The sequence below is a fragment of the Schistocerca americana genome, chromosome 2 (genome assembly GCF_021461395.2).
Source record: "Schistocerca americana isolate TAMUIC-IGC-003095 chromosome 2, iqSchAmer2.1, whole genome shotgun sequence".
Lineage (NCBI taxonomy): Eukaryota > Metazoa > Arthropoda > Insecta > Orthoptera > Acrididae > Schistocerca > Schistocerca americana.
Window position 1 is genome coordinate 781,083,228 of NC_060120.1, and position 288,358 is coordinate 781,371,585.

The 288,358-nt window shown below is 42.6% G+C and overlaps 1 protein-coding gene across 1 annotated transcript; it reads left to right on the forward strand.

The window, feature by feature from the left end:
- The first annotated feature begins 49,849 nt into the window (after positions 1–49,849).
- LOC124594430 (pickpocket protein 28-like) lies at positions 49,850–191,561 on the forward strand. The gene is made up of 10 exons (XM_047132806.1): positions 49,850–49,950; positions 83,537–83,770; positions 112,066–112,174; positions 122,640–122,794; positions 135,509–135,722; positions 139,726–139,996; positions 152,904–152,963; positions 164,679–164,868; positions 175,214–175,305; positions 191,309–191,561. The coding sequence occupies exons 1-10, from the start codon at positions 49,850–49,852 to the stop codon at positions 191,428–191,430; spliced, it is 1,548 nt and encodes a 515-aa protein (XP_046988762.1). The 3' UTR covers positions 191,431–191,561.
- Positions 191,562–288,358: the final 96,797 nt, after the last annotated feature.

Consider the following 288,358-nt stretch of genomic DNA (forward strand, 5'->3'; position numbering starts at 1 on the left):
ACCCAACTTACTTCATGGACATTACGGAATGTGCATTTCTCATACACAACTTCACCGAGTTTGTTGTTCAGAAACCTCGGCGAATGAAAGAATGTAATTTGCAAACTGTATGCTTTACAGACGTTCAATCAGTCTTCTAAAAATTAAACTAAACTCCGTCTGAACAGGCTCGGAATATCAAATGGTACTGACCGACCGCCGTGTCATCCTGAGCGTCACCGGATAGGAATAGGGAGGGCGCAAGGTCAGCACACCGCTCTGCCGGCCGTTGTCAGATTACGAGACTGGAGCCGCTACTTCCTCTACCCAGAAAAAATTAGGGAGTGTTGTAAGCCATTGTAAATGACTTATATAAAAATATCTAACACGGAAATAAACACACTCAGAGCAGGAAATTACAGCACTCACACGCTTTTTGTCCTGCATATCAGAATACGTAATTTAAATGCCATAAGAGTGTACGTGCTTGTTTTTGTGAGGAATTTAAGTATGAAGCAATGTATAAGAAGTAAAGTTTCTTGTACTACTTACATCAGTTTAATAAGAAAGCTAAAACGTACAAACTGGCTGTTAAATCTTACGTACGAGGGTCGGAACTTAAATAGTGGCAACTATTTATCCGCAACCGATACAAAAGAGTTATATGTTTGCACCTGTTACTGTCGTTCAAGGTAGTCGCCAGTATTGTGTAGAACCCGTTGCCAGCGATGTGGAAGACGTAGTATACGTTAGCAAAATCTGTTCTGTTGCTGGTGCGAATAGAGTGGTCTAAAGTTATGGTGATTTTCGTGTACGACTGTGATGGTGTTATCCTAACGCATTGCGTTCCTCCACGGCAGACCGTCAGTGCACAGTACTACTGTTCGTTTTTGGAGCATAACCTGCGACCAGCTTTGCGAAAGAAGCGGCGACACTTTCTGCGCTATCCACCCATCATTTTGCACGACAAGGCGCTGGCGCATACAGCGCAAGATGTGGCTGCTCTGTTCGGTCTATGGGACTGGGAAGTACTGTACCATCCACCATGCTCCCCGGACTTAAGTCCTTGTGACTTTGATTTGATTCCGAAGATGAAGGAACCACTTCGTGGCATTCGCTTCAGAACTGTTCCAGAGATTCGACAGGCACTAGACCGCTCCATTCGCACCATCAACAGAACAGGCTCTGCTAACGGTGTACTACGCCTTCCACATCGCTGGCAACGGGTTATACACAACGCTAGTGACTACTTTGAAGGTCAGTAACAATTGCAGACAGGTAATTCTTTTGTATCGTTTGCGAATAAATAGTTGCCACTATTTAAGTTCCAACCCTCGTAATTTATTTTTTAAGTTTTTAAACTACAAACTACACACAGTCTGTGGAAAGAAAGTAGGTGGAGACTTTGTGGCATCACCAACAAATGGCTGAAACATAAAAATGAAGAACATTAGGCACCGCTCAGCCATTCAGAGCATATTAAACTTCGATCAGCTTGTGATCCAAAGCAGTATCTAAGGTATTATATTTGTAGAAAGTCACTAAGTATGATAGTGTGGTGTAATCAGTACAGAATCGAATAACGTGATCATAAGTGCTCTTGCTTGTATTTGTATGAGATGAGACGAGAGTGGATTAAATAAATGAAACATTTTGATAAAAAGCAGTAAAAATAATGAATGAAAGTTAAAGCAATTACAGCTCTCGGTCACAAAATTAAAGTCTTTTGACCAGCAGGTTCCAATAATTTAAAAAGAATACATGAGGCGAGCCACGATGGGCTGTTCATACCTATAAAGCCACAGGTAGCAATAGACTGAGGTGCAAGTGCGGCCAGGTGAACATTACACCGAGAATGTTATCTAGTAGCCGTAAATATAAGCAGGCTACTTATTCTTTTTAAATTTTTGTGACTAAACCCTTTCTCGCTGATATTTATCTTATATTTATACAATTTTTTTCCATAAATAAATTTGTAGTTATGTTATAGGCCAATTTGAATATTTAATTTCTGACGAAGGCACTAATAGAAGTGTTGAAACCTGCTCAAAAAACTTAAATTTTGTGAGCAAGAGCAGTAATTGCTTTAACGTTAATTTGTAACGGTCACTGAACTAAGCAGCCATGTTTAAAACTTTAAGAAATAATGAAGACAAAAATCATCTGCCGTTTAATTGGTCTACAGGTTGATCAAAAACCTGAGTCTTCGTTAAGACGTAAAAGCAGTATGTTCCGTAAAAACCGCAGAACTAGGTCACAGACAAACGTGTCTGATTTACGAGCTGTCTGACACAAATGAAAATGTTAAAACCTGACGTCTGTCCAAGGCACCCGACAGTACACGTTTTGAAACTGTTTCCACACTCTTATCATCTACACCAAAAGGAGGGTAGACGTACTGCTACCTTCTTATCATATTTAAAGTTGCAGTAATAGTTGAATCAGTTACTTTATTTGTAGCAGTTTGTGATATTATGTGAGCACTTTTTTTATTTACCAACGTAAGCCTGTTTCTACTAAACATGATGTGCTCCCACGATTATTTACTGATCTGTTAGAAGATGGTGTTTTGAGTCTGGCATTTCGTGGGGTACCAATATTTTTCTCAATTTATGGCCAGCTTTGAGCTTGACAACATGTTAAGTGTCCTGCAATATATGTTAAAGACATAAAATCAAATATTTAAAAATGTCATAAAACGCCGAAACCTGGCTGTACTTAAGTAAACAGTACAACAGTCAATTGGCCTTTTGTTCCTTAAAAAATCATTACACGCAAATCCAAAGAAAAATATTGATCTGGTGCTGTGAGGAACGTAGCACTCGTAGTGCTGGGAGGGACGACGTCACATCATAGCAGTTGCGTCCCTTCCCTCAGTTGGCCGTAGCGTGGCTAACAATCGTTAAACACTCGTCACTGTTTTCTTGTTATCGCCATGAGAGCGCTTCACAACATATTGTGTCCATTTAATTTTCATACCATCTCGCATTTGAAGATAAATGGCATAATTTTAGTCGATTTCAGGTTCCGATCCGAAGAGAAATGGTGCAGTGTTAGTGCGATGTTTAAGTGTGCTGTAGCACATTAGCACACGACAACCGCCGCGATTGCCACTTTCCTCGCACTGCAGATGGTCTGCACGCTCTTCATGCGATTGTGCAGTAAACGGTGGAAAATTAGCTCTTTGGCTGCTGGGGACGTGTTAACTCGTCATACCTCGCCGTTCCCATGGCGCACCCGACGTGTTTAAGCGCAGCCCTTGTCTTTCCCTACAGCGCTAAGGGCGTGTTGACGCGTACCGTGCGACCGGCCTTTCCACAGATAGGGAAAGAAAAGGAAACCAAGAAGTACCATCATAGCAACATAGCATTTATGAAACTTAATATTTGATTACGACATGTCAAACCATTCAAATTTTTTGTGTTGTTGCTTTAAATAAATTGTAATAAGAAATGAAGATTAGAGCGAAACGCTCCGTATACAACGGGACCATTAGAGGCGCATCACAAGATCTGATTGTGGAAGGAAACCTACTCTGTCTTTTTCATTAGAGACACCTCACAAAAGATCTGGCACAGAACCCGAAAAAATTCTGGTTATATGTAAAATCGCTAAGCGGGTCTAAGTGTTCCATTCAGTACCTTGTTGACCATTCTGGTTCAGTTGAGGACAGCAAAACGAAAGCCGTTGTTTTAAATTCCACGTACAAGAAATAGTTCACACAGGAGAATCGTGCAAACATACCATCATTTGACCATCAGACAGACTCACGTGCGGACGAAATAGTAATTAGCACCCCTGGGTTAGAGTAACAACTAAAAGATTTGAAAGCAAATAAATCGCCAGTTCCGGAGAGAATCCCATTTCGGCTTTACGAAGAGTCTCTGTGGCATTACTCCTCACCTATTTATTGTGAACCTCTCGCCCAGCAGGAAGTCCCATGTGACTGGAAAAATGAGCTGGTGACTCTAGAATATAAGAAGGGTAAAAGAACGAACCCGCAAAATTACAGACCAATATCACCAAATTCGATTTGCTGAAGAATCCTTGATCATATTCTCAGTTCGAAGGAAGTAAAATTTCTTGAAACTGAGAAGCTTATTTCCACGAACCAGCATAGTTTTAGAAAGCATCGCCCGTGCGAAACTCAGCTTGCCGTTTTCGCAAATTATATACTGTGAACTATGGATGAAAGACAACAGACAGATTCCACATTTCTGTATTTCCCGAAAACATTTGTCACGGTGCCCGATTGCAGGCTGTTAACGAAGGTGCTAACATGTGGAATAGGTTCACAGATATGTGAGGGGCTCGATGACATTTTAAGTAGTACAACCTAGTATGTTGTCCTCGACGGCGAGTGTTCATCAGGGACAACGGTATCGTCAGGAGTGCCCCAGAGAAGTGTGATAGAACCACCGTTGTTCTCTGAATACATAAATGATTTGGGGGACAGCGTGGGCAGCAGTCTGCGGTTGTTTGCCAACGGTGCTGTGGTGTACGGTATGGTATCAAAGTCGAGTGACTGTAGGAAGTTACGACTTAGACAAAATTACTGGTAGCTTTGATGAATTGCAGGTAGCTCTAAATGTGGGAAAATGTAAGTTAATGGGCATGAGTAGGAAGAACAAACTTGAAATGTTCGGATACAGTATTAGTAGTGTTCTGCTTGATACAGACAGTCGTTTAAAGATCTGGGCGTTTCGTTGCAAAGTGGTATGAAATGGAACGAGCGTGTGAGAACTCTGGTAGGGGAGGCGATTGGTTGGTTTCGGATTAATGCAAAAATTTTAAGAAACAATGGTTCACCTGTAAAGCAGATAGCATATAAGACGCTAGTGCGACCTATTATTGTGTACTGCTGGAATGTTTGAGATCCGTACGACGTCAGCTTGAAGGAAGATATCGAAGCAATTCAGAGGTGGACTGCTAGGTTTGTTGCCGCTAGGATGGAACGACACGTGTTACGGCCATCCTTCAAAGTCTATGGACGGAAGGCGACGTTCTTTTCTAGAAACAGTATTGAGAAAATTTAGAGAACAAGCATTTTAAGCTGACTGCCACATGGTTCTAATGCCGCCAACATACCAACATACACTGCGCATAAGGACCACTAAGATAAGATACGACAAATTAGGGCTCATACGGAGGCGCAGTCGTTGTCCCCTCGCTCTACTTGTGAGTGGAAGAGAAAAGCAATTGACTAGTAATGGTACAGGATACACTCCACCACGCACCATACAGTGGCTTCCAAAGTATCTTTGTAGATGTAGATCATTCATTCTAAATCGATGAATACTGCATCAAAGATGCAGAGTTATCTTATAGATGAAGAAATGAATGATCAGTTTGGCTACAACCAGTGTCTTATTATATCAATAATAGTCCGGTGTTATTTATTGTATAATGGTAACGTGTTGACGAATGTAATTCCACTGTTCTGTATGTGTAGAATTAGTGTAGAAGTACAGCTTCACTGTTGTGTGAACTCGGTAGATAACATACACTGAGCGTGAAAACACTGACTGTATTGCAACATGGGGGCACTTGCGGTGTTTCTGAGCTCATGAGAAGTATAACGTATTGTTTAAGTCATACTTCGTTATAAATGTTCGTTGACAAAATTGACGAACACAATTTGTAATATAATAGGTGTGGTTGGATGGTTCAGTCCAAGTACCGTCTGACACGCTAGATGTAAGATTTCAGTTCCAGCTCATCAGCGATCAACAGCAGTTTGCAGATTCCCGTCACACATTTTCTCCATACAGACTGCCTACAATGATGAAGCGATAGACGCATCTGACGGAAAATTTTATTTGTTGATGGGGCAGGTAATACTGGCCCCTATAATTTCTGATCTTCAGTATTGAGCACTGCGGAGTACGGTTGTAAAAAAATGAAAATAAAAATAAAAAGCAAAAAAAAAACTGTGAAAGCGAAAGTAAACTATCCTAAGTTCCAAATGGCTACTAGCAGTCCATGTAGCACAATAAATGTGCTTAGGGAGTTAAAAATTGGGTACTATGTTCTAGCAGATTTTTCATAATCCACACATTTCAAGCGAGGCTTGAGGTGGCGTAAAGAGCGGCGATTCTGGAGAAAGTTTGACTGGAGAAGATTGATTTGCAGTGATGAAACACGCTATACTCTATGGATGCATTTGTGTCTGGCGATAGCCTGAACAGCGTTTCATGTCACCACGTGAAGCACCAACAGTGATGTACAGAGGAGGTGATGTTATGATATGGTCCCCTTATTGGGATTGGGCTTAAGAAAACACTAGATGAAACATGGTATGAATACATTTTACAGCGTTGTGTTTTAGAGACTGCATGACGATTCACCATGTCGTAAAGCAGCATCTGCAGTGGCAATGGCAATGTTTTGAGAACCATAACGTTCCTGAAAGAACTTCCCTGCCCAGAGCTGCGATCTGAAACCAGAAGAAAATTTTTCTTATGAGTCAGAACGTCGATATCGCTCTAGGCTTCAGTATCCAACATCACTCCCGTCTCTTGTTTTGGCTCTTGAGAACGAATGGGCTGCTGTTCCTACATTGACATTCAGACACCACATTGAAAACATTGGGTGAGAATTCCCCAGCAGAGTTCACAAGGCAAAGGGGGGACGCACCCCACATTAATGTCCTCTAGTAGATGCCCATATACTTTTGATTAGGTGGTTCGTGAGCGTAGTTGCAGCTTTTAGTTACCCAGTATCATAAAAATCGGCAGCTTTTAATGATCATGTACCGTTACTGACGAAACAGTACATGACACATAGTCTAGATCGTCATATTCATTCCACTGCCTTTTCTACAATGCTAGGGTGTTGTATTCTGCTTCAGGTCTACAGCCATACACATACGCTCCACGTTATGCAAAACACTTGCGAAAACTGGTGTTATCATCATAACCAGACCTGTCAAGACCTTGAACATAGGTGGAACAGTATCTGGCCCAGGCTGAATTATTGTCAATACATTTTCACCACTGGAGAAACTAGTGATAGTGGCTTGCTACACTCCTTTAGTAAAAAAATCACATCCGTCCATGGCCGGACTCTCGCAGGACTTCAGGATTAGGTTATAGCTAAAGGAGTCCGCAGGATACTGAAACTGTTGACCTCATAGGTGGCTATGTTCAGAACACTAGTGCGACCCTCCATACACACAATTGTATCATTTTTGTGTGACATACGCACAGAAATGTACCAGTGATGTATTAGAATATGAAATGAATCGTGAAGTTTAAAATATGTGCTTGAAAATGACTCACGGCTGAAACTGCACAGTTAATAGAAAGAATACTTCCTACGTGAAGGATGTTTCATTCTCCAGATTTCGAAGATAATTTTACATATACTTACCGCATAGTGCACTCAAAGTATGCAGAAATTTGATACTACGTAACTAATACCCAGGTAAGTGCATACGTCAATAGAAGTGAAAGTTCTGCTCCTGCCACAGTCCGCTAACGAAAATATTGTCCTCCAATTTTTTAGAAAACTTTCATTTCCATGTGCAATTTTGAAAGGAACGTGACGATACGTTAACAGGAAGTGTAAAATTTATCTCAGTATTCTCAATTCTGCAACCAGCCGGTGCGTCCTCGTCAGTATCAGAAATCTTGCAAGACGTTCTGGACAAATGTCGATCTCACAAACTGTACCAAAAATTCTTTTATGAACTTTCACGTCCCTAAATCTGAATTCAAATATGCTTGCCCCAAAGATTATATTTTATTGCAGTGTGCAGCCAAAATTGGGAATATTATTGTTTTATGCACTTCACAGATGACACTATCTGTGATGGCCGTCATGAAAGTCTGTGTCAGAGCCGGCAGGTGATAATTTTGCGGAAAGGAAATATGTTTGTGCCCAAAAAATTACTTGTGAAAAAAAATTATGATCTAGACCAAACATTTTAATAAAGTTGCACTACACGAACGCTGTATTTTGCTCAGACCTTGTCCTCCCTTGACGATATTATATGCGATTAAATGTAACGACCATTCTGTAAAAACATAGAACCTGTAACAACATAGTGCAGATATGAAACTAAATGTGATTGGTTTGCGAAAAACCATGAACCGTACATTTACGACAACAAAAATAATATTCTTGGATGTAACATTGATTCTCGCGAACATGAGAGAAGAAGCCCTGAAGAGTGTGGTAATAGAACTCATTTTGGTTTATAAATTTTTAAAACAATTGTTTGAAACAACTTCTAAATTGCATAAAGTGATTTCAGGGCTTTAGTGGGCCAATAGTGTCAAAAGAAAATTGGTGTTTTCTTACATCGCTGCACAAGATGTGCAGCAGTTGAGTGCTGTATGGAAAATATTTTTTATTATCATTCATAGGAGTTCTAACAATATGTGTGATAATTAGTTCTGCTAAGAAAGGTGCTACTTAGTAGCAGGAATCTCCAACTAGAGATTTTTCAATTTTTTTAGAAACACTAAATTACTAGCAGGTAAACTTTCTATGGCTGGTGGCAAGTTTTGAAACTATGCATTCATCAGTAACGAATATTTGTTATGAGCAAAGCAAGAATGAAACATAGATGGTCCCTCGCGTGCATTGCTCTTATTTCTAGTACTGATTCTATGAACTGTAGCGTTACCAAAAGAGAAATATTGGTCATGGCAATTTTCACTAAGAAATAATATCCAGCGAAGCTGAACATAACTGCTACAGCTCTTTCGTATTTAATTGACATTGATCGGGTCCTTAAGTCAACCGCTGGCAATCGTCTACCTACTCTGAAATCGCTAGAAATATTATAATCTGTATTGTATAAGAAATAAATATTTTGATGATGCCTTACACGTGCTGTATGGATTTGGCACAGAAGTTGACTGAGTGCAGTTCCCCTGTATGAGAGACACAAGACACTACGTCCATTATTAATTTCAGCGCAACGCAATATATATTCTAAGAATGCTGTTTGCACATACAAAGAAGACAACATTTCGTGAGCCAGCGATTAAGTGATACTAAAAGGAAAACATTCACAATATCAGGTATAAAACGGAGAACTGAGGCCAATCATGCGGAGGAGCCTCACATAAAAATACTGAGGAGTGATTTAGCTGGGCAGTGAATGATAAATCTGCACATTCATCAATGCACACAATATCTGTAAGCAGTCACTTTATGAAGGCATTAAAAACGAATTTCAGTGTTGCTATACACAAACATTTCTAGATGAAAAAAACTGCCGTGGTGTGCATTATGAGACAAGTCTTAGCGTATGCCATGAGCGAAATTAAAGTAAAAAGACTGTTAAAAATTTGGTACTTCCAGCCAGGTCAAAAATGTTTACTCGACTGAGTCTCGAACCTAGAACCTTGCCTTGCATGAAAATCTCTTACTGACTGAACTGGCTTTTTTTTATTGAACTGAGATAAGAATTACAAAGTTCAAGAAATGTTTATGCATAAACATGTCTTTTCTTCTCTTACACTTAAAATAATGGACTAATAAAATTAGAAATATCCAAGTTACCCAGAACAGTGATTTGTCTCTGTTACATTCTTATGCTCATATGCAGACTCAAAACAGACTGCATTTTTTTCCTTATATCTTACTAACAATGTTTTTTCTAAAAAATTCTTATTCCATGGGTGATTATGTTACTGACTGCTGCATACTCTTCATCATCATTCATCCAGGCAGGAGTCACGATCCGCCCGCATCACTTTTTCCAATACCTCTCTACTATTATCAGTGTGGGTTACGATACATTCATAAATAGCTCAGCTGCGAAAGGTAAGGTCCGAGTCCCCTTCTGGCACACCGTTTTAATCTGCTACCAAGTTTCGTAACACTGCACACTCCACTGAAAAGTGTAAGATTCATTCTGCTGAAAGTTTTTTAAGAAAAAATTGTGTTCAGGAAGCGGAGATTCACCTACTACAGCTACATTCGCCGATACCGCAAACTGATTAAGTATTATGAATACGGATAAAAAGAACTTAAGTGACCAGAATGAAAATTCACTTTTTTTGAAAAGTAAAAAGAGAGCTTATCCACTAACAGAGAGGCGAACAGACTTCTACACATGCATGTGTAACACACTGAACCTCACGCCACACAACGGTTTATCTGCTGTTAACTTCATAAGCGTGAAATGACATTTCTTTTTCTCAAAATCTAAGCGTCTGTTGCGCGAGAACGCAGACGATAAAAATGAAGTCGTGTCCCACTTTGATGGCTGCCTGATATCGACCTTGGCAGCGGAGGCCCACTTTGGTCGAAGGCCAAAAGCGTGGCAGCTGCACGACGTGTTTTTCGTTACCCTAAAGAAGCGTCGAGAGCTTGAAAGCGAGGCGAGAAAGCTTTTAGCAGCACTTGTTGCGGTTACAAATCTTCGCAGACGTTTACTAGTCGGTCAGTGCCTCCGTTAGGCTGTGCGGTCTTCAGAATTGCCTTTGGGTGTAAATCCTTAGTTGACTCTCGCTCTGAAATTCATGAACATGGTCACAACGAGTGGGATAAGAACTGAATGACAATGGAGCACCAATAGCGGTGGATCATAAAGAAAACGTCTCCATCCAAATATAAATTACGTTTACTAATTCTTCTAGAACTCGTATTTTCTTTGTTAGTCATGAACTATACGAAAAACTCAATTTATTTTAAACTGATTACATGTTTCAGAAAAAGGGATTAAAATTTTGTTAAATAAGCTAATATTTCAATGCAAAAACCATGGATTGGAATTTTCACACATATTTCACCATCGAAAAAACTGGAAAAAATTGTTTAATGTAATTTGTTCGAATTATCGTATAAAATGCAGTGTAATTGATTATTTCTCCTTAAAACTTGTTTTAAGTACTCAAATTTATAACTTCGTTTCGATTAATTATTTCAAACTTGAATCTATAATGGTACTAACTGTAAGTTCGTCAATGATATGATTTTTTTTACGCAGAAGGTAAAATTTATTCTAACATCTATCCACGTATGTTGCATAAACCATAATGAGGAACCTTGTACTTGCATATTTTTTCATGACATTGCTAACTCATGCATTTACGTAAAATAATATCAAGAAAAAGCAGTCACATATCTTAACAACCGGGGTACAGGATGGTCAGACACGTTCTGAAAGGCTTATAAGGTCGTTGCGGAGTGGATTGGGCTGAGGAATAATTGTTAAGTAAAAATTCTATAGGCTGAGCCGTTTTCGACTTAATTAACGCCGAAGTTTGCCAATCAGGCCGTTGCTCGAGCATATCCAAGAGGCCCGCCGGAGACGGTGTCGCCAGACGTAATTCGTTTCGTTTCCTAGCACCGAACAAGAGAGCAAAACAGAAGCAGGACACGGGACTGTTGTAAGGACCGAACTGGAGCAAAAAGCTGAGCAGTCTCGTGTGCTATCATCTACGCTATGAGAAAAACTCACACTAACTGTACTTTTGAGGCCTCTTGAATGTGCACTGACTTCAACGCTAATAAATTCAGAACGTATCGAATTTTTTTCTCAACGATTCTTTGTCAGCACAACCTACCCTAAAATACCCTTACAACCTTTTCAGAGTGTTTCTGACCATCCTGTATACACATGACCTAGCGGATAGCGTCGGAACCTCCACTCCATAGGAAGCGATTGTCTATAAGAAGGTAGCAACGCCAGAAGACTATAGCGAACTGAAGAAATACCTGCAGATGATTGATGACTGGAGCGGGGTGTGGCAATTGACCCTAAAAGCAAATACAAGTAGCACACTGCGCGTAAATAGTCGAAGGAATTCTCTAATGTACGATTACACAGTTGGTGGCAAAACTCTGGAGACAACAATACACCAAGGAGTAACTATCCGGAGCGATCTGAACTCGAATGACCACATAAAGCAAATAGCAGGAAGAGCAGATGACAGGCTGAGGATCATTGGAGCAATCTTAAGGAAATGAAATTCATCCACGAAAGGAATGGCTTACAATACAGTTGTTCGACCGATTCATCAGTATTGCTTGTCAGCCTGAGACCCTTACGTCATAGACATGTTTGTTTCTTTTTTGAGTTATCACACTGGTTTGATGAGGCTCGAATTCCTCTTCTCTGCCAACCTCTTCATCTCAAAATAACACTTGCAGTCTACGTTCTCAGTTATTTTCTGGATACATTCCAATCTCTGTTCTCCTCTACGGCTCTTCCATCTACAGCTCCCTCTAGAACAATGAAAGTTATTCGGTGATTAACAGATGTCCTGTCATCCTGTACTTTTCTTGTCAGTGTTTTCCCTATATTCCATTCCCGATCGATTCTCTGGAGAACCTTTACATTCGTTACCTTATCAGTCCACCTAATTTTCAACATTTTTCTGTAGCACCACATTTCAAACGCTTCGCTTCTCTTCTTTTCCGGTTTTGTCACAGTCCTTGTTTCGCTGTAACAGAATGCTGTGCTCCAAACCTACATTCTTCGAAATTTCTTCCTCAAATGAAGGCCTATGTTTGATACTGGTGGACTTCTCTTGCCCAGGAGTGCCCTTTTTGTCAATGCTTTTCTGCTTTTTATGTAATCCTTCCGACGTCCGTCATGGATTATTTTGCTGCCTAGGTAGCAGAATTGCTTAAATTCGTCTACTACATGATCGCCAGTCCTGGTGTCATTTTCTCGTTGTTCTCACTTCTGCTGCTACACAAACTTGCGTTTTTCTTCGTTTTACCCTCATCCATATTCCGTACTCAATAGACTACTCATTCCATTTACCGTACCCTGTAGTTTTTCTTCACTTCTACTGACGATACCGATATCATCGCCGAATCTTATCATTGATATCCTTTCACCCTGAATTTTAGTCTCACTCTTTTGAAGCCATCTCTTGTTTCTATCATTAGCTCTTCGAGTGTCGATTGAACAGTAGGGACAAAATACTACATACCTGTCTTAAAACCTTTTAAATCCCAACACTTCGTTCTTGATCTTCCACTGCTATTGTTTCCTACTGGCTCTTGTACATATATTGTACTGTATTGTATTGTATGTCAACCGGGGGCCTAGAAACGACGGAGAGGCTCCGTCTCCGCCGCAGCCGCAATGGTCCACAACCCCACGACGACTACCGCAGATCACTTCAACTCTCCGCCGCCCCACCCCACTCTGAGCCACTCTTTCAGGGTTATTGTGCGGTTCGGCCCCCGATGGACACCCCCCCCCCCTCCCCCAGGGAACGTGTCACACCAAACGATTGTAGATGACCGGTGTGGCCGAGCGGTTCTAGGCGCCTCAGTCCGGAACCACGTTGCTGCTACGGTCGCAGGTTCGAATCCTGCCTCGGGCATGGATGTGTGTGATGTCCTTAGTTAGGTTAAGATAGTTCTAAGTATAGGGGACTAATGACCTCAGATGTTAAGTCCCATAGTGCTCAGAGCCATTTGAACCATTTGAACCAGACAAGTGTAACCCCTATGTTTATGTGGTAGAGTATTGGTGGTGTTCGCGTACGGGGAGAACTTGTTTGGGCACCAATCGCCAACATAGTGAAGCTGAGGTGGAACAAGGGGAACCAGCCCGCATTTGGCGAGGCAGATGGAAAACCGCCTAAAATCCATCCACAGACTGGCCGGCTCACTACCGGGCGGATTCGTGGCGGGGACCAGGCGCTCCTTCCCAGTCCGGAAAGTCGTGCGTTACACCGCGCGGCTAACTGGGCGGGCTGTACACATATTACTCGTCCTTCCCTTAACATATCGCTACTTTTCTCAGGATTCCGATTATCTTGCACCATTTCACAGCGCTTTTTCCAGGTCAACAATTCCTATGAACGTGCCTTGATATTTCTTTAGTCTTGCTCCCATTGTCAAACGAAACGCCAGAACTGCCTCTCTGATGCCTTTACCTTTCGTAAAGCGAAACCGATCATCATCTAACAGATTCTCAATTTTCTTTTCCATTCTTCTGCGTATTATTCTAATCAGCAAGTTGGATGCATGAGCTGATAAGCTGATTGTACGATAGTTTTAGCACTTGTCAGCTCTTGCAATCTTCGGAATTTTGTAGATAATGTTTTTCCAAAAGTCAGATGGTGTATCGCCAGACTCATCCTTTCTACACACCATCGCGGACAGTCGTTTTCTTGCCATTTCCCCCACTGATTTTAGAAATACTGATAGATTGTTATCTACCCATTCTGGCTTATTCGATCTTAAGTCTTAAAAAGCTCTTTGAAATTCTGATTGTAACACTGTGTTAATGTATTAAGGTTTCAACAAAGAGCGGTGCGTCACGGTATCGCTTGGCATGAGGACGTTACAGAGATGCTCAACAAACTCCAATGGCAGAGAGGCGATCTGCATTAAGGAGCAGTTTCCTGTTGAAGTTCGTGCGAGGAAGAGTCGAACAACATAGTAATTCGTCCAACATACATCTCATGAATTCCAAAAATTAGAGATAATAGAGTTTACGGCAATCAATCTTCGCGTGCGCTATTCGCAAAGAACACGAAAAGGGGGAACAGATGCTGGTACCATAAGTACCCGCGGCCGCAGTCCGTAAGGTGGGTTTCGGTGTATAGATGAAGATGCGGATGTTTACTCAAATGTGTATCAAAATGTCAATAAAATTCTTCTCGGCTGTTGACCCCCACTGTCAATATATAAAATTGTTCGGCGTTTCGTCCACTATTACAAGTGGTCTTCCTCATGGCTTTATGCTGAGCTGATTGCTGAATGGGAGAGAGACTTTAGATCTTATATAGTAGCGGAGGAAATTGTGTACAGGGTCAATTTTACATGTAACAGATGATACCAAAACTCATCACGCCCTGATAAAAAAAAGCAACACCAAAAAATAATTGATGTAGAGTAATGTAATTTCGGAAGTGAATTTGTCCAATTAATATATTTAAGTGATTAACATTGCAAAATGTTTCAAATGGCTCTGAGCATTATGGGACTTACGTTCTGAGGTCATCAGTCCCCTATAACTTAGAACTGCTTAAACCTAACTAACCTAAGGACATCACACACATCCATGCCCGAGCCAGGAGTCGAACCTGCGACCGTAGCGGTCGCACGGTTCCAGACTGTAGCGCCCAGAAACGCTCGGCCACTCCGGCCGGCGATTAACATTGCAACATCACAGTTTAATGAAAGCACAATTAAGTGATTGTAAATGTGAAATGCTGATACATTAATATACGGTGTAAAAGTGCCAGAATGTTGAATGCAGTCCTGAAAACGCGCATGAATTGTGTGGTACTAGCGCCGGGTGTCAGTTTGTGGGATGGAGTTCCATGCCTGTAGCACTTGATCGGTCAATACAGGGATGGTTAAAGCCATTCATGGATGACGTTGGAGTTTTCTCCCATGACGTCCCATATTTGCTCGACAGGAGACATCTGGCGATCGAGCAGGCCAAGGCAACATGTCGACGCTCTGTAGGGCGTGTTGTGATACAAGAGCGGTATATGGGCGAGCGTTGTCCTACTACAAAACACTCCCTGGAATGCTGTTCATGAATGGCACCACAACAGGTCGAATCACCAAATTGGTGTACAAATTTGCGATCATGGTGAGTGGGATAACCACGAGGGTGCTCCTGCTGTCATACGAAATCATACTGTTGGCCATAACTCTAGGTGTAAGTCCAGTGCTGCAGGCATACAGGCAAGCTGGCTGAGGCCCACAACTGGCCTACTTCTAACCAACACACGGCCATCACTGGCACCGAGGCAGCACCAGCTTTCATCAGAAAGCACAACAGACCTGCACCCTGCCCTGCAATGATCTCTCACTTGATACCAATGACGTTGCAAATGGTGGTGGTTCGGGCTCAGTGGATTGCACGCTACAGGTTGTTTGGCTTGGAGCTATCCTTGACGTAACCGATTTGGATCAATTGTCACTGTTGTGCCATCTGCTGCTCAGATTTCTACTACAGATGCAGTACGCTGCGCCAGGGCCACACGCCAAACACAGTGGTCTTCCCTCTCAGTAGAGCCACGTGGCCGTCCGGAATCCGGTCTTCTTGCGACCGTAAATTCTGTGATCACTGCTGCCAGCAACCATGTACAGTACCTACGTTCCTGCGAATTCTCTGCAGTATCACAAAACGAACATTCAACTCCCCGTAGTCCTATTACATGACCCCATTTAAACTCAGTGAGGTGTTTATAATGGGGTCTTTGTTGCCTTACAGGCATTCTTGACTAACTAATCACATACATTCTCAGTGCTAACTAATACTCATTACCGTTACATGGTGTGTTTGAAGAAAACTTGATTTGCGTCCTCATAGTGGTGCTACTAGTGCCTGTCTGTTGTGACTGGCCCAAAATCTGAGGAGACCATCTTTCAAAGGCAGAAATACGCTACCAACTTCCGTTTATGTCGCACGACCTCTTCTTGGTGCTGCAATTTCTTTCCGTCGGAGTAGATCACTCCTACAAAATGATTTCAGCATACACTCATAATCAAATGATTTAGAGGTGACTAATGTCAGGAAGAGAGTACGAAATGGTAAAATATAATCTGAGTGAAGGACGAGCGCAGTAAACACTACACACACGATATCAGTAGATTTGATGTCGGTCGTACCATGGATTCCCAGCCAAGGATCGGCAGTATTTAATGTAATTATAGAAATATGATGTTACTGAGCCGAAACAAAAAATAATAATAAGTTTCAACGTAGACACTTTCAAAATTTTAGTGAAGTAGGATACACCAACCATGTTTTGCTATTCACCTCGGTTTCAGATAGTCACGAGAAATCTCTACAATTTTTGTTGCAGTGCTTTCCTTCTTAACGTTAAAATTGATATTCAACCACTGAGCTCCGTGTCGCTACTGTTACCAATGGGGGTATATAGCTCCATGTAATCATTGTGTTATCCGTTCTTTCGGAGGCACTTACCTCTTACATAGCAACTCTGGCTCGTTTATAGCTTCGCCCGAGTAGAGCGGAAACAGGAGCTTGGCGCTACCAGTTGCAGGGTCGACTGGGCAAGTAGTGCAAATGGCAGCGACACAAAAACGGTTTGCGAAGAGATTACTTTAATAATAAGCCGGGTATGTCTATTCATACTGAGAACTGTTTAGAAGCAGAAACTTCACAACGAGAACTTACTCCAAATTCTCTCTCCATTGACTTTGTTCGTAATTGTTTTGCTTAAGATCCAGTTTTTACGTTATTGAGTCGTAGAAATAAGAAACATCTGATAACAACATGCTGGCGACAGATCTCGTAAACTTTCATCACAACTCAAGCGCAGATATCACAAGAATACTCATTTATAACTATCTATGTGTGTCCATCATCTCCCTTTATGCAAGAAGGAACCATTCCACAAAAAAAAAATAAATAAATAAATAAATAAATAAATAAATCCTGCAACCTATAGATTACTGTCGATATTTGTTAAAGCTGAAGCAGCTAATTAGTGCTAACATTGTAGTAAGTATCTGTCGTACCCAAGTCTCAACTGAATTTTTAATTATGAAGAATATTTTGTATGGTGCTCACATTTTATTTGCACTGGAGTGCCATATGTTTTAAATGAAAGGTAACCTTCAGATAAACTGTCGTCAAACTGGTGATATAGAGGTAAACAAACACAACAGAAAGTAACTTTCACTATGTTTCTAGTCGCTGTAGTGTTACAATATATCTTTAGGGAATAAAGTAATAACAAATTAAATGAGTGTTGCATCTGTGAAAAAAGATTAAGAGGATTGTGAATGTTAAACTACTCTGATGTGTGGCTATTATACAGGAGGGGAGAACCTGGAAGCGAGAAGAATGAAAGAAGGAAATTGGTCATAGTGATATCGAGGGAATCATCCAAGTACTTTTCTAAGATATTTAGTGAAACGGCAGGAAACATAGTGTGATTGGCGCTCTTCGTCGTCAGGAGATCGTTGCCTTAGTCATAGCGCCGTCTTTCTCGTTCTTTGAAACCTGTGACGTAAATGCGAAACGTGTTAAATGTCCGTCTGGGACTGTGACAGAGGTGGAAAAAGCGCCGACACATTACTAATTGGCATTTTTCGTACTGGGTAAAAGTTGGTCATCCATGTCCAGTAAATTGCTGTGAGTTCTGTTCACAGCGGTGCAGAGTGAGTCGCTTGTTTTCTCTTGCTTCATGGAGTCGCTTTCTCGGAAAGGCTGGTTCGAACCGGTACTGTTCGGTAAGTATGTGGATTCGACTGTGTGAGGTGGCGCTCTAGTTAATACAGCGAACTAATACCAGTCAGAATCATGCCATCGTTTCTTACTCCTTCTTCAAAACTTATCTTTGTTAAATAGAACTCTCTGACCGACTTTTTAATTTTCGATGATGTTTTTTGTTTCTGGGGGACAGCCAAACATATGTCTTCTCTTGCTTCGAGAAAATTAACTAAGTTGCAGGAGGAAAAGAGACGACGGAAACCAGTCGACGATTGAGTCCTGTTCTAATTTACTTGATTCAGTTGGTTACACCACACTCTTATATTAAACCTGGTAGAGAGATAATACACTGACCGGTCATCCTAGCTATAAACAGCTGAGCACTCACATTCAAGTTGCGTTGCAACGTAGAATAATGTTCTGATCACTCGTGGTTCACAACGAAGTATACACAGTTCTAGCACATAGCTCAGTGGCTCAAACACGAAGTCCGCTAAACTCACACCCATCTAACACTTCTTTTTTCAAAGGAGTCCCTTGCAACACTCAGTTGTTTATTATCAGTATCCTTGAAATCAACACTGTAAAATTACCGAGTCCCCAAAGTTCCCACTGCTCGAAAACTCTCAAGCTCTTTCAGGAAGCGACTGCTAGTCCACATAGATGTAATACGTCCTTCGTTGTCGAGTGTGCACCTAACTATATACCACTATGGCCACATAGCTTATAATATAATCTTCTATATATGTAGTCGATAAAATTAGAAACGTGTGTTTATTGGCCTTATTGCTACTCAAAATACTTGACCAAAGACCTCAGATATCTCGCGCTAACGGGCTGATTCCCCAGGGTGTAAAACTATACCATTCTTCAGCGTCTGTTGACTTAGACTAGATATTAGCGTTAGTAATCGCCACTCACACTCAAATTATACTTGGTTAATGTAAGAATGTAGTTCAATTACTGAATGCATTGGTCAAGAGATTCCATATGAAACAATGTTTGTTTCAGTTACATTGTGGGATTGGAAAATTTTAATTTTGGAAGTGCGGTGTATCTGCATCTTCAACGTAATATGGTATCCTATCTGTAAAGTGAGTGTCTATATACGCCTACTCACTTTGTTATATTCTTTCTAGTGGTACCACTAACTATTTTGTAACTTGCTTCTTGCTGGTTTTACTATTGCAGTAGCCGCGACGCCATTCCCTGCCTCCAAAAGGCAACTTGCATGGGAAAAATCACACGTAGGTAGCCTTCAGTCACATGTTACATTCCAGATAGCCACGGTTTGTAATAAATTAAAATATCGCGCTATGTCAAAGATAAAATTATACTGTGTATCCTTACTAATGTTTAGCTATTGTTTCTATAATTTAGTTTTTTAGTTATTTAAAAATAGTTGATTCACTATATGTCTCCTCACTATCGCTTTTTACTTCAGTCTGTCTTCATGTAAGGAAGTATTTCTTTGTTATCCAGCTTTAGAAATAACAATGATGATATTTAAGTTCACTTACGCTTTCACTGAGTAGACATTTGGCAAAAACCCCTATACTGATGAGCTATTCAGTATTTGTGTACCGTACACCTATTTAACAACGTTGGGAACTGATTGGTTTGGTGACATGCCGATTTCGCGCCGTCAGAGCGCTATCAAATGCGTATTTGCGTTTTCTGAGAGTGGAACCTAAGAATCTAATTTTCTCGTTACTGGTTTTGTGTTACGCAAATCGTTTTGGTGAATTATACTCCACCTATCACGGTCCACCTTCACCAAGCGTTTCTGCTCCCCGTTGACATCTCTGCATCTGACACTAAAATAAATCCCAAAAAATACAAGTAAAGGATATGTCTTTGCTCAAGTAGGAGTTAAAATACTATTTAACAGTGAAATTCTGATTATTTATCTTCTTTGATTTGCTCTTACTGTGATCATCACGATGTAACTCATTTCTGAACAGTTAGCTTTCGGTAGGATTGCAGTCAGTCATTTTATTACGCATCCAACCCAACCTTTTTTTTGTGGGATACATTACAGGTTACATGGAAGCAGCTCTTTCTTCATGTATGAGCTGCCAGCTCGCGTTGCCATCTCCTCTAGAACTTTGCCTTCACATCTCTCAGCTCACTTTGCGTCGTCTGTCATAGTGGAACCTTTCATCTGTAAGTGCCACATAACAAGAGGGACTCAGATCTCCATCCAGCCAGTTACCTTTTCCGTAGTTTTTCTGTGCCCGAATAATGCTTTTAACAATACCAGAAGCGCTGCAGGCGGAATCCTACACAGTGCTCCATGCTTCTAAACTCAGGCAAAGTGGAATGATGTACCCACACATATTATCCTAGCTCATTTCGACTCTGGGCCAACAGCTTTGCCGCAGTGGTAACATGGATTCCCATCATATCACCGAAGTTAAGCGCTGTCGGGCTTGGCTGGCGCTTGGATGGGTTACCATCTGGGTCTGCCGAGTATTGTTGGAAATCAGCATGCACTCAGGCCTTGTGAGGCCAGTTGAAGAGCTACTTGATTGGGAAGTAGCGGCACCGGTCAGGAAAACTGACAACGGCAGGGAGAGCGGTGTGCTGACCACGTGCCCTTCCGGTGACGCCTGACGGCTGAGGGTGACACGGCGGGGTCGGTACTGTTGGGCCTTGAAGACCTGTTCGGACGGTGTTTCTTTGTATTTCAACACCGCGTCAGAGCCGTTCTCGCGCCTGCGATGATAGGTACATTTGAGTACTAAATTTCGAACGTTTCACAACCCCAACCTTCTTCTACTTTAATCATGTATTTTTCCGCTGACACTGTCGGCACAGTAAGTAAAATTTCCTTACTTCTTACACTTTCTGGTGTTGCTAGTTTAATGGCCTGCAGCAGAATGTGGTGATAATAGAAGTACTGCTACTAGAGCCAGCATTGACGAAAAAATAGGACTTCAGTTGTGATTAGTGTCAGCGTAAAGACTTACCGCTAGACTGAAACACAAGCATCAGTGTGCATTGCGGTAGCAGACAGTTAACATGGGTCTGCACAAGTAGAGCAGGGCTTTGCCCGTGTAGGTGTTTTATCAAAAGAAGTGTGCCGGCCGCAGTGGACACAAATTGCAGCGACGTGAATACAGGCCCCCGCCTCTCCTGACTTCGCTGCAGCGCGGCGTCGCTAGCAGTTCCGCGAGTGTCGGCGCCCAGATGCAGCTGCGGCTTGCTGGACGCATTGCGAGAGCTGCGGTCTGGATGGAGTCTGCAACCTGGAAGGGTCAACTTCGCCTCGCTCTCCCTGTAGCACGCCGTGCCCTCCACCCACGCAGCTTGTCGACTTTTTCGGTGTCACCTCCAGTGGAGGTCACCATCACATTTGTCACTGGTGTACTAGTTGGTAACCACGGTCAAGAAAGATTGCTGTTAAGGATTGAATTTGTTGAGCGCCGCCAAACCACGAGGCTGATGTTCTGTGAGGCTGTTTGGTCATAGCACGTAAATAGAGGCCGATGTTACTATGAAGCAAGTAATGTTGACTGGGTGGTGGATGGTATAAGTTACTATGGAAGAGAACATTTTGATAACAGTAAATATTGTTGAGCTGTAATATATTCTCATTTCCTAAAGTAGATAGTGTGCCTTGCAGAATCGTTGTCCAGACACGATCTTCATAAACTGAGTATAAGGCTATGTAAGGTTCAGTCGAAACTATACTGTTATAAAAGGGGAGCATTTTCAAAAAAAATTATGTTGTGCGTTGTCTTGCAAACCTAAGACATAAATTTGTATCAGGGTTTCCTTTGGTTGGAAGTAAGTATTGGAAATTCGGACTTGTTGTAATTGTATGTGAAATTGTTTGTAATTAAGCGTTCTGAAGCTCTGCCTTATTATTGATATTATTGTGAAAGAAATTATCTGAAGTATTTTCAGATTCATTATTATTATTACCATTATTATTCTTATTCTGTGGGGTATCATTACAATAAACTTGCTGGAAATGTTGCGATTCGAAAAATTCTACCACAGAATCTGCAAGTGGGGATTTTTAAAATTATCTTAACGAAATGTCCGTTGGCTTCCAATACTGTAATGAATAGATATTATCTTAAATACATGTCACGCCGACTTCATCCCCTTCTTCTCAATGAAACTTTAACTTCAGCTGCAACAGTATTGTTACTCCACACAAGTTCGATGCATAAAGGAACACGGAAAGGTCCTCTTTTTTGCGCCATTCTAGAGGAACCTGATTCGGAAGTTCGAATTAAGAGGCGATTTTCGAATTGCTCGTGGGAGTGGTCGACCGCCAATTGCTCGTCAAATTGTTGAAAAGTTACTGCTGCTATGGCTCAGAATGGTGAACGCAATATGCTACCTTCAAGCAGTTCGCAACCTGTGTAACGACAGCTCAACATTGTATGGTCCGTCGTTGTTTCGGGCAGCAGTAGAGAAATCTCCACTGCTGTTCCAGGCTTCCGTGGATGCAGATGGTCGTCACGATGAGCAACGTTTATAATCTGGAACGCAAAAATGGTCCGCAGCTAACAAATGTTAATTTTGTATCCCGCCTGGAAGGCGGCGCGTGGGCCTGCTCCTGAAAACTGAAAGGTTGGCTGAATGAAGGAAGGGAGTAGGAGCAGGTGAGGTAAGATTCTCGGTACAGCTTTTTACGTGAAAGTACATTTAATTATTAGTCAAGAACATACGTACCTTTACACTGAAGAGCCCGTAGGTGCGACTGGTACAGGTATCAACGGTAAGGACTACTAGTAGCGAGACAAACTATCATTGAAGTAACAGAGTCAATAATGGCCCCCTATGAAGTAGAAACAATGTTGCTCGGTTTTCTCCTCGGCATCAAATGGGTTGAATCTACAGCGGTGTTCATAGAGTTGAACAGCGCCTGCTAGAGGACGCTGTCGTCGATGTCTGTCGTAGTGGTTCAAATGGCTCTCAGCACTATGGGACTTAACATCTGAGGTCATCAGTCCCCTAAAACTTAGAACTACTTAAACCTAACTGACCTAAGGACATAACACACATCCATGCCCGAGGCAGGATTCGAACCTGCGAGCGTAGCGGTGGCGCGGATCCAGACTGAAGCGCCTAGAGCCACTCGGCCACACCGGCCGGCCTGTCGTAGTTCCATCTTAAGAACTTGCCCCTACGCCGTGGCATGATAGCTATCGATACCACAGTTAGCGTTTCATCTGGAAATTAAAATATGTTCCTTTCAACGATTTATGCGTTATCTCTTCAGTGTGTCCTTATAAATGTTTCAGCCAAGTGTTGTTGTTCTACCATCACTCGTTTTTCATGGGGACCTCCTCAAATAGCGAAAGTTTGATTAGAACCACCTTGTACATTAGTACTGCATACCAACAGATCCACTCCAGGCGTCCTGTGTCAATCCGGGCCGTCAGTCAACTGATGCTGACAGAAAACTTATGCTTTGCAGAATCCACTAGAATAACGACTTGGAAACTACGAACGCATCTGTTGCATAAGGTCTGCATTCGATTTGAACTGGCGTGGAATCAGTTCTCGGTAGAATGATTGACGTAAAGATGAGCACAGCGTCTGGATCGCCAGTCGGATATGAGTCATCTGTACGGGCCAGGTAAGACTTTGAAGGAGCAGAGTCAGAGCGGCGGCGCCGTGCAATTAACGCCAGCTGGGCCGGTGGTCGTTTAGCGGGCAGCCGCGAACGGTGGCTGGCCACGCCCATTTGTCAGCCGGGTCTCACCGCGCGGCGCGGTTTCTCTCGCCGGACGCTCGCGGGCGGACGACGCACGAGGCGCCGGCCGCGGATCGCGTGGCCGTCCCTTGCCTTGGCACGGAGCTGCGCATGCGCACAACGCGTCTCGCCGCCAGCGTCGCGCTGTCGGAAGATCGGACCCACGGCTCCGGCGTCCAGTCGCTGCGGCAATCATGACGAGGTGAGTACCGTGCCGGCCTCAGAGGCGCTTCTGCTGACGAACAGGCACCAATTAACTCTCTTCATTCTCGCTGCCACTTTACGGCCAGACTACCTCGCAGAAATACATCGCTACCCATCCTCTTCTCCTTTCTCTTTTTTTTTCGTTTGCTTCTCCTCAAATACGAACATTAACTTTAAGCTAAGCCATCTTTGATACTTCTGTTGCCTTTTTGTGCCATGATCGATTTCGAAGCTTCCAGCATCATCAGTTGTAGCTGATTATGACGCGAAGAACCGAGTAAAAAGATTGCCTCATATTGCCTTTTTGTGCCATAATTGATTTCAAAGTTTCTAACATCATCAGTTGTAGCTGATACACATACATCAAATAGTCACCGATTTGCGGTACGCTCGTTAATGGCAATGCCCTCCAGTAACGCCCACTCTCAAAACAGGTACCATAGTACCATACACGAAGAGATTTCTCCCCTCCGTACAGATCCACCACGATTGAGTCCTTTAAGATACATTTACTATATTTTTATAAGTATCTATTTCACACTGCTGTCGAACTACTTACGTCATCATAATCACTTGTGGTGGCTACTGACACAGAGTGCAGTTGCAGAAGGCTTCACAATGTGGAACAAATGAACTCTTATAAATCGACAGCGATTAAATTTAACCCATTAAATATAGCTTGTGAAGTACCTGTTAGAAGAAAAAGTTCATTATTTTCCATAACATGTGTATATCACCATACGTCCACGATTTCTTCCAGCGAGATAAAAAAATCTATGATTAACACTAATAGATTGTCCTTTGACTGCAAAGTAGTAGTTGCTGTAAATAATTAATTACAGAAGAGAATCCCTTCAGCTACTGTCACTTGGTTCCTATTCCACTACTTGAAGAATAAAAGGTAATATTTGTTTCTTGCTGTAAGTAAGCGTAAAAAACAAATTTTTGCAATAGGAAGCCCGTTGTGTCATCTTGTGCATCCCATTGTTCAAATGGTTCAAATGGCTCTGAGCACTATGGGACGTAACAGCTGAGATCATCAGTCCCCTAGAACTTAGAACTACTTAAACCTAACTAACCTAAGGAAATCACACACATCCATGCCCGAGGCAGGATTAGAACCTGCGAGCGTAGCGGTCGCGCGGTTCCAGGCTGCAGCGCCTAGAACCGCTCGGCCACTTCGGCCGGCTATCCCATCGTTAGAAACACAAGTAAACGATATAGGAACGATAATGTACTGAGGTATTTTATTAGTGTCCGTAACATAAAATGTTTCTCGATAATCTTTTTTTTTTTTTTTAATCAGTTTAGAAAACTGGTTTTATGTGGCCCGACACGAATCCCTCTCCAGCGCCAAGTGCCAACGTATTCATCTCAGAGTAGCATTTGCAACCTTTCTCCTAAATAATTCTTTCCTGGGTGTATTACGATCTCAGTTTTCCTCTACAGTTTCTACCCTCTACACTTCTCTCTAAGACGATGAAAGTTATTCCGTGACTTTTAACAGATATCCAACCATGCTGTCCCTTCTTCTTCTCAGTGTTTCTCTGGGCTTTTCAGTCCGGAACCGCGCTGCTGCAACGGTCGCAGGTTCTAATCCTGCCTCGGGCATGGATGTGTGTGATGTCCTTAGGCTAGTTAGGTTTAAATAGTTGTAAGTTCTAGGGGACTGATGACCTCAGATGTTAAGTCCCATAGTGCTTAGAGCCATTTGAACCAATTGTCAGTGTTTTCCTTATATTCCTACTTCGCCGATTCTGGGGCCAACCTTCTCATTCCTTATCAGTACACCTAATTTCCAACATTCTTTTTCAGCACCGCATCACAACTGGGTTCGATCCTCTATCTCAAATGCTTTGATCTTGTTCTGTTCCGGTTTTCCCACAGTCCATGTTTCACTACCATACACAGATGTACGTCAAACATATATTCTCAGACATTTCTTCCTCAAATTAAGGCTTGTGTTTGATAGGAAGAGACCTCTATTGCCCAGGAGTGCCCTTTTCTCTAAGGGTAGTCCGCTTTTCATATCCTCCTTGCTCCGTTCGGCATGGGTTATTTTGCTGCCTAGGAAGCAGAATTTCTTAACTTCATATTGAAAAATGAAGAAAACCTCAGGGAAGTTGCTTATCCACATTCTTTATTGCGCGCACGACCGGTTTCGGAACAATTACACTTCCATCATATAATGTAAAAAATAAAATCAATCATCTGAGGTCGCCCTACCTCAGCGTTGTCGTGGAATCACGACGTTACTTGGGTGACGATGACGTCAGATGATTATTTAATTATGTTTTGTAGACCAGATAGTGGAACTGTTCCGAAAACGGTCGTGTACCCAATAAAAGATTATGATTTAAGCAACTTTCCTGCGGGTTTCTTCGTTCTTCAAAATGGACTTGTACAGTTGCGGTTGTCCCATAAAAAGAACTCTTTGTGATTAATTTCATCTACTTCATGGTCCACACTCGGTTGTTGAGATTCTCGCTATCCTCATTTCTGCTACTTCTCATTACTTTCGTCTTTCTTCGATTTACTGTCGGTCCATATTCTGTAACCGTAAGACTTTTCATCCCATTTAACATATTTTGTAATCCTTCTTCACTTCCGCTGAGGATAATAAAATCATCAGTAAATCTTATCATTTACATCCTTTCACCTTGAATTTTAATTCCATCCTTGATCCTTCCTTTTATTTCCGTCAGTGCTTCTTCGATATAAACAGTAGGGGCGAAAAAATACGTCCCTGTCCTATATCTTTTTCAGTCCGAGCATTTCGTTCTTGTTCTGCCACTCTTATTGTGTCCTCTTGATTTTTATACGTATTGTATATTACCTGTCTTTCCTTACAGCTTCCTCCTATTTTTCTCAGAATTTCGAAAATCTTACACCATTTCACCTTGTCGAACACGTTTTCCAAGTGGACAAATCCTATAAATGTTTCTCGATTTCTCATTAGTCTTACTTCCATTATCCAAAGCTCTGCAAGTGAAAACATTTTGACAATAAGCGAAGACATTGTGAACTACAATAGTTACGCCGCCTGTTAATTTACACACTCTTCTTCCACAAGATGGGCAACTTATGTTTCTCAGTAATGGTCCTCGTATTAATTAGGTCTGTTTCTGACCAATTTTTTTCATTATCACCAGTACGAATAACACGTAACTTATTTATCTTTGACCTTGTAACTGTAAACGTAGGGTCTGCTCCTCATTAACTATATCAATAATATACTTTTCGCTATTCTCCTTCCAAAGGTGTCTGTATGAGCCACTGAAATGCATAGCACAGTAATAAAAAAGTCATTGTCATAAAACTGTGTTTCATTTAGAAAACCATGTGTATGTGAGATACGTGCAGACATGACGAGATTTGGTGGTAATTCCTGACCTTAACGTGTATCTGTACCTAGTTTGGAGGACGAACGAAAGCAAGGAACTATTTTTTGTCCATGTTTCACTTCCATACATGGCTACACTCCATACAAATACTCCCAGAAACGACTTCCTGACATTTAAATCTATACTCGATGTTAATAAATTTCTCTTCTTCCGAAACGCTTTCCTTGCCATTGCCAGTCTACATTTTATATCCTCCCTACTTCGACCATTATCAGTTATTTTGCTCCCCAAATAGCAAAACTCCTTCACTACTTTAAGTGTCTCATTTCCTAATCTGATTCCCTCAGCATCACCCGATTTAATTCGGCTACATTCCATTATCCTTGTTTTACTTTTGTTGATGTTCATCTTATATCCTCCTTTCAAGACACTGTCCATTCCATTCAACTGCTCTTCCAAGTCCTTTGCTGTCTCTGACAGAATTACAATGTCATCGGCGAACCCCAAAGTTTTTATTTCTTCTCCATTGATTTTAATACCTACTCCAAATTTTTCTTTTGTTTCCTTTACTGCTTGCTCAATTGACAAATTGAATAACATTGGGGAGAGGCTACAACCCTGTCTCACTCCCTCCCCAACCACTGCTTCCCTTTCATGCCCCTCGACTCTTATGACTGCCATCTGGTTTCTGTACAAATTGTAAATAGCCTTTCACTCCCTGTATTTTACCCCTGCCACCTTCAGAATTTGAAAGAGAGTATTCCAGTCAACATTGTCAAAAGCTTTCTCTAAGTCTACAAATGCTAGAAACGTAGGTATACCTTTCCTTAATCTTTCTTCTAAGATAAGTCGTAAGGTCAGTATTGCCTCACGTCTTCCAACATTTCTGCGGAATCCAAACTGATCTTCCCCGAGGTCGGCTTCTACCAGTTTTTCCATTCGACTGTAAAGAATTCGCGTTAGTATTTTGCAGCTGTGACTTATTAAACTGATAGTTCGGTAATTTTCACATCTGTCAACACCTGCTTTCTTTGGGATTGAAATTATTATATTGTTCTTGAAGTCTGAGGGTATTTCGCCTGTCCCGTACATCTTGCTCACCAGATGGTAGAGTTTTGTCAGGACTGCCTCTCCCAAGGCTGTCAGTAGTTCTAATGGAATGTTGTCTACTCCCGGGGCCTTGTTTCGACTCAGGGCTTTCAGTGCTCTGTCAAACTCTTCACGCAGTGTCGTATCTCCCATTTCATCTTCATCTACATCCTCTTCCATTTCCATAATATTGTCCTCAAGTACATCGCCCTTGTATAGACCCTCTATATACTCCTTCCACCTTTCTGCTTTCCTCTCTTTGCTTAGAACTGGGTTTCCATCTGACCTCTTGATATTCATACAAGCGGCTCTCTTTTCTCCTAAGGTCTCTTTAATTTTCCTGTAGGCAGTATCTATCTTACCCCTAGTGAGATAAGCCCCCACATCCTTACATTTGTCCTCTAGCCATGCCTGCTTAGCCATTTTGCACTTCCTGTCGATCTCATTTTTGAGACGTTTGTATTCCTTTTTGCCTGCTTCATTTACTGCATTTTTATATTTTCTCCTTTCATCAATTAAATTCAATATTTCTTCTGTTACCCAAGGATTTCTACTAGCCCTATTCTTTTTACCTACTTGATCCTCTGCTGCCTTTACTACTTCATCCCTCAGAGCTACCCATTCGTCTTCTACTGTATTTCTTTCCCCCATTCCAGTCAATTGTTCCCTTATGCTCTCCCTGAAACTCTGTACAACCTCTGGTTTAGTCAGTTTATCCAGGTCCCATCTCCTTAAATTCTCACCTTTTTTTCCATTCTCTACGTGTAACTTATTGGAGAGGTGGAAAGTGCCATTTTCCCTTTGTGATTATGTTTTCGATCACCGCAGATTCCCTGAATATGGGAATGTGGCTGCCAGAAAATTAAGTAACATTATTTGAGAGGGAAATGGGGATGCTTCCATATGGAAAACGACGGACCGTTTCTTTCCCAGCATTCTTCAACCCCATCCGGAACCTGGTCTGTGATAATGTCGACATCCATATCACGTTAAACTGAAGCCGAGTACAATGTTACTTTGATACTCCGTCCTACTGTCGACAACTCTTACAAAACTATCTGACATTGAAAGTCAGCTGCAAAAAGACTGTTTTGTTGATTTAATTAATCAGCGGAGCTAACATTCATTCACGTTTGGTAAGATTTTATGTGCTACGCTTTTTGGGTGCAAAATGTCGATTACATGCAATTCGCCAATGAAATTCTTCTCTACATAGATAGTGACCTGACGTGCTACGGGAAAGTGTAAGTAATGTTTCGATGTCACACTGAATTACTGTCATTATGTTAAGTGTACGGTAACGCACAATGATTACCGCGAAGGATAGCTATCGAAAAACGCTTAGGTTAGCTGTCTCATGCCCCAATGGGGCCGACAGACGATATTTCATTGCCACCTATCGGATTACGTGATGGATCACTATGAAGCTGTTAAGTAAATTAGTTTCTGATCTGTGATCTTTGGCACTGTACATTTTCACAGAGGGTAAGCATAATGCGAATAATGGATTAACGATATCTGGCTAATAGACTCGAGTACAGTATTATAATCATACAGGGCACGTCATTCACAGGGTCATCCGTATACCATGTACAAATGAAGTAGATACTGAATAACGCAGGCATGTACATTTGTAACATTTATAACGTAAGTAATAAGAAATTATGTATTATCAAGCTGCTTTATTCTAGGTTCCGTTACTTGCTCAGGATTGACAACATAAATAAATTCGTACTTTATTACGATTTTAAAGTTAGAAATTGTTCTCTGTTACATAAATTAGTTATAATGTTTTAGCTCTAAGAAATCAATGGACATGGTGATTCTCATGTCGACTGTTAATCCAAGCAAATTAAAATGTGACCATCTGATACCTCCTCTAAAACAAATTTCAGTTCTTCTTGTGAAAGAGAGAGCTCTTCTGTCATTTACCAATTAGCTTCGCAACATGGTAACATATTTAAGCGACCGTCTGTGTATTTTTCGCTTCGGAAGAACAAAGTCTTCTGCAGGCTGTGCTAATTCTGCTGAGAAGGCAGACAAACAACTTGAAGTACTCCCCTCGTGTCGTCGGCTTCCTCTGCTTTATTTAGACACGCGTGCTCCGAGTTCTGTTCTGTGTCGTTGGCAGCAGACGATTAGACTATCTCTTCATTAAAGATCAGAAATTGTAAAAATTGAGCGAACCATTAGTTCACATTTCAGGTAGGTAATGATGCACAGTGTCTTACCGTCGTGAAAGTGTGCTACATTGAGAACTTTGGCTACTGCAGAAATTATATCTCATCTACAGGATTTCCAGTTCCAGTACTGTTAAGGCATAAAATCTGTTGTCTCTATTTCCTATTTACACCGATTCTTGTTTAGTGACAAAACGCAGAGCACAAAAAATAAGTAGTTCCTTATATCAAAGTATACTGCTAATGGCCTCAATACACAGTGAGATCCAGAACTCCTCCGACAAACTTTCTGAGGTTCTGATGATTAAAATACTGCTCGATGTTGTACCGCGTCAGTGCGTAACATACTTTAATTATAAACTTAAAACCAACGTTTTGTCCGTATTACAACGACTTTGTCTTGCCCTAAGAAATGCCTTTGAAATACGGTCGAAACGTTGGTTTTAAGTTTATAATTAAACTATTTTATGCAATGAAGCAGTACAATACACATATTGATTTTAATCATCATGACATCGGCCGCGGAAGACTACGTAGTTATTTCAGAGGTTCCTCGGGGGCACTTTCTCGGTATTTTGGTGCAAGGATTTACGGTCTCCGGCGGCTCATTACAGAGTAATAAAATAATAATGATTTATTCGTTTTGTTACTGCAACCATCGCTGTTTTTGTGAAAGATCTTCACAACAGTGATTATACAATCAACAAAACGTAACATATCCGACACAGCGTGATGCAGCAACCGTTAGACAGATGCAATATTGCTGTGGTGTGTTACCGTCGGTGTGGCAACAGCTCAAGATAGTGTCGTTCTGCAGCTCTACACTCGCATTCAGTGAACCCTTACACGAGCTGCATAGGAGCCATCTTTTCACCAGTAAACCTAACCATAATAGTACTGTGCGATTAATATCGCCTGGGGTACTGCTGTTGTAGTCATAATTGGAGTGGACCCAGCAAATGAATTCCGTGAAAGTCTTTTTGGAAGCTGCCAAAGTTCTATTGCATCCGAAGAATTATGGCTCCATCTTCATGTTTGGAACTGGTGTAATTCGTCTTCGTGGACGGAACCTTAAGGGCGTTAAACTTTTATTTATATAGCGTTCTTCGATTATCCAATCACATTGTTTATTAATTTGTTCGATTGGGTTTGATTGTCAGAAGGACTGAGTATGCAGTTGTGTAATTTCGAAATCAAATGGCTCTGAGCACTATGCGACTTAACTTCTGAGGTCATCAGTCGCCTAGAACTTAGAACTAATTAAACCTAACTAACCTAACGACATCACACACAACCATGCCCGAGGCAGGATTCGAACCTGCGACCGTAGCGGTCGCTCGGTTCCACACTGTAGCGCCTAGAACCGCACGGCCACTCCGGCCGGCAATTTCGAAATCGACGATGTGAATTGAAAAAGAATAACATCACTAAAACATCTGAACAGGTTATCGAATAACAATACATTAAGTCCCTGTATAAAGCAATTACATAAGGCACTGGGCTGTGGGCTCAGTATCTGCACATTACTTTCCCTTCCGTTACACCGTAGCTGGGTAGTCAGCGCGGCTGCTTACCGTGTAAGAGACCCGCATTCGCTTCCTGTTGCTGCCCTGGATTTTTTCTTGGTGGGACACACAGTGTCGTAAGGACGACGGAGGGTTCAAGTGTGGTGCTGGACCACCCCTGAAACCTTCGTTGTGATGACAGATTGATCTTCAGCGCAGTCCGAAGTCTAGGTCTGATTGAGAGGTGACAATTCGGTTGTCAGCTAGCGGATTCAATGCATGTGAAAGCCAAATAAAGATTGTGGTGCAAATTGACCCGTAGCGAAGGCTATTGTTTATGTCCGTAAAATACTGAAAACTTTCGAGGGGGGGGGGAGGGGGAGCGGGTCAATATGTAACTTTTACCCAACTGAGGAGCTGCCTGAAGGCGCAGTAGCAGTTCCAGACTCAAGAAACCCGACAACGACTGGGAGAGAGGTCCCTCCAAACCGCCTCCAGTGACGCCATTGACACAGCACCCGAATGGCCCGTCTGGGGCCAGAATCCGGAACTTTACCTTACTTTTACCTTCTTTTCCAATAAGGTGGGTGGTTCAGCTCTCCCTGCAATACACGAAGCCACCTGTCCAATAACCTGCTCAAATTCTCTAAAAATGAGTAGAATTTTATGCACGACACTCGCACAGGGTCCATAGCAACTACATTACCACCCTCATTAAAATCGATATCTCAGAGTTTCTATATTCAGATGGTATTTTGGACCAGCTTAACATATTTATGGTAGGTGACACTGACTTAAAACTCATTTTCATTTGCCCTCTTTGGTTTATTCATATTTCATACCATGGTTTTGTCGAGTCTTATTACCAATAAGCATTTGTTTGAAAATTTTATTGTTTTACATGGTTCTTGGATCGGGTCTCTGAGCGACACATAAATTTGTCAAGACAATTTTTAAGCGTCAATTTATCAAGAAGATTTTTAAGCGTCGTATAGTCTGCCGAAGAGAGCAAAATACCACACGGAAGCAATTCCTAGGACGTGGATATGCCGTTTCTGCGAATTAACCACTTCCTCGAATCGTATTAATCCCGCAAGCTTATGAAGGACAGAATCTGAGAAGTAGGAAACAGGTACTGACAAAACTGAAGCTGTGATGGAGGACTGTCAGTCGTTAATGGGCAGCTTAGTCGGTAGGATCATTTCCCGGTTAAGGAATTATTCTGGGTTCCATACCCGATTCGACCAGGAAGCAACAACAAAAAAATGCATCACTGGAACAACATATAGTCTCATTCTGGTTTTACATACGTAGTTGTGCGTTAGGCTAACCATAAAAACATGTAGGGTTAGGGTTGGAGGCGTAGAACTCCACAACAGATGCTCGATATTTGTACTGGCTTGGTTAGTCTTGAAACAGAGGTCTGTGAGACTGCAGATTGTCTTTACAAGTTGAACTAACAGTCGATGAGGACCAATGAATGCTGTTGGACTCGTGTATGGATTTAGGAGAACCGAGTGTTGGGTACGGACAAGTAAACTGAGTAGCAGTGTGCAAACCGAGAAATAGTATGGGGTAAGTACTGTCGGATGAAGCACCAGAAGCAGACCTTGTTTTGAAGGCTGTTCCAAGGGAAAACTTGAAACCAATATGTGGTGTCAGGTGTAGAGATACAGATACCGGAATACCTGGTACGTTAACATGTACCCAATTTACTGAGTTAGTTGCTTTTCCTCTGCATCTAACACACTTCCAGCAAACACATCTCGTAATCTACTACCTCAAGTTTTCTGCACGGTCGCAACTGCACCATAAAGTGGATTATGCCTGTCAATACACACTGCCCGTTTTACGTCCACCCGTCCACACGTAAGAACGTGATCCGATGCCAAGGTGTAGTAATGTGCCATACGTACTTTGAGGTACTAACCACCTAAAACCGTATTACTCGTTGCAGCAATAAATATTATTGTGCAAATGAAGTAAATAGTGATCTAATTCTCTTCAGTACACTGTCATCGATATAGATATCAGCACTTACACCCATAACACTATGTATATACTCAATCATCAAAATGTTGCCCTTACGTTCATCAGTGTCTCTGTGATCACTTTTTGTTATGATAAAACTATGTAGTCCGTAAATGTGGTTGGATGGCAGCACAATTAAATGGATGAGCAGGTCATGCTGGAACTCATAAAAATCTTCGCCCAGTTATGCATTTGAAGAGATGTGTGAGTAGTTGTTCATAAAGTAAGACTTTATCAAAGTAGGATTCTATCAAAGTCGTTTTGCGAAATCTTGCAGCGAGACCTGGAGAACGTCTGCCACCGTTAAGTGAACGGTTGCACTATTTCACCTCGGAGAGAAAATGTCCGTTTTAGTAATCGGCTGGCGAAGGTGAATGTGCACAGAACGAAACGAAAACAGTTTTATTGTGTACGAAATGTAACAGCCACTGTGTTTCTTTGGTTCGTCAGTGACTGCCTGTTATTATCTAACCTTCTGCACCGTGCGTTGAAACGGATTTGACAGATGTCAGTGAGCGGCAAGGTAACCACACACTAGAACAATTTATTTGCAGACGCATTGGCCAGTCTGATGGTAGAAGTGCACGACATTACCTCATAAATCGTTCCACACACTCTCGATTTACCAGCGTGTACCGTATGTGAGTGTTGTGTTTCCTAATCTCAGAAGAGTGTCTTTTACAGTAAAAATTTTGGTCGACGAAAGACTGTATTTCCCTGGACTAAATTCAATGTGATTAATAGAGATTATGTGGGGAAGGAACTATCTGCTTTTGCAACACATAATATCTGTGTTTCACCTCGGTCGCAGGTTTGAATCCTGCCTCGGGCATGGATGTGTGTGATGTCCTTAGGTTAGTTACGTTTAAGTAGTTCTAAGTTCTACCCCTAGAACTTAGAACTACTTAAACGTAACTAACCTAAGGACATGACCTCAGAAGTTAAGTCCCGTAGTGCCTAGAGCCATTTGGACCATTTGTTTCACCTAATAAACTAATAAACTCTACTAAATGGCGTCGGGGCCAACCAAAGAGCTTGTCAGTTGTAAGGGTTTGGCCCAGTGGATGGAAAAGAATACTTTAGCATCGATTTCAGCGTTTTAGTGGATCGCACGATTCCGATAATTTGTGAAATGACCATCTTCGCCCTCATGCACCCTCTAGTTACGTAGAAGCTTAACAGACTTAACGTCCATGACGAAACGGCAATAGGTACAGTCAGCGTCCCACTCTCTAGTGATAAGACCCTTATCAAACTCAGGTAACGAAGTGAATGCTTCTCGACTACTGACATTCAGCGAGCTCCAAAGGCTCTTTGTTAAGTGGGAAAAGAGCTTTGGTATATACCAGTCGCGGCTATTCGTTTCCTCTGCCACTAGGAGATACTAGATTGTCGACAACAAACCATAGAAGATCAAAGACCTCTATATACACACCAGGGTCTGGGTTTGGGAAGACAGGTGTTCAAATAACTCTCCGGCTGTCTAGCTTTCGGTTTCCGTGGTTTTTAGAAACTACTGGCACATTCTATGAAGGCCTTTGCTATGATACAATGTACTGTTGTACTTCATTAACTGTGTTGTGAGCAAGTGCGTTGAGACCAGTACGAACGTGTTTGATGGCTGAAGAGCTTTGAGCAAATTCAAAGAAAAAGTTGTAAAACACTGAGGGTTATTCTACAACTAAAACACTTTTTTGAGATTTACTTGGCACCGCCGCTTCGAATGATATTTATTTTCTCTGCACGTTGTATTTCAGATATCTGGAATGTGTTTCACTTTCTTTTCATAGTTTTAGGTAACTTCTGTGAAATGAACACACGTTGTGACCTTCTCATATCAAAAGATATATTTGCATTGGCACGGAATACTGTCAGTCTGAAATAAGACGAAACGAATGATTAGTTAGTGAATGAAATAACCATAACCTCACTTATTTTTGCAGTTGATTAAGTCCATTGGGAAGCAGTCGATATAGAAATTATGAAAGTCAGTCAATCATTACTTCAGGTACTGAAATAATTTTTGATGCTCCTCCAGAAATCACAAGGAATAACATTTACCGAGCTTTTAGCTTTCTTTTCTTTTCGTATTCTCTAGTATTGACGCATCTGCTCTGTTAAAGCTACTATTTTACTTTTTCTCATTGTCCGGAACTTGTCTTTTCTTATTCTTTTCTCTCTTTCTAGCGTTACTCCTTTATGAAGCGCCCACATGAAATCTACCTTATCTGTATTCCGCTGCTGAGATGTTAACCGTAATTGAAGGAGCGAAACATAATGCATAGAGTCTAAGAGAGAAGTATGTGATTTCAGTCTGTTGTGTCTCTGGCTGTTAGCGTATTGTATTTTTCATGCGGATAAAAGTAACTAGACCGGCTTTCACCTAAAATAATGTACAAATCGCTTGACCTCGTCATTTACGTCTTGTTGTCGCTACACACATGCCTACTGTATTAGCAATTTCCGTGATAACATGTTCGTTGCGAGTGTCATTATGACCTACCACACAGTAGTAATTCCACTCGGGTCACTCGTACATGAGGTGTTTACCTACAGGGACATTTGTGTGACAAAATTCTAGCCGTATCATAAGATATGCTCGAAACATTAGCTCATTATAACACTAGACATTAGTTCTCAATAAAGAAAAATTCAAGTTTGTCAACATAACGAAGAGTAAAAATGTAGTATCCTTCGACCGTGCTACTGGTTAAACACAACTGCGTCATCCATGCCAATCGAAGTAGTGAGAGAAGTATTAGGAGACTTAAAGAACCTGAATTATTTTACGTAATTGTAGGTGAAACGAAGGACAGGCTTCGATTTAATGTTAAACATGTACGCATGCACGGCCGCAGCACAGACGCGCCAGCACATGCGCGCTCAAACAAACTTTAGTGGATTAGTATTATCTTATATCTCTCCATAAATGTTAATAGCAACAATAATAAAATGTAATATTATGTGGTTGAGATGCATAAAACAATAATTATAGTCCGTCAAAGGCTGCTAACAGCTTGTCAAGATCTAGTTGTAATAACGAGGAACTGCAAAACATGGGAAGTAAAGAAACGCAATCATAATATAATGGGCCACTCGGTTGATGCATGAGAGTTCCTCGGAAGGACTCCAATTTTATTTCATTGTCTACAACACTAGTAACAAGCTGAATGTGAAATACAGACCTGAATATGTTTTTAGATCTTGATTTCAGTAAACATTTGGAACCGAAAAATATTAAGTGGAATTTTCTAGTGTTCCGCTGAAAATACTTTTAGTAACGATAAACACAATGAAGTGAAACACATATCCCTAACCAATGCTCCATAATCGACCAGAGAGGAGTACTTGTGTAATCGCAAGGACAATACCTTCATTTTACGTTGGTCAGGAGGCAAATACGTTGACAACATACATGGACACAAACAATAAACAGGTCACATCAGAACATAGCAGTAACCTGCATTGCAGTGTTTAGAATAGGCATAAGATAAGAACAAATTTACAGGGCTCTCTTCATAGAGTGGAAGCCGTTATCAAAATTTGGTTCCCATTGTCCATGGGCTGCACAGATAAATTATAATTTTAATCTCATTAGGGGGTCTTCGCTCTGCTCTTCGTCAATATCAGACGTCGTGATTTTTTTGCTCAGCTACTTCTATTTCACATTCCGCATCGTACGACACCAACTTGAGCGGGGTGCTTTCTGAAAAAATTCTTTCTGAAAAAATGCTTTCTGAAATTCTCCATACAACAGGAGGCCCTAGACATGTTACTGTAGTGTGTTCATCTCGTTACGAATTTTCATGAGGCTTTACAGGGTCGATCGCTTCTGTATCCTTAGAATGGAAGGCACTCTTAAAGAATCAACACCGAAGTGGGCAACTGTAGTGAAGGACGCCAATGAGGAAGGACTCCTTTGGGATCTTTCGGGAACCGACTCTAGCTCCTCTTCGTGCTCAGACACCCGGCGACAAGCCGAAACTCAGCTCGTTAAAATATTGTAGATGAGTGCCCTTGGTACGCTGCTTTGCGATTAATCTCACTTACAGTCCTATATTTTCATACATATGGAGAGAGGCGTCTGGAACGAAGTCACTATCGGCCGCTTATTTTAGTTTAAATGTTGTGCACGAGCGCTGAGGATTAAAAACAGTGGACTGAAATATAATCTCAATCCTGTCAGCGGGTGCATCTACTTAAAATTTGTATTTGGTATGTTGCTGCACTCAAGTACATATTATAATTAATGCAAGAATTCAACTTTACGCTCAATGTGTGCGATTATCAACTGATTGATTACAAATAACGCTGTCAACGTCCTCATTCAGTCATATAATATGGTATGAATGATTCATTCCATGTCAAGGCTTAGACACCATCACTGGGTCGAAGGAACTGTCAGAAGCCGTCTGCGATACAAAACGATCAAAGTGACCGAAAGCAGTTCCAGATCCCCTTCAATTAACAACTAAAATCATCGACTTCGTTTATGTTTTGCAGGTGTACCATGACTCTAAGACCAATTATAAATAACCAATAGTAATCCAGGGAAACAGCAACGAGAGAATTCGTTACTTCAGAATATGCTGCAGCTTTCAGCAGTTGTCAGTACAGTTTGTCTAGAAAATCGATTCGTAGGTTATATCTTTGAGAAAAAGTCTTTACTAAAAGCGCGTGTATTAGAGAACAACACCCAGTAGCCAAACGTCTCCCATGTAGTTTCGAACTTAGGGTCAAATATACATTTCACATTCACGTACGCCCGAGACGCTTGAGGCTTTTACTATTGCTTCCGCCACGGTCATAGCGTGAAATAGAATGTGTACGTAGGTAAATGTAAATTCATTCTCCCCAAAGGATTTCACCCTTAAAACCATCTTCCACGCTCTGGCGGAGTTGTATTTTCATTCTACCTCCACTTTCACTCCAAATTTTAGCAAACTCTCAGTTGTAATGACACGAGTAATCACACAAGATATCTAAGTACACAGTGTCTTAGTGTAAATGATTTACCAGTATTTCCTCTAAAAACATAATCTTCCTGTGATACATGTAGAAGCTATGGTGGGAAGAAATCATTTTATATCGTAGCAGCATCTTAAGAGGAAATTTCTTTTTCGTATTAACACATGCAACGTTAATTATTTCTCATTCGCTCCATTCTGAAATAGTCTTTCATAGCGGGAAGCCATTTTTGTTTATTTCTATGCATGTGTGGTGGCGAAAATATATGATCTTGTAGGGGTCATATGAAGAACAAATGGGACGATCCGATTCATTTTTGAGATAACACAATTAAGTTATCGTCTCCCTTGACTATCAGAACAAATTCTTTTATCTCATCATCAATTTCTTCATAATTTATACAGCCCGCTCCCGGTCGCCCAATGGTCAGCGCAACAGAATGACATTCTTAAGGGCTCGGGTTCGATTCCCGGTTGAGTCGGAGATTTTCTCCGCTCAGGAACAGGGTGTTGCATTGTCCTAATCATTATCATTTCATCCCCATTGACGCGCAAATCGCCGAAGTGGCGTCAAATCGAAAGACTTGCACCAGTCGAACGGTCCACCCGCCAGTAGGCCCTAGTCACACGACATTTTTATTTATCACCTGCGGAGTCAGTTGGCATGTAAACCTGTACTATTGTGGCGGCTGTGGGCTTAGTGTCTGTCTTGGCTACTATAATGTGCTTGCAATGCTATTAATAGTAGCTTAAACGCATTCATGTATTTTTATTCATTATTAAACCGATTCCTGCATCACCCCTGTTTGATTTTGTATTTATAGCCATTTATTTACCTGCGCAGAAATCCTGTTCCTCCAGCCACAGAACATCACTAACTCCCTCTGCATCAAACCTTAAAGTATCCATTACCCACTTCAAATTTTCTAGCCTACCTGTACGATTAAGGGATCTAACATTTCACACTCCAGTCCATAGGACGCCAGTTTTGTTTCTTCTGATGACGACATTTTCTTGTGTAGTCCCCGCCCGCAGATCCGAATGAGGGCGGGTTGCAGTTGCTACTCTGATATGGAAAGGTTGGCTCAGGGGAGGAACTCGGGGCCGGCCGCATCAAAGCAGTCAGAAGACTGATGACCTAAGAAAAAAGAAAAAAATTGCTGTCTCCATTAGCTATTTCATGACAAATCTATTGGACAGTATTTTACGTGTAATATTGTTTACGTACTTCACTGTGAGCCACTAAAAGACAAGAATGTCATCCCCTCACATTATCGTTTGCGGGAATATTATATATGGTTTTGTGAAAAGTAAAATCTTCTTAAGTTCCCAAGCAAAATCAATTGGCAGCCCTTCTTTCTCTACACAGATGTCTCATAAATACAGGTACGCACAAATGAGCATATACTTTCCACACTTTGCAAACAATGAAATTTATATAAATAAAAAAATGAATGTTCGTTTGCTCAAAATGTTAAGTCTTCGAAACGAAAAACTTTCTAAAGCGAACAGCACATGAATATTTCTTGGTTTACAAAACGAGTTTCAACATACTTTGCTGACATCTTCAGGTCTCATAAAATTGGTTCATCTTAAGTTGTACCTCACGCCAAGCTGACATGTAGATAAAATGTAGCACATTATACAAAGGTTTGTCATAAATAAAACATTTAAAATCAAAAAGTATCTTGTGGACATCGTCATGGAATATACGTAGCGTTCACACATGATTGAATATGGCTATGTGCACAAGGTGCTTTCCCATTTTAAATATTTTGTTTATAACAAACCTTTGTATCAGGTGCTAAATTTTATCTACATGACAACTTGGAGCAGCTCAAAATGAACACATGTTATAAGATAAAATTTTGAGGACCTGAGGATGACAGCAGTGTCTGTCGAAACGGGCTGTTTGTATATAAAGAATTATTTACACTATCTTGGCATTAGAAAATTTGTACAAAGTAAAACAGATCGCTCCCAGATCGATTCTTCTAATTCCTCAACAAGAGATAATTCAAGTTGTTCGCCGATTTCTTTGAAGTTTACCGATTTACTTACTCATTTTAAACGACTTCAGTTCCCGATCAAGGTTCCGCTGGTGACAACAATTATTAACTATCAAGGTAGGTGAGAGGAAAGGAAGAGGAGATGAGTGGAGAGAGGGGTGGGAGTAAATGGCCATTGAGAGGGGCAAGGAGAAGATTGACAGAGAGATGGGAAGGAGGTGGTCGTGGACAGACAGAGGGAGAAGAAGAAGAAAGGATACATGTATAACACAATTCCTAAATATATTTAGCAATTACAAAGAAATGCCGGGTTTGATAGTCCTAAATTAAAATTAACTTAATTCTGTCACAACTTGCGTAGCTAACTGACTGCACCAAGTAACTTGACTCAGCCAGTAGAGTTGTTTTTCAAGATATTATAAATTTCTGACAGTGTTTTAAGAAAAATACAGGTTTACTTTTAACGTTATGACGCCAAGATAAATTTTAGGATATAGGCCAGGAACCTACTACAGGCAGTAGCACCTGGGCAAAAAGCAGTCCGTATGCACATGTAAATTAAATTACACTGTCCAGTGAGATTAATGTGACCAACTGTAAAACGACTGTAAGACCACATTTTCAGCGTGGACCACGTTTTTACTTGGCCACTGTGACTGGGTTCGGAGCCTGGAGTGGCTGGTGACACCACACCGGCTCCCGTCCCCACTCACACCGTTGCCCGTGTCCAGCCACGTGGAGGCGGGCGCTATTTGTTTTCATTTCTAAACAGTTGTTTTTTTGTGCAGCATTTAAATAACATTACAATTAATACAATGGAAGTAGGAAAATGATACATAAAAAATTTGGTGCGCAAGAAGAGTTGAAAAAAGAAGATAGGAAATGAGTATAGAAAGAGAAGTTCCCGTCACATGATTTTGGGTGGCGGCCAGGGTCTTGGAATGAACTTCAAGTCACTGGACGCCACTCACGATTCGTTTTCTATGTCTACCATTCTTAAGCTAACATCAGTATAAAAATAAAGAAAGAAAATACAAGAGGGCACTCCATGTCTAGCATACTTTGTTCATTCTCGTTAAATGCCCAGCAATTAGCACCTCCCGGGTAGGCAAACTACCCGGCCTGAACGGTGGTTTTCCCCGATCTACATTAATGTATCCGTCTGGTTGGGCTCACCTAAGAGGGACCACAATTAAGGTTCTTCCATCCAGGCCGTGCGTCGTTGCTCACCAGGAGGCGTAGGTCCCTTAAAGAGTTACCTAACTTTAAGCTCCTGCTCACTTACTGTGTGCCTCTCGTTGGACGTGGAGGTGCTGCAAAATATTTACATCTGTACAGTTGCGTTTTTTTTTTAAGTTTTATTCGAGTGTGTTATGTCGTATGCACCTCGCTCCGGCTTTTCTGGCCCATTTTGTTTTCGCTCAGGTTGCCACTATTTATCATCAACGTCAGTCATATCAATATCTGTGTCGTTGGCTAGGTCTGAGTCTGTATCTTCTTCTTGAATAGAGGTGTCAGTGGTGTCATCAAACCCATGGGCACTCTGCTATGTTTGTGAACCGACTGACCTTCTGTAAGGTCTGTTACGTAGGTATTCTATGTATGGAATCTTGGAGGTTTCGTTAGTCAGTGTATATAGTTCTGTCCACTGGTGCGAGTCGTGTAGTATGGCATACAGTTCGTTCTGTGTGTTCTAGTGGTTGACATGTAGTGTGTGTCTTATGTTTATGCGCTACCCGCAGAAGAGGACAATGTATTCTGGGGAACATTCTTCCCCGCATGTGCATCTACTAGTCTGTCGCAGACTCACACGGCTCAGGTGCGTGGGATAAGGGTAATGTCCTGTGAGGAAATGTACCATACCGCGGCTGGGATCGATATATTTTAGTTTTAGTCTTTCCCTGATATCAGAGAAGAAGTTGTAAAATCGGCGGCCCTTATCACTATTGTCCCACTCGCTCTGCCAGGTATCCACTCGCCATGCTCCGAGTTGGCGTGTTGTCTCAAGCGGTGCACCAGTGATCTGCCGAACCTGGTCTGGTCTCCCCATCCTAAGCCAGTACCTTGCTTACGGCACCTGCTGCTTATATCTACTGGGAAGATTCCCATCACAACGCATAGTGCATCGGCTGACGTTGTGCTGAAGGGCCCCGCCAACAGATGTAGGTCACTTCTTTACCCCCGACGTACATCAATTCTGTTAGTAGAACCGCTGCAGCGTGGACCGCTGTGATGCGTGAAAGAACATAGCTGCAGAGTGAAAATCTCATTCTGGAAACATCCCCCAGGCTGTGGCTAAGCCATGTCTCCGCAATATCCTTTCTTTCAGGAGTGCTAGTTCTGCAAGGTTCGCAAGAGAGCTTCTGTAAAGTTTGGAAGGTAGGAGACGAGGTACTGGCAGGAGTAAAGCTGTGCGTACTGGGCGTGAGTCGTGCTTCGGTAGCTCAGATGGTAGAGCACTTGCCCGCGAAAGGCAAAGGTCCCGAGTTCGAGTCTCGGTCGGGCACACAGTTTTAATCTGCCAGGAAGTTTCATTAATGTGATTCATCTGAAAAGGCCAGCTGTCACCATTCATTGGACGTCCAGTTTCGATTCTGGTGAGAAAATTCCACCCTTAGTCGACAGTGAACAAGAGTCAGCATGGTTGCATGAATAAGACGCCTGCTGCGGAGGCCCATACAAAGTAACATTCGCTGAACGGTCGTTGAGGAGAGGCTGTGGTTAGCCTCTCGGTTCATCTGGGTGATCGAGGCTGTTGTTAGCCCCTTGGTTCATCTGGGAGGTCAGATGGCCATCAGTTGCACGTCTGTTTGCCCAAACATATCTCTGGAGATGTCGTCCTCCCCTGTCATCTATGGCTCCTAGTACATCGCTATTGCTTGGGCGCGGTTTTTGGATAGCGCCACACAGGGTGTACTTCAACCATGGTGGGAAGCAAATAGTCTATAAACTTTATTCTGAAATGCTTCCACCCTTGGACCGAAAGGCATTGATCACGCCTCTTTTGGACTTCAGATAAATCGCTGTTTCTGCATTAAGGTAACGGCTACACTGTTATCCGCGTCCCCCCTGATACTCTTCATATACCCTCCACTGCTAGCGTCACTGCCATTTGCTGCCTGTGAGAGGTTCTAACATAGACGGTGGTGACATTTATGTGTCTGGAAAGTGAACATTTATAAAAGGACACAGAATAAATACTAGTCCGCGTGATTTACAATGCTAAACGAAAGAGTAACTTGCCTGAATGAGTCGTCAAATACTGTGGAATTCCAGCCTCAGCGTTTAAAAGGTTCGCTCAGGGCACTTCACGCAATGAACAAATATCCTGGAACACTGTTCACTCATTCCACATCTGCACTGTCACAGCCAGACCGTCCGAGGCAATAGTTCCATGGAGTTGTACAGATCTCTGCGCCGTATGTTATCCGAGAAGTGCACGGTATGGTGTCTGAGTGGTCACTGATGCGTTGTCCTGTAGACGCCCTCTCTAAGTGCCTTCTGCCTTTTCCATAGACGCGATTCTGCCTGTTTAACACTGAGGGACTTCCCTTGAACATTACCTATCTATCATTAAAATTATAACGAAGTTGTAGCTGGACCGGTAATGCCAACAGTGTTTTCACATATCACCTTAGATGTGCAGCAATGTTTCATATTTGGTACAAAATCAGAAATAAGTACAAATAGTGACATAAAGAAGGGGAGAGTTGGTTAAAACAGGGGACGTAATGAACTATGTGTATCAACCTGCTGAGTTTTTAATCACTAATTGTCCAATCTGTCTACTTAGAATTGGGCATGAAAAATATATATTTAAAAACAATGCCTCATCACAGAAAAGAATTTTTCACGCTTCTGTCAACTACCCCATTTTATCAGACTAGTTGGGTAAAACACAGAACTACATTATAACTAAAATTAAAAAAATACTCCATTTACAAACCCTGACAATCACTTCATGAACAAAAATCACATTTATATGGTTCATCATCATCATCATTAATACCGGCGCACTGTTCATGAGCTCATGCAGCAGCCTTCTTCAGACTTACAATTGGAGAAAAGTTCGTTACAATAAATTCAAGCTCTATTATTATTTACTCCTTCTACTTCTGACGATGTTCTATACTCCCGCACTTTTCCACCTTTCTTTTCTTTCTTCTGTGACTTCAGTAAGCCTGTAACTGTTAGAATGTGGCCCCATTTGAAGTTTCATCTTGGGAGTCTTCCCCTTTTTCATAGAAGACTTTAATTCTTCCTTATAAGGTGAACTTGTAAGAACAGCTGTCTTTTCTCTTCTTCCGTCAGATATTTGTTCCTTTCTTTCAGCTATCGGCACTGCTTTAATGTCTTTCGGAGAGACGTGGAAAGCTGAAGTTGAAGGCTTAGGCCTATCTGACTGAGAAGACCCTGGTGTGGTTGGAAAAGATGTTTCTCTGTTTAATGACTCTGAAGTAGGTTCCGAAGGCGGGACATCACCTTTCTCCAACGGTGGATCAGCGTCTGTTGATACGATACATCCAATCAGGGAAAATATCTGCATTCAGTGGGAAGATTCCAGTTTTACGGAATGCATTTACAGCAGTCTCAATAGAAGCATGAATGCTGTCCCATACACCTCTGAAACTTGATTGGTGGTTATCACGTGTCCAGGATGACACTTAATCCACTTTCTAACCTCTTGAGAGTAAGAATTACCCATTGGGGCCATGAATGCGACATCCAGGGGCTGCATTCGGCGGGTGCAGTGTGGGGGGAAGCATAAGAGATGAACATGGTTTTCTCTAGCCATATCAATAACTTCAGTATTCTTTGTGTGTGTTGAGTAACCATCTGAGAGCAGAAGTGGTCGAGCGGCTCTAGGCGCTACAGTCTGGAACCGCGCGACCGCTACGGTCGCAGGTTCGAATCCTGCCTCGGGCATGGATGTGTGTGATGTCTTTAGGTTAGTTAGGTTTAAGTAGTTCTAAGTTCTAGGGGACTGATGACCTCAGCAGTTAAGTCCCATAGTGCTCAGAGCCATTTGAACCATTTGATACTCGGCAGTAGATCCTGGCGGAGCATTATCCAGAAGCTCAGGCTTGGCTATTTGTCTGGGGTACACAAATATTGTGGGCATATAAATTCCAGAAGCGCTCATAGAGGCTACAGCAATCATTAAGGTGCCTCTCCCCGCGGAAACCAAACCGCCAACTTGGCATTTTCCCCTCAAGGCAAGCACCTCTGATTGTTTATTAGGGACTGTTGTTATTCCTGTCTCATGCCCATTATAGAGTCTATCGGCGGTGAAGTTGTACCTATTATAAAGTTCTAACAGCAAACCAAAGAACTGCTTCTCCACTGCGCGGTTAAAGCCCATTGCTCTGCCAAGAGATGTTGGCTCAGCAGAACGTAGGCTTATTTCCGGGTTCCTCTTCAAAAACGAATAGAGCCAGCATTTACCTACCATCTTCTTAGTCTTGCTGAAGTTAAGCAGCAGGTTATTTTTCTCTGCCAGTTCGAAAGCAAGACTCCGCACTTCATCGATAGTCAATCCAAACAATCTGCTTTCCATATATTCAGCCAGTTCAGTTTCCTGCTCCTGATTAAATACAGGTTTGTAGCAGGCTAGACCTAAAACAACTACAATAATAATAATAATAATAGCAACAGTTTAATTAATTTTTTCAAAAATAGTAAATAGGCCGACCTGTCTTTGTAGTATCCTCTAAACACATGCCACTCCAGGCCTTTTTTACACGTGCTTCCAGAGTACTGTGAGGAACCCCAAAAGACTTTGATGCTTTCAAATAGCCCATTGTTTAGGCGAAAACTGAAGCTGCAGCTTCTTTCATAATCTCTTGAATCCATGACTGTCTGTCAGTTTTTCTTTTATAAGCCGCCATAATTATGGTATAATTTAAGTTAGATCCTGTGAATAATAATAATAATAATAAATTTTCTGATTGAACAAATTAAATAAACAATTTTAAAAACGCAAACGGCGAGTTTTAGATCAGCTCGATAAGTTTTGTCAAACTTAGTGGCACCCTGTTTTATCCGACTACGCTATGTCAAGAACAAATTGATTTCAACACCCTTGAGCGGGACCAACATTTTGAAACACGCAACGAACTGTAGTGCAGACAACGTTTAACTTATATCATACTTACTTTACAGTCTTCAAAATAGTGTCTTGCAAATATAAACGCACAATTCACAGCCGAATATTACAACAGAACACTGCAAAAATGTATTTCACCGAGAGAAGTCACGGTTGCATTCAACAGACTGCAGATACTCTAAGAATGAAGGTCATCGAGTGGGAAAGAGGTTACTATGTTTACCGGGAGATGGCGACACATATCAGACGAGAAAAGTACGATACCCTGTTTCATCATACTACCCTGTTTTATCAGACTCTCACCTACGCAAAAAATAGGAAAGAAGGTATTTAAATAAAACACTAAATAAAATGACACAGTATTTGCGTTACGAGATGCTTTAGTTTGGTTACCTGACTAGCTTGTCGGGTCATAAGGTGCTCCAAGATGATAAGATTGTGTGGGATTTGGATGAGTTGCTGTAAGGTGGGAATTGGGAAAGGTATGACGATGCGAAATGCAAGGCGGAATACGAATCTTTCTTGGATTTCAAAGCGCTTGTAGGATTTAGGTGAGGCAGAATTCGAGGCAATTTTGCTGCAACTTAGAATGGGGCAAATGAGAGATTTGTAGGTTAGAATAATGGTATTTGGGCTTTTGGTTTTATGATCATACGGCCAAACATTGTTTAAACACATTCAATAAACACATTATATGGTTTAAACACATCAGTAACAACTGTCAGTTTGGATTATTATCTATGTGCAAATTTCAGTGCAATTAAGAAAAAAGAGGTATAATTTTTATAAAACTGCTGTATATAGATTACGCTTATCTATGTGCAAAATTTAATTTAAAGTGAATCACGACAAAACGTGTGTTATTTTAAATAAATAAATGTGTACAAATACACGTCACTTAATGTGTACGATCTGCCTTCTGGTGCAGTGGATAACTGGGGGTCAGTCCTTCCGGCAATGCAGTTCTTCAAAAATGGTTCAAATGGCTCTGAGCACTATGGGACTTAACATCTGTGGTCATCAGTCCCCTAGAACTTAGAACTACTTAAACCTAACTAACCTAAGGACATCACACACATCCATGCCCGAGGCAGGATTCGAACCTGCGACCGTAGCAGTCCCGCGGTTCCGGACTGCGCGCCTAGTGCAGTTCTTCCTTTGAAAATATTTTGGATAAATGACAGCATCGGTCATAATCCTTTAGCTTACACATCTATTTCTGTCACTGTGTGACTATCTTCAGTGGAAACTATTCGAACCCTGTAAGCCCATATCATAAAAACACAACACTTTCCATAAGGTGTAACATGTACTGTGATGATTACTTCGCACCCTCATAATGGTTGCTCTCGCCTGTTGTCTCGTGTTGCTGGTCTCCCCCTACTATCCGCCGTACTAGTAGGATCTAGATATTGATGTCGCTGATTATATGGGCAGTCGTAATTCCTTTTGAGCTGTGTATATGAGTTTTCACACCCTAACGTCTGTTGTTGCTGAATGAGTGGTAACGTAGTGAGAGGCCTTTGTATCCCATAGCTCTCAGTTGATTTAGTGTCGTAGACTCCAGCTGTGGCGTGTAAGTAGCTTTAATTCGTGTGTGGCTTTGCGTCGGATTTTACGGAGAGTTGAATTTCATATCTCTTTTCTGTGAAGGGTTGGTACTAAATACTGTACCACGTTAATAAGATGAACGGTTCTGTTGAAGGTGTAGAAAGCTGAGGAACGGAATCACGAAGCAATTCAGTTACAGGTGGTGGCTTGACTTCGCCGTGGATACACTTAAAGTTCTCACGTATTTCTGTGGGTGCAGCCTACCTGAAGTTCCCACGTTCTACCCCACTCGACCAGGAGACTCAAGTGAAGTTGGAGAGAGATTTAGGAGATATGGAGGGTGTGGCATGTGTGATTGGTTGTGTCTTATGCATCTTTCTCCATTACCAAATGTAACTCTTAAACCTGTACCTGTACTTTTCTAGCTATGAGCCGATATTCGTGCGGAACGTTCTGAAAAGCAGATGTTTCCCTTACTTACTGTGGTGTGGTCTGCTTCCAGAGGCGAGAAGTCAGAGAAGCAGCTGGAGGCGGGTGCGCCCCACGTGCAGCAGGCGTGCACGTGCGGCGCGCAGCCCCGCGAGCGGAGCGATCCGGCCGTGGTGCGGTGCGTGGCCCACGTGTCCGAGTACTGCCGCAGCACCAGCATACACGGCCTGCGATACGTCGGCGACGTCCAGCGGCCCGCAGCGGAGAGGTAACCTACCGGACAGATCGCCTTTACGTACTGATCTCAGTCGTACGCGACTTGTTCATGAGACCTAGAAAATATTAGATTCAGGCTCCCAGGTAGATGCCATTTTCCTTGACATCCGGTAGGCGTTCGATAGAGTTCCGCACTGTCACCTGATAAACAAAGTGAGAGCCTACGTAATATCAGACCAGCTGTGTGGCTGGATTGAAGAGTTTTTAGCAAACAGAACACAGCACGTTGTTTTTAATGGAGAGACGCCTACAGACGTTAAAGTAACCTCTGGCGTGACACAGGGGAGTGTTATGGGACCATTGCTAGTGGATAGTGCCGGAAGTTCCATGCGGGTGCGGTGCGTGGCCCACGTGTCCGAGTACTGCCGCAGCACCAGCATACACGGCCTGCGATACGTCGGCGACGTCCAGCGGCCCGCAGCGGAGAGGTAACCTACCGGACAGATCGCCTTTACGTACTGATCTCAGTCGTACGCGACTTGTTCATGAGACCTAGAAAATATTAGATTCAGGCTCCCAGGTAGATGCCATTTTCCTTGACATCCGGTAGGCGTTCGATAGAGTTCCGCACTGTCACCTGATAAACAAAGTGAGAGCCTACGTAATATCAGACCAGCTGTGTGGCTGGATTGAAGAGTTTTTAGCAAACAGAACACAGCACGTTGTTTTTAATGGAGAGACGCCTACAGACGTTAAAGTAACCTCTGGCGTGACACAGGGGAGTGTTATGGGACCATTGCTAGTGGATAGTGCCGGAAGTTCCATGCGACTTTTCGCGGATGATGCTGTAGTATACAGAGAAGTTGCAGCATTAGAATATTGCAGCGAAATACAGGAAGATCTACAGCGGATAGGCACTTGGTGCAGGGAGTGGCAACTGACCCTTAACATAGACAAATGTAATGTATTGCGAATACATAGAAAGAAGGATCCTTTATTGTATGATTAATAGCGGAACAAACACTGGTAGCAGTTGCTTCTGTAAAATATCTGGGAGTATGCTTACGGAACGATTTGAAGTGAAATGATCATATAAAATTAATTGTTGGTAAGGCGGGTGCCAGGCTGACATTCATTGGGAGAGACTTTAGAAAATGTAGTCCATCAACAAAGGAGGTGGCTTACTAGAAATTGGCACAAGTCAAGTAATTGATCAGAAAATGTCCGAACAAGTGCACAAAATTGAAAACGAATTTATAAAAAAGTAGACGAGAAGGTGCACGCCGCGATTGAAGCCAAAGACGTGAGCTCCAATGCGGAAGTGCAGGACCTAAAAAAGGTGGTGCACACTGACATTCCGCTGTGGCAGCGGAATGTCAACCGTCGTCTTGCGGAGCTTGCTGCACGGCGATACACACACTCGTTCGACCTATACTTCAGTATTGCTCATCAGTGTGGGATCCGTACACGTCGGGTTGACGGAGGAGATAGAGAAGATCCAAAGAAGAGAGGCGCGTTTCGTCACAGGGTTATTTGGTAAGCGTGATAGCGTTACGGAGATGTTAGGCAAAATCAGGTGGCAGACTCTGCAAGAGAGGCGCTCTGCATGGCGGTGTAGCTTGCTGCCCAGGTTTCGAGAGGGTGCGTCTCTGGATGAGGTATTGCTTGTACCTCCCGAGGAGATCACCAATGTAAAGTTAGCGAGATTCGAGCGCGCACGGAGGGTTTCCGGCAGTCGTTCTTCCCGCGAACCATACGCGACTGGAACAGGAAAGGGAGGTAATGACAGTGGCATGTAAAGTGCCTTCCGCCACACACCGTTGGGTGGCTTGCGGAGTATAAATGTAGATGTAGATGTTACCAATTTATAGGCGAGCCGTGCACTTGACTCAAATTTCATTCATGCATTCGCCGACGAAGCTCACGTAACGTCAGTACAGTCCCCGTTCGAGTAATTTTTCCCGTAGTACCGACACACAGGGGTTCGACAAAAATACGGTAAAACCAGGAGAAATGCATGATTGACCATAAATGAAGATGCGAACCAAACCTTCAAATTGCATTGTCGTATTTAAGCACCAGTTTAAACAGTATAATTTTAATACGTTGCAAGGATCAGTCGTGGTCAGAACAGTGATCTATGTAGTTGTGAGTAACTCATGTTGGAGCAAAGTGAAGCTGGGTGAGACATCTACTTTGGCAAAGCCGAAACAGAAGAGAATCGAAGCATCTGCGGTATGGTGCTACAGAAGATTGTTGAAATTAGTTGGACTGATAAGGTAAGGAATGAGGAGGTTCTTCGCTGAATCGGTGAGGAAAGGAATATGTGGAAAACACTGACAAGAACTGACAGGATGATAGGACATCCGTTAAAACGTAATGGAATAACTTCCTTTGTACTAGAGGGAACTGTTGAGAGTAAAAACAGTAACCGGTCGCTGTGGTCTAGCGGTTCTAGGCGCTCAGTCCGGAACCGCGCGACTACTACGGTCGCAGGTTCGAATCCTGCCTCGGACATGGATGTGTGTGTGATGTCCTTAGGTTAGTTAGGTTTAAGTAGTTCTAAGTTCTAGGGGACTGATGACCACAGATGTTAAGTCCCATAGTGCTCAGAGCCATTTGAACCATTTAAAAACTGTAGAGGAAGTCACAGATTGGGATACATCCAACAAATAACTGAGGACATAGGTTGCAAGCGCTACTCTTTCGCACAGGAGAGGGCATCATGGCGGCCTGCAACAAACCAGTCAACGGATGACTCAAAAGAAAAAAAAGTGAGTTCTAATGGGGAAGAATCGCTGGTGCTCTTATGGTGAGTGTTTCCGTAACCAAAGTGGCCGATGTGTTCGGTGTTTCGAGAGGTACCGTGTCAAACAGTTACACGCATACAGGGAAAGCGGAAAAACATCATCTGCTAACTCACAACGCGGTGTGTGTTGACTGAGCGTGACGGACGGTCATTGAAAAGAACTGTGACAAAAAATAAGAGAGCAACAGTTGCAAAGGTCACTGCACAGCTGAGTGGCCCACTCGCGAACCTTGTGAGCACCAAAATAACACGAAGGGGGCTCCGTAATCTGGGAATAGTAAGGCGATCAGGAATTCCAGAACCACACATTAGTGATACAAATACCCATAAAAGGAGAACGTGGTACCGAAGTCATAAAACCTGGCCTAAGTAATGCAAAAACTCATAATAGGTAAACGGGGTGTCAAGGTCATAAAACCTGGCCTATGCTTTAATGGAAGAAAGTCGTTCGGTCGGTTGACTTGTTTCATATTGCTTCCAACTTCTTGCCTAGTCTACGTCCCAAACGTGTAACACGGCGGAGCGTTCAGTGATGATCTGGATATTCAATGGACCTCATGGGTATTCTGTAAAATCCCATTACTGCCAAGGATTATGCGACAATTTTGGTCGGTTGGTTTGTGGACTAAAGGGACTAAACTAATTCGTTATCAGTCCCTTCTTCAGTGTCACACAGTTCACGGATGAAAAGCATACCCCAGAAGAATAGTATCGTCTGAAATCTGGGAAAGGTAAGTAAATCTAAATGTGTAGCCAAACGGAAGCAGAAAACGAAAAAAGCAAGGCAAAACTGGAAACGTTAACAAAAAGGGAGAAAATGGTAGGTGTTAAAACAGTATAGCAGAGGGCCTGGGCTGGCTGATTACAAGAATAGAAAAGAGATGAGCCAGCCATTCTGCAACACATTAAAATCTCCAGCCAAAGAACTCAAGGCAAGAGAAACTCCTATGGTGAAAAGACGAACACCAAGTCAAAGAGAGAGCCCCGAAGGGAGCGAGGAAGAGTTAAAATGGAGGTAGGGTGAGTGCCTCGGGGAGAAGGCCACACACCCACCATTAGATTAAGTGATAAAAACACCCCTCTCGACCAAAACTTAAAACTAGATCAGCCATTGAGGCATTGTCACCTGACACCGTAAGTAGTACTCCAGGGTGGCTAAATCTGAACATACCAAAGAGATGTGCTCGAGAAAGACTCCCCAGCGCAGGAACAGATATGCTCAAGAGCGCGAGAGATGGCTACACTGCACCCACCTGGCAAGGAAGGCTGTTCAGTATGTCCTGCATGAGCATAAGAGTACTCAATGTGACCATCCATCATAGAGCCATTCCTGTAAACTACCTCCTGGGACCAGAAAGGAACAGGCAGGGTGAACTACGGATTTTGGGATTTGTGAGAGGTCCAGACGAAGCTGTGATCGAGGTATACACCATGGAAGTGATGTTAGTGGGCCTGGAGGAGGGGTTCTAAAGGGAAAGTCTCGAGTTCAGTGAGTGAGAAGGGACCAGACACGGACTGGAATTGTAATCCATGATCTGGGTCGCCATTGTAGGAGATGGATCGCCGTGCTAGGGAAAAGCAGACGACGGTCGTGGTGGCCGAGTGGTTCTAGGCGCTTCAGTCCGGATCCGCGCGACTGCTACGGTCGCAGCTTCGAATCCTGCCTCGGGCATGGATGTGTGTTATGTCCTTAGGTTAGCTGTGTTTAAGTAGTTCTTCTAGGATACTGATGGCCTCATCTACATCTACATCTATACTCCGCAAACCACCTGACCGCGTGTGTTGAAGGGTATCTTGAGTACCTCTATCGGTTCTCCCTTCTTCCAGTCTCGTATTGTTCGTGGAAAGAAGGATTGTCGGTATGTGTCTGTGTGGGCTCTAATCTCCCTGATTTTATCCTCATGGTCTCTTCGCGATATACTGCTTGACTCCTCGGTGAAGGTATGTTCTCTAAACTTCAACAAAAGCCCATACCGAGCTACTGAGCGTCTTTCTTGCAGAGTCTTCCACTGGAGTTTATCATCTACGTAACGCTTTCGCGATTACTAAATGATTCTGTAACGAAGCGCGCTGCTCTCCTTTGGATCTTCTCTATCTCTTCTATCAACCCTATCTGGTACGGATCCCATACCGGTGAGCAGTATTCAATCAGTGGGCGAACTAGTGTACTGTAATCTGCTTCCTTTGTTTTCAGACTGCATTTCCTTAGGATTCTTCCAATGCGTCTCAGTCTGGCATCTGCTTTACCGACGATTAATTTTATATGGTCATTCAATTTTGTATCACTCCCAGATAATTTATGGAATTAAATGCTTCCAGTTGCTGACCTGCTATATTGTAGCTAAATGATAAAGGATCTTTCTTTCTGTGTATTCGCAGCACATTACACTTGTCTACATTGAGATTGAGTTGCCACTCCCCTAAACCATGCGTCAATTCGTTGCAGATCCTCCTGCATTTCAGTGCAATTTTCCATTGTTACAACCTCTCGATATACTACAGCATCATCCGCAAAAAGCCTCATTGAACTTCTGATGTTATCCACAAGGTCGTATTGTGAATAGCAACGGTCCTACGACACTCCCCTGCGGCGCACCTGAAATTACTCTTACTTCGGAAGACTTCTCGCCATTGAGAATGACATGCTGCATTCTGTTATCTAGGAACTCTTCAATCCAATAACACAATTGGTCTGATAGTCCATATGCTCTTACTTTTTTCATTAAACGACTGTGGGGAACTGTATCAAACGCCTTGCGGATGTCAAGAAACACGGCATCTACCTGAGGTCGTTTCTATGGCCCTCTGAGTCTCGTGGACGAATCGCGCTAGCTGGATTTCACACGATTGCCTTTTTCGAAACACATGCTGATTCCTACAGAGTAGATTTCTAGTGTCTAGAAAATTCATTATACTCGAACATAATACGTGTCCCAAAATTCTACAACTGAGAGATATAGGTCTGTAGTTCTGCACATGTTCGACATCCCTTCTTGAAAATGGGGATGACCTGTGCCCTTATCCAATCTCTTGGAACGCTACGCTCTTCTAGAGACCTATCTAACTTCATATGTTAATACCATAGTTCTCAGAGCCATTTGAACCATTTGAAAAGCAGACGGTAATTTAAATATTTAATTGAGATGCAAATCTGCACAGTATAATGGGCAAGCAGTTGCCCTCACCTGATCCTCAATGGAGGAATCCCAGCTTCCAGGAGTAGGCTGTTCACTGGGTCCATTCAAAAGCATTCCTCATACGTTGAACTCCTCAATGGTGCATAGGGTCCAGCATCTGCCATGCTGAGTGCGATGCTCTATCGTATGCCAGGCTCCACAGTCAGGTTGGGACTGTACAAGGACTTTGTACAGTTTTAACAGTGTAGGATGGTCTGCTCGTCAGTGTAACTCTGGCATCAAAAAGGTTAAGGTGCTACCAGCAGTTTTGAAGTTGACGAAGATGGGGAATCCAAGTTAAACGGACGTCGATAACCAGTCCTAAAAAGTGATGAAAGGTCACTATATTAAGCAGTTGGTCATCAAGATAAAGATGTGGGTGTGGATGAACTGCACACTGCATGGTGAAATTCTTAGCAGCTAAAAACTGAAAGCCTCCGGAGAAAGCCAAGGAGTGCGCCTTTCATATGGCTCGCTGCAGTCGATGTTCAACCACGCCAATAGTAGACGAGAGAGACCCTGCTTGGGTAATGTAGTCAGAACGTGATGTCGCCAAGTGTGTCATAGGCTTTCGCCAAGACGAAAAAGACGGCAATTAGCGGGAAAAGGCCAAGCAGATGGCAGACTCCAGCTATTCCAAGTTGTCAGCGGTGCAGTGACCTTGGCGAAAGCCACCCTAGATTGGAGCCAGAAGGCCCAGAGACTCAATGAGCCAACACAACTGCCAATTCACCATACGTTCGAGCAGCCTCCCAGAACGTTGGGGAGGATAATAGGGCGATGGCTATTATTATCTAAAGGGTTTTTGCCAGGTTTTAGCACTTTCTCGCCATTGAGACGGAAATTCGCCTTCTTTCCAGATGCGGCCGAAGTCAGCAAGGAGTTGGCGCTGGCAATCTGCTGATAGATGTTTAAACATTTATGACTGGATGCACTGTGGCCCAGGGGACAAGTCAGGACAGTGTGCAAGGGCACCGAGAAATTCCCACTCACTGAGTGGAGCATTATATGGCTCATGGTGTCTACATCTATATTTATACCCAGCAAGGCACCTAACGGTGTGTGGCGGAGGGCACTTTACGTGCCACTGTCATTACCTCCCTTTCCCGTTCCAGTCGCGTATGGTTCGCGGGAAGAACGACTGTCTGAAAGCCTCCGTGCGCGCTCTAATCTCTCTAATTTTACATTCGTGATCTCCTCGGGAGGTATAAGTAAGGGGAAGCGATATATTCGATACCTCATCCAGAAACGCACCCTCTCGAAACCTGGCGAGCAACCTACACCGCGATGCAGAGCGCCTCTCTTGCAGAGTCTGGCACTTGAGTTTATTAAACATCTCCGTAACGCTATCACGGTTACCAAATAGCCCTGTGACGAAACGCGCCGCTCTTCTTTGAATCTTCTCTGTCTCCTCTGTCAACCTGACCTGGTACGGATCCCACACTGATGAGCAATACCCAAGTATAGGTCGAACGAATGTTTTGTAAGCCACCTCCTTTGTTGATGGACTACATTTTCCAAGGACTCACCCAATGAATGTCAACCTGGCACCCGTCTTACCAACAACTAATTTTATACGGTCATTCCACTTAAAATCGTTCCGTACGCATACTCCCAGATATTTTACAGAAGTAACTGCTACCAGTGTTTGTTGAAAGGTGGCTACACTGAGCCACAGCGCCAGAGATTGCGCCAAAGAGTTTTATTCCGTCGCCTCCACTGGCAGTGCTTGTCGAGAACTCGTAGTAGTCATTGCTTGCTGAGATGTCGTAGTGAAGAGTTCTTGTTGTGAAGTGGTGGTGGAGAGTGCTTGTTGTAGAGTAGTAATAGTGAGTCGGTGTTGAGATGTTGTAGTAGGGAGTGCTTGTTCCATGTTTTATGCAGTTTTGATGGGCTAGACAGCAGATGTTGTTCGAATGGAGATATTGTAATGATCAGAGAGCTTTTCGTCAATTTATATGAAGGTAAAAAAATTCCCTTTTTTTCAATTATTTCAGTGTCTTAAATAATGCGTCATTACAGGTTCAGTCAACATAGCATCTGGCTCGTGTTCTTGTATTAGAGTGTAATTCTGGTTTTCTTGCGCAATTATAGTATTTCTATTTTTTTTTAATTACTTCAGTATAAAAGTATTTAAAATTTCTTGTCTTATTGAAGAAGAACCGTGCCAGATGTGTACGTTGAATCACACTTCCACACACAGAACAGTTACACTTATGCTTTGGTTTCGTACGTTTTATAGTTGCTGGGGACTTAATTAATTAATGGTGTTAACGAAAATTTTCTTTCATTCTTTGTTGTTATTCTATGCAGTCAGATTGCGTACTAAAACTAGTCAGGGCCAACCGTTTACGAGACTGCGTAACCGTACAGACAGCTACTAAAAATTAAAAAGTATTTGCATTTCATATTTATTTAATTAAGCCCCCATGCATTGTTCTGCTATCATATAATCATACAGTAAAGGATCCTTCCTTCTATGTATTCGCAATACAATACATTTGTCTATGTTGAGGGTCAGTTGCCACTCCCTGCACTAAGTGGCTATCCGCTGTAGGTCTTCCTGCATTTCGCTGCAATTTTCTAATGCTGCAACTTCTCTGTATACTACAGCATCATCCGCGAAAAGCCGCATGGAACTTCCGACACTATCTGCTAGGTTATTTATATATATTGTGAAAAGCAATGGTCCCATAACACTCCCCTGTGACACGCCAGAGGTTCTCTATTGAGAACAACATGCTGTGTTCTCTTTGCTAAAAACTCTTCAATCCAGCCACACAGCTGGTCTGATATTCCGTAGGCTCTTACTTCGTTTATCAGGCGACAGTGCGGAACTGTATCGAACGCCTTCCGGAAGTCAAGGAAAATGGCATCTACCTGGGAGCCTGTATCTAATCTTTTCTGGGTCTCATGAACAAATTCCTACAGATTAGATTCTGGGTTTCCAGAAATGACATGATACGCGAGCAAGAAACATGTTCTAAAATTCTACAACAGATCGATGTCAGAGATGTAGGCCTATAGTGTTGTTCACCTGTTCGACGACCCTTCTTGAAAACTGGAACTATCTGTGCTCGTTTCCAATCATTTGGAACCTTCCGTTCCTCTAGAGACTTGCGGTACACGGCTGTTAGAAGAGGGGCAAGTTCTTTCGCGTACTCTGTGTAGAATCGAAATGGTATCCTCTGTTGAGTGATTTCAGTTGCTTTTCTATTCCTTGGACACTTATTTCGATGTCAGCCATTTTTTCGTTCGTACGAGGTTTTAGAGAAGGAACTGCAGTGCGGTCTTCCTCTGTGAAACAGGTTTGGAAAAAGGTGTTTAGTATTTCAGCTTTGCGCGTGTCATCCTCTCTTTCAATGCCGTTATCATCCCAGAGTGTCTGGATATGCCGTTTCGATCCACTTACTGATTTAACGTAAGACCAGAACTTCCTCGGGTTTTCTGTCAATTAGGTAAATAAAATTTTACTTTCGAATTCACTGAACACTTCACGCATAGCCCTCCTTACGCTAACTTTGTCATCGTTTAGATTCTGTTTGTCTGAGAGGTTTTGGCTGCGTTTAAATCTGCAGTGAAGCTCTCTTTGCTTTCACAGTAGTTTCCTAACTTTGTTGTTGAACCACAGTGGGTTTTTCCCGTTCCTCACAGTTTTACACGGCACGTACCTGTCTAAAACGCATTTTACGATTGCCTTGAACTTTTTCCATAAACACTCAACATTGTCAGTGTCGGAACAGAAATTTTCGTTTTGATCTGTTAGGTAGTCTGAAATCTGCCTCCTATTACTCTTGCTAAACAGATAAACCTTCCGCCCTTTTTTTATATTCCATATTCAGGGATGCTGCAACGGCCTTATGATCACTGATTCCCTGTTCTTCGCTTACAGAGTCAAAGTTCGGGTCTGTTTGTTATCAGTAGGTCCAAGATGTTATCTCCACGAGTCGGTTCTCTGTTTAGTTGCTCGAGGTAATTTTCGGATAGTGCACTCAGTATATGTCACTCGATGCTCTGTCCCTACCACCCGTCCAACATCTGAATGTCCCAGTCTACATCTGGTAAATTTAAATCTCCACCTAAGACTATAACATGCTGACGAAATTTATGTGAAATGTATTCCAAATTTTCTCTCAGTTGTTCTGCCACTAATGTTGCTGAGTCGGGAGGTCGGTAAAAGGAGCCAATTATTAACCTAGCTCGGTTGTTGAGTGTAACCTCCACCCATAACTATCCACTTCTACTTCACTACAGGATAAACTACTACTAACAGCGACGAACACTCCACCACCGGTTGCATGCAATCTATCCTTTCTAAACACCGTCTGTGCCTTTATAAAAATTTCGGCAGAATTTATCTTTGGCTTCAGCCAGATTTCCGTACCTATAACGATTTCAGCTTGAGTGCTTTCTATCAGCGCTTGAAGTTCCGGTACTTTACCAACGCAGCTTCAACAGTTTACAATTACAATACCGATTGCGACTTGGTCCCCGCATGTCCTGACTCTGCCCCGCACCCTTTGAGGCTGTTGCCCTTTCTGTACTCGCCCGAGGCCATCTAACCTAAAAAAAACACCCAGTCCACGCCACACAACCCCTGGTCCCCTTGTAGCCGCCTCCTTTGTGTAGTGGACTCCTGACCTATCCAGCGGAACCCGAAACCCCACCACCCTATGGCGCGAGTCGAGGAATCTGCAGCCCACATGGTCGCAGAACCGTCTGAGACTCTGATTCAGACCCTCCACTCGGCCCTGTAGCAAAGGTCCGCAGTCAGTCCTGTCGACGGTGCAGATGGTGAGCTCTGCTTTCATCCGCCTAGCGAGACTGGCAGTCTTCACCAAATCAGATAGCCGCCAGAAGCCAGAGACGATTTCCTCCGAGCCATAACATCATTGGTGCCGACATGAGCGACCACTTGCAGATGGGTGCACCCTGTACATGTGGTAAAAGATAGTTATTGTCATTCCACCCGCTGTTTCAGGGTATAAAAGGTTGGGTGCTAATTCTGAGAGGCAGAGGTTCAATAATAATGCCCAGAAAAACGCTCCAGGATTGCGTCTCGGTTGGTATAGATGGTTCCATTCGTGGAAATTCCAGGTATACCTACAGGGATCCATAAAGGAGCCTTATCTTAGGCTAAACCTGGGAAAGAAAGATTAACAGTTATTTCGGAGATTCCTATTAGTCCCAACAGACCTACTTCTTTCATTTGTTTAGTCGACAGACCTGGGCATGGAGCCATTTGGAGGCAATGAGGTGCTCCTTAGGTATGTGCCGCTTGTGACGTAGGAGAGCCCACCTACGGTCTCTAATGGCCTCTGCAATTTCCAGCGACCACCAATACATTGTCTACCTTCAGGGACAACCTGAGGAACAAAGGATTGTCGATTCAGCTGCCGAAACAACGTTCTGGATCAACTCATCAATGTTGCCATACAATGGAGATCCAATGGTGGTAGCAGTGGTGTTAGCCTCCCAGTCAGCCTTAATAAGAGCCCATCTGGACAAGCATCCAAGTGAGGGTGGAGGGACAGAAAGAATGGAAAGTGATCAATACCACAAAGTCATCGTGGCTCTCCAGGGGATAGAAGGTGGAAGGCCAGAACTGCTAACGGAGATATCAATGGACGAGTATGTGCCACACTGAGATGACTGTGGACACCTGTATTTTGGAGCAAAATGTAGAGTCGACCTCTTTGCTACGGCCAGTAATCTTGGTTCCACCCCACAAGGGTTGTGGGCGTTGAAATCACGCAAAAGCAGGAAAGGTGGGGAGAGATGAAAAATTTAAGGACCAACATGCATTGTGGTATGTCACCGTTTGGAGGAAGGTTGATATTGCAGATGGTAGTGTCCTGCATTGTCCTCACCCTGACAGCCACAGCTTCTAAACGTGTTTGATGGGGCACAGGCTTGCTACATGCAGAAGTAAGGACATATATACATACTCCATCTGACACTATGTTATAGTGATTACGATTTTTGTAATACCCCCAATAGCCACGAAGGACGGGGGTCTGTATTCCTGGATACCAGATTCTTGGAGGTTGCTAAAATCTTCACCTGGTCCTCAGACGTGTAAGTGGTAGGGAGTGGTGGTGTGAGGGCCACCGAAGTCTAACATTTCTTGACAGTCTTCTTCTTGGACTGTTTTCCCTCTTGCTGCTCTTTATGGGCTTGCTGGTTTTTCTTTTTTTTCCTGAAGACAGATGCAGACTGTGAAGCCCTTCAACCAGCAGCTTGTTGCACCTTCAGACACCTCTTAGGTCACTCCTTTTGGCATGGGTGGGAGGGAGGGTAGGATGCCTTACAGTCCAAAGGAGCTGGAGAAGACTTTTGCTTCTCTGACTTGGAGTGATATCCCTGGCGTTTGGGGTAATGCTCCCAAAGCAGGTGCTTTGGAAATAATGGAAGGGCGGGAACGTAGTCAGGTGGCCCTCGGGGCCGACTGTAGGGGGCTTAGCCAAGGGGCCTAAGGTCGCCAGTGAGCACAATGTCGTTACAGCTGCAGTGTAAGATGATAGCATCTGAAAGTTCAACCTTTCATATTTATGCTAAGCCTCTCAATAAGTTACTCTGTCCAGGATCGTGTACTCCATAATTTTCCTATCCTTTTCGGATACCATGCATTCCAGCGAGCAGGGGAACCAGTGATCTCCACAGTTGACGCAGGTGGGAGGAGGGGTACATGAAGTATTCGGATGCATTGGACGTCCGCAGCCTTTACATGTCTGCGTCGGTACACTATAACGTTGGCCTTTTCAGGTAACGAAGCATCCTCAAAAACCAAGATGAAGGCACTGGTAGCAACCCAACTATCTTTTGGTCCCTAGTACACAGACCAGATAGATCATCGTCGGACTGCAGTGGGAAGTTGCGATGGAAAATAAACCTCTGGACCATGTTTAGGTTTTTATGGGGGTGACTGAAACAGGAAACTCGGCCAGCTTGTCACAGGCAAGCACAGGCCGTGAGTGGGCTAGGTATGCTGTCTGAATCAGGACTCACCCAATTCTCCTTTAGGACAGTGGAACCACCTTCCCAAACTTGCCCTACAGGTTATCAACAGAAAATATAGGCTCTGCAGCAGAAAAGAGTCCCTATCTCTTTTGTTGCAGACTAAATACCGAGTTGAATATGGATCTCTTTTTTCCATAGTCCTACATTCCTCCCATAGTGTAGCAAGGGAGGAGAACGATTTATGGTCATACTTCTCTCAACTGGTCTGCTTTTCCCTTCCTAGGGACTGCTGGAGCCACTTGGTCACCAGCAAAAGATGGATCCACTTCATTGCAGGTCATCCACCATGATGCTGACCAGGGGCGCTCACCATGGGTACTCCCCACCTCAGCAAATGCCAACTCGCAAGATGACTATTGCCGAGATGCTCCAGGTAGACAGGCATCCACTCGTTGGTATACACAGAGCTTTTGCAAGTCAGGCATCAGCAGTTCGATCCCTATGTTTTGAGAGGGCTACAACCAAGTGGGTACATGACGGCGCCTCAACAACAGACTAGCTAACATGCTGTACATTGGGTGCAAAGAAATTCAGTATTTTCATGGGGGCGAAAGAGGATAGCAGACAACAGATGTAAATGGTGCACGAAAGAGGACAGCAGACAATAGATGTAGTTGCTTCACTCTGTAAGGTCAAATAGTTGGATTATGGATGAAGTTGCAGAGCCATGACAATAATAGATGCAGAAGGTCTCATCACACGGTGGATACGTGATGCACCACGTAGCATCCTTCCCTGCCCTTCTAAAAAGTTTTAAAAATGTGGTCAAACCCTGAAAGAGGACCATAATTTAATAGGTCCAAAAGTAAGAGACTCCTATTAATCGCCTTCTACGACAGGCTGGAATATTTGGATCTATTCCGGGCCCCAAACTCACAAAGGGGAGGCCCATAGGGTTCAATGTTTGTTCCCCAATGATGATATTTTATAACAAGATGACAGTCATTGTTCGCACAGCTCGTATCAACCAGGCCTGATTCTGTGAGCACGAGGATGAATTGTGGCAGCTCTCGAGGCTACCACAAGCACCATACCACAATATCATTCAGCCTTACTTGTCTACTTTGCAGATAAGGATTCCTGATAACTACCCATCATCAATGTCGTTACCTGTACTTGCCTCTATTTTGGAGGAAGAATGGTATGAGATTCCCTTGAAAACCATACAGGAGCTGTATTTATACTTTCCGAGACAAATGGAAGCTGTTTTTAATGGCAACGGTTTTCCTATACCATATTAGGCTTGGAAATGTGTTTCGTTTTTGGTGTTTATGGTGTTCTCATATTTTTGTCCAATTCCTGTATCATATGTTACGTTTCTCCCTTTTTTTCTCTGTCTTGGTCTCTTCATGAGACCTTTAAAAACTAATGTAAGTGTACTGATCATGGGAATGGAAGTTTTCTTTCAAATTAAGTATGACATCTATATTCAACAGTAAAGAAATAAATTTCTTACTCTTATTCCAGTGATAACTATTGAAGGAAGACACAATTCATTTACAAATAACTAATCTCTTGAGATATTTGATAACTTTCAGTGGCTTCAGAAATGTATTTTACCTTCTTCTAGCTACCTTAAAAATGTGCCATGTACTAAGCTGTGTGCAAATAATGAAAATATAAAAATTCACTTATTTCTTAGTTTAATAAAAGTTATCTGGGTAAATTGCATGTTACATCTGAAGAAGATCGGGCAGTGAGTAGCTAAATTTTAGAAAATTTGACGTGAACGTAACAAAAATTGATAACATGGTTTAAATTTTTATATATCTAACTGAAAAGAAAATTACAAAATTTGCGTGCTATACGCAAGAGAAAAATTGTGTTAATAGAATCAAGGGAAGGGCGTATGGTGGCTCAACACGAAGTGGGATTCATCGCTGAAGGCAGTTCAACGAGAGGCGTTCAGTAAGTAATGAAATGAATTTTTTTACTGAAAGCAGGTTGGTTTTACTCAGAATTAGATTTAACCATATTATTTCCCAATCTTTGGGCTACAAAATCCTATTTCTCAACATTATCTCTCCTCAATGCGACAGCCTTACACCACCTTACTGGGAGGGCCTGTAGGCCAGCATGGGTACCACTGACGTCGTATCCAACGTCTTATTGCATCAGCAACCTCTCCATCACGCTTGTACTGCTTCCGTGGAGTGCATCCTTCATTGGGATAGTCAGTGGATGTCGGAAGGAGCGAAATCCGGCGGACTGCAGGGTGAATGAGCAAGAACATTCAAGTGAAGTTTTGTGAGATCCTTCCGGGTGCCCAGACTTGTGTGAGGCCTTGCATTGTCATGGAACAGGAGAATTTCGTTTCCATTCCTGTGGCGATGAACACGCTGAAGTCGAGCCTTCACATTCCGGAGGGTAGCCCACCACACTTAAGAGGTGATCGTTGCACCATGGCAGTGGACATAAACGGAATGACACAGAGTCCAAGAAGACCATCGCCATTATTTTACCGGCTGAGGTTATAGCTTTGAACTCATGGAATTCCCATTGTTTCCGGTTCGATGTGATGAACCCATGTTTCATCGCCTGAGACGATATTCGACCAAACTTGTCACCAACAGCCTCGTAACGCGCACGGAACTACGCACGGAAGGTCCATCTGTGTTCTCTATGGTCTTATACACGCCGACGTAAAAAGCTGAAGATGATGAGATAGAGAAAGTGCATGAGGATATTGAAAAGGTAATACAGTATGTAAAGGAATATGAAAATGTAATAGTCAAGGGAGACTGGAATGCAGTTGTAGGGGAAGGAGTAGAAGAAAAGGTTACAGGAGAATATGGGCTCGGGAAAAAGAATGGGAGAGGAGAAATACTAATTGAGTTCTGTAACAAGCTTCAGGTAGTAATAGCGAATACCCTGTTCAAGAATCACAAGAGGAGGAGGTATACTTGGAAAAGGACGGGAGATACGGGAAGATTTCAATTAGATTACATCATGGTCAGACAGAGATTCCGAAATCAGATACTGGATTGTAAGGCGTACCCAGGAGCAGACATAGTCTCAGATCACAATATAGTAGTGATGAAGAGTAGGTTGAAGTTTAAGACATTAGTAAGGAAGAATCAATACGCAAAGAAGTGGGATACGGAAGTACTATGAAATGACGGGATGCGGTTCAAATTCTCTAAGGCTATAGATACAGCAATAAGGAATAGCTCAATAGACAGCACAGTTGAAGAGGAATGTACATCTCTAAAAAAAGGCCATTACAGAAGTTGGGAAGGAAAACGTGGGTACAAAGAAGGTAAAGGCGAAGAAACCATGGATAATAGAAGAAATAGTTCAGTTGCAAGATGAAAGGAGGAAGTACAAAAATGTTCCGGGAAACTCAGGAATACAGAAAAACAAGTCACTGAGGAATGAAATAAATAGGAAGTGCAGAAAAGCTAAGACGAAATGGCTGCAGGAAAAATGTGAAGACATCGAAAAAGAAGGACAGAGTCAGCATACAGGAAAGTCAAAACAACCGTCGGTTATATTGAAAGAAAGGGTGATATCATAACGTGTGCAACGGGAATTCCACTATTAAATGTAGAGGAGAGAGCGGATCGGTGGAAAGAATACTTCGAAAGCCTCTGTGATTGGGAAGATTTGTCTGATGTGATAGAAGAAGAAACAGGAGTCGATTTAGAATACATAGCGGATCCAGTACTGGAATTGGATTTTAACAGAGCTTTGGAGGACTTACGATCAAATAAAGAAATAGGGTTAATAACATCCCATCAGAATTTCTAAAATCATTGAGGGAAGTGGCAACAAAACGACGATTCACGTTGGTGTGTAGAATGTAAGACTGACGACATACAATCTGACTTTGGGAAAATGATTATCCACACAATTCCGAAGACAGCAAGAGCTGACAAGTGCGCGAATTACCGCACTATCAGCTTAACAGCTCATGCATCCAAGTTGCTGACGAGAGCAATATACCGAAGAATGGAAAAAAAAACACAGGATCGCTAGATGACGATCAGTTTGGCTTTAAGGAAGGTAAAGGCATGAGAGTGGCAATTCTGACGTTGCGATTAGTAATGGAAGCAAGATTAAAGAAAAATCAAGACACGTTCATAGGATTTGTCGATCTGGAAAAAGCTTTCGACAATGTATAATGGTGCAAGATGTTTGAAATTCCGAAAAAAGTAGGGGTAAGCTATAAGGAGAGATGGGTCAGATACAATATGTACAACAACCAAGAGGGAGTAATGAGAGTCGACGACCAAGAAGTAGATGAAGTTAAGAAATTCTGCATCCTAGGCAGTAAAATAACCAATGACGGATGCAGCAAGGAGGACATCAAAAGCAGACTAGCTATAGTAAAAATGGCATTATTGGCCAAGAGAAGTCTACTAATATCAAATATCGGCCTTAATTTGAGGAAGAAATTCGTGAGATTGTAAGTCTGGAGCACAGCATTGTATGGTAGTGGAACATGGACTGTGTGAAAACCGGAACAGAAGAGAATCGAAGCATGCGAGATGTGGCGCTACAGACAAACGTTGAAAATTAGGTGGGCTGTTAAGGCAAGGAATGAGGAGGTTCTGAGCAGAATCGGAGAGGAAAGTAACATGTGGAAAACACTGATAAGGAGAAGGGACAGGATGATAGGACACCTCTTAAGACGTGAGGGAATGACTTCCATCGTATCAGAGGGAGCTGTAGAGCGCAAAAACTGTAGAGGAAGACAGACATTGGATTACATCCAGTAAATAATTGAGGACGTAGGTTGCAAGTGCTACTCTGAGATGAAGAGGTTAGCACAGGAGAGGAATTCGTTGCGGGCCGCATCAAACCAGTCAGAAGACTGATGACCAAAAAAAAAGAAAGAAGTGTTATGTTAGGCGGTGAGGAACAGAGTAGGTAAACACTACCAACGGAGACGTCCAATTCTGCTGTGAGCTGTCTGACTGTGATCCATCCATCATGTCGAATGAGAGTGTTAGCACGTTCTTACATTCCAGGAGTGAGACATGTGTGTCGCCCGCCGGCACTCTTGACATGAGATAGGTTTGCGCCACCTTGTTGCGATGATGACCGATGCTTCACCCAACGATTCACCGTGTTCTTGTTCACTGCCAGGTCTCCATAGACACTCTACAAGAGCCAACGAATATCTACAATAGTCTGGTTTTCACTAAAAGAAACTTAGTGACAGCTCTCTGCTGGGAATTCATCTCCGTTACGGACGCCATTTTGAAGGCTGCGTAACGCGATACCAGCTATCGAAACTTCATGCAACTATATTGCCTGATGTGGAAATATTCCACCACGTCCCAAAATAATTTCTTAATTTTTTCAACCGAAAGTGACTGAGAAAAAAGATGTATTTCATTACTTATTAAGCGTCCCTCGTACTCCCGTCAAAGAGATTTCAGACGGTAGACGTCTGGAGAGCAGCAGTGGGATACCAAATTGAGTGTAGCCTGCCGTAAGGCCCATCAGTAAAGAGTGATAATGTGGGTGCTATTTTCTTTTCATACTAAGAACCCTTTGCTTGTCATCCGTGGCATTCTTACAGCACAGCGGGACGTCGACGATGTTCTACACCCTGTATTATAGCCTTTCATTGTAAGACATCCTGGGCTTACATTTCAGTAAAATAATGCTCGCCCACACGCTGGGAGCGTTTCTACGTTTTTATTCGTTGTTGCCAAATCCTGCCTTGGTCAGTGTGGTCTCCGGACCTCTTCCCAATTGAGAAAGTTTGAAGCATTATGGACAGACCCCTATAACTAGCTCGAGATTTTGACGATCTAACGAACCGATTGGACAGAACATGGCACAATATCGCCGAGGAGGACATCCAACAATCTCTGTCAGTCAATTCCAAGTCAAATAACTGCTTGCATTAGGGCCAATGGTGGACCAATGTATTACTAAATTGTTCAATTTGTGAAGTTCTTTCACTTGAATAAATTACCCAGTTATTATGAAACTGTGATCATCAGTTTTTCTGTACATGTACATCACATCTACCAATCTCTGGAATAAAATATCATAAAGCTACGTTTGAAATCACTGAAATCAGTCAACTCATGCAAATAGTCCCCCCCCCCCCTGCGGGTCCGGGGTAAGAATAGGCCCGAGGTATTCCTGCCTGTCGTAAGAGGCGACGAAAAGGAGTTTCAACTGTTTCGGCCTTCCATGTGATGGTCCCCCTTGGGGTTTGACCTCCATTTTTCAAAATTCTACAGAAGTACGAGCCTTTTGGGGAAGGACGCCTTACGTGGTGTACCACTGGTCCTCAGTGCACTAAGACTAAGACCAAATAGTCAGCTCAAATACCTGGGTGGACGTAAGACATTGAATTATCTCATAGGCTAAGTGGTACGCAAAGCAGGAGGCAGACTCCAGTAGGATACTAGCACAATGCAGTCTAGAAGGAAGACTGTACACACAATGCAACTAACCACAACTAACCACAGAATATGGCTTTTGCATGTGAGATGCGTAGCACATACGAATAACAACGGACATCGCACGTATACAAAGGAGGACAGCATATATGTCACAGGTTTGTTGGACCCACAGGAAAGCTTCATAGAAATGCTAAACAGCTTGAATTCTCAGACGCTTGAAGACACACACCAATATCTTTTGAAAGTTTCATGGAAAGTATTAACTGAAGAATACAGAAACACGCTGAAGACCCATAGTCGTCCCCTGTAGAAATAATAAATAAGATGTTAGAATAATTACAGCGCGCACATAGGCATTTAAGCTGTCATACATGTCGCGTTCCATTGGCGAATGGAACTGGACCTTTTATGGAATATTCCGGAAGAAAGGCTATGTGGTTCCAGGTCAATAAGAGCGTGCAAACTGGAACAACCGGTATTTGATTAAGACTTCTACAGCTGTGTGAACTCCAATGTACCACTTGTTTAGCAGCGAGAAGGATAATAGAGATACTGTAAAGGATAAGTTCACAGAGCTTAAAGCGCTTACAGAATTTATACTGATTTTTTCATTTATCGGTACTGGTGTGGATTAGGGCAGGGAATCCCGAACACTGGTGGAAAGTACACTCCACAGTACACTGTACAAGGCCCTGTGGAGTGCACAGGCAACCAAAGACGTAGTAACAAGGTAATTTCTCTTTTAGAGACGAAGTAGCAGTATATCTCAACGGCACGAGGCTTTCGTACTTGCATACCACTGTCGCAAGTGTCCTCTAGCCTACCATCTCCTTGGCCGTCAATGACACGGCTGCAGCACAGCACGTGTTGTCTGCCCGCTCTCGCGTGGAAATGCTTCTGCAAGTAGCACCGGTTCGTTAATTTCGTCCGGCGAGAGGGAAACAGTAGGTGCCGCGAAATCCGCTGTTTTACTTTCACTCTTGGTTGAACACACAATGCCGTCACTTCGCTAAATAGAAAGACTTTCTCCCACCGCTTGGAAACATTGCATTGCGATGGGACCGAATGTCACTGTAGCAATGAAGTCAAATCGGTGGCTGACATCTAATGTGCAGATGAATCATATTATATTGAGTGCGTATATTTCCTAATTTCCATAAGTGGAATAACCTTTCCAGAACATGTTCTGATCAGTTCATCAGATTTTAAAATTATGAAGATCAGTGCTTTATTCAGGGACTGACAGCTGCTTACCGACTCAAGGAAGTATAAGGTGACGATAGTAAATATACGAAATGATTGCATGTTACATGATGTCAAGGTCGGTGATCATTCTCCGCAAGTACTCACACCCGTCAAGCATCTGTCCGAAACAGAACAATCACATAAGTCTGCCGAGGAGAAATCAGACTGAGATTCATCGGAAAAATCCTAAGGAACATTTCAGTTTTGAACATTGTTCGTAGATCTGGGTTCATTACCAGATTATCTTAATTGAAGGGACTGAGAAGATCCGAAGAAGTCTGATGACGCTTTTTTTCGCCGCTTTGTTCGGTTCCTAGAAATAACAGGTCTCATTAAAATGTATTACCTGTTTACTCGTTTCGGATACAATCCATCATCAGGAGGTAACACAAAATGACTTTATACACAGTGCTGTGTCACATTAATTCCTTTATACCCCAATCGCATGAACCAATAAAAATTTTTAAAAAACAGATGAGCTGTCGATATCAGCGAGCAAATAATGACGAGAAAAAATAGTACATCTTAATATTCACATAGTTGTAGATCTTCTGCTCAACTTTCTGTCATAAACGTAGTTGACTTGAACAGGGCTGTACGCTTCATTACGTTTCAGTTTCGTCATCGCGAGCGCGTCATAGAAAAGCTTAAGAATCTGAATGGGTGACGTTAAGAAAATGACGCTTAGTATGGGGGAGAATCTCAAGGCGGCTGTACAGCCCATTGGAAGACTGACAACAGTGCATGATTTAGCATTAGTAGCAAGCATATGGTAGCTCTGCTCAAGCTTATGACTGTTCAAGTTGCTTCAAGCTTACACAAGTACATCAAAAAACACACGGTTGAGCATAAGTTGTGTATAAATGTGCGAGAAAAGTAATAAGACTGAATTTTTATGTACTAAAGTTTCTATATTTTTCAACCAACAATATTGTCCCATTCCAATTAGTTCTCTTCCCTAGCTATACAACGGTGGAGTCGTTGTTTCCAGTCTTGGAAGCAGAGCTGAAAAGCTTCAACTGGTGAGGCCTTTAACATATCGGACACATTCTTTTGAATGTTCACAGAGTTCCCAAAAAAAGCTCTTTTAAGATAATTTTGAATTTCTTGAAAAGAAAAAAAAGCCACAAAGGATCCGATCAGGTGAAAAGCGCAGCTGTGGAAGAACGGGAATGCCTTTTGAGGTCAAAAATTCCGTGATGGGCGTGCCCATATGACGTGGGGCCTTGCCATGACGCAGCATCCACTTGTGTTCAGTGTCTTTTTCCTGAGCCTTTTGAGGACAGTTTTTTGTAAAACTCTTCGTTGAGAGCTTGTCTCTGAGGAACAAATTCTTTATGCGTGATTCTTCCACGGTCAAAAAGCAAATCAGCATTGTTTTCATCTTCAATTTGCTCATTCGAGTTTTTTTTTTCTTTTTGGTGGAAGACCTCTCTCAGTCTGCCAGTTCTCACTTTGCCGCTTAGGATCGAACACATAAATCGTGGATTCGTCACCTGTGATTGCACGACTGAACCGTTCGTGATCATTATCAGTCCTCTCTAGAAAATCATACCCCACACTTCTCTGATTGTCCTCCTGCTGAGTTGTGAGTTTTCTCGGTGACATTTTGGCACAAATCTTTCACACGTGCGAAACTTCGGTCAAAATTTAACGTGTAGTGAAAATGTTTAACAGGTCACGCATTATCCTCACCGTTAAAAGTCGATCTGATCTCACTAGAGCACGCACATGTTCGATGTTTTAGTCGGTTTTTGAAAGAGATCTCCCTGAGCGAGGTTCATCTTCAATGTATTTTCGGCCTTCCAAAAATGATTTGATATGGAAGGATCCAAGGTCACACACGCGGACTCTCCAAGTTAAACAGGAAACTTGATTGCATAACGTTGCTCTACATTCTTCTGTTCCATTTTCGTAACACACAACAATAGTAAAACGTCACTCATGGTGCTCTCAAAAATGACATGACGGTTGTACGGATCTGAAACTCTGAGTAACTGGAGGGGGTGAACACATCGGTCTACACAAGCAGAACAACACAGTGTTGCCAGATCGATTGCAGTGTTGTCAGTCTCATTACTTTTCTCACACAAGTCGCACAAATTACGTGTGTGCAAGTTTCTGCAACGAAGAATTAAACTCAAAACCGTATTTGAAGAGACATAATCTGAAGTAAATTAATCGAAAATCACTGTAAGAGTGCAATTATATGTATGAAAGCGAGTATTGGCCCTTGATCTATCAAACAAAGGCTAAGGTGAAGATGGCTGCCGCACATGATCTACTTTTAACCGAATATACAGCGTATATCAGAAGGAATGGTCTACATTCACGGATATGACACAAAGATCATTTGAAGCAAAAAACTTGATATGGACGTACGCTCTATGCCGAATGATTTCCGATCTAGAACATATGAACAGCCCACAGAGAAAACCAGGTTAGGTACATTTTGTACATTTCTCAGGTGCGGCTATTTAAATTTTCAAAATACATAAAATACACCAATCAAATGCAACCGATGTAACTAAAACGCCAAATTCAAAGGTTAGAAAGAAACTGATTGAAACTATATGATAAAAAAAACAATAGATGCAAAAGACGTACATCTTTACCACGAAAAGAAAGTAGTAAGACCATCACTTTTCGTTAAGCTTTCGTTCCTTCTATTTGTTGGTCTTTGATTTTGGTTCGTTATGTGGTACACTGTAATAGAAATTTCTTGCGCATTGACCACAAAACCGTTTAAATTATTTAAACTCTGCATATTTTTAGTGACGTCTTGGCAGGAACTCTGGAAACATACCCTCAGAATTAGTCATTTGCAAAGCAAACGTGATTTGTCTTTCAATAATTTTACATTGCACAGCACTATCATATGCTCGATGAGACCACAAGGATTTGTCAGGTGCCTGCGGTTGATACTCGGGCTCGACGTCTACTTCAGGCCCACCAATGCTACTGGAGTCCAAGCTGGATTATAAGGGACAGAAACAGCTCATCTTCCTTCACAACAAGAGCTTCTCTGAGCGGCCGTGTCTTGAAAGAACACTGTGATTTGTAACATTGTTTCAAGAAGGTCGTTCAGTTTCGTATACTTTCTCGTTGAACTGGAATTACTTTGTAAGGCATCAGATTCTCTCTTGTGATTTCAAAAGCATTTTTTAACGTTGCAAAAACTTTCTTTTTTATCAAACCAAAGTTTTTATCATATTCCATGTTAGAGTTTCCTCTGATTGAAAATACTATTCTGACACTATGAAAGAAGTACTGACGATATATGAACACTGCATAAGTCTTTTGCTGTCTTGTGCACTATCACAGAACATTACAAGTACTCTTATTGTTGGATCAAGGATTTCACTCACACAATAATGCAACAAATAATAACTTCATTCGCTCCGTTAGTCCCTAAAACTTCAGCGCAAGTACAAAATATTGCATCACTGTTGCACATTTGACGATGATTCCACGCAAAGAAATGAAGACCTTTTGTCAAACAGGAATTCCACTCATGTTATCATTTACTATGATTCTAACATTGTACCGTAAAGAGCAGTCTCTGGCATTGGAGTCGTCATGCCCAAGCCTTCTACTAGTTACTAATATCACCGGTATTAAGCTGGGAAAATAGCAAGATTGGCCATTCCAGTCACCTAACAAATTGATAAGCTGTCTTCTTTCATGGGACTGATTAGTTTGAAACACGAAAATAACGAGCATTTGCAGTCACTGCCTAAATCATGAGATATTGCCCTACAATATTACTTATTCGGCAAAGCTTTTTCTCTTTTTAGCTGATTGATTAACAGGTGCAACCTCACCTTCATCTTATGACGATCCACACGTTCTGTAGATCCTAAACGGACTACATTGTTATCACACATCAAATTAATACTATCACTATAAAAAACAACGCAGAGTAGGAAGCCGCAAAGCAACTGGCCTACCGGGTGTATTGAAAACAGTTCAAGCAAACCTTGGACTTCCCCCATTCTTTCCGTGAAAACCGACATAGAGCGTACTTTCTGTTACCACTAAAAGTAAAATCCTTCGTACACTGAAGAGCCAAAGATATTTATACACTTGCCTAATATCGTGTAGGGCCCTCACGAACACGCAGTAGTGGCATTGACTCGACTAATGTCTGAAATAGTGCTGGAGGGAATTGACGCCATGACTCCTGCAGGTCTGTCCATAAATCCGTAAAGGTACGAGGAGGTGGAGATCTCTTCTGAACAGCTCGTTGCAAGGCATCCCAAATATTCCCAATAATGTTCATGTCCGGGGAGTTTGGTCGCCAGCGGAAGTGTTTAAACTCAGAAGAGTGTTCCTGGGATAACTCTGAAGCAATTCTGGGTGTGTGGGGCGTCGCATTGTTCTGCTGAAATTGTCAAAGTCCTTCGGAATGCACAATGGACATGAATGGATGCAGGTGATTAGACAGGATGCTTACATACGTGTCACCTGTCAGAGTCGTATGTAGCCGTATCAGGGGTCCCCTACCACTCCAACGGGACATGCCCCACACCATTACAGAGCCTCCACCAGCTTGCACAGTCCCCCGCAGGGTCCGTGAATTCATGAGGTTGCCTCCACACCAGTACACATCTAACCGCTCGATACAATTTGAAACGAGACTCCTCCCACCAGGCAACATGCTACCTGTCATCTACAGTTAAGTGTTAGTGTTGACGTTCCCAGGGGAGGTGTAAAGCTTTGTTTGGTGCAGTAATCAAGGGCACAGGAGTGGGTCTTCAGATCCGAAAGCTCGTATCGGTGATGTTTCGTTGAATGGTTCGCATGCCGACACTTGTTGAAGGGCCAGCACTGAAATCTGCAGCAATTTTGTGGAAGGGTTGCACTCTGTCACGTTAAACGATTCTCTCCAGTCGTCCTTGGTCCCATTCTTGCAATGTCTTTTTTCGGCCCTAGCGATGTCGGAGATTTGATGTCTTATCGGATTCCTGATATTCACAGCACACACGTGAAATGGTCGTACGGGAAAATCCCCGCTTCATCGCTACCACGGAAATGCAGTGTTCCATCGCTACAACACCATGTTTAAACTCAGTTAAATCTTGATAACCTTCCATCGTAGCAGCTGCAGTAACTGATCCAACAACTTTGCTAGACACATCTTTGCGTTGCCAACCGCAGAGCCGTGTTCTACCTGTTTATATATCCCTGAATTTGAATACACACGCATATACCAGTTTCTTTAGCGCTTCAGTGTATCTCAGCCGTGGGGTCTTCATTAAATGTACATTGTTATTTGTTTTCTACATTATTCAATACATTGTTAGATGTCCACCTGTACAACCGGTAGTAAACATTACAACAAGCATTTTACGAAGTCTCAATGAAAAATACGTATTTTCTAAACGGTCATTTCTAGGTAATATCGCGTACGTCACATTACAGCTGTTTTACAGTTCACAATAAAGGTTCGAAGATCCCACTATCAATACGTATTTTTCAATTGATACTTTGTAAAACGCATGTTGTAATGTTTAGTAATTGTTGTACATGTGTAGATGTGTAAACTGACAATGTAATGAATAATACAGAAAAATAGCGATGCGTTCTGTATCTGAAACCATTAGTAGTGGGACGTATGTTCACATGAAGTTTCTTTGCTTCCAAAGATCGTCGATATCATATTCCTCATCACTGATAGTTATTTCTGGGACATCCTGTATAGTTACTCAACTTGCTTCAGGTTAAGATATCGGTCTTAAGATGAAGCACCAATTATAGGAGAAAAATGAAAAAGAAAACAGATAGAAGGTAGTTATAAATACGAGGAACCGCAAATAACGTGTACACCTGTCTCTATTTCAGACGTGTGTAGATGCGTAAGGTCTCCAAAAGTCCTTCCAGTTCAATAAATCACAATATTGTTGTTAATTTTTACGTGGTGTTACGACAAAATGGTTCTGAGCACTATGGGACTTAACATCTGATGTCATCAGTCCGCTAGGCTTAGAACTATTTAAACCAAACTAACCTAAGGACATCACACACATCCACGCCCGAGGCAGGATTCGAACTTGCGATCGTAGCAGCCGCGTGGTTCCGGACTGAAGCGCCTAGAACCGCTCGACCACAGCGGCCGACAGTCGCCAGGCAGTAGACTCAGAAGATTGTAGTGAGTCAGAGCAGCCGTATGGAGTCACATCACCTTCGTTATGTCAGTAGTATAGCGAACTCGTTAAGCATGGACAGCAGAATGAAAACTGGTGACGTCTTCGTAGTAGCAAACAATATGAGGTGAAGCCGAAAGACGTTGGGTAAACATTAGCCACTGCTTCGTTCCATAAATATCCTAGCAGTTTAACTCGTAAGGTAGTCATAGCGCGACATGGCGCAGTGGTTAGCACACTGGGCTCGCATTCGGGAGGACGACGGTTCAATCCAGCGTCCGACCATCCTGATTCAGGTTTTCTGTTATTTCCCTAAATCGCTTTAGATAGAAGGTGATGTTTTCCTTGAAAGGCCACGGCCGACTTCCTTCCCCATCCTTCCCTAATCCGATGAGACCGATGACCTCGCTGTTTGGTCTCCTCCCCCAACTCAATTCAACCAAATCCGTAAGAAGAATGTTGAAGATCAGAGCACGTAACTAATGAAGAGGTACTGAATAGAATTGAGGAGAAGAGGAATTTGTGGTACAACTTGACTAAAAGAAGGGACTGGAGAGAAGCGTGGATAGTAAAAATCGTAGAGGGAGAACAAGAGATGAATGTTGTTGTTGTTGTTGTTGTGGTCTTCAGTCCTGAGACTGGTTTGATGCAGCTCTCCGTGCTACTCTATCCTGTGCAAGCTTTTTCATCTCCCAGTACCTACTGCAACCTACATCCTTCTGAATCTGCTTAGTGTATTCATCTCTTGGTCTCCCTCTACGATTTTTACCCTCCACGCTGCCCTCCAATACTAAATTGGTGATCCCTTGATGCCTCAGATCATGTCTTGCCAACCGATCCCTTCTTCTGGTCAAGTTGTGCCACAAACGTCTCTTCTCCCCAATCCTATTCAATACTTCCTCATTAGTTACGTGATCTACCCATCTAATCTTCAGCATTCTTCTGTCGCACCACATTTCTAAAGCTTCTAATCTCTTCTTGTCCAAACTATTTATCGTCCACGTTTAACTTCCATACATGACTACACTCCATACAAATACTTTCAGAAACGACTTCCTGACACTTAAACCTATACTCGATGTTAACAAATTTCTCTTCTGCAGAAACGCTTTCCTTGCCATTGCCAGTCTACATTTTATATCCTCTCTACTTCGACCATCATCACTTATTTTGCTCCCCAAATAGCAAAACTCCTTTACTACTTTAAGTGTCTCATTTCCTAATCTAATTCCCTCAGCATCACCCGACTTAATTCGACTACATTCCATTGTCCTCGTTTTGCTTTTGTTGATGTTCATCTTATATCCTCCTTTCAAGACGCTATCCATTCCGTTCACCTGCACTTCCAAGTCCTTTGCTGTCTCTGACAGAATTACAATGTCATCGGCGAACCTCAAAATTTTTATTTCTTCTCCATGTATTTTAATACCTACTCCGAATTTTTCTTTTGTTTCCTTTACTGCTTGCTCAATATACAGATTGAATAACATCGGGGAGAGGCTACAACCCTGTCTTACTCCCTTCTCAACAACTGCTTCCCTTTCATGTTCCTCGACTCTTGAAACTGCCATCTGGTTTCTGTACAAATTGTAAATAGCCTTTCGCTCCCTGTATTTTACCTCTGCCACCTTCAGAATTTGAAAGAGAGTACTCCAGTCAACGTTGTCAAAAGCTTTCTCTAAGTCTACAAATGCTAGAAACGTAGGTTTGCCTTTCCTTAATCTTTCTTCCAAGATAAGTTGTAAGCTCAGTATTGCCTCACGTGTTCCAGTATTTCTGCGGAATCCAAACTGATCTTCCCCGAGGTCGGCTTCTACTAGTCTGTAAAGAATTCGTGTTAGTATTTTGCAGCTGTGGCTTATTAAACTGACTGTTCGGTAATTTTCACATCTGTCAACACCTGCTTTCTTTGGGATTGGAATTATTATATTCTTCTTGAAGTCTGAGGGTATTTCGCCTGTTTCATACATCTTGCTCACCAGATGGTAGAGTTTTGTTAGGACTGGTTCTCCCAACGCCGTCAGTAGTTCTGATGGAATGTTGTCTACTCCGGGGGCCTTGTTTCGACTCAGGTCTTTCTGTGCTCTGTCAAACTCTTCACGCAGCATCGTATCTCCCATTTCATCTTCATCTACATCCTCTTCCATTTCCATAATATTGTCCTCAAGCACATCACCCTTGTATAGACCCTCTATATACTCCTTCCACCTTTCTGCTTTCCCTTCTTTGCTTAGAACTGGGTTTCCATCTGAGCTCTTGATGTTCATACAAGTGGTTCTCTTATCTCCAAAGGTCTCTTTAATTTTCCTGTAGCCAGTATCTATCTTACCCCTGGTGAGACAAGCCTCTACATCCTTACATTTGTCCTCTAGCCATGCCTGCTTAGTCATTTTGCACTTCCTGTCGATCTCATTTTTGAGACGTTTGTATTCCTTTTTGCCTGCTTCATTTACTGCATTTTTATATTTTCTCCTTTCTTCAATTAAATTCAATATTTCTTCTGTTACCCAAGGGTTTCTACTAGCCCTCGTCTTTTTACCTATTTGATCCTCTGCTCCCTTCACTACTTCATCCCTCAAAGCTACCCATTCTTCTTCTACTGTATTTCTTTCCCCCATTCCTGTCAATTGTTCCCTTAGGCTCTCCCTGAAACTCTGTACAACCTCTGGTTCTTTCAGTTTATCCACGTCCCATCTCCTTAAGTTCCCACCTTTTTGCAGTTTCTTTAGTTTTAATCTACAGGTCACAACTAATAGATTGTGGTCAGAGTCCACATCTGCTCCTGGAAATGTCTTACAATTTAAAACCTGGTTCCTAAATCTCTGTCTTACCATTATATAATCTATCTGATACCTTTTAGTATCTCCAGGGTTCTTCCATGTATACAACCTTCTTTTATGATTCTTAAACCAAGTGTTAGCTATGATTAAGTTATGCTCTGTGCAAAATTCTACCAGACGGCTTCCTCTTTCATTTCTCTCCCCCAATCCATATTCACCCACTATGTTTCCTTCTCTCCCTTTTCCTACTCTCGAATTCCAGTCACCCATGACTATTAAATTTTCGTCACCCTTCACTACCTGAATAATTTCTTTTATCTCATCATACATTTCTTCAATTTCTTCGTCATCTGCAGAGTTAGTTGGCATATAAACTTGTACTACTGTAGCAGGTGTGGGCTTCGTATCTACACTCCTGGAAATTGAAATAAGAACACCGTGAATTCATTGTCCCAGGAAAGGGAAACTTTGTTGACACATTCCTGGGGTCAGATACATCACATGATCACACTGACAGAACCACAGGCACATAGACACAGGCAACAGAGCATGCACAATGTCGGCACTAGTACAGTGTATATCCACCTTTCGCAGCAATGCAGGCTGCTATTCTCCCATGGAGACGATCGTAGAGATGCTGGATGTAGTCCTGTGGAACGGCTTGCCATGCCATTTCCACCTGGCGCCTCAGTTGGACCAGCGTTCGTGCTGGACGTGCAAACCGCGTGAGACGACGCTTCATCCAGTCCCAAACATGCTCAATGGGGTACAGATCCGGAGATCTTGCTGGCCAGGGTAGTTGACTTACACCTTCTAGAGCACGTTGGGTGGCACGGGATACATGCGGACGTGCATTGTCCTGTTGGAACACCAAGTTCCCTTGCCGGTCTAGGAATGGTAGAACGATGGGTTCGATGACGGTTTGGATGTACCGTGCACTATTCAGTGTCCCCTCGACGATCACCAGTGGTGTACGGCCAGTGTAGGAGATCGCTCCCCACACCATGATGCCGGGTGTTGGCCCTGTGTGCCTCGGTCGTATGCAGTCCTGATTGTGGCGCTCACCTGCACGGCGCCAAACACGCATACGACCATCATTGGCACCAAGGCAGAAGTGACTCTCATCGCTGAAGACGACACGTCTCCATTCGTCCCTCCATTCACGCCTGTCGCGACACCACTGGAGGCGGGCTGCACGATGTTGGGGCGTGAGCGGAAGACGGCCCAACGGTGTGCAGGACCGTAGCCCAGCTTCATGGAGACGGTTGCGAATGGTCCTCGCCGATACCCCAGGAGCAACAGTGTCCCTAATTTGCTGGGAAGTGGCGGTGCGGTCCCCTACGGCACTGCGTAGGATCCTGCGGTCTTGGCGTCCATTCGTGCGTCGCTGCGGTCCGGTCCCAGGTCGACGGGCGCGTGCACCTTCCGCCGACCACTGGCGACAACATCGATGTACTGTGGAGACCTCACGCCCCACGTGTTGAGCAATTCGGCGGTACGTCCACCCGGCCTCCCGCATGCCCACTATACCCGGTTCCTGGTGTGTCCGCTGTGCCGTGCGTGTGATCATTGCTTGTACAGCCCTCTCGCAGTGTCCGGAGCAAGTATGGTGGGTCTGACACACCGGTGTCAATGTGTTCTTTTTTCCATTTCCAGGAGTGTATCTTGGCCACAATAATGCGTTCACTATGCTGTTTGTAGTAGCTTACTCGCATTCCTATTTTCCTATTCATTATTAAACCAACTCCTGCATTACACCTATTTGATTTTGTGTTTATAACCCTGTAGTCACCTGACCAGAAGTCTTGTTCCTCCTGCCACCGAACTTCACTAATTCCCACTATATCTGACTTTAACCTATCCATTTCCCTTTTTAAATTTTCTAACCTACCTGCCCGATTAAGTGATCTGACATTCCACGCTCCTATCCGTAAAACGCCAGTTTTCTTTCTCCTGATAACGACATCCTCTTGAGTAGTCCCCGCCCGGAGATCCGAATGGGGGACTATTTTACCTCCGGAATATTTTACCCAAGAGCACGCCATCATCATTTAAACATACAGTAAAGCTGCATGCCCTCGGGAAAAATTACGGCCGTGGTTTCCCCTTGCTTTCAGCCGTTCGCAGTACCAGCACAGCAAGGCCGTTTTGGTTATTGTTACAAGGCCAGATCAGTCAATCATCCAGACTGTTGCCCTTGCAACTACTGAAAAGGCTGCTGCCCCTCTTGAGGAACCACACGTTTGTCTGGCCTCTCAACAGATACCCCTCCGTTGTGGTTGCACCTACGGTACGGCTATCTGTAACGCTGAGGCACGCAAGCCTCCACACCAACGGCAAGGTCCATGGTTCATGGGGGAGGGGGGGGGGGGGGGGAAGAGATGAATACACTAAGCAAATTCAGAAGGATGTAGGTTGCAGTAGTTACTCTGAGATGAAGAAGCTTGCAGAGGATAGAGTGGCATGGAGAGCTGCATCAAACCAGTCTCTCGACTGAAGACCACAGCAACTGCCCTATACGAGGATGGCACGCAGCACTTTGAAAGAGCACGGAGGATTTCCTTCACTAACCTTGACAGAATCCGAGCGTGTTCTACGTCTATAATGACCCCGATGTCGACGGGTCATTAATCCCAGTCTTCCTTCTTTCCTTTCTTTTGTAATTTTTGCTGTTTCTACTTAAGTGGATGTGAAATGGGCGGGCACATATAGACGACTAGGGAGTGTGATAAGGTTCAGTGGTTGAATTGGAGCATGTGAAAAGATACACTCCTGGAAATGGAAAAAAGAACACATTGACACCGGTGTGTCAGACCCACCATACTTGCTCCGGACACTGCGAGAGGGCTGTACAAGCAATGATCACACGCACGGCACAGCGGACACACCAGGAACCGCGGTGTTGGCCGTCGAATGGCGATAGCTGCGCAGCATTTGTGCACCGCCGCCGTCAGTGTCAGCCAGTTTTCCGTGGCATACGGAGCTCCATCGCAGTCTTTAACACTGGTAGCATGCCGCGACAGCGTGGACGTGAACCGTATGTGCAGTTGACGGACTTTGAGCGAGGGCGTATTGTGGGCATGCGGGAGGCCGGGTGGACGTACCGCCGAATTGCTCAACACGTGGGGCGTGAGGTCTCCACAGTACATCGATGTTGTCGCCAGTGGTCGGCGGAAGGTGCACGTGCCCGTCGACCTGGGACCGGACCGCAGCGACGCACGGATGCACGCCAAGACCGTAGGATCCTACGCAGTGCCGTAGGGGACCGCACCGCCACTTCCCAGCAAATTAGGGACACTGTTGCTCCTGGGGTATCGGCGAGGACCATTCGCAACCGTCTCCATGAAGCTGGGCTACGGTCCCGCACACCGTTAGGCCGTCTTCCGCTCACGCCCCAACATCGTGCAGCCCGCCTCCAGTGGTGTCGCGACAGGCGTGAATGGAGGGACGAATGGAGACGTGTCGTCTTCAGCGATGAGAGTCGCTTCTGCCTTGGTGCCAATGATGGTCGTATGCGTGTTTGGCGCCGTGCAGGTGAGCGCCACAATCAGGACTGCATACGACCGAGGCACACAGGGCCAAAACCCGGCATCGTGGTGTGGGGAGCGATCTCCTACACTGGCCGTACACCACTGGTGATCGTCGAGGGGACACTCAATAGTGCACGGTACATCCAAACCGTCATCGAACCCATCGTTCTACCATTCCTAGACCGGCAAGGGAACTTGCTGTTCCAACAGGACAATGCACGTCCGCATGTATCCCGTGCCACCCAACGTGCTCTAGAAGGTGTAAGTCAACTACCCTGGCCAGCAAGATCTCCGGATCTGTCCCCCATTGAGCATGTTTGGGACTGGATGAAGCGTCGTCTCACGCGGTCTGCACGTCCAGCACGAACGCTGGTCCAACTGAGGCGCCAGGTGGAAATGGCATGGCAAGCCGTTCCACAGGACTACATCCAGCATCTCTACGATCGTCTCCATGGGAGAATAGCAGCCTGCATTGCTGCGAAAGGTGGATGTACACTGTACTAGTGCCGACATTGTGCATGCTCTGTTGCCTGTGTCTATGTGCCTGTGGTTCTGTCAGTGTGATCATGTGATGTATCTGACCCCAGAAATGTGTCAATAAAGTTTCCCCTTCCTGGGACGATGAATTCACGGTGTTCTTATTTCAATTTCCAGGAGTGTATATACAAATCTTCTCTCTTGCTCTCTCTTCTCTCTTTCTCTCTCTCTCTCTCTCTCTCTCTCTCTCTCTCTCTCTCTCTCTTCTTTCTTTCTCGATCTCTCTCTCTCTCTCTCTTGCTGTGTGTGTGTGTGTGTGTGTGTGTGTGTGTGTGTGTGTGTGTCCATCTAACTTTTCTCCTAGCGCAGAGATGGATAGGTCCTGGTATATGCAGGACTCGGTGAAGTAAGTTAATAACTATGAACTTCAGTCTTTGTAGAATACTGTGTAGAGTGACGCAGAGAAGTCACAGAGGATACCGTGGCGTGCCACTCGAAAGTCTCGTTGTTCTGCCGGCAGGTTGCTGTGGCTGTTCCTGTTCGCGATCAGCCTGGCCTTGTGCAGCAACCTGATACGGAGAGTGTGGCTCAAGTGGGAAGAAACGCCTGTGATCGTGACGTTGGCCGAGACGACGACGCCGGTGTGGGACGTGCCGTTCCCAGCCGTCACTATCTGCAGCGAGACCAAGACGCAGCGGGAGCTCTTCAACTACACCGACGCCTACTACCACCAGGCCAACCTCACCCAGGACGAGTGAGTTTCCCCACACCGTTGTCTCCAACTCGAGAATGTCTCAATGTTACTATCACTGTAAGTGTTTCAGAACATAAACATTTTCGCTTGCGACACCAAAGTAGTCGAATACATAGCCCATCGTCCGCGGCTCGTGGTCTTGCGGTAGCGTTCTCGCTTCGTGCGCGCAGGGTCCCGGGTTCGATTCCCGGCGGACTCGGGGATTTTCTCTGCCTCGAGATAACTGGGTGTTGTTTGTCTTTCATCATCATTTCATCCTCAATCACGCGCAAGTCGCCGTAGTGGCGTTAAAGAACGTGTGGAGCGGCGGCCGAACTGCCCCGCGAGGGGTCTCCCGGCCACCAATGCCATACGCTCAAACATAATCCAATCGTCTATTTTACATTATATCCGGTTTTATAACTGGTGGGTGATGTATCCAGCTACTTATACTATTTTACCTTCATGTGGTTTTGTGAGTAACGGGTCACGTATCCAGCTACTTTTATACAATTCCATGATGCCCCAAAAGGGCGAAATTCATTGACATTAAATAATTTCCTAATGGAGACTGTTTTTGATCTGAAACACTTTTAAACTGGTTGCTGTAAAAGCCTGCAACGATGGAATGGGAAAAATTTTTATCAGTGTAAGACTACAAATCAGCTCCAGACATGACGATTTAGCTGTCACAATGATACCTTTCAGTTGCACATGCCGAAAGTCAAATAGTTCCCCACAGAGTCAGATGCGATAATACGAACCGTAAGCAACGGAAACGATATGTAATAGGATGGCCCTGACCAATGAGTCCTGGGTTAAGGGTGCTCTGAAAATATAATAAAAAGGGGATCATTAAACTAATTAAATTAAAAATTGGTCAAGTTAAATCCGATTTATTATGATAATCTCTATTCTCACACACATTAACACTGAACTAATGGCGAGAAGAATACTGAGAACGATAAAGCTCGGAGGAAACGGAAGTTGACATTTACAAACTTGAGAAATATTTTGACTAGTAATCGAATACCTTGGGCCGGCCGCGGTGGCCGAGCGGTTCTAGGCGCTACAGTCTGGAATGCGCGACCGCTACGGTCGCAGGTTCGAATCCTGTCTTGGGCATGGATGTGTGTGATGTCCTTAGGTTAGTTAGGTTTAAGTAGTTCTAAGTTCTAGGGGACTGATAACCTCAGAAGTTAAGTCCCATAGTGCTCAGAGCCAGTTGAACCATTTTTTTGAATAACTTGGTAAAGTCCACTTCGGATGGGTGAATGGAAAGACTACCATCTCAAAAGTCTACAGTGATCATGGTGACTACTCTGATTTAGACAGAATGGTGTGCGACTATCATACGTAAGCAGCATAGCAATCCTTGTCATGAATAACACCTCCGCCGCTGTAGAACAAATATGAAAGTTGCGGAACCTAATCAATAGATATAACTTGCTTGCAAACAGTAAGTTTATTTGTGCTGCTCACGTGAGCTGGGAGTTCTGTCTCCGAGAAACTTGGAAGCTGCAAGTTATATGGCTGGCCGCCCGTAAAAACACATCAGCCGCCGCGTGTTGTAACGTCGCCATCAAAAACCTGCTACAATCTCAGCTCGACTGTACTCGGCTCTGTTCTAAATTCCAGTATGTTCTCGACTGCACCCTAGCCTTCAGTGCACTCGCCTCAGAGTTAAACTTGAACGTACTCTCCTGAGTCTCAACGTCGAATGTCATCATAACTGCCCACTCATTGTTCCCTACAACATTCACGAAATTCTCTTTTGTTAACTGAAAAGTTCCGCTAACCGCTGGCAAATGATATTATTCTTAACAAACTCTTCAAGTAAGTCTTTATTGTAGCTAACACTCTGCTCTCCCGCATCTGAAATTCTCCTGTTTCCCAGTTTCTGTTACTTTTTAAAATTATCCAATGAAAACTTTTTTGCTATTTACTGCACACGAGGCTGTTTCCTCACGTGCAGCGGTATCAAAATGTCGGCACACAACTTCACAAAGAGATGTAATTTCTAAGCGTAACACAGTTGTGTCCATCCCCACGAGAACATGTGCACTATACCAGTACTCTCACTGCTATCTCCTCTAGGAGGTGGGAAGTCGGTTCCTTAGAACTGTGCTTTGAGATGATAGCTCGGCTTGTAAAACGGCAAAGGACTGCACAGGACAAGGATTTCTTCACGGCTCACTATACGACTTCTTTAGTTGAAACTCTGACCCCATACAATGCAGCGCACGGCTGTCGGACAAATGTACAGACGCCGACATCCAGAGGCTTGACCTGACAATAATCAGGACACAGCTGCTTTCGGAAACAGGCCCGGAAGCGTCCCTGCAGGCCTCGCGCCATATGTGTTTTTGTGAGTTCCAGATCTCGCTCCTCTGAGGACACTACTGGAGGCTGGAGGTTCCACAAGTCACTGCCCTAGGCCTCCACTCTCCTCTCAAGTCATCATGACCTACGTAAAGTGATCAGCTATAGAAATATGTAAAATGCAAACTACCTGCCACTTGAAGAAAATATTTAGATAGGATTTATCGGCTTAACCCCTGCAATCACTGCTGTTATCCATAATCATTGTAACAGACTTACACTACTTGCCATTAAAATTGCTACACCAAGAAGAAATGCAGATGATAAACGGGTATTCATTGGACAAATATATTATACTAGAACTGACATGTGATTACATTTTCACGCAGTTTGGGTGCATAGATCCTGAGAAATCAGTACCTAGAACAACCACCTCTGGCCGTATTAACGGCCTTGGTACGCCTGGGCATTGAGTAACAGAGCTTGGATGCCGTGTACAGGTAGAGCTGCCCATGCAGATTTAACTCGATACCACAGTTCATCAAGAGTAGTGACTGGCGTATTGTGACGAGCCAGTTGCTCGGCAACCATTGACAAGACGTTTTCAATTGGTGGGAAACATGGAGAATAGAGCCCGTGGTCTAGGGGTAGTGTCTTTGATTCATAATCAAAACGTCTTCGGTCCCGGGTTCGATCCCCGCCACTGCCTCAATTTTGATAAATAATCAGCATTGACGGCCGAAGACTTCCGACATAAGAAGTCAGCCTCATTCTGCCAACGGCCTTGTCAAAGAGGGCGGAGGAGCGGATAGAGGTTCAGGGCACTCTCTTGTCCTAGGGGTGGGAAATTGCCCCTAAAGGCGGAAGAATCAGCAATGATCAATGACAGGAGGATGCAGAAGGCAATGGAAACCACTGCATTAAAGACACGTAACGTGTATCCACAGGACATGTGGCCTGTAATTGAAGAAGTGTCATGATGATCTCTCCATTGGCAAAAGATTCCGGAATTGTCCCCCATTCGGATCTCCAGGAGCGGACTGCCAAGGGGGAGGTTACCATGAGAAAAAGACTGAATAATCAACGAAAGGATAACGTTCTACGAGTCGGGGCGTGGAACGTCAGAGGCTTGAACGTGGTAGGGAAACTAGAAAATCTGAAAAGGGAAATGCAAAAGCTGAATCTAGATATAGTAGGGGTCAGTGAAGTGAAGTGGAAGGAAGACAAGGATTTCTGGTCAGACGAGTATCGGGTAATATCAACAGCAGCAGAAAATGGTATAACAGGTGTAGGATTCGTTATGAATAGGAAGGTAGGGCAGAGGGTGTGTTACTGTGAACAGTTCAGTGATCGAGTTGTTCTAATCAGAATCGACAGCAGACCAACACCGACAACGATAGTTCAGGTATACATGCCGACGTCGCAAGCTGAAGATGAACAGATAGAGAAAGTGTATGAGGATATTGAAAGGGTAATGCAGTATGCAAAGGGGGACGAAAATCTAATAGTCATGGGCGACTGGAATGCAGTTGTAGGGGAAGGAGTAGAAGAAAAGGTTACAGGAGAATATGGGCTTGGGACGAGGAATGAAAGAGGAGAAAGATTAATTGAGTTCTGTAACAAGTTTTAGCTAGTAATAGCGAATACCCTGCTCAAGAATCACAAGAGAAGGAGGTATACTTGGAAAAGGCCGGGAGATACGGGAAGATTTCAATTAGATTACATCATGGTCAGACAGAGATTCCGAAATCAGATACTGGATTGTAAGGCGTACCCAGGAGCATATATAGACTCAGATCACAATATAGTAGTGATGAAGAGTTGGCTGAAGTTAAAGACATTAGTCAGGAAGAATCAATACGCAAAGAAGTGGGATACGGAATTACTAAGGAATGACGAGATACGTTTGAAGTTCTCTAACGTTATAGATACAGCAATAAGGAATAGCGCAGTAGGCAGTACAGTTGAAGAGGAATATAAATCTCTAAAAAGGGCCATCACAGAAGTTGGGAAGGAAAACATAGGTACAAAGGAGGTAGCTGCGAAGAATCCATGGGTAACAGAAGAAATACTTCAGTTGATTGATGAAAGGAGGAAGTACAAACATGTTCCGGGAAAATCAGGAAATACAAGTCGCTGAGGAATGAAATAAATAGGAAGTGCAGGGAAGCTAAGACGAAATGGCTGCAGGAAAAATGTGAAGACATCGAAAAAGATATGATTGTCGGAAGGACAGACTCAGCATACAGGAAAGTCAAAACAACCTTTGGTGACATTAAAAACAACGGTGGTAACATTAAGAGTGCAAAGGGAATTCCATTGTTAAATGCAGAGGAGAGAGCAGATAGGTGGAAAGAATACATTGAAAGCCTCTATGAGGGTGAAGATTTGTCTGATGTGATAGAAGAAGAAACAGGAATCGATTTAGAAGAGATAGAGGATACAGTACTAGACTCGGAATTTAAAAGAGCTTTGGAGGACTTACGGTCAAATAAGGCAGAAGGGATAGATAACATTCCATCAGAATTTCTAAAATCATTGGCGGAAGTGGCAACAAAACGACTATTCACGTTGGTGTGTAGAATATATGAGTCTGGCGATATACCATCTGACTTTCGGAAAAGCATCATCCACACAATTCCGAAGACGGCAAGAGCTGACAAGTGCGAGAATTATCGCACAATCAGGTTAACAGCTCATGCATCGAAGCTGCTTACAAGAATAATATACAGAAGAATGGAAAAGAAAATTGAGAATGCGCTAGGTGACGATTAGTTTGGCTTTAGGAAAAGTAAAGGGACGAGAGAGGCAATTCTGACGTTACGGCTAATAATGGAAGCAAGGCTAAAGAAAAATCAAGACACTTTCATAGGATTTGTCGACCTGGAAAAAGCGTTCGACAATATAAAATGGTGCAAGCTGTTCGAGATTCTGAAAAAAGTAGGGGTAAGCTATAGGGAGAGACGGGTCATATACAATATGTACAACAACCAAGAGGTAATAATAAGAGTGGACTATCAAGAACGAAGTGCTCGTATTAAGAAGGGTGTAAGACAAGGCTGCAGCCTTTCGCCCCTACTCTTCAATCTGTACATCGAGGAAGCAATGATGGAAATAAAAGAAAGGTTCAGGAGTGGAATTAAAATACAAAGTGAAAGAATATCAATGATACGATTCGCTGATGACATTGCTATCCTGAGTGAAAGTGAAGAAGAATTAAATGATCTGCTGAACGGAATGAACAGTCTAATGAGTACACAGTATGGAATGAGAGTAAATCGGGGAAAGACGAAGGTGATGAGAAGTAGTAGAAATGAGAACAGCGAGAAACTTAACATCAGGATTGATGGTCACGAAGTCAATGAAGTTAAGGAATTCTGCTACCTAGGCAGTAAAATAACCAATGACGGACGGAGCAAGGAGGACATCAAAAGCAGACTCGCTATGGCAAAAAAGGCATTTCTGGCAAAGAGAAGTCTACTAATATCAAATACCGGCCTTAATTTGAGGAAGAAATTTCTGAGGATGTACGTCTGGAGCATTGTATTGTAGTGAAAGATGGACTGTGGGAAAACCGGAACAGAAGAGAATCGAAGCATTTGAGATGTGGTGCTATACACGAATGTTGAAAATTAGGTGGACTGATAAGGTAAGGAATGAGGAGGTTCTACGCAGAATCGGAGAGGAAAGGAATATGTGGAAAACACTGATAAGGAGAAGGGACAGGATGATAGGACATCTGCTAAGACATGAGGGAATGACTTCCATGGTACTAGAGGGAGCTGTAGATGGCAAAAACGGTAGAGGAAGACAGAGATTGGAATACGTCAAGCAAATAATTGAGGACGTAGGTTGCAAGTGCTACTCTGAGATGAAGAGGTTAGCACAGGAAAGGAATTCGTGGCGGGCCGCATCAAACAAGTCAGTAGACTGATGACCAAAATATATGGAGAATGTGCTGTCCATGGCAGCAGTCGAACATTTTCTGTGTCCTGAAAGGCCCGTACAGGACCTGCAACATGCGGTCATGCATTACCCTGCTGAAATGTAGGGTTCCGCATGGATCGAATGAAGGGTAGAGCGACGGGTCGTAACACATCTGAAATGTAACGTCCACTGTTCAAAGTGCCGTCAATGCGAACAAGAGGTGACCGAGACGTGTAACCAATGGCACCCCATACCATCACGCAGGATGATACGCCAGTATGGCGATGACGAATATAGGCTTCCAATGTGCGTTCAGCGCGATGTCGCCAAACACGATGCGGCCATCATGATGCTGTAAATAGAACCTTTATTCATCCGAAAAAATGACGTTTTACCATTCGTGCACCCAGGTTCGTCGTTGAGTACACCATCGCAGGCGCTCCTGTCTGTGATGCAGCGCAGCGCTGGATTAGCCAAACGGTCTAAGGCGCTGCAGTCGTGGACTACGAAGCTGGTCCCGTCGGAGGTTCGAGTCCTCCTTCGGGCATGTGTGTGTATTTGTCCTTAGGATAATTTAGGTTAAGTAGTGTGTAAGCTTAGGGACTGATGACCTTAGCAATTAAGTCCCGTAACATTTCACACATTTGAACATTTTTTTGTGATGCAGCGTCAAGGGTAACCGCAGCCATGGTCTCCGAGCTGATAGTCCATGCTGCTGCAAACGTCGTCGAACTTTTCGTACAGATAGTTGATGTCTTGCAAACGTCCCCATCTGTTGACTCAGGGATCGAGACGTGGCTGCACGATCCGTTACAGCCATGCGGATAAGATGCCTGTCATCTCGACTGCTAGTGATACGAGGTAGTTGGGATCCAGCATGGCGTTCCGCATTATCCTCCTGAACCCACCGATTCCATATTCTGCTAACAGTCATTGGATCTCGACCAACGCAAGCAGCAATGTCATGATACGATAAACCGCAGTCGCGATAGGCTACAAACCGACCTTTATCAAAGTCGGAAACGTCATGGTACGCATTACTCCCCCTAACACGAGGCATCACAACAACGTTTCACCAGGCAACGCCGGTCAACTGCTGTTTCTGTATGAGAAATCGGTTGGAAACTTTCCCCGTGTCAGCACGTTGTAGGCGCCAACCTTGTGTGAATGCTTTGAAAAGCTAATCATTTAAATATCACAGCATCTTCTTCCTGTCGGTTAAATTTCGCGTCTGTAGCTCGTCATCTTCGCGGTGTAGCATTTTTAATGGCCAGTAGTGTATTAATCGGCGTGAGGCTGTCTCATATTTCGATGAAATGAAATAAACGTAATGAAATATCAGACGTGCCAGTCCGTCAATGGACTGATGCTCTGTTGACAAGTTCAATTGCTTACATTATCAACATAAAAAGATGGGAAACATAGAACATGTTAAAATTATTTCAAGGTTCGTTAGATCCATTTATAAGTTTCAAATCGTTGCTAAAAATTTACAGAAATTTTCACAGTGTTGTTAGTCCCATTCTACTAAATGATAAGGCTTTGTATTCGACACTGATATCGATCAGCCCTATTAGACTAAACATAGACGTAAACTACATCAAGGTTATCCCCAATCGTCCTACAAACAACTAGGAATGTATGGGTATCCGACTGCATTAAAACTCACTCGTACTGAACTGGTGGAAATTGCTTCACGGATTTATAATTACGATTATTCTATATCCTTCCTCCCGTACCCTGTTCCTTGGAGTGTCTCACTTTCACGCAATTATTTTTTATTTAGTATGTCATCAACGGAAAAATGCAAACATGCTCGTGTTTATTTAAGAAATTCTGCCTAAAATGTGGGGTACCAGCTGCATAATTCTACCTTCCTCAAAATTTTTGGCACGCGAAGATATTCGCTCTTTCTTTAGCATATAACTCACCTCAAACCCAGACAAGCTCCCCTAACCGTAACGCACTCACTAGTCCATCTCTGTTAGTCGCTCCTACCCATCCAAACCCAGTTGACCTTTCTCACACATTCATTCATTCAGCCCAACTCACTGTCACTATCTTTGTGTCTCTGGCTTTGTCTCTTTCGTTCTGTCCTACTATTACTGTCCCCTCTCACTGACACCGTCTCCCTCTTGCTCCCTCTTACTCGTAATATCTCATTCCTTCTTCCTACTGCTGCTGTGTCTTTTCCCTATCACTCTCTCTTCTTCGTTGTCGTTGTCATGTACTCTGTCTGTCTGTCATTATCGCTGGCTCTCACCCACTTCCAATATCTCTTTACTCCTACGACCCCCCCCCCAACCCCCCCCCCTCCCCCTTCGGACACTGTTTCCTTCACGCTTCCGCATTCTATCTCTGTCAACTATGTCCCACTGTGTCCCTCTGTCTCACACTGCCATTGGCTCCTTCGCTCGTTCTGTAACACAACGTCTACTATCTTCCACTATTTATTACCTTTCCTTCTCATTGCCACTGTCACTGTCTTCTTCCATCTCAGCACAAGAAAGCACGAACGTACTCGAATGCCAACACATTTTGAAAACATTTTTAAGAGTGATGAGGAAGGTACAATGAGGCAGCTGATATCTCACTCATCAGACCCTTTTAAATAAACACGAACATGAAACTTTCCTGGCAGATTAAAACTGTGTGCCGGACCGAGACTCGAACTCGGGACCTTTGCCTTTCGCGGGAAAGTGCTCTACCAACTGAGCTACCCGAGCAGGACTCACGCCCCCTCCTCACACCTTTAATTTCGTCAGTACCTCGACTCCTACCTTCCAAACTTCACAGAAGCTCTCCTGCTGTAGAGCGAAAATTTCATTCTAGAAACACGAACATGCTTGCATTTTTTAGCTCCGTTAGGAGCATTATTCCGGTGGTTCCATTCCCTTCCCTGCTGCAGCAGGGTGTTAACTTATGCGACTCTGAATACGCAAAACTAATTTAACACCTCATTCCGCATTTTACGTACAAATAAAAATTTGCAGGTGCTTTAGTGCTTCATAGGACTCCCAGACAATAATGGAGACAATTTACAGTATATTTCTGTGTGCTGCGTCACTTTATAGAGGTTTTTGCCTCATACGGGATTTTATGTGGGTATTTTAAGTGTGTAAGTACTGTAATTTTGAACTTGTGTATCTTGGAAGCATAGAGAGGTATGAAGAAAATATTCAACGTAGTTCAAGATTCGGATCGTAGCAATATATCGCAAAAGTTACAGCCATTTACTGAGGATAGCCGTCTCGGAATCCGCGGGTGGGTCGCAGTGGGAAGAAAACGTCCCTGCTCTGGGCCCAGGAAACAGGAATGCGGTGTCCGATGCCAGAACTACCCTGCCAACACGCATCATAAAGGAAACAGTAAGCTGCCCAAATAAGGCTGCAAACTACAACATCTGAGATGTATAAAATATTAACTTATTGTGGAATGGCTACATACATACAAGTTATGAGCTTGACGCTCCTTAATAACACATGAAAATTAATGACGTAAACTAGAAACACCTTCAAATCCAAGTACCAAGCTACACTCTCTTTTGACAGTGCATTGCCTTCGGCATAGACTATATTCCAGTCCCAATGCCGGCCGAAGTGGCCGTGCGGTTAAAGGCGCTGCAGCCTGGAACCGCAGGACCGCTACGGTCGCAGGTTCGAATCCTGCCTCGGGCATGGATGTTTGTGATGTCCTTAGGTTAGTTAAGTTTAACTAGTTCTAAGTTCTAAGGGACTAATGACCTCAGCAGTTGAGTCCCATAGTGCTCAGAGCCAGTCCCAATTACACCAGCTCAGTTTACAACAGGGAGTATTCATACACTTGTAATGAATATTATTTGGAACAAATAGATTAAAATAAGTTACACTGACCAGTTCCGTTTCCAGTGACCTCGATGTCGATGGGACACTAAACCGTAATCTTGCATCACATCTTCCCTATCCTGCCGTGTCCCAGTCCCCGTTCACTGCGTCTTATACAAAGCATTTAATTTCAGTTCCTTTGTTTCCATGACCTGAAATAGCGCGATAAGATTCCTCCAACATAATCATACATAAATTATATACTTATCAACAGAAGTAGCAAATTGTGACGAGAGCCTTCAGACACGCGGTATGATAATAAGGTTGCCATATTACGCTCGGTATATGCAAATTTGTAAAAAAAAATTGCTGGATGCACATTCCGTCTTTACAACTAAGTGAGAGGCAAAAAACAGGCTGCCTTTCATTTAGTTGCACAAACGAAATGAATTTTGAAGCATCGAAGGAAAACGGAGAAATTGAAGATGTGACAATGTTTAACTGCCAACACATTTAACAATGTAATTTTATTTTATTTCAAATGTTTATATTAGCGATAATAACATGACCTCTGCTTAATTAATACATCCCACAACCACAAATTAAACTGTGTCACGTTTGTTACAAAAACAGCTACTTGATGACATTTTTCCATTAAAATATATTTTTTCCGCGAATTACCTGCCCCGAAAGTTTTGTTCATCATCAGATGGATGAATTTTATTTACAGAGTCAACTGTATCTTATAATACAACCACGCACCTCTCATAATATTATCTAATAACAAAGAAGGTCTTATCCTTTGAATAATTCTGAGTACTATCGCACCGCCTACCCCCTTAGGTAATTATCGTTTGTCGGTATGTAGATGGCCAATGAAGACTGTAAACTACCATTTTTACGCAAGAACTTTTTATTAAAGGTGAGTTATGGCCCTACGGGCTTCGAAAAATTGGGAAATTTGTAGTAAGTTCCTAAGGGACGAAACTGCTGAGGTCATCGGTACCTAACCTTACACACTACTTAATCTAACTTAAACTAACTTACGCTAAAGGCAACACACACACCCATGCCCGACGGAGGACTCGAACCTCCGATGGGGGGAGCCGCGCGAACCGTGGTAAGGAGCCCTAGACCACGCGGCTACCCTGCACAGCAAACATCAAAAGGTTGGTGGGATAGTGACACTGTAATTTAAATTTGTGACCAGGTGAGATACGTAAGTAAAGTCAAAGTTACCATCTGTTTTGTTGTTTTCTATAAATCCTCACACAAAACGAGTGCAGTAGTTGCACTGAAGTGTAACATGAACATGTTCAATGACAAATTATCGTAAGAATATGAAACGGTTAAATGAAACTAAGGTTGGCTGAGATTCAACACAAGGAACCGATAGGTAGCTTACTACATAATTAGCTCACTGATCCGTTTCCGCGATCTGACTAGAATGACTGCCTAAATTTGAGTTCATATAATTAAGTGTGCCAGAAGGACACCTTCCTTCTACTCATTAAAACTGTAACGTTTACTGCGTACATGCGACCTACACACGCCGAAGCCGACTGGAGGTCTTACCATTTTTTTTGACATTGTCGTTTTGTTGCCTATGTGTATTGCGGTTGGTGGCCACTGTGTTGGATGATGCCTGTGAATCACGAAAAGGTATCTAACGTAAACTTTACATCACTCTCCAGTTGGAGCTGCAAAGTGAAATGACCAAACCTCATACCGTATTCTGAGAGCAGAATTTGAAGTGATTCCTTCATAAGCAGCGGATGAAGTGCCACTTTAGCTCCTCCTGTCTTTTCACGTAACATTCGCATCATCTTTGAGACCCAAACCTATCCTCTCACGAGCAGTAATCCCATGACAAGTGTCAATTCTCCTGCAGCATCCCCCCACTTCTCAATAATTTTCCAAGACTATTATGTCAGACCAGGCTGACAAATTAAATTTCCGCATTTTCGGGCCCAAAGAAACGAATGTGTTTTGGTTATGTCGCGTCAGTGCCTCAAAGACGCGCGTTAATATGTTGTTTTCTACGATCCTCCTAAAATTCTTATCTACTTTACATGTGTGAGAGGCCAGCTACTGGTATTTTTGGGTCGAGAAAGTTGCAGTCTCACACTTAAAGAATCCTCGCAACTCGCCTGCCGCGTTCTGCAAAGAGTACACTTCATGTATTGGTAATCACTATCGAATAATCTTTAATGAAAATAAGGGAGACGATATGTATCCATAATGTGTAAGTGACAAAACTGACAGTTTCAGCTATATAGCCACAAACAAGTAAGTTCTAATGTTAAACTTTTAACTGATGAAACTGCTGAACATGATGCGATCAAAGGAAGGAAAGTACTAAAAAGACTTTACTTATTTCTTTCATCTCGCCTGAAAAGCTTTTTGAATGAAATTGGCAGTTATCCCGTCAAGTTCAAGGTAGGTTGAATAGGGAATCAAATTAAATGTCCAGAAGTAGTCAAAGAAATTTCTAAAATGGAGTTGTAGCTACGAACCGCATTGGAGTACAAGAAGAAAATAAAATATTTTGGCTGAAAGGTGTGTATTTAAAAAAAATACTAACATACATAACACATATTTACGGAAGAACTAATAATAATATCCCCTCCACAGCTGCTTACGGAAATGCTCCTACAGGACATGTAATAAGCGAAAAATTTTAAGTATATGCTCGTTTAGTATATATAATGTTTTAAATGTATACATAAAGAAGTGGAAAAGATAATTCATTTTCATTTGTAGCATAACATAAGGAAAAATATCGTTTCCAGTTCTTACTTGCACTGATCACGTTATTGCTCTGAAGAGGTGAAAAACTCATCAGATGTCACATAGTGCTCACATTGTGTCATATTGTTAATACTTATACGTCAGTTTGTGTCATATTGTTAATTTGTTAATATTTATACGTCAGTTTGTTTTTGTTGCCATTCATGGGGAGGGGGGGAAGGGGGGGGAGGCCAAGGAGAGTGGGGTAAGATGGAAGGAGTTGGACAGTGACAAATCATTTAAACTTTTTTTTAACTTTTTATAGTTTCTGCTAATATATTAAGAAGGGGCGTCCGCGAGTAACGCTCATTCCAAGTTAGTTTGAAAGAGAGATACGTTATTTAGAGAAAAATTTCACCAAAGACTGTACATACAAAGAAACAGTAGCAAGTAGTAGCATCTTGAACAGGCTTCCGTAGAACGTCCTCAGATTCACGCCTCATGTAATTAGTGTTATTTGCTTTTTGACGTGGGCTTACATGTAATCTCAAAATATGATACCGTGTCACATTATGAAATGAAAGTGAACACAATGCTTTATTTTCCAAGTAATTTGTTTACTCGTTTCACAGATCTGAATGATTTAAAACGGGACAGAATGACATAACTTTTATGTTACTGGTAAGTGTTTCACGTAACAACACATGATTCTTCGAGAAACCTGAAGCATCAAACAGCAAATACGACTGCTCCCTCTCGATGAATTTTCAGAAAACAAATAAAATCTGGAATGCCCCTTTTTCTATTTATTTCTCTGAAGAACTTCTCCAAATCACTCTGCATCATTTGCTTTGAATGATATTCCTGACTAAAACAGCGCAGAGATTCATTCACAAACAATCCTAGAGTTAACCATTAGCTCGGAGGCAGACGTGAACTGGCCGCTGGAAGGAAACGCCTGTTGAAACCAATTGCAGCCAATTTAGTGGTGTCCAGAACTCTGGTCCCAGCAGGCAGGTACTGCCTTGTGCTGGGGCACACCAGGGACCCGTGCCTTCTTACCCAAAAACATCATCAGAGTAAACTGTTTAACGGACCCCATACGCCAATGGCACTGAACCTTCGGTTCAAATCTCTGAAATCTTTTTTTCTCTCTTTCTCTGTCTCTCTCTCTCTCTCACTCTCTCTAAATATGACAGGAAGAGATTACGAGTATGTCTGTTTTTTCCCCCTGTTTAATATTTCTTTTTCATTAGTCAGGTTATGATGCTTCCATATCACTAGTCATATTACTGCTCCACACTTGACGGTAGGGATCCAAGCAATGACAAGTATTTACTTGTAATCTTGAATTAGTGGTATATTGTCGCCGTTATTAACACAATAACTGGAATACTCTTCAAATTACTACTGCTTCCAACAGTAACCAAATTATTCATATGTGTTTTTATTCTACGTCTTTCGCAAGTCTGTCATTAAGTCACTGACGACAGCAAAGAAGTTGAGAAACATATTTGGTTACAAATACAGGGGGAGGCAGAAAAATCAGGTGTCCCAAAATACGTCTAGAACGAATGAAAACGTAGAGGTTCGGTTTCTTCCTGGTAACAGAGTACATGAGACACACAAGTAATTTTTAACGATTATAGCCGCAGAGTTTTGACACTCCTTTTTTTACGGAGATGTATGCTTTTTTCTGTGGCTTAAGTTGTATAATGTGAGGATCTTTATCAAGTACAGGGGGCAGCCAAATAAAAAACGAGACAGATGGAAAAAAGTAAGTAAATTATTTATTATTGCAAAAGCATTCGCCACATATGTTAAAATAAGTATCCCATTACGAGACAAGGGAGTCATTGCCTTCTTGGAAAAATGTATACGGTTGGTTACGGGAACCACGGTTCACACCCAGATGTGCACCTTTTAGTCCGAAACAAATGACAGCCATTAATGTCTTCCTTCGAGGCTCAAAAAGCATGGAAATTGCATGGAGACTGATCCGTACTATATGGAGGATAGTCAAAATACGATTCTTGAGTTTCTCCCGGCGTATATGATAATCAAAATATCCACGGGTGTACTGCGGGTCTACAGTGTCCAACGGGCACAATATGGAGGATGTATAAGGGCTTCTGAGAGTATTAGAAACAATCTCGGCAAAATGATGGCCCGACCCCAGCAAATAAGCTATCGAGGGCTAAACATACTGACGTTTGTTTCCACGCACAGTGAGAGTAGGTCTGAATTCCCCCTTAGCAACTGCGTGTTTTCCTAGAAGTGGTGCCTTAACCTAGCTGGATGATACGCGCTAGTAGTGCACATGAAACCGACAGATATTAATGAATGTTCCTGCACCTCTTTCGTATACGAAATAATTATTAACCACACGTCATTGCGGAAACGCGATAGAATGTAAATAATCCAGGCGATGCATAGTCAATTCGCCAGTTACTACAGGAACAATCGAACAATTGAGGAAACGCCTCCAAGCACTTCCTGTTCATGGGAGCAGACTAACCAAATGCAACTACCCTCGGCTGCCCCATGACAGCGCGACCGAACTTGTCACAACGATCTCTACGTATGTGACTATTTATTTATTCGGTACTTTATTTTGATCTGTTATATATATACAAGAACAGACCACATGTTACCCATGAGTTGGCATGAAATGGCTGGTTCAAATGGCTCTGAGCACTATGCGACTTAACTTCTGAGGTCATCAGTCGCCTAGAACTTAGAACTAATTAAACCTAACTAACCTAAGGACATCACACACATCCATGCCCGATGCAGGATTCGAACCTGCGACCGTAGCGGTCGCTCGGCTCCAAACTGTAGCGCCCAGAATCGCACGGCCACTCCGGCCGGCTAGTTGGCATGAATATAGCACACAATATTTTAACACAGTTTTAGATGTGATGGTATAACCAAGCTTTCTGATGTTAAAGAGGAAAAACTCTACATAAAATATCTGCAAAAAAATATTAATGAAAGAAAGTCTACAGACTACCGTTTGCCCATATTACGCATAGGTATATCCTCATGCTACTGGTCTACTGATTTTGCTGCATTTCTGGATTACAAATGTTGTAATTTATAATTCTGGGTTACACTACTATACAACCTTACACTACATTGCACTACACTACTGTAGTTCGTTCGAGAACCTAGCTAGATTTTTCATACGACTGGATAGTTAGCCCCCTGGCGCTGAGGTACAACTCAGAGTTCACAGGAGCACCTGAGGTGTAGAGATTTGGAGACGGCTGTCAGTGTCTCAGGATATTCTTCCTGGTCCTCCTCGAGGTTAATTAGTCACTGCTTCCGGAAGGTCATTGTAGATGGATGTTCTGCAGTGGTGCGTCTCGCTGACCTGACATGTGGCCTCTTCGAAGTTGTCCCTGAGTCATGTAGGCTTGCAGTTCATAAACCGGTATTTTAGCTGTCAGCGAATTCAGCTTATGCGATAGTTCTTCGTTCCCTTTTGTATTGTAAACTGTTCCATTACTAAAGACGTTCCTGTTCTTATCTGTGACATCTTGTCTAATGGTACACTAATTTAGCCCTTTTGTTGGCAGATACTGTAATTAGTAGATTACCAGCGTAGGCGATGCAACCTCTCGTGTTTGTTATATTCTGAAACTGGTTCAGTAATGGCTCTGTGCCAGCATCTCAGAACTCTAGGCCTGTGGGCAGCCTTCGTGACGTCATTCACAATTTTCTTTCCGGGATGTTCTAGCCGCACTTGCCTGTCTATAGTGTTGTAGACACTAGGGGCAGTCCATCTCAGTCTTTTGTGCGGGGCAGGCCACCATAAATTATTAAATGCCCTACCTGTATCAGTCATTATGACTATAACATACTTGTCTGTGAGGTGTTCACAATATTCATGGAAAGAATTGGAAGGAGAATCAGCATTGGTCGTATTTTTCTGTTTCATTATCCGCAGAATCGATTTTCGGTCACTTAGTGACCATCCTCAGTGCTAGAAGTTAAAAATTTCACATAACGATCAGAGTATAAAACAGAAAATCACAACTACACCTACGTATGAACATAACAGTTGGTAGGAACATACCTGTAAAACACTATTAAAATTGGTAGGCACTGGTATCAACAAGCTTAGAGCGATCACATTAACTGAGGCCGCTGTTTACATGCACCTGTACAGCAGATCTCGGTGTGACAGGGCTTGGAACGCCCTCTATGTGACATGTGTCACGTGAAGACTTAATATTACTGGTTTTGCAAGATATTAACACAAAATAACTCTTGTCCGTTTGTGAATCATGAAGTAAATCAAATTTAAAATGTGCTTAAAAAACACAGCAGACGAAGGGGAAGGAAACATCTAAAATACATTGGCGTATTGTTTTCAAAAAACGAACTTACAAAACATAAAACAGATCGATCATAAGTTGTCAGAGTGCAGGACAAATAAAGGCTAAAAAGACTAGGAAAAAGAATAATATATGAATAACATGAAATGAGGTATAACACAGGTTTTTTAAAAAAACATAATACGCACCATCTGGCGTGGGAAGTTAGAAGTACAACGTTCGTGATTTACGTAAAATGTTACGTTAAGACTAAGGAGTCAAATATACAAAAAATAGTAATAGTACGAAAATGCCATTACGTAATAATTAAAATGCCGTGAAACACAATATTCACTACAAAAAAGTTTGTAGGCGTGAATAAATATTTCATATCGGTCCCACTGCTGCTATAAGTTGTGTAAAATAACATTATCTTTATTAGTATTCAAAACCGGTGGCTTGTCAATTTTATTACTGTTTTATCAACCTGTGAATGTATGTATGGGTTCTGACCCAGTGCTTATGTGGAAGGGTACAACCAGTGTTATAAAAAATGATAGCCTGTCCAAATGGGACGAATGATACGTACATTATCGTATCGTTAAATATGATGACAAAGTTGTTAGTCTACACTCTCAAACCTTTTTTGTTGTTGTAATGAATATTGTTTTATGGCAATTGAATTGTTACTTAGTGGCATTTTTCGTAAATTTTTTTATATATTTGACTCCTCAGTTTTAACGTAATATTTTACGTAAATCAAGAATGATATACTTCTAACTTCTCACGTCAAATGGTGGGTGCTATGTTTTACATAAGGCAACCGTATATATTTGATGTCATGTATGTTTGAGTTCTGACCCAGTGCTTATGCGGAAGCGTATAATCATTGTTATAATAATGCTAGCTTGTCCAAAGGGACAAACGAGAGATACATCATCATGTGGGCTAAATATGACAATAAAATTGTTTATCCACGCCTACAAACTTTTTTGTAATGAATATTGTGTTTCACGGCATTTTAATTACTACGTAATGGCATTTTCGTACTATTACTATTTTTTATATATTTGACTCCTTAGTCTTAACGTAACATTTTACGTAAATCACGAACGTTGTACTTCTAACTTCCCACGCCAGATGGTGGATATTATGTTTTTTTAAAAAACCTGTGTTATACCTCATTTCGTGTTATTCATATATTATTCTTTTTCCTTGTCTTTTTAGCCTTTACTTGTCCTGCACTCTGACAACTTATGATCGATCTGATTTATGTTTTGTAAGTTCGTTTTTTGAAAACAATACGCCAATGTATTTTAGATGTTTCCTTCCCCTTCGTCTGCTATGTTTTTTAAGCACATTTTAAATTTGAATTACTTCATGATTCACAAACGGACAAGAGTTATTTTGTGTTAATATCTTGCAAAACCAGTAATATTAAGTCTTCACGTGACACATGTCACATAGAGGGCGTTCCAAGCCCTGTCACACCGAGATCTGCTGTACAGGTGCATGTAAACAGCGGCCTCAGTTAATGTGATCGCTCTATGCTTGTTGATACCAGTGCTTACCAATTTTAATTGTATTTTACAGGTATGTTCCTACCAACTGTTATGTTCATACGCAGGTGTAGTTGTGATTTTCTGTTTCATACTCTGATCGTTATGTGAAATTTTTAAATTCTAGCACTGAGGATGGTCACTAAGTGACCGAAAATCAATTTTGCGGATAATAAAACAAAAAAAATACGACCAATGCTGATTCTCCTTCCAATTCTATCCACTATTTGGTCGTGGTGCACAGAACACTCCATGGTGTCGGCAATCAATTCATAGAAAGATTTATCGCATCCTCGATTGACTTGCCTTTCCTGGAACCTTGCTGCAGGCTCGCATGCCTCTTACGTCTGTAGTCCCTCAGTGGGCGGCACAGAATATTTTTATGTACTTTGGCTAGAGCATTTGCTAAACAAATCTGCCTGTAAGATTTCGGATCTCTTGGGTCTTTGTCTTCCCTTTTTTTTTAAGTATAATATACGAAATTTTTCAGATTCTGGACATACGTCCCTGCAAAAGCCATTCTTCAATACCCGGAACTATGTTATATGAGGTACAACTTGGTCCACTTCCTTATGCAACATTTCAGTCGTTATTCTATGAGTTCCTTGCTTTTCTTCTTCTTCAACATCATTATTGCTAACCTCACTACCTCCTGGGCAAATGGAGTCACAATACTATTATTCATATGCTGTACTAGTAATTCAGAGAGAAGATGCTAACGGTACTCTACGCCTTCCACCGTTGTATAGTACAGAAACTGAGTTCTGAGTAGGTACTGCACTTGTATCTCCCAGTCTATCGTCATCGTACCATCGGATCTAGAACTGGAGTGGGTGACTGAACCTCGTATTTCGCAAGTTTGTGTGGAAAACCCCAAACATTTGTTACCATTTGGTCGTTAATATACGCCCCCCACTTCTCTACCGTTGTCTGGTGTAATAGTTCTTTATCTTGTTGTCCGACTGTTCGATAGAAACTCAGCCTTCTTTGTCATTCAGTTTCCCCTAAGGATCTCTGGTAATAAATCCTTTCATTTTGCGTTTTAAAAAGACTGTAGGGCGAGACTCTACGGAATTTTGAAAATGGCTCTGAGCACTATGGGACTTAACATCTGTGGTCATCAGTCCCCTAGAACTTAGAACTACTTAAACCTAACTATCCTAAGGACATCACACACATCCATGACCGATGCAGGATTCGAAACTGCGGTTCCAAACTGAAGGGCCTAGAGCCGCACGGCCAAAGCGGCCGGCGGAATTTTGAAGTCTTTTGACGTCATAACAAACGTTGGACTGCCTTGTCTTGCTCCATCTGCACCACTCGAACCAATTCGTTGGTTTTGGCGTCACCATCAAATACGCTTTCTTGCAGTGGGTATATCTTGAATTCTGCCTTTAAAAGTTACCAGTTCGCTTTGTGTATACTGTAAAATCGGTCTGGCTTGCTGCTGGCGGCTAATTCATTATCTGCGCCTATAACTGTGAAGTAAATGATACTAGGGTCACTAATTGTAAGTTCATCACAGACATTCCAGTTTGCTGTGTGATCACTGATCCTCGAGTTTGCGAGGATGATGTGCGTAGCTGTCGCTGCACCTACGAAATTTTGGAAAGTAGGCGGGTTGAGAGTACCACTCACGACATGAAGGCCGAGTTCTTGTATAGCGTCCTCAAGGAAGAGTCCTCTTTCATGAGTTACTTTCCAATGTCACAATGTTGATTTCACATTTGCGTCCATTACTAGAATGTGTCATGTCGACACTGTATTGCTGCTGTTTTCAACTTTTCTATGTGTACATCTTCTGTATGTCTCATCTGAAGAAAAGACAGAAATGGCTGAACAGTGGGAACAGGAATTAAGAGACATATCAAAAACAATTGCAGTTATTTGCTGTCTTTTCCAAAATAACCGCGAAGGGTAAGTTTAATAACGTGAAATTATAGTTCTTACAAAAAGTGGTTTATCATCTTGTCACAGAAATAATGTAATTTGGTTAATGCATTCTAATAAGGAATGAAATTGTGTATCACAGATTTGCGTTACTAAAAAGTTCATGCGTCTCAGCAGGCGGATTGTATACCCACGCTAAGGTCTCTCCTTTCTTTCACGACTATGTCAAACATTTTTTTCAGAAGTATTATATTACATTGGTGCTCCATTTGGTGAGTCAGATCTGAATCCAGCAATAAGCAAGGCCCTTTTCATTTTGTAACAAACATGACAGTTCAGGGCAAAACAAAAATGCGTTGGTAGTGAGGTATAGGAAGTGTATGTAATACCATGTCTGTCTGTTCCCACATTTTCTTCACCGATAAATAGAAAGAGACGGCATCACCTACCCTCGCTACATCTGCAAGTTGGTAGGTTCTAATACCGTTTCTAATCAGTGTTCGGTGAATACCAGTACAACACACTCAATCAATGCATGCTAACCAGACGATTGGATTGATAACATGTATACTAGCCTTTTACCCGCAGTTTCGTCCACGTATGTGTGCGGCACATACACTGCACGAAATTCCTCCTACCCCTTTATCTGACAATTTCTTCCACCTACCTCTCCTCCCATCTCCTTCTTCCCCCATATTTCTGCTTCCTACTGTCTATTTCCATATCATTCTCTCCCCTCTCTCTGTCCACATCTCCTCCCCCGTCCTCTCATTGTGGCCGAATCTTCCACTTCTATTTGTCCACTGACGCTGTCTAAATGGAAGGAAGACAAGGCTTCCTCGTCAGACGATCATAGGGTAATATGAACATCAGCAGAAAATGGTAAAACGGGGGTAATATTAGTTGTGAATAGAAAGGTAACGCAGACAGTGGTTTACTGTGAAGTGTTAGGCGATAGGGTTGTTCTAATCAGAATCGACAAGAAACCGACGTGATAATAATAATTCAGGCATACATGCCCACGTCCCAAGCCGAAGATGAAGAAATAGAGAAAGCATTTGAGGATACTGAACGGGAAATTCAATAATGGGAGATGAAAATGTAATAGCGATGGTAGACTGTGAGTCTGTTACGGAATAATATGAGCTTTATAGTAAGAATGAAAGAGCAGAAAGACTGAGTTCTGCAAAAAAAAATTCGTCTTGTAATAGGTAATACTCTATTCCAGAATCACAAGAGGAGGATGTATACCCGGAAAAGGCAGAAACCTACCTAAAGATTCCATTTAGTTACATCATGGACAGGCGGCGATTCCGAAATCTGATGCTGGCTTTTAAGCGAACCCAGGGGAGATATAGATTTAGTTCACAGATTAGTAATGATGCACAACAGGCCAAAGCTTAAGACGCTAATCAGGAAAATAGCATAAACAAATGTCATACGGAAGTACTTACGAAGACATAACCTTCAGGTTCCCTGAGGTTGTAGGTGCTGCTATAATATAGAGCTCAGTAGGGAGCTCAGCTGGGCAAGAATGGACATCTCTCAGAAGGACTATCATAGAAGATGGAAAGAAAAACATAGGTACAAAGAAGGTGACTTCGAAGAAAAACTTCAGTTGATCGACGAAAGAAGAAAGTGCAAAACTGTTCAGGGAATTTCAGAAATAGAGAAATGCACCGAAGAGCCAAAGAAACTGGTACACATGGCTAATATCGTGTAGGGCCCCTCGAGCACGCAGAAGTGTCGCAACACGACGTGGCATGGACTCCAATAATGTGTGAAGTTGTGCTGTTTAGACTCAGAAGTGTGTTCCTGGAGCCACTCTGTAGCAATTCAGGACGTGTGGGGTATCGCATTGTCTTGCTGGAATTGCCCAAGTCTGTCGGAATGCACAATGGACATGAGTGGATGCAGTTGATCAGACAGGATGCTTACGTAAGTGTCACCTGTCAGAGCCCTATCTAGACGTATCAGGGGTCCCCTGTTACTCCAACTGGACACGCCCCACACCATTACAGAGCCTCCACCAGCTTGAACAGTCCCCTGCTGAAATGCAGGGTCCCTGGATTCATAAGGTTTTCTTCAAACCCCTACATGATCATCCGCTTGCTACAATTTGAAACGAGACTCGTCCGACCAGACAACACGTTTCCAGTCGTCAACAGTCCAATGTCGGCGTTGGCGGGTACAAGCGAAGCGTAAAGATTTGTGTCGTGCTGTCGTCATTCAGGGTACACGAGTGGGCCTTCGACTCCGCAAGCCCACATCGATGACGTTTCGTTGAATGTTTCGCGCTGACGCTTGTTGATGGCCCAGCACTGAAATCTGCTTGTGGAAGGGCTGAACTTCTGTCACGTTGAAAGACTCTCTTCAGTCGTCGTTGGTCCCATTTTTGCAGGATCTTTTTCCGGCCTCAGCGATGTCGGCGATTTGATGTTTTACCGGATTGCTGGTTCACTCGTGAAATGTTCGTACGAGAAACACCGTACGTCGTCTCTACCTCGAAGATGCTGTGTCCCAACGCTCATTCGCCGACTATAAAACCACTTTCAAATGCACTTAAATCTTGATAACCGGCCATTGAAGCAACAGTAACCGATCTAACAACTGCGCCAGACACTTGTTGTTTTATGTAGGCGTTATCAACCGCAGCGCTGTATTCTGCCTGTTTATATACGCTATGTGATCAAAAGTATCCGGACACCTGGCTGAAAATGCCTTACAAGTTCGTGGGGCCCTCCATAGGTAATGCTGGACTTCAATATTGTGTTGGCCCGCTCTTAGCCTTAATGACAGCTTCCACTCTCGCAGGCATACGTTCAATTAGGCGCTGGAATGTTTCTTGTGGAATGGCAGCCCATTCTTCACGGAGTGCTGCACTGAGGAGAGGTATCGATGTCGATCGGTGTGGCCTGGTACGAAGTCGGTATTCCAAAACATCCGAAAGGTGTTCTATAGGACCCAGGTCGGGACTCTGTGCAGGCCAGTGCATTACAGGGATGTTATTGTCGTGCAACAACTCTGCCACAGGCCGTGCATCATGAACAGGTGCTCGATCGTGTTGAAAGATGCTGTCGCCAGCCCCGAACAGTGGGAAACAAGGAAGTGCTTAAGACATCATTTTAGGCCTGTGCTAAGATAGTGCCACGCAAAACAATAAAGAGTGCAAGCCCCCTCTATGAAAAACACGACTACACCAAAACACCACCGCCTTCGAATTTTACTGTTGGCACTACACAGGCTGGTATATTACGTTCACCGGGCATTCGCCATACCCAAACCCTGCCATCGGATCGCGACATTGCGTACCGTGATTGGTTACTCCAAACAATGTTTTTCGACTGTTTTTCCAGTGTTTACGCTCCTTACACCAAGCGAGGCGTCGTTTGGCATTTACCGGAGTAATGGGTGTCTTATGAGCAGCCGCTCGACCATGGAATCCAAGTTTTCTCACCTCCCGCCTAACTGTCATAGTACTTGCAGTGGATCCTGGTGCAGTTTGGAATTCCTGTGTGATGGTCTGGATAGATACACGTCTGGATAGATACACGTTACGACCCTCTTCAATTGTATGCGGTTTCTGTCAGTCATCAGACGAGGTCAGCCTGTACGCTTTTGTGCTGCATGTGTCCCTTCACGTTTACACTTCACAATGACATGGGAAACACTGGACCTAGGGATGTTTAGGAGTGTGGAAATCACGCGTACAGACGTATGACACAAGTGACACCCCATCACTTTCGAAGTCCGTGAGTTCCGCGGAGCGCCCCGTTTTGTTCTCTCGCGATGTCTGATGACTACTGAGTTCGGTGATATGGAATACCTGGCAGCACAATGCACCTAACATAAAAATCATAAGTTTTTGTTGGTGTCCGGCTACTTTTGATCACATAGTGTATATCTATATTTGAATACGTATGCTTACACCAGTCTCTTTGGTGCTTCAGTGTATAAGTCACTTAAGGATGAAATATATAGTACGTGCAGGGAAGCTGAGGTGAAATAGCTGCTCGAAAAATTTGAAGCAATCGAAAAAGAAATGATAGTTGGGAGGACTGGTTCAGCATACGGAAAAGCGCGGTAACATTAAGAGTGCAGTGTGGTCTTCACTGTTAACTGCAGAGAAAAGGACGTGTAGGTGGATGGAATACATTTTAGGCCTGAGTGAAGGGGACGACTTGTCTCATGACGCGATAGAAGAATAAACAGCAGTCGACTGGGAAGAGACAGGGGATCCAATATTAGCATCAGAATTTATCGGAGCATTGGAAGACTGGAGATCAAATAAGGCAGAAGTGAATTCCAGTGGAATTTCGAAAATCATTGAGAGAAATGGTAAGAAAACAAGTATTCAAGTTCGTGTGTATAATATATGAGACTAGCAATCTACCACCAGTCTTTCCGAAAAACATCATTCACACAATTTCGAAGACAGTAAGACCGACAAGTGCGAGAATTATCGTACAATCAACTTAACAGCTCATTCATCCAATTTGCTGACAAGAATAAATTAGAGAAGAATGGATAGTAAAATTCAAAATGAAATGGCAATCAGTTTGGCTTTAGGAAAGGTAAATGCACCAAAGGTGGTTCTGACGGAGTGGTTGATAATGGAAGCAAAACTAAAGAAAAATCGAGACAAGTGCATAAAATTCGTCGTCCTAGAAAAAACGTTCCCTCCCACTGTTCAATCTATACATTGAAGAAGCAATGACGGAAAGAAAGGTTCAAGAAGTGCATTAAAATTGAAGATGTAAGGGTAGCAATGAATTGTTGATAGCACTGCTGTCCCCCGGCAAGTGAAATAGAATTATACGACTTGTTGAGTGCAATGAACAGTCGTAAGTACAGAATACGATCGGACAGTAAATCGATGAAGGACGAAAACAATGAGTACCAGCAGAAATGGTGAAAAAGTATGAATCGTTATTATTTTTATACTTATTCTTTCGGTAGCCGCGCCAGATTAGCCGAGCGGTCTGAGGCGCTGCAGTCGTGGACTGTGCGGCTGGACCCGGCGGAGGTTCGAGTCCTCCCTCAGGCATGGGTGTGTGTGTTTGTCCTTAGGATAAGTTAGGTTAAGTAGTGTGTAACCTAAGGGACTGATGATCTTAGCCGTTAAGTCCCATAAGATTTCACACACATTTGAACATTTTTTTTTCTTTCAGTAGGTTTTTTGATTATTGGTCCAGATTTAATTATAATTTTAATAAACAGCGAGAAACTTAACATTAGAACTGGGCATCACTAAGTAGACGAAGTTAGGGAATTCTCTACCTAGGCAGCAAACTAACCCTTGATGTACAGAGCAAGGCACAGGCAAGGAGAACTGGCAAAATGAGCTTTCCTGCACAAGAGAAGTCTACTAGAATCGAACATAGGCCCTTATTTGAGGACGAATTTTCTGTGAATGTGCGTCTGGAGCACAGTATTGTATGCTAGTAATATATGGACCATGGAAAAATCGGAACAGATGAGAATGGAAGCTTTTCAGATGTGGTTACAGAAGAACGTTTAAAATTAGATTGACTGATGGAAAACATTGAGAGAAGAGACAGGAAGATAGAACATCTGTTATGAAATCAGGAAATTACTTCGTTGGTACTGTAGGAAGCTGTAGAGAGTAAAAACTGCAGAGGAATACATCCAGCAACTAATTGTGGACATCGGTTGCAATTACTACTCTGAGATGAAAAGGTTTTCAGACGAGAGTAATTCTTGGTGTTCCTCATCAAACAAATCTGACAGAGACACCCTCTCCATCTCACCTGCTTCCTATACCTCCCTGTCCTCCACCCTCTCTGACAATATCCCTCGCCTTCTCTCTATTTCCACCTTCCTTCTCTTTCCACCCCACCCCCCTACTCTCTCTATTTGTTCCCTCTTCGCCCCATCTCTCTGTACTTCTGATCTTTCCCTTTCTCTGTGGACCTTCTCCTCCTTCCACTCTCTGTTCGTCTTTCTTTCTTTTTGTCCATTCCCTCTTACCTTCACTCTCTCACCATCATGTCCCCAGCTCTTGTCATTTCCTCCCTCACTCTTTGTACATATCTTCCTCATCTTCTCTATTCTCATTTCTACTCTCTCTCTCTCTCTCTCTCTCTCTCTCTCTCTCTCTTTCTCTCTCTCCCTCTCCCTCTCTCTGTCCCGCTCGCATTTCTCTGTTTTTCCCTCTATCCCCCCTCCCTTTGGTCACCTCTTTTGCCCTCCTCTCTTTATTGATAAACTCTTCCCCATTCGTCTATCGATCTCTTCGTACCCCTTTATCTGGACATCTCCTCCTCTACCTTGTTCCTACCCCCCTTTCCATCCATCCCCTTCACATTATCTCCTGTTCTGCATCTGTCCATCTCTTCCTCCCCCCCCCCTCTCTCTCTCTCTCTCTACACATCTCATCCTCCCAGCTCAGTGTCTCTCTCTCTCTCTCTCTCTCTCTCTCTCTCTATGACTTCCTCCTTCTGCTCCTCCTCCTCATCACCTCTGTTCTTCTCCTCCTCTCACTCACCAACAACTCCTCCCCCTATCTCTCATCTTCTCCTCCACTATTCATCATATTCCTCCCTCTCTCTGTCACTCACCTCCTACCACATCAGCCGGCCGAAGTGGCCGTGCGGTTAAAGGCGCTGCAGTCTGGAACCGCAAGACCGCTACGGTCGCAGGTTCGAATCCTGCCTCGGGCATGGATGTTTGTGATGTCCTTAGGTTAGTTAGGTTTAACTAGTTCTAAGTTCTAGGGGACTAATAACCTCAGCAGTTGAGTCCCATAGTGCTCAGAGCCATTTGAGCCATCCTACCACATCTTACTTTTCTATCTGCCCACTACCCCTCTCCATGTTACGCCTGCCTCTTATACTTCCCCCTCCTACCCCACTCTTTGTCCATCTCCTCTCACCTCTCTCTCTCTGTCATTCTCTTATTTCTTTCTCACTAGCTCCTATTCACACCTCTCTCTTTGATGTTAGAAATTTGGCCTATGTCATCTTGTATCCTCCTACACTCACTCAACTTCGACACCTTACCATGCACCACATCATCATCAGCAAACAACACAGATTCTGGCCATCCTGTCCGCCAAATCATTTATGTATACAGAGAATAACAGTGATTCTGTCACCCTTCCTTGGGGCACCCATGAAGATACCTTTTCATATAAATTATTAGGAGTGAGACACTTACAAAGAGTGCACAACTTATACTGCAGCAAAATTAATTTGTAAAAAGATTATATGCAGACATTATTTCATCCGTTATGACAGGTCTTTCCATTCGCTAGAACTTATCCCATCTGCACGAGGCTTGACTTACACACTCCATTCAGCTTTTACACACTGTAGCTATACAAAAACAAGTAGCCTACTTTTGACAGTCACCAAGGATTAAGTTTTGTTTTCTCTCAGTGGGTCCCATTTTTATTTCATTGCACAAACTGAGCAACGAACAGTCTATTGACACACACTGATTTTGGTATACAGATGTGTACTGCATGCGATGCCCTTATAGTACAAGATGGAATCAGATACGCAAGTGGAGAGGTTTGCAGCTTAAGTTCTAATTTAGTATATTGGTTCAACTATACTATTTGTAACAGTTAAGAACATCTACCCATATGAAAATTGTGACTCATCAGAGATAATATTTCTGCAAAATTGAACAGCAAAGGAAAATCTATTTGCATATTCATTAACGATAGATATACCACAAGATATAAAGTGAAAATACGTCATGAATGCGCAATGCAAACACTCTGCTATCCTTTACAGGCGAAAGAAGTTCTATGACCTCTCATTGGTGTGTGATGAATCAGAGGAGGGTCTGCTGGACTTCGGTGAAAACTTAACGGATAGAAAGACAGTGGAGTTCCTCAGGCAGGTACGTAAGTTATATCTACAATAAACGTTATTCACTGCACGTTTGGTGTATGATTTTGTGGTTACTACTACCACCTGCGCAATCAATGAGCTTTCACGACTTACAATATACAATTATTACCGTAATATCTTCTATAAACACAAATATGTGTTACAAACTACTTTGCAGGTGTCAAATTTCTTTTCATTCCTTTCTCATAAATCCACGCACCTTCTAGCCGACGTAGATAACGCCTAGTAACGTGGTAGCGCTCGAACCAGATTTAGGGTTTTTCAAACTTTCTCATCAACACTTTTTCAACAGCAAATAGTAGGATAACGTTATTAAGAGACTCTGTAATTTCGCTGAGTGCGGGTCTATAAGACTGTTTTGGTGGTAGGTCCGCTGGCTCAGTCCTTCTCGGAGACACTCGAGAACATCAAGCTATGTGTTAGCACAGGATGTAACTTTTATCTTCCCTTTCACTCGTTGCTTACGTAGTTGTATGAAAATGTAGCTTTTTCACATATGTAGCTTTTCCGATTATTCCTTCATGAATAATGTTTATGTACATTCCAAATCTAGCAGGTCACACATTGACATTTGATACAAGTAGTACACCTAATGACAGAAGGCGGGGATAGGGTCTGTGAAGTTACTCTGCATTATGTTACAACTTTGGTTGTATAAAACTATACGGGAGCTCCTGAAGTCACTCGATGCGGCGCGTACCAGTACCGTTGACAATATATTTCTTGACTTGTGTAGTTGGAGATTGGAATGATTTTATTAGTTCGTGAGGTGGTCATTTGAATGTGTCAGTGATAAAGCAAAGTTATGAAACGATAAGTCACTGAGGATTTGCTGTTTCTTGCAAAACATTATATTAACTACATTCTGAACGTAAACCTTGGAATACGATCATGCTACAGCACACATTAACTGTTTGAGATTGATAGGCAAAACTGCAATAAAATTTTTAAGACTGTTGCAAGAGGAAATGATTCAGTTTGGTATACTTGTAGTATAAAAACGATACCAAAAAACATCGAGATATTGTAGAAGAAGACTTGCGGAACAAACACAGGTAATCCAGTTTCAAAACGCCCTACGGAGAGAAGCACTCTTCAGAATGTCGTCAAATTTGAGCAGCATGTTATTGACTCAGGGGAAAACGCTATGAAACATAAGAAAAGAAATTAAACCAAAAGATGGCGCTGTAAGTGTCAGAATATGCTCAGCAACAGATACGCGGCACACAGGTGTTCCCCACTTTGCATGCTGGATGTCCACCATGACTATCTTTGTCAAGGATGCGCGCTGCTGGTAAAGCTCCTTTGCAAGAACAGTGACTATGCGCCAGTAGCCCTGCAGAAGTTCCGGGCACTCAGCGGTATGAAAAAACGCGTTGATCTGATGTCTGCCAAGGTTCTGGAAGAAATGGTGACAAAATACGAGATGATAGATTCTTCTGAAGTACAGTGTGGCAGAGAGGAAAAGCAGTTCATCCGACAGCACTGAAACCGATGTCATTTTTCGTTCTATGCGGTTTTTGGCCTCAGGACAATTAAAAACCAATTTTTCTTATCCGATGTGGTACGACCTTGTCGTGGTCGATGGGCTTACCTAACTAACCGTGCCACAACTATTGACTGCCGCTCTTGTACCATTATCCACACTGAACAGTACGGATAGTGTAATGTTCAACTCAAACCATAGCCGACGTATTGCGATTCATCCATCGTCTATAGCCGATCCCATTTACGTTAGGGCGCTTATAGCGCTGTCTATTTATAAAATGTTTGTTACTTCCTTTCCTTTTTTATAACGTTTCGCCCTGTGTCAAGAATGCGTTGTTCAAATTTGACATCATTTTGATTAGTGGTTCTCTTTCTACACCGTTTTAAAAGTAACTTTTGTTATGGACACCGTATCTATGAAGGTTAGTCATAAAGTCTTAATTGGCACTTGAATAAATTAATTTTCCTGGTGTTTCCCACTGATCCAGTGGAGACGGCCAGTTACATATTAATATGGCTCTTTCCCAAGACAGTGATTAAAACTTTACGAATACCCCTCGTAGAAACGCCACTCAACCACGCTACAGAGCGTCGAAAATACGGAAGCCAATGCCACTAGACCATGCCTTGGCAGCTGTGAGGCTGAAAGTCTGACGTCATTGCGCTTAGCGATCGGTACAATCTCCATGCCTGCCTTGCATGCGCTAGACGTCTTCTAAAGTCTTAACACTTTAGCTTGCGGTTTGCCAACGTCCCACGTTCGCTGCCAAAGGAATAGCCTAACGAAGGGCGTTGGCGCTTGGCAGCTTTACTGGCTAATGTTTCCGGACATAGGTGCCCAAGACACTCTCCAACTTTCACAGTTCGTCGGTATCATTTTGTTACATTCTGTATATCACATACTTCCGACTACGGTACACACGTAGCAGTCCTTGCCAGATCCTTCTGATTGTATGCAGGATAATTCCGTGATAATGTTACAGGTTTTCAGGGGATGCTAAATGTACTATATCAATTTGAGGTAGGGATCCATTGTCTGGAAACGCCGAGTCGAAAGTTATAAACGAAAATCGTTGTGATAGCGCTGACAGCGATACACATGTGCCAGGCTCTTCTTGTCACGCCTATAGGATAGGCAGCGTTCAGAGGTGCTGGTATGGACCAAACCAAGCAAAAATTGTAGTAAATATACCCTCTGAAATAAGTACCTTAAGAGCTAGGAGCACTTGTCCATCTTCACTACTGTGAAACACATCTCATCTACCAAAAAAGTGTAGCTCTTAAAGTGTGCATCTTTATGGGACATTTTTTCTTGGTTTGGTCCATACCGTCTTCTCCAAAAATATGGAAGGAAAAGAGCTTGCAGTAGAAGAGACGTGTTTCACAGCATGGAAGATAAGCAATAGGCCTCAGAGTATGCATTTCAGAGCCCATGTTTATTAGTCACTTTTTCTGTTTTGGTCCATACCTCTGAAACTTCCCTACCCTACAATTTTAGCAACAACAGCGTCGGTACATATAATAGACAGTCAGACGCACAAAAATGATTTTCGTTTATATCTTCCGACTCGGTTATTGCCAGACCAGTGTCCGTTACCTCAAAAAGATATGTTTACCCTTCTCCGTCATCCCTGAAAATTTGTAACATCACCACAGAATCACCCTGTATATTTCCTGCGGGGTAAGGCGAACCAAGGGATGTAAGTTCCATTCCTAAATATTTCGCTAGTAAGATTAGATTAGATTAGATTTACTTTCATTCCAATTGATCCGTGGTGAGGAGGTCCTCCAGGATGTGGAACATGTCAGAAAAACAACAATACATGACAAATATTTAAACTAAAACAAATAAGCTAATGTACCATTCCACAGGTCCCAAGTGGAATGATCGTCATTTTTTAATGAACACTAAGAGTCATTTTACAAATACTATTGCACTGAATTTAAAATAAAAAAGTTTTATATTTATTTATAAGGTAAGAAACATGTAATACAACTACTGTAATACTTATTTACAATGAACACATTACTGCACTGAAATGGTGCAGAAGTTAGATTATACTTACACACACACACACACACACACACACACACACACACACAAATTTTCAGTGAACACATTACTGCACTGAAATTGTGCAGAAGTTATGTTGTACTTATATACAAATCAGTTGGTTTTCCTCAGAAATTCATCAATGGAGTAGAAGGAGTTGGCCACCAATAAATCCTTTAGGCTTCTCTTAAACTGAATTTCATTGGTTGTTAAGCTTTTTATGGCTGCTGGCAAGTTATTGAAAATGTGTGTTCCTGAATAATGCACACCTTTTTGTACAAGACTAAGTGACTTTAAATCCTTGTGAAGATTATTCTTATTTCTAGTATTGATTCCATGAATTGAGCTGTTGGTTTGAAAAAGTGATATATTTTTAATGACAAATTTCATTAAGGAATAAATATATTGGGAAGCTGTAGTTAGTATCCCTAGTTCCCTAAACAGGCTTCTGCAGGATGTTCTTGAGTTCACACCACATATAATTCTTACTGCACGTTTTTGTGCCCGGAAAACTTTAGCTTGGCTTGATGAATTACCCCAGAAAATAATCCCATATGACATTATGGAATGAAAGTAAGCATAGTATGCCAGCTTTTTCATTTTTATATCCCCTATGTCTGACAAAATTCGCATTGCAAACAGAGATTTGTTGAGACGCTTCAGCAGTTCTGTGGTGTGCTCCTCCCAGTTGAATTTATTATCAAGCTGTAATCCCAAGAATTTAACACCGTCCACTTCTTCTATCTTCTTGTCATCATATGTTAGACATATACTCTTGGGACACCCCTTACAAGTTCTGAACTGCATGTAGTGTGTTTTTTCAAAGTTTAATGACAAAGAATTGGCTAGGAACCAGTGATTAATGTCTACAAATATTTTATTGGCTGATCTTTCTAAGACTACACTTGATTTGCTATTTATTGCAATGTTTGTATCATCAGCAAACAAAACAAACTTGGCATCTGGTAATGTTACTGATGAAAGGTCATTGATATACACAAGAAAAAGTAAGGGCCCCAAAATGGAACCTTGTGGGACCCCACATGTAATTAGTTCCCAGTTGGATGATGCCTGATAGCTTGATACATGTCTCCTTCCTAATAACACCCTTTGTTTCCTGCCAGAGATATAAGATTTGAACCATTTTGCAGCATTTCCTGTTACACTATAATATTCTAGTTTACTTAAAAGGATATTGTGATTTACACAGTCAAATGCCTTTGACAGATCACAAAATATACCAGTTGCCTGCAATTTTTTGTCTAATGAATTAAGTACATTTTCACTGCAAGTGTAGATAGCCTTCTCAATATCAGAACCTTTTAGAAATCCAAACTGTGACTTTGACAGTATGTTATTTGAGATAAGATGGTTATAAAGACGACTGTACATTACTTTTTCGAAAATTTTTGAGAATGCTGGCAACAGTGAAATTGGACGGAAATTTGATGCTATTTCTTTATCTCCCTTCTTAAACAGTGGCTTAACTTCAGCATATTTCAGCCATTCGGGAAATATTCCACTGATAAACGACTGGTTACACAGATAGCTTAATATGTTACTTAGCTCAGAATCACATTCTTTAATTAACTTTGTTGATATTTCATCATACCCACTAGATGTTTTTGATTTTAAAGATTTTATGATGGACATTATTTCTGTTGGGGTAGTGAGGGTCAAATTCATATTATGGAAGTTACTTGAAATGTCTGGTCTAAGGTAATCCATAGCAGCATCTACCGAACCTGACAACCCCATCTTTTCAGTAACAGTTATAAAATGTTTGTTAAAAAGTTCTGCAACACTATACACATCTGTCACCAATGCATCATTTACTCTTAATGCTATTTGTTCCTCTTCATGTCTGGTTCTACCGGTCTCCTCCTTCACTATATCCCATATTGTCTTTATTTTGTTATCTGGTATGACTATCTTTTCCTTGTAATATATTTGCTTTGACATCCGTATTACAGTCTTTAATATTTTGCAGTATTTCTTATAATGTGCTATAGCATCAACATTGGAAATGTTTCGGATTGACAGATACAGTTTTCTTTTTGTTTTACAAGATACCCCTATTCCTCGAGTAATCCATGGCTTCTTTGTAGACTTTGCTCTAACCTTGGTAAGTTTTGGGGGAAAGCAGTGTTCAAATAAGGTAAGCACTTTATTAGCAAAAATGTTATATTTTTCATTCATGCCATGAGCACTGTAAACATCAGTCCAGTGAATGTCTCTGAGGAGTGTCCTAAAATAATCAATTTTTGGCTTACTGATTACCCTCTTGAGCTCAGATTTAACAGATTTTATATCCTGTTCAGTATTAACATTTAACAGAAGGAACTGCATGTCATGGTCTGAGAGGCCATTGACTATTGGTTTTGTAATATAATTTTGTTCATTTGACTTTTCTATAAAGATATTATCAATGGCTGTTTGTGAGCAAGTGGTTATCCTAGTGGGGAACTTTACTGTGGGAATTAAGTTGAATGATAGTGTTACTAACTCAAATAGGTTCTTATTGGGAGAGTCTTTAAGGAAATCTACATTGAAATCACCAGCAACCACTATTTCTTTGTTTTTGGTTGTTAAATGGGCCAGTACAGCTTCAAGGTGGTTTACAAACAGATTAAAGTTACCTGCAGGTGCTCGATATACACTTAATATTATGAAAGATTTTTTGTGAAAATCTAATTCTGTTGCACATGCTTCCATATGCTGTTCTAGGCAAAATTTATGAATGTCTATGTTCTTAAATTTATGACAGTTCCTGATGAATGTGGCAACTCCTCCTTTCTCCATTTCTGATCTACAATAGTGAGATGCTAACCTAAACCCTGTAACACTTAAAAGTTCTATACCAGTGGTCACATTGGTAAGGGAAGAGGCAAACGTATCATGAGCACTACTCATTACTCAAGGTGTCCTTTTTCTCGGGTAATTCCTGTACCATTGCTTATCTCTGCATAGCACGACGAGCGGTGAGTGTACCAACTTGTGTGGCTTCCGTAACTCCTTAGCGAGGAGATGGTTTTGGGTGGTATAACTGCTTGCGGATTGTTGCTGTCCAGCGTAGATTTGGTGGATGGTTTGCTGTTCCGTAATTCATTAACCCCAGGGGCTGACTGACTGGGGGCGCAAAGTCATCCGAAGTGAAAAAAGCGCCAGACGAAAGCAACAGCAAGAGCACAGGGCCACATCGTCAGCGTGTATCGTGAGATGTCAGACAAAGAAAATTGCTCTAATAACAAAGCCAGCAGTTTGTTATTCAACCTTTCTCTCCTGGTCACCTTCCCCTTGGCAGTTCGCTCTCGAAGGTGCGAATGAGGGATTGGTCTGGAATCTCTTACCACTGGAGAGATCATCATGATACTTCTTTCAATTAAAGGACACATATTCTGTAGATAGACATTACATGTCTTTGATGCAATGGTTTCCATTGCCTTCTGCATCCTCATGCCGTTGATCATTGCTTATTTTTCCGCCTTTAGGGGAAACTTTCCACCCCAAGGCAACAAAGTGCTCTAGACTTCTGTCCTCTCCTTCGCCCTCTTTGACAAGGCTGTTAGCTGAATGGGTGTGATTTCTTACGTCGGGAGTTCTCGGCCGTCATTGCTGATGATTTTGAACTCGGGAACGAGAACGCTTTGACCATTAATCAAAGACGTTACCGCTAGGCCACGGGTAACCCTACCCCCCCCCCCCCCCCTACTCTCAACCCCCCTAGAAGTCACACCAAGCCATATTTACTGTAATACATATCGCTGACATCGATTTGGAGATTTGCCGATTCTGGAACATGTAGTTTGGCAAGCAATACAAAATACATCCAAGAAAACGATCTACTGTCACGCTGCTGTATTTCAATCCCTCAGACTACGCTGGATCGAAATCCATATTCTAAACCACGAATTCTTCGTGATAATCTCACATTTACGAGCCGAATATCCAGTGTAACAGACGAAAGGGAGCAGGATTCCAGAATCTGATTCAGGAACAACTGCTGGTACATGTACATACCATTGATGTAGGGAGGAAAGTTTTCCGCTCCCGATTGTGTATCAGTCCTGAAGAGAAAGCGCCCTGTTTACCAGTCATATATGATCGCTCACTTCACCGAAAGATCCGCACTTAAAGGCTCGAAAGCTGTAGAAGTCACACTAAGACATAATTACTGTAATAAAAGTAACCCGCTGACCCATATCGCTGACATCGATTTGGAGATTTGCGGATTTTGGAACGTGTATTGTGTTAAAGCACTACGATATATATCTAAGAAAACTATCTATTGGCATGGATTCGTTCTTGTGAAACATGCTCGGTTTTTCATTCACACGAAGTATTAATTTCTATCGACTGGGGACCTCAAGTTGATTCTAGCTTTCCAGAGGGCTTTTGACACAGTTCCTCTCATGTGGCCTCCAATCACATTACATGTTTGCAGGTTTCGTCTCTGCTGTGCGACTTCATTCGTGTTTTCTGCCAGAAGTTCGTAGTAACTGATGGGAAGTCATCGAGTGAAACAGAAGGGACACCAGGAGATCCTCTGCTGTTCTCACTCTACTCGCACATAAACGACTTAGGAGACGATCTGAGCATCAAATATTTGCAGAAGCTGGTGTCGTTTACAGTGTAGCGGAAATGTCAGAAAATCTGTAGGAGCTACACAATGATTTCCACATGGCATCTGCATATTCCTAAAAGTGGCAATTGACTCTAAATAATGAGAAGTATTCACTCCTTCACAAGAGCACTAAATAATTCCGTTAAATTTCGGTTTCACAGTAAGTCACACTAATTTAACTGTTGTCTATTCAGCTAAGAACCTAGGCATTGCAATAATGAACAACGCAAATTGGAACGATCACATAGATAATGTTCTAGGGAAAGCGAAGCAAAGGCTACGATGTTTTGGAAGAACATTTACTGTTAGAAAATGCAGCAAATTTGCCAAAGAGATTGCCTATACTATGTTTGACTGTCCTCTTGTGGAGTACCGCAGTCCGGTATGGAATACTCGCTAGAGAGGGCTGACGGAGGACAATGACAAAATTCAAAGAAAGGCAACTCGTTTTGTATTCTAGTGAAATAGAGAAGAGAGTGTCACGGTACGATATGCGAGTAATGGTGGCGATTATTAAAACAAAGGCGGTTCTTCGTTGCGTTTTGACGAAATTCAGAACTTCTCCCTACAAATGCTCACCTACACAGGCGGAGTCGTAATAAAAAAAACAATAATCAGAGTTTGCGCCGAAAGATTTAAGCGTTCATTTCTCGCAAGAGCTGTTAGAAAGTGGAACAGTCGATAAATAGTCTGAAGATATTTCTGATGTACCTCTGCGAAGCAGTTTAATATGTGAATTAAGGAGTAGCCTGTAGATGGATACTTGACCGGGACTGCGAAACTTTGGTCTCCTACCAGAGTGAGCTGGCGGGGGATTTTGGGTGGATTCTCCACACCTTTTCCGTATTTGCTATGTATTGCAAATAGAAAAAGACGTGAAATCAAGCAGAAAAAGCAGACTTCATAAGGCACAATGCTGAACAGGACTCTGACCTCGTCTCTCGACTTTCTCGTCTAGCGAGCTACTGTGAAACGCCTCAACGTCTGACTCACGACATCAACAGGACAATACGTCTCTTCTACGTTCGAAACTCCAGAGAGGTAACACTACATCCTGGCTGCACAGCTGCTCCCGGGAGAAAAACTTTACGTCCCGTCGACGACGACGAGCTCGGTAGCTCAGAGTGTTCGGTCAGAGGGTTTAGCTTCCCTCTGTAATAAAAAACTGAGTGATCGGATCAACGAACAACCTGAACGAGTGTCATCGGACGTCCACCACGAACAATATAGAACAAAGTAAGATCAACAACAAAAAATGGGGCAGCGTCTATGATTAGTATCAAAATGTTTTCGGTCCCTGGTTCGAAACCCACCACGACTTAGTTTTTGTCCGCAGCTCATGGTCTAGCGGCTAGCGTTGCTACCACTGGATCACGGGGCCCCTGGTTCGATTTCCGGCCGGGTTGGGGATTTTCTCTGCCCGGGGAGGGGTGTTTGTGTTGTCCTCATCATTCCATCATCATTCGTGAAAAGTAGCGAGATTTTACTGTGTTCAGATTGGGAATGTGTACAGCGGCTGATGACCACGCAGCTGAGCGCCCTATAAACCAAACCAAACATCATCATCGAAAAGGCTTTCCCGACTGGCAGCTGACGTGCACGATAACCTGCGCTTACAATTGAAATATGGAAAACTGTGGAACGTGAAGAGCATCGAACCACAAAGCCATTAACAGTGAAACAAACTCTTTGATAATCTTAGACTGCTAGCGAGATAGTGCAAAAGAAACATCTCCTGTAGTAGCAAGAGTATTGTTATCGCTGTTGGAGGGGTAGAAGGTCTTGTTATTGACGGGGATAATAAATTACGCTGTCTTTACTACCCAGATGGATCAGGAGAAAATTAGCGCATGTCATCCAGAATAATAACAACCACAACAATAGCAATTGATTACTACGAAGCATTTAACATTTGCACACACAGTCGACTCGCAACGTTATGAGAGCCTGAAAACATCGCAAGCATCGTACCTAAACCTTCGTAGTTTGCTGCCAGATCCCAAAATTAAACCAGTGAAGGCTCCCAAGAATTATTTAATCGAAAAAGCCTACGCAGTCACTTCCCGTGTAACCTCCTTCCAGTTTAATCATTCCTTAAATAATTTGATTGAAAGAGCTTACACTGATGTACTAGCTTAAATGATTACGACTTGCTATTTCGTTCCATAACAGTTGAAATTCTGCAGGACAACATGCAGGCCTTCATTTTAACCAGTCACATGTGAATTTTAATTTTTTTGCTTTTTTTAAGAACTATTTTGTTCTCAGTTACACGTCTATCTTCATCAGGTGGCTCCAGACATGGACGAAACCATCTACTTTTACGCTTGGCGAAACCAGTATTCGTATGACCCATCCGAAATATTCCGCCCGCAGATGACGGAAGATGGCCTGTGTTTTACGTTCAACATGCTCGATCCAGAAGACATATATTCCAAAGAAGTGTGAGTACTGACACATTACGTTAGCTACAGTCATATCATAGGCAGTTAAATCATATTTTGCTTAGAAATAAGTATGAAAGATATTAACTGAATGTGGCTATAATGTCCTAATTACGTAATTCACGCAATTGAATGTACTATGAAACAAATAATCTAAATTTGGTAATTTATACATTCCCTGAGTAACTGCTTATATATATATAGGTTGGTCCATTGACAGTGACCGGGCCAAATATCTCACGAAATAAGCATCAAACGAAAAAACTACAAAGAACGAAACTCCTCTAGCTTGAAGGGGGAAACCAGATGGCGCTATGGATGGCCCGCTAGATGGCGTTGCCATAGGTCAAACTGATATCAACTGCGTTTCTTTTTAAATAGGAACACCCATTTTTATTACATATTCGTGTATTAAGTAAAGAAATATGAATGTTATAGTTGGACCACTTTTTTCGCTTTGTGACAGATGGCGCTGTAATTGTCGCAAACGTATAAGTACGTGGTATCACGTAACATTCCGACAGTGCGGACGGTATTTGCTTCGTGATACATTACCCGTGTTAAGATGGACCGTTTACCAATTGCGGAAAAGGTCGATATATGTTGATGTGTGGCTACTGTGATCAAAATGCCCAACGGGCTTGTGCTATGGATGCTGCTCGGTATCCTGGACGACATCATCCATGTGTCCGTACCGTTCGCCGGATAGTTACGTTATTTAAGGAAACAGGAAGTGTTCAGCCACGACCTGCAGCATATGACGATGCCCAAATTGGTGTTTTAGCTGCTGTCGCTGCTAATCCGCAAATTGCACGAGAGTCGGGAATATCAAAAACGTCGGTGTTGACAATGCCACATCAACATCCATTGCACCCGTACCATATTTCTATGCACCAGGGATTGCATGGCGACGACTTTGAACGTCGTGTACAGTTTTGCCACTGGGCACAAGAGAAATTACAGGACGATGACAGATTTTATGCATGCGTTCTATTTAGCGACGAAGCGCCATTCACCAACAGCGGTATCGTAATCCGGCATAATATGCACTATTGGGCAACGGAAAATCTACGATGGCTGCTAGAAGTGGAACATCAGCGACCTTGGCGGGTTAAGGTATGGTGCGGCATTATGGGAGGAAGGATAATTGGCCCCCATTTTATCGATAGCAATCTAAATGGTGTAATGTATGTTGATTTCCTATGAAATGTTCTACCGATGTTACTACAAGATGTTTCACTGCATGACAGAATGGCGATGTACTTCCAACATGATCGATGTCCGGCACATAGCTCGAATGCGGTTGAAGCGGTATTGAATAGCGTATTTCACGACAGGTGGATTGGTCGTCGAAGCACCATACCATGGCCCGCACGTTCACCGGATCTAACGTCCCCGGATTTCTTTCTGTAGGGAAGTTGAAGGATGTTTGCTATCATGAACCACCGACAACGCTTGACAACATGCGTCAGCGCATTGTCAATGCATGTGCGAACATTACGGAAGGCGAGCTAGTCACTGTTGAGAGGAATGTCGTTACATGTATTGCCAAATGCATTGAGGTTGAGGGACATCATTATGAGCATTTATTGCATTAATGTTGTATTTACAGGTAATCACGCTGTAACAGCATGCGTTCTCAGAAATAAGTTCACAAAGGTACATGTATCACATTGGAACAACCGAAATAAAATGTTCAAACGTACCTACGTTCTGTATTTTAATTTAAAAAACCTGCCTGTTACCAACTGTTCATCAAAAATTGTGAGCCATATGTTTGTGACTATTACAGCGCCATCTATCACAAAGCGAAAAAAGTGGTCCAACTAAAACATTCATATTTATTTACGTACTACACGAATATGTAATAAAAAATGGGGGTTCCTATTTAAAAAAACGCAGTTGATACCCGTTTGACCTATGGCAGCGCCAGTTAGCGGGCCATCCGTAGCGCCATCTGGTTTCCCCCTTCAAGCTAGACAAGTTTCGTTCTTTGTAGTTTTCTCGTTTGACGCTTAATTCGTGAGATATTTTGGCCCGGTCACGATCAGTGGATCACCATGTATACTAGCCAACCGTAGTGGCTTCGCATGAATCGCATTAAGTAACTGCGGCTGCCCTATTTGTATATAATACGTAGTTATTTACACAAAACTTACTGGTGACTCAGTCTATTAGTAATCCGTAAAGTAATTCCAGAAAGTAGCCTTCACATACAGACAAAAAGTCGCGGTGGCGTACTTTAATTTATAAAATATGTTCAAATCATCCTCTGCGTACGTATACAGGGTATCCCTCTTAAGAGCAGTCAGGTACTTTTGTCAGACGTTAGACAGGTATTTGCAATTTTGGTTTTGCAATGTGTAGCTGGACTCAGCCCAAATAAATACTGCTCATCACGTCTTTCATGCGACGCCCAGTGGTGACAGACAGCGTTAGTTTGTTTCCTGTTACAAATAAAATGATTTTTAAATCGGAATGTTACCTGCCCATTTTATGTAGCGGTCCCAAATTAGTGCGATGTTTGTTTTATCTCCCGCACGCTGCGATAGTTTCTGCTGCTAATCTTAATGCCTGCACGATATCCCTCAGGAGGACACCCAACAATTGTGACAATCAGTGCCAAGCCGAAGAGCTGTTTGCCTAAGGGCCAGAAATGGACGTACGCGTTATTAACTTGCTCAATTTGGGAACCTCTTTCTCCTGAAATTGTAGTCATTTGTTTGTCTACATGTGTACAACATATCTACCGATTTCCGTCACATTTGGATAACTCTATCGTGTTACGTCTTTTTTATTTTCTTTCTTTTCTTGTGTGTGTGTGTGTGTGTGTGTGTGTGTGTGTGTGTGTGTGTGTGTGTGTGTGTCTTAAAGTATTCATTATACATTGTACATTACCTATGATTGATTTTCAGCTCCATTTTCAAACTTGTTCTGTTATGTACATCCATTAGTTGACGTGTGCATCTGCACTATAAGCGAACAGTACTATTTCAAGAGCAATGTTCCGAGGAACAGATATCAGAATCAGCTAGTATACAAATAACAAAATAAGGGACAAAGCTATCCATAACATTAAAAATAATACCAAACCGTACAATCAATCAGGAACATACAAACTTAACTGCAAATTATGTCCAAAACCATACGTAGGCCAAACAGGTAGAAACTTCAACATTCGTTTTCGTCTTCGTTTAAAAAATTTAAATAAATCCACATTTGCCCAACATATGGTAGAAGAAGAACAATAAGTAACAGACATATCCCATAACCTACAAGTTCTCCACCTAGCCAACAAAGGAAAAAGAATGAAACTCCTAGAAGAAATCGAAATTTATTCACATAAACATGCATCCCCTTCTGACATACTTAACGTCCAAACAGAGTTACCAAACCGAATATTTCTAAAAAACCTTCCACACTCTACCTATCAAACCGCTTACTAAGCACAATCAAGAAATAACATAATCTAATATAAAACCAACAAATGCATGTAATAACATACAACATAAAAATATTTATTCCATCTTTGTTATATTGTAAATGTATGAATTACTGCTTTGTATAAATGTGTTATGTTAGTTTATTATCTTCAATACTGCCTAAGTAACAAAAAGAACTTGGTATACATCGTAATTAGAATACTTCTATCACCCAAGTCAATGTTTAGTAAACAGTAGCTTAGCTAGAACCACAAAAACTTTCGTAAAATATAACTCTGTCCATAGATAAACTGCTTGTATGTAAAAAATATAAAAAAATGTCAGTCAACAACATGGCGCATAACGCAGTGCGCCTGTGTAAAATACGTGACAAAAAGTGTTTGTGCTGTTACAAAAAAGCACAAAAGCCATGAAAAAACAAGGAGAGGAGAATGTAAGTAAAATGAACAACTGATAGTGTGGAATTGAAGTAAATGATTGGAATCGTTGCTTTTGCACAGGGCAGCTGCCGCATCCAAACTGCTGTCGATATTGTAGCACTGTAGAAACTGAAGATACATGTAATTTCCCAACTGAATATGGGTGCAAACCCGAAATGCATATTGGCTTAAATAACACGCATTAAAAAAAGTGGCTGGTCGCTGTATTTTTATAGTAACATACCCCCATTTTTAATTACATATTCGTGTAGTACGTAAAGAAACATGAATGTTTTAGTTGGACCAGTTTTATCGTTTTGTGATGGATGGCGCTGTAATAGTGACAAACGTATAAGTACGTGGTATCACGTAAAATTACGCCAGTCCGGACACGGATGTGTAACACACTATGTGACCAAAAGCATCCGGACACCTGGCAGAAAATGACTTACAAGTTCGTGGCACCCTCCATCGGTAATTCTAGAATTCGGTATGGTATTGGCCCACCCTTAGCCTTGATGACAGCTTCCACTCTCGCAGGCATACGTTCAGTCAGGTGCTGGAACATTCCTTGGGGAATGGCAGCACATCCCTCTCGGAGTGCTGCACAAAGGAAAGGTATCGGTATCGGTTGGTGAGGCACGGCACAACGTCGGCGCTCCAAAACATTCCAAAGGTGTTCTATAGGACTCAAGTAAGGACTTTGTGCAGGCCAGTGCATTACAGGGATGTTATTGTCGTGTAACCACTCTGCCACAAGTCGTGCATCATGAACAGGTGCTCTATCGTGTTGAAAGATGCAATTGCCATCCCCACATTGCTCTCAAGAGTAGGAAGCAAGAAAGTTCTTAAAACATCAGTGTAGGCCTGTGCTGTGATAGTGCCACTCAAAACAACAAGTGTTGCAAGCCCTCTCCATGCAAAACACGACCACACCATAATACCACGGCCTCCGAATTTTACTGTTGTCCCTACACACGCTGGCAGAAGACGTTCCCTGGGCATTCCCCATACTCACGCCCAGCCATCGGATTGCCTCATTGTGTACCGTGATTCGTCACTCCACACAACGTTTTTCCACTGTTCAATCGTCCAATGTTTACGCTCCTTACACCAAGCGAGGCGTCGTTTGGCATTCACCGGCGCGATTTGTGGCTTATGAGCAGCCACTCGACAATGAAATCCAAGTTTTCTCACCTCCGCCTATCTGTCATAGTAAGTTCAATGGATCCTGATGCAGTTTGGAATTCCTGTGTGATGGTCTGGATAGATGTCTCGATACTTTTGATTAAAATAGTTGTAGGTACAGAGAGCTGGCTAAAGCCGGAAATAAGTTCAGCCGAAATTTTTTCAAGCGACCTAGGATAGATTAAATACAGTTGGTGGTGGAGTATTTCTTGCTGTTACAGGTAGTTTGCCTTGTAGCAAAATTGAAGTAGATAGTTCATGCGAAATAGTATAGGTAGAGGTTATACCTGACAATCGGAGTAAACTATTAATTGGATCGTTTTACCGACCCCCCGACTCAGAAGACATAGTTGCTGAACAGTTCAAAGAAAACTTGAAACTCATTTCAAATAAGTACCCCGCTCATACAATTATAGTCGGTGGTGACTTCAGTCTATCCTCGATATGATGGAAAAATTATACGTTTAAAGCCGGCGGCTGGCATTAAACATCATCCGAAATTGTACTTAATGCTTTCTCAGAAAATTATTTTGAACAATTAGTTCATGTGCCCACTCGAAGCGTAAATGGTTGCGAAAGCATACTTGACATTTTAGCAACAAATAATCCTGGGCAAATAGTGAGTGTTGTGACGAATACAGCGATTAGCGACCACAAGGCAGTTGCTGCTAGGCTAAATATCGTAACACCTACAACCATCAAAAAGAAACGAAAAGTATATCTATTTAAAAAAGCTGATAAAAATGCTCTTATCGTCTTTTTAAGAGACAGTCTCCACTCCTTCCGATGTGATTATGTAAATGTAGAAAAGTTGTGGAATGTCTTCGAAGAGATAGTGTCAACAGCAATTGAGAGATATATACCACATAAATTAATAAGTAATGGTACTGATCCCCCATGGTACACAAAACGGGTCAGGTCGTTGTTGCCGAAGCAACGAAAAAATCATGCCAAATTTAAAAGAACGCAAAATCCCCAAGGTTGGCAAAGTTTTATAGAAGTTCGAAATATGGCGTGAACTTCAATGCGAGGTGGTTTTAATAATTTCCACAACGAAAGTCTGTCTCGAAATCTGCCAGAAACCCCAAAGAGATTCTGGTCATACATAAAGCCCACCAGTGGCAAGACGCAATTAATACCTTCACTGCGCGATAACAACGGTGAAGTCACTGATGACAGTGCCACTAAAGCAGAGTTATTAAACAGGGTTTTCCGAAACTCCTTCACCAAAGAAGACGAAGTAAATATTCCTGAATTCCAATCAAGAACAACTGCCACGATGAGAAACATACGAGTATATATCCTCTGAATAACGAAGCAGCTTAAATCACTTAATAAAGGCAACGCCTCCTGTCCTGATTGTATACCAGTCAGGTTTCTCTCAGAGTATGCTGATAAAATAGCTCCATATTTAGCAGTTATATACAACCACTCGCTCACAGAAAGATCCGTATCTAAAGACTGGAAAATTGCTCAAGTCACACCAATACCCAAAAAGGAAAGCATGAGTAATCCGCTGAATTACATGCCTATATCACTAACGTCGATTTGCAGTAGGGTTTTAGAACATATACTGTATTCGAAGATTATGAAGTACCTCCAAGAAAATGATTTATTGACATATAGTCAGGACGGATTCAGAAAATATCGTTCTTGTGAAACACACTAGCTCTTTATAGTCATGAAGTAATAAGTGCTATCGACAGGGGGTGTCAAATTGAATCCATATTTTTAGATTTCCAGAAGGCTTTCGACACCGTTCCTCACAAGCGTCTTCTAACCAAACTGCGTGCCTACGGAGTATCGCCTCAGTTACGCGACTGGATTCGTGATTTCCTGTCAGAAAGGTCACAGTTCGTAGTAATAGACGGAAAGACATCGAGTAAAACAGAAGTAATATGCGGCCTTCCCCAAGGAGGTGTTATAGGCCCACTATTGTTCCTGATCTATATAAACGACATAGGAGACAGTCTGAGTAGCTGTCTTAGATTGTTTGCAGATGATGCTGTCATTTACCGTCTTGTAAAGTCATCAGATGATCAAACCGACTTGCAAAATGATTTAGGTAAAATATTTGTGTGGTGCGAAAAGTGGCAATTGACCCTGAATAAAGAAACGTGTGATGTTATTCACATGAGTACTAAAAGAAATCAGCTAAATTTCGATTACGCGGTAAGTCACACAAATCTGAGGGCTGTAAATTCAACTAAATACTATGGGATTACAATTACAAATTGGAAAGATCACATATATAATATTGTGGGTAGAGCAAACCAAGGACTGTGATTCATTGGCAGAACACTTAGAAGGTGCAAGAGGTCTACCAAAGAGACTGCTTACACTACGCGTGTCCGCCCTATTCTCGAGTATTGCTGTGCGGTGTAGGATCCGCATCAGGTGGGACTGACGGATGACATCGAAGAAGTACAAAGAAGGGCAGCTCATTTTGTATTATCGCGAAATAAGGGAGATGATGTCACAGACATGATACGTGAATTGGAGTGGCAATCATTAAAACATATGCGTTTTTCGTAGCGACGGGATGTTCTCATGAAATTTCAGTCACCAGTTTTCTCCTCCGATTGAGAAAACATATTGTTGGCACCCACCTTCATAGCGAGAAATGATCATCAAGATAAAATAAGAGAAATCAGGGCTCGCACAGAAAAATTTAAGTGCTCGTTTTTCCCGTGTGCCGTTCGAGAGTGGAATGGTAGAGAGACAGTATGAAGGTGGTTCATTGAACCCTCTGCCAGGCACTTTATTGTGAAAGCAGAGTAATCACGTAGATGTAGATGACGAATTGTTGCTTCTGACTTCCACCAAATCAGTACAGATAGTTGCAGCACAGTTTTGGCCAAAATATTAGGATCGCTTTCCGCTGAAAGACATATTGCCACCTGGTGGCGTTGTGGGCATGCAGTACTTTAAGAAAAATATATGTTGTCTGCTGCCAGGTCTTGGAGCAAAAGTTATGTCCTCGACAAAAACAATAAGAAGTAATGAGAAGGCCACTGTAGCAACAGTGAGTTGGTACCCACCAGTGTAGTGACATGTGGATCACAAAAGCAACACTCAGAGGATTATGAGGCACGCATAGCCAAGTGCAGTTGTAAACTGTACTCCACAGTAGTAACCGTGCAGGAAGCAGGGGATGTCACTACACCAAGAGCCGGCCGAAGTGGCCGTGCGGTTAAAGGCGCTGCAGTCTGGAACCGCAAGACCGCTACGGTCGCAGGTTCGAATCCTGCCTCGGGCGTGGATGTTTGTGTTGTCCTTAGGTTAGTTAGGTTTAACTAGTTCTAAGTTCTAGGGGATTAATGACCTCAGCAGTTGAGTCCCATAGTGCTCAGAGCCATTTGAACCATTTGAACTACACCAAGACAAGTCTCTTGTGACTAGGTGCCGGGTTTAACTGCAATAAATGCGTGCCAGAGACATGTAATAAGTCTGGATTTTGAGGCAGTTGGTTACTTCTCATTGCTAGAAACCAACTGCACCACCACATCGCCAGAGTTACACTGGGCAGCGAGACGAGTGGACACTGCCAGCAGCAGGCATGGGTTCAAGACCAGGCTGTACATGCTGCCAGAACTAAGTCGTTCACGGGCCTTGGAGCCACAGCCTCGCCAACCTACCATCCGAGTCTGCTGCCGCCGACGCTGACTTCTTAGTATTACTTGGCACCACAACACCAGTTGCTGCCCAATTCCTACCAGGTTGGTCAGTCGTATCCGACGCACAGCCATCTTCAAGCACCGCTGCGGAGATATGAGTGGATCGATGGTCCGTGAGGGTTTCACGATGCCGAAGAAAGCAGCATGCCCCTGAATCAATGGCCTTGTCCTCTAAAGGCTACCATCCTACGTCAGGCCCTCTGTCTGTTCATGTGTACAGGCCTCAAATTGGGAAATCCGTAAAAAAAAGCGAATTAGGGACTTTGACAAATGGCACATGGTACGTCCCCATGCCTAGGAATGAGCATCTGAGAAACTGTGAAGGTACTCAGCTGTTTAACTGCAACTGTCGTGAGATCTGTGTACAGATGTGGACAGTGAAGCTACTAGTAGGTGATAATGTGTTGAAGGTCCTCACTTTATCCCAGAATGTGGAGGTCGGAAACACACCTTGTCTGTAAAGTTGCATGGGAGGCGATCTGAGGCAAATCTGTCGACCTAGTACGAGCCCTGTGGAGACACATTGGTTTCGGAGGCCGTCACCCAGCATTCACTGTTGAACATGGGGCTACACATCATACAACCGCTATAGATTCCCCTGTTGTCCCAACGAAAGAGTGGATTAATATTGCAGTGGTCACTGGATCATCAAGGTTAGACTGCGGATCAGTGAAAACGAGTCTCCTGGTCGGATGAAACACATTTCTTGTTACACCAGGTTAGTGCCCATACCAGGATACAGCATCTTTCAGGTGAACAGCTGCTCAAGACATGCACTGTTCCATAGCCACAGGGGAACGTTGACATGGGCTTCTGTGCGTAATATGGTACTAATAATATGACAGCCATGACAAAGGTGAAAATTATTTCGTACCACTTGCATACCATAATACTTGAGAGTAATGGCATGGTCCAGCACGATAAATGTCCATGTCAGAAGGCGAAACTTTTGCTAGAGTGGTTTGAAGAGTATGGCAGGGATGTTGATCTATTGGCCATCTAATTCAGCTGGACTGAAGCCCGTGGAACGTATCTGGGATGGTATCAGGCACCAGCTTCGGGTCCACGAACCCCCAGCCTGCAGTTTACCGGGATAGCGAGACGTGGCGTACACATCTGGCGCTACACGCTTCTGTAAACCTTGTAAGTAGCCTGTTTAGGTTTTTATGCTGGTGACGAAACGTAGCGCTCTGTATTAAAATCGCTGACTGCGCTGTGCGCAGTCTGTGGCTGGTTGGATTCATTGTTAGATTATTCGTTACTCTAGTGTTGGGCAGTTGGATGTAAACAGCCAGTAGTGTTGGGCAGTTGGAGGTGAGCCGCCAGCAGTGGGGGATGTGGGGAGAGAGATGCCAGAGTTTTGAGATGTAAATACATTGTTTCTTATCAAACACTTTCATTTGCTAACTATATGCCTATCATTAGTTAGTGCCTTCAGTAGTTACAATCTTTTATTTAGCTGGCAGTATTGGCGCTCTCTGTATTGCAGTAATTCGAGTAACGAAGATTTTTGTGAGGTAAGTGATTCATGATGAGTAAAGGTTATTGTTAGTCAGGGCTATTCTTTTGTAGGGATTATTAAAAGTTAGATTGCATTGTGCTAAAATATTGTGTGTCAGTTTATAAATGATCAGAATAAGTAAAGAGAAAACTGTATCAGTACATTCAGATTTACTCAGCTGTTTCTGTATCAAATAACGTAGAAGTTTACCAGCACAGCCTTTCTTTACATTCAAAGGGGAAGTTGCAACCTTGGTAAATCCATGGTATGCAGCATCGCTGCTATATGGCGTTCCAAACGTGAACCAGCACAGTTTAAAGCAGGTGGTCATAATGTATACTCTCTCATAGTATATACCGTCAAATCAACAAAACATTAATAACGTAACTATTTTTTCGAGATCCCGAATAAAACGTTGTATCTTGTATCAGAAAACTCCTGAGAGAATAACCTTATATGTAGACTATAGACTATTTAAAATTCCTTGCTAGTTGGCACATCATGCGTTGGAGACGGTTTCCTCCAATCAGAGAGCTCAATGTCACACAGGAACAGTTCGTCGTTGTTAAATTTCTGCAACATATGGTCAGTTCACTTTCAATTCCTTGTCCAGTTTTCTTTTTTGGTGTGTTTGGGTCCCGAGTCCTCGGTCTGGTCCTTAGCCAAACACTAACGGATCCTTTCGTACAAGAGGCGATTCGATGCCACGTACTCAATTAGTATGATCAAACATATCGACCTACAGTAGATAAGCTTCATAAGACATTGCATGATGCCAAACTTTTTGTAGGCAGCAATCAAATTTGCAGCTAGTTCTGTAGAGGAATAAATTAAATGATGTCTCGAGAAGTGATTGTGCAGCGTAAGTTAAAACCTGACATGTAGAAGCTCGTGGGGTGGAATCTCGTCAGCTATTGAAAATTTTCCTGTTTTTAAGCTTTTATCAAAATGACTTTGATTACTATTTTAATTCAGTTAATTGCTTTAAATGTATTCTTTATTATTCATCTTTTTGAGCAGAACTTTCATAACTGTATTGACTTTTTATATGCTATTACTTTTTTTTTTTTTTTTTTTTTTTTTTTTTGGAATCTGCCTGCGTTGCCTATAGCCGGGGCTAAGTGCCAGCCAACACTATTCATCGGTTAATATTGCGTCAGCTCGTTTACCTACCGCGAGGATAGTTTCAGGTAACCAACGAAAGAGAGAAATTACAATAAATGAAAAGCACCAGTTTGCTTTTGTTCTACAATATTACTTTTATTGCTAACCGGTTTTCGGCTTACAAGGCCATCTTCAGACATTTACTGAGTATTATCACCAAAGAAGTTAAATGTTAGCAGACAACACTGGAAGAGAAGTAACACATATAGACTGAAGTAGATACATACAGTAAGTAACATCTTTGCAATGAAATAGTAAAAACTGAACAGTACACAAATAACAATGGAGTTGACAGGAAAACCATGCTATGCCTATTTTGTGCTAAAGGTTTTCCTGTCAACTCCATTGTTATTTGTGTACTGTTCAGTTTTTACTATTTCATTGCGAAGATGTTACTTACTGTATGTATCTAGTTCAGTCTAGATGTGTTACTTCTCTTCCAATGTTGTCTGCTAACATTTAACTTCTTTGGTGATAATACTCAGTAAATGTCTGAAGATGGCCTTGTAAGCCGAAAACCGGTTAGCAATAAAAGTATTATTGTAGAACAAAAGCAAACTGGTGCTTTGCATTTATTATAATGTTGTTCTACCAAGAACTGACGGAAGATTCTGTTAATAAGAGAAATTACAGTTCGCTTTTAGTTCTGAAACTGAAATCTTTCTCTCTTGACTTCACTCGTAGAGGTAAGCTTTAAGCACAGGTAACAAAGCGAGTGTGGTTAACAATTCTGCCGCACATTGTTGACCTGATACATTGCACATCACGAGATCACGAGGTTGTGGTTACGTTAGGACATGAGTGTAAATTCAGGTTTACGATAAACGTCGTCTGCCACAGTTCAGTCATTGATTACTTAAAATAACCTGTCGACAGAGAATTTGACGTTCCCGTCATAACCTGATGACAGCCGCCTCCGTCTTTGTTCCACGTTGCTTGTAACACCACTTCAGTACCTACGAAGTGACCCACTGTGTTTCCGTGTCGCCATTAACCGAGCGGCAGCCGATGTGACAACACTGTCGCGGCAAGTGGCAGACGTCAACTAGCAAGTAATTTTATCGGACTATAGTTAAGAGAGACACATTCCAACCCGTCCAATTGAACTTGATGACAGTGAGAGTAATAGACTGTATCATTCAACTGAATTAAAATACTGGTGATCGTAGGAACATTAACGGCAGAAACACACACACTTAATACGTTTTCCTTTCATTACATGAATCATACTTCCTTTCATTATCGTTAGTGTATGACATGCCAAGATATGCCAGGACACTTACGAAATATTAATGCTAAATGGCGACTGGCGTGTTATGCAGGGCGAGCCTGATGAGGCGTAACGATGGCAACGAAGATCTGAAGAGGAGGCCGTCTGATTGGAACGCCGAGCTTGGCTTCAAAAACGGTTCGGGCCTGGTCACGCATCCCGTGCGCTCGCTGGGTCCCGGACCCATCAACGGCTTGCACGTCGTAATGGGCGTCTACAGTCGGAACATCGACTACATCTGCAAGGGACCTATACAGGGCTTCAAGGTAACTCTCACAGTCCCCAACGCCAAATTAATCTTACTCACAGAAGTTGTTGCCGTGTCGCGTTGATACCTTCTCGCGCCAAAATGGAAGAGAAGAGTTGCGACGACACGTATTCAGGCACTTACCTTAACGTGTAGTGCCACCATTTTTCCGGTTGGGAAAAAAATATATTTATACCTCCAAAAAGCTGCTTTAAGATTTAGTTTCCTGCAAATAATTTCCATTATTTTGTCATGATCTGTCAGATTTTATAGCTTAATGGATGTATACCACTTGACCATCATCGTAAAATACACTCCGAGACAAAAAAATCGACGCACCATGAAGGAGTTATGCAAACTGTTACAAATTAATATTCGTATTCAGAACTGTAAACACTTTGGCAGCCCATATATAAATGGGTGATGCTGCATCGCAGTTTCACCGCACATCTACATCTACATTTATACTCCGCAAGCCACCCAACGGCGTATGGTCGAGGGCACTTTACGTGCCACCGTCGTCACCTCCCTTTCCTGTTCCAGTCGCGTATGGTTCGCCGGAAGAACGACTGCTGGAAAACCTCCGTGCGCGCTCGAATCTTTCTAATTTTACATTCGTGAGCTCCTCGGGAGGTATAAGCAGGGGCAAGCGATATATTCGATACCTCATCCAGAAACGCACCGTCTCGAAAACTAGACAGCGATGCACCCTGTGACGAAACGCGCCGCTCTTCTTTGGATCTTCTCTATCTCCCGACCTGGTACAGATCCCACACTGGTGAGCAATACTCAAGTATAGGTCGAATGAGTGTTTTGTAAGCCACCTCCTTTATTGATGGACTACATTTTCTAAGGCCTCTCCCAATGACTCTCAACCTGGCACCCGCCTAACCAACAATTAATTTTATATGATCATTCCTCTTCAAATCGTTCCGTACGCATACTCCCAGATATTTTACAGAAGTAACTGCTACCAGTGTTTGTTCCGCTATCACATAATCATACAATAAAGGATCCTTCTTTCTATGTATTCGCAATACATTACAGTTGTCTATATTAAGGGTCAGTTGCCAAGTCCCGCGCCGGCCGAGCGGTTCTAGGCACTACAGTCTGGAACCGTGCGACCGCTACGATCGCAGGTTCGAATCCTGCTTCGGGCATGGATGTGTGTGATGTCATTAGGTTAGTTAGGTTTAAGTAGTTCTAAGCTCTAGGGGACTGATGACGTCAGAAGTTAAGTCCCATAGTGCTCAGAGCCATTTGAACCATTTGAACCACTCCCCGCACCAAGTTCCTATCCGCTGCAGATCTTCCTGCATTTCGCTCCAATTTTCTAATACTGCAACTTCTCTGTATACTACAGCATCATCAGCGAAAAGCCCCATGGAACTTCTGATACTATCTACTAGGTGTTTTATATATATTGTGAAAAGCAGTGGTCTCATAACACTCCCCTGTGGCACGCCAGAGGTTACTTTAACGTCTGTAGACGTCACTCCATTGAGAACAACATGATGTGTACTGTTTGCTAAAAACTCTTCAATCCAGCCACACAGCTGGTTCGATATTCCGTAGACTCTTACCTTGTTTATCAGGTGACAGTGCGGAACTGTATCGAACGCCTTCCGGAAGTCAAAGAAAATGGCATCTACCTGGGAGCCTGTATCTAATATTTTCTGGGTCTCATGAACAAATAAAGCGAGTTGGGTCTCACACGATCGCTGTTTCCGGAATCCATGTTGATTCCTACAGATTAGATTCTAGGTTTCCAGAAATGACATGATACGCGAGCAAGAAACATGTTCTAAAATTCTACAACAGATAGAAGTCGGAGATATAGGCCTATAGTTTTGCGCATCTGCTCGACGACCCTTCTTGAAAACTGTGACTACCTGTGCTCTTTTCCAATCATTTGGAACCTTCCGTTCCTCTGGAGACTTGCGGTACACGGCTGTTAGAAGGGGGGGGGGGGGGGGGGGGGCAAGTTCTTTCGCGTACTCTGTGTAGAATCGAATTGGTATCCGGTCAGGTCCAGTGGACTTTCCTCTGTTGAGTGATTTCAGTTGCTTTTCTATTCCTTTGACACTTATTTCGATGTCAGCCATTTTTTCGTTCGTGCGGTGATTTATAGAAGGAACTGCAGTGCGGCCTTTCTCTGTGAAACAGCTCTGCAAAGAGGTGTTTAGTATTTCAGCGTTACGCGTGGCATCCTCTGTTTCAATGCCATCATCATCCCAGAGTGTCTGGATTTGCTGTTTCGATCCACTTACTGATTTAACGTAAGATCAGAACTTCCTAGGATTTTCTGTCAAGTTGGTACATAAAATTTTACTTTCTAATTCACTGAACGCTTCACGCATAGCCCTCCTTACGCTAACTTTGACACCGTTTAGTTTCCGTTTGTCTGAGAGGTTTTGGCTGCGTTTAAATTTGCAGTGAGGCTCTCTTTGCTTTCGCAGTAGCGGGAAAGTATATTGAAACAGGAGACATTTCGAGATCTGGCAACTAATTCTTTGCGAATTTCATTGGGTGTACTCAGCTGGAAATAACTATGTCTCACAGATAGGCGTGTGAACAATATACACAGATGTCACCATTTGAGATAGGACGTGTAGTCGTATTCAAAGAAGCCGGTTGGAGTAATCGACGAGTGGCTCACCGTTTGATTAGGAGCGATGCCACTATATTTCGATGATGGCAGGAATGGGTGAACCAGGGCCAAAGACAGTCAAGAAGGAAGCGGTCGACCTAGAGAGGCGAGAGAACGTGAGGACAGAGCAATCTGCAGAGAGGCACACAAAACTTAGGGCTCCGGATTGATCAGTATACTTGATCTGATGCGCAACTGGTACTTCAGTGACCACAAAGACCATTAATAGGTGGCTCACAGAGATGGGGCTGAGCTCATGATGTCCCTTGCAGCGACTTCCATTGACGTCTGTACTTCACAAAACCCCGTTGCAGTGTTGTCGGGCACATTCGGTTGGAGTGACATTGGAGCAGAACTGTCTCCAGTGCTGAGTCCCGCTTCCAACTGAGCCCCGACGACCAGCGGATACTTCTCTGGAGATGCTCTGAACAGCGGTGGGATACCGGTCTTACTTCCGCCAGATCTACGAGCTATCACAAGAATTAAAAAGTATTAGCAGAAATCCTCACACTTTCAAGTCGAAACTGATGAATTTCAAAAAAAAGGTTCAAATGGCTCTGAGCACTATGGGACTCAACTGCTGAGGTCATTAGTCCCCTAGAGCTTAGAACTAGTTAAACCTAACTAACCTAAGGACATCACAAACATCCATGCCCGAGGCAGGATTCGAACCTGCGACCGTTGCGGTATTGCGGTTCCAGAATGCAGCGCCTTTAACCGCACGGCCACTTCGGCCGGCGAAGAATTTCATCATGACTCATTCCTTCCATTGTGTCGTGGAACTCCGGACAAAAATAAAGCCAATTCCTCTGTTATATTTTAGATAAAAATTTATCTGTTATTAAATTTTCTAATATTGTGGTACTATGGCCATGGAGATTTGCCACTCGGCTTAGCCCTGCGGAACCAGACGTGTTAAATAAACAGTGTCATCGGAAAAGCACCAAGTCTTTTTTATTTATTCTCCTTGAACTTGAATTCCTTTTCAACGTCTCTGCTTTGTTTCCGTGACTCTTTGTTCAATGTACAGACTGAATAACATCTGGAAGAGGCTATAGGATGCTCTCAGTCCTTACTCAACGACAGCTCCCCTTTCATTCCCTTCGACTCTTAAAACGACATTATAGTGTCTGTATAAGTGGCAGATAACTTTTCATTCAGTCTGGTGTACCCCTGCTTCCTTGAGAATTTCAAAGAGTTTATCCCAATCAGCACTGCCAAAGATTTCCTAAATCTGCTAATGCTAAAAACGTAAATTTGCCTTTCTTCAGCATGCCTTATCAGTATTAAGTTAGGTTGCCAATTACCATATAGAAAAAAATGTTAAAATGTTTAATACCGCCTCTGTGACTGCCGCCACCTGTGGTCGCAGGTGATGCTGCACAACCCGGGCGAGGTGCCGCAGACGAGCCTGCAGTTCCTGCGCGTGCCGCTGGGCCAGGACGTGATGGTGGCCGTGCACCCGCACATGCTCAACACCAGCGACGAGCTGCGCACCTACGCGCCCAGCCGCCGCCAGTGCTACTTCCCGTACGAGCGCCGGCTGCGCTACTTCCGCACCTACACACAGAGGAACTGCGAGCTCGAGTGCCTGAGCAACCTCACGCTGCACCGCTGCTCCTGCGTCTCCCTCCACATGCCTCGTGAGTTGTCTTCTCATCTTCTGTACAAAATTCAATAGAATGAGATTGTATCAAATTGGAGCACTCGTTCTATATCGGAAAATACGTTTTTAACCCACAATTGTTTTGTTCGCACTGGTCAGACTGACAGCAGCGTGCTGGTTTCGAGTAACGTGGGTCATCAACCTAAGATAAAAAAATCTACCACGTTTCTCGCCTATTTTGTTACTAAAACACATGAAAACTTTAGCTATTATTATTTTCAAAACCGATTTTGCCGTTGAGCTTCCTACAACAGCTCTATAGCTTTAACACTGAAAGTCGTGACAACATCTTTAGATTTTATTGTTGTTACATGATGTTGCTTGTTTTCATTTCTGGACTTCGTTTACTTTTTCCTTATTTTTTTATACAGGGTGATGTTGTGAAATGGGGCAAACTGCAGGAAATAATTCCTGAGAAAATAAGGGGCAAGGGCGGTACCAGAAGGCGGAGATAAAAGATTTTTGACAGTATAGGTTTCAATGATTGGAATCACACTTGAAAACATGGCAGCAAATGGGAATGTACTGTCTGTGCTAGTCTCTTAGCTCCACTCTCAACCGCGAAGAACTGTAGTCCATGACGGCGCTGCTATCATACGCTGGTACTACAATGAGGTGAAGAAAATCGTGGGATACTCCTAATATCGTGTCGAACTTCCTTTTGCCCGGCGTAATCCAGCAACACGACGTGGCATGGACTCAAAAAGTCTCGTTGTAAGACCCCTACAGAAGTATCGAGCCGCGCTGCCGCTATAGCCGTCCATATCTGCGAATGTGTTGCCGGTGCGGGGTGTTTCGTGCACGAACTCGCCTCCCGATTATGTCTCACAAATGTTCGATGGGATTCATGTCGGGCGATCCGGTTCACTAAATAATTCGGTCGCATTGTCCAGAATGCATTTCAAACCAGTCGCGAAGAATTGTGACCCGACTGCGTGACATCGTTGTTTGGGAAGATGAAATCCATGAATGCCTGAAAATGTTGTCCGAGTAGCTGAACATATCCAATTACAAACAACGAACTTTTCAGTAGGACCAGAAGATCAAGTTCATTCCATGTAAACACAGCCCACTAGATCAGCTTGCACAGTGATTCGTTGACAACTCGGGTACACGGCTTCGAGTGATCTGAGCCACATTCCGAACCCAACCATCATCTCTTACCAACTGACATCAGCACCCCAAACTACGGTTTTCCAGTTGTCTGGGATCCAACCGATATGGTAACGAGCGGTTAGCCAAGGCACTTGTATCGGTCGTCTTCTGTCATAGCCTGTTAATGCCAAATTTTGCCACACTCTCCTAACTGATACGTTCGTCGTACGTGCCACATTGATTTCCGCCTTTATTTAACGCAGTGTTGATTGCCTCGTAGCAATAACATCACCACGCAAAAACCGCTGCTCACGGTAGTTAAATGAAGGGCGTCAACCATTGTGTTGCCAGTACTGAGAGGTGATGCCTGAAATTTGGTATTCGTGGCGAATTCCTTACACTGTGGATCTCACGATATTGAATCATGTAGCTCCAACTGATATTCCGCATTCAAAGTTTGTTGGTTCCCGTCGTTTGGCCGTAATCACATCGCAAACCTTTTCACTTGAATCACCTAAATGCAAATGATAGCTTTCCAAAGCACTGCCCTTTTATACCTTGTGTACGCGATACTATTGCCATTTGTTTTCCTACACATCACTATCAAGTGGCTTTCGTCTTATTGGCCGTTACCACAATAGGTACCTCAATGTTATGTCCGCTGCATGGGGTCGTCAGACGCCAAGGGCTGTAATATGTCCGCTTCACGGCTTTGTTGTCCTATACACACTGCAACACTGACTGAGGTCAGCTCCAGCTGTACAGTCAGTGTTCTACTGCGATATCGCGTGTCCACGTGCAGTGTCAGTCTCCCGAAGAAAGAAGATTTGACTTGTGTCTTGTAGTGTGAGTAATACAGAAGCCATTGCCTCAACCGGCCGGCGTGCATAAAGGTCGACAAGACATTCGAAGACAGACTAAGGTTGTCGTATAGAAAGTTTTGTTTACGGATTTGGTCAACAATGAAGAAGGTGCTTCAGAACCGATTTTATTTAGTAATTACAATGCAGTAAAATCAGCAAAATTTCCAGATGTGAACACGTGTTTTGATTCTCCAAGAAAAGAATGTAAATGAAAAGAAAAATCTACATAATCTGACAATTTTAACAAAAAGTTAGTGTGTACAACTGTCCTTGGTTACTACGACTGAGGAGATTATCCGAGGACTAGAACAACACAAGATGATCTACGTGAAAAAATTAATTATTTTGGCCCAGAGAGCTCCTCCGTTCTCGTTGTTTTTGGTTCATAACGTGTAATGATGACGAAATTTTTTTATGGAATACAGAGACAACTGCAGCAACAACAGCGAAGTTTTCGTGAAAAATGCACTTCTTGCGTCCTGAGGACAATACTCGTGTAGTATACTTCGATAAAACATGGATTTTATACAACCATACAAACAACTATATTACCCTCAACTTTAACGGAAATAGTGGCCTCAAAGTACCTGCAGCTACGTTTGTGTAGCGTATACCGGCGTTCTGGCTGATAGGTGCTGTCATGAAGGCTCTGTAACATCTGCGAATAAAATCGGAACAAAATCCTGGCGCTGGCATATAAGTACTAGCTCGCTGCCGCGGTCAGAGGCGCTCGTAAATAGCGTTCGTAGGTGACACGATATAATGATGATATGTCATGTGTCACCACATTTTTTTTATAGTTTTCTTAACATCTTCCGCACTGGAAACGGGACTCGAACCTAGGGACTTTGGCAAGTGTTCCACCATCTGAGCTGCCCGAGCAAAATGGTTCAAATGGCTCTGATCACTATGGGACTTAACTTCTGAGTTCATCAGTCCCCTAGAACGTAGAACTACTTAAACCTAACTAACCTAAGGACGTCACACACATCCATGCCCGAGGCAGGATTCGAACCTGCGATCGTAGCGCTCGCAAGGCTCCAGACTGTTGCGCCTAGAACCTCTCGGCCACTCCGGCCGTGCCCGAGCAATGAATTACGACCTGTCCACATAGCTTTACTTCAGCTAGTACCCCGTACTTACAAAACTGGTCGCAATTCGTGCTCGGTCAGATCAGCTGGTAGATGCTGTTACATTAATAACTTGTGTGACTGCCAGATTATATTGTACAGGTGCCAGATGTCAGTTTGTGGGATGGAGTTCCATGCCTGTTGCACTTAGTCGGTTAATACAGGAACAGTTAATAGCGGTTGTGGATGACATTGAAGTTCTCCGATAATATCCCGTATGTGTTCGATTCGAGACATATCTGGTGATCGAGTAGGCAACGCATGTCGACACTCTGTAGAGTACGTTTGGTTACAACTGTTGTATTTGGGCGACCGTTATCCTGTTAGAAAACAGCCGCCTGGGTGACCGAGCGGTTCTAGGCGCCACAGTCCGGAACCGCTCGACCGCTACGGTCGCAAGTTTGAATCCTGCCTCGGGCATGGATGTGTATGATGTCCTTAGGTCAGTTAGGTTTAAGTAGTTCTAAGTTCTATGGGACTGATGACCTCAGACATTAAGTCCCATAGTGCTCAGAGCCATTTGAACCATTTTGTTAGAAAACACCCCCTGGAATGCTGCTCACAAATGGCATCATAACAAATCGAATCACCAGAATGACGTACAAATTTGCATCAGGGTGCGTGGGATAACCACGAGTGTCCTCCTGCTGTCATACGAAACCACACCCCAGACTCCAGGTGTAGGCCCAGTGTGTCTAGCACCCACACAGCTTGGTTGCAAGCACTCAACTGGTCTCCTTCTAAACAACAAACGGTCATAATTGGCACTGAGGCAGAAACAGCTTTCACCAGAAAACACAAAAGACATCCACCCAATGAGCTCTCGCTTGACACTACTGAAATCGCAAATTACGGTGGTTTAGAGTCAGTGTAATGCATACTTTAGGACGCCTGACCTTGAAGTAACTGATTTGTAACAGTTCGTTGCGTCAGCTTGGCGCCAACTGCTGCTCAATTTGCTGCTGCAGATGCAGTACGATGCGCCAGAACCATACACCGAGCACCATGGTCTTTGCTCACGTTTAGCGCCAGGTGGCCGTCCGGAGGCCGGTCTCCCTGCTACTCTACATTCCCGCGATCATTGCCCCAGATCATATGTAGTAGCTACATGTCTGCCAAGTCCTTCTGCAGTATCGCTTAAGGAGTATCCAGCTTTTCGGAGTCCTATTACACGACCTCGTTCAAACTCTGTGTGGTGTTGATAATGGCGTCTTAGTCGCCTTAAAGGCATTCCTGATTAACATCAGCTTACCACGTCCAATCTCAAAGGTAATTAACGCTGACGACGATTACAGTGTGTATTGAAAGCAAACCTGATTTGTGTCCTTGTTTTGACGCTACTAGCGCCACTGTTATGCGCTTGGCGCGAAATTTGAGTAGATATCATCTTCCAGATCTAAAAACAGGTCCAATAATTTTCATTTACGTCGCAAAAGTCCTTCTCGGTGTTCCCAAGGTTTTTTTTTTTTTTTCGGACAGTGTTGATCGGTTATTCATCCGGTCTGCCGAGCGCTGTTGGCAAGCGGGATGCACTCAGCCCTTGTGGGCAAACTGAGGAGCTACTTGATTGATAAGTAACGGCTCCGTTCTCGGAAACTGACATACGGCCGGGAGAGCGGTGTGGTGACCACATGTCCCTCCATATCCGCATCCAGTGACGCCTGTGGTCTGAGGATGACACGACGGCCGGTCGGTACTGTTCGGGAGGCGACTTAGTAGATCGGTAATTTTCGAGATATATTTGAGAATAAATGATGTACATATCTCAATTTTACTGTCACAGATACTTCGTACTAAGAAAAAATGTGATGGTCGGGTGGCATTTTTGGCCGGGAGGCCCCAACCGGGGAATTTCGGCCGCCGGGTGGAACTTCTATTTCAGGCGACGCCACGTACTGGGCGACTTGCGCGTCGGTGATGACGGTGAAGGGGTGATGAGGACAACACAATATCAAGTCCACGGGCGGAGAAAATCCCCAACCGGGCCGGGAGTTGAACCCAGGCCCGCTGCTTGGTAAGCAACACATTACCACTCAGATAAGCAGGCGGACATCGTACTAAGTCGTATGGGAGCAAGACGTTATTCAAGCATTCGTTTCACAGCTGTAGCCCCCACTATATTGTGCCACGCATTCATGCTAGTATTTGAAAAAAGTAATTAGAGGTGACTTTTGTAATGAGTATTACAGTCTTACGAAATAGTAATAACAGTAATGATCTTTTAAAACATTGTAGTTTCATGATCGAAATACAACTGAACTCTTTTGGATTAATCCTCAGAAAATTTCATTTACCCCCCCTCCCTCCCCCTCCCCCCCCCCCCCCCCCACACACACACATGGTAATTACACAGACTGGGAACCACTGCGCTAAGTTAAACTACCACATTGAAAGTGATCTCTCTAAATATGTTCAAATTAAATGAATGCGTGGGGTCTGTTCTTTCGGAAATGTCCGAAAGGCACCACGCATTCATATAATTTGACTGGCACAACTCGACAAGGATCCACCTTCTTCAGTGCGGACGCACAAAGACGTCTGACCTCTTTTTGGAATCACAGACAGCGAATATGGAGGGAGTGGACAGAGACTGTGAGTGGGTGGCGCTCGGTGGGAATGTGGATCGACCGTGAGGGCTACCGAGATAGTCTGCGCAATTGCAATGAAGCTGCGTTCCTGATGGTGCAGTGGTTAATGCACCTGCCCAGTAAGAGGGAATCCCTGTCCAGTGCACATTTTCACTCGTCGCCCATGATTCTGCTTGATGTCCCGATGCAGCTGACAGAAGTAATCCCCTCCCTTTCCTTTATTCCCCTCTCCATCTTCGATTTACATATAAATATGTTCAGCAGCTTATCGAACTGTTTCAGTCTGACTCGTAATATTTAATATCACTATATGTTTGACAAGGCGTCTATATCGCTCGTCTATTAGCGTATAGGTAACAGCGGTAACTCAACAGTGGAATGCGACTGTGGCACTGAGCAGCAGGCTAGTTGCGTCCGCGCGTCTTCATTATCAACGAGCTGGCGTCTGTCATCTCGTTGGCAACAGCAGAAAATACACACAACAAGAAATGCTTTGTATCAGGTCGGTTCCGAGAGTTTCGGAACCTGTAGAGAAAATTGGAATATAGATCGACATAAACATCATTTCCGCCCTTCTTATTGCTCATGAAAACCACACATTGCATGCTGTACCAACACTGCATGTTGTACCATCACGCAGCGAGACCTTCAGAAGAGGTGGTCCAGATTGCTGTATACACCGGTACCTCTAATAGCCAGTAGCACGTCCTCTTGCGTTCAAGCATGCTTGTACTCGTCGTAGCATACTATCCACAAGTTCATCAAGGCACCGTTGGTCCACATTGTCCCACTCCTCAACGGTGATTCGGCGTAGATCCCTCAGAGTGGTTGGTGGGTCACGTCGTCCATAAACAGCCCTTTTCAATATATCCCAGCCATGTTCCATAGGGTTCATGTATGGAAAATATGCTGGCCACTCTAGTCGAGCAATGTAGTTATCCTGAAGGAAGTCATTCACAAGATATGCACGAAGGAGGCGCGAATTGTCATCAGTGAAGACGAATGCCTCGCGAATATGCTGCCGATATAGTTGCACTATTGGTCGGAGGATGGCATTCACGTATCGTACAGTCGTTACTGCGCCTTCCATGACCACCAGCGGCGTACGTCGGCCGCACATAATGCCACCCCAAGACAGCAGGGAACCTACACATTGCTGCACTCGCTGGACAGTGTGTCTAAGGCGTTCAGCCTGACCGGGCTGTCTCCAAACACGTCTCCGACGAGTGTCTGGTTGAAGGCATATGCGACACTCATCGGTGAAGAGAACGACATGCCAATCCTGAGCCGTCCATTCGATATGTTGTTGGGCCCATCTGAACCGCGCTGCATGGTGTCGTGGTTGCAACGATGGACCTCGCCATGGACGTCTGGAGTGAAGTTGCGCATCATGCAGCTCATTGCGCTCAGCTTGAGTTGCAACAAAACGTCCTGTGGCTGCACAAAAAGCATTGTTCAACATGGTAGCGTTGCTGTCAGGGTTCCTCCGAGCCATAACCTGTAGGTAGCGGTGTGATCCACTGCAGTAGTAGCCCTTGGGCGGCCTGAATGAGGCATATCAGCGACAGTTCCTGTCTCCATCTCCGTCGTCTCCAAAAAACATCGCTTGGTTCACTCCGAGACGCCTAGACACGTCCCTTGTTGAGAGACCTTCCTGGCACAACGTAACAATGCGGACGCGATCGAACCGCAGTATTCACCGTCTAAGCATGGTTTAGCTACACACAACACGAGACGTGTGCCTCTTTCCCGATGGAATGACTGAAACTAATCGGCTGTCGGACCCCCTCCGTTTACTAGCCGCTGCTCATGCATGGTTGTTTACATCTTTGGGCGGGTTTAGTGACTTCTCTGAATAGTCAAAGGGACTGTGTCTGTGATACAATATCCACGTCAGCGTCTATCTACAGGTGTTCTGGGAACCGGGGTGATGCAAAACTAATTTTGATGTGTGTAGTTGCGGATTTAAGTGTTTCAAAATGACTCTGAGCACTATGGGACTTAACTTCTGAGGTCATCAGTCCCCTAGAACTTAGAACTACATAAACTTAACTAATCTAAGGACATCACACACATCCATGCCCGAGGCAGGATTCGAGCCTGCGACCGTAGCGGTCGCGCGGTTCCAGACTGTAGCTCCTAGAACCGCTCGGCCACATCGGCTGGCTATAAGTGTTTCCTGTGGCGATCCACAGATCTGGCACAAGATGCAGCTGACTCTTCAAAGGTTTCTAGGCAGCGACTTATCGTTAACGGGTGTTAAGAGTGTTTGTTTGGTGCAGCCATCTGGTGATTTCGTTGTGTAACTGTTGACTGCGTACTAGAGAGAAAGAGAGAGAGAGAGAAATTCTACATTCTAAGTAATTATTGGATAGGAGAACTATAAACTGCGTATCAGACAGGGATTTTAACCTTCTTTCTTACCCCTTCCAATCACGTCATGCAGGCATGCCTAATAGATGGTCTCAAAACTTCTACCTATTCCCACTTCAACCAAACATAGCCTTGCGTGGCGAACAGTTCTCGGGCTTGCAGCCGGGTGGCAGTGTCTTCAAACTGCGACGTTCCGACGAGTGACATATTCGTCATCTTCTGGCGAAGTGCCGAGACTTTGCGGATGCCAGTCCCTTTATACCTGCGGCGTGCCCCCCACCACCTGGCTGCGGGAGGCTGGGTCCAGAGGAGCCGGCGGGCGGGGTGGATGGGAAAGCGGGTGCGCCGTTCGTGTCTCCGTCGGAGCATTCCGGTCGCGTCTCGTGAGCTGGACGGTTCTTGGTGCGTTCCTGGCGTATTGCGGCTAATGCTGGATTCCAGGCCGCGCTCAGTTGATAGTCTTCGTCCCTGTTCACAAGATTCTCGTGGACCCGTATTTCTATTGATTCTTTAATGACGCTATCCCAATTGCTCCCGCCTCAGCACCCTGGTGTTTTCGAAATCAAAGGTGTGGTTTTCTTTGATGCTATGTTCAGCTATAGCAGATTTCTCTATCTGTCCAAGTCGGACATGCCTGTTGTGTTCCTCGCACCTTTCAGAGATGCAGCGCTGCGTTTGTCCAATGTACTGCACACCACAGTCGCAGGCAATGCTGTGTGTTGTGTTTGACTGGGTCTTTAGCTGATCCCAACAGCTCTTTCGTCTTTGGCGGTGGTCGGAAGACGGTATTTATGTTTGATTTTCTTAGTAGCCTCCCGAGTTTGGCTGATATGGGCCCCAAATATGGAAGAAAGGCGAGTCTCTTGTTACCTTCCTCTTCTTCTTCCTGAAAGTTGTCAGCCTGTCTCCTCTTGAAGTGCAATGGAGAGCATTATGAAAAAGTGGATCGAGTGGCCATGGGATCTCCCCTTGCTCCAGGGATCGTGAATCTTTATATGGAACGCTTTGAGGAGGTGGCACTACAAACTGCTCACCGGAAACCCAGGCACTTCTTCCGCTATGTGGACGACACTTTCGTGATTTGGCAGCATGGCAGGCAGGCACTGGAGGAGTTTATGGGCCACCTAAAAGGCATACATGAGAATATCACCTTCACGATGGAAGTAGAAGAGAATGGCTGTATTCCATTCCTGGACATACTGATCAGGAAGAAAGTGGATGGCACGCTAGGCCATTCAGTTTACAGAAAGAAGACGCACACAGACCTGTACCTCCATGCAACTAGCTGCCACGATCCGGCGCAACGCCAGTCAGTACTGACCACCTTGGTACATAGGGCGCGCGTCATTTGTGGCAAAGAAAGCATCTCAGACGAATTACACCACCTAAGAGAGGTATTTGGGAAAAACAGGTACAGTGAAACACAGATTGGTAGGGCCTTCAAGAGGAGACAGGCTGACAAATTTCAGGAAGAAGAAGAGGAAGTTAACAAGAGACTCGCCTTTCTTCCATATTTGGGGCCCATATCAGCCAAACTCGGGAGGCTACTAAGAAAATCAAACATAAATACCATCTTCCGACCACCGCCGAAGACGAAAGAGCTGCTGGTCTCAGCTAAAGACCCACTCAAACACAACACACAGCATTGCCTGCGAATTTGGTGTGCAGTACATTGGACAAACGCAGCGCTGCATCTCTAAAAGGTGCGAGGAACACATCAGGCATGTCCGACTTGGACAGATAGAGAAATCTGCTATAGCTGAACATAGCATCAAAGAAAACCACACCTTTGATTTCCAAAACACCAGGGGGCTGTGCCGAGTCGGGAGCTATTGGGATAGCGTCATTAAAGAATCAATAGAAATACGGGCCCCCGAGAATCTTGTGAACAGGGACGAAGGCTATCAACTGAGCGCGGCCTGGAATCCAGCATTAGCCGCAATACGCCAGGAACGCACGAAGAACCGTCCAGCTCACGAGACGCGACCGGAATGCTCCGACGTAGACACGAACGGCGCACCCGCTTCCCCCTCCACCCCTCCCGCCGGCTCCTCTGGACCACCCGCGGCCAAGTGGTGGGGGGCACGCCGCAGGTATAAAGGCACCGGCATCCGCAAAGTCTCGGAACTTCGCCAGAAGATGACGAGTATGTCGGGGCAGTTTGAAGACACCGCCACCCGGCTGGAGGCCCGAGAACCCTTCGCCAGCTGCATACGCCGGGAAAGCATACATTCACATAACCTTGCGTGATTGTGGCTAACGAAGTTCCCCATGTAACATCCTGGCAATTGAAGACTGTGTGCCGGACCGAGACTTGCACTCGGGGCTATAGAACCGTATGAGGCACGTGCCTGCTGTGAATGAACAGCAAAATCTTATTGCAAGTGTGCTCAGTTTGCACAGAGCAAAGATGAGTATCACTGCGTGACCGTACAGCAAAACAGCAACCAGCGCCATCAGACTAAACAACTTGACCTTCCTGCAGCATGGCAGAACTCAAGAGTGGCTTCTTGAAACTCTCATCCCAGCATTCTCAGGGAGGTAGCTTGTAAATAGGAGTAGATTTGTTCCGTGCTGTAAAATTCCTTTATTGAGGCTCTCCACTGGGATACATTTCAAAGAACGGCAGTGACTGAAGCATCCCGTGTGTGTGTGTGTGTGTGTGTGTGTGTGTGTGTGACATCCTGCAAAGCTGACAGAGCGCGGCTCGGCCGAGTGGTGGCATTAACACCACTGCTTCCATCAGAAATTTTCTCTGGGCTCGGCAGCTGAGGCAGAGGTGTCGGAGGCTCGGCGTCTCGATCCGCTGCGCCGGCTGTGGCCCAATGTAGGAGCACTGTAGCCGGCGTGCTATTTCCCAGGGCTCGGTGGGCCCTGCGGCAGCCCTGCGTATTGTCTCTCAGGGCAGGTCCAACCTCATACAGCACTCCGGACAGCGCCCCAAGTGTCACAGCCCTATAACGATAGTGCTGCGATATTAACACAAGAATATTTCAGTACAGAAGTTGCAACGTATTTATACACTCACGGGCTGCACTTACTTGGTGTTTCCTATTTCTTGTGGCATGTGTACTAAACATTTGCGCGGCTGCTGGTCTGGAAATGTTGCCACCTTCTTCCGCTTAGGTGCTGCTTTGTCAACTATTTCCACACCTGACGTAGCAGGCTCGCCTCTCAGTGCGCAAAGCATAACATGTGCTCTCTCCGTAATCTACTTTCCATTTTGCACATTTCTGACCAAATGAGGTTATTGTGCTACTCTGAATACATCACAAATTGATCCTAAGGTTGCTGCTTGTTCAGAGTCGGTACTAAGTATAGAAGTGCAACACTGCAGTAAACATGCAGTACGCAAAGTAACTGATTAGTGAAACTAGCAAATGTAACAGTCAACTTTCAGTTTGAACCCGGGAGTATAAATTTAGAGTAACTCTAAAATTTGTGTGAGATACATCCTGGTTTTGCATGTATAGAGGCAGCTAACAATGTAAAGATAAAATACCTTGTTTGCAGTATCGGGTAATAACAGAAGCTAAGTATTACTCAGATAAGTATTACTTTCCAGAATTTTTTTCTTCACACATACAAATACGAAGCAAGCTCGAAGTAACACCATGATTATTAGTTCGAGTACATTAGCGCTAGTCATAGTTCGTTGTTAGTATGCTTTACAGACGTAACATGCTGTGGTTGGGCCTGCCTGTTAACGTATAAATTGCGCATTACACACCCCTGAAGGCTCTCCTTCAAGAAGGGCTTGTTAGAACTCGATATGTGAACGAATGAAAGAGGGAAGTTAGTATAATTCAGAGTAGACTATTGAAAATGCTACTTGCAACAGTAGGCGAGGTACCTTACATAAGAACACTTCAAGATGTATCATGAAACGCCGTCAAGACGTATAGGTATTACTGTGATATTTATGATGTCTGTTCTTTCGAACATGTCCAGAACAACAGAAAAAACACACATAATAGTAATAATAATGAAATTTTAATAAGTGGAAGGCAGGCAAAGCTTCATTGTGTATAAAAATAATAAAAAATTCTTACCTGCATCATTATACAACAGCACACAGCTGTATAATTCGAACTTCTACAAATGAAGTACAGCATTGTGTTTCAACTGTGAAATAAAAAAAAATATACATTAATTAGACACAAATTGAATATTTTGTTAATTTCACGGAGTTAAGAAGAACAATTCAGAAAATTTATTAATGTTGTTTCCTCAGAAACAGTGATTTCCATCTAATTCATGTCCAAGCTAAAGCTTTCTGCTGTCTATACTACTTTTTTCACCATTTTGAAGAAAGAAAGAAAATAAATAACCGATATATGCCACATTCGAAACACATCATTAAAAGTAAGATTATTGTGATATTAGAAGAACGTAAGTAACTGTAGAATAACTGAAACTATTTTGTTTATTGCTGAGATTAGTTTTTTAATGACATCTCCAGGCTAATTTGAAGATTCTCACGTAAGTATCACTGTATTTTACCCTGCCTAAATGTTACACGTAGCGCTTTCAAAAACCTACGCTAAATTTTTCAAACTTCCCTCTTTTATTCACTTTCCGCCATTGAATTATTTCAGTGCCCTCATGGAGTTGACCTCTGTTTCATCATAATTATTATTATTATTATGATTTACCGTTTTGTAATGGTAGTACCTGCGGCTTGCTTAACAAGCAGCAAGCGTTTGAGTAAAGCATCGCAGCAGAGACAGCTGATGTGTCCACCCTTATTGTCGCATTTCCAGGAACGATGTTAACTTTGGAAGTGCAAGTGGCAACAAAAGTCATTTCAACAACATCGTTTCTTTCTCTTCCAGGAACAGAAGATACACCCATCTGTGCCCTAGGAAGCTCCGACTGCATGATGAAGAGCGCAAGTAAGTGCTGTCAATATGCGTCACTAATTCTTACACGGATTATGTACGTCTTACTCTTGGAGCACTCTGATCATACACTGAAATTGAACGTGGGGTCAAAGTAACAAAGGTGTACAGGGTGCTTAAAACATGTGTCCCGTGTTTTTGTAGAATGTGGTCAAAACCAGAAAATTTAAGTAAATTATATGTCTGGGGACAAACATGTATGTGGTGTGGATCACTTTAGTTATGTCGACGATTTGATTCCAGCCACCTTTTACTTTATTTTTAATCAGTAATCTAAGTATTCGGAACTCTTTTCTTACAATACAAAATCTGTAGGCAATAAATTAAAAGTACAACGGGGACGTGAAATTTAGAGAAAACCCATTCGCACGGGCCCTTAACTGCCAGTGATTTTCTTGTCTAGAGTCGCTGATATACAGAGCGAAGAGTATATATGACGAGGACAACCTACTGCTGGAGCTGGTGGTCTACAAAACACTCTTTCTTCGAATGGGTATAGAGGAACGATATTAGCAAGGAGCTGAGGACACCGAAATATATAACAAGGGTAAAGAAATAGCTCACAGAGTCGTCTTCCTACAATATCATTTGCGCAACGAAAATACAACCGCGGTCTTCGAACATCTAGATTATGTCAAATTCCTTACAAGTGCAGCAAGACATAGATCTGACAGACACCTCGCTGCAACTCCGTAAGTTTCAGTGGATGTATACACAACATAAGACTCGGCCAGGAAGGAAAAACAGCACTAGATGAGCAAATGTTAGCGGACGAGGGTACTTTCGATTTCGAATAAAGTTTGTTTTTTATTACTTATTTAAGTGATTGAAAACCCTTAAAGTCTAGATCACACATACAATCTTCTTGATGTAAATAGTGTTTTTGTCAGTTACTAAGTTCTGATGGCATAACGCCTTTGTTTTATGACCATCGTTTAATTACACTGGCCACGAACGATGAGAAGTTTTTAATTGTCGCGTATGGATGCTGTCATTTTAAGAATGATTTAAAGGATGTGTGAAGCTGTAATGGCACCAACATTAATCAAGAATGTTTTATGATCTGAAGATGGGTAGACTTTTAACCGAAACTAGTAATCCAGCAAAATAAAGAAGATTTCATTTGCGGTCTTCACTTCAAGGGTTTTCAGCCCCTAACTTAAATAAAAATTTACAACAGTCTGTGTATCTCCTGGTTGAAAGTGTCATCAAAATACGATAAAAGTCTGTTATCTGCACAGCGATTAATTTCTAAGACGGTGTCACGTAGGAGAAAATATTGAGATTGGAGTTACACAAAAACTCGTTAACTGGTACAAAGCATTTTCTCTCACAAGGAAATAGTCCAGTTGAAAGTTTTCACACGGGAAGAATACGCCGGAAGAAATTCACTCTTATAATTTTAGCTACTGAGGTGAACAGAAAGTATTTTCTTAGCGTTCCTCATTTTTGCCGCACGAAGAACTGTTTATAACAGAGGTTTGTCTAGACCTTCATGCCCAGCGCGCGACTCGTTGAATAAGCAGAAGCAGCCGCGACGAAAGAACGTAGCGCCTCATAGCGCGAAGTCCAAAGAGCACACACGCTTATTTTAAGCATTCAAACCACGACAAATATGACTCAAATCATTAACTTTTGAATAATATGTAGTTCATATCGGTAGCTAAACTGTTGCAGATGTAATAATTATATAAGTGACTAGCAGAGGAAAGAAAATCAAGGCACTGGCTGATGTTACATTGCAGACTATTTCCATCAATCGTTTCTTTAATTTCTGTAGCGCAGTTCTTATGATAACTTTTTGAATAGTACATATTTTACTAACAATGAAACATTTTCTTGTTTATTCCCGATAGTCAGCACTAAAAATGTTACTGGATGACGAAAACAAACATTTTCCTTACAGTAGGCACACATAAATAATTAATATATTCAAGCACTAATTACTAATTCTATTTAGATGTATCGGGAATGCAACAGGAAATGGTTGTGCCTGTTGTTCTACATGCTGTGCTGCGAATGGGCATTCGTTATCAAATTCGTAATTTGTGGTGATGCAAGTTCACAATGCAAAAATGATTGAATTTTAACAATAATGTTGTGATGAAAAACGTGAAATGGTAAACAGCTGACTGAATTTTCAGTATTTTCCGACAACTTTCTGAAAAATTCTTTACTGTGGTCGAAAATACACTCCTGCAAACGGAAAAAAGAACACATTGACACCGGTGTGTCAGACCCACCATACTTGCTCCGGACACTGCGAGAGGGCTGTACAAGCAATGATCACACGCACGGCACAGCGGACACACCAGGAACCGCGGTGTTGGCCGTCGAATGGCGCTAGCTGCGCAGCATTTGTGCACCGCCGCCGTCAGTGTCAGCCAGTTTGCCGTGGCATACGGAGCTCCATCGCAGTCTTTAACACTGGTAGCATGCCGCGACAGCGTGGACGTGAACCGTATGTGCAGTTGACGGACTTTGAGCGAGGGCGTATAGTGGGCATGCGGGAGGCCGGGTGGACGTACCGCCGAATTGCTCAACACGTGGGGCGTGAGGTCTCCACAGTACATCGATGTTGTCGCCAGTGGTCGGCGGAAGGTGCACGTGCCCGTCGACCTGGGACCGGACCGCAGCGACGCACGGATGCACGCCAAGACCGTAGGATCCTACGCAGTGCTGTAGGAGACCGCACCGCCACTTCCCAGCAAATTAGGGACACTGTTGCTCCTGGGGTATCGGCGAGGACCATTCGCAACCGTCTCCATGAAGCTGGGCTACGGTCCCGCACACCGTTAGGCCGTCTTCCGCTCACGCCCCAACATCGTGCAGCTCGCCTCCAGTGGTGTCGTGACAGGCGTGAATGGAGGGACGAATGGAGACGTGTCGTCTTCAGCGATGAGAATCGCTTCTGCCTTGGTGCCAATGATGGTCGTATGCGTGTTTGGCGCCGTGCAGGTGAGCGCCACAATCAGGACTGCATACGACCGAGGCACACAGGGCCAACACCCGGCATCATGGTGTGGGGAGCGATCTCCTACACTGGCCGTACACCACTGGTGATCGTCGAGGGGACACTGAATAGTGCACGGTACATCCAAACCGTCATCGAACCCATCGTTCTACCATTCCTAGACCGGCAAGGGAACTTGCTGTTCCAACAGGACAATGCACATCCGCATGTATCCCGTGCCACCCAACGTGCTCTAGAAGGTGTAAGTCAACTACCCTGGCCAGCAAGTTCTCCGGATCTGTCCCCCATTGAGCATGTTTGGGACTGGATGAAGCGTCGTCTCACACAGTCTACACGTCCAGCACGAACGCTGGTCCAACTGAGGCGCCAGGTGGAAATGGCATGGCAAGCCATTCCACAGGATTACATCCAGCGTCTCTACGATCGTCTCCATGGGAGAATAGCAGCCTGCATTGCTGCGAAAGGTGGATATACACTGTACTAGTGCCGACATTGTGCATGCTCTGTTACCTGTGTCTATGTGCCTGTGGTTCTGTCAGTGCGATCATGTGATGTATCTGACCCCAGGAATGTGTCAATAAAGTTTCCCCTTCCTGGGACAATGAATTCACGGTGTTCTTATTTCAATTTCCAGGAGTGTATGTCATGGAGGTGCTATCACGCTATTAATTCTGGGTGTTATCCGAGCTGTATGAAGTCTTCTGTCATTCTCCTAAAGACAGAGGTGTCTTTATGTTCCGCTAAAGACTCCAATAAAAGCAATGGATTATTTTCTGCGAATGGTAAGAAGACGTTTCGGATATACACTTCTGGAAATTGAAATAAGAACACCGTGAATTCATTGTCCCAGGAAGGGGAAACTTTATTGACACATTTCTGGGGTCAGATACATCACACGATCACACTGACAGAACCACAGGCACATAGACACAGGCAACAGACCATGCACAATGTCGGCACTAGTACAGTGTATATCCACCTTTCGTAGCAATGCAGGGTGCCGTTCTCCCATGGAGACGATCGTAGAGATGCTGGATGTAGTCCTGTGGAACGGCTTGCCATGCCATTTCCACCTGGCGCCTCAGTTGGACCAGCGTTCGTGCTGGACGTGCAGACCGCGCGAGACGACGCTTCATCCAGTCCCAAACATGCTCAATGGGGGACAGATCCGGAGATCTTGCTGGCCAGGGTAGTTGACTTACACCTTCTAGAGCACGTTGGGTGGCACGGGATACATGCGGACGTGCATTGTCCTGTTGGAACAGCAAGTTCCCTTGCCGGTCTAGGAATGGTAGAACGATGGGTTCGATGACGGTTTGGATGTACCGTGCACTATTCAGTGTCCCCTCGACGATCACCAGTGGTGTACGGCCAGTGTAGGACATCGCTCCCCACACCATGATGCCGGGTGTTGGCCCTGTGTGCCTCGGTCGTATGCAGTCCTGATTGTGGCGCTCACCTGCACGGCGCCAAACACGCATACGACCATCATTGGCACCAAGGCAGAAGCGACTCTCATCGCTGAAGACGACACGTCTCCATTCGTCCCTCCATTCACGCCTGTCGCGACACCACTGGAGGCGGGCTGCACGATGTTGGGGCGTGAGCGGAAGACGGCCTAACGGTGTGCGGGACCGTAGCCCAGCTTCATGGAGACGGTTGCGAATGGTCCTCGCCGATACCCCAGGAGCAACAGTATCCCTAATTTGCTGGGAAGTGGCGGTGCGGTCCCCTACGGCACTGCGTAGGATCCTACGGTCTTGGCGTGCATCCGTGCGTCGCTGCGGTCCGGTCCCAGGTCGACGGGCACGTGCACCTTCCGCCGACCACTGGCGACAACATCGATGTACTGTGGAGTCCTCACGCCCCACGTGTTGAGCAATTCGGCGGTACGTCCACCCGGCCTCCCGCATGCCCACTATACGCCCTCGCTCAAAGTCCATCAACTTCACATACGGTTCACGTCCACGCTGTCGCGGCATGCTACCAGTGTTAAAGACTGCGATGGAGCTCCGTATGCCACGGCAAACTGGCTGACACTGACGGCGGCGGTGCACAAATGCTGCGCAGCTAGCGCCATTCGACGGCCAACACCGCGGTTCCTGGTGTGTCCGCTGTGCCGTGCGTGTGATCATTGCTTGTACAGCCCTCTCGCAGTGTCCGGAGCAAGTATGGTGGGTCTGACACACCGGTGTCAATGTGTTCTTTTTTCCATTTCCAGGAGTGTAACATGGAAAATCATTTTCTCCAGTTTTTTCCAGATTTTGGGACGTCGATCACAAGATTTTTCACAGTACAAAGTTCTTTGTCTTAATTTGTTACACTAATTTGTTCCTGAAGGCAGCAGAAACAGTCATCCACTACTGCTGACATTGTTGCATACGAATGTGTCTCTCTAATAGTACCTACTAATGACAACTCTTCCGCACGTTTACTTGGAGTAAATTTCGTAATTTTGCTACTTCCTTCGCTGCATAATTTCCTGAAACCATTTAAGCATGTCGAAGAAGCCTGGAAATCAGTGATGTTCAACCCATTTCCAATTCAGAGGGTTCAGTCTTGTATATTTTTCTCAGTAACAGTATATTGACCCTCACAAGGCGCTCTAAACATTTCGATGACTTTTTTTCACTCTTTTGCGACTTTCATTTGGGCGCATATTTCGTACTTCGCCTAAACTTTTCATTCGTTTATGTAAACACGTTTAGATCTTAGGAAATGAAACCGGCATTGCTTAACTTTAAGCGTTTTTTCCCGCCTTTATTTAATTAAAAAATCTTTTTCACTGAAAGCTATTACTTACTGTATATCTTTTCTTTCGATATGGAAAGAACTCTATTTTTGTTCTGGACTTCATTAGCACAACAACTATAATCTGAACCACAATTCACTGAATCGTCTAAGCTATTTTTTGGTGAAACAGGTTGGCAAAGTGTGACATCTCGGTTGCCCTGCGGGGCTGGCGTGATGTGCGTATACTATCGGAATGCGTTCTGGTCGGTTTGCGACGGGACAGACACAGCTGAACAGAGGGAGGGAGGAAGATATTAGCGCTTCCTTGTGTGTACGATTGTTCGGTACAATATTGCAGTTAATTTTAAACTAGTATCTCGAGGAGATAAAGACTTAAAATTTTTAAGCATAACTCATAACTGGATGACAATGCAATATTACCTCTCTCTCTTCTGTGGTACGGGGTAGGGGGCTCTTTTTTTTCTTTTATTTTTTTTTTTTTCATCCGTCTACTGACTGGTTTGATGCGGTCCGCCACGAATTCCTTTCCTGTGCTAACCTCTTCATCTCAGAGTAGCACTTGCAACCTACGTCCTCAATTATTTGCTTGACGTATTCCAATCTCTGTCTTCCTCTACAGTTTTTGCCATCTACAGCTCCCTCTAGTACCATGGAAGTCATTCCCTCATGTCTTAGCAGATGTTCTATCATCCTGTCCCTTCACCTTATCAGTGTTTTCCACATATTCCTTTCCTCTCCGATTCTGCGTAGAACCTCCTCATTCCTTACCTTATCAGTCCACCTAATTTTCAACATTCGTCTATAGCACCACATCTCAAATGCTTCGATTCTCTTCTGTTCCGGTTTTCCCACAGTCCATCTTTCACTACAATACAATGCTGTGCTCCAGACGTACATCCTCAGAAATGTCTTCCTCAAATTAAGGCCGGTATTTGATATTAGTAGACTTCTCTTGGCCAGAAATGCCTTTTTTTCCATAGCGAGTCTGCTTTTGATGTCCTCCTTGCTCCGTCCGTCATTGGTTATTTTACTGCCTAGGTAGCAGAATTCCTTAACTTCATTGACTTCGTGACCATCAATCCTGATGTTAAGTTTCTCGCTGTTCTCATTTCTACTACTTCTCATCACCTTCGTCTTTCCCCGATTTACTCTCATTCCATACTGTGTACTCATTAGACTGTTCATTCCGTTCAGCAGATCATTTAATTCTTCTTCACTTTCACTCAGGATAGCAATGTCATCAGCGAATCGTATCATTGATATTCTTTCACCTTGTATTTTAATTCCACTCCTGAACCTTTCTTTTATTTCCATCATTGCTTCCTCGATGTACAGATTGAAGAGTAGGGGCGAAAGGCTGCAGCCTTGTCTTACACCCTTCTTAATACGAGCACTTCGTTCTTGATCGTCCATTCTTATTATTCCCTCTTGGTTGTTGTACATATTGTATATTACCCGTCTCTCCCTATAGCTTACACCTACTTTTTTCAGAATCTCGAACAGCTTGCACCATTTTATATTGTCGAACGCTTTTTCCAGATCGACAAATCCTATGATAGTGTCTTGATTTTTCTTTAGCCTTGCTTCCATTATTAGCCGTAACGTCAGAATTGTCTCTCTCGTCCGTTTACTTTTCCTAAAGCCAAACTGATCGTCACCTAGCGCATTCTCAATTTTCTTATCCATTCTTCTGTATATTATTTTTGTAAGCAGCTTCGATGCATGAGCTGTTAAGCTGATTGTGCGATAATTCTCGCACTTGTCAGCTCTTGCCGTCTTCGGAATTGTGTGAATGATGCTTTTCCGAAAGTCAGATGGTATATCTCCAGACTCATATACTCTACACACCAACGTGAATAGTCGTTTTGTTGCCACTTCCCCCAATGATTTTAGAAATTCTGATGGAATGTTATCTATCCCTTCTGCCTTATTTGACCGTAAGTCCTCCAAAGCTCGTTTAAATTCCGATTCAAATATTGGATCCCCTATCTCTTCTAAATCGACTCCTGTTTCTTCTTCTATCACATCAGACAAATCTTCACCCTCATAGAGGCTATCTCTTCTAAATCGACTCCTGTTTCTTCTTCTATCACATCAGACAAATCTTCACCCTCATAGAGGCTTTCAGTGTATTCTTTCCACCTATCTGCTCTCTCCTCTGCATTTAACAGTGGAATTCCCGTTGCACTCTTAATGTTACCACCGTTGCTTTTAATGTCACCAAAGGTTGTTTTGACTTTCCTGTATGCTGAGTCTGTCCTTCCGACAATCATATCTTTTTCGATGTCTTCACATTTTTCCTGCAGCCATTTCGTCTTAGCTTCCCTGCACTTCCTATTTATTTCATTCCTCAGCGACTTGTATTTCGGTATTCCTGATTTTCCCGGAACATGTTTGTACTTTCTCGTTTCATCAATCAACTGAAGTATTTCTTCTGTTACCCATGGTTTCTTCGCAGCTACCTTCTTTGTACCTATGTTTTCGTTCCCAACTTCTGTGATGGCCCTTTTTAGAGATGCCCATTCCTCTTCAACTGTACTGCCTACTGCGCTATTCCTTATTGCTGTATCTGTAGTTTACCACTGTTATTTCCCACTGAGCCAAAGACCTGAAACTTTCATAATGCTCAGAACTAGATGACAATACAATTCACTTTCGTTTCTGGTATGTGGGTACTTTGTGTGACACTTTCGTGTGCCACTCGCAAAAGGTTACGTCGAGTGGTTCTTCTTGTTATGAGAACAGAAGTGTCTGTTGGAATTGTTAAAGTACGAATTATTCGACGATTTTTCTGCGCCACCCCATAACTCCTGATAATGATGTGAGATAGGTATTGCAACCTTTTTTAAGAATTAACTTAATGAAAATAGTACTGTTATCTCGTGCTGGTCTGCGCGGGAACATACACTACCAATGCGGCTAAGATGTGTTTGATGACTGGATTGATGACTGGATAGTTCTATGCCTTTCTCGTTCGCCAGATCTAAATCCATCTAATTCTTATATTTTGGTGCATGTTATAAGATATAAGCTTAAAATCCCCAAAAAGTGGAACAGAGTATCCAGCTTGTGAAGAATTTCGGCAGCCGAAACTCATCAAGTGTCCCAAAATCCATCCATAAGGTATCACGCCGTTGTTGGCGAACAACACTTTATGCATTTCCTGTAAGTTTAATTTACTTGCGTCCTATAATGTATAGTATAGGTAACGATACAACAGTGTGACTGGCCTCGGATTGTTAGACTATGTCACAAAAGTCGCAAAAACCGTTACAGTTGATCCCTGAGCCAATTCTGGAATCCGCGTACTTCATTACAAGTCTGTAAAGTTTTTCGTGTTTTCTTACCGAGCTGTGGCACTGTGATATTACTTTCGTGCATGAGGAAAATTCCTTCGATGTCTTTTTACAGCCACGATGTTGTACCTCTTCATTCTTGAAAGTGTCACCTAGATTTTAAAATAATGAACTTTTGTTCTCAGTATTGCTTAATCAGATGACCCAAACTTAATTTTCTTTCTTGCTATAAATACAGCTGCGTTACGTTATAGTTGACGTATTTATCACCTCTGTGATACAATAACTTTTGTTTATTATTCAGAAATTACTTTCGGTGTAGCAACTTCACTAGTTCTTATAGATATATCAGCTCAAATATTGAAATGAAGAGTTTATAAGACTTCATGAAATAACATGTCTTTAAAGCGCAACAGCCTACTGTGTTAAGTAATGTAATGTGTTGTCTCACAATAATTATTCCTCGACTCGGAACGTTTATGCTCAAGGACTTACAACAAATTTACAATTTATAAAAGTTAAAATATTGTTATATGATTTTCTTTCTAATTTGACGGATCTATTAGCGTTTGCTAGGACGAATTTCTTTAGTTTAAACATCAATCTACAGCAAGCGTCGTACTCTTAAACGATACGCTACAGTCAACCTCCACAGCTAATAGGTTAGTGTGCCTGACGGCAATGCGGAGGATCCTGGTCGATTCTCCGTGCGGCCAGGGATTTACATTGAGTGGGGGATGGGAACGGGGTGCTCTCAGACCCGTGATGCCAATTAGGGAGCCATTCGAGGGAGAAGTACCTGCTTCATGGTCTGGGAAGCTGTCAATGGTCGGGACAGAGATTTGCTGACCAAATGCCTCTACATAGCGCACCTGAATTATGCCTTTGGCAGAAGATTGTACGGCAGCTGATCAGTATTGAATAGCGTCCCAGGGTCAGTAGAAGGAGATTTAGCTTTTTTAATGTCACTGCGCCACGTCCGAGCTCAAGGAAGGCACAGCGTGCCGAAGGAATTGACCAATATACGTTCCGTGAGAGTTATGGCTCATGAGGCACCCTGCACTTTATGTAAGGTTACCTTTCTTGCCTTTTGCCACCTGGTGGCATTTACAAATGCTTCTATGTTGTGAGACGTGCGTCATGCGGAATTAAGTTGCTGAACCTTTCAGCGTTGTCGTGCTGTGCATAAAATTTTCGTCCACCATGACGGCCTGGAGGAATGATGACAAAAAAGGGTAACGGAAAAACTGGTGTAAGAGGCAGTCCCAAAGATAGTACAGACTTTCAGACACATTATGTAAAGCTGCCTAACACCTCAGTAGTTTATATGACCCATTAAGAATTTTAAAGTGTCACAGTAGCCCACTTGGTCTCACCTAATTTTAACCTTTCTATAAGGCACGATCTTCAAGTTATAATTTCACTGACTATACCTTACCAATCAGCTATCCAACGCTTTGCCACATCGATAAATTCTACTAACGTGCCTCGAGTTTCCTTAAGTTCCGCTTCCATTATCAAGCCTAATGGAGAACAGCCCTTTTTATGTCTCTGTCTTTCCTAAATTCAAAGTGAGCGCCATCTGATGCATGCATATTTTCTTCTCGTTTCGTCTGTATGTGACTCTGGTTGGAAACTTGGATGTTGACTGTGTGACAGTTCTTGCATTCATCTGCCTTTGCTGTCTTCACAAATGTTTGGTTGATATTCTTCTGGAAGCTTTCTGGTATTTCTCCTTTCTCGTATATTCTGCACACTAAGCTTCGTAATCGATTCGTTGGCATATACTCAAATAATGTGGCCAGAGTTTATTTTTCAAGCCTCAGAGTTCTGAAGATCCGTATCAGTTGCAGTGTACGTTGATTTTGGATGGACGGTGGAGAGTGGCGGCAACGGGGAAGTGGGGAAAACATTCCCTGGACTAAACACCATTTCGGAAAACTGTCTTCAGACCGAAGACCGCAACGACAACAACAAAAACAGTCCCTAAGAGGCTGTAGCAGCACAACGAAGTCTATGGTGGAAAACTACTGAAATTTCCAAGAATTTTACACATAACATAAAAGTAATTAATATAAGGCTCTCTATGAGTGAATTTCTCATTAAAAATAACCTCTGTCCATTTCGTCCATCGGTTCCGACCAAGGGTCATTGGTTGTGGTAATTGAAAATGATCGTATGGCATTGTTGGCCGGGAGGCCCCCACTCAGGGGAGTTCGGCCGCCGTATTGCAAGTCCTTTTTAGCTGATGCCACTTCGGCGACTTGCAAGTCAATGATGATGAAAATGATGATGGACACACAACATCCAGTCTCCTGCCGGGAATCGAACCCGGGCCCTCTGTGTGGTAGGCGGTAACGCTACCGCTACGATGCGGAAGGGGACACTGGTTGTGGTATGAAAGGGCGTAGGGTCAGCAGACCGCTCTCCCAGCCTTTGTCAGCTTTCGCGACCTGTAGCCACTATGAGTCGGCCAAGTAGCTTCTCAGTTTGCATAACGAGGCTTAAAGTACCACGTTCCACTCCTCTCACCAAGGAAATGTTCTTGACTGTACCAGGAATCTAACCTGGGTCCTCCACATGGCAGTCAGCCGCGTCAACTAGCTCCGGAATCGCCAGAATTTTTTAGTGCTTCTTTTTTCACTAGTGCATTACTCCTCATACTTTGTTTTTGTTTTCAACCAGTGGAACTTGTGGAGCGGAAAGTGCTGATGGAGTTGCATTCTGACGATGCCGACACGGGTTCCGGCTCCAACGACTGCGACTGCCTCCCTTCTTGCACAGACCTCAGCTTCGACGCAGAGATCTCCCAGGCAGACCTGGATACAGAAGCATACTTTCAGGCGCAGAAGATCAACTTCGCTGAAACTGTGGGGTCAGTATTTCACAAAAGTATCTTATTATGTCGACAAAAATTGCACATTTTTGAACAGGTGGAATCTAAGGCGCTGCAGTCGAACATCCATTGGTGAAAATCCACCCTTGTGAACTCTTTGCGTTTGCAGTCTCCAGATTCTTTATTTCTTGACACAAAATCAAATTTAAAAAAGTGTTATTGACAGTCAAATTTGCTAACTTTTTCATTCTGGTGATTATTGGTGTAAGCACATAATTTTTCCTCCTTCAGCTCTCTTAATCCATTATAGGCCTCTGTCCCACGAGTACGTACCGTATGCAGAGATCTGGGAGCAACTACTCTTTTATCATACATTACAGTGTCGGAAAAATGTGAGGCACCCTAAATGAAAATGACATTTTATTGACAAGTAAGGTGACAGGTAGTTCATCAGTGTAGGAGTAGGCTTACAGTAAAGGGTGCCCAGACAGTGACATTAACACACAGTGTGTACCCCTCTGGCGGAAAAGCATGCGTCTGTTGTCACATGCAAAAGATGACGAATATGTTGAACAGTATTCTGACCGCTCTTCCCAAGCGTCTGACGCCCTTTGTTGCAATTCGGAAATGGTTCCTCCTGCTGGCCCTGGAGAACGAGTAAATTCTCAGTTCATCATGTCCCATACGTGTTCATTTGGCGAGCGGTCTGGTGATCTTGATGGCCAGAACAGTAGTTGTATACCACGAAGAGCACGTTCGGTTGCAGCAGTCGTATGTGGTCGTGCACTGTCCTGCTGAAATGGCACATCACCTTTCTGTCGAAGGAATGGCAATAACAAGGGGAAAAAATGAAATGATCGTGTGGCATTGTTGGCTGGGAGGCCCCAACCGGGAAGTTCGGCCGCCGGGCACAAGTCTTATTTCAGTCGACGTCACAATGGGTGACTTGCGCGTCGGTGACGATGAAAGGATGATGAGGACAACATAATACCCAGTCCACTGGCGGAGAAAATCCCCAACCCGGCCGGGAATCGAAACCGGACCCGCTGTGTGGTAGGCAGGTGGAGAGTAGCGAGGGGAGAATAGAAACATAAAATTTGGCAGCTAGTTGTACCAGATGGCCATTCACAGCGTGAAGCCTGGGATGGAAGCTGTGTGTCGTGGGCGAATGCACTCTGGAGTAGGTAGTTGATCAGTTCCACGCCACTAACGTATACGTCCACCACTCGCATACAGACAGAACCTACTGTCATCACTAAACACAACAACTCTCAAGTCAATTCTTTCAGACACAACAGTGGCCATCGTGTCACGGTGTCAGTGACAAAATAACGAGAGACTAACATAAATACTAGGGCTTTCGTGGTCTGTGCTCGTCACATTAAAAACCTTTATGAGTATAAAGTTGTATTTTACTACTTTTAGCATTCTTTGGAATTCTGTAAGATGACACGGCAGTATTTCCAGAAGAATTTAGTAAAAGTAAAGACTAGTTTTATGAGCGCTATAGGAAAGAGTCTTCAGATTGCGCCGGCCGAAGTGGCCGAGCGGTTCTAGGCACTACAGCCTGGAACCGCGCGACCGCTACGGTCGCAGGTTCGAATCCTGCCTCGGGCATGGATGTGTGTGATGTCCTTAGGTTAGTTAGGTTTAAGTAGTTCTAAGTTCTAGGGGACTGATGACCTCAGAATTTAAGTCCCATGGTACTCAGAGCCATTTCTTCAGATTGCAGATAGTTTGAGAAAGTGCCAAAAACGTATAAACTGATGGATGACACAAAGCAATGGGCTGCCTCAAGCACGTGTACTGCCAAACTGGACAGAGAGCTTAATTTATGCAGATGATCGTGCTCTTACAGCTCGGGCGGCATATTTTTGGAAGTATCGAGTAAAAGCTGTTTGTAGCTGTACTAAAAATGACAACTAACTACCAAAAAAATCAACTCGAAAATCATCTGCACAGAAATCCTCAAATGCCCCTTCCAGCTAATGAACTGGCATCAAGTAAGTTGCAAATTGAATGTGAGGGAAGCCGGTTAGAAAAAGCCCCTCACCAAAAATGTGAGTCAAAGCTTGTGCTGACGTACAAAGGCGCACAACTAATGATTACAAATGATACCAAGATGAATTAACCAAATTATTATGGATTTTTATATCTACTGATGAGTCTCTTTTTTTCTAACTCAGCTTACGGAGATAACATGTCCAAGACACAGAGGCCTTTTACAATAGTATTATCTGATATTCCTCTTCACATGTTCTACAGAGACGTACTTCAGAAATTAGGTATACTAACAAATGCTTTAAGAGAACTTTTTATTAGTATATGTTAAGAGGTACTTACTGGAATTAAGGAAAACGTGGAAAGGAGGACACACCAATATAACTTTATTTTCCCACAACCTGTTTATTTAACAATACACAAACTCTGTTTTACATATAATCGAAGCATTTAACCATAAAATTTTCTTTAACAAAATGAACAAATTTGAAAAATTCTTTTGATCTTAAACCTAAACTTGAATACGCTTTTAATCTTTTCAAAAGGAATCTGAAGTGCTGTATCGCAAAACAGCAAACAATATGACGGCCGCACCTGCAGAACGCTCGTTATCGGACGAAACAGCGGTGTTTGCTACCGCGCTGAACACAGTCTGTCTTATTAAATGCCCTTCTGCAACACATGAAAACTATACAAGCACCATTGATGACATGAGTGATTCAATTACTCAAAACACTTAACTTAACTTTTAGTATGAAAGCTGTATGTCGAAAGGTTCGAGGTTACGATGCACACCTGTGCTTAAAGGTTAACCAGATTAGCAAACAATATGACAATGATAAGGCTTACTTCAAAGCAATCAACCTCTTAATTTCAATCGGCAAACAAGGTGCGACTCGATCCTAGCCCATCCCTTCTGACAGTTTTATTTTGACTAAAGCCCTTGTGACAATTGGCTGTTAATATTTTCAAAGTTAAACTGATTCTCAGTTATTAAGATCGCTCTGAAGGAACGTCTTAAGACATTACTTGTGAACACGTATTACATGAGAAATCACTCGGCGGAACCACAAGATCCAGCAAAAATACACCAATAATGACTCGGTTTTTCAAACACAGAAACGAACAGCTTAGTACAACAGGTTGCTCAGATTATAACTAATGACTGAGAAATGCAATTAAAATCAAAGATTTGAACCGGTTAAACGCTAAATCTAACCACAAGATCCCTCTTTTGTTTAACAGCAACCTGTGCTTCAGTAAAATTGTTCTGGCTGTATTTACGACCAAGAACTGATTAATTAGAACATTAATAATCGGCTACGAACCAGAAAAGAGAGGGAATATAATAGCGGGACAAATTTTCAGACGACAACTAGTGTCTAGGTACAGTACTCTGCCTATATTTACGACTAAAGAACCAATCGATAAAAATTCTAAGGGGTTGGTACAAACAAGAATATAATAAGGGGGGAGGGGGCAGGTAGACAATGAAAAAAACACCACAAGGGCTACGGAATGTTACGCCCCCTTATCAACAAGCAGTTCCATGGATCCACGGTGCGTCTCAGCAGTTAGTGAGTGGTGCCGATGAAAGCCAGGTAGAAGAGGGCAGCCAGGCCACGAGCGGTCGTCCGACACGAATGTTGCCAACCAACCGACGGGATGCCGGCCTGCTGCTGGTAGTCGACGCTGACCCCAGTGAAGCACTCCGGTATCTTCGCTCTGCGCAGGCCCTCTTTGCGCAGCTCGTGGCTTCGACCACTCGGGCCTCATGACCGCCTCTTGTCGCGACGCTACCGCCAATCCCCAAGCTTCGTGCCTTCCTCTCGGGCCAGCGAACCCCTTATACAGGGTGGTCCATTGATCGTGACCAGGCGAAGTATCTCACGAAATAAGCGTCAAACGAAAAAACTACAAAGACGGAAACTTGTCTTGCTTGAAGGGGGAAACCAGATGGCGCTACGGATGGTCCGCTAGATGGCGCTGCCATAGGTCAAACGGATATCAACTGCGTTTTTTTAAAAATAGGAACCCCCATTTTTATTACATATTCGTGTAGTACGTAAAGAAATATGAGTGTTTTACTTGGACCACTTTTTTCGCTTTCTGATAGATGGCGCTATAATAGTCACAAACATAAGTCTCACAATTTTAGACGAACTGTTGGTAACAGGTAGGTTTTTAAGCTAAAAAATAGAACGTAGATACGTTTGAACATTTATTTCGGTTGTTCCCATGTGATACATGTACCTTTGTGAACTTATCATTTCTGAGAACGCATGCTGTTACAGCGTGATTACCTGTAAATACCACATTAATGCAATAAATGCTTAAAATGATGTCCGTCAACCTCAATGCATTTGGCAATACGTGTAACGACATTCCTCTCAACAGCGAGTAGTTTGCATTCCGTAATGTTGGCACATGCATTGACAATGCGCTGACGCATGTTGTCAGGCGTTGTCGGTGGATCACGATAGTAAATATCCTTCAACTTTCCCCACATAAAGAAATCCGGGGATGTCGGATCCGGTGAACGTGCGGGCCATGGTATTGTGCTTCGATGACCAATCCACCTGTCATGAAATATGCTATAAAACACCGCTTCAACCGCACGCGAGCTATGTGCAGACATCCATCATGTTGGCAGTACATCACTATTCTGTCATGCAGTGAAACATCTTGTAGTAACATCGGTAGAACATTACGTAGGAAATCAGCATACATTGCACCATTTAAATTCCCATCGATAAAATGGGGGCCAATTATCCTTCCTCCCATAATGCCGCACCATACATTAACCCGCCAAGGTCGCTGATGTTCCACTTGTCGTAGCCATCGTGGATTTTTCGTTGCCCAGTAGTGCATATTGTGACGGTTTACGTTACCGCTGTTGGTGAATGACGCTTCGTCGCAAAATAGAACGCGTGCAAAAAATCTGTCATCGTCCCGTAATTTCTAACTGTGTGTGTGTGTGAAATCTTATGGGACTTAACTGCTAAGGTCATCAGTCCCTAAGCTTACAAACTACTTAATCTAAATTATCCTAAAGATGAACACACACACCCGTGCCCGAGGGAGGATTCGAACCTCCGCCGGGAGCAGCCGCACAGTCCATGACTGCAGCGCCTGAGACCGCTCGGCTAATCCCATGCGGCCCGTAATTTCTCTTGTGCCCAGTGGCAGAACTGTGCATCACGTTCAAAGTCGTCACCATGCAATTCCTGGTGCATAGAAATATGGTACGGGTGCAATCGATGTTGATGTAGTGTTCTCAACAACGACGTTTTTGAGATTCCCGATTATCGCGCAATTTGTCTGCTACTGATGTGCGGATTAGCCGCGACAACAACTAAAACACCTACTTGGGCATCATCATTTGTTGCAGGTCGTGGTTGACGTTTCATATGTGGATGAACACTTCCTGTTTCCTTAAATAACGTAACTATCCCGCGAACGATCAGGACACTTGGATGATGTCGTCCAGGATACCGAGCAGCATACATAGCACACGCCCGTTGGGCATTTTGATCACAATAGCTATACATCAACACGATATCGACCTTTTCTGCAATTGGTTAACGGTCCATTTTAATACGGGTAATGCATCACGAATCAAATACCGTCCGCACTGGAGGAATGTTACGTGATGCCAAGTACTTATACGTTTGTGACTATTACAGTCCCATCTATCAGAAAGCGAAAAAAGCGGTCCAACTAAAACATTCATATTTCTTTGCGTACTACACGAATATGTAATAAAAATGGGGGTTCATCTGGTTTCCCCCTTCAAGATAGACGAATTTCGTTCTTTGTAGTTTTTTCGTTTGATGCTTATTTCGTGAGATATTTGGCTCGGTCACTATCAATGGACCATCCTGTATACAGGGTGTTACAAAAAGGTACGGCCAAACTTTCAGGAAGCATTCCTCACACATAAATAAAGAAAAGATGTTATGTGGACATGTGTCCGGAAACGCTTAATTTCCATGTTACAGCTCATTTTAGTTTCGTCAGTATGTACTGTACTTCCTCGATTCACCGCCAGTTGGCCCAACTGATGGAAGGTAATATTGACTTCGGTGCTTGTGTTGACATGCGACTCACTGCTCTACAGTACTAGCATCAAGCACATCAGTACGTAGCATCAACAGGTTAGTGTTCATCACGAACGTGGTTTTGCAGTCAGTGCAATGTTTACAAATGCGGTCTTGGCAGATGCCCATTTGATGTATGGATTAGCACGGGGCAATAGCCGTGACGCGGTACGTTTGTATCGAGACAGATTTCCAGAACGGAGGTGTCCCGACAGGAAGACGTTCGAAGCAATTGATCGGCGTCTTAGGGAGCACGGAACATTCCAGCCTATGACTCGCGACTGGGGAAGACCTAGAACGACGAGGACACCTGCAATGGACGAGGCAATTCTTCGTGCAGTTGACGATAACCCTAATGTCAGCGTCAGAGAAGTTGCTGCTGTACAAGGTAACGTTGACCACGTCACTGTATGGAGAGTGCTACGGGAGAACCAGTTGTTTCCGTACCATGTACAGCGTGTGCAGGCACTATCAGCAGCTGATTGGCCTCCACGGGTACACTTCTGCGAATGGTTCATCCAACAATGTGTCAATCCTCATTTCAGTGCAACGTGATCAAATTGTAAATTTTCACAATCAACATGTGTGGGCTGACGAGAATCCGCACGCAATTGTTCAATCACATCAACACAGATTTTCTGTGAACATTTGGGCAGGCATTGTTGGTGACGTCTTGACTGGGCCCCATGTTCTTCCACCTACACTCAATGGAGCACGTTATCATGATTTCATACGGGATACTCTACCTGTGCTGCTAGAACATGTGCCTTTACAAGTACGACACAACATGTGGTTCATGTACGATGGAGCTCCTGCACATTTCAGTCGAAGTGTTCGTACGCTTCTCAACAACAGATTCTGTGACCGATGGATTGGTAGAGGCGGACCAATTCCGTGACCTCCACGCTCTCCTGACCTCAATCCTCTTGACTTTCATTTATGGGGGCATTTGAAAGCTCTTGTCTACGCAACCTCGGTACCAAATGTAGAGACTCTTCGTGCTCGTATTGTGGACGGCTGTGATACAATACGCCATTCTCCAGGGCTGCATCAGCGCATCAGGCATTCCATGCGACGGAGGGTGGATGCATGTATCCTCGCTAACGGAGGACATTTTGAACATTTCCTGTAACAAAGTGTTTGAAGTCACGCAGGTACGTTCTGTTGCTGTGTGTTTCCATTCCATGATTAATGTGATTTGAAGAGAAGTAATAAAATGAGCTCTAACATGGAAAGTAAGCGTTTCCGGACATATGTCCACATAACATATTATCTTTCTTTGTGTGTGAGGAATGTTTCCTGAAAGTTTGGCCGTACCTTTTTGTAACACCCTGTATACATGGGCAAGCAAAGACCTAAGGACACAGCCCACAGATACCAACTTTTCCTCGTAGATATTGGCGATAGGGTCGTAAGAGAGAGAGTCGATACTACAACTGAGCCTGTGACGCTTGACAGAACAGCCTGCTAATTCTATAGCGTGTTACAGAACACACGTGAAAATTTCGTGTGGTCAGATCACAAGAAAATGGGCTCTCTACCCGAACCGGAAAATAAACTAAATATAAAACACTACGCTTGGCTGTAAGTGTTAAATGAAGAGGTTTGCTTCAGTGTCACTGCGATATAATATATATTCTCCAAAGGGTAGTAGTGTCAGTGATTCATTTGTGACGATCATCGACAATCAGATGGCGCTCAGGAGGCCTATCTACGCATCCTCTGTTTTTCGGTGCCACGTAGCACAGAGTCAGAGTGCCTAACGTTATGTGAAGAGTCAAGTCTACGTACTTTACAAAAACTCGAATATGGAGCAAGTTTTCAAACAATCGCTTTGAAGCCAACTTTTCGAGATAATGTAAGCTAATATATGTAAGAAATGTGTAAAATTCTAACACCCCTCCTCATTTGCGATACATCTGTCATGCACTCTGTGTGAAATGCTCAATTTTTTACTGGACGTTTGCAGCGAGTTGACGTATCATAAATTACACCACATACTGTTAGAACTGTCATATCTGCGCCTGTGCATAGACCGAGAGATATGACTTCACTAGGGGCAGTAGCAGGTCTCTTTTGAGGAAGGCTCCGTTTGCCAGTCTTTTGATTCCAGACCTTCTGCCAAACTGTTTTTTTTTCCTTTTTTTACGTGTACCAGAAACACTCATATAGCCGTTCCTTACTTAGCAGGTCCATACATCCTAGTAAATAGTTCGCTATTCCTGATTACTGTCTTACAGCCGTCACAAAACTAGAACTTACCTTTATGTCTCATGTATGACGTGAGAACATTGAACGAAAGATGAAAGAAAAAAAATTGACTAATTTAGCCAACATTTTCTATGTAGCCTAATTATTCACTTTGAATCATTCATCTTTTACCTGTTTTACAAAACAGTTTATCGGTATGCATCTTCTTGGTAGATTTAAACGTGCTGTACAGGGACTCGACCATGGGCCTCTGCAAACGTCCCACGTTAGAGGCCCGCTGCTGCACGCAGTTTTAATCTACCAAGAAGTTTCAACTCAGTGCACCCTCCATTCCAGAGTAAAAAACCATTCTGAGTGTATTGGTGTGTATTACGCTGTAAGGTCCTTGTTTGAAGTCATCCTGTAGTTCACCAATAACCTATCTAATGCGGAAAAATTTTAACCCAAAAGCCTGCAGTTGAATCTGAATATTCCACTGTTCAGCATCCTCAAAATTTACATTTGTTTTAGACCACATCGTTGTCATGTAATCATTTTTTTTTTTTTTTTTTTTTTTTTTTTTTTTTTTTTTTTTTTTTTTGCGGTCATAATGAAAGTGCTCAACAGAGGCAATATTAGTAGCAATTTCTGCTGTTGTACGAGGAGCATTACGGCTGCTGCAGAGCTTCTCGCATAGAGCAACTAGTACAACAGATTATTCCGTATTATTTACATAAAGAAAAATTACACTTATATACACTGAAGCGTCAAAGAAATTCGTATAGGCATGCGTATTCAAATACAGAGATATGTAAACAGGCAGAAAACGGCGCTGCGGTCGGCAACGCCTATGTACGAAAACTAATGTCTGGTGCAGTTTTTAGATTGGTTACTGGCGCTACAGTGGCAAGTTACCAAGATGAAAGTGAGTTCGGACGTGGTGTTACAATCGGCGCACGAGCCATGGGACACAGCATCTCAGAGGCAGCGATAAAGTGGGGATTTTCCCGTACGATCATTTCAGGAGTGTACCGTGAATATCAGGAATCAGGCAAATATCAAATCTCCGAAATCCCTGAGGCCGGATGAAGAAAGTGCTAAAAACGACTGAAACCAATTGTTTAACGTGACAGAAGTGTAACCTTTCCCAAAACTGCTGCAGATTTCAATGCTGGGCCATCAGCAAGTGCTAGCGTCCCAACTAGTCAACGAAAGATCGTCGATATTGGCTTTCGGAGCCGAAGGCCCACTCCTGTACCCCTGATGATTGCACGACACAAAGCTTTACTCTCGCCTAGGCCCGTCAACACCGACACTGGACTGTTGATGACTGGAAACATGTTGCATCGTCGAACGTGTCTTGTTTCAAATTTTATCCAGCGGATGGACGTGTACAGGTATGGAGACACTGTCATAAATCCATGGACCCTGCATGTCAGCAGGGGACTGTTCGAGCTGGTGGAGGCTCTGTAACGGTGTGGAGCTTGTCCAGTTGGAGTGATATGAGACTCTTGATACGTATAGATACGATTCTGACAGGTGACACGTACGTAAGCATCCTGTCTGATCTCCTGCATCCATTCATTCCACTGTACATCCCGACGGTCTTGGGCCATTCCAGCAGGACACTGCGACACCCCACACGTTCAGAATTTCTGCAGAGTGGCTCCAGGAACACTCTCCTGAGTTTAAGCGCTTCCACTGGCCGCCATACTCCCCAGACATGAACGTTACTGAGCATATCTGGGATGCCTTGCAACGTGCCGTTCGGAAGAGATCTTCACCCCTCGTACTCTTACGGATTTATGAAGAGCCCTGCAGGATTCATGGTGTCAGTTCCCTCCAGCACTACTTCAGACATTAGACGAGTCCTTGCTACGTCGTGTTGCGGTACATCTGCGTGCTCGCGGGGGCCCAAACGATATTAGAAAGGTGTACCAGTCCCTTTCGCTCTTTGTTGTAAATACTTCCGAAATGTTACCAAACTGGAGCTTATCTTCTTTCTTACTGTGACAAACTGAATGACGTGACGTCTAGAGTTACTGAGAATATTATTATTAGAATAACATAAACCAAATGCTGCTCATTTTCAGGTATCGTATGTCATCGCTTAACGTGTACTTTAAGGACAACCAGTTCATCCCAAGTCGCCGTTCCGAGTTGTATGGAGTCACCGATTTCATTGGTAACTAATCCACTTCCTACCATAATTTTGAAAATTTATATGGAATAATCTGTATCTGTCTCCATTGGCCATTTAATATCATCACAATTAGATAATATAGGTAACACACGAGGATTAAACAAAACTGGAAACCAAATCAAATGTCTTTCGTAGATTTATTACTGTCAGATAAATTTTAAGATATGTTGTTTCGGTCCCTAAATGTGGTGGAACAATTACAATTTCGATGTGAGGAGCAACACAGAATTTCCAGTTTGCATAGTTATGAAGTTAACGGGAAAGTCATAGGTAGCAACATTGTCTGTAATTAAGCATCAGAAATGTTCCCAACGAAATAAAGAAAACAAGATTGGAACTTGTGGACGGACGTGTAAGTGGCTGCAAATCGAGCGGAGTGATCCTTCAGATAAGCTGAGTTGTCGTCCAATTTGCGTTGAATGCGTCAGGTTGTAAGTAAGAGATAAAGGCAGAAAAAGAAAACATAGGAAATTATTTGACTGCCTCTTGGTACCATTTCTCAATGATCTCTAGTACCAGCTGTGCTGACATAAATACAAATTCCTTACCAATTACTACAGCCCCGACAGAACCATGGTTTTAATCCTTAACATCTCCGAGTGTAAATAGAATTAAATCAACTCGCGAGTAGACTCAGCCGGAATGTTGTAAATCCCATTCTTCTACTGAAATGCCATACTCTAGACAATCATTTTAATTTCCAGAAACGGTCTTGCTATTATTAGTTTCTGTGTTCAGAGGGCGCTGTTACTCTGCAATTGTGTTCAGCTAATTGAAACACTTTTCAGTTCGAAATAGACACCTTCTTAAGTCCACGACCAGTTTCGGTCTTTAAACAACGTTGCTTCTCAACATAAATGGCCCAATTATGAAGGCCTAAAACTGTCGTTTACTTAGTAAAGTACCCATTAACGACAGCAGTAGCGTTTCATTAGTTTTGCTATCATTCCACGACCCCTTAGAGTAGCTCCTTACACAAATGCAGCACCATGTCAAACATTTGTCAGTGTAAAGCGCGATCTATGAGCTGTTAATGGCTCGTATAATCATTTTCCGTAAGGTCATAATAATGCCATTGGCACCTGGATATCCTACATTTACCTATAATGTTGACGAAGGCAGTTTGCGGTCTCCGAATGACAATCAATACTATACTGTTGTGACTTGGCAAGACAGCCAAGCCACTATGAGGTAGCCGAAAGGCACGCGTTTAAGCTCACGCAGGCTGGCGTGAGGTCTGGAACAGTTAAAGGAGTTGAGTCTAGTAAAAAAAGAATGGCGCCTTGCTAGGTCGTAGCAAATGACGTAGCTGAAGGCTATGCTAACTATCGTCTCGGCAAATGACAGCGTAATTTGTCAGTGAACCATCGCTAGCAAAGTCGGCTGTACAACTGGGGCGAGTGCTAGGAAGTCTCTCTAGACCTGCCGTGTGGCGGCGCTCGGTCTGCAATCACTGACAGTGGCGACACGCGGGTCCGACATATGCTAGCGGACCGCGGCCGATTTAAAGGCTACCACCTAGTAAGTGTGGGGTCTGGCGGTGACGCCACACTATACAGTCTCTCAAATGGCTGTGTTTCCTGCAGTAAAGCCTATGAGGACGGGGCGTGAGTCATTCTTGGGTAGCTCAGTTGGTAGAGCACTTGCCCGCGAGAGGCAAAGGTTCCGAGTTCGAGTCTCGGTCCGGCACACAGTTTTCATCTGCCAGCAAGTTTCATATCAGCGCACACTCCGCAGTAGAGTGAAAATTTCATTCTAGAAACCTTTTGTAACTGTTTACTGTTATTATTATTATTACTATTATTATTATTATTATTATTATATCGTTTCGTGTCAGTCCAACTAAGGCCCACGTCAAGAAAGCTACTTATTTCTATTTTCTTTCATCCTACTCCAAAATTCTTCCACTTTCTCAGAACGAGCTCTTTTCCTCTCATGTGACCAGATGACTCCAGTAGTTTTCCTGTTGATTCTGATCTCCTTGAAAACCTTTGACCTTGATATCTGTGTGAAATTGTCTTCGTTGAGCAATGTCTCCGTTCAGTCTGCGTTTCTTGTACGTCCTTTTCTTATCCTGCCTCCCTACCCATTTTTATTGTCTGATTTCCAGATTTTGAAGATTATGAGGATCTTCTTTGTTAATCTGTTTTTCTGCATACTCTCTAGGTGTCCATAGATTGAAAAACGTGTTTGCCAAATATGATGTGTTATTTTACGCGAGAGTGACTGTAGTTCCTTATTTAGTCTCAAAACTCAAATGCCATCTTCGTTCTTGATTGAACCCAACATCATTGGCAAGATTCTTCTTTTTTTTCCAAATCTTCTGATCGCGTAAAAGTAGTTTTCCGATCCGTAGAGGACTCCTGATTTTACAACTGTATTACAACGCTTTAATTTAACATCATTGAAATAACATTTTTATTGTAGACATTTCTCACTTCCATGTGTGCTGTTCTCCTTTTTTCTGTTCTGATTTTATGATTATGATTATGATTATTATTATTATTATTATTATTATTATTAGAATTAATAATTATTACGATTGTTGTACCGTTAAACTTTTATGCTAACATTAAATGTATCCGCATTTGCGAATATGGACAACCATCAGATGCAGAATTGAATGACGAAAACGAAAATTTGTTCCGGACGGGAACTCGGACCCGAATTTCCCGCTTATGGCGAGCGGTAGCCTTACCATTTTATTTTATTTTTTTATTTTTTATTTTTATTCTATTTATTTTATTTTGTTCTATATTGTCTGCTGAATTTGTTCGGGGCCGATGTCCGATGATACCCTTTCAGGTTGTTCGTTGATCCGTTCACTCACTTTTTTTTTTTTTATTACAGAGGGCAGGTAACCCTCTGACCGAACACGCTGAGCTACCGTGCCGGCGCCATTTGGCTACCCGTGCACGACTCACGGCCAGCCCCAAACTTCCACATGTCATCAAAACATCTACAACCTGTATCCGTACTTCCATTATGTATATTCCTGTACAGGTGAGACATTTTACTTGAAAGTCGCTTGCCCAATGTCGGCGGATAAATACGATATTACACTGCCTGCATTATTCGAAAGTACGATACAAAGTTCTGCTACTAATATACTACTACTACTACTACTACTACTCTCACTGCTACTAGTAGGGCATGTTGTAGGATGAGAAGGGAGAGCAGTAATTATGCTGCTAGTAGCAGTAATAATAATAATAATAATAATAATAATAATAATAATAATAATCATCATTCTGACTCTTATTGTAACATTTTATGCCAGTTAAGTATCTCTACGTACTTAATACATCAGTAAAATGCGAATTTTCAGTCCTTTTCCGAGCTTGTTAAATTCCCCCTCCGTTACTCCGCCGCCCGGCGTAGCCGAGCGGTCTAGGGCAAATTGTCAAGCTTCGCACGGCTCCCCCGTCGGAGGCTCGAGTCCTCCCTAGGGCATGGGCGTGTGTGTTGTCCTTAGCGTAAGTTAGTTTAAGTTATATTAAGTAGTGTGTAAGCCTAGGGACCAATGACCTTAACAGTTTGGTCCCATAGTAACTTACCACAAATTCCCAAAATTTTTCGTTACTCCCTCCTATGCTAACTGCCGTTAGGCAACTAATTGCCACCAACATGTTTCTTCAGATGGGATCCATATTCTTGTGGAAGGTAATGCGGTGTGAGATTTCGATTCCTTTACTACAAACCGTATTCAGTTCAAATAGTTCAAATGGCTCTGAGCACTATGCGACTTAACTTCTGAGGTCATCAGTCGCCTAGAACTTAGAACTAATTGAACCTAACTAACCTAAGGACATCGCACACATCCATGCCCGAGGCAGGATTCGAACCTGCGACCGTAGCGGACGCTCGGCTCCAGACTGTAGCGCCTAGAACCGCACGGCCACTCCGGCCGGCCGTATTCAGTTGTTCGAGGCCGATGATAATACTTCGAGGCCATTACCAAATTTTCAGTCAGTTCCCATAGTATGGTGTACACATCCATGACCAACATTATTTTACATACACGGCACAAGTAAGGTGTAGCTTTTGTTTACGTCCCAAAAACGGCAGCTATGCGTAGTGTCTTTGGCCAATGCATCTCGAAAAGCATTCAGGTACCGTCTCTATCTCTGTGTGAAGAGTCTCTACCGTTGAATGTCGTATTTGGGAATTTTGACAGAATAGTTTCATTTTTAACTTTTCAGTTATTTGCACCTCTGGTGAATAGCATGACCCATGTGGTCGATCCTTGCCTAACGATAATGGAATGTTAAGTCAACAGCGTTGTTCCTGCGCCCATGCTATATCCAAACGCTGTGAAGTGCCGTAGGCTGAGGTATACGATCGGTCGGTGGTGTCTGAACTCTGTAGCCCTGTAGAGAGAAAGTGACATGATAGTATGAGGGCTCACCGCTTCAGTATTTGCGCGGAGAGTGTTTTCTTGCACTGTGACACATATACGAGGGATATTCGGAAAGTAAGTTTCGATCGGTCAAGAAATGGAAACCACTGTGAAAATTAATAAAGCTTTCCACATTTGTGTTCGACAGGTCTACTATGCCTGCCAGTTGCATCACTTTGCTCTTTTCAATTCTTAGCGCATGGTGAGCACATAAAGATGCGTAGAAAATAGTGTCTCCCGCCAAGTATAAGGTCCTGGTGAGAGATTTTGCCCGATGTTATGCAGCGCACATTACATTACTGTCATACGCTTCCTACTTCGTGACAATTCTCAGTCGCAATCTGCAGGGGCAATGAAGATGCTCCTGCAGCGTTTTCGATGGGAAGTGTTTTATCACCGGCGCTACAGACGGTAATTGGCTCCCTCTGTGTTTCATCTCTGCTCACATTAACTACTGGCTATGAAGATAACATTTTCGCACAGACAACTAGCTATAAATGAGCCCAGAAGAGAATTGGCGGGAAGCACAGGCGGCTGCCTTCTATGACGAGGGTGGTGGAAAGTTGGTACTACGCTACGACAAATGTCTAAGTCGGAGAGGTGACTATGTAGAGCAGTGGCTGGAAGCTGTAGCTAAATGTTGCAGATAAAATATTTCTGATTATCATAGTGGTTTCCAATTCGTGATCAGTCGGAATTTACTTTCCGAATAGCCCTGGTATCTGTTGTTTCAACTCATGACGGCCGAGAGTGGCTGCGTAATTAATATATCATTATCAATTTCTGTCCCTTGCGGCACTGTTTTTTCCACAACTGTGGCAACAACCTTGTCGTGTACAGCCTTGACGTGTTGGCACTTGACAAGTCCAGTTCCTGCATAACTTTAGAGATGGAATTCACCTCCAACTGTACCCACGCTGTGGAGAATGGAAACTCTCCCGCTATATTCACCGACCATGTTCATCCACAGTAAAACAGAATACGATTCATCGCTGAAGCCAGTGCGATGCTATTCATCGGAAGTCCTTGCACTCCGGTCACGACACCATCCCAAACGCAGCCGTTTGTGTTGTGTTAACAGCAGCCTTCGCATACGGCGGCAGTTCATTAGTACGGCTGCTACTAGTCTGCCACCAATGGTGCGGGATAACACAAAATGTTGCAGGGACTCTATTACTTATTCCCGGACGGCAGATGCAGATGTGAAGGATGTACAGTGTGCCTGGTGCACAATACGGCACTCCTACTTTCACGGCTGGAGTGTATAGGATCCCATGCAGCTGTGGAGATGTTTATGTGGGTACCACTAAAACAACTGTTTCAAAACGTTTGGAAGAGCACAAGGGCAATTGTAGAAGAGGAGAAACGGAACGATCAGCTGTTGCGGAGCATCCTTTCCAGCCAGGTAACCACCATATTCGTTTCTAGCGGCCACAAGCGGATATTACGAAAGGCTCTACAGGGAGGCTATCGAAATCGCCAAACACCCTAATAATTTCAGTCGAAAGCAGGAGGGCGTGAAATTAAACGGTATATGGATGCCGGTATTGAAGAAGATGTGTACCACCCGTCCACCACTGGGTGATGGTAACAGCGACCGACGGCAGCGGACAGCGGCCAATTGCCCTGACATTTTCAAAACACGTGACGTCACGCCTCGGCGCGAGAGCGCGTGGACAGGGAATTTAGCGGCAGTCAGTAGCGAGCCAGTGGGTGTGTTGGACCTTCCATCGAGCTACAGACCCCCTTGAAGATGTCCTCCGCAGACGGGGACGAAACGTTGGGAATTGACACAGAATTCATCAAGCGACCACGGCATTACAAAAATGGCTCTGAGCACTAGGGGACTCAACTCCCCTAGAACTTAGAACTACTTAAACCTAACTAACCTAAGGACATCACACACATCCATGCCCGAGGCAGGATTCGAACCTGCGACCGTAGCGGTCGTGCGGTTCCAGACTGTAGCGCCTTTAACCGCTCGGCCACTCCGGCCGGCACACGGCATAACATCCCGGATTATTATAATGGACATAACTCCTACATTGTGATCAGACGTGATCGACTGGTACGTTGACGAGGAGTATGCCGGCCGTCACGTCCCCATGCAGTCCAATATCGGGCCGCTGTCACTTACGCATGCGCCACAATTCTCGATATACCACTATTCGACCAGGCGTTCAAATGGAGACACACAATGAAGGCCCTTTCCAACTGTGCCAAGTGCTGATAACGCTGCCTCACATAAGTAAGCAACATCTCCATGTCTTCAGAGTCATTACAGAAAACATGGTGCAGTTCACGCTCCTTACATATCTTGCCAGGCCTGGTAACAACTGTAAACACTGAAAACACTAATGCACCCTGGTGGCCTTTCTACCGGCCACAATCAATTGGAAAACTAATCACTTATATACAAGTACCTGCCGATGAGGTTACGTGCACGAAGTTACATTGACATCCGATCATGGATTCTGCACGCTTCATTTGGTTTTTTCTTCAATGAGTGTATACTGCTCATGTACAATACAGACTGTAATGCTGCCTCGCTAACGGTGTCTGGTTAGATATAAGAGAATATTGAAGGCCCTTGCTTGTCTGGTGAAGTACAGGCATAAATAAATACAAGTATACCACCGTAGTGATGTAACTGTTCAGTGATCTTCCAATCTACGATTCGTGAAAAATTTAGAGTTTTCTAGTGACCTGACCATCCCTTTGACACTTCGTGAGTCCAATCGGATGGTTGGACTGGAATCAAATGCCCTGAACGTGGACGCAAATTACTGGTTCCACATTTACACATCTACATCTACACCCACATCTCCATAGGTACTCCCCAAGCCTCCGTACGGTGCATGGCGGAGGATAGCCAGTACCACTTCTAGTCATTTCCTTTCCTGTTCCACTTGCAAACAGAGCGAGGGAAAAACGACTGTCTATATGCGTCCGTAGGGGCCTTAATTTCTCGTATCTTCGTGATCCTTACGCGCAAGATATGTTGGCGGCAGTAGAATCGTTCGGCAGTCAGCTTCAGACGCCGGTTTCTAAATTTATCTCAATACCGTTTCTCCAAAAGAACGTCGCCTTTCCTCCAGTGATTCCCATTTGAGTTCCTGAAGTACCGGGTGATCAAAAAGTCAGTATAAATTTAAAAACTTAATAAACCACGGAATAATGTAGATAGAGAGGAAAAAATTGACACACATGCTTGGAAAGACATGAGGTTTTATTAGAACCAAAAAAGAAAACAAAGTTTACAAAATATCCGACAGATGGCGCTGGACAGCGAAACGCCAGTGACTGCGCATGACAACCGTGTATAAAAGAGCTGTAATGAGAGATTCAGATGCGCCAGCAGTCACAACATGTTGACGTTACCTGAAAAGGCGCTTTTAGTGAGCTATATTATCAGAATGGGGAATGTGCTAGTTCAGCGTTACGATCCTATGGCCATAGGAACGGGATTCTAATGGGTAAAGGTCCGTTGACAAATGCAGCTGTGGCGAGAATGATTTCGAAGTTCGAAGCCACGGGTTGTTTAGACGATAGACCCCATAGTGGCCGACCAAGCACAAGGCGTAATGCTGCTGCGACAGTTGAGGAAGAAATGGAGACTGTAGCGGGTTCGTCTATGCTCGGGGAAGTCAGCGCTCGTGCAGTCGCACGTCACACCGGCATTCCATACACTACTGTTTGGTTGGCACTGAGGCGTACCCTCCGATGCTATCCGTACAAAATCCATCAGCATCATGAACTGTTACCTGGTGATTTAATGAAGCGGAGGGCATTTGCGGTGTGGGCGTTTCAAAAGATGGCGGAAGATGACGATTGGTTGAGTAACGTGTTGTGGACCGACGAAGCTCATTTCACGCTCCGACGGTCTGTCATCGCCCACAACTGCAGAATTTGGGCTACCGAAAATCCTAGAACTGTCGTGGAAACTCCACTGCACGACGAGAAAGTCACGGTATGGGTTCCATGTACCACATCTACCGTTATCGGGCCTTTTTTCTTCGAGGAAATGAGTGATTCTCTTTTTGTAACTGCTACCGTGAGACAGGGTTGTAGCCTCTCCCCGATGTTATTCAATCTGTATATTGAGCAAACAGTAAAGGAGACAAAAGAAAAATTCGGAGTAGGTATTAAAATTCATGGAGAAGAAGTAAAAACTTTGAGGTTCGCCGATGACATTGTAATTCTGTCAGAGACAGCAAAGGACTTGGAAGAGCAGTTGAACGGAATGGACAGTGTCTTGAACGGAGGATATAAGATGAACATCAACGAAATCAAAATGAGGATAATGGAATGTAGTCAAATTAAATCGGGTGATGCTGAGGGAATTAGATTAGGAAATGAGACACTTAAAGTAGTAAAGGAGTTTTGCTATTTAGGAAGTAAAATAACTGATGATGGTCGAAGTAGAGAGGATATAAAATGTAGACTGGCAATGGCAAGGAAAGCGTTTCTGAAGAAGAGAAATTTGTTAACATCGAGTATAGATTTAAGTGTCAGGAAGTCGTTTCTGAAAGTATTTGTATGGAGTGTAGCCATGTATGGAAGTGAAACATGGACGATAACTACTTTGGACAAGAAGAGAATAGAAGGTTTCGAAATGTGGTGCTACAGAAGAATGCTGTGATAAGGTGGGTAGATCACGTAATTAATGAGGAGGTATTGAATAGGATTGGGGAGAAGAGAAGTTTGTGGCACAACTTGACTAGAAGAAGGGATCGGTTGGTAGGACATGTTTTGAGGCATCAAGGAATCACAAATTAAGCATTGGAGGGCAGCATGGAGGGTAAAAATCGTAGATGGAGACCAAGAGATGAATACACTAAGCAGATTCAGAAGGATGTAGGTTGCTGTACGTACTGGGAGATGAAGAAGCTTGCACAGGATAGAGTAGCATGGAGAGCTGCATCAAACCAGTCTCAGGACTGAAGACCACAACAACAACAACCGTGACGGGTGAGAGGTACGCCGATATGTTACAGAATCGCATCATCCCCAGACTGGCTGATAAACACGTGCTGGAGCGTACGATGTTTATGCAGGATGGCGCTCCACCACATATTGCCAGACGCGTGAAAGGTCTCTTCCGCGCGTCCTTTGGTGATGATCGTGTGCTCAGCCGCCACTTTCGCCATGCTTGGCTTCCCAGGTCCCCAGACCTCAGTCCGTGCGATTGTTGTCTTGGGGGTTACCTGAAGTCGCAAGTGTATCGTGATCGACCGACATCTCTAGGGATGCTGAAAGACAACATCCGACGCCAATGCTTCACCATAACTCCGGACATGCTTTACAGTGCTGTTCACAACATTATTCCTCAACTACAGCTATTGTTGAGGAATGATGGTGGACATATTGAGTATTTCCTGTAAATAAAATCATCTTTGCTTTGTCTTACTTTGTTCTACTAACTATTGCTATTCTGATCAGATGAAGCGCCATCTGTCGGAAATTATTGAACTTTTGTATTTTTGTGGTTTTAATAAAACCCCACGTCATTCCAAGCATGTGTGTCAATTTGTACCTCTCTATCTACATTATTACGTTATTTATTCAGTTTTCAAATTTATACTGACTTTTTGATCGTTACGTGTTGTTCGGATCTACCGCTAACAAATCTAGCAGCCTGCTTCTGAATTGCTTTGATGTCTTCCTTCAATTCGACCTGGTACGGATGCCAAATACTCGAGCAGTACTCAAGAATATGTCGCACCAGCGTCCTATATCCGGTTTCCTTTACAGGTAAACCACACTTTCCTAAAATTCTCCCGATAAATCGAAGTCGACCATTCGCTTCCCTACCACGGTTGTCACCGGCTCGTTCCATGTCAAATCGATTTGCAACGTTAAGCCTAGATATTTAAAAGACTTGACTGTGTCAAGCACGACACTAGTAATAATGCACCCAAACATTACAGGTTTATTCTTCCTTCTCATCCGGATTAACTTACATTTTACCACATTCATGTCTTGACGCCATTCACTACACTAACTGGAAATTTTGTCTATGTCGTCTTGTATCTTCCTACAGTTACTCAATTTCGAAACATTACCGTACACCACGGCATCATCAGCGAACAACCGCAGATTGCTGCCTACCCCGTCCGCTAAATCATTTATGAGAACAACAGCGGTCCTATCTACATCTACATCTACATCTATACTCCGCGAGCCACCTTACGGTGTGTGGCGGAGGGTACTTATTGTACCACTATCTGATCCCCCCTTCCCTGTTCCATTCACGAATTGTGCGTGGAAAGAACGACTGCTTGTAAGTCTCCGTATTTGCTCTAATTTCTCGGATCTTTTCGTTGTGATCATTACGCGAGATATATGTGGGCGGTAGTAACATGTTGCCCATCTCTTCCCGGAATGTGCTCTCTCGTAATTTCGATAATAAACCTCTCCGTATTGCGTAACGCCTTTCTTGAAGTGTCCGCCACTGGAGCTTGTTCAGCATCTCCGTAACGCTCTCGCGCTGACTAAATGTCCCTATGACGAATCGCGCTGCTTTTCGCTGGATCATGTCTATCTCTTCTATTAATCCAACCTGGTAAGGGTCCCATACTGATGAGCAATACTCAAGAATCGGACGAACAAGCGTTTTGTAAGCTACTTCTTTCGTCGATGAGTCACATTTTCTTAGAATTCTTCCTATGAATCTCAACCTGGCGCCTGCTTTTCCCACTATTTGTTTTATGTGATCATTCCACTTCAGATCGCTCCGGATAGTAACTCCTAAGTATTTTACGGTCGTTACCGCTTCCAATGATTTACCACCTATGGCATAATCGTACTGGAATGGATTTCTGCCCCTATGTATGCGCATTATATTACATTTATCTACGTTTAGGGAAAGCTGCCAGCTGTCGCACCATGCATTAATCCTCTGCAGGTCCTCCTGGAGTACGTACGAGTCTTCTGATGTTGCTACTTTCTTGTAGACAACCGTGTCATCTGCAAATAGCCTCACGGAGCTACCGATGTTGTCAACTAAGTCATTTATGTATATTGTAAACAATAAAGGTCCTATCACGCTTCCCTGCGGTACTCCCGAAATTACCTCTACATCTGCAGATTTTGAACCGTTAAGAATGACATGTTGTGTTCTTTCTTCTAGGAAATCCTGAATCCAGTCACAAACCTGGTCCGATATTCCGTAGGCTCGTATTTTTTTCACTAAACGTAAGTGCGGAACCGTATCAAATGCCTTCCTGAAGTCCAGGAATACGGCATCAATCTGCTCGCCAGTGTCTACGGCACTGTGAATTTCTTGGGCAAATAGGGCGAGCTGAGTTTCACATGATCTCTGTTTGCGGAATCCATGTTGGTTATGATGAAGGAGATTTGTATTATCTAAGAACGTCATAATACGAGAACACAAAACATGTTCCATTATTCTACAACAGATTGACGTAAGCGAAATAGGCCTATAATTATTCGCATCTGATTTATGACCCTTCTTGAAAATGGGAACGACCTGCGCTTTCTTCCAGTCGCTAGGTACTTTACGTTCTTCCAGCGATCTACGATAAATTGCTGATAGAAAGGGGGCAAGTTCTTTAGCATAATCACTGTAGAATCTTAAGGGTATCTCGTCTGGTCCGGATGCTTTTCCGCTACTAAGTGATAGCAGTTGTTTTTCAATTCCGATATCGTTTATTTCAATATTTTCCATTTTGGCGTCCGTGCGACGGCTGAAGTCAGGGACCGTGTTACGATTTTCCGCAGTGAAACAGTTTCGGAACACTGAATTCAGTATTTCTGCCTTTCTTCGGTCGTCCTCTGTTTCGGTGCCATCGTGGTCAACGAGTGACTGAATAGGGGATTTAGATCCGCTTACCGATTTTACATATGACCAAAACTTTTTAGGGTTCTTGTTTAGATTGTTTGCCAATGTTTTATGTTCGAATTCGTTGAATGCTTCTCTCATTGCTCTCTTTACGCTCTTTTTCGCTTCGTTCAGCTTTTCCTTATCAGCTATGATTCGACTACTCTTAAACCTATGATGAAGCTTTCTTTGTTTCCGTAGTACCTTTCGTACATGATTGTTATACCACGGTGGATCTTTCCCCTCGCTTTGGACCTTAGTCGGTACGAACTTATCTAAGGCGTACTGGACGATGTTTCTGAATTTTTTCCATTTATGTTCCACATCCTCTTCCTCAGAAATGAACGTTTGATGGTGGTCACTCAGATATTCTGCGATTTGTGCCCTATCACTCTTGTTAAGCAAATATATTTTCCTTCCTTTCTTGGCATTTCTTATTACACTTGTAGTCATTGATGCAACCACTGACTTATGATCACTGATACCCTCTTCTACATTCACGGAGTCGAAAAGTTCCGGTCTATTTGTTGCTATGAGGTCTAAAACGTTAGCTTCACGAGTTGGTTCTCTAACTATCTGCTCGAAGTAATTCTCGGACAAGGCAGTCAGGATAATGTCACAAGAGTCTCTGTCCCTGGCTCCAGTTCTGATTGTGTGACTATCCCATTCTATACCTGGTAGATTGAAGTCTCCCCCTATTACAATAGTATGATCACGAAACTTCTTCACGACGTTCTGCAGGTTCTCTCTGAGGCGCTCAACTACTACGGTTGCTGATGCAGGTGGTCTATAGAAGCATCCGACTATCATATCTGACCCACCTTTGATACTTAACTTAACCCAGATTATTTCACATTCGCATTCGCTAATAACTTCACTGGATATTATTGAATTCTTTACTGCTATAAATACTCCTCCACCATTGGCGTTTATCCTATCCTTGCGGTATATATTCCATTCTGTGTCTAGGATTTCGTTACTGTTCACTTCCGGTTTTAACCAACTTTCCGTTCCTAATACTATATGCGCACTATTTCCTTCAATAAGAGATACTAATTCAGGAACCTTGCCCTGGATACTCCTGCAGTTTACCAATATTACGTTAACTTTTCCTGTTTTTGGTCTCCGAGGACGGACATTCTTTATAAACGATGATAATGTCCTCTCTGGTAGGCCGTCAGGTATTTTATCGTTTCGCCCAAGGGGGGGTCCCTCTAACCTAAAAAACCCCCGTGTGCACGCCACACGTACTCTGCTACCCTAGTAGCTGCTTCCGGTGTGTAGTGCACGCCTGACCTGTCTAGGGGGGCCCTACAGTTCTCCACCCAATAACGGAGGTCGATGAGTTTGCAACCATTATAGTCGCAGAGTCGTCTGAGCCTCTGGTTTAGACCCTCCACACGGCTCCAAACCAGAGGACCGCGATCGACTCTGGGCACTATGCTGCAGATATTAAGCTCAGCTTGCACTCCGCGTGCGATGCTGGTTGTCTTCACCAAATCAGCCAGCCGCCGGAAGGAACCAAGGATGGCCTCAGAACCCAAGCGGCAGGCGTCATTCGTTCCGACATGTGCTACTATCTGCAGCCGGTCACACCCAGTGCGTTCAATAGCTGCCGGAAGGGCCTCCTCCACATTAAGGACGAGACCCCCCGGCAAGCACACCGAGTGCACACTGGCATTCTTCCCCGACCTACCCGCTATTTTCCTGAGGGGCTCCATAACCCGCCTAACGTTGGAGCTCCCTATAACTAATAGGCCCGCCCTCTGTGACTGTCGGGACCTTGCCGGAGAATCGGCCACTGGCCCAACAGGCGAGGCACCCTGTGGTGGCTCGGAAACGATGTCATCACCACTAGGAAGCACCCCGTACCTGTTGGAAAGGGGTAAGGCAGCTGCCACGCGGCCAGATCCCACCTTCGCCTTTCGGCCAGGCACGCGCGAGCCCACCACTGTCCGCCATTCACCCTGGAGTGACGCCCGTAGAGCCTAGAGCACTCCTGACGGTACCCTTGTCTCTGATGAACACTCGCCGTCGGGGACAACATACTGGGTTTTATTACCTAAGAAGTCTGTCATTTGGAGTGCACCGTGATCTGTTGCCTCCACCCTTAACTAGTCTGCTAAGTCAGTTCAGAGGTCAGAGAAAGGCAAGGCCATTTCACTTATACTACAGAATGAAGCTTAGGAATGCAGTATGGTACTCAAATCAATCTTTTGTATAAGAACAGTTTTACCTTTATGTGCATTAGACGGAAGTGTGGTCCTGTACCTAATCCGTCAACAGAGGTTGAAAATAACGCTTCAGTTGTAAATTTCTTTATTTTCACAGTCCGCAGCTCGTGGTCGTGCGGTAGCGTTCTCGCTTGCCACGCCCGGGTTCCCGAGTTCGATTCCCGGCGGGGTCAGGGATTTTCTCTGCCTCGTGATGACTGGGTGTTGTGTGACGTCCTTAGATTAGTTAGGTTTAAGTAGTTCTAAGTTCTAGGGGACTGATGACCATAGATGTTAAGTCCCATAGTGCTCAGAGCCATTTGAACCATTATTTTCACACAGCCGGTTTCGGACTGTTACAAGCCCATCCTCAGGTGTCGTACTGGAAATAGCAAACGACGAGAGATAATTTTCACACACCGCAACACATATAAAACACAAAAAATATTTTTTTCCCTAAAAAGTTTTAATTTAAAAAAAAAAACATTTCGAAACCGCCTGTCGGGCTAAGTGCTGTGAAACTCATGTCAATGCGCAAGTGGCACCGGAATTCGGACACTGCCTGTGCTGTGGTCCCCGAGCGCCGCGTGTACCAGGCGCGGTGTGTTGCCTATGAGCGCAGAACAGGGAGTAGCGGATGCGAACGAGGAGGCAAACTGGTAAACCAGAGTGGCAAAACGCACTTTTAACATGTATCGTGTATTTTTATGTAATTTTTTTGTTTTTTTCTTCATTTTTAATGTAAACGACTAAATGCAAATTGTGAACGGCCGGACTAGTAGCCACGCGTTCTTCTCTCCGTGAATAGGTGGCAGCACTTTCGCCACTTTTGTTTACTTCAAAAAATGGTTCAAATGGCTCTGAGCACTATGGGACTTAACATCTGAGGTCATCAGTCCCCTACAACTTAGAACTACTTAAACCTAACTAACATAAGGACATCACACACTTCCATGCCCGATGTCACGCGGTCCCAGACTGAAGTGCCTAGAACAGCACGGCCACACCGGCCGGCTCTGGTTTACTAATTTACCTCCTCTTTCGCATCCGCTACTTCCTGTTCTGCTCCCAGAGGCAGCTCACCGCGCTTGGTGCATGCAGCACTCGGGGACCACAGCACAGCCTTAGCGTCGTGATATCATTTGTATACATTCTCTGCCCAGGCAGTCGTCCGTAGTACTGTCTGGTGCTACTTGCGCAATGACATGGGTTTCACAGCACCTAGCCCGAGCGGCGGTTTGTAAATATTTCTTCAAACTTTTTCAGAACTTTTTAGGGAAAAATATGTTTTTGTGTTTTATCTGTGTTGCGGAGGTGAAAATTATCTCCCGTCTTTCGCTATTTCCAGTACGACACCTGAGGATGGACTTATAAGAGTCCGAAACCGGGCGTGTGAAAATTAAGAAATTTACAACTGAAGCGGTATTTTCAGTCTCTGCTATAATGCTTGGTTGCGGATGTTCTTCCAACAGGATTGTTTGCTGCTAAACAGTCAAGTTACGGGAATGAGTAATCTCGTTGTTTTTTCAGCGAACTGTGGCGGTCTTTTGGGCCTCTTCATGGGCTTCAGCGTGCTGAGCCTGGTGGAGGTCTTTTACTTCTTCAGCATACGCATCGGGTTCACGCAGATGCTGCGCCGATCTGTCCAGTAACGTGCCGCAGCCGCATTGTGATCTCCAGCATCGCAGCTCGCCATGGAGCGCACTGTGCCACACACTACCAATGCCAAGCACTTGTATTTCTTGTGTTAAATTATTTCGTTTGTAATAAATGTTCCTTTTTTAAATTGTGTGTTATCCTTGAGCTTGCCTAATGATACTTTGTATGATACCGCAGAGAGAGAGTGAACGCTTTGCTAAATATAGTGTAATAAAAAAGTACCTGCGGATACTACACTTTTCGCTAGGTAGGTGCCTTGCTTAGTATCTTTGATTTTGTGGAAAAATTTTTGTGTAGGTTATGCACCGATTTTGAACATATCGTTACGGAGCAGTTTTTTGACTATATGCACTAGTACTTGAGCAGTTCAGATATTCCCACAAGGACGGTAGTTCTCAATTGTCGTGTACCCAGGACGTAGACACGAGTATCGATTAGTCCGTTTTTTTATTGGGTTACTCAATTAAATTATTTCAAAATGAAGATGAATTTTTGCTTGTCCAGACATATTATAGTTCAATTCTTTTATCTTGGCGGCTCGCGCATGCCCGCCTAGACGCGGGAGATTGCTGCGTTGCCAGTTGCACACGACGCACGCGCCAAGAGAAGCAGCGCCATACTATAGCATAGTTCGCAAGCATACGTTTAGGGGGGAGCGCGCAGTTCATGAAGTAAAGCCATCACGGCCGCATTAACCCTTTCGCTGCTACAAAGACGTGCTCCCTGCATTCCGCGCTGTGGGCGATTTTGTCACTGCACTGCTCGCCTGTGCAGACACATTGTGTTCCGACTGCTTTGACACTCTTTATCATTCGATTCCACAAAAACTATTTGGCTCAAAAATTAGATTTTTACCTATCTTCTTGACTGATACCTTCCCCCCATAAATGACTTAATTTTGTTTCGATGTTCAACGCAGTTATTATGCAGCATTAAATATAGTAAACCTTTGCACGAAATTTTGAAGAATTTGCAGAGGTAAAGTCCATAGAGTATACTTTCCGTATGGTCGATTTTAGTTGCCACAATGTTGAGAATGAAATGTGGACAAGATACCTATATATTTCATTTAATTTAAGTACCACATAAGTGTCGTATGTAATATTGAGAAATATTCCACCTTTCGCGACTGTAACAAAAGTTTTACTTACACTGGGCACGTTTGGCTTTATTTTAAAGCACTTCAATCAATCAAAAGGAAGTAGACAAAATACATTAAACAAAACTGTGGACTTAGAAAAACATTAGGACTTGAATATACCGTCTGTCAGTGAAGTGCTCAGAGTTATGTCAAATGTAATTTTGTGTGTGGCACACACAAACAGCATTTATTTGTTAAAACACTGATGAGCCAACACAAACGTTGAATATTGTGCTACCGCAGCACAAAACTACGAAAGGTGACTTGGCAATGGAGGACACAACATACAGTCCTCTTATGATGCTTGAAAAGAGAGAAACGCGTCTGGTCTAAATAAGTCGCTTATTACAGTTGCAGAAGAGGGATATATTTCAATACCATTGGTAAAACTGCGACTGTGGAACAAAAACAAGAAATAGAACATGAATACCATTGTGTTTGTGCCATACCTTTCACCGATGGAAGTGCTTTAAAATAAAGCCAAACGCGCCGTGTGTAAATAAAACTTTTATTACAGTCGCGAAAGACGGAATATTTCTCAATATTACATACGACACCTATGTGGTACTTAAATTAAATGAGATATTGTTATACAGTAAATATTATATGAAATTTAGGTATCTTGTCCACATTTCATTCTCAACATTGTGGCAACTAAAATCGACCATACGGAAAGTATACGCTATGGACTTTTACCTCTGCAAACTCTTCAAAATTTCGTGCAATGGTTTACTACATTTAATGCTGCACATCAAAACTAAATTAAGTCATTTATGGGGGGAAGGTATCAGGCAAGAAGACGTGTAAAAATCAAATTTTTTGGCCAAATAGTTTTTGTGAAATCGAATGATAAGTGTGTCAAAGCAGTGGGAACACCATGTGTCTGCTCAGGCGAGAAGTGCAGTGATGACAAAATCGCGCACAGCGCGGAATGCGGGGAGCACGTGTCTGCAGCAGCGAAAAAGTTAATGAAGAGGCAAAGCACTAGAAATTTCATTCAAACGAATAAAATTCGTGAAGTAAGGCACTCCAATATTGTTTTTAAATAAAGAAAATATTAAGCACCGCGCAGGGTTTGAACTCATAACCTTTCACTTGGCAGCCCAACACTTCTTTTTTTTTTTTTTTTTTTAATCTCATTTTGTTCGTTATAGTTCGTTGCACTTGTTCGTGGCGGACGTCCCCAGACGCCCGTTGAAGTTCGTTATTGACCCAGTTTTTTTTATTACAGAGGACAACTAACCCTCTGACCGAACACGCTGAGCTACTCAGTTTTTTTTATTACAGAGGACAACTAACCCTCTGACCGAACACGCTGAGCTACCGTGCCGGCGACACCTTAACCGTTCCGCTACCTCTGCTCATCGAACAGTGTAACTCCATAAGGACTGTAACACCTCACGCAACTACTTATAAACACTGTTGGTATGACTATGAATTACTCACGCTTCGTCGAAGTACAATAGGAAATAAACAATTACCGCTGTTCTTTATTGCGAAAAAGCAGTTCGTCAGATTGAAGCAAACACCTTTCCTTGCTATCGCCTGAATTAGGAGTCTTATTGCTTGTTTGGTTTAATTAATTAATAGAATATGAAGCAATTGGTATAAAGAATGCTTTTTCCAAACTTTCTGTAAAAGAAAGTCTGCTATCAAGACATTGCTTTTGTTCTATTACTTTATTTATGACTGAACGTTTCTAAAACTGAAGACACTCGACACTGTCGAGATCTGGCAACGTCGTTCTCTGTTCATTGGCTGACTGTGTTTTGTGACGTCAGATGCGCAGAACGAACCTAAACTCGGCCGCCAAGATATATGACGCGCACTTTAGTGACAGAAGGTATGATTGTGCCAAGGAAAGTGTGCCAACAGAAACTGTGGAATACACTATCAGAATAAATAAAAACCGAGAGAGGTGGCGCAGTAGCTAGCACAGTGGACTCGCATTCGGGAGGACGACGGTTCAATCCTGAGTCCGGCCATCCTGATTTAGTTTTTCCGTGATTTTCCTAAATCGCTCCAGGCAAATGCCGGGATGGTTCCTTTAAAAGGGCACGGCCGAATTCCTTCCCCATCCTTCCCTAATCCAATGAAACCGGTGACCTCGCTGTCTGGTCTCTTCCCCCAAACAACCCCACCCCAAACCCCAATAAATAAAAGACAATGAAATATTAAACATTGTTAGTTCTGTTGGTTCATGACAAAGGAACTAGAATTTCAATCAGAATTTAGTACTGATATGGCGCATCCGCCAATAAAAAGGAGAACTATGATGAAGATTAAGCAGCGAGAACGGATATCAGCATTTAGAACTGTGAACTATATACGACGGCTAGAACCAAAGCTTTAATTGTAACCTCGAAAATTCGAGCTACTACCATGAGTATTCAGGCGGCAATTCGACACATGTTTTCCAAAGGCGAATGACTTGGGGCAGACCTTAGTAGAGAAGTTACATTTCAGCTGTTCAGTAAACGTTTCACCTTAATAATCACTTCGTCGTGGCCCTGGTAATTCCGTCCAAATGGTTTCTTCATCAGAGATGAGAGGAGGAAGTCTGGGTGCCATTTCAGGAGCTCACTGGGGCAGGGTGGAGGGAGGGGTAGGCGAAGCGGAGTATTCCCAAGAAGCAGTGTGTGCATCGTGTCCTACGTAGAAGGAGCTGGAGAAAACACCTTCTATTGTGTACCTTCCCGTAACTTTCGCAGGAAATGTCAGTAGTATGCTCCTGCGATTGCTTCATGCTTAACAGCATAATGTGTTCGTATGACAGCATGGCAATGGCAAAAGTACTCAGCATCACTTTGCCCGGTGATGGTTGCGTCGTCGCCATCTTCGGCGGTAGGGAAACCACATGTTTGCTGTGTTGCTTTCATCATTTGTCTTGAGGTCCCAGTGACACATCAGGACCTTTAAGTGCCTAGAAAATCCATCTGCACTGGTACGACAGTGGGCTTTGAATGGCTGTAAGCAAACATGAAGTCCAACGAAGGTGACTTTGTCACATTCAAAAGACTGTGACGATGTTGAAAACTTATCACTGACTGATTTTCAATTTCACTCCTATGGCACTCACCGTAATATGATTTTCTTCGAGCACCAGGGCATCCACTTCCCTCGTAGTTCCTGGTCCTTCACAGAGAGCAGTTCTTTGTCATTCAGCCTTGTTTGACCGCACTGAAAGCCTCCGCACCAAGTAACACAATGTCCGTTATGATGCACTGTTGTTGTAAAATGATTACGTTCCTTTACCTGTCGAGATGATAAATGAAAATTTATTTCTAACTCTAGTCAATGCAGTATTCGTACAAACTGTTTTTGTTTCAGGAAACCTGTCACCTGTATTTTAGTCATCAGTACAACGTACCGATATAACGGAACAGTGTTACTTCGCATGACTTGTGGTGTATTATAAAAAAAATCGTTTTCTTAATTTATGAAGATGTAATGTTGCTCATATAGAACGATAGAGTTGTAATCAATGCATTTTGAAACTTTAAGATAATTTGATATTGAGTACTGAACTGTAATTCTAGCCTTAAATATACAAATTGCCAAGAAATGTAAATCAAGTTTTTGTATGCCCATCCTTTTGATAGGAGGTCTTGGGGACGACGGCGGTTTACTATTGTGAGGAAATGAAACGTCTATGGCCGTCCTTACGATTTTATTTATTTTGTAGCTAGCAGTTTCGGCGCTTCAATGCGCCATCTTCAGGCTGTAGTTGATACTGAAGGAATTGTGTCAACCCCTACAAAATAAATAAAATGATAAGGACGGCTGTAGGGGTTTCATTTTCTCATAATAGAAACGTAAATCGTTTGAGCTCATCTTAAGCTTAATTTAAGAAATTGTTACGCAATGCATGGTACTTTGCATTCGAACTACGGCAGCCATCAGCCCTGAGAACGGCCAAGTCGTTTCCCTTGTTGTTCCGTTCCAGAAACATCTTATCTACTTGTGGAGTCGGCAGCAGATCGTCCCGGTGGACAACATAAAGAAAGAGTGGCATTTTAGACGTGTTATCTTCAGTTTTGGGAAAGCCTCTTTTTTTCAGGTAGGAAGTGTATTGCAGACGGAGCAATCTGAGCAAAGTAGCCTGCCGACAGTGGGAGGTCACGTTGTGGTGCGCTCTACAAGACATGGAATGCCTTTGCTCACTTTGGGACAGTTGAGGCAAAAAGTACTAAGTGGTACTTCTGGAAAAATAAAATTCGTTTCTATTGTATCATTGTCGTTTAGTTATCAAAGGGATAGAAACAGTTTATTTATATTAAGTTTGCGCGGATTACGAAAGGGCAGTGTTTACATTGTTTATTTAGTTGCAAGATGAAAGTTATAGTTTACGGAACACAGCCAAAGTGGCGGCAAAGTAATGCTGCTTTACAGGAGCGACCACAAACTCTTAACTTAAGACGGTCACGTACCACTGCATTTTACGAAAAGGAAAGTGGATGACAGGGTCGTTGCGCAAGGATTAGGTTATATGATACGAGACGTGAGTTACAGTTACTCTGGCATCCTGAAAGTCCAATGCCTATTTTGCAATCGCATATTAAAACTTTATGACGTTCCATTACGTTCTGTGTGTACCTCCACAGCTTATTGGTGTGGGGTGCGGCCCCACGGCTGGCGATGGATACCCTTCGGTGTTTGGGGCACCGTATTTACGTACCATGTCCACCGTACGACGGCGGTGAACTGTAAACGCCTCTTACAAGCTCTCTTCACGGGTGTCAGGGCCCACCTCCTCCGAGCTTTAGACATGTTACAAAGGGTCGTCTTCATTAACATCCACATGCTGTCCCGGATACCTCATTTGGCGCAGATCCTACCGATGACTCCAATGATGGCACAGCGGATCCAGACGGCCTTTGGCTACTTTGTGAGTAATGGACTTCTCTTCAAGATACGATACGATGCCCTCACCCTCCACCCTCGAAGCGGAGAGCTGGGACTTATCAATGTTCGAGCACCTACGACACCTTTGTGTCAACACCATGATCAAGATGTGGACCCATCATCGACACAGTTTCACCGGTCTCCTCATCTGATGAACTGGCGCCTCCGACCTGTCTGCCCCCTGCACTCTGTCACATCGCGCCTGCGCTCTCCCACATCAAAACATTTTTCCGTAATTGTAACACGCGAATCTCCCCTGTACGATGATTCCTACGGCACGTGATGTCTGCGGCCAGCTGATGATGAATCATCCTCGAAATGTGGTTAAGGACCGACCCTCGAGAACCGTGGCCTGGGGTGTGGCGAGCAACCCGCCAAAGATATTTTATGACGGAGGTCCGCGCCACCAGGTACCTCATCGTCAACGAAAAGTTTCCAGCAAGACAGAGACTGCACCCCATTGATTTATCTGACTCCTCAATGTTCATGCACTTTCACGCGATAGACAAGGATGAACATCACCTGGAATGTGGACCTGTCGCGGATGTGTGGGTCCTAATTTGGAAGATGCTTGGTCGTATCTCAGAATGCTGCTCGGAATGTTCCTTCGTCGGGTTAAGACTTACTTTCTCCAATCAAAGACACACATGCGATTAACTGGATCAAAGGACTTTCTGTGTACTACCTTTTTCGGGACGGTCTCATTGACTTTTGGACTTGATTTTTGGACTTTTTACAGGAAACACACGATCAATTTCAGTATATTTCCAGATATCATCAGACCTTTGCGAATTACTTGAAGTGTCTGTAAGTATCCTCCTCCCCCCCCCCTTCCCTCCCTCGCAGGCAGGCAATACCGAGTAAGAGAAGTTGAGCTTGTGGATAGGATTTGAATCACAAAATGTACAACTGAGCAAGATTGTATCCGGGAAGTCATACACGATTCCCTAGCGTGGAGAGCTGGGATCAGACAGTGTTTATTTTTTGATGTATTCGAGTGGTCGACATTCTTATATTGCTAATAATAAAGAAGGGGACAGAGCCTTGGCATTTTAAACCAGGGTCCATGATTTCTATCCTCACAGAACGCATAAAATTAAATAAAAAGTGGTCAGAGGATCTGTAGCATCTGAAAAAAAGTAGTCAGTGCGGGAGATTGCCATGCGAGAGAAAAAGAGTTCGATCCCGGCTGGGTCGGAAATTTTCTCCGCTCGGGTACTGGGTGTTGTGTTGTGGTCATCATCATTTCAACCTCATCGAAACGAAAGTTGCCAAAGTGGTATAAACTAAAGATACTTCCACCATACGAACTGTCTACCAGACGGGAGGCCTTAGTCACACGCACATTTCATTTCATCTTTCATTGCATTCCGTAAATCTTTTCTTTTTCCGCCAGGAATTCCTGTCCTGTGCCAACCTCTCAGAGTAGCACTTGCAACCTTCCTTTTCAATTATTTGCTGGAAGAAAATTCCAGTGTCTGTCTTCCTCTACAGTTTCTGCCCTCTACAGCTGCCTCGAGTACGAAGGAAGTCATTCCCTGATGTCTTAACAGATGTCCTATCGTCTTGTCCCTTCTCCTTGTCAGTGTTTCTCAAATATTCCTTTCCTCTCCATTTCTGCGCAGAATCTCCTCATTCCTTACCATATCAGTCCACCTAATTTACAGATTTTCTGTTAATCTACTAGGAGTCGAATTATTGAAGAACGCTTGATAGACTGTCCCACATACAACAGGATCCCCAAGATCATCACTAGGTCAGACTGTAGCAGGGTGCTCTCTGATATTCAGAAGTGCCAAGCGCATGAAGTAGTCGTGTCATACAAGTAGCATCTTTCGTCCCTAAACACAATCCTCCATACTGCCTCCTGTTGTAAGTCAAGGCAGTCAAGAAGTACTGGCGCTGCAGAGATGACTTTGAATTGGTCTCTCAAATCTTCGGGTGTTCTTCATGGACTCGGGACAGCGGCTGATCAAACAGTATGCAGAACAAAAGCCAAGCAAGTGAAGTATCTAGACTGGTACCTTAAAGAAAAATAAATAAGAATTGATTGAAGTACAGCTGTTGTTTGGCTATTGTTCTACAGATTGGTCTCTCACATGTTCGCAGGATGACCCTGTAGCTCAACGTACGATGTTGACCCACCCTGTAGCTTGAAAAACCTAGCGTAATTTCGGTGTCCATAGTTCCTACGCAGGCTATCATTCTGCATATGCTGACTGATAGGAAAATCACAATAGTTTGTGAAATTAACATTAAAACGAATCCACTTTGCACATGTTTCAGTAGCTTTTAGTGGCTACTTTTTCGGCATTCAAAATTAATTACTTTTGCTCCAAATAAACTATGTGTTCTTTGGCTATCAAATTCACACCAGTAGCAAGCCCCAATAGACCCCAAAATTACACTTTTTTGTTTTTTAAGTGTCAAAGTTAATCAGAGTGTCGCGTTTCGTTGACAAGGCATTGAAATGCAACTTATTTCAAACATCTAAAGCGTAAAGGCCACTTTGACATAGTTTTGATAAAAAAATATTAATATTTATTCATCATACAGGAACTTACACTAAAAGCGACGGGTTTTGGCAATCAGTTCGTTATTTGTATTAAATAAATATTTAACATAATAATACCCAACATTAAGGGCACAATTATAGGCACGTAATCAGCCTTATAATTATCTTTCGGATCGTTTTCAACTTAAACATTATTACAATCATCTGTAGAAATAAACATAACAAATTTGAACAACAATAGAAAAAGCTAAAAACAATTATTAGTCTGTATACATGCGTAGGCAGGAGTAGATGTGCCTTTGTTAAGTATGCACCAAATCCAGTTTTTGCAGATGATGCAGCACATCAGATCAGCAGCGATGTGGAGAACACTCACAAATGTAACAAAGGTTGTTGACTGTCTTCTTGCCTTTCTTGTTGCCCTTCTTCTTGGCTGTTATTCGCTCCTTCTGAGAGAAATCACTTAGATGAACATCTACATCAGAAGAAGTCTTGTCTTTCACAGGCGGGACGGAAGAAGTTGAGGGGATTGATGCGAAAGTCGAGACCCCCTCGATAGTTCAGACACTTTCAAGAACAGACACTGTTTTTTATTTTTTCGGTATCATCGATTGTTGAGATATCCTGGCTTGTCACAGATGTGTGTGTATCTAGTTTAGGAGCTACTTTCCTTTCTCTTCTGTGTCGAATTGTTTCAGATTTGTGGAACCTTGTCTCTTAGAACCTTGTCTCTTAGACATCCAGTCTCTTCTGAGCGATCTGCCGGAAGTTCTTTCAAAAATAGACCGGTAGTTCTGAAGGAGCTCTGTAGGAGCCAAGGCATCCACCAATCTCCTTAGCAGCAAGTGAAAGTCTGGCTTTGGGGAGGCACCCCGTATTCTTGATTCCTTTCTCCACTTATCCAGAACCTTCCACCATTGTTTCATTAAGATCCACAGATACCCACGTTGAATGGTTGCATCATGTGCATCAAGTTTGGTGTCAGTTGTAAAATAAAAGTTGTTTTCTAGTGCAGTTTCGATGACTTCAGGCGAAAATGAGTAGCCAAATTGAAATCAATGACAACAGCTCTTTCTTTTCCTTCTCTGTTTTCCTGGATGTGCGGTACAACATTTTGAAGAACCGTAGCTCGAAGAGGTTCATATCAAACCAACTGCCGCTACAGTTCCTGTAAACAGTTCCAGGTGGCCCACACTGTGACCAGTTGTCATGGAGTTGCATCGATTTGTAGATGACCATGGGATGAATAATTATCCTTCCTTTGTGCCACAGACCATGATGATTTCGAATGCTTCTGGATTCTTTCGGCGAGTTATTGCTCTCAACGAACTAGGAATTTTGTCGCCCCAGAGTCATCTGGAATATTTATATCAAAATTTGAAATCAGAACAGGATGTGTCTCCTCTAAATCTGGTCTCAAATTCTCAAGAAACTCTTTGGTCTCGTTAGGACCCATTGATGCCCCTGAAATACTGACGTTTGTGACCAGTGTCTGTGTGATGTTCACAGAGTCATAGCCCACAGCTTCACAACTCTACCTTCCTTGGTGATAATCATTTGAACGATGGTTTGTGAAAGGAGAACCTCAATCTGCTAGTAATGGCTCAAATGGCACTGAGCACTATGGGACTTAACATCTTAGGTCATCAGTCCCCTAGAACTTAGAACTACTTAAACCTAACTAACCTAAGGACATCACACACATCCATGCCCGAGGCAGGATTCGAACCTGCGACCGTAGCGGTCGCGCGGTTCCAGACTGTAGCGCCTAGAACCGCTCGGACACACCTGCCGGCAATCTGCTAGTAAATAAAGGTATCTACAATGAATTTCTCCCTATGAGGCGTCAAAACAGTGGGACGTCCTGGCTTTCCTTCGTGTTTGTGATGAATCCTGTTAGGAAAGGTGGTCCCAGCACCTGCCTGGGTAAGTATACCCGCTCTTTCTTCCGCGACGGCTTTTGCAAGGCCTTTGTCACAATAATTTTTTGTAATTTGTAGCACCCAGTTTTCTTTTACACTTTCAGACCATTGTGATGTATTTGTAATGCAAATAAACGCAAGGGAAACATATAACAAATAGAAAAACAATATACATACCACCTATTAACTCCCAGATGCACGTACATATATCTCAGTAAACAAATCTATATAAGTTTACATAAGCAATACTATAAACTTAACGAAAACTAGGCATCCAAACAGTAAGGAGCAGTATTTACGCATCACACTACAGACGCCAACGACGAACATGTTCGTGACGAGACGTTCGTAACGTGATCGCAGCTGAACACACTCCCCGCATCCCCCCCACCCACCACCGCCACCACCACAACACATGGTCATGTGAGTTCGCTCCGCACACGTTTCAACCTTATTTTGACGCTCTGTTAAAGTAGCCCTAAAAATGGTCAAAAATACCTTTAAAGTCAAAGCATCCTCGTCTTACGGTAACCCTTGATCACTGCAGCAGGCGACGTCAAAATTAATCACGCCGGTAAATATTAGCTGAAGATCACTTGACACCAAATCTGTGAAATTACTGTTTGTACATGCCTTTCGTCACCTTGAATTCATAGATTTAATGGTTCTCTCTCTCCCTGTCCGATAATACTGCTTTCGCAGTAGCGTAATATTTCCTTCATCTGAGTTAAACAGTTTTTCGTGTTAATGAGGATCATTTGCAGCATGCACACAGTACCACCATCAGCCTAATAGTAAAAACAGTAAGTCTAAAATACAAAGCTCTAGGAAGAGTATAGCCTAATAATTCAGTCGTCTAAACGACAGATCGCAAACAAAAATTCCAAGCATCAAATGTGCTCTCAGTCCTAAATTATAGAGAATGCAAATTGAAAGTTTTGAATTGACATTCGAAGACTTTTCTCTAACAGCTATGTGTGAATGTTTGCTGGTTTTAAGACTTCGAAGGAATAGAAGCCAGTCAGGATCTATTGCCCCTTTGATCAAAGCATTTTTGTCAATATGCGCGAAATTTTGAGTATTAGCTTTTAACGAACCGCCAGTATGTAGGTCATTAGGTGTGTATTCGTCGACCACAGTATTGTTGCAACTGGGGCTGAGAGCGCTTCGGTCAGCTCGTTGTTTACCTGCCCCATGAAGCACGTCAGAATGTACTCTGCTGTTTTAATGACAAGAAAACTTCCTCTTGACATCATTCGGTTTTTCACAGTGCACAAGACAGTCGAAGAAATTGACGTGGTTTTTGTTTCTTGTAATGTCACAGAGCGTTTCCGATTACAGCCAAGGAAGGCCAATGCAATAATAATGTGGTAGGGTACTTACAAATGATTGTTTTTTCGGGGAGGTGACAGGAATATGGACGTGGTCGTTTGGACGCCAAATTCCACTCCTCGTCCAGGTTTATATAGAAAAACAGCAATTTGACAGTTATTTGCTTAACACTTTGTCCTTGCCTGTATAAGTATTTAATCGTTTAGCTTCCAGCTGTAATCGGTGTAATGCGATATTAAAATGGATGCCACAAACAATAACAACTAATATTCCAAGAAATTTGCCCGACGATTAAATGTTAATAGACTATTCAGTCTCTTTGTTTCTAATGAAAGTAACACACATCCCTGAAGTACACAATTCTGTAAATGCACCTTTAGGTCAAGAAAATAACTTGCATTTAGCATCTTGATGTCTTGTACACTGTACGTTTCAGTTTGGTCGCCTGTTACCGTACATTAAAGATATTACATTCGTTGGCGTACCAACTGTATCACCAGACTGGCATTTGACTGAAGTAGTTCGAAGGCACACATGTGAATCACTCCATCTCCAATGCGCATGCATTTCATTCGTCGCATTCGTGATAATGTTGTTGTTGTGGTCTTCATTCCAGAGACTGGTTTGATGCAACTCTCCCGGCTACTCTATCCCGTGCAAGCTTCTTCCTCTCCCAATACCTACTGCAACCTACATCCTTCTGAATCTGTTTAGTGTATTCATCTCTTGGTCTCCAACTACGGTTTTTACCCTCCACGCTGCCCTCCAATACTAAATTGGTGACCCCTTGATGCCTGAGCATATGTCCTACAAACCGATCCCTTCCTCTGGTCAAGTTGGGCCTCAAATTTCTCTTCTCCCTAATTCTGATCAATACCTCCTCATTGGTTATGCGATCTACCCATCTAATCTTCAGCTTTCTTCTGTAGCACCACATTTTGAAAGCTTCTTTTCTTTTCTAGTCCAAACTATTTATCGTCCATATTGCACTTCCATACATGGCTACACTCCATACAAATACTTTCAGAAACGACTTCCTGACACTTAAATCTATACTCAGTGTTAACAAATATCTCTTCTTCAGAAACGCTTTCCTTAGCATTTCCAGTCTACATTTTACATCCTCCCTACTTCGCCCATCATCAGTTATTTTGCTCCCCAAATAGCAAAACTCATTCACTACTTTTAGCCTCTCATTTCCTAATCTAACTCCCATAGCATCACCCGCACCCGATTTAATACGACTGCATTCCATTATCCTCGTTTTGCTTTTGTTGATGTTCATCTTATATCCTCCTTTCAAGACACTGTCCATTCCATTCAGCTGCTCTTCCAGGCAGAATTACAATGCCATCGGCAAACCTCAAAGTTTTTATTTATTCTCCATGGATTTTAATACCTACTCGGAATTTCTCTTTTGTTTCCTTCACTGCTTGCTCAATATACAGATTGAATAACATCGGGGATATACTACAACCCCGTCTCACTCTCTTCAGAACCACTGCTTCCCTTTCATGCCCCTCGACTCTTTTAACTGCCATCTGGTTTCTGAACAAATTGTAAATAGCCTTTTGCTCCCTGTGTTTTACCCCTGTCACATTCAGCATTTGAAAGAGAGTATTCCAGTCAACATTGTCAAAAGCTTTCTCTAAGTCTACAAATGCCAAAGACGTAGGTTTGCCTTTCCTTAATTTATTTTCTAAGACAAATCGTGTGGTCAGTATTGCCTCCCGTCTTCCAGCATTTCTACGGAATCCAAACTGATCTTCCCTGAGGTCGGCTTCTACCAGTTTTTCCATTCGCCTGTAAAGAATTCATGTTAGTATTTTGTAGCCGTGGCTTATTAAACAGATAGCTCAGTAATTTTCACATCTGTCAACACCTGCTTTCTTTGGGATTGGAATTATTAAATTCTTCTTGAAATCTGAGGGTATTTCCACTGCCTCATATATCTTGCTCACCAGATGGTAGAGTTTTGTCAGTGCTGGCTCTTCCAAGGCTATCAGTAGTTCTAATGGAATGTTGTCTACTCCTGGGGCCTTGTTTCGGCTTAGGTCTTTCATTGCTCTGTCAGACTCTTCAGGCGCTATCATATCTCCCGTATCATCTTCATCTACATCCTCTTCCATTTTCATAATATTGTCCTCAAGAACTTCGCCCTTGTATAGACCCTCTATATACTCCTTCCACCTTTCTGCTTTCCCTTCTTTGCTTAGAACTGGGTTTCCATCTGACTTCTTGATATTCGTGCAAGTGGTTCTCTTTTCTCCAAAGGGCTCTTTAATTTTCCTGTAGGCCGTATCTAACTTACCCCTAGTGATATACGCCTCTACATCCTTAGATTTGTCCTCTAGCCAACCTGCTTAGCCATTTTGCACTTCCAGTCGGTCTCATTTTTGAAACGTTTGTATTCCTTTTTGCCTGCTTCATTTAGTGAATTTTTGCATTTTCTCCTTTCATCAATTAAATTCAGTATCTCTTCTGTTACCCAAGGATTTCTACTAGCCCTCGTCTTTTTACTTACTTGATCCTCTGCCACCTTCTCTATTTCATCTCTCAAAGCTACTCATTCTTCTTCTACTGCATTTCTTTTCCACATTCTTGTCAATCTTGCCCTAATGCTCTCCCTGAAACTCTGCACAACCTGTGGTTTAGTCAGATTATCCAGGTCCCATCTCCTCAAATTCCCACCTTTTTGCAGTTTCTTCAGTTTTAATCTACAGTTCATAACCAATAGATTGTGGTCAGAGTTCACATCTGCCCCTGTAAGTGTCTTACAATTTAAAACCTGGTTCCTGAATCTCTGTCTTACCATTATATAATCTGTCTGATACCTTCTAGTATCACCAGGCTTTTTCCATGTATACAACCTTCTTTCATGATTCTTGAACCAAGTGTTAGCTATGATCAAGTTATCCTCTGCAAAATTCTGGTGTCGGCTTTCTCTTTCATTCCTTATCCCCATCCCATATTCATCTTTTACATTTCCTTCTCTACCTCTCCCTACGGTCGAATTCCAGTCCCCCATGACTATTAAATTTTCGTCTCCCTTCACTATCTGAATAATTTCTTTGATCTCATCTTACATTTCATCAATCTCTTCGTCATCAGCGGAGCCAGTTGTCCTATAAACTTGTACTACTGTGGCAGGCTTGGGGTTCGTATCTATCTTGGCCACAATAATGCGTTCATTATGCTGTTTGTAGTAGCTTACCCATATTCCTATTTTTTTCTTCATTATTAAACCTACTCCTGCATTACCCCTGTATGATTTTGTATTTATAACCCTGTATTCACCTGACCAGAAGTCTTGTTCCTCCTGCCACCAAACTTTACTAATTCCCACTATATCTATCTTTAACCTGTCCATTTCACTTTTTAAATTTTCTAACCTACCTACCCGATTAAGGGATCTGACATTCCACTCTCCGACCCGTAGGATGCCAGTTTTCTTTCTCCTAATAACAACGTCCTCCTGAGTAGTCCCCGCCCGGAGATCCGAATGGGGGACTATTTTATCTCCGTAATATTTTACCAAAGAGGACGCCATCATCATTTAACCATACAGTAAAACTGCATGCCCTCGGGAAAAATTACGGCTGTAGTTTCCCCTTGCTTTCAGCTGTTCGTAGTACCAGCACAGCAAGGCTGTATTTGTTTGTGTTACGAGGCCAGATCAGTCAATCATCCAGACTGTTGCCCCTGCAGCTACTGAAAAGGCTGATGCCCCTCTTCAGTAATCACACGTTTGTCTGGCCTCTCAACAGATACCCCTCCGTTGTGGTTGCACCCAGGTACGGCTATCTGTATCGCTGAGGCACGCAAGCCTCGCCACCAACGGCAAGGTCCATGGTTCGTAGGAGAAGGGGGTTCATGATAATATGACACTTTAATTTCAGTTGTGAGAGACTTAATCGTCTCATCATCTCTTTCTCAATGAACGAGTTATCGTCACTATGAAAAAGGTTTATTTCGTTTAAATCTTAATATGGTAAGCTCAACGGCTCACTTCTGCGTTACAGAAAACTTCGAGAATTTCCTTCGAAGAACCTTTAACATTTTAATTTTCCATAGTGACGAGGCGAGGGACTACACAGGAAGTTTTAACATCCGTGCCTAAATTTCAGAGGAATGTGGAAGACCACCACTGTGGTCTGCCTTAAACGTAATGTTGTTGATTATATGCCTACGCAAAGCCCATATTTTAATAATTTAAACATAGCTGCGCAACAGCAACGGTTCCACGTAATCAGATTAAGAGCAGCTGACCAGTTGCAAAGGATAAAGTAATCTTTACCTAGGTTTCAATAGATATAAATCTCTCTTCTTCAGAATGAAACTATGCAGATGTTTGTAAAAACGATAAGGACATATCGCCTCATGTTATTATAATACTGCCGTCTTCTGAAGAAGATAGATTTATATCTATTGAAACCTAGGTAAAGATTACTTTATCCTTTGCAACTGGTCGGCTGCTCTTAACCATATTTTAATGTTCCCATTTAATTTGTGTCTCGTAGGACACGGGAGGCAAGTAATCGGTCTCTTTTTTATATACGTATTTCTTACTGCTTATTGATGAAACGAGTTGTACTGTAAGCCGGCCGGAGTGGCCGTGCGGTTCTAGGCGCTGCAGTCAGCAGCCGAGCGACTGCTACAGTCGCAGGTTCGAAACTTGCCTCGGTCATGGATGTGTGTGATGTCCTTAGGTTAGTTGGGTTTAATTAGTTCTAAGTTCTAGGTGACTGATGACCTCAGAAGTTAAGTCGCATAGTGCTCAGAGACATTCGAACGATTTTTTTAGCCAATTGTACTGTTCCGCGAGAGATTCGAATTATTCTGCGCAGTAGCTTGGGTAATTAAATTTTAAATGTCGTTTTGTAGTGGATACTAACTTAAACAACATTATAGACACTTACAACATTTGTAAACGTGGGCAATGCTGCTAACTGAGGCTTTCCGACATATTAAGTGCTTGAAAGTTTCTCGAGCGTAGCGATGGATTGTTTTGTCAAAAGTGCATAATATGTCCACGAGTGTGATCTTCGCTAGCTATTGTGACACGCCATTTTATACAATGGCTCCGTAGAAAAGCGCAGGCACCATGAGGCTGGACTATAACATCATCGCAAAGGTCACTGACATCTTCTAGCGCGTATAAATTGGCGAGACACAGCCAAAAGTGAAAATGACGAGCAGCTGCTTGGTGGAGATATTGTGCATTTCACACAGTACTATCTGGCGCTATGCCCGAGAGCCATCCAAGCAGGTATTAACGACGAGAAAGCCTCAAACAGCACATCTGTTAGCTCTACGGGGAAGAGATGGTCAATTGAATACGTGAGTTTGATAACCTTTGTAAGAGAAAAAATAGACTGTTTCGTCCTCTCGTTTATTAAGATGTCGGAACAAGCAAACTATACAGACGTTCGCCTAGTTCATTCATTATACAGTATGAAAGGGGACAAACTGCATGAAACAGTCACTTACAGGATAAGGAGGAAAAATGCCATATGGACGTATCGCCGGAAATACACTATGTGATCAAAAGTATCCGGACACCTGGCTGAAAATGACTTAAAAGAGCCTGGCACCCTCCATTGGTAATGCTGGAATTCAATATGGTGATGGCCCACCCTTAGCCTTGATGACAGCTTCCACCCTCGCAGGCATACGTTCAGTCAGGTGCTGGAAGGTTTCTTGGGAAATGGCAGCCCATTCTTCACGGAGTGTTGCACTGAGGAGAGGTATCGATGTGAGTCGGTGAGGCCTGGCACGAAGTCGACGTTCCAAAACATCCCGAACGTATTCTTTGGGATTCAGGTCAGGACTCTGTGCAGGCCAGTCCATTACAGGGATGTTATTTTCGTGTAAACACTCCGCCACAGGCGGTGCATTATGAACAGGTGTTAGATTGTGTTGAAAGATGCAATCGCCATCCCCGAATTGCTCTTCAACAGTGGAAAGCAAGAAGGTGCTTAAAACATCAATGTAGGCCTGTGCTGTGATAGTGCCACGCAAAACATCAACGGGTGTAAGCCCCCTCTATGAAAAACACCACACCATACCACCACCACCTCTGAATTTTACTGTTGGTCCCTCACACCCTGGCACATGACGTTCACTGTGAATTCGCCGTATCCATTTCCTGCCATCGGACCGCCACACTGTGTATCGTAATACGCCACTCCACATAACGTTTTTCCACTGTTAAGTCGTCCAATGTATACGCTCCTTACACCAAGCGAGGTATCGTTTGGTATTTATCGGCGTGTTGTGTGGCTTATGAGCAGCCGCTCGCCATGGTTCAAATGGTTCAAATGGCTCTGAGCGCTATGGGACTTAACATCTATGGTCATCAGTCCCCTAGAACTTAGAACTACTTAAACCTAACTAACCTAAGGACATCACACAACATCCAGTCATCACGAGGCAGAGAAAATCCCTGACCCCGCCGGGAATCGAACCCGGGAACCCAGGCCTGGGAAGCGAGAACGCTACCGCACGACCACGAGCTGCGGACCGCTCGCCATGAAATCCAAGTTTTCTCACCTCCCGCCTAACTATCATAGTACTTGCAGTGGATCCTGATGCAGTTTGGAATTCCTGTATGATGGTCTGGACAGATGTCTGCCTATACGACCCTCTCTAACTGACGAAGGTTTCTGTCAGTCAACAAAGGAGGTCGACCTGTACGCTTTTGTGCTGTACGTGTCCCTTCACGTTTCCACTTTACTATCAGATCAGAAATAGAAGACCTATGGATATTTAGGAGTGTGAAAATCTCGCGTACATACGTATGACACAAGTGACTCCCAAATACCTGACCACGTTCGAAGTCCGTGAGTTCCGTGGAGAACCCCATTCTGCTCTCTCACGACGTCTAATGACTACTGAGGTCGCTGATATGGAGTACCTGGCAGTAGGTGTCAGCACACTGCACCTAGTATGAAAAACGTATGATTTCAGGGGTGTCCAGATACTTTTGGTCACATAGTGTACGTTGCAAGGGTGGGACACTCATTTGAAGGTGGAGGTAAAAGATGTTTGAGGGTGACCACGGCAGCAGCTCCAGGCAGATGGTCCATCATAGAAGCGTAAGTCAGACGATCGTATGGAACATGTTCCACGATAACTGCTACTATCGGTATCATGCACGTCTTTTTACACTGGTCTCCGTGTTTCTGTTTTTCTCGATATCCATGGAATTATCTTCACTGGGTTGCTTAAGGTCTAGTTTCTACTGTATGGAACCGCGCGACGGCTACGGTCGCAGGTTCGAATCCTGCCTTGGGCATGGACGTGTGTGATGTCCTTAGGTTAGTTAGGTTTAAGTAGTTCTAAGTTCTAGGGGACTGATGACCTCAGAACTTGAGTCCCATAGTGCTCAGAGCCATTTGAACCATTTTTTGCTGAAGGACAAACTGATAATCAGTGTTACTACATTGAGGTTTTTCCTTAACTCCTTGAGAAAATCAGAAAAAAATACTCAAGTTGCGGAAGAACATGTCATGGGTTCTGTGTTACGGCACATATCGCACGGTCTGTTAAGAGGTTTCGAGTGAAGTACAGCATCCAAGTGTCAGACCATCCGCCTTATTCGCCTGACCGAGCACCATGTGGCTTTTATCTATTCCCCAAGGTAACGTGTGTATTAAAAGGTACAAGATTTCAATCCGTTGAAGCACGTTATCAAGGAGCTCACAGAGGAAGACTTTTAGCACTGTTTCCATCAATGGAAAAATTCAATGGACCATTGTAGGGATACATTAGGGGAGTGAACTAAAGGTGACACTAACTAAATATGTGCGCTTCTGAAATAAAATGTCTTACAACAAGAGTTCCGTTATTTTATAGCCAGCCCTCGTAGACCCTCCGGCCGCTGAGACGACTAAACAGCGAACCAGCAAGGTACTGGTGAAAGAGAGACTCCATTAGACAAGGCGAGAAGTACAGTATCCAGAAGCCTGCTTTCATTTCAACTGAATATCTCGTTCTGTCTGTCCACAGACAGTGTTACGTGATCGTTTTCTGACAGGACGCGGCAGCGAATCACTTCCATGTGCAGTCGTCTTACATGGCAATCATCGGAAGAATATAATCCATGTAGACGAACTGTGTTCAGGTCCACAAATAAACCACTGAGTAACGTTGATATTTGTATTAAAGAAGGAGATAATTGTCGCCCCCTCTCCCAAGAGCGTACCCGCGAGGGATTTTATCAGTATCGTTGAGCGTGGCGTTTTCGAAATTCCCAGTGAGACTGCTCAAGATTAAAGCGAGAAACTTGCAGGACCATAACTAGAATGCCTGCACCCAAGCAGAACATCACCCCGGAGTACACAAAGGCGCTCTGATCTTTGAGAGAGGGCATAGAAATAGTTTATTTTATTTTATTTTTTTCTGACAAGAAAAACGCCTTTGTTCCTCTGTCTGCGACATCTTAGCCCCGTGGATACGGAATTCATGGCGGAGCTTTGCGTACCTTTGACTCCAGAAAGATCCTATGGATGCGGTAGAACGGAAAACAACCACTCTTCTCAAATCCAACGAGTGTCCTGGCCGTCTGACGCACGAGCATTTGTTTCACCTAGACTTTATGGCTTACTACAGATACATAAAGAAGGAATTCCGCTTTCGTCCTTTCTGAATAATATAGAGGCTTCAAAATACTACTTAGCAAAACATGACTTTCCTTTTGAGACTTTTGGAAAGGATATGTGAACACAATATTCGAAATTCAGGATATTTTATACGGCAACTCAAGACTTTTCGGCTCGAACCAGCAGAGGTAATCTTCTTATTCACCGAGTACCTATAGTAGTTTTACTGTAATTCATAGAAGCTAAGCTGGAAGATGACATCCTTCAAATGCTTACGTCGACGTAACTTAGTTCAACTTCCAATATTTTGAGCAAACTTACGGTGCTGCTGTGTCTCCCACAATAGCTAATCTTTTTACTTAAGACTTCAAGGATAAACCATTCATTGCTTTTTAAACCTAATTACTTTTGGAGAATTGTAGACAATACGTTTGTGGTACAGCCACAAACGATAGAAAAGTTTCTTTCATTTTAACGTCATTCCTTCCACCCGAGCATTTGGAGAGAAATGAACCGCCGCTTCTTGATGTCATGGGTCGTAGAAGAAACGGTGGCTACTTGAGTCACAGTACATTTCGTAAACCAATACACATTTCCCTGTATATACGTGCCTTGAGCTGTCATCATCCATACCAACGCAGCGGTATTTCAATGACCGCCGGCCGGGTTGCCCGAGCGGTTCTAGGCACTACAGTCTGGAACCGTGCGACCACTGCGGTCGCAGGTTCGAATCCTGCCTCGGGCATGGATGTGTGTGATGTCCTTGGGTTAGTTAGGTTTAAGTAGTTCTAAGTTCTAGGGGAATGATGACCTCAGAAGTTAAGTCCCATAGGGCTCAAAGCCATTTGAACCATTTTAATGATCACCCTCATTCACAGGGCTCGAGTTATCGCACGAAAAACCCTTTAAGTGAAGGTTCGCAAGTTCAATCTTTAGTAAAGCTCATTTGAAAGTGTTGTGTTAACAATTACGACAGGAAAAATATTTGCTGTTAATACTCGCCATGTGCACGAGGAGGTCGACAGAGAATGAGTGTCCGGGAGGTATAGAGATCAACCACCAATGGGATTGCACTTCACAGATGGACATAGTCGACATTCAAGAAATGTTCAAAACAAACCATCAACCCGCATCATGAACACCGAATGAGAAATGGTGCGACACAGTGATCACAAAGGTTGGCACCAGCAAGATCGAAGGCGAACTCCTTGGGAGCTACAAACCATGCATGACGTTCAGATGGGTACGCCCTCTTAAAGAATCTATATACAATCATTTTGATGTAACGGGGTTACGAGAACTGATGAAATGAGATGGCATACAACCGAATGTGAAGCAGTCTATCGTAGACATTATCGTGAAACTGGCTATACTTTAATGTGTGTCTGGGATAGTATGATAATATGTTTTGTAGCCACGGAAAAACAATTATCCAGCGGCTGAATTTGTTCGGTTGTTCCAGAAACGTTAATATTACATCTGTCCTTATTTCTCATTCTTGAAATTCCTTGGGTTCCTTTATGACGACATTTCAACTTCGGCAGCTGTTGTTGTACATATAATGCAATGTTTGCTTTGTTTATCGTTGCCATTGCTCTGGTTTGTATCAACATCCCTAGTATTGTAGCACTGTAGTGAGTTACTCGTCGACTACGCTCCATCACCTCATTCTGTGCTCACCATTGGGTGCCTTGAGTCCCACCCCCTGCAGCCATTAGCAGCCAATATTGTGGTTGCATGGTAGACAATGCTGGTTATCGAATGCCTAAACATCGTAGGCCTTTTGCGACCTCTCACTCAAGGGATTCCTTGCAGCTCTAGAAAGCTTATCAGCACGACCCAATCTTGTCTCCAAAGTAGAGCACATAGGCTCAATAACACTAAATTTCGTCACTATGGTGATTAGGTGAGATGCGACAATTGTTTCTCGTGCCTGAAAAATACGATCTGTGTGAACAGCGGCAGTAATGCGACCTTGCACAGTAGCCATCGTCCCCATGGAATACCACGTTGCGACTGCCCGAATCATCATTGAACTGTCGCCTTATTTTACTGCTGGGACGTAAACTCGACCATAAGTTGGAGAGAGTGTGAAACAGGACCAATCCGATCAAATTACCTTCTTCCATAGGTCCATGTTCCAGCTTTTATAGCATTCATGTCTTCAAAACGACGTTTTCATGTTAGGGGCATTTGCATATCTTATGACTAGTTTAGCAATTCCAGCACTCCCTGCAATTCCGATTTTATAAAGTTCGTGTTGTTTTTGTGCAGACAGGGTTCACGCATGCGTCATTCAGTTCTGCTGTAACTGTTGCATTTGTCGTCTTCTTATCTTTCGTCACAATCGTTTTCAATCACTCAACACACATTTTCGTCGTTATTTCTCAGAGGATGATATTTTTATGCTTTCCCTGTGTGTGTCACACATTTTCGGTGTGGTGCCTCTTGAAACACCAAATGCTTCGTCTATCTTGGTTACGGACCCGCAATGGAATTCACTGGCCCTCATAATGCTTTACATACAACTGCTTTACCTACAACTGAGATTACGTAATCAATCCATTTCATATTCGTACAAACCGTTACATCCATTTCTTTGTATGAATTTAATGCTTCCAATTGTGATTCATTTATATTGCATTCGTAGGAATTTACTGTTTTTAATTTTGTAAGGTGGCTGAAGCGATTTAGGGAAATCACGGAAAACCTAAATCAGGATAGCCAGACGTGGGTTTGAATCGTCGTCCTCCCGAATGCGAGTCCAGTCTGCTAATCACAGCGCCACCTCACTGCGTAACTGTCATTAGTTAAGCGCAACAGAGCTTCGGCATTTAGAATATTTATCTGTTTTACCAAGAACGTCCCCAAATTACTGCAGAGACCATTTACAAGGTTTGGATCTTTTGCAAGCGATATGACGTTAGACTGTCTATCCAAGAGAAACAAACTCTTAGAGTCGTAATATCATCGACTTATTCGAGCATTTACAAATTGTAATTTTGACGTTTGTGTAAATTTTACCTAACAATATTCTGAATTTAAACAGTACAAAACACGCAATTACATTGTTGTGTACAGCAGGTCTACTGACCACTAAAGTACAGCAACCTAAGTAGTTTTATCTTAATGTTTACAAAAGTTTTTTTTCTGAAGGATGCGTTTAAATTACTGTTGTTATCGAAGTAGCAGACTACTCTTGTTGAGCAATGGCCCAATCAATAGAGACCAAAAGGTCTAACATTGGGAATACTTCGTGTAGTTGGAAATTTGAGTACAGTGGTAGGAGATAGTACGATGAACAACATACTAGAAATCCTTCCTGGTGAGGGATGAGTGAAATACGAATATCTCACGTGTGGTCTTTGAAAGCCAGATATGACATAGTGGGCTGCATAAAACGACATCGGTAGGGGCAGGTAAGTCACTATGGGTTTGTGGGAGAAACAGCAACAAAAGACGTTTATTTTGTTTGAGTGATCTTCATGAGTTCTCGGATACTGAGATGCCACGACGATGAATCGGTCGTGCATCATCTGGCAGTCTCCAGTTGTTGACATGGCCCTCACACTCTCCAGAACCGACACAGTGTAATTTTTAGCTATGGATTTGCATCAAAGACACTGTTTTCGCTCCTCAACATCCCTACAACATCTCTTACTTATGCCGACTTCTCAGGGCAGCTGTCTTTGACATCGATGAGGACGCTGTAGAGCGATTGTGGGACGAATTGGGCAATAGAATTTACGTGTGCCGTTTGACAAACGGTTTAGACATTACGAATTCGTGAATGTGGCACAAAATACTTCTTGAGTTGTTGTTCCCACACATATAATCATATAATACTTCATAACATAAACTTTATTTTGCTATCACTTGAAACTGTAAAGATCATTCTCAGTAACCCTCTATATTCAAAATATTGGTAGCCCGTCAAATAATTACAATATTCCAAACTAAAAATGTAAGGACTGTCGCAGAAATTAACCAGTGGTGGTTACATATGCAAAAAGTAAATCGACGTTTCCGGTATAGTGCAGACGTATGGAATGTAGCTTCGCCGCGTCTTATAAGGATGAGTCATTTCTATAGAGATGGAATACCACCTTGCAGCCTCTCAGGCGGGACTGATACTGCAGCGTCTTGCGTTAAGTGATCTGAACGACGGACCGCCTACGTAATCGCGGCCGACGGGCCGACAGCTTTGTATGGACACAGCTGCCAAGAACAAATAGTAAAGCATTTGTTAACGACTGCTCCGCTGCCTCAACAGCTCGTGTAGGTTTTACAGTCTCACACGTCAGCACTTCCAGAACATTCTGTAAACATTCATCTCGTCAGCACGCCTAGCAACGAAAATGAAATGAATTTCCATCTCTTCGTTGTGCATCATGTTATAACCACTCTGCTCTTTCCAGCTGTGATGAAAATTGCATTATGCAAAAATCAGCATGGCAGTAAACATTATTCGTAGAAAACAATTATTGTTGAAAAGAACAACAGTTGCGACATTATTGTTGAATTTGCTTGATTACCGCTCATTACTAATATTTCATATTATGTAAATTGAAAGTGGTGGGGAGGGGGGGGGGGGGGGCGGGAAAGGAAGAGAAAGGCAAGGAACATGTATCATCAGCCACATCCAAAATTTTATTAGGAGGCAGCGGCGTCGAGTGGGATTATAACACGGGATCTGACGCTCATTAGACAGTTGCGTTAACCAATGTGCCACCCGGCCACAGTGTTTACCGCAGTTGCGTAGGTTACCTCCATATGCTCTCCGCCGACCCAATTCTCACCTGTCCATATCCTCTATGCTCACTACCTTGAGATTCCTGCAGGAGGTCAAACGTGGTTGTGCAATCACACTGAAGGTAGTGGGCTCATAGCCCATCTAGGCGACTCAATTATACACTCCTGGAAATTGATATAAGAACACCGTGAATTCATTGTCCCAGGAAGGGGAAACTTTATTGACACATTCCTGGGGTCAGATACATCACATGATCACACTGACAGAACCACAGGCACATAGACACAGGCAACAGAGCATGCACAATGTCGGCACTAGTACAGTGTATATCCACCTTTCGCAGCAATGCAGGCTGCTATTCTCCCATGGAGACGATCGTAGAGATGCTGGATGTAGTCCTGTGGAACGGCTTGCCATGCCATTTCCACCTGGCGCCTCAGTTGGACCAGCTTTCGTGCTGGACGTGCAGACCGCGTGAGACGACGCTTCATCCACTCCCAAACATGCTCAATGGGGGACAGATCCGGAGATCTTGCTGGCCAGGGTAGTTGACTTACACATTTTAGAGCACGTTGGGTGGCACGGGATACATGCGGACGTGCATTGTCCTGTTGGAACAGCAAGTTCCCTTGCCGGTCTAGGAATGGTAGAACGATGGGTTCGATGACGGTTTGGATGTACCGTGCACTATTCAGTGTCCCCTCGACGATCACCAGTGGTGTACGGCCAGTGTAGGAGATCGCTCCCCACACCATGATGCCGGGTGTTGGCCCTGTGTGCCTCGGTCGTATGCAGTCCTGATTGTGGCGCTCACCTGCACGGCGCCAAACACGCATACGACCATCATTGGCACCAAGGCAGAAGCGACTCTCATCGCTGAAGACGACACGTCTCCATTCGTCCCTCCATTCACGCCTGTCGCGACACCACTGGAGGCGGGCTGCACGATGTTGGGGCGTGACCGGAAGACGGCCTAACGGTGTGCGGGACCGTAGCCCAGCTTCATGGAGACGGTTGCGAATGGTCCTCGCCGATACCCCAGGAGCAACAGTGTCCCCAATTTGCTGGGAAGTGGCGGTGCGGTCCCCTACGGCGCTGCGTAGGATCCTACGGTCTTGGCGTGCATCCGTGCGTCGCTGCGGTCCGGTCCCAGGTCGACGGGCACGTGCACCTTCCGCCGACCACTGGCGACAACATCGACGTACTGTGGAGACCTCACGCTCCACGTGTTGAGCAATTCGGCGGTACGTCCACCCGGCCTCCCGCGTGCCCACTATACGCCCTCGCTCAAAGTCCGTCAACTGCACATACGGTTCACGTCCACGCTGTCGCGGCATGCTACCAGTGTTAAAGACTGCGATGGAGCTCAGTATGCCACGGCAAACTGGCTGACACTGACGGCGGCGGTGCACAAATGCTGCGGAGCTAGCGCCATTCGACGGCCAACACCGCGGTTCCTGGTGTGTCCGCTGTGCCGAGCGTGTGATCATTGCTTGTACAGTCCTCTCGCAGTGTCCGGAGCAAGTATGGTGGGTCTGACACACCGGTGTCAAAGTGTTCTTTTTTCCATTTCCAGGAGTGTATGTATTCATGATGTCTGCTCTTTCAGACATGTCCGAAGGAACAGACACCACACGGAATCCGCAGCTGTGATACATATTACGCAATCCCGGTCAAGCACGCATACCCACTCGGCGTCACTGACTCCGCATGAAGTCCCGATGCATGAGCTGCTTCCATTTTCCGTTCTTTTTCTTTCCCCGTCCACATTTAGTTTACATAGCATTTATCTCTGTTGCTAATTCCACGTGGCGTCTGTTTCTTCTGATATGTCCGAAAGTTACCATGCATTCATATAACTAATATTCCCAATTAGAAGGTGCCAGAGAGCTGCAATTCGTTTACTGGAAAGATTACAATGCAACACGTCCTAAAATAGCGCCCGGACCCAAGAGTGGGATATTTTAAAAATTTCTTTATTCGTATTTAGGAGTCTTATACATACATGCGTCACTTACGTGTGGCGTCCAATAGGTAATTGATCACTTTTCTTTCTCGGCCAATTTCGCTTGAAAAAATGCGGAATTTGTTGACGGACGTCATGGAAAACTACCGATTCAGCCCCTATAGTTTCATGAAGTTCCGATACATGGCGGTGCTACACGCAGCATTGGACTGACGTTTGTAACGCAGAATGGTTCTAAGCAGAGAACCCTCAATGAGTTTCTTTTGGAGGAAAATCAGAACATCTTAAATATTCTTAGGCACTTGCAGAATGTCTATGAAGAACTGGTAGTGAACAAAGGCACGGTGAGTCGTTGGGCGATGTGTCTGTATCATCGCAACAAGGTCGTGCAAACCCGTCTCAACTTCCGTGTGCCGGCCGCCTGCACACAGCTGTGACATGTCCAATGTTGGAACGTGCAGACACTCACGTGTGATTGCAGGATCACGATCAAACATCTCGCTGTTCAACTGAACGCGTCTATTGGTAGTGTTGACACACTCGTCCACCGGTTGGGGTACCCAAAGGTGTGTGCCCTAACGGAAGACCATAAAGAGCAACGGAGGACCACTTGTGCGGAATTTTTGCGCCTTACGAGTCTGGTGGGGATAATTTTCGCCGAGCGTCGTCAGAGACTATGAAAAATGGGTTCATCACTTCGAACCAGAAACAAAACGGCAATCCACAAAGTGGCGAACACTACCTCTCCTCCGAACAAAATGTTGAAAGCCACACCCTCAGTCAGTAAAGTCGTAGTGACGGTCTTCTGGCACTCTGAAGGATTATTCTGTTTGATATCCTCCCTCACGGTGCAACGATCAACTCTGCAGTGTATTGTGCTACCCTCAGGAAAGTGTAGAAAAGGCTTCGGCGTGCTCGTCGCCACAGAAATAGGCCTGCTCCATGACAACTCCAGGGGTCCGGGAACCCTACAGCGGCTCACAAAACCTTATTGGACCGTTGTTTCTCTTACACCTTAATGCTTTGATCTGGCACATCCCGAATTCGATCTGTCTGATCCAACGAAGAATGCTCTCCAGTACGCGCATGATGGGGAAGTTATTGATGCAGCAGTACGTTGGCTCCGACATAGATCAGTATAATTATACCATGCGGACATATAAATTCTGCCAGTAAGGTGGCATAAGGCCGTCGCTTTGAACGGAGGTTATGTTGGAAGTAGGGTTTTGTAGCCAAAAGAACGGGGAATATGTTACACTGGAATCCTGAATAGAATAACTTGTTTCCAGAAAAAAAATGTGCTGCATTACTTACTGAACGCAGTAGAATCTCTTTTCTTGCGTCCTTAATTTCCAAAATTTCTTAACATGTTTGATGACTGGTTTAAGTAGGTCGATTTGCGGTTGTTGTTGTTACTTCATGGCGCAAAACAGCTGAGGTCATAAGCGCCAGTATCATAAGTTTAAATGGTCAGTTACCGGATGAAACCGAAGTCGATAATATTCAAAGCCTAGTCGACTGGAGTTAAGGGATAGCTAAAAACGATCACTTCTCCTTTGAGGAGGATTCTCAATAGGCTGAAAGCTAAATTTCCTTCGCCCTATTACTACGACCAGCAAAAAGTAAAAGGCAATCTACAGCTTGTGCTGTATCTGCTAAAATTTCTGATAATTCAGATGGCAAACATACATTAAAATGTAAACGCATAATAAACGTAAACATAGTCCGTAGTAAGCTGCACTGTGATGTTCATTTAATCGTGCGATTAGCTAATTTCGACTAAGCGTCATTGTCAAAATGTTAAAAATCTGCTTGACAATGACGCTTTGTCGAACATAGCTCATCGCACGATTAAGTGAACATCACATTGCGTCATTTTCAAGCAGATTTGTAACATTTTCACAATGACGCTTAGTCGAAATTAGCTAATCGTACGAACACATAAACATCGCGTTACAGCCTATTACGGACCATGTTTACGGTTATTAAGCATCGGGAGGCTGTACATCCCCACAAATACAAAATTTTGAAAACGAAAACCGTTATAAAATCGACATGAGATCATTAAATGGCGCACTTTCAATTGTTTGCAGTAAGCACAGTGTGGTACGCGGTCTTCATTTAACAAATGACGGTGACTGAAATGACAGTGGCCTATATGCAGCTGAGCTAAAACCATTCCCTCGCGGCGAAAGGGGCGAGAGGAAGTCATCAAAGCCGTTGGGAGCTGTTTAATTTTCCGGAGTTTCTTTCCACGCAGAGGAGACCAGAGTTCGTGCCAGAGGGGCACAATGTTCGAAAGTGCAGCAACGCAGAGATCATCTGAACGGACAGAATAGCTGAAAGGCCTATGTAGTCGGACTGCAGACTTAGTAGCACCATTAGCAGCTTCACTCCCCGATACTCGGACAAGATCAGGAACCAACAAGATCATTACTTTGGCCACATCATCAGCAAATGAGTGGAGACATTCGTGAGGCTGTATTAAGGTGTGGTATGTGAATACTACACAGAGGCTCTGGGTGGCAGTATGTGAATCGGAACGTTATACACAGTTGAACAGCCTGTGTCGTCGGATGTACTGGGTGGCCTGATAGGCGGCGGAAAGCTCTGCAGTAAAAATCGAGCTGGTCTAAAAGACAGTATGTCAAACGTTTGTTTCCAAAACAAAGGTGCATCCAACACCACTGTCGGTCTTACAGCCACCAGTGTACAAAAAGCTGCTGTTTCCAAGCTGTGTGCAAATTCGAGAAACTTACAGTGGTAGGTCGAATCTGGAGTATTGTCCCTGGGAACTGAACGTGGACCTCTGCACGAATCCAAGGCGATGAAGGGCTCTCACCCATCGGGAACGCGGCGGGTAACATACGGTTAAGCTTCCGAAGCAGTATACGAAAGCGAACTCTGGGAGGCAGCAAACAAGTTGGTGGTCAAGGGAATCATCAAAATAGGACGCATAGGATGGACGATTTGGCATAGAGGACAGGTGGCACACGTATCTGCTGAGGAGAACATCACGCCTGTATGACAACGGTAGTTCCGCAGAGTCTGCATAGAGGCTCATAACTGGGCTAGTGTAAAAAGCTCTAGTGTCCAAACGCATGCCTTGATGGTGAGTTACGTTGAGACGGCATAAAATAGATGGTCGTGCAGACGAGGAAACGAGACACTCATAGTCCACATTTGATGTGACAAGTGGAGGAGGATTTTCCGATCCGTTCCCCATGAAGTGCAATTTAAAACACATAGGATATCTGGAGATCGGGTACAGCGTGCTACCAGATAAAATATTTGGCACGACCAAGCGTGAGCCCCAAGCATATCGTGGTTTCGACAAACGGATAGCAGCAGGATTGAGATGCAAGCGCGGCGAGAGAAACTCCCTACGCCGCCAGAAGTGCAGACAGACGTCTTTTAGTGGAAAAGTGAAATCCGTTGTCAATGCTGTATGAGCAAAAATGGGAGAGACATCGCTGAAGTCGTCGCTCAAGTAAACGCCACTATACAATACATGATCAAAAATTCAGTTCACAATTATATTTATTAGACGGAGGTTGTGTCGATGGAGCTGATGTAGCGGGTGAGTCCCCCATGTCTGCCAGCGTATCCAGTAGCATGCTCCTTCCTTCTGGAGAGCCCCACAGAGGGGACCACACCCGTCTTAGGTGATTCTTCACACCTCAGGTCACACCTGCCGAACTCCAGACCGAGGAACCAATCGGAAATTGCTAAGGTAATAACTCAGACAGCACCTCTCCCTGGACTTGGCCTTTACCAGGGGGCTACGCGCATCAAAGGTATGAGCCGGCCTTCTAGTACGCACAGGGAGGAGGAAAGACAAAAAGGGGGACCTCAATTTCCGAAACGGAGGAAGAACAGCAGAAATCAGAACAAGGAAGAAGACAAAAGTAATACTTTCATATGTTTCGGTTACCCAATTTTACACAAGACCTGGTTCTCAAGGTTGGGAAGAAAGATTGGTATTGGGACAGACATACAGCGCGGCAAACGAAGGAGTACTGCAAAGACAAGGGCCTCATAAGGGCCAAGCACGTTCTCACAAAAGAGTTGTGAGTTTCCTGGGAGGTTAAGTAGGTTGAAAAAATCTACTTGACTAAGGTTAACGTGTTAGAACGAAGATTCGTAATCAGATAATTTGTGATTTCGCATTTTTTCAGTTGGAACAATGAGAGAGAGAAAGAGGGGCTATGATTGCAGCAGGTGCATGCATATTTCTCGCTATCATTCACATTTCTGTAATCCTAATCATTTCAGTAATTGATTGGAGAGCACGTGCAATTATTGTATAACTGGGCCACTACGTGGAGTCATTCGCACATGATCTTAAAAATGAATGTCATCTACAACATTCATTATGGTATCGTTCGCATAGTATACAAGACAGTACCGTTATTATGTGCACTTACTATCTTGTTCCTCTCACTAGCTTATATAAACAGCTGCATTAATCGCAAGCATTTTTCCTTCCTATTTGTTCTTGGTGTCAGACTGTAATCTCTCCTTCCGATAAAGCTGGAGTAACGGATAACGGATCATTTGCAGCAGATTTTACTCAATAACTAAAGTAAATCGGTGCTCTGAAACCATACATATGACAATGGTCCATAGTTCGTGGAAAATGATGTCAACTGCTCATCAAACGAAAGTATAGGCCGAACATTATATTTAATAATGAAGGGAGAACTACTGCCCACCTTGATGAGGGAGAACGTCGACTAGTCCTAGCAAAGGAGATTTTTGACTGAATAACGAAGGGCAGCAGTCAAGAGAAAATTTAAAAAGGAGGCCGCACAAAAGCCGTCTGCTGAAAGAATATAGCTTAAAATCCCAAAATGGAGACTGGGTTCTAGCGAGAAATCATAAAAAATGTAGTGAGGAAGCAGGAGAGACCAAAAATTGACTTAATACACGTGATCCATAGCCGTTCTTTCGGAACACATATTTCAGATGATTATTTCCGAAACCCAAGTGGTTCGCCGGCCGGAGTGGGCGAGCGGTTCTAGGCACTACAGTCTGGAACCGCGCGACTGCTACGGTCGCACGTTTGAAACCTGCCTCGGGCATGGATGTGTTTGATGTCCTTAGGTTAGTTAGGTTTAAGTAGTTCTAAGTTCTAGGGGACTAATGACCTCAGCAGTTAAGTCCCATAGTGCTCAGAGCCATTTGAACCATTTGAACACAAGTGGTTCTCGTCAGCGTTCTCCAAGAAACGTGAAAATGTTAAACATTTGTGTGATGAGCCACAGACTGCATTCCTTCCTTTCTGCGGCGCTATATCCAAATAAATAGGCAGAGTCAGAGGCAGACATCAGATCTATTTTCCGACATCCCAAGAAGATAAAGCAAATGCTACATCCTGTTAAGGACAGTCTCATGATTCCTGGGATTTACAACATTGCGGAAGTAATTACATCGATCAGTCCATCCGCACCGTTTCCGACCACTATGCAGAACATCAAGGGCATATTAAAAACCGGCAACTGTAGAAATCTGCAGCTGCTGGGCACAGCTTCACAAACAACTAAAAAATGTTATTTGACAAAATAGCCTGCTGGGACTTTACAACGTAAGAGGCTGTATAAACAATAATGTATGAGAAAACCTTTAACTGTGACGGCGGGTGTAATCTTAGCGGAGCATGGAAGCGAGCTATCGATGCAGAGAAGACCCAGAGATATCGTCACAATGTTCACGCTACGGCGGGAGCGATGGCGCTAGTGTAGTCGTTCACACCATCTACGACGGCAGGACGTAACTACCGACCAATCAGAAGCCGTCTTTGAGCTATATAAGGTAACCACAGCAGCAATTTTGACAGTCAGTTGTTTCTGACGAAGGCGATCGTGGAATTCATTGAAAGCTCGGAGGTTTTGCCTTTAGTTGATGCGGCAAAAAGTCCGAGAATGTTTTCTACAATTATAGAATTGTCTACCCATTCTTGAAAAATTTTAATTTACTCCAAATAACTCTAATGAACTAGATTCATAACCACTAATAATTGATGAATTATGAAAGAATCAGTTCAGAATTAAAATATAATAAAACATCAGATGAAAATAGTAACCAAACTATTGAATAAAGCTAACAAAAATGCCAGTAATTGTCTCCAATGAGTCTTCAATTAAATTAGTGAAGAATAAGAGATCCTAGCAATGTGGAGAAGAGTCCTCATCCACCCTCTTCACATAAAAGGCTTCAAAAGAGACCCAAATAATTAAAGAGAAATATCATTGCTGGATGTAACATAAGATTCTTTCAAAAGTCCTTTGAAATGGGCCACAGGTGCTATTGGATCCATAACTGGTGGAGTATCATGAAGGGTAGAGAAAGGATGGATAATGCCCTGAACAAATTCTAAACCTCAAAAATAATGTGGTATATCAAAAATCAAGGACACAGACATGCATTATTTCCCTTATTGATCTCAAAACTACAGGTGATACAATTGATAGAGAATTTTTAATATCAGTAACAAGAAGATGACCTGGACCTGTCTCCTGAAACAATGGTAGGATGCATACGAACAACACCTTGAACTAGAGAAACAAGATGCTAAAATTGGTCTTAAAATTACCTTTGAAAAAACTTAAGTCAGGACAAACAACAAACAGCCAATTAAATACCTCAATGTCCAGAAACAGAAAAAAGAACAAGTACAAGACTTGAAATTCCTGGGGGAATGGATTACGTGGAACGCAACAGAATGCAAATCATTAGAATCCAAGAAAAAACCTTGAATTGGTCTTCTACTTGACAAAAGAGATAACAACAACAAGTTCCTTTCATGGCAGTCCAGATTTAAACACTGCAAAACAGTGATAGATGCAGAGGCACTGAATGCAGCAGAAACCTTAAACATGAATCACACAGGCAAGATAGAGCTATTAGAAACAAAAATTTAAAAATCTTAGGAACAAAACTTCATGGTAATACAATAACATATATTAGTATATATCAAGAACGAAACTCTCTGGAAAAAAAATAGAAGAGCTCTCACATACTATGCGAAAAAGAAGGCTAAATTTTTACAGACCTGTTCTCAGAATGAACTCCGATAGAGTAACTAAACGAATATTTTATTTGTTACATAACTGCATAACGAAACCTAATTGGTTTGCAGATGTTGATAAAATCTAAGATGATTAAAAACTACCGGAAAGTCAGTATTAGATATAACAGCTGAAATAAGTACCAAAGTTTGAAAAAAGGTTCCAAAACAAATTTAAAATAAGGTCGAAACCCATGATCTTGGAAGAGGAGAGAAGGCAAGGTCAGAGAGAATTAAGAAATACTGGGCACAAAGAGAGGAACGTCACACAAAGAAATCCTTTAGAGAGGATGAAACGAAATAAGAAGAAGAAAATGGCAATATCTGAAGTAGTTTGTAAATATTGATCTGATGGAATTACATTTTCCTTGAGACATATGAGTCTCTGAAACTTCCTGGCAGATTAAAATTGTGTGCTGGACCGAGACTCGAACTCGTGACGTTTGCAGTGCCCTACCAACTTAGCTACCCAAGCACGGCTCACGCCCCGCCCTCACAGATTTATTTCTGCACGTACCTCGTCTCCTACCTTCCATTGTCGAAGATAAACTTGAGACTCACAGGTATCAAAGGAACTGTAATTAAATCAGATCAACAGATCGCCTACACCTGTAGTAGAGGCAGGATTTCCCCATTACATACAAACCTGGGATGCTCTTCACATACCGGAGAGCCTCGGCAATGCTGATGATTTAAGGAGGAAAACAGGCTGAAGTCGTGAACTGGAGTTTGTGTTTGGGAGGGCACTGGATATGGTAGTCCGTGCAGCTGTGATATGTGTCCTCCTATGGTGGAGTAATGTTTAGCACATCTATCTAGTAAGTGAGACAACTGTGTTCAAGTCCTGGCCGTGGTACAAATTTTAATTCGTTTCTTCAGCTTCTTTCATTATCGAAGTTTGTAAATAATTTCATTTGCAGCAGCTCAGATTCACGCACAGATAATGAATGTAGATTTTATACACAAAACCATAGGCAATAGCATCAATACTTCGATGGCCTGTCCCTATTCTAAACTTCGTTGAAACTGCCGTGAAGTAGAAATTAATCAATAAATGGCAGTATTTCACTTTGTTTTATTCATTCTTAATTCCATGCCAAGAAACATGCTAAATACCTTACCACCAGACTCAGTAGTTACATAAACACAAGGCATTGTGATTTCCTGTTTGTACTTGTTTTTGTCAGAAGATGGACCATTGTACAGAAGCTAGAAAATCTGAAAGGGAAACGCAGAGGCTCAATCTACATACAGTAGTTGTCAGTGAAGGAAGTGTAAATAAGTCAAGGATTTCTGCTCAGATGAGTATAGGGAAGTAATAATAGCAGCAGAAATCGGTATAACGGGAGTAGGATTCGTTATGAATGCGAACGTAGGGCAGAGAGTGTGTTACTGTGAACAGCTCAGTGGCAGGGTTGTTCTTATCAGAATCGACAGCAAACCAACCCGACAACGATAGTTCAGGCATACATGCCGATGTCCCAAGCAGAAGATGAAAAGATTGAGAATGTACATGAGGATATTGGAAGTGTAATACAGTACATAAAGGGAGACAAAAATTTAATAGTCATGGGGGACGGAATGCTGTTGTAGGGGAAGGAGTAGAAGGAAAAGTCATAGGGTAATATGGGCTTGGGAAAAGGAACGAGAGAGGAGAAAGACTAAATGAGTTCTGTAACAAATTTCAGCTAGTAACAGTGAATACTCTGTTCAAGAATCATAAGAGGAGGAGGTATACTTAGAAAAGACCGGTTGATACTGGAAGATTTCAATTAGATTACATCATGCTCAGACAGAGATTCCGAAATCAGATACTGAATTGTAACACGTACCCAGGAGCAGATATAGACTCAGATCACAATGTAGTAGCGATGAATAGTAGGCTGAAGTCTAGGAAATTGGTCAGGAAGAATCAATATGCTGGGAAGTGGGATACAGAGCTACTAAGGAATGACCAGATTCGCTTGAGGTTCTCTAAGGCTATAGATACAGAAATAAGGAATAGCTCAGCAGGCAGTACAGTTGAAGAGGAACGGACATCTCTAATAAGGGCAATCGTATAAGTTGGAAAGGAAAACAAAGGTAGAAAATAGCGAAATGCGAAGAAACCATTATTAACAGAAGAAATACTTCGGTTGATCGATGAAAGAATGAAGTACAAAAATGTTCAGGGAAATTAAGGAATACGGAAATAAAAGTCACTGGGGAATGAAACGAATAGGAAGTGGAGAGAAGCTAAGACGAAATGGGTGCATAAAAAATGTCCAGAAATCGAAAAAGAAATGATTCTCGTAAGAAATGACTTAGCTCATAGAAAAGTCAAAATAACCTTCGATGAAATTAAAACCAACGATGGCAACGCTATGAGAGCAATAGGAATTCCACTGTTAAATGCAGAGGAGAGAGGGAATAGGTGGAAAGAGTACATTGAAGGCCTCTATCGGGGGAAGATTTGCCTGATGTGATAGAACAAGAAACAGGAGTCGATTTAGAAGAGAAATAAGATCCAGTATTAGAATCAGAATTTAAAAGAGCTTTGGAGGACTTAAGAGCAAATAACGCAAAAGGGATGGATAAAATTCCATTAGAATTTCTAAAATCGTTGGGGTGTGTGGCAACAAACGACTGTCCACGTTGGTGTGTAGACTGTATGAGCATGGTGACATACCATCTGACTTTCGAGAAAATATCATCCTCACAATTCTGAAGACTACGAGGACTGAAAAGTACGAGAATTATGGCACAATCAACTTAGTAACTCATGCATCCAAATTGCTATCAACAATAACATACAGAAGAATTAAAAGGAAAATTGAGGATATTTTACATGACGATCAGTTGGCTTTAGAAAAGGTAAATGTATTAGAGAGGAAAATTTGACGTTGCAGTTGTTAACGTAAGACTAAATAACTGGAAAAAGCATTCGACAGTTTAAAGTGGTGCAAGAGGTTAGAAATTCTGAGAAAAATATAAGCTGTAGGGAGAGACAGGTAATATACAATATGAACAAGAACCAAGTGGGAACACTAAGAGTGGAAGACAAGAACGAAGTGCTCAGATTAAAAAGGGTGCAAGACAGGGATGTAATCTTTCGCCGCTGCTGTCCAATCTATACGTCGAAGAAGCAGTCATGGAAGTAGAACAAAGTTTCAAGAGTGGAATTAAAATTCAAGGTGAAAGAATATCAGTGAAAGTGAAAAAGAATTACATGATATGCTGAATAGAACGAAGAATCTAGTAATTGACTGAGAGTAAATCGAGAAAAGACGAAAGTAATGAGAAGCTGCAGAAATGAGAATAGCGCGAAACTTAACATAGGAGTGATGGTCACATAGTAGATGGTCATATAGCAGATGAAGTTTGCTACATAGGCAGTAAAATAACCATTGATGGACAGAGCAAGAAGTGTATCAAAACCAGACTAGTGCTGGCAAAAAGGACGTTTCTAGCCAGGAGAAGTATCAGTCATAGGCCCTAAATTGAGGAATAAATTTCTGAGAATGTACGTTTGAAACATGGACTGTAGGAAAACCGGAAGAGAAAAGAATCGAAGCTTTTGAGACGCAGCCCTATAGACGAATTTTGAAAGTTAGGTGGACTAATAAGGTTAGGAACGAGGAGGTTCTGCACATAATAGGAAAGGAACACAATATGTGGAAAACACCGAGAAGGAAAAGCGACAGGGTGATAGGACATCTGTTAAGACATCATAGAATGACTTTTGTAGTACTAGAGGGAGCTGTAGAGGGCAAATCCGTAGAGGAAGACATAGATGGACTACATTCAGCAGATAATTGAGGATGTAGGTTGCAAGTGCCACTATAAGATTGGCACAGGAGAGGAATTCGTAGTGGGCAGTCTCAAGCCAGTCAGAAGACTGGTGACTCAAACAACAGACAAGGGACATTAGCCTTGTATTGAATTACTTTAGTTAAACTTTAGGGACTGAACGGGGAGAATCCTGAATGATTATTGCTGTTGGTGGCACAAGGGCACCCACATCCGGTGGCAAGCCCCCACCACCCCTTCCCATAGCTCTCAAGGAAAGGAAAAAACATAGTATATCCCATGTTTTTCATTCAAGAAAATTGTGTTTTTTAACATTTTAACAGGTTGGAAACTGTTACTTTTTATGGCTACTTAAAAGTCGCCGTTTGTCTTCCAAAACATCAAAAATACTCCATACCCCTCTAGGTGGACCACCTCCTCTCCACGACAAACTATTGTAAGGCTGCCCTTACAGTGGCAGTAGGCAGTCATTTTAGTGAACATCAGAGACATTAGAGCATTTGAAAGCATATTGCTGGATTCTTAGGCTGTCAGTCAGTAACACTATATCACATTATTGTATTACTACCTGAGTTTAACAGCGTTATCTGCTCTTGACAGTGGCAGAGACAATCATTTAAATGATATTGAGTGGTATTTCACTATCATTATTCAAGACTTTTCTAAAGTGTTTGATGGAAGCGTTATTTGGATAGACAATAAAGGAAAATATTTCAGACAAATGCAATAATTATTCCTCATTGTAACCATATGAACTTCTACAAAAATTAATCGAGAATTTCACTTCATTTACGCAATAATCTAAGTTTTGATACGAAAAATCAGATATATTTCTGCACATAAAATTTTGAAATAAAGAAAAATAATTCACAAAAGATGTAACTCCATGCTTAGAATCAAACTTGACGTGAAAGTTTTTCAAGTTTCAGAAGTCATGTTTGACTCATCTAGGACTGGAAATAATTAACGTTTCTCAATCCTTGTCTTGCTTCCTTCTTCCTTTTTCTCTCTTTCTGTGTTTATTTTGGTATGGCTATCAGGAAACAAAAAGAAACAAATATGTGAGACATGCTATAAATTTTCAGTATTCATTTTTCACAGATATTTCATCCTAGAAAAACGATTGTAGCTTCACAATTTTATTTCTTTCCATTCATTATATTTAATGTGATATTAAATGAATTATCTATGCAGAATAATCTCTTTTTTGAATCTTGTGGGCTAACTGACAACCAGCAGTTTGTCTTCATTTCCAAATATAATTCAGTAGCTTTATTTAATTCGACTGACTTATGATGGTAACTATACCATAGCTCTCTCACAGCAGGAGCAGTAGACACATCTTTAGCTTATTTTCTTGATATCACAAAACAATTTTTTTTATAATTTCTTGATTTTATGTTTTCCATCACTACAAACACACTCAAACCTGAAATCCTGATTTGAAAATTCAGTTGTTACTTCATATAACAAGAGCATCTGATAATGTAATAGATATACTATGCCTGTCTGAGCATCAGATTGTGTCTGATATGGAAAAGGTAAATATCAGTGGTTATAAACTAGCTGCACATATGAGTAGAGAGAATAAGGTAGGAGGAGGAGTTGCCATATATGTCAAAAGTTATCACTGTGTAGAAAGCTAAGATACAAAAAAGTTTTGTCTAGAGCAACATGTAGAAGCATGTGCCTGTCAACTTAAACTGAAGGAGGGCTCTTTTAAAATTGTAACAGTATATTGGTTCCCTTCAGGAAACTTTCATTTATTCCTGGAAAACTTGGATGCCTTGTTGTGCTATATGTCAGGTAAGGGAAAGCAAATTATTATTTGTGGCGACTTCAATGTTGATTCACTGAAAGAGTGTAATAGGAAGAATGACCTGGAAGTCTTGCTCGGTTCTTTCAATTTGACATCTGTCATTAATTTTCCTACTCGGGTAGTAAAGGACAGCAGCACATTGATAGATAACACTTTTATAGACCAAGATAGGTTTAAAAACATAAATTCTTCTCCTGTTGAGAATGGGCTTTCTGATCATGATGCTCAGCTAGTAACAGTATATGACATAGTTCCATTCAGTAATTCAAAACTAACCTACAAAGTTGTGTGTTCAATTAATGACTCAACAATTAGAAATTTCAGAGAAAATCTTCAGCAGTTAGACTGGGATGAGGTGTACAAGGAATCCGATGCCAATTTAAAATATAACTTATTTCATGATACACTTGTAAGAGAATTTGAAAACTGTTTCCCCAAGAAAGTAGTTAAATCGATTTATAAGAAACCATGCAAAAAACATTGGCTTACTAAAGGAATAAAAATATCTTGTAACCACAAAAGGGAACTGTATCTAACAACAAGAAAGACTAATGACCCAGAAACCGCCAAATATTAGAAAAACTACTGTGCTACATTAAGAAAGGTTATTAAAAAGTCCAGAAACATGTGCATCATGTCCGAGATTAATACCTCTGATAACAAATGGTTCAAATGGCTCTGAGCACTATGCGACTTAACTTCTGAGGTCATCAGTCGCCTAGGACTTAGTACTAATTAACCCTAACTAACCTAAGAACATCACACACATCCATGCCCGAGGCAGGATTCGAACCTGCGACCGTAGCGGTCGCTCGGTTCCAGACTGCAGCGCCTAGAACCGCACGGCCACTCTGGCCGGCCCTCTGATAACAAAATCAAAACAATTTGGAATATTATTACAAGGGAGACAGGACAACCAAGAGCACAGGATGACGGCATTACCATCAAAGCGAATGGAAACTTGATAAACAACAAGCTGGAAGTCGAAAAAAATTCGAATAATCATTTTTTAAATGTTGTAGAGAAAATAGGATCTAAATGTTCATTAGAAGAAGCAAGGCAGTTAATGGAAAAGGCCTTACCCACACCATTTGATACGATTGAAATTCCACCCACCTCTCCTTCTGAAATTAGGAAGATAATAAACTCTCTCAAGAATAAAAGCTCAGATGGAATTGATGGCATTTCCAGCAGGATAATAAAAGCTTGTTCCCAAGAAATAAGTGGGATTCTTAGCCACATGTGTAATAGCTCTCTGAAGCAGGGCATTTTCCCAGACTGACTGAAGTTGCCATTGTTAAACCGCTGCATAAAAAAGGGGGATACGACTGATGTCAACAGCTACTGCCCATCTCTCTTCTGACTGCCTAATCCAAAATTCTTGAAAAAGTAATGTATTGTAGAGTAGCTTCTTACCTTTGTAAAAATAAAGTTTTAACAAAATGTCAGTTTGGTTTCCAGAAGAGTTTCTCAACGGAAAATGCTATATATACTTTCACTAATGAAATATTAAATGCTCTGAGTAGCCGGAAGTCACCCGTTGGGATTTTTTTTTAGCTATCAAAGGCTTTTGACTGTGTAAATCATGGAATACTTCTAGATAAGCTCAAGTATTGTGGTATGAATGGGGCAGTGCTCAAACGGTTTAAATCATACCTAACTGGAAGAGTGCAGAAAGTTGAAATAAACAGTTCACATAATATGCTATGAACTGGTGATTTCTCAAACTGGGGAACAATCAAGAATGGGTTGCCGCAAGGTTTGGTCTTGGGTCCTCTGCTGTTCTTAATCTATATTAATGTCTTGCCATTCCATATTCACGAAGATGCAAAGCTGGTACTTTTTGCCGATGATACAAGTATAGCTATCACACCCGACAGACAAGAATTAACTGGTGAAATTGTAAACATGTTTTTCAGAAAATCATTAAGTGGTTCTCTGCAAATGGGCTCTCATTAAACTTTGACAAAACACAGCATATACAGTTCCACACAGTAAATGGAATGACCCAATTAATAAATATAGACTTAGATCAGAAATCGGTAGCTGAGGTAGAGTATCCAAAATTTCTAGGTGTATGCATTGATGAGGGGCCGAACTGGAAAAAACACACTGAGGATCTGCTGAAACGTTTGAGTTCAGCTACTTGTGCTATTGGGGTCATTGCAAATTCTGGCGATATACATCTGAGTAAAATAGCTCACCACGCCTATTTTCATTCTCTGCTTTCGTATGGCATCATATTCTGGGGTAAAAGAGTGTCCATTGCACAAAAGCGTGAAATCAGAATAATTGCTGGAGCTCATCCAAATTCATCCTGCAGACACTTATTTAAAGAGCTAGAAATCTTCACTGTAGCCTCACAATATATATATTCACTCATGAAATTTGTTATTAACAATCCGAACGAATTCAAAACTAATAGCAGTGAACATGGCTACAACACTAGGAGAAAGGATGATCTTCACTACTCAAGGTTAGATCTAACTTTGGCTCAGAAGGGGGTAAATTATGCTGTCACAAAAGTCTTTGGTCACTTACCTAATAGCATCAAAAGTGTGACAGATAGCCATATAGCATTTAAAAGGAAATTAAAAGATTTTCTTAATGGAAACTGCTTTTACTCATTAGATGAATTTTTGGATATAGTAAGTGTGTAATTTCCCAACCCCCACAAAAAAAAATTAAAAAAAATAAAAATATTGAGTGTCACGTAATATTTTGTCTAATGGAATATCTTGTATAGAAACCTTTCATTAACCTGACACGTTCCACATCATTATGGAGTGTGGTATTCATGATCTATGAAACAAGTACTAATCTAATGTAATATAATCTAATCTAGCACAGGGGCAGTCAGAATTCATACCATTCACAAGCTCATTACAACCCACAATAAGAATGACAAAAGATGGAAGAACTCCTTAAACAAGTCCTGGGACATGGACTTCCATAAACAGTAAAACATCTTGGCTAACATGACCATGAAACATGTACAGACATATAAAAATAATTAATAATGAAAACAACAATTTCTCAATAAAAACACCAAACATTTTAGCAAAACTGAAAGGGAGATTACATTATCTGCCTCTAAACAATTTACTCACAATTTAGCCTCCCATTCCTTCAGGCACCAGCAAACTCCCATAAATCCTCATCATTGATTCATATATTGCACATTTCTTCAACTTTATCACTTATTAATCATTAATTATCCCTAGAACATTTCTAAGGACTGAGTAACCTTTCCTCAACAACCACATAATTGTAACACTAGATACAGAACGTCTGTCATATCACAGATTATCTAAATTGTGTAAGTCCTACCTAGTCCTTGGACTAAGGATGTTTCATAGGCTAAAGGTAGATTTTGAAGAATTGCCTGTAAGTATTTTTAAAGCTAAATTGTATTAGCTACTAGTAAACAACCGTCTCGGCACAGCTGACAAAGTGCTTTCTAATATGTAGTTTCTAATTTTACCTATGTCATGTAAACTAAATTACATTGATGTAGTACACAATGTAGAAATGTATGCTTTTGACTTTGTCTATTGCTGTAAGAGCTGAATGACAATAAACTTTTATTATTTTTATTATTTTGCTCTACAAAATTCTCCACCTGAGGGAACCCAATAAAAATCACTGTACACTTCTTAGCAAGTCACAAGGTAACTCACATTCTCCACCCAAAGAGGATCTATAACCACACATATTCCCATCTGAACAATCTTACAAACAAAGTATTCCATATGACTACAGTCTGGAGAAACTCACAATCAAGACACTTACTCAAACGTTACTGGGAGAGAAACCATTCTACAAGATCCTTCCATAGTACCATAAATCAGATAACTCTAACATCATTCATTACCATTTCATTTTAACTTATTATTTATGTATCGAATTTACCAGTTCGATTTAATATTCATATAACAATAATGGGGTTGCCTTGAATTATCATAGTCTTAATTTCCGTTTATCATTGACCTAACATATTTTAACCTTTTCAAAACTTTCAACACCAAAATGCACTGACATCAAGGGATCTACTTGACACAGAAACAGAAGTGAAGTAATGAACATTGCAGCAATCTGAAATATGAAACACTACTTTCACAGCACGAGTCTTTGTGCTAGCCATGCCGACAATATACAAAATTAGTATATCCTCAAGCAGGTAAAATGCTATCCTCATGTTATAATCAGTTGTGTAAACCCACCGTCACAGTTTGCTCATACTAAGAAAATAACCACAGGATCAACAATGTTTCCTCCAACTCAAATACTCAGGTCACACAGACAAAAAGACAAACAGTTACAGAATTCAAAAGTAACTTGACAGGATCAGAAACAGAGTAATAGTAACATTCAGTAGCTGAGTAACCATACATTGAGAACAGAAAACTTATGGCAAATTGTAAATATACATAGCAATGAAATGCTTCACTAAATGCACTATGCCATATAGTGCCTAAATACATAGTTCAATACTGACTGGCCTCTGAGTAATGTCACTTACATAAATGTCAGTACAAAAAAAAAACACAATACCAAGAAAAGGCTAAACACACCTGGTATTCATATCTCTGCAGATAGTTCATCATCATCTTATATTGCTCATTAGTCCATAGAAAACACACACTTGTCAAACTTCCTGAACCATAAAAATCAAAAATCATCATCCTGCATCAGATCTTGCTACATAATAGCATTATAGTAAAAATATTCATCAAAATCACATTAATCAAAATGCACATGAAAAAAACAAGTCTGTGGCAAACTACCAACATTTCAGTCACCATAAGGTTTAGCATTACATAGTCTTCACACCAGACAAAATAAAGAAAATTGCCTCATCATTGAAGAAATAAATACAAGAAAAAGCAATAAGTAAAACAGGTCTCACTTGAGGCACATCCATTACAAACTTCCAACACCAATCATGTGATAAACTACTATGCATACACCTCATCAATTACAACCTGAAGGACCATTAAACACTTTGTCATTAATAATCCTATGGGAAAACACTGTAAAGTTCCTTACATCATATATCCAACATTTACATAGAGAATAAGCACACAAAAACATTACAATTGCTTCACTAATATATGAAAATATTACTGTAAGAGAAGAAGAAGAAGAAGAAGAAGAAGAAGAAAAGAAGGAAGTAGTAGTAGCAGTAGTAGTAGCACTTTTATTCATCCATAGATCTGTTTAACAAGGATATTGGACATTCCTCATCTTGTATGTCAATTCATACAGAAAAAATTCCGTAAAACACAAAACTGAATACTGCACACTGATTACAGTAATATCATCAGATCTTATGACATCACACTTACTTGTACTCAGGTCTGCCCTTAGCTCAGTCACCAAAACAAGAAATTTAAAACTAATCTTCTTCCACTGAGTAGCTACTTTTGCAGCTGAACAATCACTTCAAGGAAATCACTGAGTGAAACATTTGGAAAACAATCAATCTTCACCTCACCAGCTCTCACATTTGTCACACCACCACTTTTCTCAGGAAAGTTGATTTATTATTCTACTCCAATCTGTAGTCATAAGTACACATCGTTGAACCTTTTTGATTATCTGGCTGCTTTGAAACCCTATCCTTTACTGAAACTGTACTTGGGAGACTGTCAGTACTACAGAGAGAGCTCCAAACACATCTGCTTTCTCTGAAATTTTATCTGCTTCCTCCTTACTTATGATTAATTTCCCTTTACCAATATTCCAGTCAGATTCCAAACCTCGTTTATTCTCCTAATCTCCAGTCACATTACTTTTCTGTGAGGAACCATGATCATATTTTACTCCCAACTCTTTGCTTATCAGTCCTGTGTGATCTCCAGATTCAGCCATAAGCTCTTCTTGAACAACTGTGTCCTCATTTTCTAATCTGTTGTTCTGTTCTTCACTAAGACGATCCTTTCATTCGTGTTGCATTCTGTCCATTCACTGAGCTGAGTGTTCATCCATTCACATTGTTACTTTAGTTCATTACTATCAGCCCTCATTTGTTATTTTAATTCAGTAGCATTAGACGCATTTGTCTATTGATTCATTAGTTCAAAATGTTCAAATGGCTCTGAGCACTATGGGACTTAACTACTGAGGTCATCAGTCCCCTAGAACTTAGAACTACTTAAACCTAACTAACCTAAGGACATCACACACATCCATGCCCGAGGCAGGATTCGAACCTGCGACCGTAGCGGTCACGCGGTTCCAAACTGACGCGCTTAGAACTGCACGGCCACACCGGCCGGCGATTCATTAGTGTGAACCTTCATTTGCTGTGTCAGTTGACCAGTGCTAGCCCTCTGCTCTTTAATATTAGCCTCTAGTTTTCCTTAATATTCATATAGAACTTACAGTTACAGGTAACTTACATAGCGGCCAGTGTTAGTTCAGCAGTTTCCATTTTCACACAGAAGAATTACAACAAGAGAACAAGAAACGTCTCTAACACTACCTGCTTACATCACACAAAATATAATGATTACTGTATAAATGTCAGACAATGAAGAAATAGTGTACCACTGAATCACAAGGCTGTATGTATGCCATCACAAAAGAAAGAATACTAAATGACAGTACCATATATAGTTCTTCAGAACACATCATTAAACTCGATAATCTTAGACAAGTTCAAGCAAAGTTCTAGTGTCAAAGGTAAATCATAAATTTAGACATAAACAAAACAAGAAACCATCAATTCATCATCACTAATCGTCAGCTCCATAAGTATCTATGCATGTGAAACAGCACCTAATAATTTAACACACAGGACACAAGAATTTTATCTATATCATCGTCAGACCACAGAAAAATTTCAAAGTCCAATACGTTCCTAAAAATGTGAATAAATCAGGCAGATTGCAGGACCTTGGTCTTCTGGAACATGGATGAAGGTGATTATACACTTCACTGCAGTAAAGTGTCAGTCATTACCCACCAAAGAAAAAAAGGATGAGGGGGCAATCTTAATACATCGCCCAGAAAACCAAGTCCTTACCAATTCCACTCATACTTGCATCTCTGATATTTAAAATCCGTTTACTACTTCACCTGTTTCAGTATACAACATGAACACCAAAAGTGAACACCATCAAATTGTTTGAGACAGCCTGGTACTAGACAGGCAACAAACCACGATAACAATCAGCTGAATCAAAACAGTGAAACCAAATTAATAACAAAATTCCCATGGAAAAGTTCCTTACAGTAAAATGCATTAATTTCGCAGTGGAAAAGGAGCACCCGCAAATAATTTCTGTCTTCAGTTTAGATTTACGTTCAACATTTCCACTACAAAACAAGAGAGTAGACCATAATCACCAGTAAAACTTTAATTAAAATGTACTTCCCTCTGATAACAATAACACACAACCGTTCAACATAATCTCCAGTGGAATGAACTGACTCTCAGAATCACAGTAATTCAACTTGAATATCAACATAGCGCTGCTACTATGCAAACATTAATAAGTTCACCAAGTCATTCCATATCAATAATATTTCACCTTGAAATCCCACTTAAAATGAATGTTAACCTCTACACAAGATCCACATGAAAATTTATAATGGAGCTAGTTGGGTTATTTCCAATGTTCTTCAGCAGTTGTCACGCTTTTCTACTCTTTTGTTTCATATCTGCATGAATCCTAAGGTCGCACCGTTTTTCTTTCCTCGTATCTGATATGGCTAGCATCATGTCTTCACCAGCCTATTTGTTTATTTAGAACATGGATACTCTTCGAAAGGTGTTCACATTTATTCAGATGTGTCTTTGTGTCTTTGTCCAGTCCTGATATACAGGTTGTTCTACATCCCCGAGGTAAGTGCCTACATGAGCCTCTTTTGACCAGTTTTATAAAGGACTCATATTTGTTTGGAGAAGGATCTAGATCAAGGATGTTGGTGTCAAGTTCCTCAGCAAGTTTATCCCATTGTGCTCATTTAAAGTAAAACCTTCTCTTGAAAGTGGTACACCTGGGTTTCATGACTGCTTCTACAGTGCTGATAATAGCTCGGTGTTGTGTCCCTGTAATTGGATTTCCCATTTCTTTATTCACTTGGTGGGCGACATTTTCACTTGAAAAGATATTATCTGGCTTATACCCACAGCCCCGTCTTCCACTCTGGAAGGAGTATAGTAGCTTTGAATCACGTATCAGCTTCAGGCCTGTGCGTTCTACCCAGTTTTCAAGGTCCCCTCCACTTTGGTCTGTTTGTCTTTGACCCCATGGTTTACTGTAGAACTTAAAATCACCCATGAAAAACTTCACTGGTTGCGAACAGAAATTATCTGGTTCCTTAAAACTAAATACATTATTTGATGACTTATATGTGGAAGTAACTGTGCGAGACTGTGTTACTACAGTCAGTATTTATGTGTCATTGTCTTCAGTTAGGTTTGCCGACAAAGTATTCAGCCCTGGTTTAGCAAATATTATACTCCCACATTGCAGACTAGGTCTTTCAATGATTAAGGTAATTCCACTTATCTTTGGCCATCTGCCATTCGGGTCTCTGTGAGTTTCCAGGATGAGTAGGAGCTCACAGTTTTTTGTCTTATACATACTGGATAGTAGTATTTCCTTCTCTATTGATATTCCTTCAACTGTGAACTGTAAAGTTTGGAGGTAGGTAGGAGACGAGGTACTGGCAGAAGTGAAGCTGTGAGGACAGGGCATGAGTCGTGCCTGGGTATACTCAGATGGTAGAGCACTTGCAAGCGAAAGGCAAAGGTGTTCAAGTCTCGGTCCAGCACACAGTTTTAATCTGCCAGGAAGTTTCATATCAGCGCACACTCCGCTGCAGAGTGAAAATCTAATTCTGGAAACATCCCCCAGGCTGTGGCTAAGCCATATCTTTTCTTTCAGGAGTGCTAGCTCTGCAAGGTTCGCAGGAGAGCTTGTGTAAAGTTTGGAAGGTAGGAGACGAGGTAGTGGCAGAAGTGAAGCTGTAAGGAAGGGGCGTGAGTCGTGCTTGGGTAGCTCAGATGGTAGAGCACTTGACCGCAAAAGGCAAAGGTCCCGAGTTCGAGTCTCGATCCTGAACACAGTTTTAATCTCCTGGGAAGTTTATTATTATAAAAGCTGACTTTGAAATAAAGTTTTTGATTTATAATCAGGTATAACGTTCTGGTGGTGGCAGGATCTGCCATTGGGATTAATCCCAGCGTTGCCCAGGGTACACCCAATCGCTGATAGTGACATGTCACGTCGTGCCTATTTCCCTGTGTTGTGATCATCAGGGAGGCCCCTTCCATGTTTGCTGAATGGAAAAATCAATAAAAAAATCTGCAACCCCAAAGATCCAAAGAAGTATTGAGGAGAATAACTGCACTGGCACACCTTCCACTTTGGATGAATTAGAAACCGCAATATGTTCAATGAAAAACAGTGAAGCTGCTTGATTAGATGACTTGAGAACGGAACAAATAAAAATGTTTGGACCAGCAACCAAGATATGGATTCTGGATATGATGAACACCTGTATTTCAAGATTGCAAATACCAACGATCTGGAGAAAAACCAAAGTTCTGGCCCTATTGTTTCCTGGGAACCAGCCAACAGATGCCCAAAACTTCCAACCGATATCACTCCTACGCCACCTTCATACTTAGAGAGAATGATCCTCAACTGAATCTCACACCATGTCGACAAAACACTGTTTAGGGAACAATCGAGTTTCCGTCCATGGAGGTCATTTTGTGGCCTAACCTTGAATCTGACACAACACATAGAAGAAGGATATGAATGCAGGCAGATCACCGATGTTGCCTTTGTTGATCTTACTGCCACATACGTCACCATAAATCACAACAAATTAGTAACAAAAATCTGTTCAATCACAAAAGGCTTCCATTTAACACATTTTATGAGATGTCTTCCTAAAACAGACGTTTCTTCGTTACCCTACAAAACAAAAGGAGCCGATGGAGGGCACAGAGAAATGGTATCCATCAAGGAAGTGTATTAGCCCCAGTGCTATAAAATTTTTTTGATGATCACCTGCCAGTCGATCCTACCATCCGTTGTTTCACTCACGCAGATGATGCAGTAGTTGCTGCTAAAGGGAAGATTTTTGAGGAGATGGAAGAAGGATTAACAACAGGTCTTAAGACAACGACTATTATGATAATAATTACCTGAATACAAACCCTTCAAAGTCACAAGTGTGTGCATTTCACTTACGGAACAGTAAGGCAAGAAGGATACTGGGCACAACGAGGAGAGGTCAAAAACTAACACACTGCGATATTCCAAAGCAACTGCGAATAAAGTTGGATCATTCCCTCGCCTCCAAAGACCACTGCACAGATACAAAAATGAAAATTTGTGCCAGGAACAATATTATTCGGAAACTGACACACAACTTGGGAGTACATCCGGATGTCCTCCGCACATCTGCCCTTTCTTTGAACTACCCCGCTGCAGAATATGCAGCACCTGTGTGGCAGATCTCCAGCCATGCCAAACAGGTAAATATTGCCCTAAATGGAACAGGACGCATGTTGACAGGTTGCCTGTGGGCAACCCCAGTTGACAAAATCTACTATCTCTTGGGCATAGTACCTCCAGATATCCGAGGGATAACTGCAGCTGAAATTGAAAGCAAGAAGGAGGAGACAGACCCAAGTCCCCTGTTTGTACATGAACATCAGTCACCAAGAGTGAAATTGAGAAAAAGTTTCCGGTAGACAACAAAACCAATTCTGACACAACCTGCAATATGTAGAATACATATCCGGCATAGATCATCATCAGAGGAATATTGGAATGACCCCTAAGAAGGACTTGCTACAGGTCACGACCTCCCATACGAGATATGGAAGGTCCTCAGTAGACTGAGAACTGGAGTATCTCGGTGTAAAGAAAACGTGAAGAAAGGAGGACGCATTTCAGAAGACGAGCTATGTGAGTGTGGTGAACCTTGAAACACTCCCTATTAAACCCACCGTCCTTGACTAGTGGATTATAGCCTAACAGTTTAAAATAGTTCGACCGTGTGCAACTGATAAAGGCTGATAGGTTAATATTTGCACTGGAGTTGTTTCGTATCAAATCCAACAAAGCTAATTAGGATGTCAGGTAGCAATAATCGGTACATACTTTGTTCTTAATGTTCTATATCTTTTTTCTAAACAGCATGAATGGGGCAGTTACCCCTTCGTCTGACAAAGTAATATCGGTTAACTCGTCACAGGTCGCATATTCTTCATGTAGTACTGAATACACAACGCTCACTGCAGTCCAACTTGTGGGTGTCCTGCGCGATACACATCAGACAAATCGCTCTATTAACACCATTTACGTATTTGCTTTGCGTGACACACACACAGCTGTTAAACAATTGTAAACGCTGTCGACGGCCTCACGAAATCCACCGTGCTCGCTTAGCAGCCAGCAACTTACTTGCTCGGAGGCTCAACACTGCCCTCTCGCGCACTGGGCCCTCGACCATCGATAGTACCAACTGCGACCTGCGTGAGGCAAAGATATATTGTTTTCAATACGTAAGGAGTTGTCGACTCCTTACAATCTCAAGACCACCAGCACCTACATAACTGCAGGGAACTGGCAGAACCTGTCTCGATAGACAATCTGGTTGTCGCCCACGATAAGGAAGTTCGTACAGCGGAATCCTGGGCTCCACATGGAAAATATTACAATACACAACAATTTATGATATGTTCTGGATGTGGTGTCACCGCCATACACCATACTTGCTAGGTGGTAGCCTTTAAATCGACTGCGGTCCGTTAGTATACGTCGGACCCGCGTGTCGCCACTATCAGTGATTGCAGACCGAGCGCCGCCACACGGCAGGTCTAGAGAGACTTCCTAGCACTCGCCCCAGTTGTGCAGCCGACTTTGCTAGCGATGGTTCGCTGCCTACTTACGTTCTCATTTGCCGAGACGAAAGTTTAGCATAGCCTTCAGCTACATCATTTGCTACGACCTAGCAAGGCGCCATTATCAGTTACTATTGATATTGTGAATCATGTACCGTCCAGACCGACGTTCATCATTAATGGATTAAAGTTAAGTATTCCACCAGCTACGTCCGTTTTTCTAAATTCTAATTTCCTTGTCCTGTTCCAGACCTCACGCCAGCCTGCGTGAGCTAAAACGCGTGCCTTTCGGCCTCCTTTAGTAAAACGGTGTTGGCTCTCTTGCCAACTACAACACTGTACATGTATAAATACACTCAAAAAATAATGAGGCTGATACCATCGAAGACAATGCCAGCTTGTACTATCACTATGGCAAATGTGCATGAAAACTCCTGTTTCGAACAAGTCCAATGAAGAAACTTCATTTCATCCAAGTATAATCACTAAACATTACCTGATTACAGAAAAAATACAATATGTGTTCATCATTACACCGGCACAGAAAATAATATTTATCAGATCTATATACTGAAAATGAGAGTCAGAACCAACAGACATAATTCAATGAGCATATATTGCAACTTTTGAACTCCACAGTACCCAACTGGAGAGAGATTCTGGTTAAACAGCTGAAACACAATCCTGACATCCTCTTCAAATATACAATGACTACACTAACTCCCAGTGTCAGATTAGTAGTTAGATGTTAATGATGTGCTGCAGCACATGTATCCATTATTCACTAATGCACACATCAACACAGGTTAAAACAATTCATCAAATAAGAAAAGCTAACATAAATTTGTTGGAATTGATAATAATTTGTACGCAAACAAAAACGTTTTTTTTTTCCTATTCAACAAAAAAGCACACTGTGGTAGAAGCGGAGAATGTTTCCTGGTTGCAATTTAAATCAAAAATGGTTCAAATGACTGAGCACTGTGGGACGTAACTTCTGAGGTAATCAGTCCCCTAGAACTTAGAACTACTTAAACCTAACTAACCTAAGGACATCATACACACCCATGCCCGAGGCAGGATTCGAAACTGCAACTGTATCGCCTACAACCACTCGACCACCTCGGCCGGCCAATTTAATTCACCACCCAGCTTTGGCTCTAGTTATTTCACTTGTACATCAACCAACCAGTAATGGCTGTACCCCAAATTATGGAAATGTATGTGAAATATTAAGGTAACAAGTAATCAGTAGCAGTTCCTAATAAGTTACTTAATAAACTTACTAAATGTACACAAAAAAGTTGCATGTAGTAGAATGTACACATATATAATCAAGTTTATACCATGAAGTCACTTGGAATCCAGAGTACTGTCAAAAAGAAATCAATATTTGCAACAAGATACAAATTGAGAAACATTTCGGACTGGCTGTTGCATAGAATCAGCCTTTATTCTCTGCCTAGTAGATTGTTCATTCAATTCAATGGGTCCTTTGATTCTTCCTAAATGTCACCGGGGACAGCCACGTCATCAAATTTTCTTATCATTAATATACATTGAGCCTGAATTTTAATTCCATTTCAAGAAACTACAAATTTTTTGGAGGCGTTAATAAACTCTTACGTCTCAAATTAAGACTTCTTTTGTATACTAGCAGGCTTCTTACAGTCACTAATGTTCTCTTTGTGTTAATCTGCTTGTTTTGTTTTGTGGCTTTGACCATCATGCACACTCTTATTTCAAAGGTGGCAGAATTCCTATACTTCCTCTGCTACGTGGTCCATAATTTTGTAGTTTATCACTAATCTTATTCTGGCACTTTTAACTACTTTTTTACCTCAATTTCATCCGAAAGAATTGTCAAACAGTGGAAATTCTGTGTCCCATGTTACTCAAAGTTCAACTTGCAAAAGCTGGAATTTCAACTGGCTGGTACGTTGAAAGCTCAGAACCTTAGCAGTTGTACTCCCCCCGCCCCCCCCCCCCACCTCCACCTCCACAGTTCACTTAATCTTCTGCCACGAGCTCTTTTGCTTTCTGATTTTCTTACTGTCCTCAATGCAGTACCACATCCAACATTCCCACTTCAGAAACGTTCTATTGCTGAGTTAATATTACCAAAAGATTAATCTGAAAGTTTTGATTTTTGAAACCGTACCAAACAAAGAACGTGGCCAGACCTACTGTTGATCATTTCAAAGATGCCAATCATATAAGTAATACCACAAAACCCTACTCTCGTCACATAACCTTGCTGGCAGGCTAATTAATGATAGGTGTGCTTTTTGTGCGGCATGGGACGATTTACATGCTGCGCACCAAAATGTCTCTCCTGTACCAATTTCAAGCACCCTTTCCTTCCAAAAGTTCCCTCTTGGTCTTCTTACTGTTTCCTTTTGATTCTTACTCTTCCCTAATAACGTATTACTTTTTGAGGATTTGATGCATACATGTGGTGGACCACTGCCCATTGTCACACGCTTTTACTGCGTTAGCAAATCCTGTATAGGTGCCACCCTCTTCCTCACAGATAAGTAGTTACACGCAGCATCCTCAAATATTCATTGCTTGTTTTAACATCTCAGTTCCCCCACCCACCATAGTGGTCATCAATTCTCAGCCACTACAGTAATTTCACATAATGCGCAAGTTGCGTCCGTTTCAAATTACTTGGGTCTCCATTAATGGCTGAAGAAATATTGAATAATGTAATGACTAAAACTGAGGACTATACATATGAAACACTGGAAAATAGGCCGTAATTTTGGTTACAAAATTCTGTATTCGTGTGTGTGTGTGTGTGTGTGTGTGTGTGTGTGTGTGTGTGTGTGTGTGTGTTTCTTTTTTAAGGAATGGTCGTTCTGACACTCATGCAAAACTGGCTGTAGTTAAAAAATCTTGTAATCTAGGCTGTGTTTAGTTAACGATGCAAGACCATTAGTGACTATAGATGATTTCCTCCGCTATCACCTGACACTTCGATTGTAATTCTCACACATTGCATTTACCAATTATGAATGTTGAAAGAAGTATCTAATCATGTTCTTATATTTGCACTGCCGCAATTAAATGTAGGGGAGCGAATACAGACGCATCACTGTCTTCATCACCCTGGTGTATTTAGATTTCTGGGAGGATGTTCCTGTGATTCATTATTGATTTCTTAATTATTGGCTGCACCCATTTATCCTGTAAGTTATACAGTCCGCCATCTTTGCCGCGCACAACGTTGGCAGTACTTACAGTATCTTTACATCGTCCGCAGCGTCCCTCTGTACGCTAGCTCACTGCTGACAGCCCTGCCCTCTCAGACCTCTTCTCTCCTGTTTCTTGGTTTGTCTGCCACTATCCACACAAATGAGAAATCTGGCTTGGTTCTGATACCAGTTATATTAGAGCGGAGATTGGTGTATAGTACAGTATTTGTAGTAAATTGAAAAGCCAAAGAAACTGGTACACCTGCCTAATATCGTTTAGGGGACCCTCGAACAAGCAGAAGTGCCGCAACATGAAGATTGAAGAGTTTTTAGCAAACAGAACACAGCATGTTGTTATCAATGGAGAGACGTATACAGACGTTAAAGTAACCTCTGGCGTGCCACGGGGGAGTGTTATGGGACCGTTGATTTTCACAATATATATAAATGACCTAGTACATAGTGCCGGAAGTTCCATGCGGCTTTTCGCGGATGATGCTGTAGTATACAGAGAAGTTGCAGCATTAGAAAATTGTAGCTAAATGCATGAAGATCTGCAGCGGATAGGCACTTGGTGCAGGGAGTGGCAACTGACCCTTAACATAGACAAATGTAATGTATTGCGAATACATAGAAAGAAGGATTCTTTATTGTATGATTATATGATAGCGGAACAAACACTGGTAGCAGTTACTTCTGTAAAATGTCTGGGAGTATGCGTGCGGAACAATTTGAAGTGGAATGATGATATAAAATTAATTGTTGGTAAGGCGGGTACCAGGTTGAGATTCATTGGGAGAGTCCTTAGAAAATGTAGTCCATCAACAAAGGAGGTGAGTTACAAGACACTCGTTCGACCTATACTTGAGTATTGCTCATCAGTGTGGGATCCGTACCAGATCGGGTTGACGGAGGAGATAGAGAAGATCCAAAGAAGAGCGGCGCGTTTCGTCACAGGGTTATTTGGTAACCGTGATAGCGTTACGGAGATGTTTAATAAACTCAAGTGGCAGACTCTGCAAGAGAGGCGCTCTGCATCGCGGTGTAGCTTGCTCGCCAGGTTTCGAGAGGGTGCGTTTCTGGATATCGAATATATTGCTTCCCCCTACTTATACCTCCCGAGGAGATCACGAATGTAAAATTAGAGAGATTAGAGCGCGCATGGAGGCTTTCAGACAGTCGTTCTTCCCCGCGAACCACACGCGACTGGAACAGGAAAGGGAGGTAATGACAGTGGCACGTAAAGTGCCCTCCGCCACACACCGTTGGGTAGCTTGCGGAGTATAAATGTAGATGTAGAAATGGCGTGAACTCTATTAATGTCTGAAACAGAGATGGAAGAAATTGACACCATGAACCCTGCACGGCTGTCCATAAATCCGTGAGAGTATGGGGGGATGGAGAACTCTTCTGAACAGCACGTTGCAAGACATCCCAGATATGCTCAATAATATTTATGTCCAGGGAGAGTTTAAACTCAGATGAATGTTCCAGGAGCCACTCTGTAGCAATTTTGGGAGTGTGGGGGTGTCGCATTGTCTTGCTAGGATTGACTAAGTGCATCGAAATGTACAATGGACATGAATGGATCCGGGTGGTCAGACAGGATGCTTACGTACATGTCACCTGTCAGAGCCGTATCTGCACGTTTCAGGGGTAGCACAGCACTTCAATTGCACACGCCTCACAACATTACATAGTTTCCACCTGACTTCAACTGTCCATGGATTCATGGGGTTGTCTCCATGTCCGTACCCGCCCATCGGTACAATTTGAAACGAGACTCATCCGACCAGGTAACTTGTTTCCAGTCCTCAACAGTCGAACGTTGGTGTTGAACTGGGGCCCAGGCGAGGCGTAAAGCTTTGTGTCGTGCAGTCATTGAGGGTACACGAGTGGGCATTCCGCTCCGAAAGACCATATCGATGATGTTTCGTTGATTGGTTAACACGCTGACCCTTATTGATGAACCAGCATTGAAATCTGCAGCAATTTGCCGAAGGGTTGCACTTCTGTCACTGAATGATTATCTTCAGTCATCGGTTTTCTTGCAGGATCTTCTCCCAGTCGCAGCGAAGTCGGAGATTTGATGTTTTGCCGGATTCTTGATATTCACGGTACACTTGTGATATGGTCATACGGTAAAATCTCCACTTCATTACCTCGGAGATACTGTATTCCACTGCTCGTGCGTCGACTGTAACACCACATTCAAACCCACTTAAATCTCCATAGCCTGTCATATAGCAGCAGTAAACGACGTAGAAACTGCACCATGTTCTGCCTGTTTGCATATATCCATATTTGAATACGCATGCCCGTAACAGTTTCTTTGGCGCTTGAGTGTATGTTTATGTTTGTAAGTGGCACCATCTGTGATTCTGCAGTGCGACGTAGTGTAGCAGACCAGTAGCCTGTACCTTCTAGATTCTAGTAAACATACATCTGTGCGTCAGGTTGCCAAGTGGAGTATGTTGCCTTTTCTGTTTAAAAGAAATTCTTTTACATAGATATGTTATGTAGATTTTTCTGGTAAACATCGTAATGCTTAGTTATACCAACACATTTGAAATATTAAAATATATGCTACATTCATGCCAATTCATGTGCCACATTTGACCTGTTCTTGTCATATATCGAACTGAAAGAAAAAAAAAAGTACGTAGTTCAGTAACATGAGTCACCTTCCATCAACTACATATCTTCGAGAAGAAAATACTTAAATGTTCATTAACGAAAATAACGTGCGATCTTGTATGATTTAAATCACCTCAATGACCATATAGCGAAATAGTTTTCTTTGTGTTGCTGTCGTGGCTTTGAAAACTAAGTACAGGGAAAGATATATCGCAGGCTAACTCAGTGAAAGGACAAAACTTTATTTAATGAAAACCCACCTGATCTCGCCGTTGTCCAATCTAATTTCTATTTAAAAGTGAAATAGTTTCCATATTGCTTTTGAGCAGATGTTTTTCTGAGATCAACCAAAATGCGGATAGTTGAAGCCTTGCATTGGTACGCATAACTGCAGTGAAAGTTCATTTTGTTCGCAAAACAGCGTCAGATACCGCAAGAGTCTGCATCTAGTAAGTGGCTTAATCTGAAAGCAACACTTCTAGAGAGCAGTTAGCACACTTACAGAACTTTGAACAGCATCATCCAACAAATGAGAGAATACACATTTCTCGGGCTGCTTTAACTTATTCGACTGTATATTCTTTAAGATACTTCAGTGTGGAATTCTTATCTCTGTCCCATATTCTGAAGTAATTTTGAAATGTCTGAATTTAATGCCTCCATGAAGATTTGAGCCTGTCACCTCTAGGCTGCATGTGATGCCCAACCCAGTTTATCCTAATATACACTCCTGGAAATTGAAATAAGAACACCGTGAATTCATTGTCCCAGGAAGGGGAAACTTTATTGACACATTCCTGGGGTCAGATACATCACATGATCACACTGACAGAACCACAGGCACATAGACACAGGCAACAGACCATGCACAATGTCGGCACTAGTACAGTGTATATCCACCTTTCGCAGCAATGCAGGCTGCTATTCTCCGATGGAAACGATCGTAGAGATGCTGGATGTAGTCCTGTGGAACGGCTTGCCATGCCATTTCCACCTGGCGCCTCAGTTGGACCAGCGTTCGTGCTGGACGTGCAGACCGCGTGAGACGACGCTTCATCCAGTCCCAAACATGCTCAATGGGGGACAGATCCGGAGACCTTGCTGGCCAGGGTAGTTGACTTACACCTTCTAGAGCACGTTGGGTGGCACGGGATACATACGGACGTGCATTGTCCTGTTGGAACAGCAAGTTCCCTTGCCGGTCTAGGAATGGTAGAACGATGGATTCGATGACGGTTTGGATGTACCGTGCACTATTCAGTGTCTCCTCGACGATCACCAGTGGTGTACGGCCAGTGTAGGAGATCGCTCCCCACACCATGATGCCGGGTGTTGGCCCTGTGTGCCTCGGTCGTATGCAGTCCTGATTGTGGCGCTCACCTGCACGGCGCCAAACACGCATACGACCATCATTGGCACCAAGGCAGAAGCGACTCTCATCGCTGAAGACGACACGTCTCCATTCGTCCCTCCATTCACGCCTGTCGCGACACCACTGGAGGCGGGCTGCACGACGTTGGGGCGTGAGCGGAAGACGGCCTAACGGTGTGCGGGACCGTAGCCCAGCTTCATGGAGACGGTTGCGAATGGTCCTCGCCGATACCCCAGGAGCAACAGTGTCCCTAATTTGCTGGGAAGTGGCGGTGCGGTCCCCTACGGCACTGCGTAGGATCCTACGGTCTTGGCGTGCATCCGTGCGTCGCTGCGGTCCGGTCCCAGGTCGACGGGCACGTGCACCTTCCGCCGACCACTGGCGACAACATCGATGTACTGTGGAGACCTCACGCCCTACGTGTTGAGCAATTCGGCGGTACGTCCACCCGGCCTCCCGCATGCCCACTATACGCCTTCGCTCAAAGTCCGTCAACTGCACATACGGTTCACGTCCACGCTGTCGCGGCATGCTACCTGTGCTAAAGACTGCGATGGAGCTCCGTATGCCACGGCAAACTGGCTGACACTGACGGCGGCGGTGCACAAATGCTGCGCAGCTAGCGCCATTCGACGGCCAACACCGCGGTTCCTGGTGTGTCCGCTGTGCCGTGCGTGTGATCATTGCTTGTACAGCCCTCTCGCAGTGTCCAGAGCAAGTATGGTGGGTCTGACACACCGGTGTCAATGTGTTCTTTTTTCCATTTCCAGGAGTGTAGATACGAACTCGTCTTCAATTGACCCAGAGCGGCGATTGGACTCGAATATTTGAGAGAGGACACTTGCGTATAGTAAGTAATCAGCATTCACTTTAGTGATCTCAATCTAGAAAGCAGAGCTCGTATCTTACCCCACAAATAACATTTTGATTGAAGGAGCCGACAAAGTAACGCTATTAGGAACGGTGAAGAGAAGTGGAAAATATCAATGGGCAACACTTAGGTGATGTTACACTACATGAGACTAGCATGGACAACTTACATGTACTGAATTAGCGGATAAAAATAACACTCATCTGCATAAAATACCTCTATTGTGGACATTACACACAAATATGTATGGTGAGGTAACCAGTGAAAATACTTTGCTAACCATTGAAGATGCTTACCTACTACGGTGGTGCTTTTAGTGGTAGTGTACCTAGTAATTATTACCTTCGTATTACTTTACAACATCTGATCATTCTGTACAGAAATGTGCTTTATTAATTATTGCTAAAACATTACACGGTGTCGAAACAAGCCTGCAATGATGTGGTCACACTTTCATTGAACAAGGAACACTGTATGCTGCACTTTGTCGAACCGGAAGTTAATTTCGACACACACACATGTATGACGTATAGACTGAAGTGCCACCATTGTATTTTTCTGTTGTAGGTAAGACAAAATTGCACAGTGCTTTTGTCTTTCAGGCAATACTGCTTCCAATTTGTAATAATGTTTATAGCATAATAGCTGGTAAGGTTTCTTTGTCAACACTGATGTTTTACTCAATCATGCTAGTAATAGAAATTTAGAACACGTTATGATAACCTCAAAAGTCGTCACAAGAAGAGAAAGGTAATGATTTTTTACAGTATCTCATCCCGGTATGAAACGACATACACAAATGCACCAATAAAGAAATAAAAATACGCTTTGTCTTTCCACAGATGGTGGGTACTGCATATAGCCTCTTGTGAGAAGTTTAACATTAAAATCAGTGTACAGCTTCTAATTCTGGCTTAGAAGTTTCACTACTTACCACCATAAGTCGTCAGCACAATAGATCTTGCTGCAACGTAATGCATTCCATAAGCCAGCATACAACAACTTTTAACTGGCCCACAAAATATATAACCATCTTCTTCCTTGGATAAGTGCCGCTTAAGAACACTAGAATTAATGGTAGCAACCCCATCTCGACCATACAAAGCTTTTACAACAATTTTGCTCAATTTTACCACTCCGACGTAATGTAAGTGTTCACCATATGACACCTAACTCTGGACTATTCCTCTTGGAGAATGAGTGAAAAGGCGGTAACTTTACCGCCAAAACCCCTCCTCGGGGAAATCTCTACTTAATGTCAAAACTAAAGTCATGACCCTGTACATTCGTGTTTAAGTAAATCTACGACAACTATAAAGGCAATTCTACGAAGTACATAATAACAATACACAAGTCATTTGACCAATGCTAGGTGATCATTTGTTACTGTTGCTGCTAGATGGCAAAAGAGTACAACTCAGCCTTCTATATATTGTTATCCATCTATGCACGGCTAATACTGGCAACAGGAAGTTACGAAAAACTTATTGAAATGAAACAGTTTATACAAGGTGGTAATGACACTTTCATCTATTCACGTACAGCCGTAATATCACGTTACCGCTGCTTCGCTCAGCGCGAATTGGACATTCATACTATCCCTCAGAACACTGAACACGACAGTCGAACCTGTTCTGGCAAGTCAAGGGCGTCTCAGATGGTTACCAGCTGCCCTCTGGAGAGGGAGGAGGAGGAGGGGGGGGGGGGGACGGGGGCAGGGGGGGGGGGTAGGTTAGATTTAAGTATTTTAGTGGCATCTATCGGGGAACCCTATGCGTTCCCACCTGACGCCCCATGAAGAAACGCAGATTGTGAAGATTAGCGGAACTTCTACCGTACCCTAAGTTAGTCGTAGACGAGATAGCCTAGTATGTGTGGTCTGATGGAAACACGTTTATAAATGTATCTTCCAGTTTAAAACTTCACACTAACACACTTGCAGGACATTAAACAATTGATACGTACGTGTGAAGTTATTTAGACTTACGAACCGAAAGTTTATATGAATTTATAATTTATTTGCTCCGAAACAGTTTTATAAATACATAATTTTGATTCGTGTCGTATAAAGAGGAAAATAAAGCTGGCTTAGAAATGATTCATCTAACGACTAAAATCTATCTTAAGTAGACAAGAAGAGACTACCACAGTCGCTTTCTATCATAGTATTTGTAATACAGCTGTGCTGTTGAGGCTGAATCATCCTAGGGTAAATGCGAGACTGGTTCACTTTTTCATCGGGTAAGAACAGCGGCGTTCTTTTAGTATATGATCCTCATTCCTTTTTATGAATTTTATTTAAAACTCAACCCCATAAAACAAGTAACTTTTAGGCTACTGCAGTCTAAAAAGATATGTAGAATACGGATCCTACCGTAGGAGTGTTGACCGACTCTTATTTAAAATATTTTGAAATACTGAAGTATCTGAGTGGAAGTAGCTATGTAACCTTCAGGTTTTTGTAATACTGTTCACATGATGGAATCAACTCCCAGATGCATCCGAAGACGAAATCAGATATATTTTGAACTAACTTGATCGCCATATCCCTAGCTACACTAATTTATAAATGATTACTTCTAAGCAGAAATAACTAGCTTTTTCTACGCTTCACCTTGCTTATTGACATTTACATGCTTACATTCTGTGAAAGCTAGATTTAATTACGGGATAAACACCCGTTCTATGCAACTTCGTGACACCTCTAACAACCCTACAACAAAAGTCAAAAATTATGATTGTAGTGTTGCTCACGCTGCTATATATCGTATTCTCGGGCAACAATAAAGTTTTATTATGTGGCAGGTGGCAGGTGCCAGAGCACAGTTAATAAAGTCATTTCTTGAAATGATGGATAAACTAGGCACTCATCTTTTCGTGTTTCCCACGCTGGTCTCATTGTGAACACGTGGCTCAATCGTCGAAAATATAGGTAGTGACGATTCCAAGCTCGGATGCAAAGACGCCAAGGTGTTATTCGGCGAAGTTTTGTAGATGTGTTTCATAAACCATTCTTTAACATTAAACTTTTGCAAGTTAGGACGAAGGTGACGTAAAGAGTAATCAGCACTCCGAATTTAAGTTACACTTTTTATTGCTTTTGTTGTAGTGTCACTTAACTCGTTCCAAAACATCACAATATAAAACATACTTGAAAATATCTTCCTCACTATTGAAGTTCACATTTCATGAACCGACTAGAATTTGCGTCTTTTGAAGATGACGATCAAAGCTTGACTAATAACCGCTTACGCGCCCAAAAATCAGAGTAACAAGTACGTCAATGATCATAGTGACAATACACGTAATATCATTGCAATATATACATATCGATGTATTGAAGTACCTCTAATGAAATCAAATCAATGTTTTCAAAAATATGTTGACTATTTTACAGAAACAGTACAACATTGCTGGTATCGAGAGGTTGAGGTGAGGTGCCGTAATGGTTACGTAATTTAAGTACCATTACACACCTAAGGAGTTAGTGCCGCACCGATACCAATAGTCTACGTTGCAGGTTTCGTATCAGCACATACTCTGCTGCAAAGTGAAAACTTCGTTTTGGACCTTTGTTTTATGTTGGGCACTCTGTACGTTCCGAGTCAGCAGTACCCAATGGCACCTTTCGCTACCAGTCCTTTATTTCGATAACTTCTACACCAACACCCTGACGAAGCACTGCCACCGCTACTGCTTACTATAGAGCCACTACAATTTTGTGACGTATCCTTTCAGTATTTTCATGCAACGGGTTATGTAAAAAATGTTCACATGCAGAATAAAAACTGTCATACCACTAAAATTTCATGCAGATAATTGTAACTGCTAAAAATCATAAGTGTTGCACTTTAGGGAAGTTGACGGCTGCATTAAACACCAACGACAGCGTCTGTCATGCTACTACCTATTTGTCTAATCCCTCGCCTCCGTCGCAACTTCAGTTCCCACAGCTGGCTGCTCTCCCGTAGTTTCAGTTTCAGCCTGAAGTGTTCCGCTCCCTGCCGCTCCGGATGTAGCCTGCGCCGAGTCAGCTTCGGTCTGAGACGAATGTGATGCATCATCTCCCGGTAACGGCGACAAAGTTCCTGTGTCCGTTGCTGACGGCTGTTCTGCGGTTTTCGCATCGGCGCTGGATGACCCGGCAGTAGCGGATGGCGTTTGCTGCGATGTTTTACTTTCGCCAGGGGACACAGGACGTTCTCTGGGCGATTCTGCTTCTGCAGGTGGGCAACTTGCTGCTGTGGGTGCAGGTACAGGAGATGAAGCCCGTGCTGGTGTATCTGTCTTTGGCCTCCTAGACTTTGCTTCTACGGTTGAGGATGCCTCCCGTGACGCAGGTGCTGATGGCTGCTCGCTGGATGCTGGCACTGCAGTTGAAGTGGATGGACCCTGCGGAACCACTTCGAGGATCGTCTCACTGCGTCTTGCAGCTGTAGGCTTACGGCGTGGTGAGCTCAGAGTTGTGGAGGGAGAGCTGTGCGAATGTTCTGAGGTGGACCCTTCCGCTATCGACCCGAGAGACCCGTCGGTGTCGGCACTCACGGCGATGTCTTGCAGGTCCGGCGGAGGGCTGTGCACCGTCACTTCGGCGGTACGCACGCTGGACTTCTTGCGCCTGGGCGTTATGACGTGCCGAGGCTGAGGCAGCTCGACGATGGCTGCTACCTCCTCCAGACTGTCGCTGTCACCCTGTGAACGTTACATTTTAGTACTTCAGATATAAATATGGTTGAAATCCATAGAGGCGTTGGAAAGTAACAGGGCATCCAAACTATCAGCCAGCACTTACAAGACCATCATGATACCTGTTAAACATGGATTTTTATGTATGTTATCGAGGGACCAAACCTCAAGGTAACTTCCCATCGGACTAACCCCCCCCCCCCCCCACTGCCCCCTTGACTGGGTCCGTCGAAAACTGAACGCAGACCAAGTATGGAACTAGGAAGGTGGACTGGACGTGGAAAAAAAAAAAAAGCAAAATAGGAATAGTGAACTATGCAAGCTCACGATGGTCTACATCGAGCAAATTTGAATAGCCACGGCGTCGTGGTTTGTGGTCATGGTGTTTGAATCCGAAAGGAGAGATCCGTATTCCAACTTCCTCGCGACTTTCCTCATAGAATTATTCTCTCACCTTCCGGTCATTTACGTGTCGGACGACTATACAAATTTTTGTCTATCGTGATTTCCAACAAGTTTGCAAAGGGATGTACGTACATCCTATTTGAACTACAGAAGTACCATATATGAATTTAGTTTCATTTTGAAAGTTTTATATCTTTGATTCCTTTGTTGGAAGGTGGTTCAAACCAGTTTGTTTTCGTTTCTGTGAAATCTATGCAGTATCTCTTCTATCACTACTAATCGCACTTGCGTCAGTAATGTATTCTCACCAAATGACAATCTGGTTATTTATTAGTACGCTTACTGCCAGAACTACAGAAAAAACGGACACGTAAATAACGAGACCGGAAGTTCGTAATTCTGTGAAGGGAACCGGGCGTGATGGAGGTTTGAATAACGATCTGCCGGTTTACAGCTTAGCACCGTGACCGCACAACCACGACGTCGTGATTCTTGCACTTCATTAGATGTCGCACATTGTGCTTGAACCTTTCACTCTAGTTTGCTTCTTTTTCATTATTCAGTACACCTTCCTCTTATGCTTTGTGTCCAGTTTTCACCGGGTATCCGCTGGTCCATTTTACCACTAAATCTGAGGGGGCTGATGCGATTGGAAGTTTACCTTGTCAGTAGCTGGCTAGGTGCTGCGACCGCACCTAGGTGCCGAAAAAACTCGTTTACGTCTTATGCGTATCTTCTATACCAAGAAGATTTAATTTATCACCAACTGTGTTTAGCACAATGGCGAAGATTCACTGCTGCCATGCTGAGACTACAGGTTCAAATACTGCCCGTGCCATTTCGATTTCGTCGTTCTGAATACTAAATGGTGTGACATGAAAAATCATTCCCACCCAAAAGTGCTACCCGTCTTCGGAAATTGTTACAGGCAGGTTAAAAGAGCAATGAAAATGCAAAATGCCCCCAACTGCCCGAAGATTAATAGAGAAGTCGCTTTGACTGAACATTCCGTAAACCATTTCTTTACTTCTACCTCAATTTAGTGCAGTTATTCTCATAGGAATGCTCAAAAACGCGCCGTTGCCATGGACGTTGCTCTAAGAAAGTTTAGAGTGCAACTTTAGGATTCCGATGCCAGTCACAAAAACTTCTTGCAAGTCAGTTTTCACTGAACGTGCGTGACGTTCTACCAACCTTTGTTTCGGCTGCCTCTACGATGAAGAGAGTAAGCTGTATCTGGTGAGACTACCGTTAATCTTGAACAATAACTATTTGAAGTTACGAGTGATGTAAATGAGGAGCGAAAATTTTGAATTCTTAATGTACTGTGTCACTATTGTGAGTCCTGAACCGCAGCTGCTGCAGTAAGCTCACGGGGTTCAGACAGAGCTAACGTTGACGTTTTAATCTTTAGCAGGTACGCATGTAACTTCAACAGGGATTCTATTAAACTAGATGCCGTCGCATGAATACCATTTATGAGGTAGTTACGACAGGTCTCTCTGCATTGTATTAAGAGTAATCGGATCACTTAACAGGCCTGATAGTATCCTTGTAAGAATCCTTTGAGGTACTACTAAGCACGTTATTTCGTTCCAGATGGGGATGCGAACCTGTAACTTTGGTAGTCACGTTAGTTATACAGGAACTTTGAAGGCATGAGGAGATACTTGCCAAACTGAAGCTGAGAGGTCTGGTCTTTAGTCCTGTTTAGATATGTCAGTTCGTAGTATATTGTCACGCTGAAGGTAAAGCACCTAGGATGGACTGCCCGTCTGGGACTGTTTCCATCTACCGTGGAGCTTCGTAATGCCAACACCTATTTCACCTTTGTGACTACTGCATACCGAGAGGGGAAGGAGTTCACGAACATTTTTTACTCACAGGACACTTCAAGCGGCTATGGGGGGTTATTTTCTCTGATGGGCTTCGCAGTCCGCGAAAATTCCAGCCGGAAAAACCCGGCTGAGGAGAGACTTTCTTGCTGCCAGATTACGTGGAAGTAGAGACTAAGGCAAAGGTCCGCTAAGAAACTGACCTATCGTAGACACGAACACCCAGGACAGCTTAGGCATAGGTTGCAGTCCAGTGTTCGTAGTTTGGGCTCGGTGACACGTATACAATTTCCGGGACACAGTTCTATTGTTTGAGATGGGACACGGAGTTCATGGAAATTCCTACGTGAGCCGTGCAGCTGTAAAATAAGTTTTATTGTGTGAGATGTACCTTTCTCCCCAGTTTAAAATTTTAGTTGGTATTCTAAAGAAAACCATGTCACTAAACCACTTACTACATTGAAGCAGTATCCTACAGTAAGTGCAGTTCCGTTACAATGTAGCCTTAATAACATGAACTGTGACGCATCACCCGCCATTCAAGCAGGACATCAGTTGCTTCGAGTTAACTTTCAAAAAAAAAAAAAAAAAATAGAAGGTTGCAAAATTTAAATGAATAGCGACGTACTGTCGGCCGAGATCTCTTGTCGGAAACTGTAAATCAGTCTGAACAGCTGGCGGCAGGCAGACAAAAAAAAATGTGCGCATTCTTGGGAAACGATAGGATCTTTTATAGAAATTATCTCCCATCCTTTCCCTGTAAGACAGTACAAAGTTGAAAATTAGAGAAATGACAAGGGTGGGCGGGGGGTAGTGGATGATGGACACTCATTGACTGCGATGAATTCCATCAATTCATACGTGTGCGTTCTTTACCTCTCTAACCATTTTAGTTTCGAAGCAACTGTACACATCACATACTCTGCGGGATGAATCGCAGTAGAATGAAGCACCTACCGATCTGGCGACGAAGAGGGGGGGGGGGGGGGGTGGAGGAGGAATGGAAGAGAAATGAATGTAGCATACGACGTGGTAATACCCAAACTTTCTTGATCCAGTATTTGAGAAATAGCACTTGCTGAAATTGTAGAACCCCAATGGCGTGCAAAACTTTCTCGCTAGTAGACCCAACGAAAAGTGGAAAGAAGATCAACTGTTTACACTTTCGCTGTTCATGTAGCGAAACAGGAGCATGAAGCACGACATTCTGTATACTAATTTGCTACTAAGTATTCACAACACGTTTGCGGACAGCAACCACATATTGCTCTGAACGTGGCTACGAAATTATCATTGTACTTCAGGAAAATTTGACACCACAACATTGAGGTTTGTGGGACGGAAACTGCTGTGCCACATCTGTTAGAAATGTCCGCAGTAATACGGGTGATTAACCCTGACAATACGAGCGCATTTGCCATACCACCCTTGACAAGAGCGAGGGAGCGTTGAGGTTACTGTAATTCCATCCTACAAAACTGAAGCAATATTCGGTTTTGACGTAACTTACTTGAATGCACACTGATTTAAGGAAGTTCCTTAACCTGAAAAGTATTTACAAGAAATCTCACTGGGGAAGCGACGTCCATGTCTAAATGAACAGAAAAAGTTATGATAATATTTTGCCCTTCCTGGTATTGCGGAGCATTAAATATGGATGTGTAAGAATTTGAGAAAATACATACCCGAGGAACGTCAGTTACTGAGCTACTGAGCATTAAACGTGATTTGTCTGATCTCTGTACGAGGAACTACCATGTACCATTTTTTTAGCAGCAATTGAGTAAATTAGAGTTAAGGAAAGCAGCGATCCAGAAAAATGCCGTTGAAACAAAGTTGCCAAGAGGGTAACAACTGTTGCGTAAGGTGAGTTATTGCGCAAGTGGACATTAAGAGCAAGTATCTGCATTTGAAGTATGTTAACATACGTTATAATGTAACAGGAAGGTACTTGTCCTTCAACAACCTCTAGGAGGCTCGACAGTGAGACAGTATTTGTTGCTGATCCAGAATACGCAAGGGGAACACTGTTACTAAGTTGTATTACATCTATTTTATTTTCGTCTATCCACCTGGTTTTGACAATTTACACTGCGAAGAGGACTGAACATACTACACAATTTCTTGTAAGACAAGTCACACTGTCCCACTAAACCAGTTGTGCGAAAGATCCACCGATCACCAACTAGTGCATCTCTCCGAAGTTATTACGATGTAAGTTGCCAACCGCGTTCACCTAAATTGACTACTCCGTCCAAGAACTTAGCTAGCGTCTGCTGACGTGTGAGCGAAATTCCATCTGTACTGTAGTCTAATAACTGCCTACCCTTCTTGCAAGATTTGAAGTAATTACGGCACTGTGTACTTTGTGAGATAGCTGTGTCCCAATTTTACTTATATCAGTTGAGCTATTCCCGAAAACCGAATGCACGGAGCACAAATCTAAGTCAGTAAGAAATACATAATTTCAATCTAAGTTCGTTGAGTACGACAGCTTTATGGGATCAAGTGTAACTGTGCTGCCGTGTGTTTTCATGACAAATTTACAGTGAGACTTCACCAGAATACCATTCAGCTAGTGGAAGCAATGCAGCTGGGGCTCTTACGTCAATGTAGTCCATGGCGCGCTGCTCGGCAGCCCTGCTCGGCCGGGGTACGCCGCTTGGTCCTGCCACGGCGCTGGGACCAGGCAGGGCTTCCAGAGACCTCCGGGTCTGTTGCGAAGATACTGCTGTGGGCTCTGACACTGTCACGACCTCGTCCTGCGACGGCGATGGAGAACGCCTTCGCCGACGGCGCGCCGCTCGGGGAGGCTCTTCCCGCCACGCGCTCTCCGCTATTTTTGTGTAGATCAGAGCTAGTACGCCCAACACTGCAAAAAGTTGTAGCTTTGTCAGTAAGTGAACGCGATTTATATGGAGTTATAATACAGGAAATTATGAAGAATCCGCCTCGATTGCAAGTAGAAAGCGGATGTTGACCTAGGTTTCGGCGCGGATAACTACACCTTCTTCGGAAAACAAAATTACAAATCCCCTAAAGAGGCAGGGTTCAACATTAACAGAACGCCCGAAAGGGCAAAAGACTCGCGTAGAACGTGAAATAAACGGTACGTGTGTATCATGTAAATAGCTGTACTTAGCTCAAACGTCCGAAGCGTGCTTCCTCGCCCCTGCCAACGTTCGGTGGGCCGCGGTCTCTCAGGTAAACTGAGGTGTAGCAAGCAGCTAGGCTGTGAGAAGGTCGGAAAGGAACGCGCATGCAGAAATTGAGAAATCTGTCTTTTTTCCATGTGATTGGCACGAAAGTGATACGATGATCGGGTCAGAGGCGCAGGCAGTTAATGCTAGTGTACGTATGTTCTAGCTCGAGGATGATTTTGTAAAATTATTCATCGTGGATAGGCTGAAACTATTTATGTGGGAAAGCAAATGCCACGAATGGTCAAAACGCATGCCTGCAGGACGGACAAAATACCATCAGCTAGAAGCACGCTAAACATATGGGGGATAATACATTTTTAAATTACGTGGGGTCGGTGATAGTATTTGAAGACTACGCTTGGGTAAGCGTGTGAAGTTACTATATTAAAATCTAAGCGCTATTTACCAGGAAATGTTCGAATTAGTATGACAGGCCTAATGTAATTGCGTGAAGGACGTACAACGTCGCTTTCATCGCCCTTAGTATCCAATGACCGACGGAGGTCAAAGTGGTTGGTGCTATCAGGTGTTACCGAAATGCTATGCAACGTTATGTGCATATGCGTGAAGAGACGTACGACGTTTTTTAAAAAACAGTTAAAGATTTGGAATTAATGTGACAAAACATGCTTGTATCATCATATTCAAATTTGATATTATAACTAAGTGGGAATGTGTATTTGTACCATATTAGAAATATTGGAGCTTGTGAGAAGTGAGAATACTGTGAACATTAGTGTGACCACGTTTGTAACGGCAGCCGTCATAACTGAAATTAAGGCAGCCTAGAGCGTGACTGAACGAACTTACCATCAGCGACACCAAGTGGCTGCATGAATGCATTGGTTATCTTCTATGTCGTATGGTAGAATGAAGCACTGAGCAATGGGATAAAACGTTCGAAAAATTTGTGTAACTGGATTTTGTCGATAAGGATGCAGTCTGTCACACCATAGATGTATAAAAATCTCCATGTCTTCTAATATGTCTAATTTCATACCGTTAACTTCAGAAGGGAGCAGCTCGGTACTGCCCGGGGGACTGGGCGTGTGAGCCATTTGTACAAGATGTTCAGCGAAGGTGGAAACTCGCGTACCGTCACCACTTCTAGTGCGAATATATTCCTTGTATTTCGTAGCTAGAGCTCGACCTGTGACATATTGTGGACAGTCATCGTCATCGCAGGTAATTTTGTGAACCCAAGTTCATCACCAGCTAATTGTGAAGAGTGGATTAGGTTCTTTTTTCGAATTATTAGTGGAGAAGGCTACCCTAAATCCATAGGTTTTAAGTAAACGTAATTCGTAGCGTATTTTACCCATGAAATGAACAGGTAATTGCCATTGGCTGTCATCTACTGCATCACCTAATGTGGAACCCGTATTATTTTTACTACTACAGGACGCTGGCGAAGTAGAATATTTTATCCAACATTTCGCAGTTTGCATCTGAAGTTTATCGGTGCAGAATTATTGTAATGAACTTATCACAGGCATTTTGCGACTGGTCGACTATCATTTGTCGTGATAGTTCGATCGCGTCCTTTCTTTCTCGAACTATTTGCCTATCTACGAGGAACTGTTTTAGTTAATTTTGTGCCTGTCTCGAGTTATTTCCGTTTCGCTTATCGACATTACAGAGATTCTGAGTAAATGCTTTCTTACTAATGCCCAGGATTCTGGAAGGCATGATTTCAACTGTAATGCTTTCCAAATTTTGCAACAAATTGCGGCGAACCGTCAAAGTTCCCGTATAGCTTTTCTGCTACCTGTTTAATAGTTTCGAGTCCGAGCTGATCAAATCATCCACTGAGCAATTCAACAAAAGCTACTTCGCCGGTCACGTGTCTATACATTTTAACAGAATGTTTAAAAATTCGGCATAGTTGAGTATTATTCGGCTTAGCTGAAGTTTAGCCCTCGAGTAATTTACAACACGAGTTGAATGTTTAGGTACGTGGTTGGCGTAATTTATATTTAATAAATCTGTGGTCGATTTGATAGCTTAGGCTTGAAATTATTCACGAGGTAATGAAAGTGGTATTCCAACTTTGACGGTTTACTCCACTTTATCGATTAATCTGATACATGATCCTTGCTTCTGAAGATAGATCTCTACTAGGTAACTTAAATATTTGAACACTGCAAGGGCTTTAGTGTCCTTTGACGAATTTCACTGCATCCTTTGAATACAAGATAATGTAGAACGAAAGACTAAATACGGAACTCTTTAAATTAGCGCTGGTCGACTAATGAAGGGCCGAGAACACCATGGGCATACGAGGTCTGTTCAGTAAAGAATTCTGACAACATACCTATGCTTATCCTCAGTTTTGATGGTTCTTAATCTCCCATAAATGCGATGCACTTGTCCCAGCGTTTCTGCCAGTCTTAATACATGCTGGAAACCATTTTTTTCCGTAGGTCCTTCAAAATAGCCTCCGCAGCCTTCACCACTGCTTCTGATTAATGCCTCCCACGAAGACATATCTTCATGTTAGGGAATAGATGAAGTCACGTGGGGCTAAATCCGGACTACAGAGAGGATGAGGGCTTTAGTTCACGTCGATTTTTGCTAAATATTCAGCAACAAGGTTGGCAATATGCGGCCACGTATTATCGCCAGATATGGACTCAGTGTTTTCAGGATATTCCTGTAGTATTTTCCAGTCACTGAATGTGTGTGCAGGTACAACATTCTGTTAACTGATTCCAGGACTATTAAAGAATGATATGACCATAACTTTCCCAGCAGAAGCAACCACTTTTTTGGGGGGGGGGGGGGGGGGGGGGTGATTGGGAATTCCACACTGAGCCTGGTCGTTTGTTTTGAGGATCAAAATTATGTACCCAGATTTCGTCAGCAGTAATTACATTTGAAATAAACTCCAGATGTACCTGTAACATCCACTTTTTAGCAACATGCAGACCTGCACGCTAATGTTCTTTTGTTAGAGAATCAGCAGAAGAGGATCTCTTAACTTGGAAACCAACGCGCACAAACACGTGTCATGTGCAATTTTTGTGTCACCTACGTGTGGGTGGCACCGAATTGAATCTTCACGATTTTAGAAAGCGATTTTAAGGTAATTCGTCGATCCTCTCCATGACAACAGCAGTCTTTTCTTCCCTAAGAGCAGTAACTTGAGCACCGGGTCCACCTTCCTTTGAAATTTATTGTCTCCCTATTTTAACATTTGTAACCATCTTCGAACTGTGCCGTAGGGAGAACAATCACTATAGGCCTCCTGTAACATTGTTTAAGCCTCAGCCGAAGATTTGTTGAGACGAAAGCCGGATATTGTTCCTCGCGTGGTACAGTAGGCGATACTGAACATGTCTGACCTTGCCTGCCTCTCACAGGCGGGAACCAGGAGTCCCAACATTGAAGCTAGTATGGCATGTTGTAGCACTTCTAGCTAACAGATGTGAAGATAAAATTCTAGTGTGAGAAATTATATAGTCGCTCTGTACCGAACAGCCCCCTTATATACACTGAAGCGACAAGTGAAAATTTGTACAAAGGCCCAGATATTTTAACCCAGATTTCTTGCGCTAACCACTGCACCGCCCTGGCACAGATTTGTACATCTGCTCTTGTTACCCTTTCATGCCCTTATCCTAAATACGACCTTAGATTTTAGAGTGAATACCAAATAAGCTGAAGTGCCTAAGGTAATTTGGATTGCCGGGGGAAAAGGCGTGCTAGGGGTAGCCTAAGCAGTTGTACGAAGTTATTTTGTCAGGGTGACCTCGATTCCCAGCCTCAATTTTCATTCACTACAGTGTGTTCATATATGTCAGTTTAGTCCTTACTAAGTCTTTGGAGGCCTACAGGTTCCACCCATGAAACTAACTAGCTGTCCATACGTTTTCCACACAGCAAGGCCTTACGTTATAAGAAGTTCGAGAATTTACGTGAACTTCTGAAGTCCTTATGAGAGGTTGAAGACTGGTGTACTAAGTTAGAGCGAGGCAGCAACTTAGAGAAAGTTAAATCGGGACTGTATTACGTTATGAACATTAGCGAAGACTCAGAACTTTTGAAGTTGCTGGAACAGCCCTTCCAATAAAACTGTTGCTATCACTTTGTTGTTGGGACAATTTGATTCCACCTAAGGAGCTAGTCGCCTATTGGTGACTTTAGTCTCAGATAGTTTCCTCGGTGACGGAAGCTGAACTGCTTACTTGCGAAACATCCTTATGGCTCACACCGAGACGAATGTTTTATTTCCGCCATGAGACCAATTTATGAGTATGGGGAAGCAATTTGTTAGAGTTTTCTTGGAAGATATTACGTTATGAATTTTAGAAGTATGAAGTTGAATTATTTACAGGCAACTGTGTTCCGAAGGAAAGCAAGATTTATACAGCCGGTTCTATCAAATCCCATTAACTCGACACCGTATCTTTTTAGAGAAAAAAAAAAATCACACTCAAGTTGTCAGTCCCAGCAACCGTTCCCAGGTTAAAATTTGAACCTTAATTCTGAGAGCGCAACTTTTGTATTTCGCGCATGCCTATGTCCGAGGCTGAAGTACAGTGGAGTGACAGCCCTCCCACACGCGCCAGTTTGAGGGCGAGGAGGGACAGGGACAAGTGCTCCGAAAGTATTCTTTACAGTGAGAAATGTTTAGTTCTATGCGAAAAATATTAATCCAAGTAGTCTTAACGCCATGCACGAATGACGAACTTAATAGCATTCTCGCATTGCTATGCTGCAGCTATGTGTGTCAAAGTATTTTCGATTAACAATTTAGTGAGTCTTTATGTTTGATATTAGCTCATCTCCTGCAGGTTTCATTCGTATTACTAGTTTCAGCTTTATAATCCGTAGGAAAGAACGCGTAATAATTCTGTCAGTAAATAGCACTATTCTTCTGTAATGATAATTCGTTTGTTTCATATACACTGCATTTATGGATCGCAAGGAAGACGTGCTTAACGCATGGAGACTTGTGGCCCTATTTACAGGATAGAAACCGCGCTCTGACGAACAAAGCCTGATACCACCATCAGAATATTTCTAAGAGCCCATGTTCAGCTGTGCAGTACTTTGCGTTATCGCATGGGGCGGAGTGAATGACCAACATCCGGGCCGTCGCTTCAAAAGGTATTGAGTACCGTCAGAACTCAAGCCCAAATTTTCACGTGGGATCGAGTGCTGGGACATATCTCCCGAGACTTTTCCGTAGAATGATACGTCAGCTTTGTGTCATTTACTCGTAATTAGAAATTATACAGTAAATACACTATACCTCCCATCTGTAATTAGAGAGATTGAAGTTAAAGAAATCCATTGTCAGATTGCAAAAAATCTTATCGATCCAGAAAATGCCAGCAGAGTATCATTCTGTCATTCAACTATGCTGTTCATTTGTTAAGAGAAACCCTGACAAGTTAAAAATTTGAATGAAGTTTGCTCTGACCAAAGAGGCCGAACGATAACTAGAGACATCTTGCTCTAGGATCGAATTAATACATTTTAAATTGAGTTTGCACAGAATGCGGTCTAAAAACAGATTACACTGCCGGTTGCCTACACAGCCACCACATACCTGTGTCTACGGATAGGAGGACAGAGTCCGCCGCAGAAAACATTTTAGCCGTTATCAGTGCGGCAATCATCTGGTAGATCAGGACTCCGACCTCTACCATCTTCCACGTCAATGACAGGTCCTTCACGCGCTGAAAGATACAGTTATCAGTTACTGTTACAGTTACATCTATGATAGTCGTTAGTTAATTTCTGAAACAAATTCACTTACATTCCAACCGGCATAAATGAGTAAAATGGCCGACGCGGCGTACATGATCGAGAAAATCAGTATAATGATAGCGACGTTGAAGTCTGCAACAGTAGGAAAGAATGTTAGATTCTGAGATTCCTTTAAGCTTTTAAATTAAAATATCCGTATAACCAGTAATTCCCGAACGCTGAACGCTAGTTACCAGAGGAGGTGGTAATGTCCACCATTTCTTTTGTACCAGCTTGATCGACAGTTGCTGCGTTTTGAGTGAGGCGGCAGTAGTAAAGTGTGATACTATTTTGAGGAATCAGGAATGGGATTTCGTTAACGTACCCGTGGTAGCATGTTTAACATTAGCTCTGAGGTGGCCAAAATCCTGAGAGATTTTACGTTATACGTATTACCTGAGGACGACGGAATTCTCGAGGGTAATGACCACTACGGTCAATGTATTGTCCAGTATTCTGGATATCGAATTTAACTAATATCACAGATGCACAGTGATTAAGATTTACGAGAAAACCTCATGTCAAAAGTGCACTAAGAGACGTCCAAAGCAGCCTTCATGGTACCATCTAAAGCCTACATCTCATTTATCTTCCAGATAATAAAATTGAACGCACGGAACTACAGAATTTCGATAATTTTATCAGCACGCAACGTCGGATTGTTGTTGTCGAATAGGGTGAAGGCAGGTTAAGTGATAGCTTCCAGTTGACATCGTGTAACTGGAGATTTCCTAAGAAGCTTTGCGTATTATAGTCAATTTCACTTCGTCTTTTTCCGCACGTGACTGTTGCAGTGAGATATCAGAAATTTAAAGTAACGTAGACTGCGATTAAGAAAGGACATTTACCCGTTTGGCGGTGATGGAAGAAGCGTTAACCACCACTATTCAATGCACAGCAACTTCTAATTTAATATCTAAGTTAACGCAGGGGGAAAAAGTTGCACACCGGTAGATTCAGCCTATGCGAATTACTGGTTGTACTATCACTAGCTTAACAGCAAGCAATTAACACATTCAACATGTTGAATGTTTAGGATCTTTTCAGCTACAGTTTCCTCGCAATTTTCCAGTATTGCGACTATGGAAACTAATAGCATATCTGCAACTACTATTAGAAGATCATGTATTTACATTTTATACTAGCATATTTTAAGGAAGTAATCACATAAGCTTAACCTCTTCGACTTCAGCACAAAACGCCTTCACATTTTACACTTTCACGTCATACCTTACCTTCTTTAGTTTTAAGCGGCAACCAAATCTGGGGTCCCATAAACCTGAGAGCAGACCAATTATGACTATGTGAGCCACCAAGCTTCTCGCACATTTCTATGATCACGGTAAGGGCAGAACACTGCAAGAAAAAGAAAAAAAATAGCATTAGCCAACAGAAGATTCCCACACTGTAGGTAACTTCAATTTACAGCTCTTGGTACGTACCAACACACGATTACCAAGTATCTAGTTACATTTCTATCTAGGACAAACATGGTCGGAACCGACACTATAAAATGGATCGACACCTAAGTAAACAGCTTCGGGGCCTTTCTTACTTCCGCAACTGCTGATGTGGCAAGCTGCTTTAACCAAAAACAACGCTTTTATTGCGACGCAAATGAAAAATACAAACGAAAACTTACTTGAAGACGCTAAACCTGACATGGGTTCCTTCACTCAACACTAAATAAAACGCGAATTAGGATTCGGATTTACCACGAAGACAGGCATTACGTTACCAAACAGCTGTACTGGTGTTAACCTACCTGTTCTACTGACCATGAAGTCCACGCGCACTGGCAATATTTTGTAAGCTAAAAATCATACGTAAGGAACTCTACTTGCTTCGAACTGACTTCCCATTCCCCTCACATCAAACTATGCGCAGCAAATGAACCAAAATTTATTTAAAAACTGAAGTTTGAACCACTGCATTCAACTTTAGACACGTAATGTAGTACATATGAGTTGTAGCGTTAGTATTAACATTGAACAAGGGAAAGCTGTTACTACACGCACAAAAAGCCCTTCGATTATTAAGTCAAACTTACTATTCTGTTACGGAGGTTATTCAATTTTAGTAGATAAACTAACGCGAAAGGGAAAGGTCGAGTTTATCTTTTATCAGTTAAGCCCCCTAACTTACTAAAACATCAGCAGATATCTTGAAAATAGAACCAGATAATATTTTGCTTCGCGTATGAAATTTTTACACTACGTGTCCAATGAATTTTCAACATGTGTAGGGACGTTATAGGTTGTTTCTCCTACGTATGCTTCGCGATTTCTGTAGAACGTTGAAAAATCTTGAATACGTTTTCAAAAGTGTTTCCTATTAAGTCCAATAAAAATCAGAGTTCAAAAAATTACTTCCTTGAATCATCTTTGCCTCTCAACATAGTTTACGGTTTCAGATTTGAAATAAATGAACTGCAAATAACGACTTCTCAGACACATCACTGTACGAATCAACATTTCTACAAAACGCATACTCACAACTCCAACACCGCCGATAGCAGCGAAAATCTTCCTATCCTTATCAGGAGAGACATTATTGCGGTGATACGAGACGGCGATGTTACCCATCTTCAATGCAGCCGTCAACTAGCAGTGTTCAGTTGACGCACCAGGTTATATATTCCTTTCGTCACGTGGTGTGGGCCATGCCGGAATACACCACCCGATCCAAATTGCTGCTCTGGTCATCGATAACTTGTGTTTCCAAGTAATATAATTTTCTTATAGACATTATCTTGTAAGCAGTATTCTGGAGGGTCAAATTTGTATGTTGATGGTCTTGCGATACAAGTAATAAACCCGCTTTAAATTAGAAATTTATGGACATGTGTTAAGGGCCCTACACATGCACCAACCTACCGACCGTCAAATTCGACGTATGTAGGAGTTTTTGCCGACCGACCGACAAACTTTCCTATCGATATCGAGGAGGCGGGGCGGTAAGACTGCAACTCCATCAATCCACCCAACAAATTCTGCCGTGTGTAGCGGGGTCGTGCCAACCGCCCGACGGGAGTTCGTCTTTTACCACCGTGAGCGGGATTAAATGCTGTTCTAATACACATAACGTGGCGTGAGACTGTCTGAACCTTAAAGGCAGAGGTTCTGGAGAAATTCAAAGACTAGAGATGATTGTGGTACATACCGTGCGAGGAGGGTAGCAATATATGTTTTTTTTGTTTTTTTTTAAGGAATCAGTAATGCTTTTTTGTGGCACGAAGAGAAAAATAAAATTCCTTGGACATTTTATATTTCTGTTTGTAGCTTTTATTGACGATATTTAAAGTAAATGACATAAAAAACCAAAATATCAAACTTCAATGGACGTTAATTCATAAAATAAATGTTTTCATTGAGAGCTGATATAGGTAGTTAGAAAAGTCTTTGTTCTAGTTATCTTTTCCACAATGATTAACTAAACATTACCTTGACGTGTATGTGGTTTTTTTCTTGTCAGCAAATTCAAAGACTTGAGATGATTGTGGTACATACCGTGCGAGGAGTGTAGCAATATATAGGCTTATTTTCTTTTTTAAGGAATCCATAATGCTTTCGTGTGGCACAAAGCGAAAAATAAAATTCCTTGGACATGTTATATTTCTGTTTTTAGCTTTTATTTACGATATTTAAAGGAAATGAAATAAAGAAACCGAAGAAATATCAGACTTCAATGGACGTCAATTCATAAAATAAATTGGCTTCATTATTGTAAAAAAAGCCCAGCCTGTATCGAAGGCCTCTGATATGAGAAGCAAATATGTTTTTTTTTTTTTTTTTTTTTTTTTTTTTTTTTTTTTTTTTTTTCAGTTCTGCTTGATTTCTTACGTATCTGTTGTATTTGTCAGATGGTGCACTCCACCACCATCCGTAGTCTTTCTTCTTACAATCTGAAATGTCATCTTTTAGGCTAAGTACATAGGTAAATTAATAACGTTTACACGTACGTCTTTTGTTTCATTTATTTAGGTTTACCATAATGTATATCGTCAGACAATTGTAAATCATATTGTAAGTTGCAAGAATCATTTTAGGAAATAATTGTGGGCCTGCAACAGCACTGGATCTGAAGTCCTCTTAACGTCTTCCAATGGCTGGAAATCATCTCCTCGTTGCTTACAGCCTCACTTATGACTCTATTCTCTTTTCTTAAGAATGGTTTGATGATCTCCAGCAGCTCCAAAATGCATGATTCATCCATTCTTAGATAATTACGGTAGATGATCGGATCCCACATGATTAAGTAAGAGAACTGTGGTGAATTTCTTTCCTTACATTAACCACTTCTTTGCGCGTAGCTTTATCTCGACCCTTTTTGGCCTTTTTAACTCTAAAACAGCCAAATCAAAACCTGGTTTTTGTCTCTGTGTAAAACCAAGTGGTATCTCGTAGATCAGAGACAAGATGAAGTTAAGACAAGAAAATCCCAACAACATGTCGGCGCTGTATGCGCTGCGTGCTGTCGGTCGTCACGTGTGTGGTTTATTGGTCGGTCGGCCGATAAATTGGTGCGAGTGTAGGGACCCTCAGCTGTAGTCGAACAACTTGTGTCAGGGCTTAGTTTCATCCTGTCAGTATTTCGTGTTGATGTAGTTAACGAAGTATCGGCGATGCGTAAATAACTAGCACCGACGTTTTTTGTATAAGATGTCACTCGGTTCTCCAATAGTTGCTAATAAAATGTTTACATTGAGAGCTGACATGGGTGGTTAGAAAAGTCTTTGTTCTAATTACCTTTTCCACAACGATTGACTAAACATTACTGTGTTGTGTATGTGGTATTTTCTTGTCAGCAAGGTTGTTAATTGCTTCTGTAGGCCAAAATAAAGGCTGACACAAGGGAGGGTTGTATGGTTAAGACTTGAGCGTGAGGCATAGTGGAATACAAGGAGATACGTGGACGAAGGAAATATAATTTAAAAACCCACAACCATATTTGATATCGCATGATTCGCCCTAGCGCATACGCCTAACCATTGCGGAATGCAACTCGATATGAATTACAATTAACAAGTTATTAAATAGCTTTATTGTCAATTGTTGATTGTCATAATGTGAATCGTTTAAGACCCTACGTCGTAAGTGGTCTTTAATGGGGAGCCTCAAGAGAAGTAGCAGCAAGTTAGGGCTGCACAAAAGACGTTGGACTCGCTTTGGTATCGTCTGGGTTCGAATCCCTATGTGACAACCCCATTTTAGATTTACCTAATCTCCTTCGTTCCACAAAAAGAATAAAGAAATGATGGTACAGGTACGTGAATTTATATAAAATGCCTTCAAAATAATGAAGGTAAAATATTATCCCCTCATGTACTCTCTCAGACATTTTCGCTTCCCAGTATCTATATCCAGTCTCCTCAAGTGATGAGCGGACGGTGTCGGAGGGTGGGGGCTGGAGTACTTAGTACAACTGCTACATTTTCCTGTTCTACCCTGAGATGGACCTATCTTCTGCGTACATATCTTACTTGAGATATGCGTTGTAAAGAGCAGAATACTTATCCGATCTGTTGCACGTGCTCATTCCCTAAGCTTTTGCACCCGCATTATATGTTTTCCTTAAGTACGTGGTACTGACAGGATATCGTAAGTGTAACATATTCTTTATTTTCACCAATCTGACATCATTTTGTGAGTGGTGCTGAAATAGCAGTGCTATGTCATTTAAGTATTGTTGTGGTCTTGAGTCCAGAGACTGGTTTGATGCAGCTGTCTTTGCTACTCTATCCTGTGCAAGGTTCTTCATCTCCCTGTACCTACTGCAACCTACATCCTTCTGAATCTGTTTAGTGTATTCATCTCTTGGTCTCCCTCTACCATTTTTACCCTCCACGCTGTCCTCCAATACTAAATTGGTGATCCCTTGATGCCTCAGAATATGCCCTACCAACCAATCCCTTCTTCTAGTCAAGTTGTGGCACAAATTTCTCTTCTCTCCAATTCTGTTCAATACCTCCTCATTAGTATGTGATCTGAACAATCTAATCTTCAGCATTCTTCTGTAGAATCACATTTCTAACGCTTCTATTCTCTTCTTGTCTAAACTATTTATCGTCCACGTTTCACTTCCATACATGTCTACACTCCATACAAATACTTTCAGAAACGACTTCCTGACACTTAAATCTATACTCGATGTTAACAAATTTCTCTTCTTCAGAAACGTTTTCCTTGCCATTGCCAGTCTACATTTTATATCCTCTCTACTTCAACCACCATCAGTTATTTTGCTCCCCAAATAACACAACTCGTTTACTACTTTAAGCGTCTCATTTCCTAATCTAATTCCCATAGCGTTTAGGTATTAGCCAGCGTTATTTACAGCATATTAATATTCTGACAAAATGTCGTCACATTTCAGTTTGCTAATGAATAGGAATACAAGGAATATTTACTCCGGTTAAAAGCTGAGTTGAATCGGTAAATTGTTAAATGAATACAAACTTCAGTGATTGAGGCACGGTTTACAGAAAGTGAATTAGGTCTGTTTTCTGAGACTTTGGCGAGTGCATTTATCTGTTATTGTGAGGACCTGTTCACAGTAAATGAAGAGCGCAGTTAAGAAGGATGGTAGCTTATGGTTCATTGTGCAGTCGATGATAAGCGATTCTGAAACGAAGTACAGGTTAGGTTTTGATGGTGATGAGAAAGGAAACTGGCCGCATTGTCTCTAAAAGACCACCCGCAGCTTCGCTTTCACCTTCACTGATCACAGGCAGCCGTAGGACCCTAACTGAGCTTACGAACCCTAGTCCAGTTCCAACTATTGGGTCACTCCGCTGCTGCTCAGGAAGTTTTTACGACCAAACAGCTAAGATCATTAGTCTCCTATGCAAAACCCCATAACAGAACCAATGTACCCAGTCTGTCTGCGTATACACTGAGGTGACAAATCATGTGATGACGATATGCACGTATACAGATGGCGGGAGTATCGCGTACACAAGGTATAAAAGGCACTGGTGGAGCTGTCATTTGTACTCAGGTGGTTCATCCGAAAATATTTCCCAAATGATTACGGCCTCACAACGTGAATTGAACATGGATCGGTAGTTGGAGTTTGAGGCGTGAGTCACTCCATTTCGGAAATCACTGAATTGAACATGGAACGGTAGTTGGAGTTAGAGGCATGCGACACTTCATTGCTGAAATCGTTAGGGAAGTCAATATTCCGAGATCCACATTGTCAAGAGTGTACGGAGAATATCAGATTTCAGATATTACCTCCCACCGTGGGCAACCCAACGGCCTTCACTTAACGACCGAGAGCGCCAGCCTTCGTGTAGAATTGTCAGTGCTAACAGACAAGCAACACTGAGTGAAATAACCACAAAAATCAATGTGAGATGTGCGACGAACGTATCCTTTAAGACAGTGCGACGATATTTGGCGTTAATGGGCTATGGCAGCAGACGATCAACGTGAGTGCGTTTGCTAAGAGCATGATATCGCCTGCAGCGCCTCTCCTGGAAAACCGTGGCCTGATCAGATGAGTTCCTATTTTAGTTGGTAAGAGCTGATGGTAAGGACACAGTGTGGCACAGACTTTACGAAGCAGGACCAAGGTTGTCAAAAAGGCATTGTGGAAGTTGGTTGTGGCTCCATAATGAAGTTGGCTGTGTTTAAATAGAATGGATTCCTTCCTCTGGTCCAAATAAGCCGAACATTGACTGTAAATGGTTATGTTCTGCAATCTGGAGCCCATTTGCAGCCATTCGTGTACTTTATGTTCCCAGACAACGATGAAATTTTAATGGATGAAAAAGCGGTCACCAGACTACAACTGTTCGCGATTGGTTGGAAGAAAATTTTGGACAATTCGAATGAATGATTTGGCCACCCAGTTCGCCAAACACGAATCCCATCCAACACTTATGGGACATAATCGAGAGGTCAGTTCGTTCACAAACTCCTGCCTCTGCAAAACTTACGCAATTTTAGACGGCTATAAAGGCAGCATGGTTGAGTATTTCTGCAGGGGACTTCAGACGACGTTTTTAGTCGATGCCACGTAAAGTTTCTGCACTACACCGGACAAAAGGGGGTCCGAGACGATATTAAGCGGAATCCCATGAGATTTGTCACAGTGTAGTGGTGGACCTTCTTCCAAGTGGTCCAAAACTTTCATTTGTAACGTCCCCTTAGAAAATTTGATGAATTACTGTGCTGATAAACCTCTTACATTATTTGATTTTCAAACAGCTGAGCAGAACTGAACGTACTCAGACATTTCGCTCTTTACCTACTGTGATCAACACTAAGCTGACACACAATATTTTTAGCGCAACGCAATCTGACTTTCAATAATCCCTACAAAAGAATGGCCCTGACTAACATTAACCTATACCTTTCACAAATCACTTACCTCACAAAAATCTTCGTTACTCGAACTACTGCAATACAGCGAGCGCCACTACTGCCAGATAAATGAAAGATTCAAACTACTGAAGGCACTAACTACTGATAGGCATAGTTAGCAAATGAAAGATTTTGATAGAGAACAAACAATGTATTTACCTTAATAGTGTTCAAAAGCAGCAGCAGTTCATGACATCCAGTCTTACAGATTTACTGTCTCTGATGGACACACGTCCAGATCATCCGCTCTCAAAACTCTGTCATCTCTCTCTCCACATCCAACACTGCTGGCGGCTCTCCTCCAACTGCGCAACGCTAGGCGCTGTCCACATCCAGCTGCCCAACACTACAATGGCGAATATTCCAACAATGCGAACCAGCCACAGACTGCACACAGCACAGTCAGTGATTTTCATACAGAGCGCTACATGGCGTTACCAACATAAAAACCTAAACAGCCTACTTACACATTTCGTTAATAACCTTGGCCGCTTCTCTGTGATTTGAAAGATCCAAGTTGCGTAAGTTACTACCAGTTAAGATGAGTCAAGTTCCTGTAACGAGTGGTGCTCCATCTCGGATAACCATTCATGAAATGTCATTGGTAGTACGCTTCATCTGGATGCATCAAAAGCAATTCCCTGAACACTGCATCTAGACATACCCAAGTGACCTTCCGGTGTGTAATGGAGGGTAACTCTGGCACATCATTTTTCCTCCTTCCATCCCTCAAAGGATCGCTGGAAGAACGCCTGTTGCTAATCTACACTATGACTTCTGACTTCTCTAGTTTTCAGGCTGTGGTCCTTTCGCGAGACCCGTGTGGGGCTGAGTAATGTATTGCTTGACTCTTCTTGGAATGAACGCTCTCGGTTTTCAAAAAGTGCATTCATCGTCATCTACAGCTCCTCTCTTCTATTGTCTACCACTAGAGTTTGTTGATCATCTCTGTAACGGGCTTGCGATTATTAACAGCTCCCGCGATGAAATACTCCACTCTTCGTTCGATCTTGTCTATGTCTTCTATTTATCCAACCTGGTAAAGAGTCCCAGATTGATGATCACCATTCAAGAATCTGTAATACAGGTGTCTTATAAGCCACTTCTTTCGTCCATGAATTTTACTTGCTTCAAAAGTTTCAACTTCTCATAAATCAAACACTGGTATATACGTTTCCTACAATTAATCTTTTGTGGCCATCACACTTTAGACCGTTCTAAAAGGTCCTCTCTATATATGTGATGGATCTCACTTTTACAGTGATTTATCGCCATTAATACACTCGCACGTTAATCAATCTGTTTCCGTGGGAGTCAGTGATGTGAAGAGTGTAAGACAATTCATCTGCAAAATATGCTTTTCAAACAATTTGTATTGAAGGAGTGCAGCAAACGTTTGGGGAAAACGTTATACACATACAAACGGTGTAGGTACCACAGTGAGTGTATTCAAATGCGGAACGAGCGGTCGAAGTGAAAATTTCGAGTACGTAGTCTTGAATGAGTACTGTCTACGCGCGTATGTTTCTAAATTGCTTATGTTTCTTTGTCGTTGTGATGGTGCTACGGTGAAAAAAGATGAACAGGAGCGGGAGTAAGAGGAAGGGGGGGGAGGGGGGGGGCGTGAGGCGGTGACTGATATGTTCGCATTGGACTTTTCTCCCTGTGGATTCCGTTGGAGTATGGAATTCCAGTAGAATTTTCAGGCGAGCTGGATGATTGGTTCATCTCTTTATAGCTGCCTGTCTCATTGTACAACAGGCAGCAGGGAAATTTAAGTCAATAGCGAAAATTTATATGCCGTTGATGCATAAATTGACACTGATGTTCATCATTCTGAAGTCTTGCTATGACTGTAAGTTATTGCTATCTACGCGTAAATTGGTTCGGTAAAATAAAAACTAAATAACCATTTCTTTATCTCTGTTAAATTTTGGATGCTTTAGCATTTGAACAATTTTAACCTTAAGGGTTTAGGCTGAATTGTAGAATTATATGTGGAATTCAAACGTCAAATTAAGATCTTGATGCCGTGTACTCTGGCTGTTAGTGTTAAGTCATTCATTTGTGACATCCAATTAGTCACGGAGAGCGTACTTCTACTAGTGTGCATGACATCCAGTTTTTGGCTATAGGACCAATAGTACTGCTACATTGTCTCAGAAAACTGAGACTGCATAAATTTGTGAGGAGCTGTGATACTACATAAGTAGTTACCGACAAATGTGTAGCAACGAGGGCGTGATGGAAACTACACTACTGGCCATTAAAATTGCTACCCCACGGAGATGACGTGCTACAGACGCGAAATTTAATCGGCAGGAAGAAGATGCTGTTACTTAAAATCCGTCTTGATTGCAATTTTTTTTTTTTACTCATATGATGGTTTCGGTTCATTCAGAACCATCTTCAGATCTGATATTTCAGTTACAGGACGGGTTACTCCTAGCCGAGTCGGCAAGACTCACCGGAGGAGAAACACCCCTCTGAAGATGCCCAGCGCAGCTCTGGACGAAACGTTAGGAGCTGAAGAGTTTCATGGACCACGACCTTACATGGCGGAAGGTTTACCAGAAAATTTGGTTTCTGCTTCAGTAACTGTTCATTCTTCTATTGCAAGGCACAAGTTAATTAAAGTAAAATAATATTTCAGTGGCAAAACTAATAACTAAAGATATAGCACAAATTAAGTATGCACAAACTCGTTCATTTTGTATTTAGCTTAGCGAGTGACTTCTGCTAGCTTGGTGTGTATTTCACTGTTGTTATTTTAAAAGTGGAACCAATTGCTCATTTGCTTAAAGTAAATTCAATACAATCTTTCAATAATCTAAAGTAAATTGCTTGCCTTTTTCGAAATTTTGAATTTCGTTATACTAACATTACTGAAAGCTATTTTTTTTTTTTTTTTTTTTTTTACATAAGCGAGTTTAAGTTAAGCCAGTCATTCATTTAACCATACACTCCATTTAATTTTATATTCAAACTTTAGTATTTCAGAATAAGTAACTGCAAACCAAGGCTTTCTGATTCATTTATTTTCTCGTGAACCTTCTGTTGCCACGCCAGTGATCATTCGATTACATTTCTTTGCCATTGCCGGCCAGTGTGGCCGTGCGGTTCTAGGCGCTTCAGTCTGGAACTGCGTGACCGCTACGGTCGCAGGCTCGAATCCTGCCTCGGGCATGGATGTGTGTGATGTCCTTAGGTTAGTTAGGTTTAAGTAGTTCTAAGTTCTAGGGGACTGATGACCTCAGATGTTGTCCCATAGTGCTCAGAGCCATTTGAGCTATTCTTTGCCATTACCTTTCTCAAAATTCTGGAGATTCATTGCCCTAGTGGGCTGGCGACCCTTTAATTATCCTTTCTTTTTAGCTAATCAGTGTTTCCTTTGTCTTGTTAGTGATTTTTTAGTAAATATTAAATGCTACGCTTTTCCTCCTGTGCGGTTTGTGAGCGACTGCACTATATTCCACCCATTCCAAAATTATCAACTAAATTTAGCCTAAATTTAGAATAGATTCTTTCTTCAGAGGAGCCTGTTGTACACTTTCCTTCAATTAACCGGTGTTATTTTTCTTCGGTAACGATCGCCTTGTTCACTGTAAAATGTCATTAGGCGTATGCAATCACGATCACTTATATCGCCACCCAGTAGACCGATTAAGAAGGGGGAAGCTTACAAGGCCCACGCACGAAGCAAGTGCTCGTTTACATTTCTGGTGTTGAACCTAAGGCAAATTTTGACCAAAGGAACGGAGCGTTGTGTCTCCTGACTGGAGGAGATGTCTGACACCAGTCAGAAATTTGTCTTGTCGATTGGTCAGTTCACTTCCTCCAAGATTCTTTCCGTGTCTGTCCACAGAAGTGAAGCAGGGTGGATTTTGCAAAGTCGCTATGCAGGATTCTGGTGGGTCTGACTTGCCCTTTCTGTGTGCTCTTGAAAACTGTTTTTGTTTGGTAGTAGTTCAGGGTTTTTTATAATTGTGAAAGTCATTTATTAGGAGCCTTAATTGGCTGTCACAAGCGATAAATTTGCTGTCATTTAACTATACCACAATATGGCCTTCCTTTCTTTGTTACTTACTGAATTTACTAATGCTGTAAAAGACACATATTTTATTAGATACAATACGTTAACAGATTCTAATAACATTGTCTTATTCTGAAGAGCATAAATCTCTTTCAGTACCTCTCTAGGTAAATACAGTGGCCATTTATTTACATACAGAATGAGATTTTCACTCTGCAGCGGACCGTACGCTCATTTGAAACTTCCTGACAGATTAAAACTGTGTGCCGGACCGAGACTCGAACTCGGGACCTTCGCCTTTAACGGGCAAGTGCTCTACCATCTGAGCTACCCAAGCACGACTCACGCCCCAGTCTCACAGCCTCACTTCTGTCAGTACCTCGTCTCCTACCCTCCAAACTTTATAGCAGCTCTCCTGCGAACCTTGCAGAACTAGCACTCCTAAAAGAAAGGATATTGTGGAGACATGGCTTAGCCACAGCCTGAGGGATGTTTCCCGAATGAGATTTTCACTCTGCAGCGGAGTGTGCGCTGATTTGAAACTTCCTGTCAGATTAAAACTGTGTGCCGGACCGAGACCCTTGCCTTTTGCCGACAAGTGCTCTACCATCTGAGCTACACCTTTCTTTCTGGAGTGCTAGTTCTGCAAGGTTCGCAAGACAGCTTCTGTAAAGTTTGGAAGGTAGGAACGAACTACTGGCAGAAGTGCGGCTGTGAGGACGGGGCGTGAGTCGTGCTTGGGTAGCTCAGATGGTAGAGTACTTGCCCACGAAAGGCAAAGGTCCCGAGTTCGAGTCTCGGTCCGGCACACAGTTTTAATCTTCCAGGAAGTTTCAAATATTTACATACAGTTTCATCAATAATTTTCAGTGATAAAAATTATCTGTCATGCTTCAATAACAAAGTCATATCATCACCTCCTTTTATTAGTACATCAGCTCTAGATAAATTTAATTGATTCTTTTTATTCGCTCAATAGAGAATACTAAGAATACCAGACAGTTGAAATTGAACTGACAGTGTTCGAGTGCTGCAGTGCGGATTGTACACATAGCAGGACGCTGAAACGTTGTAGGTACGTTCATTAATCGGTTCGCTCGCAGAATATTAATAGTTGCATATTCTGCCACCAGGTGAAAATATGGCACTACTTTCTCCCATTAGGTAACAATATGACTCTGTAAGCAGTCACATTGTGGTGTGTGTGCAGGGAAATGGAAGGAATGATCAAACCCAAACTAACGGTGGGTCTGGCACGTTTATTAGGATACTGTCACAATTAACGAGATGTGTTCATTGTGGTCTACCGACTTAGCAACATAGTGCAACTGTAACATGGCGCTGTCGATAGTTGCTCGGAGCATTTATGGTGCAATCAGAGTGATATGCCACTCTGCGGTATCCTTCATATCACAAAGAGTCCAGATACATCCCTGATAGACACTACCATCAGAAATCACACGGACTTAGGTCGGGGGATATGGAAGGCCACAAATCCTGCAATTACCGAACGTGTCACGAATAAAATAAATCACCTGACAAGCGACAAGTGCTGTCGTGCAATCTTGGAGGAAAATAGTGCCCTATAAACAGTTGCATTTTTCAAAAGCTGGAATAACGCCTGGCGTAAGGATGTCCTCATAATGTGCAGGTGTCACTGCACACCCTACAGGCCCGTACTAAGACTGAAGGAGCCTGTGAAACCACACAACACAGTCACAAAAGCTTAACCAGGGGAGAGAAAGACCAGAGGAGAGATAATTCCCGTGATGTAACAAGACCACTGGATGCAGAGTACGTATCATGTGCTGCACGGTCGGCTTTAGCTACAACAACTATGTCAGCAGCTGTCACGGCAATAGGTAGCCTTCCTCTCCCTGCTGCAGCACCTAATTCACCTGTTCATTCAAATTTCTTGATCGTATCTTTAGCCAATTTATTGACAAAGGGCCGTTAGACAGCTTTTTCTGTCAGTGATATTCTCACAGTGCAGCGCAACCATAGCTGCTGTTCCGCTACAACAAATTTACCAGCAGTGAACGATCGCACGGGCTTTCTTCTCAATAGCCATTGCGTAACTTAGACCTCCTCAATCCCTTACTCCAACAGCTACTTCACAAAAGACATCAACACTCATCGCCACGTCACAATCAACATCCTGATGTTAGAACTGGAAACTTTTCACATTCTTACTGCTTGTGGCAACATACTATCACCTGTTGGCAAAAAATTAACCTAATATTGCTTTTCAGCATACACTTCGAACGCAATGTTAGTAAACACACCTACCATGTTTCAGAGTCCTATGTTGTACGTATACAGGCCACTGTACAGCACTCGGAACTCCGTCAGTTTCATTAACCACCTGGTGTATGACATTATCAAACTGGTACAAGAAACTACAAAAATTTGATTGTAGTTTCTGTTTTATTTTGTGTATCAAGCACAAGAACATCATTCAGCTAATAGCAACAGCAGATGAATCACAAAAGAATTTAAAAATAGTGATATGTCAAGAAAGTTATTGTAGCTTGTAGAATAACGGGTCTGAAATTTGTTAATTTTAGCATGATTTGGATTGCATTCAAACCCACAGAAGTACATAGTTTTTGTGCACAATAAAGATACAGAAAACTAATACTCTTCGCTGCCACTATTTATCCACTTCAGAACTTCATAAAGTTAGATCACAGTCGTATGTATATGTTTCTGTATTAGGTTGGAAATGTGCCTCATCTGTTCACATCATTTTCAACAGCTACTGTGACTTTCCATTTTTAAACAATAACATGTAGCAACCCCAGCTTGGTCCAGTGCTACTTAATGCTGTAAAATGAAACTGTTTTCCTAGTACATTCTTTCATTCCTCTTAGAACATTATGTATAATTGTCTGTTCTCAATTGTATTGTATTACACTCACAAAAGTTTTTAATTTTATCGTTTTCTCTGCATTGTATAATTTTGTGTGATCATTTCCAGTTTATGGGAAGTAATAGCAGAAGTAATACATACATTGATAACTGTCTGGTGGCATTCTAAATTATAAGCATTGAATAAACTTAGTTTATTCAACAGGTAACCCATTTTAAATATGGCCAAATGTTATCATTTATAAGTGATTATGCATCTCAATAAAAAGTGTCAATTCCTAACAACCAGTAGATGGAGACAAACTATCTACTTATGAAAAAAAAAATATTTTTTTCACAAAATCTTAAATATTCATGATCAGAAATGGTAACACATTAAATGATAACTAGTTTTACGTATTCACAAAATCATCTTCAATCTGGAATAATAAGCATAACAGAAAACAGCTTAATAGTAACAATGACAGAATGGATTGCAGGAGGATGTTCTATACCTAACAATAACTATAAAATCAAGCATAGTGTAAGCTGGCAAAATGAGGCTAGGACATTCTGTATGTTGTAGTGCATCCCCACATAACAGTATGTCTCAATAAAATGTTGGCTAACACAAATAAGAAAGTAGTAAGCAGTTAAGACCGAATAAAATTAATAACTGACTTCACTGACATGAAACAATGAGATGTGTTAATATATAAGAGAAATATACAGAGAAACTAACTGTTCTTAGAACATCCATCGTTATTATGTAACACCATCTGTGTTTCATTGTTACATTTTGCAGTTAGTTCGTCCTGTGTGCCAGCTAGAAGTGCGTTGCTCTGCCCAAAATGAGGTGCATCCATGATGGAAATCCTGCAACCTGAAAATCTTATCTGAAATCAAAAAACAAACAGCTTTCTTAATTGGGGGTATTGTACATGGAGTAATAGCACAGGTACTTTTTTAAATTTGAAACAATAATGAAGTGGCAGATATTTTAAACAAAGATGTAATTCACCATGTGCTTTGGTCACTTTTTTGCAATAGCTAATAAATAAATTTAACCAAAAGTAGTGTATTACTCTGTGAGGATATGCTCTAGGACTAATTCAGGCAAATTCCAGAAAAAAATTTATTAATGTGCCCAAATTCTATTACATCAGTTTGAGAGCTTGAGATACAGTGAATTTCAAGTTCACAGAATGGATTCCAAGCACACTACAGATATATTTTCGAAAGTTTGCTGAATTACTCCTCAGTCATGTACAGAAGGGTAACAGGCTATTTTTTGTATTTAATCATGTAATAATACCTTCAGCCACAAATACACAAACTGCTTAAAAGTTTATTTTAGAGAATAGAATAGTAATTAAGAAAGTTTATGGCCTGGATACATTATGTCCATACTATAAACCAAAGATTAAAGCAATTTTCTGTTATGGTTATAATTCAGATCTGAAGATGTTTGTGTGGCCAACCAAAACTAGTCATTATTTAATGGTATTTTTATTTGTGATCTTGTCTATTAACAGATTCTGTCATTTTTTCAAATAATCCTCTTGTCAATAGAAGTTTTTGATGTATGAACTGATGTAAGAATACTGCAGTAACTAAGCTCCAACTTCTTCAGTACATGATATTGTTTTCTTGCAGTATCAAGGTGTTGCCTACATTAAATTCAATTTTTTGTGTTCCATAATTTAGACCTACTACCTATTAATTCCTATTATTGTTTTATACATAACAAATAATATTGGTAGCACTTTATTCAAAGATACTTGGTACAGTCACTTTCAGTAACAAATAATGATCATTTCTTGGAGTTGTAGTGTTATAAAAATGGATAACATATTGGATATTATCTGTACTGAATTTTCTACAGCAAATCTATTGAGAAGACAAATGTAGTATAATGCTACAGTAAAAATGTTTAACTCAAGAAAAAGTTACTCAAAAGATTGTTACAAAGGAACACCACACATTCTCTTTCTGTTCCCGCAGGTAAGTTCAGGGATCCCAGAAATTAAATTCATACTACTTTAAACTAAACATATTACTCTATATATCTAGACTTATAATGCTAAATCAGTTTTACTTAAAATCTTAGGACAATATCACTCAATAAATTACTCATATACTTTGGCCTCTTTTTTCTGTGACTGAAGTTTCAAAGAATTTTGCAATACTAGATGATCATAAATCAAGATCGTTATTGAAAAATTTTCTAATTTATAGTTTTACTCTTTTGAAACAAAATTGGTTGAAGCGAGCTCACCTGTTGTGATGCAGCCAGTGATTACATTAATCCAGAATCGTCATAAAATTAAGCGAAAAATCACCATTTTATAAAAGTGTTATTAACCAGATGTAACACATGAGGACAAACAGAATGTCAATGGTGTGTAAAATTTTTTATGTAGTATGGTGCCATTATTTATTATTCAAATTATGCTTCTTATTCATCAAAATTGTGACTACCATCACACAAAAATAGAGCTGTCTGGACATTAACTGAAGTTCCTAAAATTTGATCGTTGGAATTAAGCACATTTTGGTTAAAATAACGAATAGCTGCTCATGATTTATGACTAAACTTCTTCAGAATACTTTATTCCCTGTGTAAATTATCGTCAATATGTATACTCAATCATTTTCAAGAATCTACATCAGTTACTATCACTTAACCATATACGAAATTTATCAAATGGTTCAAATGGCTCTGAGCACTATGGGACTCAACTGCTCAGGTCATTAGTCCCCTAGAACTTAGAACTAGTTAAACCTGACTAACGTAAGGACATCACACACATCCATGCCCGAGGCAGGATTCGAACCTGCGACCGTAGCGGTCTCGCGGTTCCAGACTGCAGCGCCAGAACTGCGCGGCCACCTCGGCCGGCCCCCAAATTTATCACTGGTGTTGCACCCCTTTATGTACAAATACAAAAAAGAGATCTTTTTAATTTCTTAAATAGACGTAAATTGCATAAAATTAGATATTTACTTATCATTTTCAGTTTCTTCTCGTGTTCTACAGATACTAGAATTGATTATTTTACCAATGTCACATGTAGAAGCTATTAAAATGAGTTGTTGTGTATTAAGTGCAAGAAATCTCACATGCTGTATTAAGAAAAAAATGGGGAAACGACGGTTGAATCCTGCAGAACTCTTGGATCTACTTACCTCAGCCAGGTAAATCTTTTCTTTGCACGTATTATGTCTAACTTGACTTATCACCTACAAAAACATGTATACTATCAGCATTTTGAGTTTCCCTTAAATCGTTGCTTACCTCAGTATTTACTAAGTGTATGTGAGAGTGTATGTGAGAAAGAGCCTGTGACCACTGCAGTCTGTGATACAGGTTACTGGAAAGTTCTACATGCAGCACATAATATTATTTTCTCAATACCTATAAATACATTGCGTGCCCGAGGTCTAAACATCTGAAGCGCCTAGTGGAAATAAAATACATTGTGAGTGGTAACGGTAAACATTTGAGGTTTATGCACTATGGCATACTTACCGAGCAGCACTGTCTCCCAATAGCCTTTACATAGAGAATGGTATTATAAAGGTAACTGTGATGCAGGATACTGCGACTCTTTCCCCGTGAGCTGACCCAGGATAACGACATATGTGACGAGAAAGGTCAGCCCAGAGACGAGAAGTCGACGGTCGATTGTGATAAGCCCAGACGCAGTGAAGCGCAAGGGCCTACCATGGTGCGACATCAGAAGGAAAGAATCCACTTCAGAACAGCGACGCTCCATCGTCACTGAAGCCCTCAGGATAAAGGCATCTATCTCTGCCGACGTGTCTGTCACTGAAGAGCATGACAGAGCCAGTGCAAGCAATGTGGAAGAGTGGTATGTGAGCCAAAGCAGTGAAATACAGACCGATTTGCTGGATGCGATTTCGAGAATCCACTGCGGCCTCACAAACAGCATGACCACCTCGTAGGCGCTGCAAGTGGCGCCGCACACGGAGTGCGCTATGTCTAATGCCACTGGAAGGCCAAAGTGGTCTTGTAGCAATTCAGTTGCGCGTTGCAGAGCTATGTTTACCTCCAGCAGCTGCCGAAGTCCTCCAGGCGATAAGGTACATGTAGAATCACACATCAACACCCTTCGAAGCTCGGCGTCACACGAGAGTGGAACTGTTCCCAGCAGTGCTGCATAAAGAGCGCTAAGCCTTGACCATAACTCCAGTACCAGCAAGACGAACTGCAGTGTCACTGTCGACTCCATAATCAGGTAGCACCCTTGAAACACGTCCTGATCCAGGAAAGTAGGGACAGCTACGGCAGACACAACTAGGAAGCGAGTAGTACAAATCATACCTCCCAGAACCTTCCAGTTTCCAGTTTCACTGTCTGGCATGTGCCTGTCAACGTAATTCAGCGCTGTCACGTAAGACTGTAGCTTCTGCAGCCTATTAGTGACGCAAATAGCAAACATTGTCAGGAGTTTCGCTCTTCCGGTCAGTTCGACAACGATGTAAGTCAGCGGTGCTACCTCTGAAACGCGAGAATACAGTCCGCTTCGGTTGTATGAAATCCATACGACAACCAGCAAGCTGATTACTAGCCAAAGTGCCGATGGGGTCGTAAATCGCTTCCAGAGCGATGTCACATTGCTTTCCTTCCGTAGTGGCGCTAACCCATTCATTTGCCACATAGTGTACAGCCATGGGAAAATCACTCGAAAATTAGCTACATATATGTTGCAGATTAGAATCATCTCTCTCACCACCTTCCCCAGTTTATTACCTCAGAAAAGGGAACAATCCTGAATGCTTCAGACGTATATGATCTAACAGTAGGTAACGTTACGCTTCTGATTAGTGGTAGGTAGAAAGTCTGCCTCTTGTAACAGAATTCGATATATCGACTACTTCATTTCCTGATTGCACCCTGAATACCGCGGTGAATAAAGTATTCATGAAGCTTTCCAATTTCGAGGGAAGGTATCTTAAGATTAATCTCTCGCGTTCGCAGTGTTTATCGTTGTGTAGACACTCGTGTGTTGAATTGCAAGAGAAACCGGGTCATGCCTATGGAGCCATTAATAGTTGGGTAAACTATAAAGTGCATTGTGTAAAGCAATTAAACATGCGTTTCACTTCCTTAATGCGCCAACACGTGGCAATATAACAAGTAAAACTTTTCGCGAAACCAGTCGCCAAACGAACAACATATGAGACAACATATGAGACCAGCAGGCAGAAACAGTAGAGTTTGACGACCCATCCACTTCACTGCAGCTGCTGAAACGACGAAGCATCGGCGGTTTTTAGCCTTCCGTTCAAGACACTTCACTTTTATTTTTTTTTTTTTTTTTTTGCGAAGTGTTTCACCATGAACACTGAAGCTCATTGGAAAGGTTCAACAAAACTTTTTATATAAAAGACAACGTCCTGGCTGACTGACTGACTGGTTCATCATCGCCCACACTAAACCGCTAAGGACAGAAACTTAAAATTTGGAGAAAGTGTGAATCTTATGCTGTAGCTGCGTTTGAGAAAGGATTTTTCGAAATTTCAATCGCAAGAAAGTGAAATAGTTCATGAGGCGTTTATTTTTAAATGTCGCTATTAAGGCAATTTTGAAGCTGGACCTACGAAAATTGGGTTTTGGTTTCTCGGTCATAAAGAAATGTGTGTTTCAGCAGTTTTGGAATCTGGGGTGAAACAGTGGGTGAAAGTTTCTTTGAAAATATATCATTGTAAAAGAATCACCAAAATATGTTTAAAGCTACATCTATGAACTCCTCGGTTACAACTAAAAAATGCATGCGTTAGCGTTTCTGGAAATTGAACCTCTAAGGTGGTAAAATAGGGGATCAGATTTTTAAGATATTATGTTATTGTGAAAGCATTTCTGAAGCTAAATCTATGAAAATTTAAATCTGTCTTCTTAACTGGAAATAAAAAAAATACGTGTTTTATTGTTTTCGGAAACTGAACCCCTTTGGGGATGAAACGTGGAATGAAAATTTTTA

Excerpts from the sequence above, each read along its gene's own strand:
- LOC124594430 (XM_047132806.1), top strand. The coding sequence starts at position 49,850 with ATGCGGGTGCGGTGCGTGGCCCACGTGTCCGAGTACTGCCGCAGCACC. Across the intron at positions 49,951-83,536 it reads CAGCGGCCCGCAGCGGAGAG|GTTGCTGTGGCTGTTCCTGT; the intron begins GTAACCTACCGG and ends TTCTGCCGGCAG. Across the intron at positions 122,795-135,508 it reads GACATATATTCCAAAGAAGT|GGCGAGCCTGATGAGGCGTA; the intron begins GTGAGTACTGAC and ends CGTGTTATGCAG.